Consider the following 251959-nt stretch of genomic DNA (forward strand, 5'->3'; position numbering starts at 1 on the left):
GCATCCTTCATGGGTTTACTTGCCCAGCACAAGCCATTCGGTGACTTCCTTTTGGATGGGGATGTGGCCGTGTTTTCGGGGGGCACTGCCAGGTGGGTCCAATATGAGGGCCCATGCAGAAGCACAGCCTAGCCCTGGGCACCCTCCTCCCCCCAAGTCTCTCTGGCTGGCCGGTCCTTGTCTCCATCACCAGATACAGAGGTTTGCAGGGGCCAATCCAACAATCAGGCACCATGAGGACTACAAGGGGGCCTGGGGCAACCTCCGCGAGTCTCCTTGGCCAGCCAGGATGGTGCCCACCTTTGGAGGAGGGTTTGCACGTTTTTCAGGCGATCCCATGGACTACCAAGCCGAAGATGTCATCCACGGGGTGCGCTACCTGGCCAGTGTCCTCCTTACCACCAGAGGATACTTACAAGCAAATTTGGTGGGCACATCCTAAGAATGGACCCTACACAGGGGTGCAGATGCCCCTGGGGCACAACCCCCAGACCACCCTGCCTGGCTTTGCTGCCTTTCCCTTCTGGAGGAAAACTTTAAAAAGGGGGGGGTATTTATTTGAGAGAAAATAAGAGCGAGTACAAGCAGGGGCAGGACAGAGGAAGAAGCAGACTCCCCACTGAGCCAAGAGCCTGACATGGGGCTCGATCCCAGGACCCTGGGATCATGACCTGAGCCGAAGGCAGACGCTTAGCCTGAGCCACCCCGGCGCCCCAGAGGGAAACTTTAGATGAAGTTTCTGAGAGGTGCAGCCAGTGACTGGACCCCGTGCAGAATGGAACTAGCCTGAGGCTCCCTCCCTGGGTCTCCCTGGTCCATCTCTTTAAGGGGAGACTTAGAGAAAATTTCAAGATACACATCCAGCACCCAGGCCCCATCTGGAACCTTACCTAGGCCTGTAGTGCCCTGCCCGGTGGTTCTTAGCTGCCCAGGCTCATGCCTGCCACCCCGAGAGGGACTTACAGATTTTTTCTGGAGGGGCATCTGACAGGGAAACACGCGTCCCAGGTCTGCCTGGGATGCCCTCCTGGCCTCCACGCACCTTTAAGGGACTTGCATAAGGCTGTCCTGACCAAGGGGGAAGTCACTCACTTTCAAGTCTAAATCACCAGTTTCATCTCAAAGTGTCCTTCCTCCATAACAGACCCCAGAGCACACCAGGGCGTGTCAGGCTCTCTACCTGTCTCCTGGGAGCCCAGCAGCTCTAGTCCACCTGTCCAAGGCCTCACTTTGGAACCTGGCTCCTGTTCCAGCCCTTTACCAGGACCTCCTGGATTCCTTGCCCTCAGGGCCTGGATTCCCCAAGGCCGGGTCTGTTTCTCAGACGTAGAGAATGTCTACGTTCTCATGCAGAGTGTGAGACGCACTCATACTCCGAGTATGCATACGTATACTCAATGTATCCCACGCAGACCCACCCGTGGTAGCTTCTAGAGACAGCTCTGCACAGCCTGAGTGGATGAAGGAGTGAAGGAGGAGTGGAAGACAGTGGCAGGTGAGGCGGGTGTGGATGGTGCAGTCTGGTCTGACTTCCCTGCAAGGGCTCAGATGGAGTCAGATAGTGCCTGCTGACCATCCTAGGCCATCAAAGCATCCCCCCCAGAAACAAGCAAAACCCCACTCAGTCACACCTTGACCCAAGTCTTGGTAGTGGTATTTTAATGGCTTTTGTTAGTGGCGGCGGCAGCAGGAGGAAGAAGGGGCGATGTCTAGCCACGCTCTTTCCACTGGACCAAGGCCAGGAAGGTGCGGATCTCCATGGGCTGCAGCGTGATGGCAGCGGGGTCCAGCAGAGGGGGAGAGGGCTGGGGCGTGGGGACTGGGGAGGTGCAAGAGAGAAGTGAGGGCTGCAGACCTCCTCTGCCTCACCCCTCCTCCTGCTCCTTCCCCTCGGCCTCCACAGAGCCATACACCCTCAAATCTGTACCCGGGGCCTTATTCCCAGACCCATTTTAAACTGTCTCCTAGACCCTGAATCCCATCCCCGATGTCAGGCCATCTCCCTCACACCCTCAAGCCCTACCTGAAGACCATCATGCCAACCCCAGGGGGGATGGGCATACCCCTCACCCCAGAACTAGACACCCATGGAATCCCATCCCAAAGCCTCCAGACCCACTGCTAGCTGGCACATCCCCACACCCACAACAGTCCCACACCTCCCACACAGCCCCCAGCTCCCAGGGCAGGCCCCCACCTGTGGCTGGTGTCCACTTGAGCCTGGAGGCGCCAGCCCGGAGCTGGTTGGCCGCCAGCGTGGTCTCCTGTAGGTCCGTGATGGTGAAGGCAGAGAACAGGTCCTGTAGGCAGTGGATGGGCCGGGCTCAGTGGGGACAGAGCAGGGTTTTCCCTCTCCCTGCTCTCTCTGCCTCTGTCTTGTCTCCTTCCCACTTCTGCCTTACTCACCTTCAAATCCACGGTCACCGGGGAGCTCAAGTTGCCAGAGCCCTCCCCTACAGCGAACTGGTGCTCCAAGCGCAGCAGCAGCGAGGTCCTGTCCCAGCGGGCCAGCGTGAGCAGATGTACGGAGGGAGGCAGCTCCCGGCGGAGCCCTGAGAACTGCAGAAAGGGGGTGGGGCTGAGGCGCGGTTAGGAGGCGGGGTTCTGGCACGAGGGGCGTGATTTCATGGGGGCTAAGCCAATGAGAGGATGGGCCAGACCCAGGGAAGGGCGGTGCCAGGCTAGGGGCGGGCCCGAGCCCGGAAGGGGCCAGAAGGGATCTGGCCTGAGACCCCCTGAGATAGGGCGGAGATGAAGCCCAGAGGGCGGGGCGGGGTGGGGTGGGGCTGGGGGCGGGACCTTGCAAGGGAGAGGGAAAGGAGGGAGAGGGTGGGGCCCAGTGAGCCCGCGGGAGGAGAGAGAGCTGAGGCTGTGCCAAGACCCAGAGGTGGTGGGATGGGACTCAGCAATCGGGGGACTGCAGGGTGACCCGGCTGAGGTGAGGGGGTGGGAGCAGCTTATGGCTTCCCCAGAACGAGGAAGGGGCGGGCGGAGTGGGTACCCCCTAAGGCCAGGTTCCTTGGGGTCCTATCTGGCGGCCCCACCCGCCTCACCTGCTTGAGCGGGGCGACTCCCGGGTGGTAGGGGGCGCCGCCACCGGGGGCCAGCACCACCTGCGGGGCCAGCAGCTCCTTCTCTGCCTGCAACCGGTGCCTGGTGGCAGCGACCGAAACCTTGTCGAGCAGCACGAGATGGCGCCCTCGCACCCACAGGCCCTGCCCGTCCTCCAGCAACGGCTCCCCTACGCCACGCGCATCGTCTTTCAGAAGCCTTCGGTGCACCTGGGGGGAGTGGTCAGGAGAGGGTGAGGCGTCCCTCTGGCCGATTTCTGGGCCAGAAATTTGGGTAAGGGCTTGTGGAAATTTTCAAGAGAAACTAAAGAGTGAGAAGGATGGATGCGGAGAAAGGTCTAGTGGAGGACCACCCGCACAAGTGGTGATCCAGCCCAGCAAGGGACTAGCACAGAGGGAGGTAAGGGTCTAACGGGACAGGGCAAGTGAGGGCCTGGAGGAGATGGGGAGCTAGGCAGGCACGGACAAAAGCTTGGAGTGAACTTTTCACACAGGAATGGAGGTGTCAGCTTAGTGGGGACTACACACGGAGGGGTGCACCTAGCAGACAGCAGAGAGAAACCAGCTTTCAAGGCCCCGTGGGGAGCCAGGGTGGGAACTGGCTGGGACAGGGCTCCGGCCACTCACCATGAGCTCTACAGAGCCATCCTTCAGGCTGCTGCCCCCCTGAGAGCGGTCAGTCAGCACGGTCAGCTGCGTCTTGCCATCCTGGGGGAAGGAGGGCGTGGGGAGAGTGAGGGTCCCAGTCAGCCAGCCATGGCTCCCAGGCAGGCACCATAGGGGATGGTGGAGACCACCAAGGACAGCTGAGAGATGCTAAGAATGAGAGTGACCCCCCACTATGTGGAGGGGGGCTAAGACATGGGGAGCAGGATGGGGGGTTACCCTGATGTAAATGCGGCTGTTGACTGGGTAGTAGTTTCCTGCCACTGGCTCAGTCTGGTTCAGCTTCCAGGTGGGTCGATAATCCCGCCTGGGGACGGGGAGGGCTTGGTCAAGGCTGGGGTCCAGCTCCCCTTCCCGGGGTCTATCCATGCCTCACCCCCCCTTCATCCCCTCCTTCCCACATTCAGAGGAGCAGCAGATGCCCCCACAAGCCTGGGCCCCCACACACTACAGACCACCCTGCTACCCCCCAGTCACCCCACCTCCTCTGCAGGATCTCCCGGCCGTTGCTGTCTGTGTAGAAGAGTCCATTCGTCTCCAGCACAGTGTCAAAGCGACTGATGACCTCCTTCCCCCAGCCGTCACTGGACCCGAGGGGATGGCAAGACTGTGAGCTTCCCCTATCCCACTCTGCCCTTGCCCGCACCCCCGAAGTCCCCGTGGGTGCCACTCACCCCACAGGTATTGGTCCCACTGTCCACTCCAGCTCCAGGTGCCGCTGGCCTGGGTACAGGCGAACCACCTGGGAACACCAGGCTGAGAAGTTCTGGTGCACCTCCTGCACCAAGGGTGTCTGCGGGCACGTGGGGGGGTGGGAGTCTGAGCCTTTGGACTGAGTCAGCGCTCAAGTCTGAGCCCGCACCTGCACACAGGCAAGCCCTGCGGGTACTCACCCGCTGTCAACTCACAAGGGCTGACAGCCAGGTCAGCCTCACTCATAAAATGGGAACCTGCCCCACCCGCCTCGGTGTGCTGCCCCCCATTTCCTATGTCATTTCCTAACTCTTGAGTGTGGGACGTACGCTCGCTGCCCACCATTACCCCGTCTTCCCTCCTTAGAACAGGATTCTAGCTTGGCAAGTGGCTACCTGGAATAAAGACCGTATGGTCTGGTCTTCCCTGAGGCTAGCAATAGCTGGGTGACCACGGTTTGCTCAATGGAAAATGACCAAAGAGGTGTGCGCCACGTCCCTTGCGTCTTTCCCTCTCCCACCGGCTCCAATGCCAATCCGACAGCTGGACCTTGAGCAGCCATCTTGGGCCACGAGGTCGAAGCCGAATGTTGACGAGGGCAAAACAATGAGACAGGAGAGGCCTGGATGACTCCAAAGTCACTCCCCGGGCCCTGGATGGCGCATCCAGACTTTCTGTTAGACGGAAAGAAACGTCTATCTTGTTTTAGGCACCACATCTGGGCAACTGTTACTGGAGGCAAAACTATAACCCTAATGCAGTAACCCGCGTAGGCAGAAGTTCCCCTCAACGGGACTCATGTCCAGTGTGAATCCTGCCGCTACCTGCCCTACCCCTACTCTAAGAGGAAATGTCAACGAGAAGTCCTGAGAAACCCCACAAGGGGGAGCCCCCGTTCCCAGCCAGCTGCACCCTCGGATATCCCTCCTAAGTGAGAACGGCCCAGCCCCTGTCCAAGTGTGAATGCTCGCACAGCCCCCTCAAGTATAATCCCCTCCTACCACAGACCCTTGGTGAACCTTGAAGACGCTACACCTGGTTCTCCCCATTCCTGGGGTGGGAACACCCCACTCCCAGTTTCAAAAGCTAGGATAACCCTGACGCCCACAGCAGACGTGAAAGCCTTTGTACTTGCTCCCAAGGAATGACTGTTACTCAACCAGCCGTGAACACCAGCCCTGTGGGAAGATTCTCAATATTCCCCGCAGGTCCTAACCCTCTTACCTGATAGAGATACAAACCCACACCGACGCCCTGCCCCCCCCCCCCCCCCCCCCGCACATGGCAGGCTCCACACCTCCCCCACACCCACTGGTCATTCAAGGCCCCAGACCTTCACCACGCGTGTTTGAGCCCAGTGGCTCACGATCAACGGTTGCTGGCGGTCGGGTCTGAAGATGTAGGCGCCTGAGGCCTGGCTGCTGAGGTTGTTGCCTACGCTGGCGTTGTACCTGGGGCCAGGGCAGGTTAGAGTCTGGTAAGTGACCCCAGCTCTACTCACACCCCTCTCCCTGGCCTGGTGGTCCCTCCCTCACCAGTAGAAGGCTTGGCGAACAGGCAGCAGGAGGTTCTGGTCCAGGTTCTCCAATTCCATCAAGAGTCCCGTGTCAGGGTCAAACCTAGCCCGGAGGTGCTGGGTAGAAAAGGGACAGCCAGAGGGTTAATAAGCATCATCTCATCCAAGGGCAGCTTCATCCTTCCTGGGGCTCAGGAGGAAGCCCAGAAGCTCCCCTTCCCCTCCCCCTGGCCCTATTAACAAATCCTAACAGCTCTACCTTCCACCTCCTCCTCAATCTGACCACTTCTCACCATTTCCATGACCTTCTGGGACTAGTGCAGGGGACCTCTTCCAGACTCCCTCCCCCAGTCAGTTCCTCCCGCCGTGGCCACCAGAGGGCGCCAGTGACACCCTAAATACCATCCCAGCCGGTCAGCTTGGGCCCCTGGGCTGACTCAGGCTGACCAGGGCATCTGATTAAGGAATCATAGTGCCACCACCCAGCAGACTTTTAGGGGCCAACAGAAATATGTCAATTTTCATTTCTTTCAGAATCAGAAGAAAATGTAAATGCAAGAATAATGAATATTTTACACTTGTCTTCTACAGCCACCTGCTCATGAAATACGATCGTCACCTTTTTATTTTTTCGGACGGAAAAAGAGACCCAAAAAGGCAAAAAAAAAAAAAAAAAATGCTAGGGCCCATTACAGCCTTAATGCAGTCCTGTTTCTGACGTGGCTCCTTCGAAGTAAAGCCCAAGTCTTGTCCCTCAAGTCCCGCTGAGTCTGACCTGTCACCCGACACCTGCCCCCTTTAGCCTGGGGGGGGGGGTTCCTGGGACACTCCCCACCCTTCTGCCTGAGGCCTCTTGCTTCTGCTGCTTCCGGTCCACCTGGATCCTTCTCCCCCACCCCACATGGCCACGTGACTCCCTCCCTCAGGGCCTCATTTAATTCGTAACCCCTACCACCATCAGCCCTTACTGATCAGTCATAATAACACTGGATCCTCACAGTCCCAGGAAAGGCCACTGAGACTCAAAGGGAGGTGGTCACTACCATAGGGCACTGGTGACTAGACCATGAACCCAAGACCCCCCGATCCAGAGTCCACGCAGCTCACTATGACACCTCGAATTTGTCACGGGGGGAAGGGAGGGGCATCTGAACGGAGTCTCACCTCATTTTGGATGGCCAAGTCATGCGACCAGGACTTCTGGGATCTGGGGTGGCGGTTGTGGGCGTGAAGGCTTCGGCCAGGTACCTGGGTTACTGAGTAGACGCTGAAGCCCAGGGCAGGCACTGAGGCCGAGAATAGCAGCTCCGAATTGTCTGAGCTCGGATTTATCACCACCTTGGGGAAGGGAGGAGGGAGACTGAGTCGAGAGGCTGTAAGTCCACATACTGAGCTGTACGTAAAGGGTCGTGTCAAACTCCAGGAGGGGAATGAGCCCGAGATGGGGAGAAGAAATACAGGTGTTGGCCAGGGAGGACGGAGTGTCAAATTCTGAGTTCAAGATTGCAGAGAAGATTCATAAAGTGCGGGGGGGAAACACTTTGGGGTGCAGAGACTGTGGGAGAAGGGGAAGTGAGGGAGGAAGTAGGGAAGGAAATCTGTGAAGCAGGGGAATGAGGGAAAGGCAGGATCTAAGGGAGGAAAAGATTCACAGGTAAAGGGCTTCCAGGACAAGGGAAATAAGCCAAAAATTTTTTTTAAAAATTCGGGGTGCCTGGCTGGATAAGTTGGTAGGGCGGGTCCCTCAGTCTCAGTGTTGTAAGCTGGAGCCCCACACTGGATGTGGAAATTACTGAAAAAATATTTAAAAATTAAAAATTTTTAAAGATTTTATTTATTTGACAGAGAGATCACAAGTAGGCAGAGAGGCAGGCAGAGAAGGGGGAAAGCAGGTTCCCTGCTGAGCAGAGAGCCGGATGCGGGGCTCAATCCCAGGACCCCAGGATCATGACCTGAGCGGAAGGCAGAAGCTTAACCCACTGAGCCACCCAGGTGCCCCCAAAATAAAATATTTTTTAAAAATTCATGAGGAGACATTAAAAAGGGAGAGATTGCCTGAGAGGCAGGGCAGGGGGGTGAGGGCAATGGGGGGAGAGGATGTTTCCAAGGGGGTAGGATGTTAAGGGGCAGAAAAAGAAAGTACTAGGCACAAGCTGTTGATGGAGGGAAAGGTATTCACGAAAAAGAGTGACCCGAGAGAGAGGGAGGTGTCCATGGGAGGAGGTATCCACGGAGGGAAACGTTGCCATGGGATGGGGTAAGGTGGGAGGCTGAAATCCCCAGGAGGAGCTGTACAACGCAGGAGGTACTCATGCGGGTGGTACTCATAGGAGAAAAACTTGTTGAAAGGACTTACGTCGCTGGGCACAACTGTGCCATTTGGATCCCTCACGTCGAAAAAGTGTTCGCTGACTGGCAGCCGCACCATCCAATCCACTTTCCGCCCCAAGGGGTTATAAATGATCACTTGGAACTGGTGTGGGAGGGCCAGAAGGGGCATGGGTCACAGCAGGCCTTCTTGAAACCCACCCACCACACGCGGCCATGTCCTTGGGTGCTCCAAGACCCCATGGGGTGCTTTGGTCTCTCCCACCCCAGCTACACTGCCCCCCAGCGGACCGATCCTCCCAATCAATTTCACAACCAGCAAGTACCTCGAGAGCCACTCAGTCGGAGCCCCGCCTGCACTGGCGCCGCCCCCAATGTCCTCAGTTTCTAGTGCTGTCCCACCCACCTGCCTCCCTGCCCCGCCCCTCCAGCCTGAGCCCGGCTCACGCTCTTCGCTGTCTGGCTGAGCGGACAGACACTGATGTTGAGGTTGCGGCAGTAAGTGAAGTCCTCCTTGGAGCCGCTGAGCCGCGCCAGCGCATTGCTCAGGAGAACCTGTGGGAGGGAGCATAAAGGTCCATGGGTCAGCTCTGGACTCCCACCCAGGTCTTCCGTCTGTCCCCTTCCAGACCCCGCCCATGAGTGCTTCTAGGTTCCACCCCATTTCTGTCTCCGCCTCTCTCATCCCAGGCCCCGCCCCATAAGGCAGCTTAGACCACCCACTGCTTTGACCACGCCTCTTCCTGTCTCCGCCCTTTCGTTCTATACCGGCCTCTCCCAAGCCCCACCCCTTCCCCGGCCCCACCCCGCACACCTCGCAGGGCCCCCAGCCGGCTGCAAGCTGGCGCGCGTAGTCATTGGCCACATGCTGCCGGGAGGTGCCGCTGACCGCGTCGTGATGCTGGAGCACCGCCATCGCCTCATCTGCAGGCAGACGGTGAACAGGGTGGGTCTCCACGGGACTCTCAGTCCCGACCCCAAGGAGACGGGAAAGACAGGGTCCCCAGGAGCTTTATGAAGGGACTCAATGGGGGTGGCCGAGGGTGTGTGTCCAGCTTCGGACACACCCCCGTCCCCTCATCGTCTCAACACCTACTGAGGGGTGCACTGTCTCCTGAGCCATAGGGTCCCACGTTGGCTGCCGGACCCGCCAGTGCCTCCAGTTGGTTGCACACCTGGGGACAGAGGGGCTGTATTAGGGCCCCGGCCCTGTTGGGACCCCTGGGCGCTCCTCGAGCCCAGGGCCCACTCACCTGCAGAAAGTTGTAGCTGAGGCGCTCGTAGCGTTTGAGGGCCGGCCGGCTGGAAAAGTAGCCAGTCCAGAACTTGTAGGGGCCGTCGGCGTAGGGAAAGAAGTCGTCCTGCTTTACAGACCTGCAGCGGCAGAGGCATTGAGGGCAGGGTCACGACCCAAAGGGCAGGCCAACCCCCCCAAGCTCCCATTTCCCCCAAATACCAGGTGAGGTTGGCCTTGTTCAGCTCCCAGAGGTAACAGGCGGGAGTGGAGTAGAGAACATTGACGCGGCTCCCGTTGGCCTGCTGCTGGGGGGAGGTGTCCGTGTGTGAGCCCTCGGGAGTCCGCACCTTCCCAGGGGTCCCACAGGTGTGCACACACATCCTCACGCACGGGAGCGCACCTTCATCATGCGGTGGGTTCAGATTCTCTTAGTACACATTTTGAGTGCAAACCAATGGCCCAGTGTGAGACTGGGTTTTGGCAGCAGCTCAATATTACCAGCATGGAAAGGATTTCACGGATGCAAGAATAAACCTGAAATTTTTTTTTTTAAAGATTTTATTTACCTGACAGAAAGAGAGAGGGAAGACAAGCAGGGGGAGTGGGAGATGGAGAAGCAGGCTCCCCGCGGAACAGGGAGCCCCACGCAGGGCAGATCCCAGGACCCTGAGATCATGACCTGAGCTGAAGGCAGACCCTTAACGACTGAGTCACCCAGGCGCCCCTAAACCTGAAATTTTTACTAAACCTTTTTTTCATTCCAATTTTATTTTTAAAATATCTGGTGGGGGCGCCTGGGTGGCTCAGTTGGTGAAGCGTGGGACTCCTGCTTTGGGCTCAGGTCATGATCTTAGGCTCAGGAGATGGGCCCTGCCTAAGGCTCTGCAGTCAGCATGGAGTCTGCCTGAGATTCTCTCTCCTCCTCCCTCTGTCCCTCCCCTGCTCACCCCTCTAAATAAATAAATAAATAAAATATTTAAAAATTTTTTTTTTGGTGAAGGGGCACCTGGCTGGGTCAGTGGGTTAAGCCTCTGCCTTCAGCTCAGGTCATGATCTCAGGGTCCTGGGATCGAGCCCCACATCAGGCTCTCTCTCAGCCTGCTTCCCTTCCTCTCTCTCTGCCTGCCTCTCTGCCTAATTGTGATCTGTCTGTCAAATAAATAAGATCTTTAAAAAAAGTTTTTTTGGTGGAAAAACTAAATATGACATTATAGGCTGCAGTCATCATTTCTCACCAATGTCACATTATTGCTCAACGACACCACTGTTAGAATGAACAGAGTCCTTCAGCTGCGGGAGGTGAAGGAACAAGAAGGCGACCTCCTCCCTGAAGAAAAAGATGTTTGTTCGGCTTGTGTTGGGAAGCCAGTGCCTGGTACACTGTAGGTGCTCACTAAACACTTGAGTGAATGGAGGGAAGTGAATGGGACTACATGCCTCTACGTACAGCCACAGGTCTACCCCTGCACACACAGTCACGTACACAGTTTTACACACACACACACACACACACACACACACACACACAGGATTCGCTCTGCAACCAACCACTTGCTTCTTCAACATGCTCAGGATTTCAGGCACAATCTAGAAACAGAGCCCAGCCGCACTCTCCCGGAATCCACAGGCAAGTGCAGGAGAGATACTGAACGGACAATTTGTTACTATCAGCCTGGATGTGACCTCGTAGGTCTCTGTGGGGACTGTGCACACAGAGGAAAAGGCAAGAGCTCCACCTGCGTTTGGTGAAGGCTTCCTGGAGGAAGAAACATTGCAGCTTGCATGTTAAAGGAGAAGCAGAAGGTGTTCGGCCCCAAATAACAGTCATGAGCAAACGCCGTAATACTGATTATTGATCTGGCCCTGTTCTACGGATCTGTGTAAATGAACTCATTAAACCCCAACAGCCTTGGGGCGCCTGGGTGGCTCAGTGGGTTAAAGCCTCTGCCTTCGGCTCAGGTCATGATCCCAGGGTGCTGGGATCGAGCCCCGCATCGGGCTCTCTGCTCCGCAGGGAGCCTGCTTCCCTTCCTCTCTCTCTGCCTGCCTCTCTGCCTACTTGTGATCTCTGTCTGTCAAATAAATAAATGAAATCTTTAAAAAAAAAAACACAAAACCAACAGCCTTATCAGGTGGAAGCCACCATTGTGCCCATTTTCTAGATTGGAAAACTAAGGCGGAGTGCTGAAGATTTCTCAGGGTCGCAGGACCACTAAGTGGCAAGCTATGGACTTGCAGTACAGGACTGTACTTCTAACAGAATGCAGTAGGCAGAGGAGTGGTCGGGGCAGGAGAAAACCTGTGGCAGCTCGGGACCACGATATTCACAGAAGAAAGTGCTCAAGATGTCCGGGGCTCCTCCGGGTCACGGGGAGGACTGGGAAATGTCTTTGGGAAGGCCTTGGTGATGTCCCTGACGGTGTTTTGGGTGAAAGAGCGGTGCCGGGGTAAGTGGAAGGTGAGGACGTGGAGACTGCCAGCAGACAGCTCTGAGGATAGAACTGAAGGGAAGGACATTTCAGATTTGAGAGGCCCAAGGATGTCTGAGTCCTGGTGCCCAGAACCCAGTAGGTTACAGGGCAAAGGGAAATTAAGGTTGCAAATGGAGTTCCGGTTCCTGACCACCTGACCTTAAAACAGCTTATCCTGGATGATCTCTGTAGGGCCAATGTCATCACGAGTCTTTAAAAGTGGGGGCGCCTGGGTGGCTCAGTGGGTTAAAGCCTCTGCCTTCGGCTCAGTTCATGGTCCCAGGGTCCTGGGATCGAGCCCCGCATCTGGCTCTCTGCTCAGCAGGGAGCCTGCTTCCTCCTCTCTCTCTGCCTGCCTCTCTGCCTACTTGTGATCTCTCTGTCAAATAAATAGATAAATTAAGTCTTTAAAAGTGGAAGAGAGGGGGCGCCTGGGTGGCTCAGTCAGTTAAGTGTCCAATCCTTGATTTCAGCTCAGGTCATGATCTCAGTGGCTTGAGATCCAGCCCCACCCACATCTGGCTCGTGCTTATTAGCGAGGAGTCTGCTTGAGATTCTCTCTCTCCCTCTGCCCCTCCACGTGCTGGCCTGCACACTCTCTCTCTCTCTCCAAATAAATAAATAATTTTTTTAGAAAAACAGAGAGGAAAGAGGGAGTGAAAGAGATGTGATGATAGACTCAGGCAGAGAGCTGCTGCGTGGCTGGCTGGCAAGACAGGGACAGGGAGGCATGAGTCAAGGAATGCAGGAGGCTTCTAGAAGTTGGACACGGCAAGGACATTTTCCCCAAGAGCCTTAGGAAGGAACCCAGCCCTGCTGACATCTTGATTTTTAACCCACTGAGAACTGTGTCTGACTTCTGGCCTATAAAACCATAAGATGATATATTTCTGTTGTTTCCAGCTGCTACGTTTGTTGGTCATTTGTTAGAGTAGCAAGAGAAAGCTAAGAGAGCATGCCCTGGGATGCATGTGACCCAAAGGCCAAGGGTCGAAGCACACTCATTCCCACGAGCTGGCACTCCTACCTGGGCGTTGACCAGCTGGATGAGCCGGTCAAGGTTCTTGAACCACATGTTGGCATTCTCATACTGGAAGTCTGAGCCCATGGTCATTATGGTGTGATTAGTGCGGTAGTACTTGCCCTGTAGGGGGAATGGAGAATTCCTCAGGCCAGGGTGTCCTGGACCACCCCTGTGACCACATGGTCGTGGTACAAATACAGTCAAGCCTGTGGGTGTGCAGTGCTCAGCTGGTTGAGCACCTGACTCTTGGTTTTGGCTCAGGTCGTGATCTCGCGGTCCTGGGATCGAGCCCCTCATTGGGCTCCACACTCAGCTGGGAGTCGGCTTGAGGAGTCTCTCTCCCTCTCTCTCTGCCCCTCCCCCTGCACCATCAAGCTCTCTCTCTCTAAGATAAATAAGTCTTGGGATGCCTGGGTGGCTCACTCAGTTAGGCATCTGCCTTCAGCTCAGGTCATGATCCCAGGGTCCTGGGATCGGGCCCTGCACTGGGTTCCCTGCTCAGCGGGGAATCTGCTTCTCTCTCTCCCTCTGCCCCTCCACCCCTGCTGTGTGCACTCACTCTTGCTCTCTCTCTCTCCCAAATAAAATCTTTAACAAATAATAAGTAAATAATTTTTTAAAAAAGAAGTATGGGGGCACCGGGGTAGCTCAGTGGGTTAAGCCTCTGCCTTCAGCGCAGGTCATAGTCTCAGGGTTCTGGGATCAAGCCCCGTGTCAGGTGCTCTGCTCAGCTGGGAACCTGCTTCCCTCTCTTTCTGCCTGCCTCTCTGCCTACTTGTGATCTCTCCCTCTCTCTGTATCAAATAAATAAAATCTTTTAAAAAAACCAACCAAACAAACAGAAACCAAGTGTGGGCGCACACAGAGGAATGGAGTGGGGAGGGGAAGTGGGTGATGGGGAAGCACAGGGACACCTGTGAAAATAGCCTCACGCTGTTGAGTACTCTTCTGGGGCCCAGACGAGGGCACTACAGCACTGTGCCATGCTGTCTCATGACCTTGGTGAGCATTTGGGGCAACAAAGGGGTGTCTGTAGTCTTCTAACCAGAAATGCACACAAATCTGGGATGGGATCCTGGTAACGGTGAATGGAACGGTACCTTCCTCCAAGGGCGATGAGGAGGTGTTAGGGAATGCCTGCGCCATGCAAAGGGCCCAGTGCATCATGAACACGAGTCTCACGGGCTCTGCACAGTAGGCTTACCTGGGCAGTGGCCAAATGTAGGAAGTAATCGACCAACTCCTTGGCATTGTACTCGGGGCTGCGCGGGTCCTCCACAAAGGGCTTGTCAGCGCACAGCGTGTCCCAGCACAGTTTCTCCGGTGGGTTGTACATATTGGGGAGCACACCTGCATGCCACACCAGGCTCAGCACCCTGGACCTGCCCTGGGCTCAAAGCCTGCCATGCGCCCCACACCCCAGGAGGGACCTCAGAATTTGCAGGGCCCCGTGCAAAGTGCAAATGCTGGGTCCTTGTTCATAAATTATTAAGAGTTTCGGGAAGAGGACAAGAGAGTATAAAAGCACACCCAGGGCCCTCTGAGCATGGTCCCAGGTCCCATGGCCCTGGGGCCAGCCCTGCCCCCATCCTACCCCCTTACTGGTAAAGAGGTCGGCCACTGGGGGTTTCAGGCTGGCACTAGCCCGCCAAACCTGCTCCATCTCTTGCTTCTCCTTCCGCACGCTCTTATCTTGATAATCCAGACGCCCGAAGAAGAAACCGTCAAAGCCCATCTGGAGGTGGGGATGGATGAGGACTGGGATCAGAGGGCAGGAGAAGTGGGGGTCCAGTCCTCTCCCCACCAACCACCAGTCCCCTCAGCGTGGGAGGGTAGGGTCAGAGCACAGTTAGAAAAAGCAGGTCTGAAACCAGAAAGGGTTTCAGCTCACTTTGGAGCTGGGGAAAGGTCCGGTGGCACTGAGGGAGGGCTGGGATGGGTGAGTGCGACGTAGAACAGCCCTCCACCTTCCCCACCCCGGAAAGGGCCTGACTCAAGGCTTTCCTCCTTAAGCAACCTGAGAATGGAAGGGATTAGAGAATGGAAAAGGAACGCCATCATGGCAAAGACTGGGAAGCCTGTTGAAGAGCTGGGCAGGCCTCCACCTACCACCGGAGAGGACCGGGGATCATAGCAAATGGGGTGGGGCCAGAGCTCCAATGAGGGGCAGGTGTGAGACCCCGGAAGAGCCAGCCGGAGTGGGGTCAGCCCGGGCAGAGGCAGAGCGGAAAGGTAGGGGGGAGTGGGGAAGGGGCTACTAATGGGATTCACAGCTCACCCAAGGGGCAGGGCCTCAAGGGGCCAGAGGGCCAGGGGACAAGGCCTGGTCCAAGTGAGCTTGCAGGGATGGGCGGGGCTTGAGCAGCCAAGGGAGGAGCGAGGAGCGAAGCTGGGCAATCACCTACCTGTGCAAACAGGGAGGCCTGCTCCCGAGAGTGACCGAAGGGGTCAATGTGCCAGGCCACACGGGGGCGCCCATCTTTGCCAAACGTGTTTTCCAGGAAGCGCAACCCAAGTGTCATCTGGTCTATGATGGCTCCGTAGTGGGTGGCTGCCTCATCGTTCATCACCCAGCCACCGTTGGCAAACTCCAGGCGTCCTGTGCCAGGAAGGGCAAAGTCTGGGTGGACTGTCAGGGCCAGGACTGGGGCCAGGGGTGGCAATGCAGGGGATATAAAGGCCCGCCTGCAAACCCAGGCCGGGAGGGAGAAGAGGGGTCACTCCTAGGCCAGTGTAGGCAGATATGGAACAGAGAGCCCCCTGCATGGCAGGCTTCCCTGAGGTTCTCCTGGAGGTAGGGCCCTGCGGGATGTATAGGAGTTCTACAGCTGAAGGGACATTCCAGGCAGGCAGAGCCACAGGCACATGCAGACTGCAGGGGACGTGACAAAATCTCAAAAGCTGGAGGGTCAGAAACAGAAGCGAGCTGGGCTTCCTCTTTTCACTCCCTTCAGGCAGGCTCACCCTGGCGGACGAGCTTCCGCACAACTTCCTGTGTTGCATTTGTCTGCTGGTGCCACCAACGGGAGAAGAAGGCAATCTCCACGTAGATGAATCGGCGGGTGGGCTCCATCAGCAGGGAAGAGATGACTGAGTCTAGAATGTACTGCACCCCCGCGTGCTGGACGTCGTTCTGGACTGTGGACACAGGGGTCGGGAACAAATGAGCCAAGGGGGGACATTCTTAGACACAGGAGCCCTCCCAATGTCCAGGACCCACAAAGGATCTGAAGGGCTCAAAGGGGCCAAGGGAAAGTCCCCCTGCTCTACTCACTGCCATAAAAGTACTGGTCCACAGTCTTGAGCCAGCCCACATCGTCATGCGTGTGGGCCACCAGGTGCACGTTGAGCATGTCCGGATGCACCACGGGGCACGTCTGCACAGGGACCCCAAATACACACATCCTGTCAGTTACACCGGGGTTAAGAAGCAGGATGGGGTCGGGGGGGTGGAGTGGAGGCACAACATAGGTGTTGATCTAGAGGCGAGTGACCCAGAGAAACCCTGCAAGGCCCTTCCAGGGAGGACGCTGCAGAGTTGGGCATACAGATACAACTCCCACTTGACACGACCCCTTAGGGCAGCTCTCATTCACACCCTGGGTTAATCGTAACAGTAGTAGCAAACGTTTATTAGGCATTTGCAAGTAGCAAGCAGCTTGGGGGCAGTATTATCTCATTTTCAGATGAGAGCACTGAGGATCAGAGTGGCTAAGTAACTTGCCCCAAGTCACGCGGCCAGGAAGTCAGGGAGCCTGACTGGAATTCCAGGCAGGCTGACTTCAGGGTCCCAACTCTCAAGCCATCCCCCCGCCCCCACATACACACATACACAGTTAAGTGCATGCATGCAAACTCCAGACAAGCCCACTCACAGAAGGAAGGAAGCAGGTACGGAGATCCCTATTCTCAGACTCACACAGCCAGACCTTTCAATGACGCAAAGCCTGCCTTCAGACCACACTGTCATATTAACAACCATTCACTAGGCACCCACAGAACACACCCACCCACACCTCCGGACCCTACTCGGAGGGCTTCGCTCCAGTTTGTGTACGCTTCCGCTCCCGGGCCGCGCTCACCTCGTATCCCGCGGCCCGAGCGCCGGGCGCCGCCACCAACAACAAAAAGAGGAAGGAGAGAGGCGGGAGCGGTGGCTGCCGCGCGCGGGAGCTCGTCTTGGGCCCTGCCGCGCCCCGGCCGCCACCGCCAGCGCGGACCCCCGAAGGCCCCGCGTCGGCGCCCATGGCTCCGCCGCCGCCGCAGCCGCCGCCGCCTCCAGGGGCTTCCCGGGCCCTGCAAAGGCAGGGCAAACACCCCGCCCCCAGAACCCTACCTAGCCAATGGCTGCTGGCGGGGGCGGGGCCAGGGTGCTGCCCTGCGCGTCAAGGAACTGAGCCCTCTGTTCTGGCTAGCCCCTGGGGACACTAGGAGTGTGGGGAGGCGTTTGGCGTGCCCACCCTTGGTTGCTGGTTTAGCCAGGGGAGCCTTTAATATCTCACCGCCTCCGAGTGGCCCTTTGTCCCCGTGGACGAAAAGGCTTCAGATTTTCCTCCGGGTATAGTTTGCTTAGGAGGTAAGGATGTGTGCTGGGATCCTACGACGTCCCGTTGGTCTTCAGGGCTAGGGTCTTGGAGGGACCTAGCTTGGCTAGGAGCAGGGGCTAATGGTGGTCCTGTTCTGTTCTACGAAGATTACGCATAGAGGAACTGCCCCCTGGGGTACTAAGGATGGGAGGTATCCAGCCTGATTGGAAGAAATACCCGTGGGACTCAGGTGAGGAGTGACAGGTGGTGGAAGACTCAGTCTTTCATGCTTTTCCCAATCCCTATTAGTCCATCCAGTTCACTGATATTATCTGATTTGTCTGATAAGGAAATGAAAGCCCACATTCCTCAGGTCAGCAGAGCCCATCTGCTGAGTTGCCAGAGGACAGGGATCACTGCTCTGCCTCTGGCAGCTGACTGAAGTCACAAGGCTAGTGAAAGAAGCAAGTGAACAACCACGACCAGAAGGCGCCAGGCTGGAGACCCTCCCTCACCAGGAAGAGCACCCGCAATCCACAGGAGAGGTCCCAAAACACAGCCAGAATGCAAAACTTTATTCTTAACTGGTTTCAACAAAAGAAACGAGTGGATACACGTAGAAACATGGACAGCATCTCCCCCAGCAGCAGGCAGGATGGGGAAGCACGCAGGTGGGGGAGGCCTAGGGAATTCTCCTCTGCCCAGCAGAAGTGGAATCCCAGGGAAAGGGTCAGGTTCCCTCCAACCAGCTGCGAGCCCTGAGACTACCTCATTCAGGGAAGCCCAGGACAGCAGCTGAGGGCAGGGGCTGAACAGCCAGGGGCCAGGCCTGGGGGAAGGTGTACAGAGTAGTCCTTGGCTGACATCACCAGGGGGGCGTCATGGGCTGAGGGTTCTGCAGATATGACATCACCACGGCAGAGATGGACAGCCTGAGGGGGGAAAGAAGTGTCAGTCCAGGAAGGGTCAGTCCCACTTACTCAGGGTTCCTCCTTCTCTAGGCCTAGACTCACATGAAGCTACTCATCATCTGTTTAGTGTCCTCAGAGCTCCGGGAGTTGGCAAAGCTGATGAAGGAGCAGTAGACAGCGACCCAAGCGCACCACTTCAGCTGGGGAAAGGCAGGAGGATGGGGGTATTCGGTCAGTGACAGGCACACCAATGAGCCACCATAGGGGCATTCCCAGACACGGGTGCCAACGCACTGTTTCCACCCGATGCAACCTGGATCTTATCCCTAAGAATCCCTCAGTCCCATTCCCCCTAGCCTACTCCAGGTACCCAGTTTCTAGTCCTACCCTCTTGGCCGGCGTTTCTTAACAGCACCACATGCCCTCAGGCCTAAGAAGAGTAGCCTTTGACATGCCTCGTGATGCTAAGAACCCCATCCTTTCTCCACGAGTCCCCTCCAAATTACTTTAAAATCAGGCAGACCTCCCCGGTACCCGCCCTGAACCCGGCTTCCCCTCGGGTGCGCGGAGCAACATCGCAGCCCCGCCCCCGACCAGGACCAGGCCCCGCCCCCTCAGCGCCAGCCCCGCTTCATTCAGAATCCGCTCCCCCCACGGGCTTCGCTGTCAGGCGGAGCTACGCGGAAGGAAACTCGGCGCCGCCCACCTTGAGCATCAGGCCGCACATGCTGAAGATCATGCCGAGCAGGTTCATGTAGTCCGGCGTCGGGTCGTCCAAGGCCGGGTTACACTCGCTCGGCGGGGGCTTGTACCTGCGGTAGGCTCAAGGGTCAGAGGCACTCAAAGTCCCGCCCCCGAAGTGGACAATTGCTTCCCTGGACCACGCCCCACAACCCGAGCCCTGTTCCCGTGACGTTGGGGTCCTCACCTCAGCACTTTGTTCGGCCTTCGTGGGTCCGACATATTGTTAGTGGACATGGCGGGTCCGAGGTCGGGCCTCTTCCGCTGCGGGAGTTGCAGCTTCCGGCGCGGAAACCGAGGGTGGCTTTTAGAGTGACACCCACAGGCTGCGAGCTTCCGTTCCCAGGGGCGGGGGTCAGGTCTCCTTCCAGACGGGGGATAGAGAATTAGAAGAGACCAGAAATGTTTCTTGAAAACAAGAAATGGGAAAAGAAACCTAGAAGCTGGAATCAGGTTTCAGTATTCCAAACACTATCCCGAAAAAAGCCAAAATATTTGAACCGGAAGTGAGAAATAGGAAGTGGGCTACGGAAGACAATAAGGTTACACCCGACCGTGGATCCCCAGGATTCGGAATCCTTGGTGCAGACCGATGTAAGTCGGCGAGGAAGGGAACCCGAAACAAATGGCTTTCCCTGAGCCGAAACCACGGGGCCCGGAGCTGCCGCAAAAACGGGTGAAGACGCTGGAGTGCGGGCAGGGGGCAGTGCGAGCTGTACGGTTTAACGGTGAGCTCCCTCTTCGTTCCGGGTCCTCCTGCCTTCTGAGGTCCTCAGCCCTATAATCCCCTCCTGGTGTTTCCCAGTGGATGGCAATTACTGTCTGACGTGCGGCAGCGACAAGACCCTGAAGCTGTGGAATCCGTTGCGGGGGACGCTGCTGCGAACGTACAGCGGCCACGGCTACGAGGTGCTGGATGCGGCCGGGTGAGCCGGGGGCCAGTCCGAGGTACGGATGCAGAGACCGGGATCTGAGGTCAGCACTGACCTTCCCTCCTTTGCCCTCCAGCTCCTTTGACAACAGCAGTCTCTGCTCCGGCGGCGGGGACAAGGCGGTGGTGCTGTGGGATGTGGCATCGGGGCAGGTCGTGCGCAAATTCCGGGGACACGCGGGGGTGAGTATAAACAAGAAGAGGCTTCATTAGAGCGTGGATGGCGGGGAAGAAGATTTGCATTGACGTGTAGGCGGTGACAGGGAACCCTCCCACCCCGACTCCGCGGCCCAGCATGCAGTGTCCCCCAAAATCTTTCACCTCCCCTATCTCTAGCCTTTGCTTTCTTTTTATTTTTTTAAGATTTTATTTACTTATTAGAGGGACGCCTGGGTGGCTTAGCCGGTTAAGCGGCTGCCTTGGGCTCAGGTCATGATCGAAGGATCCTGGGATCAAGTCCCCCCTCAGACTTGGGGAGTCAGTGAGGAGCCTGCTTCTCCCTCTGTCTGCTGCTCTCCCTGTTTGTGCTCACTCGCTCTTTCTCTCTCTGACAAATAAAATCTTAAAGAAAAAAAGAAGATTTTGTTTACTTGTTAGAGAGAGCACAAACAGTAGGGCTGGTAAAGGGAGAAGCAGGTTCCCTTCTCAGTGGGGCCGGATTCCAGGACCCTGGGATCATGACCTGAGCCAAAGGCAGATGCCCCTCCTTTGCCCTTGCTTTAACCAGCACCCAGAACCCTGCCTTTATCCCAGCCCTCCAAAGTCCAGCCTCCTCTGAGTGACAATTTCCATCTCTCAGAAGGTGAACACGGTCCAGTTTAATGAAGAGGCCACAGTCATCTTGTCTGGTGAGTCTGGGGCCTAGGCAGGGTGCTAACCCCTGCAACCCAAAGCTGACCTCACCTTCATGCTGGCCCTCACAGGCTCTATCGATTCCAGCATACGGTGCTGGGACTGCCGGTCACGGAGGCCCGAGCCAGTGCAGACGCTGGACGAAGCCAGGGATGGCATATCCAGTGTGAAGGTGTCAGACCATGAGGTCCTGGCAGGGTGAGTGGAGCCAGGACCTCACTCCTCCCCTGCTGGGGATCACCACTGCCTCGCTACTTAGATTAAAATCTACTCTTCTCACCTCAGCTTACAAGGCCCTGCACAGTGCTGTCTGCTGAGCTTTTAGCTTTTATTCATTCCATGTCTCATTTCTCTTAATATACCAAGCATGCTCTCACCGCCGGACCTTTGCAGTTGCTCTTTCTCGGTCTGGACTCCCTTTCTCCTTGCTCAGAGTGTTTTTGAGCCTCTCTTGCATACCACTTTTTTTGTTGGGAAACACACAGCAGTTATTGAAATAGGGGACAATTTCGACCTACATCAGGCTGACATTGTAGTTGCAAGAGGCAAACAATGAATATTCCCAAGCAAGGCTGCCCAGACTATTGGCTGGTCTGTTCCCACACATCATCTCCTGGACCACACATGTTTGTCTCCTTATCCTTCAAGTCCCAGTTGAGAGGTCACCTCCTCAGGGAGGCCTTCCTAGATTACTCTCAGTCAGTAAGGCTCTGGTGGCAGAACGTGCTCTGACTTTGTTGCAGCTGTGTCCCAAGGACTAGCCCAGAGAGGCAGCTCAGTGCATATCAGAAACTCATAAAGTAGCTCCTGACGGGCCCTGGGCGTCCTTCTCAAAGCCAGTGCCTGGGAATTCCACTTAAGAACTCATTTCAGTGTTTATTTCCCATGGCTATCCTTGAGTGTGAGCATGACAGCGAAGGGTGCACAGGAAGGGCAAGCCCAGCTCCCCACCCCCGGGTCCTGGCAGGGTCAGGGAGAGTCCAGGGACTGGAGCCATGGACTTCCTGGCCCCAGCTGATGCTTTAGCTGGATCCTTCCTCTTGCAGCTCCGTGGATGGCCGAGTGAGGCGCTATGACCTGAGGTTGGGGCAGCTCTTCTCGGACTACGTGGGCAGTAAGTGTGGCAGGACTGTGGGGCAGGCAGGGCCAGTTGGGGGCAGCAAAGTGGGCCCCAGCCTCACCCGCCTGTGCCCCTCCCCACCCCTAGGCCCCATCACCTGTACCTGCTTTAGCCGGGACGGGCAGTGCACCCTGGTCTCCAGCCTGGACTCCACATTGCGGCTTTTAGACAAGGACACAGGGGAGCTGCTGGGCGAGTGAGTCCTCGGGTCGTGGAGCTCCCCCCACCCCCCTGCTAGGACCCAGGCCCTCCTGACCCCACCCCTGACCCCAGGTACACAGGCCATAAGAACCAGGAGTACAAGCTGGACTGCTGCCTGAGCGAGCGTGACACACACGTGGTCAGCTGTTCCGAGGACGGGAAGGTGTACTTCTGGGACCTGGTGGAGGTGAGCGTCCTCACCCCAACTCCTTACCAGGCTGCCCGCTCTGTCTTCTCCTCCGTCACTGCCACACCTGCAAAGGGGATGCTGTTAGAGCTGGGGGCTTGCAGGAGTGAGTGAAAAGACAAAGCAGGAAGGGCATTCCTGGCAGAGGGAACATGTGTGCTAAGGCTTAGAGGTGTGGCCACTTGGGTCAGGAGACAGAAGTACTGTAGGATGGTGCTGTCCAGTACAGGGCTGGTTAAGCAAGGCCACACAAAGCCCAGCTGACCTTGGAACTGACCCTGGGGGACTGGGGCCAACAGCTGCATCAGACCCCTACTGAGATGGGACTACAGTTCAGAAACCCTGAGCTACCTCTGAGCATCCCCATGGTTTCTAGTCCCAAACCCCGTGAGCCCTGTCTTGATAGGTCTCGGCCTGGTGGGAAGGTCAGACTGGAAACAGACTATTATTCTGACCTCATGGGGTCAGGGCTGGGGCTCGGTCAGGGCAAGTAATGCCCTTAAGAGGATGGAGGAAGCACGGGGCGGGGGGGGGGGGAGGGGGGGCAGATACTTGAGGGCCCTGCTCTCTCTGGCAACTGAGAACACGCCAGTGTTCTCCTTACTTCTCGAGAGTCTACCACACAAAGTCACCCTGAGGCGGGGAGCTCATGGAGGAACATTTTCAAAGTGGGAAGAGCAATTTGGAGCCTGCTTAAGGCACCAGATGCGTTGAGCGGGGACTGCAGGCTGATGAAGGAAGTGAGCACAGAGGCCGCCCCTGGGCCCCTAGAGCCCAGATGGCAGCAGGGCGGAGAAGCCAGGACAGGACAGGGTTGGAGCAAGGTGGTGGCCGTGGATGTGGATCGAGAGATGGTCTAAAGGCTGCGCCAGGAGCACTTGCTGATAAATGGGTGGGAGGCGTGAAAGAGGAAGACTCCCAGGATGTTTGGCCTGAGCCACACGTGCTCCAAAAGATAGAGCAACTCGGGGGTTCATTTTGGGGCAGCTGAGGTTGGCAGCGCCTGGGAAGCAGTTAGCGGCGGGTGGCTGAAGGTCAAGGGAGAGGGATGCACTGATAACCGCTCCCCACCCCTTCCGTCCACAGGGTGCCCTGACACTGGCCCTTCCTGTGGGTCCCGGCGTGGTGCAGTCGCTGGCCTTCCACCCCACGGAGCCCTGCCTGCTGACCGCCATGGGGGGCAGCGTCCAGTGCTGGCGGGAGGAGGCTTACGAGGCTGATGGTGGCACTGGGTGAAAGTGGGGGACCCACCGCCACCAAGGACACGGACACGGACTCAGAAGCATCATGGAGACCATTTATTCTAGACACAACGGCTGACCAAGGAAGGAGGGAGGGACCGGGTTTGCAAGCTAATAAATACAGGAGAGGGGAGACTTTCCTGAGCCATAGCCATTCAGTCCTCATTCTTCTCGGGCATGAAGGCGTGTCTCTTCTGGGCAAAGGTTTCAGCCACAAGCAGGGGGAAGACGAGGGAGGCGTCGGCGTAGACCTGCAGAGGGGATGTGAGTGAACCATAGGGCCCGTGGCCGCGCTCTGGGAGACTCTGCGCCCCAGCCACCTGACTGGGCTCACCTTGACGGGCTGTGCGTCTACCCGGATCTTGCCCCAGGAGACAGCTTCGTCCGGCCTGGCACCAGAGTCCGAGCCATCAAACTCCTGGGCCGTGTTGATATAGACAGAGTAGTCAGCCCCGTTCCGCTGTGGGGAGAGCCAAGGGCAGGGGGAGCTGGTCAGCCAGTCACTGGACATGGGCGGGGGGCACTAGCTAAGAGGCCAAGGGCTGTGTCCTGCATGCAGGAAGCCCGGAGTGGCCCCCCCAGTCCATAGGAAGGGCCCCACATCCATGCATGAGCAGAGCACAAGGTTGGAGTTTGGTAGGGTTGATGGGCAGAGCTGCCACCAAACACAACGACGCCCACTCTGATCATGGCTCCATCAGTCCTCACCCGACCCGCCATGTTACCCCATCCCCCACAGATGCCAGAGAGTGCCTGTGAGCTCCCACGTGGCAGCCCTGGAGGCCTGGCTCCTGCTGCTGGTCACCTCCACTCCCCCTCACCAGCCTGCTAACTGTCCCTGGACTTTTTTCAGGCACCTCAGAGCCTCTGCACTGGCCATTTTCTGTGCTTACTGGCTGTCTTTCCCAGAACATTTTCTCTTGCCATCTTGTCATCCCTCATTTTTTCCCACAGGAGCTAACTGCCATGTGACACGCGTGTCACTTGTTGGCTGCCTGTCTCCCTGGCTGGAACATCAGTCCAGGAGGACAGGGATCCTGGCCTGTCTAGTCCACAGCTGTCTCCACGGCTCCATGCCAGGCATGGCTGCATGGCAAGCCCGCGTCCTCCCTCACTAGGCACCGGATGCCCCGTCTCCACTCACCATGAGGTTGGCGTTGGCGATGTGGTGCTTGACCAAACCCCCGCCCAGGATGATCATCCCAGTGTGCTTGGCAAAGATGGCCTGTGTGTTGATGAGCCTCAGGTCTGGGAGAAGAGCACTGTGGTCAGGCTATGGACCCAGCCAGCCCTCCTCCCCTGCTCCTGTGTGGCCCCAGCGCCTCACCCTCGACGATGTCCAGGACCAAGCCTGGGTTCTTGTAGGAATGGAAGAAGATCATGTCACCCAGGGAGCCATCGGTGAGCGCTGGGCTCAACACGGGGATGTGGTTCTGGGGAACAGCAAGACAAGAGTGACTGGAGTTCGGAGCCCAGTGGGGGCAGGCTGGTCCCCATCCCAGTGGCATCCCCTCCTCTTTGCCTGATTCTGGGCGGAGTGCTTAAGTTTTCTGGGCCTCAGTTTCCTCAACTGTAAAATGGACACAACACCTCCCTCATGGACGAAGAAGCCTAAGTGACGAAATCATAAAGCACGAAGGGTGTTGTCTGACAAAGAACGGCAGCTCTCGCCACTCTGCTGGACCTCTGCCTTGGAGGAGCATGGGACCATATGCCCCACCCCATGACGGTTGCCCCAGTTGATCCCAGGTCTAGGAAACGAGCCAGGATCCCAAGGTCACACTCAGTGGCTGTGCAGCCTCAGACAAACCACCTAAGCTCTGTGTTGGATTCCACATCTCACAGTGGAGATGAGGAACTGACTCTCCAGGGGGCTATGAAGGTGAAACAAGCGAATACACACCAAGGCCCGGTATCCCGGCCCCACCCAGCCCCTCACCTTCTGGGCCCAGTAGTACACCGATTCTGGGTTGTTGATCTCCTTGCCCAGCCGGGCAATCATCTTGGAAGGTGTCCACTTCACACCCTAGGAGGAGACACTGACTTCAGCCTACAGTGCCTGCCCCGACTCCTACCACGCCGGCCCCTAGGTCGCTCCTGCCCCACCTCCGTGTTCTGCTCCAGCACCATCTGGTCCAGAATGGGCATCAACCAATCCTCAAACTTGCAGTAATTGTCGTTGGGCACCAGTAAGTTTCCAATCCTGTGAACATGAGGCACGTGGGCATCAGGCCCCAGGACCCCCAGCCCAGCTCCCTTGCTCAGCACCACTCAGGGCCCCCAACCTGTTGATCCCGTTCTCACGTAGCTCCTTCCCCCTGAGACTGAAATCGCCCAGGTACGTGGGTGCCAGGCACTTGATAAAATCTTCCTCCACGCCGCCAGCTGTGGTCACTAAGACGTCCACCTGCAGCCATAAGTCAGGGAGGTTGGCCCAGGAAGAGCGGCCCTGCCCTCACCCCAGGTAGAGCTCCCAATACCAATCCAGTGACCCTCGGGGAAAGCTCTACAGCAAAAGTAGATCGTGTCCCTCTGCTTGAAACTGACCCTGTCTCCCTAGGTCATTGAAATCACCAGTAATTTTATTGCCCTAAGACCTAGAAAGGCCAAGGTCACAACTCCATGAGGTCCCCACCATGTTGTGCTGCACGAGGTAACGGATGGTCTCACGGATGCCTGAACTGATGAGGTTGGATGTGTAGCCCAGAAAGATGGTGCAGCCAGTAAGTGGACGGCGGCTCTGAGTCAGGTCTGCATGGTGGTCTTCATCCTGCGACAACGGCTCCAGTTTCTTCTCTATCTAGGTGTAAGGACAGGGTCAAGTTACCCTCTGGCCCCAAACCTTAGCACCTACCACTTCTACCTGGAATACCTGTAGCCAGGGAACGAACGCCCTTTGTGCAGGCTCCGCCCCATTCACAGCCCAAATCTCAAGGCACACGCTCAGGTTTTACCCCCTTTTCAAGGAATCGGAGAGCACGACCTTTGCAGGCCCGGTCCCCTTCCCCGCTGGAAAAAACAAATCCGAGCCTGACTTAGACTCCTCAACCGCACGGTTCAGAACACTTTCACTCGCCTCCTATCTAGAATCAGTCCCAACCTCATCCTGATTGTAGAATGCTATAGGGATGGGGCGGGGGGAGACAACGTCCTCTTTCCAGCACAGAAACTGCCGCCCAGGATGGGTCCCGCCTCTCTCCAACTATTGGGCTGCCCAACAAAGGACACTCCTCCTTCTCAAGGGAGCCCCGCCTCCTCCGAGTACTGCATTGCCGCCACTCTAGGCCACACCCCCTCGACGCCGGAAGTTCCGCCCCAGGCTTCACCATGGCGTTGACTTGCTGCACGGCGCGCCCGAAGTTGGTGGCCTGGAAGCCAGTGGTGCCGAAGGCCTCCAGTAGCGCACGGTAGTCCACACCGCGGTTGAAGTCGTAGCCTCGGACTTGGGAGCTCTCGGAGGGTAGCGCCGAGCTGTGCTTCAGCACAGCGGCCAGCGCCGCCGCGGGTGCCTTCCCTTCCGGAGGACCCTCCATGTTCCTGAAGCCGCACTCCCAGATCACAGTCGTCCCAGGCCAGGCCTCCAGCGGCCTCCAAACGCACTAAACCCCAGCACGCGCTCTGTACGACAGTACAGGAAGTAGGGCTCGGGAAAACCTGCAGAGGGGGACGGGAAGTAGCTTAGTCACATGACCTTTGAGTCCCATAATTCAGGGCGCGGCCATATTTGCGCGTGCGTTCCGTAATACGGAAGCTGCGAGGAGCCGTTATTCCTTGTCTCGTGTTTTACCAAGCCTGAGATGAATGACGATTCCTACTTTCACTGCCGCCTGCTGGAGACCCACCGCGTTGCGTGGCGCTTTCCCATTCGTTTCTGTCCCTTCTGGGAAGGAGGGTGGCTTCTTAGACGTCGCCTTTGGACAGGATTCGAATCATCAGGAAATGTCAAATACTTTCTGCCCCTGAGCGTCTCTCGTCGAATGGTTTAGTGATCGCTGTCCGTACCTCTCAGGTCTCCAGAGACTCCTCCACATGCTGCGTAACCCTGCGGGCCATTGCAGCTGTCGCTTCTACTGGGAAGCCTCCTCTGACCTTCCTCTGGGTAAGGGACCTCCTCTGGGATCCAAGGCAGACCTCTCTTTCCCTCCATCAAGACTGTGAGACCCTCAAAGGTGAGGTCTGTATCTCATGGATCCTCCTAGCGCGGCACAGGGTCTGGTCCAGGGGGACTCTTAAGCAGGCATTCTACAACTTATGGAGTCTATACTATACGTTGGGCTCTGTGTTTGGCATTTCAGACTTATCAGTGAACAAGATGCAGACCCTGCCCTCCTGGAGTCTACAGTTTGGGGAGCTAGAAAGCTAACAGCAATAGTGGTAAGTGCTATTGAGGATTCCAAAATGATGATGTGTCTTTTACGTAGGGGTGGGTGGAGGGGGAGGTGGCCTTATTTGAAGCGACAGGTGATTGGGGAAGACGCCAAGGAGGTGCCATTTGAGCCAAGGCCAGAAAGGCCCCATAAGTGAAGATTTGGGAGGCCTTTATCCACCATCCCCCACTGGGAAAGAGAACTGGCAGTGCAAAGGCCCTGAGGCCAGAGATTAGCCCATTTGTTTGGAGAAAGAGAACGTCCTCCTTGACATCTTTGACAGTCCCCAGTTGGATCTCACCCCTCAGTTCTCACTCCTCCTAACCCTGATCTCCCTGCAGTCTTCCACAGCTCATCAAAGAGCCCTCAGCTCAACAAATAAGTCTCCGTGCACCTAGTAGGCTCAACACTGGAGAACTGAGCTTAATGTCTCTCCTCTCACACTCACACTCATCCCTCAGCACCTCCACCAAGTTCTACCCACAAAATGGGCCCCAAATCCAGGTGCCTTTTCTTATTGTTAGAATTTGACATTCTGTTAGTTTCAGGTGTACAACATTATGATTGGGTGTTTGTATCCAGGTCCTTCTCTCCATTCTCAAAGCCTCCACACTGGGCTGCCTTCCCTTCAAACCATCTCCCTGCTGTGGTCAGAGAGCTCAATACACAGAAACCAGAAACATCGTTCCTTTTCAAAACTCTCTTATGCTGGCTTCTCCTTAGGAGTAAAATCCAGGGTCTTCACCGTGGCCTGTGAATGTGCCTGCTTACTTTCCTGCCCTCATCTCCCACCACTTGTCTTCAATTCCTTCCTCTCTGGTTACATCGGCCTCCTCGCTGTACTAGAACCCACCAAGCTCGTTTCCTGACCTTTGACATACCCGCTACTCCTTCTGCCTGGAATACTCTCTTTTCCAGCTCCTTCTCTGAATCTCTGTCTAAATATTACCTCGTCCAGAGGCCTGCTCTGACCACCTTACTCCCCATTTACCTTGCTCGTCATTCTCTTTTCATTTTGTCTGCGGTTGTCCGTCCCTTCCTGATGACAGCAGCTGCTCCATGCAGGCAGGATTGTCTGGGCTCGCCGCTGTTTCTCTTGCTCTGTGCAGTGATGGCACACTGTGGTCTCAGCAAATGTGCTGAATGAATCAGTGAACCCACACAGGGGCATCAGCGTGATCCGGGAATCCAGGAATGAAGGAGGGAAAGAGATCAATAAATGAACTCAGGGACGCCTGGCTGGCTCTATCAGTGGAACTTGTGAGTCCTGATCTCGGGGTTGTGAGTTTGAGCCCCACGCTAGGTGCAGAGATTACTTAAAGATAAAATCTGTAAAAGAAAAAAAAAAGTGAATTCAGAGCAGGTAGAAAGTGCCAGAGCAGACAGAGCCCTCTGCGCTGTAGTAAGGAAGATGGGTTTAGTCTAAAAGGCTGGGATTGGAGAGTTTTAAGATTTTTTTATTTATTTGCCAGAGAGACAGCACACAGGCAGGGGGAGCGGCAGGCCGAGGGGGAAGCAGGCTCCCCGCCGAGCAAGGAGCCGGATGCAGGACTTGGTCCCAGGCCCCTGGGATCATGACCTTAGCCAAAGGCAGACGTTTAACTTTTATTTTTAAGTAAGCTCTACACACAACATGGGGTTCAAACTCACAACCCTGAGATCAAGAGGCAGCCAAGCCCCCACCAACTTTTTTTTTATTGTAGTAAAACTTATATAACATAAAATTTATTATCACATTTATTGATTTATTCAAGTATACGGTTCTGTGGCATTAAGCACGTTCACACTGTTGTACAAACATTGCCACTGTCCATCTCTATAATGTTTTCATCATCCCAAACTGAAACTCTGTCCCCATTAAACACTAACTCCCTGTCCCCCTCCCCCAGCCACCCACCATCTACTTCCTGTCTCTGGATTTGACATCCCTAGGGATGTCATGTAGACGGGATCATACCTTATCAGTCATTTTCTGACTGGCTCGTTTCACTTAACATATGCCTTCAAGGGTTTTCCATGTTGTAATGTGATTTGTTTTTCACCAGACCCCATTGGCTGCCTCGAGGAGAAAACAGGGGCAGTGGGGAAGGGCAGGGCAGGGGAGACGAGGGCGGAGGCGCCTGCGCTGGTCCAGGCCAGCAGAGATGGGAGCAGGACCTAGGACATGCCAACGGACGTGGAAAAACATGACCAGGTTGAGAGGCTAATTTGAAGTTGATCTGATGGTTCCTAAGAAAGGCTCAGACGTGGAGACACCAGAAAGAGAGGATCAAAGGAGTTGAAGATGTGGGCCAGGGCATTTGAGCGGATGGTGGTGAACCGGGGGGCAGGTCTGGGGGGGAGACAATCCCGAGTCCAGCTTTGGCTGAGCTAGGCGAGAGACCCCTGAGAGCCCAGTGCGACAGACTGAGGAGGCAGTAGGCTCTTCGGGTGGATGTGAGATCAGGGAAAGCTCTGGGATGGGGACAGAGGAGCCCTCAGCGTAAGCAAGTAGACAGAGTTCTCTGTGGATAAGATCCTGGCTGGTGAGTGTAGACAGACAGGGGAGACAGGGCTGTACCTGAGCCAAGGTACACTCTGTATGTGTGGCGGGGGGGGGCAAGAGGCCGGAAAAGGAAGAGCGGTGGGCCCATCGGCAGAGGATCAAGCAGGTCAGTGAGAAGCCAGGGCCCCCACGCTCTCCCAGCGAAGGTGACACGTGACACCAGGGCAGCCACTGGGCCCCCTGGGGCAGGGACCCCCCTCAGCTGAGGCAGCTGCTGCCGCTGGTGACATTTCACTCCATGAGTGTCCTGGCTTCAAAGTCTCTGCAGGGGTGGGGGAGGGATCGGAGGGGGCTGGAGAGGCCAGGCTGGCCGGGGAGGGAGCCAGAGCCGGGCTGCCGGAGGACTGAGCAGTCGGGAATAAGCTGCAGTCCTCAAGCTGAAGTACGTGGTCCTGACGGGTTGGGGACCCGCCAGCCCCTTCCCACAGCCCCCAGGGGGACACAGGAGGTGGCTAGGGGACTCTTGGGTAGCCATACGGCTCAGAGTCTGGAATCGAGCCCACTGCCCGTGACCCCGCTCGCTTTCCTGCAGATGTCCAGCAAGGTGGCCATTGGCAGTGACATCGGGCAGGCCCGCCGGGCCGTGGAGCAGCTGCGGATGGAGGCAGGCATCGAGCGCGTGAAGGTGAGGGCCAGGGTGGTGGCACGGGCGTGTCTGGGCGAGGGGGCAGGCGGGCAGCCCGGGCCTGGCTGACCAGGCTGGCCTGCAGGTGTCCAAGGCGGCTTCCGACCTGCTGCAGTTCTGCATGGAGCAGGCCAAGAGCGACCCCTTCCTCGTGGGCATCCCCGCTGCCACCAACCCCTTCAAGGAGAAGAAGCCCTGCACCATCCTGTGACCGCCACGGCCCCGACCACCTGGGAGGCCACAATAAAAATGAAGTGAAGGATCCCCAGGACGTGGCTTGGCCAGGCTTCGGTGGGGGCGGAGGGGGCCCGTGCTGAGGGATGCCCGCGCATCTGGCGCAACCCCGTCCCCCACCGGCTCTAGGGTCCTGGCCCCAGCAGCACACAGGTCCTGCACCCCCGGAAGGACGGCACATGCCTCCCCCGCCCCTCTCTGCCCCCTGCACCCGTGGGGTGGCCTCAGCAGATCCCCTTGCCCAGCGCACAAACACGCCCAGGGTAAGAGTCCCAGTCTGGGTGCCAACACGCATCTCACACACACACGTGCCATTACACAAACATGTGCATGCCCTTGAGAGCCTCCCCCTCCTCACACACACCCATATCCACTGGCCCACAGACAAGTGTAGACAAGGTTATTGTTACAACACTCACAGCCAGACCTGCCTCCCCGTGACACAGACTGTCTCCCAGACGGTCACACACCCGGCGGCGGCGGCGCCTCCCAGTCCCAAGGAAGCACAGGCAGGGCCCTCCAGGGACACCAGTACATCGGGTTTATTTCTCCTTAGCTCTGGAAGGAAAGCAGGTATCCAAATCCTAACAAAAACAGGGCCTCAGGGAGGGGAGCAGTCCTCTGGGTGGGCCTGAACACCAGGCTCACCTCCCCTGGCGTGGGCCACAGCCCGTGGGGCACAGCTCACCACGGCCCAGACTCTCCTTGTGCCTCAGGGCTCCGGGACAGGGCAAGGGCAGCACCAGCACAGGGGAGACGGTCCCCCGAGAACAGAGGCCACGGCCCAGCTTGTGGGCCGGCAGATCCATGTCCGCATCCTCCTGCTCAGGCCTGTAGTCTCCAGACCTCCAGTGACAGGCCCCCAGAGGCAGCGACCACCAGGTTGCCCTCTGCGCAGATCTGGGGATGCAGGGCAGAGGGAGTCAGGGGCGCTCTGGGCACCTGGGCAAGGCACACAGGGCAGGGCCTTACCCCATTCAGCACGTTGTTGTGGCTTCGGGTGCAGATGGTCCTCGGCGGGTCCGTAGGCACGTGCACCTGGGGAGGAGGGGCAGCGGGCAAAGGTCTGGCCATGCGCTGCTGGCTGGTGGGGGCAGGGTAAGGGAGGGGGGCCTGTCTCGGGGGCTCACCCGGATGGTCTTGTCGGTGGATGTGGTGTACAAGGCCCCCAGTGAGTGTTTGATCCCTGTGATCTGAGACCTGTGGCCCACGTCAAAAGACTGCAGGAAGGAGGGACACGGAACACTCAGGGAAGGCCTTGCCCAGGGTCAGCCCGCCAGCTGCCCAGGGGGTCAGGAGGTAGGGAGGAGGCCCAGGGACTGTTGGGCAGGGGCCAGCTCCCTGGCGGACCCGGACGAGCTGGAAGCGGCCGTTGTGGTTGGAGAAGACGTGCAGCAGGCCCTGGTTGTCACCAGCCCAGAGCTGGGGCTCCTGATAGGACATGCAGAGCAGGTAGGAGTCCAGCTGTGGGAGGAATGCGGGACAGAGCAGCTCAGTCCAGGCCAAGCCACCACCCCATGCCCGGTCCCTGCGGGTCCCCCGGGGAGGGTCCACCTGCAGCCGCTGCAGGACGCTGTTGGCCCTGCGGTCGAACACCACCAGCGTGTGGTCCTCGCTGCCCGAGATGATGTGCCGGTCGTCAGCCAGCAGCGCCAGCACCGCACTGGAATGCAGCCGTCGGCTCTTCAGCAGGGCCGGGCCGACTTCGGGAGTGATGCGGCGAGGAGGGAGACATCAGAGCCCCTGCCCCCCGCCCTCCCGCCCGCCCCTATTCCGCTCGGCACAACCCTTGGTCTGCTCTGCCTACCCCCATCCCGTCTCTCTCCTCTCTTGTCCCAGCAAGGTCTGGGGCCATCCAGGGCCCCCAGATCTCAACCCTCCCAGCCCCCGGCCCAATCCCATCTGCTCTCAGTACCTAGCCAACCTCAGCGAATTCCAAGGGAAATGCTTCCGCTCCCAGGCGGGTCTGAGACAAGCCCCACTCCCATGACCAGGCCCCCGCCTCTGGCCCCGCCTGCGAAAAGAGCCCTAGCCCTACAATTAAAATAAGAATGAATAAAGAAAGAAACAACAGAAAAGGCTTTGGTGCTGGGTAGTGTTTTCCTAGGCTTTTTATGTAAACTAGTATTTAATCCACCAATGTTCCTACTGTCCTCTCCTCCTATGAACCCTATGGGGTTGGGGTTATTATCCAGATCTTACAGACGGGGACAACTGAGGTTCAAGCTTGACAGCTAGGACGTGGGGGAGTCAGGGTTCTAGGGGCTGCTCCACCTCCCACAGCATTGAGGTTCAGAGGATCTCCCGCCCTCCAGACACCCCAGGTGGAGGGGGCTGCCTCTGCCCCCAACACCCATCCCCCGCCAGCTGCCTTTGCTGGCCCAGCAACAGCATGGGCCACTCGGAGTGGTCAGCATCTGGTTGAGACTGTCATCCCAGCCAGGCTGTGAGGTCCAAGTGTCTCCTTCCCCAGCATGACCCTGGAGACCCCAGGCGGCCCTCCTCTCCCCACCTGGGTCCCCGGGCCCCCGGCCCACCTCTGGGGTCGTAGACGGTCACCTTCTTGTCATAGGTGCCAGTCACCAGGATGTCAGGCCGGTAGGACAAGCACAGCACAGCCGCCTTGCCCCTGGGAACACACGGAGCTCGAGGCTCAGGCTGTGACTAGCTGGGACCCAGCCCAGCCCCGCCTCCCCACCCAGGACCCCACACACTTGATCTCGCCGAACTGCTGCCCATCAGCTGCCATGTCCCAGAGCTTCACCGTGCTGTCCCAGGAACCAGAGCACACGCGGTGGTCCAGCGCTGCCAGCGACCACACCCAGCCCTGCAGACCAGACCCAGTGGTCACCCCCATTCCAAAGGTACAAAACCAAGGGTCAGAGGAGGGAGACAACTGACCCCAGAAGCCAGAGCAAGGCAGCTCCAAGTAGAGGTCAGGACTTAGGTCGGTGGGTCTGTCTGACTTCAGAGCCTGGGACGTGCACACCCACATAGAATGATACTCCTAAGTCCAGTCCCTGCCAGACTCAGCACCTGTGGTGGTTTGGGGCCACGTAACAAGTCAATTAAAAGTGGGGCCTCGGGTACCTGGGTGGCTCAGTGGGTTGAAGCCCCTGCCTTTGGCTCAGGTCATGATCCCAGAGTCCTGGGATCGAGCCCCCCATCGGGCTCTCTGCTCCGCGGGGAGCCTGCTTCCTCTTCTCTCTCTGCCTGCCTCTCTGCCTACTTGTGATCTCTGTCTGTCAAATAAATAAATAATCTTTAAAAAAATAAATTAAATAAATAAATAAATAAAAGTGAGGCTTCCGCTCCATGACTGGAGCAAATGAAGTGCTCTCCCTCAGTTTCTTTACTGGGAAAATGGACCAAAAAACAGCGCCTGCCTTGGGAGCTAATGGGCACAAATCACTGGCTGGTGGCTCACCCATTCCTCACCAAACTCCCTGAGGAGAGTGCTGTAACCGGGTCGCATGCTACAAACCAGGACACTGGAGCACAGAGAGGTTGTGTCCCTTGCCCAAGGTCACACAGCCGGGGAGTAGCAGAATAGGGATTTGAACCCAGTGGCCTAGCTCCAGCGCCAAGCTCTTGGCCACCTGCCTACACCACCTTGGTGACTGGTAGCGGTGGTTTTCCTCCATAGCCGCTTCTCATGAGATGACCGCCATGCTCAGAGCTTTGTGAGCCTCACAGGCAGCCTCGTAACTGCCCTGCCCCGTGCCTCTCAAGGTATACCTGATGTCCCCCCGAGTGCCTGCTGTGTATCCCAGCCCAGGCGAAGCTCTACGGCATAGTCATCTCATTCGTGCTCATCCTAAACAAGCCCTAGACACAAGTAGAAGTGGAGGCCAAGAGAAGTCCCGCATCTCACCCAATGTCACCCTAGTCATGGCAGAGCAAGATTTAAATCCACAACATCTGGTGCCGAAACTCCTGCCCTTAACCATGGCACCCTACTCAGGCCTCACCCCTCCTTCCCCTGTCTGGCCTCCTAACCTCTCACCTTGTGGGTGCTGTTCTTCTCGGTGCCCAAGGCCTTGACTAGAACCTGGCTGGGTTCCACCCCCAGCTGCCGCAGGTCCCACAGATTGACATTGCGATCTCGGGAGCCCGACAGACAGAGCGCACCACCCTGAGAAGAGAACAAGGTGGTGGTGTCAGAGTCACCCTGGTCCAGCCCTGCCTGCCCCCCACCAAGCCCCACCTCACCTGGAGCAGCAGCACCGAGTCAATGGAAGCAAAGTGCCCATCAGCCAAACAGAAGTACTCAGCCCAGCGCCCGTCCTCCGCCCAGCGTGACAGGTGCTGCTCCAGCTCGATGCAGGCTGTCGGCCAGTCAAAGTCCTCCTCTGTGGGGCATTGTGATCAGGGTCCCCAGTGGGCAGGAATCCTGACATCCACAGCAGCTGTCCAAGCCTACCCCTGGCTTCCAGGAAGCCCAACCTTCACCAGACTTGGAGAGAACCTCACCTGGATCCCTGACCCCACCCAAGAAGGCCTAGGATCTAGCTTTGGGACCACCAGCCCCCTACCTTGCAAGCAGGCCTAGGACTACTCACCCCAGTTTCCAAAAATAGGGTAACTGGAGCCTCAGGACCATCTTTGCAGGTCTCAACCCCCGACCCAAGTGTGGAGGATAGTAGCCTCAGGATGTTAAGGTCCTGCCTCAACCCTCAGGCAAGGCATCAGAACTAAGACATTTTGCCTCCACGATCTCAACCAAACCCAGGGAAGTGTTCTCAGATTAGTTTCTGTAAACGTGGGAACCTTGTCAAGATGTAGAACTCAAGGACTAGGTGCAGAGATTCAGTGGTATAATGGGGCTCAACCAACTATGTTTATCAGGCTGTTCAGGAAAGCCCCATCAGTTCAAGCTGACCAAGCTGTCTTATCCCTCAGGTATCAGTGACCTCAGGGACAGGAGGAATTACTACCAGTCCCCAGCCTTGGTTAGACCCTGGGCTTGAGGATTTATATGTGATTGCTAGTAGCAGGGATACTAACCTCTAAGATGTGGCTTGATTTAAAGTTTGCAGGCTCGGGACCTTTAGTCCCGGCCCCATCCCTACCTAGATCAAGACTGTAAGGCTGGGGAGCTTTGACATCACCAATTGCTAGCTCAGCATCTATACCGAGAGGATTCTTGGTCTTACCCTGAACCCCAAGAGATTCCAATTGCTAAGACTTCAAGTCCCTATGTCAACCCCCAGCCCGGGGTCAGGTCCGTGGTACCACCAGACCCCAAGCCTATTGGATCCTCAGTTCAGGGACCCCAGACCCCCAAGGTAGATTTCCACAGCCCCAGGAGCCCCAGCGCCTAGCTCATGGTGCACCAAGAGGTCAGGGCCTTTGGCATCATCAATAACTACCTCAGCCTCCACCCAAGCCAGGACAACCAGGAAGCGTGCTTCAGGGCGGTGCTCACAGCACCCTAGCCTAACCTGGGCAGCTGACCCCGGCCCCCAGGCGCGCGCACCTTCTACCACTGGGTAGGGCGCGCGCACGCGGCGCTGCGCGCGTAGCCTCCAGGTGACCCGGTCACGCACGAGGTCGCGCAGCGTGTGGCACACGCGTGGCAGGACGTGGAGCACCAGGCGCGCGTCTAGGTAGGCGCAGATCTCGAGCAGCAGCTCCGGAGGAAGGCTCAGCAGTCCCGGGACCCCCACGGGCGCACCCTTGGACGCCGCCCGCGGCTCCAGGGCGCCGGGGGATGCGACGGGCGCAGACAGCAAAGGGGCGCGTGGGGGCCCCTCCCCGACTTTCGGCGGACTGAGCACGCGGGCCACGTAAGCCTCGGCCTGCGCGTCGGGGTCGGGCTCCGACTCCGGGTCCGAGTCATCTTCCCAGGCGTGGGGATCGTCTCGCGGCCCTGGGGGCAGCTCCATGGCGACCGGGGTGGGCGCGGCCAGCCGGGCCCTGTCAGCCGAGGGCCCGCGTCCCGTCTCCTAGGCAGCGCAAAGGCACTTCCGGCGCGGCTTGATGACGTGTACGCGCTGACCGGAAGCGAGCGCCACGTGCGGGAACAGGCCGGGTTTTAGAATCACGCTGTTCTGAGGGCTCTGGTGGTGCAGCTGCGGGAGCCTTGGGCTAGAAAATGCCTATTCCTGTTTCTAGCGTTTGTTGAACAGGCATCTGTGGCGGTGCTGATGCGGACGGGCGGCTGAGCCTGGTTCGACGCGGTTCTGTCCAAAGCACCTCTCACAGGTGGCACTGAGCTTAGAAATGCGGCCCCTGAGTTCAGAGGCTAGACCGTAGCGGGATCCCAACTCCTTCCGGAGACAGAAACGTGCAGCTGTACCGCAGGGACTTCAAGTTCTCTGAATTATCTACAGTCCCCCTTATCTCTTATTTATCGAAAGCGTCTCTTGAGCCAGGCAGTATTAACCGGTCCATATAAATGTCTCGAGCATTGCTGTTCAGCCTCTCTCAGGCTATCCACGTAGCTCTTTTGTTCAGCTATCACCTTCGCAGTGAAGCCTTCTCAGAGCATCCTACTGTAAAGCTGACCATCTTACCAACCTTCTCTCCCCCCTCCCAACTTTTTCTCTATGGGACATACCACTGTTGTGCAGTTTACCTCCTATTCGCTCCAGAATGTACAACACGTTTGTTGAATGAATGTCGGATATATGTCAGCGTCAGGTTTTTGTTTCTCTTCCCAAGTCCATGCAGGTGACCTTCGGCCAGGTTGAAGCAGCAGCAAGATTTTATTGAGGCTGTGTGTCCCAAGCACTTAGCAATTCTCATTGGCCTCTGTAATGCCGCTCACACTTACTACACCTCCCACAGGCCAAGTGCCAAGCTTAGCTTCCTACAGAACTGCCCAACCTGCCCAGTGACCCAGAGTTGCGAGGCTAACCAAAGATGAGGGTGCCACAAGACTGCCCCTTAATTTAGTGTAAGGCGATGGGATCTTGAACCTGGGCTGTAACACTAATGGCTCCCTTTTAAACTGAGCTCAAGACATTCAGTGAGCTGTAATTCCATTCCAGGGGACACCACACACGTGTATGTTACCACAGCTAATCTTTTTCCTTCACATTCACCTTCCCATTTTACCGGGAAGAAAAGTGAGAGGCTTGGGGTCCCAAGAAATGTGCCTGGGTACCACTTACTTACGTCCCTCCTCCCGAATTATTTCCTGAGTCCTGTGCATCCCCATTTCTAAGACATTCCAAGCCCCCCTCCACATCTTTTCTCTATTGCCAAAGCCAAGCATACAGGAGGCCAGATAGAGACCAAGGGTTTCACAAGAAACTGATCTTTACTCAACAAAGTTCTACACAAGTGGAATCTCACGCCACCTTGGCGCCAATCCCCAGCACAGCACAGTAACAAATGGACAGACCCTGGAGCCCGTAGGAGGAAGAGGGTGAGGGGGAAGGAGGGATGTGGGACAAAGAGGGACTGCAGATCGAGGCCAGTCAGGGTCCGCAGCCCTGGGCAGGTGAGAGGGTTGAGAAGCTGAAACTTCGTTGTGCAAAAATCAACCAAAAATAAATTAAAAAATTAAATAGTTTTCTTTAAAAAAAAAAAAAAGAAGAAGAAGAAGAGGAAGAAGAAAGAAAACTAGAACCAGGCTCCCCTTCCCTGAAGGTGGCTGGAGCCCCCCATCCTGGGTGGAGAAGGGGTCACCAATCCCATCAGACACCCAATCCATCCATACACCCCAAGACCCAGCAGAGGATGCTCCAAAGAACTGGATTACCAGAAAATTAAATGGTACCTAATTTTTTCTTTTCTTTTTTTAAACAAATGGCTTCCAGAGACCTGCTGGAGTTTCACAGGGTAGGGAAGCCAGCGGAGTTTATGGAATGTGCACCAAGTGCCCCTCGGATTAGAGGCAGGGCCCAACCTTGTCTGGGAAAGACAAAGGGCTATGATGGGGTTGGGTCCAGGGCCCTGTAGGGATGAACAGAACAAGCCCCGGGATGTAGGAATCCAGTCAAAGCCCCATATAACCCCCAAAAGACCCCCCAGAAAAGTAAAAGTAGGGGAGGAGAAAAAGGAAAACAGTAAGGGGGCTGCAGGGCCCGGTTCAGTTTTGAGGCCAACTGGGAAGTAACTACGGCCCCCCTCTAGGGGTGCCTCCCACACGGTGACTGCATCCCCAGCCCATCCCAGAAGGTCCTCTAGAATTACCATCCATGGGGGGTCTTCTAGCCCACTGGGAGCTTCGATGAACAGGAAGCCCCAGGGACAGAGAGTGGGGTCAAGAGGTGGACCACGTTCTCCTCCTCCAAAGGGCTCGATTTCCTTCTTGCCAGAACGTACGCTTTCATCCCTGATCCCATGAATTAAATGGCCCAGCCCCAGCCCTCAAGTTAAAACTCAGGCTGGAACTTGAGAGGAGGGCTCTCAAAAGCACAGAGAAACGGGCTGCCCTTGAAACAGACTTGCTTATGGAGAGATGCAGGGGTAGGGATCAGCAGCTCTGGCTGCCCCCCAGCTCTCTTCAGGAAAAAGACCCTGGCCCAGTGTCTTCAAAAGTCACTGGGGCACAGTGGTGGTGGTGGTGGTGGTGGGTTGGGGTGGGGGTGGGGGGGAGAAAGGGCAGCCTCTGGCCAGACCCAGCCCCTCTGGCAGTCCCCCACTCTTCTGCCTGGAACAGAGCAAGGAGGGGGGACACACAGGCTGCGGCTGCCACAGAGCTGGCAGGAAGTGTGCGGAGCAGGTCCCAAGCGTGCGTGTGCTGACTTGGGCGGCCCGGAGATGGCCGTCCTCGTCCCCCGCCCCAGGGTCCCAGCGGAGGCCCCCAACCCACCCAGCCCTCCCCAATCACCAATTCCGGCAAAACAGCAGAAGCTTCTTAAACTCTAGATGCAGGTTACACGGAAGGCCTTGCGGGTTACTCAGGGGTTCACTAATTCTACTGTCTCCATGCAGTCGGGGAAATGGTGGGGCGGCTGGCCCAGCCCAGCTGGCTGTGGCGCCGCACATGCGTGTGTCCACGTGTGCACATGTGAGTGGACGTGTCTCTACAAGGACCCCCCTCCCCGCCTGCTTTCCCCTCGCCTCATCCTAAGCCGGATTTGGTCGGCCGTGTTGAATCTTCCCTCCCGCGAGGCTGGCCCACGTGGGCTGCCTGAGGTGACCCCAATGGAGAGCAAAGGGCCCTTGCTGCCAAGAAGTCCCCCCCCCTCCCGTTTGTAGGATGAGTGCGGAGACCCCACCCACCTGCCCGCTGGCCGGCAGGCCACACACACACCCATGGCAGGTAGGTGGACGGGGAAGGCGTCTGGATTTGGGTCCCGCTCACTCCTCCCTAACCCCCCTCGACCAGGGCACGGCGACTTCTGGACGCAGCGCGCTCCCCAGCAACCCCTCCAACGACGCAGACAGAAACCTGTGGGGAGAGGCGGGGGTCAGCACCTGCGCTCTGCACCCCCCCACCACCACCCGACACCAACGGCCCCCCAGCATGCGGGCCTCCTCACCTGGCGGTCGTGATGCTCGTCTAGACCCCATAGAAGGCAGCCAGCCTCTCCTTGAGCAGAGGCGGGAACTGCTCTGAGAACTGCTGCCAGTTCTCCTCCCCAACTTGGTCTTTGAAGCCATGGAGAATCTGCGGGGAAGCAGGAGGCGAGGCGCGCCCCGCAGCAGAGCCCTCTGAATGCAGCCTCTCCCCCGGGAGGCTCCCCCTCCATCCCCCCACCCCACTGCCCACTGCCTCCTAGGATGACATCAAGGCCAAGCAGGAGCTCACCTTATAAAACATGTCCCGAAGGTCGTCCTTCGGGCTCACCCAGGAGGCTACAGCGTCGCAGAAGAAAATAAAGTCCTGAAACGTGACAGGTCCTGTGTGAGGGGCCGCCCGAGCCCAGCCCCAGCGCCTTCCCTCTGAGCCCGGCAGCCCCGACCTGCACGACTCCCCCAGGGTTGACGCCTATCATCATGCAGATGCCTCGGAAGGCTGAGTCCTTCTCCTCGTTGTCCCTGATATTCCTGAGGGACGTGCACCTGTGTGGGAGGTGAGCAGCAGGCAGTCAGCTGGCGGGGTTGGGGCAGGATGGGCATCTGTGAGGGGCAGTGGGGTCGGGGTGGTGGGTGGAGCGGGGGTTCGGCAGATGGGCTGGGACGGGCATCCGGGGGTGGACACAGGCCTGGGAATGGGTCAGGCCCGCCCCACCCGCCCTGCTGCCCAACCCACCCAACGCAGGCCCCACTCGGGCTGGGGGAGGGGACACGGGGGGATGGGGTGTCACACACCAGGGCCGGATGAACTGCTGCAGCATGGGGGCCACCTCCTGTGGGCACACGTAGCCCAGGCGGCCAATGGTGATGGCTGGAATGGCAGAGGGACTCGTCAGGCGACCTGCAACCCCGAGCGGCCCCGGGACGGTACGTGGCGGGGCCTCTGGCACAAGGCACCAGCCCCGCCCCGTGGGCCCCAAGGGAATAGGCCCCACCAGGGTCTCCCCACCCCCCCCCCCCCGAGCCCAGCATCTTCCCTGGGGCTCTTCCAGAACCCCCTCTCGGGTCTTCCCAGACACCATCCCTGGTTCTTTCCCAAAGTCTCTTCACCGCTACCCTCCCGGCTGGACAGCCTGAGTCCAGGTAAGGGAACAGCAACTGCTCAGGCCTGGTGCCCACCTGTGTTTTCTAGCAGCGTCTTGGGCGTGTTGGGCCGGTTGATGATCTCCACCAGGTTGTTGAGGACCATCTGCACGTAGGGCTGCATCTCTGCCCCTGGGGGACCCGTCAGTCAGAGCCCCCCGGAGCCCACAGCACCCCTGCTTATACCCAGCTACACCCAGACATTGGTCAGCTGCAACCAGTGTGGGTACAAAGAACATTCTTCAGCTGGTGCCCCGCTCAGGACCCATGACCAACCAGGGACGGACCCACACCTCCCAAACACCTGAAGCTTCCTTGGAGTCACTGTTCAACACCAGGGTTAGGCCACCATTACCCACAGATTCCCTGTGGGAGAAGGGGGAGGGAGGAAGCAGCCACAACGTCCCCAGCAATCACAGTGGGCCTTTCAGCCGACTGCACAGGGCGGGAGGTCACAAACAGTCCAAACAGAACCGGCTGCCCGTTTGGCCTCTTTGGAAAAACCAACCACGGGTGCCCTTTCAGCCATCTGGCCAGGATCCCAGAGGAAACGGTCTCAGAGAGGTCTCCTTGCACGCCCCACCACAGTGGCCCTCCATCCCAGGACCCCGAGATCTGCTGAAGGCAGCGGCTCAATCCACTGAGCCACGCAGGCTCCCCGCCCTGGGTGGCTCAGTGGGTTTTTTTTTTTTTTTTTAATTTTATTTCATTTATTTGACAGAGAGAGAGATCACAAGTAGGCAGAGACACAGTGGCCCTCCAAAAGCCCCAGGCCTCTCTTATGTGGACCTGTCAGGCCGAGCCCGGGTCCAGCGCCCCACGGGCAACAGGCCATCGAGGAGTGAGGGGCAGGGACTGCCAGGGACTCACCCATCTGCATGCAGATCTCGCCGATGGCCCAGGTGGCATTGTTGCAGACAGAGATGAACTCAGGGTTCAGGTTGGTGCCCAGGATGGGCATGAACTCGGCTGGTGGGGAGAAGAAGTGCTGAGCAGGAGGGCCAGCTAAGGAGAGCTCCGGGACCCGGCCCAGCTGACCCCATCAGACAGTACGAATACGACCCAGTTTGGTCACTGTCCTCCCAAAGTCATTTCTTCCATCACTTGAGGCCAGAGTTAGGGTCGTGGGGTCATGAAAAGAGGGGCATCCTACCGATACAGGGCTTGACGTGGATGAAGCAGGCTTTCGTGAGATCTCCCAGGAGGGCGAAGGAGCTCTGCCGGACCTCAGGCATGGAGTCCTGGCGGGGTCAGAGCAGGGTCAGTGTGGCAAGGCTCTGTGCCCCCCAACCAGCTGGGGTCCTGACTAGTCCCTCAGGGTAGGGCAGCTGGGGGAGCAGTCCCTGGGGCACAGCCTGACCCTGTCACTTCCCATCACGGGCCCCATCTGTAAAGCTGGGACTCGGGGCCCACTGAACCACAGTACACCCCTGCCTCGCTCGGGGTACCACTACGGCAGGGAGCAGTCCTAGCCACTGCCCACCCTGACACACCGGGTGTGAGTGTGTAATACAGCTGGGGGAGCTTCTGCTTTTGTATGTTCTTCCACTTTTTTTTTTTATGTCATGTCCTTGCCCAGTGTGGGGCTAGAACTCACAACCCTGACTGAGATCGAGAGTCACGTGCTCTACCGAATGAGCCGGCCAGGCGCCTCTCGTCTTTCTTCTTAAATTTTCTCTGTCGTTAACTTACTCAATGAGACTTGAGTCACATCTTATTTGAATTACTTTTAAAAATAAAGACAAGCATGATTCTCCCCCATGGGTCCCCTCCTCCAGATGTCCGCTCGGCACCCCAGGGCCTCGCGTCACCACAGGAGGCCTGCCCCGCCGCCAGCGGGCTCACGGGGCGGGGATGGCGGGGGCCACCCACCTGCATGCACTGGAACAGCAGCGTCATGATGTTGCTGCGGGCCACCAGCTGTTCCACGTGGCCACCCAGGCCCTCGGCCAGGCCGCTGAGCAGGTCCAGCGCCACGATCATGAAGTCCTTGTCGGGGGCCTCGTACTGCTCAGGGTGCTGAGTGTACATCTGGGCAAAGACGGGGCGGCCGGGCAGGTAAGGGGAGCGGGCCGGGGCCAGGGCGGCCACAGAGAGCGCAGGGGCGGTGGGACGCTCACCATGGCCTGCGCCAGAGTCTTCTGCACCAGGGTGACGCAGCGCTGGTAGACGGGCTCGCAGTAGGGCAGGAAGCCGCTCTGCAGGGCAGTGGCCACCGACGACAGGCACTGGTCGGGAGGAGGGCAGGAGAAGTGAATTCGGGAAGGATGGGGCGGGGCTTTGGGAGCTGGCCAGGAGCCCACCCACCTCCAGCAGAGGGAAGAGGTCCTTGTCTTCATCCTTGAGCTCGTTCCACTTCTGGATCAGCGGAGGCATCAGCTTCTGGATGTATTCCTGGAAGAGGGAGCATGAAGTTGGGGCTTCCTGGGTGGGGGGTGGGAGGGCAGCCTGGCACCAGCAGGGCTCCCTGTGACTCAGAGGCACCTACTGCCTGAGCGATGAGGTCTGAGCTCCTTGCTGTGGCTCAGGGGGCCCTATGAGGCCCTGCCATCCAGCCAGACCTCCAGGCCCGGCTCAGCGGCTCCCTTCTCACCTTCTCACCGTCCCTGCCCCACCCGCCCCACTCCGCCCCCTCGAGCCAGGGTCAGCCCCTCCTGGTTCCCGCAGGCCCCTGCGCTTCCCCAACACAGCACTTACCAGGCTGTCTCATAACTGTCTGTCTCCCCCACTAGACTGAGAGCAGGGCGAGGGCGGGGGCCAGGTCTGTCTGTCTGCCTGTTGAGGTCACGGCCATGTCCCTGGCGTGCGACACGGGGTCGCCGCCAGGTCACTGGCAGCAGAGGAGCACGGGGCTCTCGAGAGGGAGATGCTGCGGGGTCTCACCGGCTGGTTGAGGTGGTGGCCCACGGAGTCAGCCAGGGTGCCGATAGCGTCGTAGAGGATGAGCAGGTTCTTGTGCTGGTACTTGCCGAAGGCGAAGACAAGGGTGTCCAGGATATAGCTGAGGTAGGGCACCAGCTCCGTGCAGGCCTCCTCCTCCAGGGTGGCAAAGGCACTGGGGTGGGGAAGGGGTTTAGTGGGGGGCCACAGGTGGGGCTGGGCCTGTGGGGGACGGGAGGGGAAAGGGATGCCCTTGGGATCAGACAGTACGAATACGTGAGGAATCAGCATGACGTCAAGATCACGAGCGTCATCACTTCCCAGAAGGCAGCTGGTGGGGCAGGGGTGGGGGCCGCGGGGGGCTGGGGGTCGAGGGTCACCTGCAGGCCGCCTCCTGCACCCTCTTGTTGCCATCCAGGATGCGCTTGAGCAGCTCTGTCATCAGCGGCTTGAGGTGCATGTCGGGGGGCTGGCTGACCACCCAGTGGGCGTAGCGGCTCAGCGTCCAGCAGGCAATGGAGCGGACCAGAGCCTTCTTGTCCGACAGGCACTGGATGAGGTGCGGGATCAGCTCAGGCAGGTAGGGCACCATGCCCTGCATGCAGCCTGCAGGGACGGGCACAAGGGCAAACCTGAGCCCCGCCGGAGCCAGCCACGGCCACCGTCCTGGGCAGAGCTCAGCAGCACCTAGCGTGGGGGACGCTGAGGCCGGGAAGGCCAGGGGTGGGAGGCGGCATCCGAATCTGCCTTTCCCCTCCGTCGGCGCCGCCCTGGCACGGTCACTCACGGATTCACAGATGGCCGGGCAGCACAGTGACCCAACATGGATGGAAAGTACTTTTCTTTCCATTTTTAATATTTTATTTATTTTGGGGGGCGTCTGGGTGGCTCAGTCATTAAGTGTCTGCCTTCAGCTCAGGTCATGATCCCAGGGTTCTGGGATGGAGCCCCACATCGGGCTCTCTGCTCAGCAGGAGCCCTGCTTCTCCCTCTCCCACTCCCCCTGCTTGTGTTCCCTCTCTTGTGGTGTTTCTCTCTGTCAAATAAATAAATAGATATCTTTTAAAAAAATATTATTTATTTATTTTTTAAAGTAAGCTGCATGCCCAGCTTGGAGCCCAGCGCAGGGCTTGAACTCACAACCCGGAGATTAAGGCCTGAGCTGAGATCAAGAGTCAGATACTTGGGGCGCCTGGGTGGCTCAGTGAGTTAAAGCCTCTGCCTTTCACTCGGGTCGTGATCCCAGGGTCCTGGGATCGAGCCCCGCATCGGGCTCTCTGCTTGGCGGGGAGCCTGCTTCCTCCTCTCCCTCTCTGCCTGCCTCTCTGCCTACTTATGATCTCTGTCTGTCAAATAAATAAATAAAAATCTTAAAAAAAAAAAAAAGAGTCAGACGCTTGATCAACTGAGCCACGCAGGTGCCCCTTTCCTTTATTTTCTTTTTAAACTTAAGCTCTACAGGGGTGCCTGGGTGACTCAGTGAGCTAAAGCCTCTGCCTTCAGTTCAGGTCATGATCCTGGGGTGCTGGGATCGAGCCCCACCTCGGGCTCTCTGCTCAGCAGGGAGCCTGCTTCCCCCTCTCTCTCTGCTTGCCTCTCTGCCTACTTGTGATCTCTGTCAAATAAATAAAAAAATTAAAATTAAAAAATAATAATAAAGTTAATAAAAAACTTAAGCTCTACACCCAATGTGGGGCTCGAACTCTCAACCCTAAGACCAAGAGTCACATGCTCCACTGACAACCAGCCAGGCATCCCAAGTAGTTTTCTTCTGAAACATTTCTTAGATGTTTGTGAGTTTTCAAATTTTCATCTTTTGAAAAAAAAAAAAACAAAACAAAAAAAAAACACATAAATAGAGACGCCTGGGTGGCTCAGTCGGTTGAGTGTCTGCCTTCAGCTTGGGTCATGGTCTCAGGGTCCTGGGATGGAGTCCTGCATCGGGCTCTCTGCGCCCCACTGGGTCTGCTTCTCCCTCTCCCACTTCCATTCCACGATCTCTTGATCTCGCTCTCCCTCAAGTTATTAAAACAAAAAAACCCAAAAAACTGTGAACGTGTCTCTTGTTCAGAGAACACAGATAACAGCACACCACCTGATAATCCAAGACCCAAGATCTATTTTTAGCAGTTGTGGGTCAATTCCTCTACATTTTCTCCCATTAAAATCTTCCCCAGAACCTTCAGGAAAGCCGTGAACATACGCACACGTGACGTTACCGTAACACACGCTGCGCTTATCATACAAGGAAACATTTCCTTAAATAAATTTCAAAAGCTCTCCAGGGTGAAGGCTGCTACTGCCAGGCCTGAACCTTGAACTGACAGGCCTGGACGCTGTGGCGCCTGCTCCCAAGTGACGCGGGTACCACACCCGCGGGCGGCCCGGGAAGCGGTGTGATGGTGTCAACCTCTCCCCTCCGCCCCGTTTCCCCATCTGTGCACCCCCTTCATCAGGAGGGCTGCCTGTTGTTACTGTTGTAGCCCTAATTATGCCGACACCCTCACAGAACTGCTGTCAGCAAGAATCAGAGGGAGGGCTTGCGTCGTGGCGCCTGGGGGTTCAGACCCAGAGGCGGAGGGGAAGATTCCTGTCCCAGAGCTGTTTGGCGGGGGCTGAGCAGGCCTCTGAGAGAGAAAACCTGCAGCTGGGCTCGGCCGGGCCCCACGGCTCCGCAGCACAGCCCGGCCCGGGCCAGCTCCGGAGTGCCGCGCCAGCACGGGGCTCGAGGTCAGGCCCTCCCACGCCAGCCAGGGGGCACTCACCCTCAGCGATGGCGCCCAGCACCAGGATGCCTGACTCTTTGACCACCCACTCGGGGTGGAAGAGGAGTCCCTTGAGCAGGGGCAGTAGGTGCGGCAGCAGCTCCTCCCGGAAGACATTGGCCAGGACGTCCAGCGCGGCTGCCGAGCACTTCCCTGGGACGGGAGGGGAAATGAGGCGGCAGGTTCAGGGAAGCCCTTTTGGACAGGCTGCCAGCCTCCTAGACCACAGGCCCCCAGGATCAGAGATCACGATGAGCATCTTCACCACCCGCTCTGAGTAGGCCTCTCATCGCCTCCCGAGAGAGGCAGCCCCTGGGCTTGCTGCCCTCCCCCACCCAGCCAGCCCCCACAGGCCGGGCCACGCACTCAGATTCCAGTCAGACAAAGCATCGTCATCATCATCGTCCTCTGCGTCCTCCGAGCCATCGGGCCGCTCAGCCTCATGGGGCAGTGTCACTGTGCGGGACTTATGGAAACGTGGCTTGATGTCCTGCTCGCTGTCAGGGACTGCCTCGTCCTCCTCCACGTCCCCCTGTGGGGCCAGGCAGACCACTCAGCACCAGCGGGGCCCCCAGCCTCAATGCCCCGGCCCTCACCTGCCCGTTCATGCCCAACAGTGGGCCCCGACTGACCTTGAGCAGAATGATGTCGATTTCTGAGTATTTCATCCCATTCACCAGGATGGGGATCAACCTGTTGGGAGAGACGCTGCTCACTGAGGGGGAAGCGTCGAGCCAAGAAGCAATGTATGGAACTTGGGGGTATTATCCTGACCCAGTTTTAGCCACTGGGACTGAGACAAAGTGGACACCACTCCTGGCTCCACAAGAGGGTTCCTGACCCAGACCTGGCCACTCAGGGAATTCTAGACCTCTGAATACACCGAAAAGCTTAGGACAGTGGCTGCTCCCTAGCATACTGTAAAGCAAGGAGGACTTATGGTTCTTCCCCGGGATAGACCAGATCAAACAAGCTAACAGGCAGGGCAGCCGGTATCCCAGCTGGACCCCATGCACCTGGGGACTGGAAACTTTGATTCATGACTTGGCGATAGGCAAATGATCCACGTTAGTCAAGGAGGGTCAGCCCTAGGACTTGTGCTGCAGATACTAGCTGAGACAGAATTTCTTTCCTCGGTGGTTCCTAAGCTTGAAGGTAGCAGAAAGCCACAGCTCTTCAAAGAAGGAAGATCGGGCCTGATGACAAAGACAACACAGAGTGTGTAGATCTGAGACCATACTGACATCTTTTACATCCTTTGAGCACCTGGATCCAGCTATACCTGAAGCCTCTGTCAACTTTTCATTATTTTCACCTATAACTTACCTAATTTCTTTTTTTTTTTTTAAGATTTTATTTATTTATTTGACAGAGAGAGATCACAAGTAGGCAGAGAGGCAGGCAGAGAGAGTGAGAAGGAAGCAGGCTCCCTGCCGAGCAGAGAGCCCAATGCAGGACTCGATCCCAGGACCCCGAGATCATGACCCGAGCCGAAGGCAGCGGCTTAAACCACTGAGCCACCCAGGCTCCCCCTTACCTAATTTCTAAGTCACTAAAAACTACTATACTTACTAAATAAACATACGCAGGGATAGAAAGCAAAGGGAGATAGAGAATATAGACTGAGGGTAACACAGGGGATAACCAGAGGGAAGGCAGAGCACAGCAAGGGACAGAGGCTGAGGCGGGACAGAGGGCAGGAGTGGCACTCACTGGACCAGGTGGGAGGCCAGGACTTCCTTGCAGATGGGCTGCTCGGCCAGCGTCAGCCAGAACTCACAGGCCTCCAAGGCCACGTTCTCATCATGGTCCTGGGTCCTCTGCAGCATGTACTAGGGCAGAGTGGGAGACAGGCTAAGGCCCAGTCCGGCCAGGGGTGCCTCCCCCAACCCGCCGCCTGCCCCACAGCACGCGTGGGCCTGCTTGGCGGGGCTCACCTGGATAATGCTGTGCATGTGGGGGATGAGCCTGTCAATCCGCACTTCCAGCAGCATCACCAGGGCACGGCACACGTTCTTCCGCACCTCAGGGTCATCGTCCACGGCCAGGGCGAACAGGTGCTGCAGGGAAGGTGGGATCAGCGGCAGCATGGCCCTCGGCCCTTGCCCTGCTCTCCCCCCGCCCGGCAGCCCACCTCGATGAACGTGTCGATGTTGTCCATCAGCGCCTGGGCCCGGTCCATGATGAACTGGTTCACGCAGGCGATGGCATGGGACCTGGCAGGGAGCGGGCACCCGGGTCAACTCTGACCCCGCCCCCTCCGCCCCCCCCCCCAGGGAGTCGCACCCACCGGATCTTTGGGCTACAGTGCTTGAAGAACTGTAAGAACTTAGGGATCATGATGTTGAGCGGCCTATTGAGGGCATCACTGTCCAGGAGCTCAGATGAGTCTTCGCAGATCTTCTGCAGGGCTCCGAAGGCCCCCTGAGCGGAGAGGAGTGAGCAGAACAGCTGTGAACCCCGGTCCCGTCCCAGCTCCCACCCAGGTGGGCCACAGCTGGTCACCTACCTCACAGGTGTTATAATCCTCCGAGTTGAGGAGGTTGCACAGCTGGGGCAGCAGCTCGGGCCACATCTGCAGCTCGCCCTTGGAAGCGATGGTGGTGATGAGAATGCCTGGGGCAGCCGGGAGAGGACGCTGCCTCAGGCTGGGTGCTGGGTGCGGGCCCGCCGCGCACTCGCTCGGTGGGCTCGCAGGCTGTCTGTGCGCAGTCCCCCGGAAGCCCTACCCACTCCTTTCGAGGTCCTCTGAGCCTTACTGTAAGCCAGCTCCGCTGCAGGCCTTGGGATGCAGCACAGAACTAAACACAAAATCCTGCTACTGGGAGCTATCTAGTGAGAGAGGTTTCAAGGTAAAAATAAATCAGTAAGGGGCGCCTGGGTGGCTCAGTCATTAAGCCTCTGCCTTCAGCTCAGGTCATGATCCCAGTGTGCTGGGATGGAGCCCCGCATCGGCTCCTTGCTCGGCAGGAAGCCTGCTTCTCCCTCTCCCACTCCCCCTGCTTCTGTTCCCTCTCGATGTGTCTCTCTCTGTCAAAAAAATAAATAAAATCTTGGGGCGCCTGGGTGGCTCAGTGGGTTAAAGTCTCTGCCTTAGGCTCAGGTCATGATCCCAGGGTCCTGGGATGGAGCCCCACATGGGGCTCTCTGCCTGCTTCTCTGCCTACTTGTGATCTCCATCTGTCAAATAAATAAATAAAATCTTTTAAGTAAGTATATATATGTATGTGCGCACGCGTGTGTGTGTGTATATATATATATATGTATATATATATATGAAATCTTTTTTTATTAAAAGTTAACAGATAAATAAATAAATCAGCAAAAGACCCGGGAGGCTAGATGCCAAAAGCTAAGAGGGGGAAGGAAAGCAGAGAAGACGGCAGGCAACGGCAAAGGTTGAGAGCAACAATTTTTTTTTTAAGTTTTTTTAAGTTTATTTATGTATTTATTTTTTCAGTAATCTCTACACCCAGCGTGGGGCTTGAACTTATGATCCCGGAGAGTCTCGGGCTCCTCTGACCAAATCAGCTAGTCGCCCCATTTTAAAAATGGGTGGCTAGAACAGGCCTCACCCAGGTGATACCTTGCCATCTGAGCAAAGACCCGAAAGAGATGAGGGAGGAGCTATCCAATTCCCCCGGGCAAGAGCTTCCTGCTGCCCAGGCAAGGGGCAAGGGGCAAGGGGCAAGGGCAGGCCAGGTGTGTTCAAAGCCAGAGGGTGGAGGTGGGGGCCGGCAGAGGGAGGTGGTAAGAGCTGAGGGGGGACAGGTGCAGGTTGGGCTGCCCATAAAGCCCTGGGGAGACTTGTAGAAGCCCACGGGCAGCCTGCAATAGACATGCGCAGTGCGAGGGCCAAGAGGCAGCCGAGCTGATGTAGGGTGAGGGCAGTGCAGAGAGGGTACTGGAAGCCAGGAGGTGGCCGTGTTTTCCCAGCAGGGATAACTCTGTCCCGCCATCCCTCCAGATGACCCTGCCTCCTGCTTCTGCTAGGGAAGATGTGACCTGCGCCAGGGAGACTGTGAGGACTTGGGAATGAAGTCCCGGTCCCAGTCCCATCCCTGCCTGTGCGACCTTGGCCACATGGCCCAACCTCTCTGTAGCTCACTGGGGGATAAAAGCACACGCTCCTAGGGCTATAGGAAGTTTCACTACCTTAATTCAAACACTCAGAGCAGAACCTAGCTACATACTGAACCTGGTTAAGTCCAGATCCTTCTGCTGGCCTCAGACGGGGTGTCATCAGGCCTACGGGTAGCAGGCCCCAAGATCAGGACTTCTAGCAAGACAGTATCTGGCTCAAACTTAATACTATTTTTCTGTCTTTACTGCACATTTTTAACATTGTGTTCCCTTTACTGCAAGCAAATGTCTTTTCGTTTAAAAGTCATTTAGAACCTTCTTCTAAAGACAACTTTTTTAAGATTTTATTTATTATTTATTTGAGAGAGAGAGAGAGAGATCACAAGTAGGCAGAGATGCAGGCAGATAGTGAGGGGGAAGCAAGCTCCCTGCCAAGCAGAGAGCCTGATGCGGGGCTCGATCCCAGGACCCTGGGACCATGACCTGAGCCGAAGGCAGAGGCTTAACCCACTGAGCCACCCAGGTGCCCTAAAGACAACTTTTAAAAGTTGGCATTAATTGAAACAGTAAAAACAGAAGTTGGCTGTATGTCAACTACACCTCAGTCAAGGTGGGAAAAGAAGCAAGTCAGTTATAAAGAGCTGGGCTGGTGTTTCTCAGCAGCAAAGAGGCGGGAGGTAAAATTGCTGGAGAATTCTCAGTTGTCCTTTTTTTTTTTTTTAAGATTTTATTTATTTATTTATTTGTTTGACACAGAGAGAGAGAGAGAGAGATCACAGTAGGCAGGCAGAGAGAGAAGGGGAAGCAGGCTCTCCGCTGAGCGGAGAACCCAATGTGGGGCTCGATCCCAGGAGCCTGAGATCATGACCTGAGCCAAAGGCAGAGGCTTAACCCGCTGAGCCACCCAGGCGCCCTCTCAGTTGTCCTTCTGTTATCTTGCTCAGGCAGCCCTCCTGGGAGTCAGGAAGGTCCAAACACAAACCAAACTCCCATTTCACCTCATCATTACTGGTGAGAACTAGCTGAAAATACGAACTCCACGGGAGGGGGCATGCACTTGTCTTCCAGTGTGCTACATCCTCAGGATCTAAAAAGAATCCTGGATATTGAGTGACCACCTCCAGAGTGGGAATGGCTGTCTTGGGAGGGAGTGGTTCAGAGCACAGACCAGGCGCTGGTTGCTTCCGAGCTCTGCTACTTACCAAATAAGGCCCTGAACACCTCTGTGCCTCAGTGTCCTCCTCTGAAAAATGGCAACACCAACAGCGCTGGGAGTAAGAACGCAGGGTGCCGCCCGCTCTCACCTATGGTAGCTCGGATGAGCGAGGAGGCATCGCCAATGTTGTTCAGGCACTCCTGCTTGATGAAGTCGGCCACGGGGGGTGGAAAGCTCTGGTAATGTGCCTTCACATTGTTCTTAAGGATGAGACCGCTGAGGGAACGAGTCGGCTCATCTGGGACAGGAAGGCAGAGGGTCAGGGGAGCACCGAGGGGAAAGAGGGGTCCCACCGGAGTCCGGGGGAGGGCCCTGAGAGCATACCTTCCGACTTGAGTCTGGTCAGGACAAAGATCAGGTAGTTGTTGAAGTCTGGAAACTGGTTCAGTTGTTTGAGTTTCTGCCAGGTTGTTAAGGGACTTGGGAGACAAGGGCCTTCCCCAGGTGGGTTCCCTTACTGTCGTGTAGCCAAAAGTCCTTCTGACCACTGGGACCAGGCAGACAGCTCCTGAGACCCCACCCGTCAAGCCCCGGGGCCAGAAGAGCACAGCGCTGCAGGCACCGGGTATCACCAGGGGGGTGGGAGACAGCAGGCCGGTGGACGAGCCCGCCTCAGCTTCCCATCCTCAGCTTCCCATCCACTCCCTGAGAGGAGGCCGGTGGACGAGCACGCCTCAGCTTCCCATCCACTCCCTCAGACCTGGCTGGAGCAGGAGAGGGTTGCCAGAGCCACTCTGTCCAACTGAGGTAGCTGCTACTCAGTCCTGCTCATAAACAGTCCCATGTTGCCTGCTTTTTTAAAAAAGAAGGGCATCTATGTTTTCAAGTAAAACTCGCTGAGAGTTTAAATACCTTAAACTTTACCTTATTAAGTTTAAGCGTCGCCTGGGAAAAAGAAATGGTAACCACAAACCTAAGCAAAAACTAAGTGCCAGCCCCCTCCCCCACAGGGCCACATTTCCTCTAGAAATGGGACCCAAGAATTCTAATCCCTAATTCTCTGCCAAAGCTAGCTCCTGCCCTAAGAGAGTCTGTGAACTTGGGAATTAGGGAGTCAAGCCCTTTCCCATGGCCTTCAGGGGCTGCGGTTGTCTGCCCTGTTCCCCCTAGACCCGGAAGGAAGGAAGGATACGTCCTGCACGATGCGCTGCGTGGCTGTGTTGGGCGACTGTGAGTCCTTGAGCAGCTGCAAGACCTGCTGCAGACCCTGCTCATCTGGCTGCCAGTCCATGGCGCAAGGTGAGCTGCGGGGGGTAGGGGTTGGGAGTCAGCACTGGGTCCCAGGAGCCCCGTGGGGGACCCGGGCTGAGCCCCCGTGGAGGTGTCTGCAGCGGCAGCACGACGGGAGCGCCCTCGGCGGACAGGCGGAGGCTGCCGATCCACACCAGCCCAAGCGCAGGGTCCCCGCTAGCTGCGCCATCCACGACCGCGCAGTCTTGGGCTTGGGAGCACAGGTGAGGGAATCTGGAAGCGGGCCGAGGGAGGCGGTGGCTGGGGCCGCCGGGGCCTCATCCGGCCCAGCACGGAGCCTTCTTCCCAGGGCGGCCCATGCCGCCTCCCCCGGCTGCGGGCGATACGGCTTCCGCCAGCCTCACGGCCGCCAGGCAAGGCCCCAGCCACCTCTCCATCCAGGGGCCCTGCTCCAGACCGCGATAGCGCCCCTGTCCCTGTGATCTCCCTGGTCCAGACACGGTCCCCAAAGAGCCCTCCTCTTCCGAAATCCAGCCCTCAAGCTCCGCCAGATTCCAGGCACCTCCTCCACCTCGGTCTGGCCCCTGAGCCTCCCAGATGCACGGTCCCAAGGTACTCCATCGTCCCGATTTCTGCCACCTCTCCTAATCCGTCCATCCAAACGAAGCCGGTTACCAGACGCTCCTCTTTTTGGCCTAGCCAGACTCCATCCAGAGATTCCCCTTAATCGAGTCGGAAGCAATGTCCGGACAGGTCCTAGTTGCCTCTCGGAATGAGAGCCAGCCAAGACCGCCACCCCGTGAAAGATGACCCCTGGACAGGTCCCTGTCGCTTTCCCCAATCGGTTCTGGCCAAGTCTCCCCACCACCCGCCACCCGCCACCACCACCTCCTGCCCTAGTCAGCATTAACTCCTGCTGGCAGATCTCTGTTGTCTCCCCAATCAAGTTTAGACAAGGCCCCCACCACCTCGAAGTGGAAGCCCACTTCCTCCGATCTCTGCAGCTTCCCTAGTTAGGCCTGGCCGAACACCTCCCGGAGCACTCACTCCCCTCAACGGATCTTAGCGACGCCTCCAAGTCAGACCGAGCAAAACCTTCTGGAATGAAGTCCGACGACCCTCCTTGTCAGGGTCCAAGAAGACCCCCAACTTTTCAATGAGACCTCACCCAACCAGATCCAACCAAAGCCCTGTCGAAATACCCCCCCCCACACACACACACACAAACCCGATCCTCGCGACGTTCCCCAATCAGGCCCTAAGCAGTCCCCAGGCGCTTCCCCCAGATCCCCTCCAGCCCGACCCCAGCCGCCCCACTGGCCCGATTCTCGAAGCACCGGGGTCTCGCCCGGCTCCGAGGCCCCGCCCCCTAGCCCCGGCTCGGTTTCCCCCTCCCCCGCTCCAGCCCGTTCTTACTGCCTCGCGAATGGGGCCCAAACCAGGTTCTCGGCCTTTCCCGGTCAGGCGCGGCTCCAATGGCGGGGCCGCGCGCGGCGCAGATCCAGAGCCCCGGGAGGGTCAACGCAAGCCTGGGATCAGCCGGTCGGACTTCGGGTAAGGCCCACTTACCCGGCCCCGGGTGGCAGCAGCGGCGCCGTGCGCTGCGGCTTCTCCTGAGACTCCCGCGGAAGGAGGGAGCCAAAGAGAGGGAATGAAAAAAAAAAACGCGGCCCTGAATGAACCACGGCGGCTTCCGTACGCCGTTCAAATTGACTCAGCCGAACCAATCGAAAGGCACCGCCGTAACACGTGGCCCGGCACGGGGGAGACCGAGGCCCCACGGAGGCCGGGTCACGTGACCGAAGTGTTGGCCGCTCGCCTGGCCTCTCTGGCTGTTCAGTCTTCCCAGCGTCTCGTTTCCTCAGCGTCTCTCACGCCTGCCAGACAGCCAATTCCTTGCTAGGAGCGGAGTTTGCTGGCGCGTGGGACTTTCGGTATTTGGTGGGCCCGTGAACCTCGGCTACAGCCAGTTGGGCCTTTCACCCCCTCCTCTACGAATGGAACTGGGCCTTTCCCCGCGCAACCAGAAGGTTCCTGAGAAGAGTACAGTAGGTGTTCTCAAGGAAAGATCGGAGGAATTCCTGAGCCTAGCGTGAATATTAGACCCCAGACACAAAGGAAGGACTAAGCCACACAAAGGGAGTGTCTAAGATAGGCTGCGTTCCTGCAGAAGCCTCTGCCACATTTTGTGTTATTTTCCAGGACTGTTTGATACCTTTTACAAGGATATGAGAAAAACCCACAAGAATATAAAATTCTAAACGAAATGAATCAACGCTGAAAGGCCTAACCTCTTTCCCTACCTGAAGCTGAATGAGCTGAAACAGACCAGGAAATTTAGGCAAGGGCAGGGTCATGATGAAAGACATCTTCGTAATCCTTGCGCCATCTAAGAACAAAGTAGGGCACCTCTTATAAGAGTGGAGCAGCAGACGAGGGAGAAGCTAGAGACCCTGGGCCCTCGGTTTCCCCATCTCCTGGCCAGGCTGATAAACAGATAGGCAACCAAAAAAAAAAAAAAAAAAAAGGAAAATAAAAGAAAAAGAACAGGCAACCTAGGGCCATTCAGGAATCTTAGTTTCCCGGCTAGTCAAATGGGCTTAAGACTAGTTTGCTGGGTTAGAGATCACCAAGTTAAGCATTACCAGGCCCGCTGCAAACTGTTCTTTGAAAACTTGGCTTTTACCCTGAGAGTCTCAAGGCCATCCTTTCATTGTATTCAGCCACGCCTTAAGCCAATATTTACTGAATTTAATCAACTAGGCCTCTAATCTCCAAGGACAACCCAGTCCTGCCTTGAGGAACTTTTTGGCTCCAGGAGTGGCAGGTCCGTTTTTGGTCCAGACTGAAGGAAGGGGACTGGTTTCTCAGCCAACTTCCCCCTAGCCAAAGTCAGTGCCCCTCCGTTCATTTATGGAAAAAAGGTACCTAAGTCCTCTCCCGCCAGTCAGTACTGGGGCCTTCCAGACTTGGGAAGGGTCGGCTGGGGCCTAACGCCAGTCAGAGACTTACTAAAGGAGTAGTCGGGTTTTACTTATTAAAACCGAAACCGGGTGGAGAGACACGTGCAGAAAGCGGCCGCTCACGCATGCGCAATGGCCTTCCCGCGCACACCCTGAGGCGCTAGAACTACAAATCCCGTCTCACCGTGCGACCGCGTCACCCCGCCTACAGATTCTGGCTGTGGCTCAAAACCTTGTGGTTCGGAGAAACGCCCCCCCACCCCCACCCCCACCTCTCCGCTGAAGGTGGGCGTTGAGCTGAAGGAAGAGTGATACTGAGGGACTGGGACTGGACGTTTCGGGAGGGGGTGCTAATGAAGTTTTCTGCTCAGGGTTGGGAGTTGCCCCAGGTAAGGGTCAGATGGGAAGAGGGCTGGAAATGCGCGAGAGAATTTAATGCTCACCCTCTCCTGTTTACGAAGTTTCCAGGGGTCCTGCGCTAGCCTCGGGGGCGAAGAGAGTCAGGCAGAATGAAGTGACCCCTGCTGTCTTTGTGGTCCACCATACTTAGCTCTCGTATAATCACAGAAGTCTTTCTTCCTACTCCCAGTTAGTGGATTTAAGTTCCGAATCCAGGCTTTCCCCCCATTTCTTTTACTTTACTTTTGTTTTTTAAGTAGGCTCCGTGCCCAGTGTGAGGCTTGAACTCACGGCCCTAAGATCAAGAGTTCCATGCTCTACCGACTGAGACAGCCTGGCACTTCATACCCCTATTCCTTAAGCACCTATTTTACTGCCTATGGTAACAGCCCCGTACACAGCAAACTTACTCCAAACTAGAAGCGCTCAGTACAAAAAAATCAAGGAGCCGGTGCCCAAGCGTGAATCTGAGTTGGGAGACAAAGTCCTCTTCGGTTACAACAGCCTCCCTGTCCGAGCATCTCTTCACACGGTACCTGCGTTTAAGGGTCACCATTTCTCAAACAGGTCCCCCAACCCAAGCCAATTGCTTCACTCGGAGAAACAGTGACAGCTGTTTTAAATAATGCCAGGGTTAATGTTGACTTCAATATTGCTCTTATTTTAGAACTTGACTGTAGAGATGCTTCCGTATTCTACCCCTATTATTTATTTATTTAAGAAGGTGAGAGAGAGTGAGCACACACAGGGAGAGGGAGAGGGAGAAGCAGACTCCCTGCTGAGCACAGAGCCCAGTGTGGGTCTATCCCAGGACCCTGGGATCGTGACCTGAGCTGAAGGCAGACGCTTAATGGAATGAGCCACCGAGGCACCCTTACCCCTGTTTTAGACATGAAGAACTTAAAACACAGAAAGGCTAAGTTACTTACCCAAGATCATGCAACTAGCAGGCACCAGAATAGTTTGAAGCCGCAGCTGTGTGACTCACCAAACCCTGAATTCGATTGTCCTCCCCTTCAGACTGTCCCCGGGTCAGGACGGGTGAATGTAGTGAAGGGGGATGCTGGGACTCCATCAGCTCCTCCTGCCTCCTGACACTCCAGAAAAGAGGCTGAGCTGCTGCAGGGGCGACCTACTTCTCCCACTTGTGTTTCTTTTTAAAGATCCAGCGGCTGCTGATGCCTTTGAGGAAGGAGGTAAGGGTGGCACATTGGCTGCCCGTGTCCCCTCCCCCAACACTACATCCCCAAGGCTAAAGTTACACCTGGGCCAGCTCACCATCCCCAAAGTAGGAGGGAGAGAACTTTGAGCCAATGTAGAAAATATTAAATCAGACAAGCCTAGGTGTATTAGCCAGAAATGAAAGGGGCAGGTCCCCCGTTCCAAAGCCTGCTTGTGCTTTTCTCTTTAACAAGCCAGGCCATCTTTCAGCTCAGGGACTTTGTACCTGTTCCTTTGGCCTTGAATACCTCCAAGGATCATCTTCACTGCCTTCAGAACTTAGGAGAAATGTTACCATCTTAAGGAGGCCATCGCTGACCAACTTAAACTTGCCAGCTCTCCCATTGATCTTGGTTCTCCTTTCATACCTCTCCCCCCCATAGAATCTGCATAACCGTTTGATGTGTTCTATTTTGTTTCTTGTTTGTTTCCTTAACTAGAATGTTAGTCCCACTGGAACAAGGAGTTTCGCCTGTTTTGGTGCTTAGTATTTGGAACGCCCCACCCAATTTCCCATAGGCCGGAGCTGGCAGCCTGAGGCCAGGTGGGTACCATACTACCTCATCTGTCCTCCCTCTGCCTCCACAGGTCTCAGGTACCAGGTGGCCACCATGATCCTCCTGATGGACGGGGATGGGAGCCTGAATCTGGGATGGGCAGGGGTGGCAAGCTGCTCAGCATTCCTGCATGGAAAGGTCTGGGAGGTGAGCCCATGGCTGGGGGACCTACATGTGGTTCCAGGTCTAGAAGGTTTGAGAAGGGAAGTTTGGGAGGCAAGGACCTCTTAAAACATTTATGGGCTCAGTGGGGGAACAGGCAGCTAGGCAGTTTCCAGGAAGGCCCAGAAGTATAAGGAGCACTAAAGGGGCACTAGGGAAGTCAGGCTTCCCTTAGGACACCCCGTCCCCTGACATGTCAATAATCATGTTCTGCAAGGTGGTGTTTGTGCTCCTTCTGATCATATATACACAAGGGTGGGGTCAACCGAGCCTCACTGGAGGGGCTGCAAGAGCAATCCCACCAAATCCAGATCCCAGCCCTGCTCACCTCAACCGCCAACACGCCACCACCTCCCCTCCCCCAATCACGGCCCAGCCTCATCTCCAAGTTCTGCCCCAGCAGCCAGAGGGGGCCTGTTAAGACAGACAACACGTAACCTATTGCTCCTTCGCTCATACTGCCCCCCTAACAACGAAGACTTCCTCTTACCAAGAATGAAGTCCCAAATCCTGACCCTAACATACAAGGCTGGGTATATAATCCACACCCCACCCTCATTCTTTAGGTCCAGTTATGTGGGCCACCTTGAAGCTCCCCACAAAGGCCACATCTTCTCCCACCTGTTTTTACACTGGCTGTTCCCTCCACCCGCTTCCTCACCTCCCTAAGGACTCAGATCAGATGTCAAGGGAAATAGACAACTTCCCCCTAGCCTCTTACCCTGTATTTCTTCCCAGTCATCTCCCAAAATGGCTTCCCCTTTTTGTTTGTTTCCTTCCAGAAGGGCAGGGAGCGTACATGGTCTGTTCTTTTCACTCTTATGGCCCCAAGGTCCAGAACAGCACAGGCACACCGTAGGCATTCATCAAGTGTCAGCTGAATGAAGAAACTGACAGTTCTGGCCGGGCCAAATGAGGCTGTGATGGGGCATTGAGCATGAGCAGCCACACTGGGGCTCTGTCAGGGGTAGGGGGAAATGGGTCCTGAGGAGAGTCCCATCTCCAACAGGAGGGGATGCACCCCTGTCTGCCCCACACCCCCAAATAAATCCCTCACCAAGCCAGACCCAGGACCAAGTGTAGAACCAGGCAATGGGAGGAGGGAGTGCTTAGGGTGGAGAACAAAGAAGGCAAACCAAGCACACAGCTCCGGCACTAAGTCAAGTTCTTTACTTCCCAGAAGTGATGGCTAAGGAGAGGTGGGGTGGGGTTGGGGTGAGGAAGACAGAAAGAGCCAGAGAGAGCGAGGAGGTGGGAGGAGAGGGGACAGTAAACCACTGTTCTATAAGTCTCAGGAGGCAAGTGCTCAAGGTAAAAAAGAGTCCTGGAGAATCATCCGCGGCTGCGGGAAGCATCTCGATTTCCTTCTGTGTAGAAGTCCTTGGGGGGAAAGGCTGCCGCCGCTGCCGCTGCATTAAATAGTTATGTACATCGCAGAGAGTCCCAGGCCGTAGGCAGGCGGGGGAAGGGGGTCATTTCACCAGGGGCCGAGTTTTATCATCATCGCCACACTGGTGGGCTTTGTACTTTTTCACCTCTGCCATGTACTTGGCCCACGCATCACCTTTACTTGTTAATACCTGTGGGTGGGGAGGGGGGCATATAGGGGTTGCAAGGGGATACCGAGGCAGCCAGGAACTGGGGTCAGGACTGTCCTGAGACAGCTGACCACCACCCCCCACCCCAACACACACACACACCCACCCTGCATCACCCTTAAGGTCCTGGGTTTGAGGTAAAGATATGCAGACTCAGTTTATCTGGGGATCCTGTTGAAAGCCTCCTCCCCCACCCAGCCCCTGCATCCAAGGCCCGGGGAGCTGGACAGAGAGGGAAAGGGCTCAGCAGCCAGGCACTAAGGCTGGAAGGGAAAGGCACCATGGGTGGTCCCCCACAGCCGGCCTGCTCACCTCATCCTCCGTCTTCTGCTTCTTGGCTACTATTCCCGTCTTGAGGGCTAGTTTGTTTCCGCCTCTGCGCTTGCCCACCTGGGTGAAGGGACAGAAGACTGCAACGGTTACAGGAGCCGGGCCCGCCCTTGGCGGCGCTGAGGCCCACTACACCTTCCTAGCCCGGCCCGGTGGCCCGTCCCGACGCCGCGCCCAGCTCCGCCAGCCGGCCAACCTGCGCAGCAATCAGAGAGGAGCACACGCGATTCTTAGCGCCTGCCCTGGGCCCAAGATGCCCTGGCAGTCGTGGGCCCCTGGGCTGCCCTCCCCAAAAGAAGAACCCCCACAGGCTGTCCTCTCTCTCCAGGCCAAACCCTCACCCTCCCCTAACAGGGACCACACAGGCAGCAACAGTTCCCTTTACTGAGTACTCACTGTATGCTAAGCTCTGTGCCAAGTACTTTGGATGGATCATCCCTCACTTTCACAGCTGCCCTAAGAGGAAGGTTACAGCCATCCCCATTTTGTAAATGAGGAACACCTTTGAGAAGGAAGAGGGCCTACCCCTGGCTGGCAGCAAACAATGGAACTGGATTCAGGGTCAGATGGGTCCAAGCCACAGAGCAGTATCCTTACCCACCAAATGACACTGCCGCCCCTGCACCAAACCTGACCTCTTGAAGGGTGTCCCTTGGTGAAGACAAGAAAAAAATCAGCGAAAACTACTGCTACTCCCACTCACAAAGGGTCACTCAGCCTCCACCTCTGGTTCTTACACCAAGCCAAGAACCTAGGTCCTAGACCACCAACGTAAGTCTCACCCCAGTCCTCATCCTAGTCCTCCTTCTCCCACCAACTGAGCACTTTGCGTACACAGGCAGCAACAGGCTTCACAGGCTTCATCCCACCTCTACCCCTCCGCCAGGCATCAAGTAACCTGTGCTGCTGGGACTATCCCCACTCACTTTTAACAATGAAGAAAATAAGGTTTGGAGAAGTTAGATCACTTGCCCACAATCACACTGTTCGCGCTAAGACCTGACCTCCAGTCTGTTACTCTCAAGTCAACACTTTTCTCCACACCGCAGGGCCTTGACCTCTGAAAAAATTAGTATCTGGGCTGTGAATTAGCTACTTTTTTCTTCCCCCCCCCCTTTTCTTCCTTCCTTTCTTTTTTTTCTTTTGGTTGTTAAAGAAACTTTTAAATATTTTTTTTTTTTTTTTTTTTTTAAACAGGCTGTACACCCAACCTGAGGCTTGAACTCTAGACCCTGAGATCAAGAGTCGCATGTTCTACTGACTGAGCCAGACAGGCGCGTTCACGGCTTGGATCTCAATACCATTAACAAAGCAAGCTCAGAGCTGACTATCAATACAGTTGCCATTTATTTTGCCTAGAGTTTCTTGACCTCACACTAGTGACATTTTGAACTGGATCATTTCTGCGGGCGGGAGGCTATCCTGTGCATTGTAGGACATTGAGCAGCATCTCTAGCCTGTATTACTCAGAGATGTCAACAGCACCCCTCCTCCAATTCTGGCAACCAAAAATTTCTCCAGACTGCCAAACTGAAGGGGTTTGGGAGGGAGGAGTGTTCATTCCCAACTAAAAACTACTGGTGGTTTAGCCCCTTCTATAAGACAAAGCCAGTACTAACCTCCGGGATGCCCTTACAAAAAAAAAACCCTCATCACATCCCAAGATGCGATGGTAACCATATTTGCAAATGGGAAAATTGAGGGTAGGCCAGCCCAGACACTCCAGGAAAGCAATGATCTTGTCATGGTCAACACGGCACATCCAGCACCCGGCACAATGCTCAGCATAAGGTATGGTGCTCAATAAATGGACACTGGAGGAATGAGACTCAGGGAAATAGAGCAAATTTCCTAAGATCACACAGGAAGCTCTGAGTCTCCAATCCACACAGCTCAGATTCCAGATTTGAATTTGCCCCTCTTCCCCATAGTGGGAGATGGTCCCAGTACCCAAGTTTAAGTACCACTCAAATCGGAATCCCGGTATCCTGATTTCCCCATCCCCGGAGCGCTGTTTCGAATGCAATTCCCAGACTCCCGGTCCCCGCGGGCGGGCGGGCTCAGGGGGTCCCCACCCCCGCCCCCAGACCTCTCGTCGAGAATCCAGGTTCCGGATCCTCAGCGGGCGACCGGACGGCCCTCTCACCGGGGCTGGAGGGTGGACCTGGATCCCGATACCCTTTCTCGGGCCCCGATTCCCTCTGCCAAGGCAGGCCCTGGCGCCCGCCCCCACCCCCGCGGCTCCTTACGAAGCTGAGCGTGGGGCCCGGGCCGCCCTTCCTCTTCAGATCCCCAGGGCCCGCGGCGGCAGCGGCGGCAGCAGGCTGGTCGGGTCGCTGCGGGCCCGGGGGCGGCTCCTCCTGCCGCTGCCGCTGCTCCTCCTCCATCTTCCGCTTGAACAGCTCCAGGAAGCTGCCGTCGTTGGCGAACAAGTTCACACCGCCCGACACTGGGCTAGAACCCGCGCCCGACGCTTCCTCGTCCCCGCTCTCGGGCGACGTCCCGGGCCCCGACTCAGCCCATCGGCTCCCGACGCCGCCGCCGCCCGCGGGGCCCGGCGCCTCCCGGCCCGGAGGCTCCGCCCGTCTCCCTCGGGCAGCCATTTTGTCGCCAGGTGCCGCGCAAAGGACTCCGGGAAGGCGGCTCCGGCCCGGCGCTTGGCGCCCGACTTGCCCTGTCCCGGGCAATGCATGCCGGGAAAAGCGGTCTGGCCCTCAAGCTTCCGCAGCAGGGGCGGAGTATAAGGGGCGGGGCGAACAAGGGGGTAAAACCTGACGCCAAGGGCCCGCCCAGCCAGCCACGCGGATTTTTATAATCCACCTAGAGTTGGGCGGGCGTTAAGCGCAGTCTCCCCGGGAAGGGAACCATTGTCTGGGCTTGGGACTGTAGCTGGCTCTCCGGAGTGAAGTTCCCACATGAAACTGGGAGCACATTACCTTTCCCGGGCTCCCTTCTTGCACCAGAGATAATCTCCTTTCTGGCCCCAGGGTTAATCTCTGTGAGGGAAAGGACCCCGTCTGAGAGTGTGTGTTCAACTGACACCTCGAAACCGAGGTCCCGAACTCGGTCTAGAGGGCATGTCTAGGCTAAGCACACACCACCCCGAATAGAAATGGGGATGTCTCTGGTTTGGTTGGGTACCTGCCTCTGGAACGGAGCTCTCATTTGGGAATGGGAGTATAGCTGGCTTTGTGGAGGTGGGGTCCCCACCTGAAAATAAGGACGTTATGGGCTGAAGTGCTCAAAAAAACTCGCGGGCATTTTTTGACTATAGTCTGTCTAAGGTTAAGAGTGTTCGCCAAAGGCCTGGGACCCAGCGGTATTACTGCCCAGGACAGAGGTTCAAACAGAATTCGCTGGAATCTCCCCTTGAACAGAGAGCAAACTGAGAGAAGGCTTCCGGGAATAGGGTCCCCTTTGCGACGAGAAGCGCAGTTGCAAGTGTGGTCTCTGCCCTGGCCTGCCCAGCATGGGGCTCAGGGCGCCCTGGACGAAGATCTATGGACCTCGCCCACAACCAGAGTTACTCTCCCTCTAGCCCACTTGCTGTCCGGGGACCTGTCTTCAGCCAACTAATCGGTTTGTCTGTGATTGGTTTGCGTCAAGAGCCAGGTGGCTCACAGCCAATTGGATAGCAGAAGAGACGGACCTGAGGCGATGTTGGGACCCAATTTAGAGAATAAGGACGAATGATCGACATGAAGTTGAACCTATGCAGTCAGGCCAGGGCGGACCTCGGATCTAACTTCATGGACAGGGCATGGACAGGGTGTTTGGCTGGTTGCTAAGGAGAGGTTGGCGGCTACCGGGTCGTAAGACTGATTGGTGAAAGTGAGAAAAAATGTAGCCAATGAAAGGAGAGCTGAGAGACTTAGGAACCAGTCAGAGAAGGGGAGTAGTCTGAAAAGTACCAATAGGTTAATTCGGCAGGGGGAGTCTCTGAAAAAACTTAGACAAGAGGGCGACAAAGTGAACCCTAGATAAGAAAGACATTGTAAATATAGCTTCTGTTACCTCCTAAAAGTCAGGCCATGAGAAAATTAATTCAGGTTCCTGGACTTGATGGGTATGTGCTAGGCAATTTCCCCTGCAGGTTCTTTTCATGGTGCGCTCCGCTTGATCACGTGAGCCGGTTCCAAGATGGCGGCAGGGGTGGCCGGGTGGGGGGTTGAAGCAGAGGAGTTCGAGGATGCGCCTGATGTGGAGCCGCTGGAGCCCACGCTTAGCAACATCATCGAGCAGCGCAGCCTTAAGTGGATTTTCGTCGGGGGCAAGGGTGGCGTTGGCAAGACCACCTGCAGGTAAGGAAGCTGCGGCGGGGGCCTGGAAGACGGGTGGGATGTACCACCGGGCGAAAGGGAGGAGGCTCCGGAATGGCTCTTCCACCCCAAACCGAGCAAGGGGGCTGGACCGGGGTCTTCCAGATTGTACTCCCAGAAGTTACCTGGGGCAAATGGAAGATATTGCCTGAATGCAGGCTTGGAACCCTCTGATTTGGACCGCCCCCGTTGCGGCTCAAGGGCAGACCCACGTTGAACCCAGCGCACGGGAGCCAGGAGAGCACTTAGGTGTCCCAGTCAGCTGGACCGTACCAGAGTGAGCTCGGAGTAGGGGGAGGGGCAAACTATCCTAGTCAGGGGAACCTTGACATTTTCTGGCCACGTGGGGGTAGAGGTGGTAGGCGGGAGGGGAGGCACGTGATTAGACCATTCCTGTCAGCTGCGCAGAGAGGGTTGAGGTCCGTGGGGCAAATTATCCTGAACCCTCCTGAATTTAGCGGGCGATGCAAGGGATCCTTTAGCTTAGCGTTTAGGGAGGGGGTACATGGTCAAGCCAGGCTGGCTGGACAGCTGGACCGTGCCACTCTGTGCCAACAAAGAAGCAGCAGGCATCAGGCCAGACCAACTCAGACAGCTGAAACTTATCACTGTAGACTCCCAGAGGGGTCAGTAGGTGAAATCTGAGAGGGTCCCTATACAGGGGTTAAGTCGTCATTCCACAATTACCCATATTCTGTCCCAAGGCCCCTGTCAATCCAGATCCCCTGCTCCTGGGCCCTCTATAACCCCTTGCAGACCTAGGGAGCAGAGCCAGACCCCTCACTCCCTGCCCTTTGACCTTTCCCTTGCCTAGCTGCAGCCTAGCAGTCCAGCTGTCCAAGGGGCGGGAGAGTGTTCTGATCATCTCCACGGACCCAGCCCACAACATCTCTGATGCATTTGACCAGAAGTTCTCCAAGGTGCCTACCAAGGTTAAAGGCTATGACAACCTCTTCGCCATGGTGAGTGGAGCCGGGCTCAGCTCCCCACTCTGGCAAAGGCCCTTCAGGCTCTCTCTGCGAACACCCCACTGTCAGCTACCATGTCCTGCACGTTCTGCATCATCCCTCAACATACCCACAGGACAACAAGCGATGAATGTTTGCAGAGCAGAAAGGAGGATGGTGTGACCAGAGTTTAGTGAACGAGGGGAGGGAAGGAGATATCATAGGTCAATCACAGCTACATGGTATGGATCTTGCAGGCCACTGGGGACAGCTATGTTTGATTCCAAGTTTAATAGGAAGCTGTTCATTTTAAGTAGGCCAATGTCATGGCCAAATTCATTTTTCAGAAGGTCCTCTATGGCTGCCATGTAGAGAAACTCAGGTGGGGGCAGAATGCTGGGAGAAGTGGTCAGGGGAGGAAGAAGTAGTGGGCTCCAGCAGGCACATCAGATTTGGAGAGACCACTCTGGGAGTGGGCGCAAAAGCCTGCCCAGAGTGAGTGAGCTGAGGAGTGGAGACAGTGATCGCCATCATGGCAACTGAGAAATGGGGCCACTGCTGGAGGCAGCTGAGGGTGGGTGTTACGGAGGCTTTTTTGGGGGGGGGGGCGCTGGAGAAAGGAGATGCTGGAGCATGTTTGCTGATGCAAATGCTCCAACAGGAAGGGACAAGTGAGGCTGCGGGAGGGAGCAAGGATGCTGGCAGAGAATGGTCCTCAGGCAGGTTGGTGGGTGTAAATTTCATTCAGCTCTCAGACCCAGGACATGGAGGCAGGGCAGGGTGGGAGGCACGGGGACCTTTCCTGTGGGGAGATAAGGGTGTTGGCAGCCAGTGGCTTCTTTTTCCAATCAGGCACAGCACTGGTCTTAGCAGAGAGCAGGGGGTGAATGGGATGGATAGGGTTTAAGGAGAAAGAAGAAACTCCTGAGGGTGTGTCTGGTTTGAGTGCCTGTTGGGGATTGTGTTCAGGAATGGGGACCAGTGTGAGAAGTGTTTCTCAGGTGCATTCCCCAGCTGTTCACCTCGGTGCAGCCATCGCAGAGAGCTAGGAATAACGAGAGTGCGGACGTTGCCAGCCACAGGGCAAAGTAGGCACGCTGTGGAGCCCAGGCTGGATAAGGGTGCCGGCCACGAGGGACACTGACAGTGAACAATGGGGACAAGATGGCCCAAATAGGTAGGAGGCAAGGAGGCCCAGGTCAGAGAGTGAGGGGTGGGAGCTTAGAGGTGGCCCAGTTACTGGCAATAACCCACCATCGGGGACGATGGGTGGCAAGCTCCCTGCAGGGAAATGACCCCAGAGGCCAGCGAGTTGGGGGCTTCACCATGGGACATGTGAAGTCCCCAAGGGCTGACATGGGAGGAGGATGAAGAGAGAGGCACTGAGTCCCGGGCAGACCAGACACTTCTGGGTGCCAGGGACACAGCAATAAACACAGAAAAACCCCTGTCTTCACAGTGCTGACAGCTGATAAAGGTGATAAACGTGATGAGTCAACCACACGTGAGGAGGGGCAGGGGCAGCTGGGGCGACATTGTTAGATGGGATGGTCAGGGAACGCTCTCGTTGGAGAAATGATATGCACAAGGTCAGGGCCCCAGTTGGCGGAACAGCCAATGCAAGAGCCCAGCCACGGGCTTTGACTTCCCTCTGGAGCACTGATCACCGTTTACAATTTTCTGTCTGTTTGTGAAACGGTTTGGCCACTTGTGTGACCACACGGGACCTAAGGGACCAGGGGGAGGGCCATACACCTCAGGGGTATCCCCAGCGATGAGCTGACGAAGGTTGGCATTTGGGGCCCTTTGTGGGCTCTCTCGCCTGCCGCCTGGGTGAGAAGGCCTGACGGTAGCAGCAGCCTGAGTCTTGACCCCTCGGCCCTCAGGAGATTGACCCCAGCCTTGGCGTGGCTGAACTGCCTGACGAGTTCTTCGAGGAGGACAACATGCTAAGCATGGGCAAGAAGATGATGCAGGAGGCCATGAGCGCCTTCCCCGGCATTGACGAGGCCATGAGCTACGCAGAGGTCATGAGGTCAGGCCCGGGCAGCAGGGGCGGGCGCTGCCTGGGGCTGGGGTGGAAGGGGGCAGACAGGCCTGACCCTCGTCTCCCCCGCAGGCTGGTGAAGGGCATGAACTTTTCGGTGGTGGTGTTTGACACGGCGCCCACAGGCCACACGCTGAGGCTGCTCAACTTCCCCACCATCGTGGAGCGGGGCCTAGGCCGCCTCATGCAGATCAAGAACCAGATCAGCCCCTTCATCTCACAGGCAGGCAGGGCCCCAGGGCTGCGGGGAACCCCCGTGTCAGAGTGTGCGGACTCTGTGTGCAGAGTGTGCAGTAGCAGAGGCCTTCCCCACACACGCCCTCTCAGTCCGCAGTTCCCGGTGGTTGGGATGGCTCTCTCCCATGGGGGTGGAGGGAGACTGTCTTCCTAGTCTATAGGATTTGTGTCTTGCCCCTACCCACGACGGAGTGCTCCAGGCAGAGCTTGGAGACACCTCCTCCAGAGCCAGGTGGCTTTGGGCCTCCCCTTCCTTGTCTATCAAATGGAGGCCATACGTGGGTTGTTATTAGCATGACAACCCCAATGCCCCCACATTTCAGCACACCACCACCCTCTCCCTTGGTGGTGTGTGGTCCCCCTACAGGGACTTGTGCCTCAGTACCACACCTGTTGGAGAAAAGGTCTACCTGTGGGGAAACTGAGGCTCCAGGAAGTCAAGCCCTCTGGCCACAAGCCCCCGGAAATGCCAGAGCTGAGTTGACCCCAGTCTGCTTGAGGGCCTTTAACCCTAGGAGGTGTCAGGGGTTGTCCCCCTGGTATTTACTGCGTCCCCAGCCTGCATGCTGTAAGGCATCCCAGGTAAGCTGTGAGCCCCCCTCTCCCCCCAGATGTGCAACATGCTGGGCCTAGGGGACATGAATGCAGACCAGCTGGCCTCCAAGCTGGAAGAGACGCTGCCTGTCATCCGCTCCGTCAGCGAACAGTTCAAGGACCCTGTGAGTCATGGTACGGGTGGGTGGTGAGAGGCTAGGGATGGGGACAGGGCCGGAACTTGCCCTTTGCTGTCCTCCCTCATACCCTGCAGGAACAGACAACGTTCATCTGCGTGTGCATTGCTGAGTTCCTGTCCCTGTACGAGACGGAGCGGCTGATTCAGGAGCTGGCCAAATGCAAGATTGATACCCACAACATCATCGTCAACCAGCTCGTCTTCCCTGATCCTGAGAAACCCTGCAAGATGTGTGAGGCCCGCCACAAGATTCAGGCCAAGTACCTGGACCAGGTGTGCATGCCCCACTGCCTGCCTAGCCCTCACGCCTTTGACCCTGGAAGTTGGGGCCTGGTCCAGCCCAGCCAAGGCCCCATGGATCAGTTACTGTATTCTCTGACCTTTTACTCCGTCCTGTCTTCTAATCCTCTGCCCCAGCCTCCTGCTTTCACCCTAATTCTGGCTCTTGAAGATAATAGCTGGCCTGGCCTGCTACCTCTGACCCCAGGGTGGGGGAGGCCCAGCCCAGTGATCTCTGACCTCTCCAGTCTCACCCCCACCTATCAGCATGTGAAGCCCCTGCCCCACATTCTCCCCTGATCCTGGGAGCCCCCCAACCCAACCCCTCCCATTGACCCACATTCTGTCCCTGCCCTACAACCCCCTGACCACCACCATCTGCCCTATGCCCTGGCCACAGATGGAGGACCTGTATGAAGACTTCCACATTGTGAAGCTGCCGCTGCTGCCCCACGAGGTGCGGGGGGCAGACAAGGTCAACACCTTCTCTGCCCTCCTCTTGGAGCCCTACAAGCCCCCCAGTGCCCAGTAGCACTGCTGCCAGCCCCAGTCGCTACCATTTCACACCCACCCTGCATCCCCCCCTGGGGGGCAGAGTTTGCACAAAGTCCCCCCCATAGTATAGGGGGAGCCACTTGGGGGGCGGGGGATGGGGAGGAGGTCTGTTCCCCCTGGTGGGGCTGAGGGGGCTATAGCTGCCCCCACCTCTCCCTGCCTCTCGCCCCTCAATAAAATGATCTTAAACCACTGTGGATGTTGATGTAGAGGGGTTAGGGATCAGCACTGTTAGGTACAGTTGCACAGGGTGTACACTGCACAAAGATGGCACATCTAGAGGGACCAAGTCACACCAGAGATCTGATAGAGGTGTATGTTTATTACGGTAACTTTGGAAGGAGGGTATCTTCTTTAAGAGAGTGTCTTTTTCTAACCAGTGGGTAGCAGTGTCCCTGCTGGGCTTATAAAATCTGTAGTAGAAGGGGAGCATCTGCCTGCTTCCTTTGAGGTTCAGAGCGTGGGAACTGGGAGGCCCCTTGGCCAGCCCTGGGCTGGTGGGGAACGGATTAGGCCGGCAGCGGGCCCAGCACTGCCTGCTGTTTGGTTTAGGAATTAGTGGGCGCCCTGGGCAGAGGTTGGGCCTGCCAGACTGAGGATTAACAGTCTCCGCCCCACGATTCCTGTTCCCATGGGATGGCATCAGCTCTTCCCAGCACAGGGCTGCAACAGGGGGGCTAATTAGGAGGCAGGATGGAAGAGGACTCAGGTCAGGCAGGCCCCTGAAGTCCTGTCTGCCTAGAGAGCAGCCTCAGTGGGTGATAGGCAGCATGCTTCCTGAAGTTTGAACTCCGGTCCTTTTAACCCTAAAATGGAAACATAAAGTGTGGCCATTCAGAATCATGGCAAAATTGGCCAGACCTTGGAAGGGTTTAGCACACCAGCTTGTAAGGCATTTAGTGGGCTCCCTTACCCCTTCACCCCTGCCCCGCCACTGCCCGGACAACCAGTGTCTTCCCCACTTGAGAGACCCAAGACCGGGGCATTTGCAAGTTCCAAGCCAGAACTGGTTCGAGGGGACAGAAAGAGGATGCCTGAGGAAATGCCTGAGTCAGGAAGTGGTGTTCAGGCTGCACACGGGTGTGCCAGGGTGTGCGTGTCAGGGGAACCCAGCCCTGAGCCTAGACGTGTCTCCCCCCCACCACCACCACTATTCCACTGGGTGTGTGCAGGCAGGCGTGGACAGGTTGGGGTGGCCCTTGTAAACAAATACCGTGGTGCAACCTGTGACAGACCCCAGGCTCCGGGCCAAAGTGCCTGAGTTCAAAACCCAGCTGTGCCTCAAACCATGTGTCATCTGAGCCTCAGTTTCCCTACCTGGATAGTCGGAATAACAAAAGCACCGGTTTCGTAGGTCCACTTGTAAGGACTCGGTGAGATGAAGTAAGCAGCGCCAGGCTCCGCCAGGCACAGAGCCGCCAAGGAGTGTTTGTTATTCTTTGCTATAACAATTATTCCACATGTGAACTAGCCCGGGCAGCCCGGGCAACCTGCCCCAGGACCAGCGGGGGTCCAGCAATCAGAAGTGTGTAGGGACATATGTGAGTTGGGGGAGGACGGCTGAGCACAGAGTGGGGGCTTGCTGTAGTGTGTGTAGGGATGCGGCCTAGGAAGTGGGGGCCCCCCGAGACCATCCTCGAAGCCCGTGCCCTCCCCCAATCCTGAAGTGAGCCGCGCCACTCCCTCGCCCCCTTTTATGGGCTGTCCGGCAGCTGGACAGCGGAGATTTGGGTCTGAGAGTGGCCAGCCCGGGCCAGTTCCTAATTACCCCGGGGCAGGGCAGACATCTGCCAGGCTGGGAACACGGTGTCCTGGCTGGCAGGGCTGCAGGGCGGGGCTGCAGCAGGCCTCCTAGTGCACATGGGGAACACGAGGGGCTTCAAAGGTGCCCCTCTTGGGGTTGGAGCTCTGAGCCTCCGCACCTTCCATACCGGGTTATGAGTTTGATGTTGGGGATAAGGGGGCTATTGTGTCAGGCAGGGGGGTCCCCCTTTGTCGGGGTGTCTGTGAAGGGGGAGCATCTGCCTGCATCCGCACCAAATTAGGGGACAAGGTTGTGTGTTCATGGCAGTACTGAGAGTATCTGAGAACTGAGGTGTGTGTAAGGGTGTGGGTGCTTGGCACACTGCGGTGAGGGAGCAGTGGGGGGAATGGCTTATTACTGATGTGCAAATACGGGTGAGTTTCATGGCGGCGGTGGGCACGAGCCCATCTGGTTAGAAGGGTCTGTGGGACTGTAGGGGAGGGGTCTCTCTTGTAGGAGTGTGTTTGAGACCCTGCTCTGACCCCAGGACCATGTGCCACTGTGTGAGGGCAAGTGTGCCTGCATCTGGTGTGTGACCACAGGTCAGAGTTTGTGCAGGAGAGATCAGGAGTAAATATATGGTCCCTCCTGTGTGACGGTGTATGGTTGTGTGCGTGAAGGCATTCTGGGGTCTGTGCTTAGCGGTTATGTGACCTTGCATGTCTTTGCTCCATGGTGCGATCATGAGGGAATGCGGGGGCTCTGGTCCTGAGTGGGAGGAGTCCCATACGGATGGATACCTGAGAGCCAAGAGCCTGATGGGTTAGGGTCCATCTGCCCATATTTAAATGTTGGGGGTGGGTAGAGCTACCCATGTCTTGTGTGACTTTGTAAGTCTTTGTGATAGTGTAGACTGCCCTCTGCGTTGCCGCAGTTGTGGGAGGTTGTGTTAAAAGAAGCTCAATTTGTGTCTGGGTCCACGGTGTGTCTTACTATGTGCATCCTTGTGGAGTGACACACCCTCACTCAGCATTGTGTGTGTGTGTGTGTGTCTGGAGCTGGGAAGGAGACAGTCACTGCGCCCTCCCCCAGCTTAGGTCCAAGATCCCTTGGACGGGCCAGTGACTAACTAGGACAGAGACAGGGAGGAGCGAGGGAGGACAGGGTGGATTGCTCCCCCTGCCCCAGGTAGCAAACTGGCAAGACTTCTCCAAACAAACTTCTGCGACTGCAGCGGGAGGGGGGGGGGGGCAGGGAGGGGCTGCCCACGCCCACTCCCCAGCCCCCTCCCCTCAGGGTCTGGCCTCAGCCCCACCTAACGCTGAAGTCACCCGCCCATTCTGTCCCTGGCCCGGTTCGTCTCTGCACCCTGCACCAGGTGAGAAGGGCCCAGGCCTGGGGGAACAGGATCCTGAGGAGAGACGGGTCCTTAGGCAGGAATCCATCAAACTCCTCGGGGTGGGGACTTAAGGGCTCTGAAGGCTGAAGGGGAATGGACAGATGAAAGGTCCAGGTGCGTCCATGAGAAGGGGGAAGGGACAGAGCCTGGGCAGTTAAGTCAGTCGTCAGTGGGTAAGCTGGGGGAATTGTGTAGGGGAGAGACCAGCCGGAGGAGAGGGTCTGGGGGACAGAGCCTGGGGAACTGGAGGCTTGGGGACTGGGTTTCCAAGGGTTTCAGAATGGCGTGCAGGGGTGGAGGATGGGCTGAGACTGGGAGCTGTAGGGGTGAGGTGGGGGACGGACAGGGATGGGACCTGAAGAAGGGGATCTAGGCTGGGGGAGAGCCAGAGTCCTGTGACTCTAGAAACTGAGGCGCTGGGGACTCAGTGGGGAAGGCTGTAGCTGGAGCCCAGGAAAGGGGGCTGGGATCGCAAGGAGGGTTGCTGGGGCTGATTCCGGGACCCAAGGGTCTTGGGGGTGGAGGGTGGAGGGGAAGGGCCTGGAGAGGTAGACGCCAGACGCTGGAACCAGGAACCTTGGGAAGAGGGAGGAGGCCTGCCAGAGGGGGCTTGGGAAGGACTGGGGGCTAGGGCCGGACTGAGCACGCTTGGGAGGAGACCGGAACCTGGACTCAGGTCGCGGCGGAGGAGACCATGGTGCGGGAGGGGACACCAAGCTGAGTCGGCCGCACCTCTCCGCCCCTGTCCGCAGCCCGGTGGGGGGGGCCGTTCCTCCGCCCACAGGCTGGGGTCCGCTTCAGCCCCCTCTCCTTCGGCGCAACGGGCCTGGCGCTGCGATGACCGTCACGTACACAGCCCGCGTGGCCAATGCGCGCTTCGGCGGCTTCTCGCAGCTGCTGCTGCTGTGGCGCGGGAGCATCTACAAACTTCTGTGGCGCGAGCTCGTCTGCTTCCTCGGGCTCTACATGGCGCTGAGTGCCGCCTATCGGTGAGGCGGCCCTGGGCTGGGGGGCGCCGGCCAGGGAGCGTAGGGAAGAGACCTTGGGTGTGTCCAGGAGGGAGGCTCTCCTGTGACCCCCTGCCCCCTCCCTCGCAGCTTCGTGCTAACAGAAGAGCAGAAGCGTTACTTCGAGAAGCTCGTCATCTACTGTGACCAGTATGCCAGTCTCATCCCTGTCTCTTTCGTGCTGGGTGCGTTCACTCCGGAGTTCCCCAGAAACCCATTTCCAGGCCTTTTGGAAACCCCATTCCTCAAAAGACTACCCCCTCAAATCCAACCCCAACAGACCCGCATTTCTACATCTTTCATGCCAGGTGTGGCCCCAATTTCCAAGGGAGACCTTGGATGTCACCTGGTTACAGTAAGCCAGGAGAGCTCCGTGTCACCCATAGGCTTATCCTTGGCCATCTCAGGGTCTCCCCCTGTGTCTGCATGAGACTGCTAATGGCTCCCTACATGTCCTGGGCCCCAGGGACCCCTCCAGTGGCCCCATATGACTCCATCCTCTCAAGTGCAGCCCGGAGGACATTTCTCTGACAACTCAGTGACTTCATGTGACCCCAGCCTCCTGTTTCAGGTCCCCACGCTCCCAACCCTGGGTGACAACCTGTCTTTGTGCCCCTAATACAGGCCCTGTGTCTCCATCTCCATACTGAGAACCCAATCCACATCCCAGGTGACAATCAGATAGCCAGGGTGACCCAGCCTGCTCTAGCCTCTCTGACCAGAGGGCTGCCCCCCGCCCCCAGATTCCCAGCCCAGTTGGCCCCGCGAGGTGGGTGGGTGACAAGCGTTCCCGGGTATCTCTGATTGCAGATCGTGTATCATCCCTCTTGCCACGACCTGGCCCTGGGATCCCCACTTAGCCCCCCCATTGCCGACTGTCCCGCAGGTTTCTACGTGACGCTGGTGGTGCACCGCTGGTGGAACCAGTACCTATGCATGCCGCTGCCCGACGCGCTCATGTGCGTGGTGGCAGGTACGGTGCACGGACGCGACGAGCGGGGCCGCCTCTACAGGCGCACGCTCATGCGCTACGCCGGACTCTCGGCTGTGCTAATCCTGCGCTCGGTCAGCACCGCGGTCTTCAAGCGCTTCCCCACCGTCGACCACGTAGTGGAGGCGGGTGAGGCTCCGCCCTGAAGCCGGGCGGGGGGCGGGGCTGAGGACGGGTGTGGGGGGGCGAGTAACCTCGCACCCACCCCGACTTCACCCCCTCCAGGATTTATGACCCGCGAGGAGCGGAAGAAGTTCGAGAACCTGAACTCGTCCTACAACAAGTATTGGGTGCCCTGCGTCTGGTTCTCCAACCTGGCTGCTCAGGCCCGGCGCGAAGGCCGCATCCGCGACAACAGCGCCCTTAAACTGCTGCTCGAGGTGGGCCCACCGGGAGGTCATTCATACAAAATTCCAGGGAAATTACACCTCCCCGGAATTGTGTCAGATGGCGGCCTGCCACGCGCCTCCCATGAGGCAGATTCCCAACACCATTACCCAGCAATCCCCAGGTGCACACTTATCTCTAGGGGGCCAACTCCCAGGCACATAGTACCCCTACCCCAGATGTACATTCCCCACTAAGTACTCTCCCTGGAAACCCAGAAGCGCACGCCCACATCTCACCAGGTAACCACTCACCTCCAACCCACGTACCTACCCACACCTGATCCCCATGTGTGCGCTCGCAATTCAGGCCCTCTCGTGACTTGTATCTGCACCCAGGAGCTGACTGTGTTTCGGGGCAAGTGTGGAATGCTCTTTCACTACGACTGGATCAGCGTACCCCTTGTCTATACCCAGGTAACCCTGCCATGCCTCCGTTTAAATTGGGCATCAGACGTTCTGACGCACTGGTCTCAAGGAAAGACTGAGGGCCAGCTAAGACCCCGTATCAGTGATGCCCCATCCTAGTCCTCGGCTCTCCAAGACCTCCTGAGACCGGGAGAATCCTGACCTGGTGACCCACCCCGCCCCCCCCAGGTGGTGACCATAGCTGTGTACAGCTACTTCCTGGCCTGCCTCATCGGTCGCCAGTTCCTGGACCCAGCTCAGGGCTACGAAGGCCACAACCTGGACCTGTGTGTGCCCATCTTCACCCTGCTGCAGTTCTTTTTCTATGCGGGCTGGCTCAAGGTGGGTGGGGCCCAGAGGTAGGGACCCCCCGGGGTGGGAAAGGCACGGGTACACAGGGCTCTACCAAACTATTCACTCCCCCTTCAGGTAGCCGAGCAGCTCATCAATCCCTTCGGAGAAGACGACGATGACTTTGAGACCAACTTTCTGATCGACCGCAACTTCCAGGTGAGACTCGGTTGTGACCAGCCTTGGCCCCACCACCCGTCTAGACTTGCCCGGGCTTGGACCCTCAACCATCCTCCTCTCTTTGGTCACTATACTTCTAACCCATCCTGAGGGGTCCACCCCGCGGTGCCCGTGCTGTGCCAGGCTCCACCCGGCCCCGCATGCCCACGCCCGCAGGTGTCAATGCTGGCCGTGGACGAGATGTATGATGACCTGGCCATGCTGGAGAAGGATTTGTACTGGGACGCAACCGAGGCTCGCGCCCCCTACACCGCAGCCACCGCGTTCCTGCTGCAGCAGCCCTCCTTCCAGGGCTCCACCTTTGATATCACGTGAGCCAGCGGGTTGTGCGGGCCCATCTGCGGGGCTTCTGGCCCTGAGGGGATTATCCAGTCGAAGGGGCTATAGGACACCAGGACAGGGCCAATTTGGAGACTTGGGGCTAAGACCTAAAGTCTGTGAAGACTAGAATAGGGGGTAGGGGATAGGGATCCGGGTCAAGATCTGGGACGGCTACTGACTAGGGGCAGACCTAAGCGCTAAGGCCCATGAGGATTGGACGGGCGGCCAGAGGCAGTGCCGGACACGCGGCCGTCACAACTGAAGCTTGAAGGGCTAAGTTTAAGCTTAGCCAAACCCAGAGGATGAAAGCAGGCTCTCCAGAGAAGGACCAAGGTCTTTTGAGATAAGTGGGACAAAGGTGTGGGTGGAACCAGGAGGACCAGCGTGTCTCGGTCTCTGTCAATCAAGGAGAGCAGCGAGGTCGCGACGCTGAACTACTGTCCGTCTGACAGGTTGGCTAAAGAGGACATGCAGTTCCAGCGGCTGGACGGCTCGGACGGACCGCTGGGAGAGGCGCACGGCGACTTTTTGCAGCGCCTCCTGCCGGTAGGCGCAGGCATGGCCGCGGGAGGCCTGCTCGGCCGGCGCCTGTCCCTAATGCGCCGCAAGAACAGCTGCGTGTCTGAGACGTCCACAGTCGCCAGCTGCGCGTGCGCAGGCGCCGCCGACGGCGCGGCCCCGGAGTGCGGTTGCGGGGACCCGCTGCTCGACCCCGGCCTGCGGGAGCCAGAGCCGGAGTTCCCCGTCGGTCCTGAGATGCCTGTCCCGGGACCTGCCCCCGAGTCCTTCACAACCGTGCCTATGCCCGCGCCGCGGGGACCGGCTCCTCCCTGGCTGCCCAGCCCCATTGGCGAGGAGGAGGAGAGTCTAGCCTGAGGCCCTCAGGCCTAGGATTCCCAAAGACAGGGACACAAACCCCGACAGGGCACGCAGGCAGCAGTTCGGGTCTGCATAAGCCTCGTGTGGACTCCACCTGTCCTATTTCGACCGGTTCCCGCCTCCTGCGCGCGGTCTGGCACTGGGGCTTGGAGCACCTCCTGTGCGCCAGGCACTGGGCTAAGGGTGAAGGATTCTTCCAGCTTCTTTGAACAGCCGGTCCTTCCCACCAGCTCTACTTCCCTCCCTCCACGGCCTGAGAGGACCCATCAGTGTGCCGTGCCTTTATTCTTTCCTTGAAATGGAGATGAGTGCCAACCTCATTGAGTTATGGGGATGGAATAACGGTTGTAGAGTATTGATCCATAATAGGTGCTCAATAAAATGTTAGTGGTTTTTACACAAACATTATTAGCCTGACTTTTCCTGCCAGGAATTAGACTAAGTGAGATTTGATAATTCTTCCAGATTCTTTGATCGCACGCAGCCTCCTTCTTCCCAAACTCTGCCCTCTGAAATGACCCCATCAGTGTCCATGGCTTTACTCATTCATTACTGTACCAGCAGGTCCCCAGATCACAGCCTACTCCTGTCGGTCTTGTTTTATGATTCTGCAAGTGACTTCTCTGCCCCAAGTCCCGGCATTCTCTGATATCCCTTCAGCGCTGCCAGTCTTAATTCAATCATAGGGTGAATTCACACGTCCAGCCGGGATCCCTCTCCAGATTCCAGACTGGGAGAGCCACCTGTCGGCTTGGTATCTCCGTGTGGCACCTTGAACAGAACATGCCCCCCACACCAGCTCCCTCTTGGCTCTCCAATCTTCCCCAACCTATCTGTTGGCTTTGTCCTTCTGGGTGATAGACCCAAATCTGGGAATCCTCTCCAACTCTTTCTCTTACCCCCTCCATGTCCACCTAACAGCAAACCCTATCAGCTCTGTCTTCAAATTGTATCCAGAATCCGACCATTTCCCGTTCTTCTAGGGCCCACATCTTTAAGCCCCCAATGTCACCCACTCACTGGGACCAGGGACCACTGCCCTTGTCTCCCAGCTCCGGCCCTAACCAACCCCAGTCTGTTTCTTCTACAGTAGCCAAAGGGCCCATGAACACCTAAGTCAGGTACTGTCCTTCCCTTCCTTAGGACCTATGTGATTCCCATGTCCCTTGGAATAAAAGTATTCCCTGCAGTTCACAATCTCCCTGCCCTCACTTCTCTCCCCTCCTCCCCTCAGTCACTCCACACTGGGCTCCTCGCTGTCCCTCTAACCACGAAGCAAAGCCTCATCGCAGGGCCTCAGGCATATCCTGCTCCCACTGCTTGGAACACTCTTTCCCAGATACCTACACGCCCCCCCCCCCCCACCTCCTTCAGGTCTCTGCTTAAATTACGTCACTTCCTTGGTGAGGCTGCTTCTGCTGGCCGTTTACTTAAAATCACCCCATCCCAAATGGATGTCCCACATCCCCATCACTTCTGACTGGTTGCTTTTTCTCTGTAGCACTTCTCACATCAAACACTTACTTAATTTTGTTTATTGTCTGTCCCCCTTCATGAGGAACGACAGCTTCGTAAGGCAGGAATTTTTGTCTGAAGCTTCTTCCAACAAACGACCACACGCCCATACAGTTACACAGACACAAACGTGGTTCTCACCTCCCAGTGGCTGCTGCCAGTCACTCATGCTTTAGTAAGAACACGAGCCAGGCCTTTCAAAAAGCGATGCTCTGAGTCCCTGACCCGTCTTCTCTCCCTCTCCTCAGCGCCCAGAGTTCAGCCAGGGCCAGATTGAAAATCTTTATTGTTTTTCTTCTCAAATATAAAAATCACTCTCTCCCTTGGCATCTCATTAACCTCAGGTTGAAAATCAAGGGTAAGAATCACATTGCTAAAAAGAACAGGCCCTCCCCTGACTCCTGCTCTATCCCGCACTCTTGTCCCATCTCAGAGAACAGAGGGCGGAAGTCATGACCTTAAGGCTCTCAGGCTGCTGACTGAGGCCTTCCTGATGCTGGGCCCCAGGTGAGCTGGGAGGAATCCAAGGCGGACTGAGCCCCAGCTGGCTGGGCAGGTGGCAGGATACCGAGGTCCGTCAGTGCTTGTCCGTGGGGCGCGTGCTCAGGGATGCTAGGCGTCCCAGGGGCCCCCGGCGAGTGTTGGTGGCCAGGCGCTGCTGCGCCAGGAATGACTGGGCGTGGGCGGGTGCCCGCTCCTCCCCAGCTCGCTGCTGCAGAGCCATGCCCTGGAGGAGGAAGAGGGGGGACGGTTGGGGTCAAGCTGAGCCCCACGGCACATCCCAGAACCCGTACTACAGAGACTCGCACTCACCATATTATACCAGGCACTGATGAGCAACTTTTCTTCCTGCTCCCGCTGACTTCGACTCTTCTCAAAGTCCATCTGCCAAACAGGGAACAGTCAGGGGCCTGGATGTGTTGGGGACAGTGAGAAGTGACAAGGACACCCACCTCCAGGTGCCGGATGCGGACGTCCCGCTCCCGGAGCTGTGTCCTCAGGGTGTGAAGTTCTGGGGGTGCCCCCCCCAGTGGCCGTTGTTTGGGTTCCAGGGTCTGTATGACCTAGGGTTTGGGAAAGACACAGGCAGAGTGACCTTGGCCTTGCAGGGTCTTGGACGCGTTGGGCTGCATTAAGCATGGTGCAGAAGTCTGTGATACGATGGGGGTCCGGCAGGTGCAGAAGTGGGAGGCAGAGAGGTGCACGCTGGTGGGAGGCCCGGGTTGGTGGGAGGCCCGTGGAGCCCCCACGGTGCTCACCGTGCGCGCCCTGTCCACGTAGCGGCGGTAGCGCTCTTCCATGGCCCGCAGGTCCGCATCCTTCTTCTGCAGGCTGTGCTGTAGCTCCTCGATACGCCGCGCTGCTGCGGGAACAGGGGGACCCCTCAGCTCCCCACCTAGCTCAGGGCCCTCCCGCCCCACCCAGCCGCTGCGTCCCACTCACTGCCGCTGTCAGCGGGCGGTTCCAACTCCTCGATGTATTCTCGCTTCCTCTGCAGCTCCAGATCCGCTTCATGCAGCTTCTGCCTGTGCGGAGGATGGGCAGCAGCAGGCTGACCGCTGGGCGCCCTTCCCTTTCTCCCACTGACGGCTACAGCCTTCCCCGCTGGCCACCGTGCACCTGCCCAGCTGCAGAGACCTGGGTGCCATCCCCCCAAGACAGAAGTGCTGCGCCTTGGTCCCATCATCTCCTAAGCCATCAGAGCCACAACCGTCCACGCCCCTCAACAGGCGGCCCCTGCGCCAGCCCCCTGTGCGTCCACTCCTCTCCATTCCCCAGCCCACATGCCGGCCCAGCCACCGTCACCCCGTGCCAACCTCTTCTACGTTCAACCTCAGTGCCTTTCTCCACCCAGCAGCCAGGGATCTTTCTAGCAGGCAAATCTCTTGGGGCAAAACCCCGAAGATCTAAGAACACTCCTTGTAGGAGATTATTATCGTGCGCTGGATATGGAGCTCGAGCTAACACCTAACCGTGAATCTCGGGCTATGGGGTCTACTAAGATTATAAGGGGATGTGCCCTCTACGTCCCCAATTCCACTTTGTCAACATATCTGCACAGAAGTAAAATGAAGCACATACGAGGTTTTACTTTGTTGCACTGTTTGAAATTGCAAATACCTAGAGAGAATGATTTTTTAAAAATATTTTATTTATTTACTTGAGAGAGTGAGCAAGAGAGACCACAAGCTGGGGGAGGGGCAGCGGGAGAGGGAGGAGCAGACTCCCTGGTGAGCAGGGAGCCGGATGTGGGACCGGATCCCAGAACCCTGGGATCAGAAGGCAGATGCTTAACCGACTAAGCCACCCAGGCACCAGAAAGAATGACTTATGTACGTTATGACATTCACAAAAAAATGTTACAGGTCAGCCCTCCTGGATTGGAATTTCACAGGAGAATTAAGCCCTGATGTTTCCATATATCCATCCTCTGTAAGGAAATAACTTTTTTCTGCACTCTGGGTTGGTACTAGCTACAATCTATCCTTCGCAGAAGTCAAACAAATCATTTTCTGTGAGGCCTAATTTCCCCATGGAACCCTAGTCAACAAGAGCTACTGTATTTATTGAGGCAAACACAAAAACAAAACAAAACAAAACAACAACTATTCATATGGCAAAATTTCCCAGCCATCTTCTTTTTTTTTTTTTTAAAGATTTTATTTATTTATTTGACAGATAGAGATCACAAGTAGGGAGAGAGGCAGGCAGAGAGAGAGAGAGGAGGAAGCAGGCTCCCTGCCAAGCAGAGAGCCCGATGCGGGGCTCGATCCCAGGACCCTGGGATCATGACCTGAGCGAAAGGCAGAGGCTTTAACCCACTGAGCCACCCAGGCGCCCCTCCCAGCCATCTTCTTAAGTAAGAAAAGCAGAGGGCAGAGTAGCAGATATCAAGTTACTTTTCATGTAGGTAACTGAGAAATCAGAATAAAAATTTATATTCATCTTCACTTACATTTGCTTAAAAAGTTTCATGAGAAAAAAAATCTCATGAGTTTTTTTTGTTTGTTTGTTTTGTTTTTAAGATTTTATTTGGGGCGCCTATGTGGCTTGGATGGTAATTGTCTGCCTTCATTTTGGGGCATGATCCCCAGGTGCTGGGATCGAGTCCCACATCAGGCTCCCTGCTCAGCAGGGAATCTGTTTCTCCCTCTCCCTCTGCCTCTCCCCTTGCTTGTGTGTGTGTGCGCGCGCTCTCTCTCTCTCTCTCTCAAATGAATAAATAAAATATTTTTTTTGGCTCAGATCATGATCCCAGGGTCCTGGGAGCAAGTCCCCAGCAGGGAGTCTGCTTCTCCCTCTGCCCCTGCCCTTCCCTCTTCCATGTTCACTTTTTTTTGCTCTCTCCGTCAAATAAATAAAATCTTTCAAAAAAAGTTTCTTTTTTTTTTTTTAAGATTTTATTTATTTATTTATTTGACGAATAGAGATCACAAGTAGACAGAGAGGCAGGGAGGGAGAGAGAGAGAGAGAGAGAGAGGAGGAGGAGGAAGCAGGCTCCCTGCTGAGCAGAGAGCTAGATGTGGGGGTCCCAGGACTCTGGGATCATGACCTGAGCTGAAGGCAGAGGCTTTAACCCACTGACCCACCCAAGCGCCCTCAAAAAAAAGTTTCTTAAAAAAATAAAATGTGGGGCGCCTGGGTGGCTCAGTGGGTTAAGCCTCTGCCTTCGGCTCAGGTCATGATCTCAGGGTCCTGGGATCAAGCCCCACTCGGGCTCTCTGCTCAGCAGGGAGCCTGCTTCCCCCTCTGTCTCTGCCTGCCTCTCTGCCTACTTGTGATCTCTCTCTCTGTCAAATAAATAAATAAAATCTTTAAAATAAAATAAAATAAATAAGCAAAATAAAACAAGAGGGATGCCTGGGTGGCCCAGGTCATGATCCCAGGGTTCTGGGATCTAGTCCTGCATTGGGCTCCTTGCTCAGTGGGAAGCCTGTTTCTCCCTCTCCCTTCTCCTCTGCCCTTCCCCCAACTTGTGCCCTCTCAAATAAATAAATAAGATCTTAAAAAATAAAATAGAATAGGGGTGCCTGCTTGGCTCAGTCCATTGAGCATCTGACTTGATTTCCACTCAGGTCAAGGGTCAGGGTCAAGGGATTGAGCCGTGGGTCAGGCCCTGTGCTCGGCTGAGTCTTGCTTGTCCCCCTCTCTCTGCTCTCCCTCCTCATGCTGTCTCTCTCTGAAATGACTAAGTAAGTAAAATTTAAAAATATAAACCAAATAAAATCATTTTTTCTTTAATTATTACTATTTTTTTTTTAGTAATCTCTACACTCAATGTGGGACTCAAACCCATGACTCTGGGATCAAGAGTCACATGCTGGGGTGCCTGGGTGGCTCAGTGGGTTAAAGCCTCTGCCTTTGGCTCAGGTCATGATCCCAGGGTCCTGGGATCGAGCCCCCGCATCAGGCTCTCTGCTCAGCAGGGAGCCTGCTTCCTCCTCTCTCTCTCTCTCTCTCTCTCTCTCTCTCTCTCTCTGCCTGCCTCTCTGCCTACTTGTGATCTCTGTCAAATAAATAAATAAAATCTTAAAAAAAAAAAAAAAGAGTCACATGCTCCACCAACAGCCAGCCAGGAACCCCCCAAATAGTTTTTTAACAGTGTAAAATGTAAAAAGTGAGAATCACCTTTGTTCCCCGCATTGTTCCACCCAAGCAGTTCATACTCCTTCCCTTGGCCCCTAAGACCCTACTTGATCTGACCCTTCTCTGTTTTGGCTGACTCGTTCTCCTCATAAATAAATCCCCATAGACAACAAATGTCCCCCACACCTGTGTCCCAGCTCCCTCCACCCCCACCAGGAATGCCCTCCCTCTGGGACTCACAGATGTTCCTCCAGCTTCCTCTTCAGCAGGGCGGACTAGGGGAGAGAACAGGCACTGGGTGAATGGGGGTCCAGAGGTCCCAACTCCTTCAAGGGGTGAGGGCAGGGGGTGCCACTCTGGGCCCACGGTACTTACAATCGACTGCAGAGGACATCGTGCAGCAGGGAGGAGAGAGAGAAGGGTTACGGGCCGGGGGGGGGGTGGTGGTGGGCAGGAGAGGGGTGCAGGAAGGGAGGAGGTGGGCACTCACATCCTCAGTCTTGCCCCCCTGCTCTTGCAAGGCCTTCTGCAAGTCCTCCACCTGCGCCCGCAGCTCCAACAGCTGCTGCTGGTTCAGCCTGCAGGAGTGTGGGACTGCTGAGTGCCTGCACCCGCCCTCTGCCCCCACTCACACGCCCCCTCCACGCGCGCGGTGGGGGGGGTGCCCTCCACCAAGTGGGTTCTCACCGCAGCTGCGTTTCCAGCCCGTGGCGCGCGCGGTTGGCGTCCTCCAGGTGGCGCTGCAGCTCCTCCTGCCGCTCCCGGTAGGCCGCCTCCTGCTGGCACAGCTGCTTGTTCTCCCGCTGAAGCCGCAGGAGCGTCTCCCTGCCGAGGAAGGGAGTGACCGGGGCTGGAGACGGGTCACCCCGCAGGCCTCCCGGGGCCCTGGCAGGGGCAGTGGGACGGATAGGTCTGGCAGAGGGACAGAGCCCTGGGAAAGAGCCCAGCCAGATCCCTGGGCCGGATCAGAGTAATGGGGACCCAGCGCCGGGGACCAAAATGGGCGGAGTTTTGAGCGGGGGCCTAAGGGTGGAGCCAGGCAAAGGCGAGCCTACGGTAGCGGGTTAGAACATTCAGGATCCCGCTGTGGCTGCGAGAAAGCAAGGCTGCGGAATGACAGACGCAGAAATGGGAAGAATTGGGCCGGGGGAGTTCATCTGGGCAAGACACGGGGTACTGAACCTAGCACGGGCTACACTGAGGACAGCACTACGCCCTGGGGGCACAGTCCGACGTGAGCGGGGCTGTGGGTAGGAATTTTGCTCGGTGAGTGGAGCCAGATGGGTTGGACCTAATTTGTGTCCTGAGGCTGGATCCTGGAGAGGCAAGCATCCCATAAGGCCTAGAGTGCCGACCAGGTAAGGACCGAATTAGGAATGAGTGGACCCAGGAGCCAGGCTAGGACCTGGGATCCCAGCACAGCAGGCCAGGCCAGTAGTAGGGGCGTGCACTGGGAGCGGGGCTGAGGGGTGGGCTCTGGGTGCGGACAGAGCTCTGAGCGACCCCAGCCTACCTCAGCTCCGCAGGTAGGATCTCTGCTGCTAAGTTTTCCACAGCTGGTGAGGTGGGATCCAGCGAAGGTTCTGGAGTATGTCAGAAACGTCTTCAGGTTGATGCACGGCTCCTGCCCCCAGCCCTAGGGTTCTCTTTCCAAGAATCATCTCTGGGGACTCAAGTTTGGCCCAGAGCCTGGCTTAACACAAGTCTCGATTCCAGCTTGACAGGGAGCAGTGACACCTAGGGTGAATTTGCCTTTGCCCCACCCTGATCCTGGGAGGTCAGCGCCTGCCTTCTGTCAGCCCTTGTCACCTCTCTCTGTTCTAGCCTGTCTCCAAAGTGGCCTAGCTCTGGCCCCAGCCTAGACAAGCCCTGGGGCGCTGGTTTTCTGTCTGCCCTAACAGCACCTTAGGGCCCCCCTTCCCCAGGCCCTAGGGCTGACAGTCCTCCGACTCACCAGCCTGGGTCAGCCCCCGGGGCTGGAGCTGGGCACAGCGCAGTTCCTCATTGGCCTCCCGCAAGGAGTCCCTCTCTGCCAGCAGCCGCTGGAGGCACAGGGTACAAGATGCAGTTGGAGGGAGGGCTGGCTTCCTGGGGACCGGGCTACGCCAGGATGGACAGGATGGGGCTTGGATGCGGGATTTCAGCCTCACCTCCTTCTCCTTCGTCACCAACTCGTACTTTTCCTCCAGATTTCGACACTCGAAGAGCCATTTCTCAGCCTTCATGGCCTCCTCCTGCCTTTGGCCCTGAAGTTCCTGAACCTGAACAGAGAGGAGGGGTGAGGAGGCAGGGCTGGAAGGTGGAGGCATGGGGCCGGAGAGGCCAGACACAGAGAACTTGAGAGCGGTGATGCTTCCAAGCCCAGGGAGGAGCCGGCATGACTGAAAGGCGCTACCCGAAATGAGGGACAGAGGGCTCTGGGGGCAGGGGCTCAGCCACCCCGAGAATGGGCCAAAGTGAGTGGGGTGAGGGGTCCAGCGGCCTGGAGCACACGGCCCCCGGGCTCTGCCCTGGTCTCTGCCACACCTGCCGTCGCTGTGCCTCGAGCTGGGCACGAAGCGAGCCGGCCCGGCGTAGCTCGTCCTCCAGCTGCCGGGTGCGCTCGGCGTGGCCGGCGTTGCGCTCCTCCAGCTGCCGCACCTGCCGCCTCAGCTCCCGCAGCTCACCCAGCCGGCGCCGACAGCTGCTCAGCGTGGCCTCCAGCTGTCCAGCACGCTCAGAGGACTGCCTGGGGGAGGAGGCAAGTTGGGAGAGGAGGCCTGGGTTTGGGCTCAGGGTTCAGCTTGGATGTTAGGCCCTCCAGGGTGGGGAAGAGGTCATGTCACCTGGGGATGTGTGGTAGATCGTCAGGGTCAGAAGTCAGCCAGGGCCTGGTGGTGTTGGGGAGTCATTAAGGGGCATAGAGGGAGCCCTAAGCACCAGTGGTTAGCCCAGGGTCACACTCAGGGATGGGGGGCAGATTGGGAGGATATGGAATGATTGAGGGGTTCCAGAAGGAATGATGGTGCCCAGAGGCTCTGACGAGCCTCCAAGGACACTTTGAGGTTATAAGGTGGCTACGGGATCAGTGAGGGCATGATAGGGTCATGGGGGGAACTTCAGGGCAGAGGCCTCTGTGGTCCTTTAAGGGGCAGTAGGGATTCACCAGACACTCTAACATTACAGGGGTGCTGGGGGTCACAGGGGAGCCTTCTGAGGTTACAGAAGGCATGGTGAGGTTTAGGAAGTGGTTGTTCTGGAGGCCCACCAAGTCCTCTGGGGCCACAGGGGTGCTATGGAGTCCTAAGAAGGGACGGTCCTATCATGAGGGGCACAGAAGGGTCATGACGGGTGGGAAGTCAGGAATAACTGCATTTTGGGTCCTGGAGGGTACAACAGGATCCTGCGGCACGATGGCATCTGGGCAGCAAGGGAACAGGGGTGGGCAGCTGGTAGCTGGGGTCGTGAGGATGCGCCAAGGTCTGGGGACTATCATGTGGGATCACAAGGGCACACTGTGGGGTCCTGGGGGGCACTAGGGATCCAGGAACCTTGGTGGTGTCCGGAAGACACGGGGGAGTCCAGGGACAGTACAGTGGGACTCAGGAGGTCCCCGTGAAGTCTAGGAGACACGGTGCAGGTTCACCGGGCATCTGGGGGTTTTCGAGGGACTGTGGCATCAGAGGGACACGGTGGCAACGAGCGTATGCGGTGAGGACCCAGGGACCTGCCACTCACCGCAGCTCGTCCATCTCATCCTTCAGCGCCTGTGCCTCCTGGGCCAGACTGGTCAGCGCCTGGTTCCGCTGCTGCAGCTCTGAGACCTCCCGCTCCAGCTCCGCACAGTGCAGGCGCTCGTCCTCCCTGCCGTTCTCCAGCCTGGGGGTGGGGGCGGGAAGAGAGGGACGCTTGAGGCCACTGGAGGCGGGCCGACCCCCTAGCCTGATGGCCATGGCCCCAGCTGACCGCACCTGAAGTTCTCCTCCTGCAGCTGCTCCAGCTGGGACTGCAGCAGCAACAGCTTCTTGGCAGTGAGGCCGGCGGCTCCCTCGCCCTCTGGCCGGCCAGCCCGCTCCCGCAGCACCGCGTTCTCCTGGGCCAGGCTCTGCTTCTCCTCGGCCAGGAGCACCAGCTGCAGGCAGGAGGCACACAGGAGCTAGAGTTCAGCGTGGGGAGGACAGAGTGGAGGGGAACGGAGGCGAGGCGAGCAGCTGGGCCCCAGGACTGCCTGCGCACCCCCACCCGCCACCTCACCTGCCGCTCCAGGTCCAGACAGCGCTGCCGAAGTTCATCCCCTTCATCGGCCTCCTCGCTCAGGAAGTAGTACCTTCGGGACTGAGGAGGGGAGTGGAGGGTGGGGAGGGGCGAGGAAGTCAGGGAAACCCCCTGCAAAGAGACTAGGGGGAGGCTGGTGCCTCTAGTGGCAGAGCGGAGGAGCCCAGAAACCCTCGCGACTTCACAGAGGGCTGGGAATCCAGGGCACTGGAGGGAAGGTGATGGGGGAACGAGGGAGGAGGCGAGGACCCTGAGGGATGGAGGGAGTCTACGCTTAAGGTCAAGTTCCTCCTCCTGAAGCAGCCCTGAGACTCAGCGGTGGGCTTGGGCCTTTAGCAAGGTCCCCCACCTCTTACCTGGTTATCAAAGTTCCCATATGTTTCTGGTGACAGGGAGTCAGAGGTGTCTTTGGTCATGAGCTGAAGCGGGGCAGGAGGACATGGAGATGAGCTGGGCCCTCTGGGGGTGGCTATGAAAGCTTCCACGCTCCAGCCTAAGGATCTCTCTATCCTCCTGTCCCCACCACCAGTTCTCCCCAAGAACCCCAGTCTAGAGGCTGCCTTCCTGCCATGGATCCAGCAGGGAGGCTGGGTCCTTTGAGGGTGCAAAATTGTGACTCCAAGCTGGGAAGAGCTGGCAGATACATGAGACAGGGAAATCTGGCCAGCTGAGTTCCAGGAAGAGCCCAGACCTTACCAGGCCTGAGCCTGTGCCCAGTGGCCTCTGCTCTGGTGTCCCCTCCCCTCGTGCTCTTCGCCACCGTGGGCGCCCCCACCTACCTCCTGGATGGCTTCCATTACCACATGCTGCACAGATTCCTCCAGTTTCATGATTCTCTGGATGTGTTCTGGGGATCAAGGTGGGGAACAGTGAAACCCAGGGACAGGGGGTGAGGAGGATTTCCTCGGGTCGTCCCCTGAGGGCCCCGAACCCGCATACCCTGCTTCTTCTCGCAACTGATGGCACAGCCAAGCACCAGCTGAAGCAACTTGCCAAGTTCTTCTGGGTCCGAAAACTCGCCAATGAGGCTCACGTCTGGAAGGTGCTGCTCCAAAACAGGATGTCCCAGGACCTGAGGACAGGGGGTGGGGGTGGGAAGAGGGGAGATGGCGGCTCACAGACACTTACCTCCTCCCAAACCAACCCCACCCCCCAAATCCTGTCACAGTTACTCACATCCTGGGAGTACTCCGCCAAGCTCTGTAAGATGGTCTTCAGGTTGCTAACCTAGGGAGGGGCCAGGAGTTGTGCCCAGGGTCCCAGAGTGCCCCAGAACAAGCCAGGCAGCCCCCATTCTGAATCTGCCTATCCCACCCTTTTCCCTCTGCCTCATTTCCCAATCCCTGCTCATCTCATCCTGTTTGGCACCATTCTCTGTCTGAATGTCCTCTCTCCTAGGGGTGACCTATCCAGTCACCTGCCCTTCTTGTCCACCTGCCTATCTTGTCTGCATGTTCCCAGAACCCAATCACTTCTCATCACCTGCCCTGCCACCCTTTGGCCCTAGCTGTCTTCATCTCTCACCCGGATTACTGCACCAACCTGGTCTCAATTTCCACTCTTGCTGCCTATTCCCCATTCCTCTCCAAGCAGCCAGAGGAAGCTTTTTCAAAGTCCAAATCCAGGTTGTGTCTTTCCTTTGCTAAAACCCTCCCTTGACTTTGCACAGCACTTAAAATAGAATCCATGTCCCTGCCCCAGCCTGCCCTCCTCCTGATGACCTCATCCACCATTCCTGCCCCCTTGTTTTCTGTTCTAACTGTCCTGCCTTTCCTCGACACCCCAAGCTTATTCCCCACTTTGCATCTGCTGTTCCCTGTGCCTGGAATCCCACTTCTCCAAATTTCGCATGGAGATCAACCCATCTGGAGTAACCACCCACCTAGCTGCCCTCTCTTGGGGCCCAGCTTTTATTATCTTCATAGAATTTACTGCCACTGGAAGTTAATGTTTCTGTGTGTGTGTGTGTGTGCACGCACTCGTGTGTGCAAGTTTTTGTCTTTGTTATTCCTTGCTGCACACCCAGACCTGTTCCATAAGAAAAGGAAAGAACAGAGTTGGCTGGTCACCAGACATGTGTCCCTCTTCCTAGCCAAGTCTGTCCATCATCCAGAACATGTGTCTGGCTGACCCATTACCCAGGACATGTCTAGCATAGCCTTCCCTGATTATCTCTTTGCCAGTCTGTCCCCCAGTCATGAGTCCACCTGTCACCTTCAGCCTCCAGTTGGGACCTGGGTCATCTGAGATGCCCTGGAGCCACGCCTCGTTGAACCAGGAAGGGTCTCTGGGGGCGAGAAGGTGGGATGAGCGCTGGGGGACCTTTTCCGGACCCTCCCCCCCTGTCCCACTCACATCTGGTTCAGCACATAGGCTATGGCGAGGCCACTGCTCAGATCCTGGGGGCTGGTACAGGGGGACGGGACGTGGAACGTCTGCAACTAGGGAGGAAGAGGAAAGGGTAAGGGCAGTCAGGGCCTGGGAGAAGAGAACCCTTTCCTTTTGCAGACTTTCCTGGTCAGCAGGAACAACGTTCACAGTTGGCAGGGACTGGCCTATGGCTTTCTCAGACCCGCTCCGCGGGGGAGTGGCCGCTGCACACCTGGGACTGGAGGGGGCGTGGCCTCACTTCACTTCTGTTCAACACACCCCGCGCGACCAGGGCAGGGCGGAACCACGAATCACCTGGTCTTTACAGGCCCCACGTGACCAGGTCAGCTCACCTGTGCCCTCTCCCTGTGTGACCCAGCCGCGAAGGGGTGGGGTCTCACCTGTTCTTTCCACGCAGACCTGCCACGTGACGGGGGCGGGTGCTCAGGCCAAAGTCCAACCGCCCTGCAAGCCCACCACCCTTTCCTCCTCCCAGCCCCAAGAACAGAGGAGTACACTTAGCGAAGGCCAAGGCTCCCGGGCAAGAAGAGTGGGCGCACACCTGTCCCTGGCCCCGCCCCCGACCTACCCAGGTGAGCAGAGACCCGCATAGCTCGGCCTTGTCCACGCTCATGGCTCCCGATCGGATTCGACCCCGGCCGCGGAGTCCCGCCACCGCAGCCACCTCCTGATCCGCCACCAGCGAGCGCCCGCAGCCCCGACCTCCCGCTCGGCCTAGAGCGCCGCCCCGCCCCGCCCCCTAGGCGTAGGCCCCGCCCCGGACATGTGATCTCCCGGCGCCGGGTCGGACTTCCAGTTCCCCCATCTTGGATCCGGGCGGTGTTCGAGTGCCCGCCTTGCCGCTAGGGGTCAGTCTGGGCCCAGCTTGCACATCCCAAGGGTGGCCCAGCTACCCCTCCTCCTTGTCTCTTTTCGGGGTACCGGAGACCTCACCATAATTCCTCATCATGTGAGGCGGAGCTGGCCCACCCTGTTATACGGGCTTATTCACGTCCTTTCCCTTAAGCTGGAAGAAATTCTGCTGCCTAACTACCTTATCGGAGCCCTGATCTGCCCTGGGAAAAGGCAGGCCATAACACGTTCTTTGGACTTCGAGGAGAGATCCTAAAGGGGTCTTCCCGGTGGAGGTGACTTGGGAGTCTTGACTCAGGGGTAAACAAGGGGAGACGAGCGTGGTCCTTAGGTCGAGGGCAGGATGAATCAGCCAGACTCAGGTCTTGGGCGATGGACAGACACGCTTGCCCAGTATGGATCTAGTTCCACCAAGCTTTGCCTGCGCCATACCCGCGCCACCCCACCCCACCCCCAGCCCTGAGCCCCTGAGGTCCTCCAGCTTCAGATCCCAGGACCAGGCCGCCCTAGTCCCCAAGGCCCACCAGGGGGCGCAGACTTAGGAGCGCCGCCAGCAGGGAAGCAATGTGCCCTTCAGAGACCCTGCCCGGGCGATGGAGGGGACTCAAAGGAAAGTGGTAACAATAGTAGTTAATAAAATAGCAGTCACCATTTATTGTCTACAGTATGCAGTCCTGCGCTAATCGATTTAAATTATTATTTTTTTAAAGATTTTATTTATTTATTTGACAGAGAGAGATCACAAGTAGGCAGAGAGGCAGGCAGAGAGAGAGGAGGAAGCAGGCTCCCTGCAGAGAGAGAGCCCGATGCGGGGCTCGATCCCAGGACCCTGAGATCATGACCTGAGCCGAAGGCAGCGGCCTAATCCACTGAGCCACCCAGGCGCCCCTAATCGATTTAAATTATATAGGCAGTTGAAATCTCCCCACGACTAGGTGGCAGGTGCTGTTTTAATTCCCGGTCGCAGGAGAGGAAAGAGAGGCTCTAGTTGGCTTTAGAGGAAAGGGCAAAGCCCCGGCCCGCACCCTTTGGCGCCAGAATACCCCAGCAGCTCCTCTCCCACGAGGCGGGCGAGGTAATGAGCGGTAATTAGAGGTTATTAGCTGTACCTGGAGGGAGGGGCGGGCTCTGCTTTGGGAGTGGGTCTAGGTCTGAGGGGAGGGGCGCTACTCTCTCCAACCCTGACTCTGGCTCCTGCGACCCTGCCCTGGAGCGAGTTGAGCAAGATGAGAGCACCCCCACGCCGCATCGCAAGAGCACAGTCACTCTGCCATCAGAACCCAGTTACAGCCCACTCAGACGCGCAGCTGCACGCACGCGGGGGCCTCCCAGGCTCGTCTACACCCCCACACCCCCTTCCCGCGTTGTTCTCGGCCTCCAACCCCTGGGAGCGGGGTGAGGAGGAGGAGGAGGGAAGGGGACAGGGGCCGGCAGTGCCGGCTTCCGGGCTGGGCTGCCTTCCGGCGGGCGTGGGAACAATTACCGCTGGCTCCCCTTCCCGCACCCACCGGAGGACGGGGTGCTGCCAATCGGGGGAAATGGGGCCACCCTACCCCCAGGTAAAAGTGGAAGATGGGCCGGGAACCACGGTTCTTACAAGCAGGGGGGTGCTGGGACCACTTGCGGGAGGGCCTGCTTGCCCAGTGATGGGGGACATGCAGTGACCGCCACATACTTGGGGTATGATCCCTGATATTTGCAAAAAACCTGCAGGGATCTTGCTGTGTAGGAAGAATCTGGGAATCCAAATATTTGGGGCATGGACTTAAATTGTTCTAATGTGGTATTATGGGCTTTCTAGATTAGATGTTCAGTGACCTGAGCCCCAGATTTAAGGAATGGTCTGGGTGCCCTCAATTTGGGAGAGAAGCCATAACCCTCCTTTTGGGGCTGCAGGGATTCTTATGTTTGTGGGGAAAGGAAGCTTCCATGTTGGCAGGGAAGAGTGAAATCTCTGTTATGGGATTCAGGGAGCCCCACTGTTGGGGCGATCTGGGTACCTTCAATTCAATGAAAGGGATCACAAGCCCTCACTTTGGGGCAGGAACCTTGTATTTTGGGGAAAGATGCAAACCTCCATTTTTGGTGGAGGGAGCCTCAAAGTTTGGGGGATGTCCCAGAGGCTTCCATTAGTAGGGACAGAGAGTGTGGGTGGGGGCCAGCAGCCCCCAGCTGGTTTGGAGACCCCACCCCCTCCTGCCTGTTTCCAGGAACAGCTGGGTCCAGCCTGGGTTGTACTGCTGGGAAGCTGGTGACTCAGCCCCTCCCTGCGGCCACAGCTGGACCCCGGCCCATCCCCTCCAGCCTTCACATCTGGGCAGAGACCCAGTCATGAGGGCTAGGATGGGGATCCTGGGTGCACACAACTGGAGGATGATGTCCTTTCCCCAGGGGAAGGGGAAAGGACATCACTCTGTGGACACCATGGTCCACCCAGCTACAGGGTCCATACCAGGAGGGACTCTGGCAGGCTTTTGCCCTAAAGACACTGACAGCCTACCACTGGGAACTCCCATCCTGTCCTCCCTGTGTGCGCGTGTGTGTATGTGTGTGTGTGTCTGAATCCATGTAAAGTGTGCTCACATGTATGTGAGATGGTCTGTGATTGTGTGTGCACAGGCATTGTGTCTGCATCCGCCTTTGTCTTGGGGCCCTGGGAATTTATGCAACAGACTGTGATTTGGTGGCGGGGGTGCTGATGGGAACTGGGCCACACGCTTCTCTATACGCAACCTTGCTGTGTGTCTACATCCCTGTCATTTTTTTGTGTGAGAAGTGAATGTGTGACAATCAGTACCTCAGTGTGGCTTTTGGTTCTGTTTTTGTGCGACCATGCCTTTTCTCTCCATGTGGCTTTCTGTGATAGCATGACCCTGACATGTGTGTCTTTGATTTGTCCACATCCCATGACAATCGGAGTATCCTGTGTGTGCCGTTGTGGGTTTGTCTGTGACTCTAACTTGTGCACCCTATTTGTGATGACTGTAGGACAGCATGGCTGTTCTTTCTGTTCCCACCATGTGTCTCTGTGCTTTTACAATCTCTGTGTGAGAGGCATGGTGGCTGTGTTGCACCTGGAGTCCTGGCGTCCAAGACTTTGTATCTGTGTCTTACTTTGTCTTGAGGATGACGGTGTGGCATTATCAGAGTACCTATACATAGCACCCACCTGTGTAGGGAGATAGCCCCGTCTGTCTCCACACACAAAGAATAACAGGTGTGCCTGTGCAGCCATCTGGGTCTGCCTGTCCGTGTGACCCTCTCCGTGACCGCTGCGGGGCTGGCTGGACTACTGAAGGTTTGAGCCAGTGTATGGCAGGTGTATCCTGTGTCCGTGTGACACTGTGGGTCATCGGAGAGTTTGTGACCTTGTATATGGGGGGTGTCAAAGTCACCGGGGACACCACGCTCAGCGGAGGCGGAGATGTGCGCAGTGGGCACCAGACGCCCCACGTCCCGTGGCTCTACGCGGGGAGCCCCTCCCCGCGCTGCGGGGGCGCGTGCGTCGTGCGTGACGTGAGACACGACGGGGGTCGCTGCATGCGTGAAGCCCGACGCGGTCGTGCGTGCGAGCGCGGGGCGGGGGATGGGCTAGCTGCGTGCGCGTGTGCGTGGGCGGGCGCGGGGTGGGGCGCGCGGGGTGGGGCGCGCGGGGTATAGCCCCGCCCCCTCCCCGGGCTTTGGGAGCCGGTGAAACCTGGAAGGGGGGCCGCCGTTAACCCCTTCCTGCCCGACCTGAAACTTGTGGCCCCTCAACGGAGCGCGCGGGGGCTTCCCCGGCGCGTGGGGGCCGTCCCTGTTGAGAGAGGAACTCCCCCCCGTGGAGCTGAGAGACCCCCGGTTACCATGGGAACCGGAGCTTCCCGCGCGGCCTGACGCGTGCTTTCTCCCCTCCCCTCCTCCGCTCTGCCTTCAGCTCCGTGGTCCAGCGGCAGTGCGCTTCCCGCTCGTCTCGTGGGGGAAGGGGGTGGGGGTCAGCGAGGCTGGAGCGTGCGTGACTCAGGCCAGCGCGGGGGTCCCTTGGCCGCAGCCGACCTTGCTCCCCTTTCTCCACCCCGTGACTCACCCTTCGCGGCTTTCCCCGAGTGTGAGTCAGGCCCCTGGGGAGGGGGCTGCGGACTCTGAGACCCCCTCCAGGCAGTGGGGGCTGAGAACCAAGTTTTAGGGACCTCCAGGTCCAGGGGAGGGGGGCGCCCCTTCCGGGGGCTGACGGTGTGTTCCCTTTGCCAGCCCTCGCCAAGGTCGCTGGAGGTGTTTCCCTCCACTCTAGAATTGCCAGGGCCTACCCCCACAGCCCAGGCCTCCGGGAACCCAGCTCCCACCCCTCCCCCCCAGCCCACAGGAAGTTTTGGCAGAGCCCATCGTGGCGATGAAACGGTTAAAGCCGTTTTCTTATTCATTTCAAACAGGGGCCCCTTTTGACTCAGAGCAAGCCCAAGCCGGGCGCCCCCTTGAGCCAGGCCTCATGGGGGCCTGGGTTTACACTCCACCCTACATGTACCATTTTTAGAGAAGGGAAGGAAGGCGGTTGGTGAGCTGGCTGGGGGTCTTGGGTAGCATTCAGAGCTGGGTTCAAATGCTGCCTCTGCCATCGTTCCCATCTCAGTCTCAGTTCCCCCATATGAAAACTGGGGATAATTATACCTGGCCCATTGCGTTGTTGTGGGAATTAGGTGAATAATAGAGGGGACGCTTTGCATCCTGAGCTGGGCACAGCAATAGGAGAGGCCTGGCAGGCAGAAGGACCCAGATTCCTCCTGTCTCTCCAGCCTGGGTGTCAAGGTGCCCAACAGAAGCCAGTCCTTGTGGGGTGGGCCGTGCCCCACCCAGGCACTCTGGGGCCATGGGGTTCATCCCATTCACCCCCTGCCCCAGGCGGGCACCCAGGAAGTGAGAGGCGGGGCAGGAATGAGGCGGAACCTGTTGGGCCCGTTGCCTTCCCACCTCCCACCCTCATTCCGGGGCCCTGACAGGCCACCCCCCCATGCTGCAGCCCCACCCCCACTGCCCCGGACGCCTGGGTCCTGACCCAGGGGTGGCCAGAGGGAGGGGATGTCGGCGGAGACAGCGTCTGGGGAACATCCTGTGGACTGCTGGCTGGACAAACTGGAGGGTCAGCCCCTCCCGGGGCAGGGCAGAAATCGGCTGGGGGCAGAGTAAACTTGGCCCAGGGTGGCCAGACTTGGGGAAGGGGGTGGCAAGGAAAATACACACACACAGTCACCCCAAAAGAGACCCAGTCCAGACACACAAACTCCTGTCACCTTGGCCACAGAGAGACTGCCAACCAGAGACACACCAACAGGGTCAGACACAGCGGCAGCTGTCACATATAGGGCAGTGCCAGGGCAGACTCAGGAGCAAGATGGAAACACTGGCCAACACATGGAGACATCGGCCGCTCAGAAGCAGACAGGTAGGATGTGTGTGAGACAGGTAAGAGTACGCACTGACAAACAAAGGCACAGAAGGACATTCAGGTGAGAAGCACACAGCCCAGCAGACACACAGCCATGCTCGCTCACCCTGTGACAAATACGATGGGCCAGACACACAGAGACAGGACAGTGACCTAGAGAACTGGATGTCAGACACAGGCCGGCGACACACACATGCTGACAGTCGCAGAAGGGACAGTTGCTCTCAGGATGGGTACATCTGCTGCATGGGAGATGTGCACACACACACGCACACACACACAGATCCTGACACGAAAGCAACACAGGCGCGCGCATACACACACACACCAACGAGATCACCAACTCAGCAAGGTACTCCGAGGCAAGAGAGAGACAGACCTAAACCTATAGGGAGGTGGATGAAGAGGACACAGAGACACCACGACAGAGAGCCCCAGCCTCCCACACACACCGCACGCACATGCTCCCAACGCTCCAAGGGACACCGAGACGTGGCCTTCCAGATACACAATACCTCAGCAGTACCACACACAACTCAGACCCACCTACAGACTAGACAGATGCAAGCAGACAAACGGACATATTTACAGACATGGTCTGGCCAGACAGTCACACCCAGCACAGAAAGGCATGAACAAGCCATAGTCGGACATTCATAAACACATTGGCCCAGAGACACGCTGACAGAACCTGTTGGCTAGCGCACGTGCACACACACACACACACACACACACACACAGAGCCACAGAGCTCACATAGACCAGCCACACACACACACACACACAGTCACAGAGCACACATAAACATACAGACGAGCCATAGACCTCACACACACACAGACCTCACACAGGCAAGCTGTGGACCCCACACACACAGACACACATACACACCAAACACAAAACAACAAATGCATATGGGTCAGCCACACGCAGCCTGTTCCCTGGACCGTGTGCACACACTCACCCGCAAAGCAGAAGGCCCTCCACACCCCTGCAGGGTTGGGCCAACACACAGACACACGCACTGAGGAGACAGGCCTCACACACACTTTCACACGCCCTGACAGGCCAGCCACATGCAAACCCACAGCCGGCCAGACACACATGCTCTCCTGGACCAGGCAGAGTGCTGTGGGGCTCCGTGCTTCCCAGTCTGTTTCTGTGCCCCCCATCCCCCCATCCCGGTGCTTCCTCTCTCCAAACATCACCCCCCCAAACTTCCCTCCCTGCTGTTTGTCACTTCCCTTAGGAGGCCCAGCTTGACAGCCTCAGTCCTTGGTGGGGTATGGGCTTACTTTCTCACCACATCCCCTGTAAAGGGGACACCCAGGATGTCAGCCACGCTCAGGCCCCCCAAGACCTCTCCAGCAGTGGGGAGGGGGGCAGAAGTAGTTTTGTAGGAAACTCCCCTCATGCCCAGCTGAGTCAGCCTGAGGAGACAGACTCTCCTTCCTGCTTCCAAGAAAACCCAGAAGCTTCCTCTCCAGGAGAGGGGGAGAGGGACCCCCAAACCGCAGAGGTGGGGGACGGAGGTGGCTGGCAGGCCAGGGGTTCCTGGGGGAGGGCCTCCGTGATTCTCAGCCTTTTCCTGCCCAGCTGTCTGTCCACACCCAGGGGCAGGGACGCGGGAGGCTGGGTGCTATGACTTGTGGGTTCTCGCCCTGGCCTGCCCACTTGGCTGACTCACGGGCAGCCCCCAGCCCAGTTTCCTGGTGAGGGCCCAGTCGGTCAGTGGGGCTGGGGCAAGGGGGTCACCAGGCTATTTATAAGAAGGAGAAGTCCCTCAAAGCCAAAAGCCCCAGAGAGACCTGTGGGTGGGGGTGGGTGAACTTCCTCCTTATTCCACTCCTCAGGCCCCGGGCCCCTGGGCGGTGGAGAAGTCTGGGCCCAGACTCCTCAGCCAGATGCTGATCTGAGGCCCAGGGCCTGGGCAGTACCCAGCTGCCGGTTTGGGCACCCGGGCTGGGTGGGGGAGGGGGCTCTCCTTACACCCTCCTCACAGCCGGCCTTGGCGCCAGCAGGGCGGCGTGAGGGGGTGGTGCCCAGGCCACAAGGGTGAGACTGGCAGGGGCCTGGAACCGGCTGTACCAGCTCGGCTAGGCCCCCGCCCTCCTTTGCCGGCCCAGTCCCCACCCCCTGCTCAAACACCCATGCGGAGTACCTGAGCAACCGGACCCCACTTCAGCAGACCAGCCGCTCCCACCCCGACCCCCACCCCTCTGCCCTGGGCCCAGCTCCACTCCTCTGCCTCCTCTGCAGATTAAAACGAGACCCTGCAGGAAGGGGCCTGCAGACTTTCACATACCCTTGGTACAGCATAAATGCCTCTCAGGTTATGAAAATCCACAAGACAGTAGCCAACACGCTGGAACCGGACAGCTCCGGCGTGTTCTGACTCTAGTACTTGTAGTCAGGGGATACAGGGCATGTTCCTTATCTCCAGGAGTCTCAGTTGTCTTGTCTGTTACATGGGGATATAAGCAAACATTTCGCTGGGTGGTTGGAGGCAGGCAATGAGTTACTCTGTGTAAACCGCTTAGAAGAGGGCCTGGCTCATGGTTAGAGCCATGTAAGTGTTAGCTATTAAAATAATAATTATTATTTCTCAGTCTGTCTGCCTATCTTAAGTGTCTCTGAGTCTCACTGTTAGTCTGCATGACGCTAACCCTGCCCCCGGTTTGTCTCTCTGGGCATCTCTCCCTGCCCTGACCCCCGCCCCCACACATCCACTCTTCCTTGCTTCATCTTTGTCCTCCATCTCGACCCTCTCTGAGCCAGCCTCACCTCTCTGCAGGACTCCCCCGACATGGCCAACCTCAGCCCTGGCCAGGGCTGATTCACCGTGGCCTCCTGGCCTGCGGGACCTGCAGGTTGGCTCCCCAAGATGCTGCCCTCAGGCCAGACCTGCCCAGCCCCCCAACGCTGTCCGCTGCGCCCCCGCAGGGCCCGGCCAGATGTCAGCTGCAGTTATTAGCATGGGCGGGAGACACAGGCCTGGCAGCATGCCCGCCAGACTCAGCGGCCAGCCGCTGGAATCTCCCTTGAGCCTGGGGTGGGGTTAGGGGAGCAGTTCAAGCAAGAGGAGGAGGGGAGGGAGCACCCAGGGGTCACAAGGACCCTCCAAAGATGGGGATACCCCCAGCTTCTCATGGGACCTTCCTCCCTAACTTCGCTACTCTGCTGGACTTCCCCCTGCCCCCACAGGTTCAGTTTCTCTTTTGCCTCTTTCATTTTCCTTCTCTCCCTCACACTTAACAAGAGTGTGCTCTCCCCCTGCCCTATAAAGTTAGCCTAGCCCCTCTCAGCTTCTCTCTACCCTAAAGAAACCTCCATCCCCCCAAAAGATAGAGAGAGAGACTGATCTTTCACCTGTGGTTCTCGTGGCTCACATTCTGCTTGGAAGTCCCACTTTAAGTCTAACTAGGAGTCTCACCATCTAAACTTCCATATAGTGCTGCGGAAGGGGCACTGAGTTCCCTCAATTCTCTCCGCTTGGATTTTCTAGCCTCCTCGAACTGAAGGAGACACCCTGAAGGGGGAGAAACCCTCCCCCCATTTTATGAATTCTGGATGGTTGACGGACCCCTAGACTAAAACAGGAGTAGGGCCCCTCGACGACTGGTGTGAGGGAAGGAGCACCCCAGCCGCTAGCGATGTTGGGGGAGAGGCCCAGACCTCCTGCTGTAAAGGAAGGGTACCCCACCCGAGGAAGGAGGCAGTCGTGCCAGCCCGCCTCGGCGCCGGGGGCGCCTCGAGGCATTGGCCCGCCCCTCCGCACCCTGTCGGGCCGGGGGCGAAGTCCGACCCAGGCCCGCGGGCAGGCGGGGACCTGCCAGGCTGGGTCGGGCCGGGCTCGGCAGCACGCAGCCCCAGAGCAGCTGGGTGGGGCTCACCGAGGCGGCCGTGGGGGCCTCGGGGGCGGCGGCGGGGCTGGTCGGGACTAGCCGTCCGGGGGCCCGGGCGCGCCCTGGGACCTGGCAGATACCCGGGCTCCCGGGTCCTGGCTCAGGGCCCCCGGACGGCGCTGGTCCCACCTCTTCCTGTGTCCTTATTTGGGCGCGGGAGAGAGCCTCCCGGGGCCGCCCCGCCCCCAGTTCAGCCCGCGGACTCCGGCCTGTTGTCATGGCGACCAGGCCCGCTCCCCGGTGCGTCCCCCTCCGTCGGACTAATGGAATCGTCCCCGGACTGCCAGCCTCCGCGATCGCCAGCGGGTGCCGCGGGCTGAACCACTGCTGGTAGAGGGGTACAGTGATTGAAGGCCTATGCGGCTGAACGCGTTCTGTGCACCCTTGGCCTCCGCCGGGGTCGCACGTCCACGTTCCTCTTCTGAGGCAAAGAACCCGACCGGACCCAGGGCGGGGCGCAAGGTCCCGGAGGATCTGAGTGACGGAGACAGGGCCGGGCTCCTTCCCCGGGGGCTGTTGCCACACTTCCTGCAGCGGCGCTCTTTCCCCAGCCTGTTTCTAAGGAAGGAGTGGGGTTGGGCGACCGCGCCCCGGCCGTCGGGGTAGGTTCAGGCACCAGGAGTCGACGCGGTGTTGGTCAAGCCCCGAGTCACTGGGGGAGGGCTTTGAGATGGGAGCAAACTATACAGGCGCCTAAAAGTCACCCATAAGAGGGGGTGCCAATCATGAAAGATCCAGTAGTCCAAATCCCCAGGATCCTCAAAAATCCCTCCTCTCAAGTCCCAACTGGAGACCCTGTGTCATTATCATCTCAGCTCTTACGGTGTGTCCCGACTCTTTTAACTCTCCTTTATGAGGGCTTTGCAAATGACCCCAGTGACTCCCAACCTCTAACCCTAACCCCATCTTCTCCCCCCATCTTTCCCCCAGTACCCCGGAACACTCATTTTCTTCATATCTATATCCCCTCCCCCCCAATTCCTTCCCATTATGGAGGCCCTCAATCTCTCTCATGGACTTCAGGACCCCTACTCATTTCTTGAGTAATCTCCTCCCTTTACCCTTTTGATTTTTTTCCCCTCCTCACTTTTCCTGGATTCAGTCCCTCTAGTAAAAGTTCAAGTCCTTTAACTCCTCTGTACTCAGGACCCCCACACAATTACTGAATCAGGTATTTCCTTACCCCTCCTTCATTTACCCAGGTTAACCCTCCTGTCTCACCTCTGCGGGGTCTCCCAGTGTAGAATCAGCCCTCCAACCCCTCCCGGATACTCGGAGTCCCTCAGGCCTTTTCGTGTGCACCCTGGAGGACCCTCCCCCCCCCCCGGACCCCCCAGACACACTTGCTTTGTATCGGTTCCTCGTATCCAGGGGAATCATCGCCTTTTCTGGAGTCCCTCCCCGTGTCTTGGACCAGCACCCCCTTCTTCGTACACCCCAGGGTCCCCCCGAGCCCCTCCCCCTGCAGCCGCGCCGAGGCACCCAGCCCGTGGCCGCTGTTTACAAGGACACGCGCTTCCTGACAGTGACGCGAGCCGCCTCCTCCCCTTCCCCACGCTGGAGGAGGGGGGCGCGGGGGCCCGGCTCGCGCGAGGACCAATCGGAGCGCACTTCCGTAGCTGACAATAGCCGTATAAAGGCGTGTGGCTCAGGCTGAGCTGCCGGGACCTTGAGCGCGGCCAGGCCAGCATCGGAGTCAACGGGGATCGGGGAGCAGGGGGAAGCGACACCAGGAAAGCGAGCGCGCCAGACAGGGCAGAAGGGCTCGAGAAGCCGCACGGAGCTTCCGCGTACAGCCGCCGGCTGGCCTCTCCCTGCCGGTGCCAGCTCCTGGGAGCGCGCGTCCAGATACCCGGTCCAGCCACCACCGTCGCGGACAGAGCGCCGCTCGCCGCAGCGAGGCCCGGGGCGGCCCCGCAGGGACCCCCCCCAGACCGCCTGGGCCGCCCGGATGTGCACTAAAATGGAACAGCCCTTCTACCACGACGACTCATACGCAGCAGCGGGATACGGCCGGGCTCCGGGCGGCCTTTCTCTACACGACTACAAACTCCTGAAACCCAGCCTGGCTCTCAACCTGGCCGACCCCTACCGAAGTCTCAAAGCACCCGGGGCGCGGGGCCCGGGACCAGAGGGCAGCGGCGGCAGCAGCTACTTTTCCGGCCAGGGTTCGGACACAGGCGCATCGCTCAAGCTTGCCTCATCGGAGCTGGAGCGCCTGATCGTCCCCAACAGCAACGGAGTGATCACGACGACACCCACGCCTCCGGGACAGTACTTTTACCCCCGCGGGGGAGGCAGCGGTGGAGGTGCGGGGGGCGCCGGGGGCGGTGTCACCGAGGAGCAGGAGGGCTTCGCCGACGGCTTTGTCAAAGCCCTGGACGACCTGCACAAGATGAACCACGTGACGCCCCCCAACGTGTCCCTGGGCGCCAGCTCGGGGCCCCCGGCTGGGCCCGGGGGCGTCTACGCCGGCCCGGAGCCTCCTCCAGTCTACACCAACCTCAACAGCTATTCCCCAGCCTCTGCGCCCTCTGGAGGCGCCGGGGCCGCCGTCGGGACTGGGAGCTCGTACCCGACGGCCACCATCAGCTACCTCCCACACGCACCACCCTTCGCTGGCGGCCACCCGGCGCAACTGGGCCTGGGCCGAGCAGCCTCCACCTTCAAGGAGGAACCGCAGACGGTGCCTGAGGCGCGCAGCCGCGACGCCACGCCACCGGTGTCCCCCATCAATATGGAAGACCAGGAGCGCATCAAAGTGGAGCGCAAGCGGCTGCGGAACCGGCTGGCGGCCACCAAGTGCCGGAAGCGGAAGCTGGAGCGCATCGCGCGCCTGGAGGACAAGGTGAAGACACTCAAGGCCGAGAACGCGGGGCTGTCGAGCACTGCTGGGCTCCTCCGGGAGCAGGTGGCCCAGCTCAAACAGAAGGTCATGACCCACGTCAGCAACGGCTGCCAGCTGCTGCTCGGAGTCAAGGGACACGCCTTCTGAGCGTCCCCTGTACGGACATTCCCCCAGTCTGGACGACTGGGCGCACGCCTCCCAAGGGGCGAGGGGGCAGGCGGTGGGCACCCGCCCCCGCGGCACCGCAAACCACACTGGACTCCTGCCCGCCCGCTCTGCGCCCAGTCCTTCCACCTCGACGTTTACAAGCCGGCTCCCTTCTACGCGTTTTTGTATGTTTTTTTTTTTTTTTTTCCTGCTGGAGACAGACTCGATTCATATTGAATATAATATATTTGTGTATTTAACAGGGAGGGGAGGAGGGGGCGATCGCGGCGGAGCTGGCCCCGCCGCCCGGTACTCAAGCCCGCGGGGACACTGGGGAAGGGACCCCCGCCCCCTGCCCTCCCCCTCTGCACCGTACTGTGGATAAGAAACACGCACTTGGTCTCTAAAGAGTTTATTTTAAGATGTGTTTGTGTGTGTGTGTGTGTGTGTTTGTTGTTCCGACTTTTTATTGACTCTATTTAAGTAAAAAAAAAAATGGTTCTTTATTAATTTCTGTTGTCTTTTTTTCCAAGCCGGGCGGGAGGAGGGAGGAGAATAGTGGGCTGCCCCCACCCTGCTCCTGTTTGTGACTCGGTCCGGTATCTGTATCCTCCTCACCAGCTCTACCTAAGCATCCTGCACTCCTAGTCCAGGCGTCCAGCCCTTCTCTTGTCCCCTGATCTCTGGGGTTGGAAGGTCCAGGGCGGGGACGCTGTCCAGCCGCCCATCACCAGGGGGCAGGATGCCTGGGGCGAGACGCGCATTGCGCGGGCGCAGCCCCGCCCAGGTACGCGCGCTGGGGCTTTCCCCGCTGACGCAGCGGAAGCGCTGCCCCTACATGGGCCGATTCTGTCCAGTGACGCGACCGCGGTCTCCGGGCAGATTCCGGGAATCCCCTCCCCCGCTCTGCCGGGCAGGGCTGCGGCGCCGGGAAGGGGGCCGGGATTTTCCCAGGCAGGCGGCTGCCGGGGCCCGGAAAGCCCCAGGCCTGGGTCCAGAGCGTCCGCGGTGGGAGGGCCATGCTCCTGGGTCCCGGAGCCAACCCAGAGACTGCCCCATCGGGTTGGCGTCCGGGCCCCGCCGCGCCCACGGGCACTCCGTCTGACCTGACCCGGGCGGGGGGTTGCTGCAGTCTTCGTTGCCGCCGCGGTACCCCCCCACCCCCGCCAGGAAGGGCGGCGCCCGCCTGCCAATTTCCCCTCCCGGGTGCCAGGTTGGGAGCAGGGCGACTGCCAGGTCTGGTCCTGCCGGGGCGGCTGCTTGGGCGGCCGGGCGCAGTCGCCGCCGCCGCCGCCCTCTCGCGGGACGCCCGCCCCCGCAGCTGGGAAAGGTGGGAGGGCTGCGGGTACGCCCGTAGGGGGTCTAGCTAGCTTCGGAGCTGGAAGCCCCCAGAACAGCGAAGAAAAACACAGGCTGAGAAACCACAGGGGTGGGGTGGGCAGAACAGACAATTCATTAATTCATTTATGAACCTTGGAGACACTGCCTGGACCGTGGCAGACAGACAATAAACAAACATGATTCGGAGATGGTGGTTAAGTGCTAGCAAGGGAAAAAAACAGGTCAAAGTAGTAGCGATGGCGCAGGGAAGGCGAGCTGCTTTGGAGAATGGATTGGAAACGTGGATGAGACTTTTCATTTTTAAAGCCAGGATTTGGGACAACAACGTTCTGGGCAAGAGGGAACAGTACATGCAAAGTTCCTGTGTCCAGAACAAGATCAGTCTGTTAAAGAACAGCAAGAAATCGGTGTGTGCCTGGATTTGAGTGAACCAAGAGTGGGTAGATGAGGTCAGGGAAATCCATGGACCGCTTTGGGGAAGGACTGTAGATAAAATTCCAAGGCCCAGATGAGTGATTTGGAGGCTTAATAATCTAGATAGCAATCCTGTGGAAGGAAATGGGGGTTCAGAATGGCAAAACCACTTGCACAGCATCAAACTGCACTCTTGGGAACACTCTGGGTCCTAATACCTGCCTCCCAGCCCGACCGTCATCCTTCCTCCCCAGGAGCAGGTGGGCAACCCTTCCAACCTAGAGTGGGCCAGAACTTACAACAGGGCCTGTACACTGCGCTCAAGCTCCCACTCCTGGTTCTGCTCTTAGGACTGGGTCCCCCCTCCCTTATTCCCGCCCCAGGGACAGTCCTGATAACTACTAACTGGGCCCCAGGCTGAACATACTGTGTTGCATTTAATGTGCGTGGTGATGTTGAGTTAGTTCTCTTTATTCTCCTCTGACTGTTGAACAGACCCAGGAAAAATCACAGCTCTTGAATGGTATTTCAACACAGGCTGGCTGATGGCAAAGAGTGGGTGCTGCCCTGCGTGGCCAGGTTTTAGGACACAGGCCATCCTGGGCCTTGCTCCCAGCAAGGGGCCAACAGCGTACCCCCGCCGCCGCACCCCCCCCCCCCACCCCCGCAAAGTACCCTCTGGCCAAGGAGAAAGAGGAAGCCGTGAGCATGAGGTAAGACTCCCACCTTGTGGTGAAAGTAAGTAACTACAGGGTCAATTTCCCAGGGAGAAGGGGTGGAGTTAGCAAGGACACCAGGACAGACCACACAGATGGAAACTCTTGTCTGTCCTAATACTTTATTGGTCACCTCTAGGCCTGTGCCCAGCTACATGGGTCCAGGGAGGGGCTCACCATTCACCAGCTCCCAGCTGGGAGAGTGAGAAGGCCCTGGCCAAGCCCTCCAGGGTCATGGACTATGGTGTTTAAAGGGGCAAGTCTGGCCTTTCCTGGGTCAGCAATGGGGTATCCAGGTAGAGGCGCAGGTGGAGGCCAACAGCCCAGGCTTTCCACCTGTCTGCAGTCTAGTTGTGTTTGGAGAAGTATTCCTTGCTGTCGTCCACATTAGGCTTGATTGTGTCACTGCCTGGCTTCCAGCCAGCGGGACAGACTGTGGGAAGACACGGGGATGCACATGTGAGGCTACAGCCGAATCTTGGAGGTTAGGGCAGCATGAACGGACGGACAGAGGCGAAGCAAGAGCCAGAGTGGCAGAAGAAAAAGCCCAGAGCCAAGTGGTACAGCCCCAAGACCATACAGCACGTTGGGAGAAGTTCTTTAATCCCGGATATGGGATGTTCTGCTGACAAGTCAATTTCTTTTTGACCTCCCCCACACTGGTTTTTAAAGATGTATTTATCAGACAGAGAGAGAATGCATGAGCGTGCAGAGGGTAGGCAGAGGGGGAGAGAGGGAGAATCCTCCAGCAGGCTCCCTGCTGAGTGTGGACCCTGGCAAGGGGCTGGATCCCAGGACCCTGAGACCATGACCTGAGCCGAAACCAAGAGTCAGATGGTTAACTGACTGAGCCACCCCGCCACCCCTCTTTTTGACCCCTTTAATACTGCTTCTCTCTCAGCCACAGACCCACTGGACATCGAGGGCCTGGGATCAGCCTGTGTCCCACACATGAGAAGGTCTCTGATTTGACTTATATTATTCCAGCTCGAACTGGTACATGCTTTCTCAGATACCTTCAATAGATCTGTTACCTCCCAGCCCCCACCATCATATTGGGGTATCTCCCCCTCCAGACTAGACAAGTCCTGCAGACAAGGCTCTGAACTGAATCTTCATTGGGGCCCTCACAACCGACAGGGCAGGCAGGCAGTGTCTGCCTGAGGGCTGAGGTATACCCACATATGAACACAGGTGAATGTGTGTACCCACATATGAACACAGGTGAACGTGTGTCTGCTTACCTTCCCCATGCTCATCCGTGTACTGGAAGGCCTGAACCAGCCGCAGAACTTCATCCACAGAGCGCCCCACGGGCAAATCATTGACAGTGATCTGGCGAAGGACACCCTTGCCATCGATGATAAAGAGGCCCCTGAAGATATCAGGGTTCATGGTGAGGAGCTGGGAGTTCCCACTGCCAGGGCCGGGGGAGGGAGTATTGACTCCCTAGTGGCCACAGGGCTTGGGGCAGGGAAAAGAGTGCCCAAGTGTTGTCCCCTCACCCTGAGGACTGAGGGCTCTCTGGGGGCCCCACGGTACCTGTAGGCAATGCCCTCATCTTTCTTCAGCACGCCATAATCTTCAGATAAATTTCTGGTTACATCAGCCAGCAGGGGAATGTTCAGGGGGCCCAAGCCTCCTTCCTTCCTCGGAGTGTTGATCCTAGGGGTGAAAGAGACCGGTCTGGAACCTTCAGATGCCTGACACAGCAGGGTCCTCCCCCTGGGGCTCTGGGTATGATAAAGGCTGGAAAGGGGGTGCTGGAGCTGAGAGATAAGGGTCTAACCTCCCCACCCACCGCACCCTGAAGAGGGTACAGGGGCTCTTTCCCACAGCTGGGAAGACTCAGCCAAGGCTTCAGGTCCAGCAAAGGGCGTTCACATATGCTGGTGGTCTCCCACATCTTGGGGCAGAAAGCCTGCCTCAACATCCCCCTCCTCCTCGCTCTAGCTCTGTTCGCTGGGGCCCAGCCCTTCACTGTCTAGAACTGGAGTTTCCACCTTCTTGAAATAGTTATTGGAAGGGAGGTTGTGTTGCCCTAAGTGAGATAAAGCATCTCCAAGTCTCTGGGCCGAGCAACTAGTTTTCATATGCTAATTACTGCCATCATCAGTAAGGACTTAGGTGTCCTTAATTCTATTATATTCAAGATGGGGGAAAGGGAGGCCCAAATGTTGAGCAACACCCACAGAACACACAGCTCGGACCCCCGCAGGATGTACCCCCGGAGGATGGACGCTTGGCTGCATCCCCCCCTCCCTGCCCGTTCCCGCTCATACCAAGCCAGGTGGGTGAACTGAGAGTCCACAGAAACCCCCAGCACCTCACAGCCCAGCTTGCGGAAGTCCTCCGCCCGCTCGCTGAAAGCGATGATCTCCGTGGGGCAGACAAAGGTGAAGTCCAGCGGGTAGAAAAAGAGAACCAGGTATTTCCCTGCGGGAGGGAGCGGGGATAGACAAGGAGTTAGGCCTCTGCTGTCTGGGCCCCACCCCCACCTGGGCCCACTCTCAGCCGCCCTCACCTTCGTAGTCGGAAAGCTTCACCTCCTGGAAGGCGCCATCCACCACGGCAGTGGCCTGGAAGGGCGGGGCGGGCTTTCCGATGTGCGCCTTGCCAGAGGCCATGACTGAAAGCTGAAAACCCCCCCGGCCCGGTCAGTGCGCCCGGGAAGACCCTTTGTCCTCCCTTCCCAAGGTCACGCTGCGTGCTGGGCTCCGTTATCGAATAGGAGAGGCAGAGGCCGCAGCACTACCCACACCCTCCGGGGTACCCGGCCTGGGCGGCCTTGAGACCGCAGGAGACCCGCCCCCCTGACCCGCAAAAGCGTCCCCGCTGCAGCTGCCAGGGGCCCCCCATTAGCGTGTCGGCTTGAGCGCCCTGGCGCTAGCCCACCGCTCCAGGTGGAGACCCCGCGAGCAGAGGGCGGGGGGAGACGGCTCGGCGCTGCGGCCTGTACTGCAAGGCCAAGGCCTCGGTTTCCCCCTGCAAGGACAAAGGCGGCCACTAAAGCGAGCGGAAAACAAAAGCTGCAGCACTGAGGTCTGGACCCGGCCGGAGCTGCTCTGCGGGGGCTCCCTAGAGCCCGGTGCCCTCCAGGTGTCCATACCTGCGTGGGCAAGGGCGGCACGCACAGACTAGCAGACGCGCGAACACGCGTTCTCAGCACCCAGTGCGCCCTGGGCCTGGGTGCCTTTTATGCGCGGCCCGAACCATGACGCATAGGGCGGGGGGGGGGGGTGGGCGGACGAGTGGAGCGGTCGGGTCCACTGCAGCTGCGGGAGGGGGGTTGCGGAAAGAAGCGGCCAGGTCCACGCGCCTGCAAGCGGCGGGAGGAGTCGCGGAGTCGCGGGCCCCGACCACTGCCACCGCTGATGGGGGTAGTGCAGGCACCACATACCCCGCGAGGAGCTCCTCGGAGCGCGCCCGGGTCGGTTGGAGTCCGGCATGGCCGGGAGCCCGGCTGACTTACTGTTGCCGCTTCTGATTCTCTTGCTGCTGGGGACCCCTGCCCAGGTCTCCCGCGACTACCATTACTTTGGCGAGAAGAGCGGAGGCGACCCCTGGGAGGAGCTGCGGCGGCAGCATCAGGAGAAAGGTAACCGCACTCCGCGGGTGTGCTGGTGCGGAAAGGTGCCCCATTGCCCCACTTCGCCAGCTGGCTGCAAAGAGACCCTCCTTCAGGGACTTCCCATCTCTCCCCATCTGCGCACTGGCGTGCCCCCCTCCCCCCCGCCCTTGGGCTGGTTACTTTTCTCTGAGGCTCAGTGTTCTTTTTTTTTTTTTTAAAGATTTTATTTTTTATTCATTTGACAGAGAGAGAGAGATCACAAGTAGGCAGAGAGGGAGGCAGAGAGAGAGGAGGAAGCAGGCTCCCTGCGGAGCAGAGAGCCCGACGCGGGGCTCGATCCCAGGACCCTGAGATCATGACCTGAGCCGAAGGCAGCGGCTTTAATCCACTGAGCCACCCAGGCGCCCCTGAGGCTCAGTGTTTTTATCTGTAAATTGAAATAGAGACTAACTTGAAGCCTCTTACAGGGGAAGAGGGGACATGGGTAGGCAATAATCCCAAGCAGACACAACCATAAACTTAGGGATGTGTGCTAGGAAGGGTGGAGATAGAGAAAGGAGGGGGCAGGTAAACGTCTGAAATCAGAGAAGGACAGACTGGAGAGGGTGGCTAACCAGTGCAGGAGGAAGCCAGCAAAAGCCAAAACTGCAAAGATTTAGGGGGAAGAGTGTGCCAGGGAATGGGAACAGCAAGTGCCAAAGCCAAAGGGCTGGACAGAGGGAAAGAAAGAGGCCAGTGTTGTCTGGCTGAGGCTTGGTAAGGCAAGAAGTGTTAGGACTTTGTGAGCTGCAGAGTTGGGATTAAGACCTTTTTCCAAGTGGCATAGGGAGGCGTCCAGAAAAGACCATTGTAAAGAGCCCCTCCCATAAACACTCAGAAGGTTGTAGCTGCTTGAAAAGTGGTCGTAATAGTTGTTTTTGTGCTACAGGCTAGCACATTGCCAGAGGCTTTCTGTACCTTCATTATGTTATGCCAATTATGTCCATTTACCGCCTGGCAGCCCCGCTGGTTAGGGGGCACTCTGCCTACTGAACAGGCCCATTATCACACCCCTGGAGACACGAGTCAGCTTCACATGGTGGGCACAAGGGTGTTGTATCATGTTCCCAAATGGACAGGCTGGCACAGGTGGGAAGTGTTAGTTTGCAATTCCCTTGGGTCACACACCAGCTGTATGAGCTCAAAGGGTGGGTTGCTTTCTCTAGGTCTCAGTTTCCCCACCTGGGAATGATGAGGAAATTAAATGAGATCATCTGTGGGGGGCGAGTGCCTGGCACAGAGGCAGAGTTCAACAAACAGGAGATGTCGTTAGTGTCTTTATCCTCCTGCCTTCCTAGAGGAGGGAAGGGGGTAGATTCCCCCCTACCTGGCCCTCCATCCCTAGAAGTGGAGGACTCCATCCTTGGCCCTTGGGGAAAGTGGCGCTGTTTCTGCGACCTGGGCAAGCAGGAGCGCAGCCGCGAGGTCCTGGGCACGGCGCCGGGCCCGGTGTTCATGGACCGCGAGAATCTGGTGCAGGTGCGGCCCTGCAGGCAACAGGATTGTTCCTCCTGCAAACCAACCGACTGCGACTGGAGGCCCTGAACCCGGGTGAGAGACTTTGCGCAGAGGAGGCGGGGCCAGGGCGGGCTGTTAGGTCTTTGGTTGAGAGTCCCCAGCGTGGGCAGGTAGAAGAAGGGAGGGACCGCGAGTGGGGGAGGGTGCGAGGAGGGTCTTGAGGGCTGCAGCTAGAAGATGGTGGGGACGGGAGAGCTGAGTCAGGAACAGTGAGCCCCCGCTGATATCCGGAGAGAAAGGAAGAAAGATGGTGAGGGGCAGGGAGGGGAAATTTGAAATGGAAGAGCTGCGACCCTGAGGAAGGGGTATGAGCCTGATGTGGGCCAGGGACCTACCCACAGGCTGAGGCTGTGAGCTGGCTGGGACTCGAGAAATGGGGGACATGAACCCTGAACTGGGGGGAATGGCCCTGCCTGTTGGGCACAGACTCTCAGCAGAAGTCTGTTTATATTTGGGATCACAGTTCGGGGCGGGGGGGGAGGCTTAGCCTCAGTCAGAGGTTAGGAAGCAGAGTGGGGGCCGGAGCGAGGCGGCCCTAGTACCGAGAGAGAGGACTAAGACTGTGCGGAGTGGCAGGGGCAGGGACTACAAAGAGCCAGCATCCAGATGGACAGAGACCCAGTGATGTAGACACTGACAGTATTCTGGCAATATAGTGGTATTTGACCTTCATGCCCTGACTGGGCCAAGTTCTCCAAAGTCTGCGTCAGTTTCCCCTTTATTTCCCTATCCTCCTACCAGCCCCAACGGGCGGGGCGTCAGGGACTCCGGGGCGGAGCTTGGAAAGCGACCCCGCGCACCCCCGCCCGCGAAAGAGCGGGGCCGTCGGCCTTGGGAACTACAATTCCCAGGAAGCCGTACGGCAGGAGCTTCGGTGGCGCCTGCGCAAACTTCAACGGCGGCAGAAACGTCGGCGGCGTGTCCTCGGCACCGATTGGTCGGGAGCGAGAGCGGTTTTGGGCCCGCGGAAAACGCGCGCCTAGACCTGAGCCTGCAGACCTCGTTCTTGCCGCTGGTGGCGGCGGCAAAGGTGGCATGGATCTCAGCGAGCTGGAAAGAGACAGTGCGGGCCGCTGTCGCCTGAACTCGCCTGTGCCCGCGGTGTGCCGCAAGGAGCCCTGCGCCCTGGGCGTCGATGAAGCGGGCCGGGGCCCGGTGCTGGGTGCGCCCCCGGGGCTGGGCTGGGGGAGAGGCGTGATAAAGGGAATGCTGATTGCACTGGAACAGAAGCCGGGATTGTACCGTACCCGGGGTGGGGGGTGGTAGTGGCCATGGCGCTGAAGAAAGCGGTGATAATGGAATAGAGATAGGGATAGCTGTTTTCACGGGCTCACTGGTGGGATCCCCGCTTCTCCAGGCCCCATGGTCTACGCCATCTGTTACTGCCCCCTGTCCCGCCTGGCAAATCTGGAAGCCCTGAAAGTGGCAGGTGAGCTCGAGGTGTGAGTCTCGGGAGGTGGTTCCGGGGCGGGTGGAGACTGGAGGGGGAGAACAGGAGCTGGGAGAACCAGTCGCGGCCCTTCTCTCTCAACCCTCCTCCCAGACTCAAAGACCCTATCGGAGAGCGAGCGGGACAGGCTCTTTGTGAAAATGGAGGAGGACGGGGACTTTGTGGGCTGGGCATTGGACGTGCTGTCTCCAAACCTCATCTCTACCAGCATGCTTGGGCGGTGAGGGACCTCCGGAAGGGGCCAGGGTGGAGGGGCAGCCAGCATGGGTTGGAAGGGATCAGTATCTGGATCGGGGTTGACTGGGTTCTGTCTCCCACTGCAGGGTCAAGTACAACCTGAATTCCCTATCCCATGATACAGCCATTGGGCTGGTGCAGTATGCCTTGGATCAGGGTGTGAAAGTTGCCCAGGTGAGCTAACATAGATCTCAATATTTAATTTTTTGATCCTAGTAAATATTAAATCTGGGAAGTTCAGTGTCAAGTGCATAAGAGACAGAGAGAGTTTAAATTACCAGAGGGAAATATAAGTTGGCATTGCATCCAGTACTCTGCGGCAAAGAACAGGCTGTTTTGAGAGAATAACAAGGATAAATATGCTTGAGATAGGGAACGTAACAAGGGAGGCTTTGCTGAGGAGATGGCCGAGGTCCAGGACTGAAACATGGCGCTGATGGTGCAGTACTGGAATAGACATAAAAGGGCTCTGCTCTCTGGGGTTCATGGCCAAGTCAGGTGACACAGATGGTCAGCTGGTAAGCAAATAATAAAGGTGATTTCTGAGGATAAAGGCAATGGAGATCACCAATATCATCTTTCTACTCTAGCTGATGTCTCCCTGTTGCTGTCTGGCTTATTTGGCATGGTCCCACCCCAGGGCCTTTGCACTGGCTGTTCTTTCTGCCTAGAATTCTCTTTCTGAGATCTCCCCATGACTCATTCCCTCATCTCTTTCAGGCCTTTATTCAGATGTTACCACCTCAGAGTGACCTTTCTGAATCTCTCCTACCACTGTTTAAAATGAAAACCCTTCCTGGGGTGCCTGGCTGCCTCAGTTGGTAGAGCATGGGACTCTCAATCTCAGTCATGAGTTCAAGCTCCGAGTTGTATGTAGACCTTACTTTAAAAAAATTAAGTAGAGGGGCGCCTGGGTGGCTCCATGGGTTAAGCCTCTGCCTTCTGCTCAGGTCATGATCTCAGGGTCCTGGGATTGAGCCCCGCTTCGGGCTCTCTGCCCGGCGGGGAGCTTGCTTCCCCCACCCCCTGCCTGCTTCTCTGCCTACTTGTGGTCTCTGTCAAATAAATAAATAAATAAATAAATAAAATCTTAAAAAAAAAAATAAGTAGAGAAGAAATAAAATGATAATCTCTCTCAACTCTCCCCCCTGCCCTTTAATAGTTATCCTTTTTTTTTTTTAAAGATTTTATTTATTTACTTGACAGAGAGATCACAAGTAGGCAGAGAGGCAGGCAGAGAGAGAGGAGGAACCTTTTTTTTTTTTAAAAGATTTTATTTTTTTATTTGACAGACAGAGATCACAAGTAGGCAGAGAGGCAGGCAGAGAGAGAGAGAGGAGGAAGTAGGCTGTCTGCAGAGCAGAGAGCCTGATGCGGAGCTCGATCCCAGAACCCTGGGATTTTTTTTTTTTTTTTTTGAAGACAGATTTTTGCCTGGTGTGTTTACTGCCGTATTCCTGGCATCTGGTGTAGCCATGGTATGCAGTAGGTGCTCAGTGAGTGTGTAAAATGGATTGAGCTCAATCAGGGACAGCCTCTTTTGGAAGGAACTATTTTTTTTTAAGATTTTATTTATTATTTACTTGACAGACAGAGATCACAAGTAGGCAGAGAGAGAGAGGGAAGCAGGCTCCCTGCTGAGCAGAGAGCCTGATGTGGGGCTCAATCCCAGGACCCTGGGATCATGACCCCAGTCAAAGGCAGAGGCTTTAACACACTGAGCCACCCAGGCACCCCCGGACTTTTTTTTTTTTTTTTTAAATAATCTCTGGGGGGTGCCTGTATGGCTTACTCGATTAAATATCTGCCTTCAGCTCAGGTCATGATCCCAGGATCCTGGGACTGGGTCCCCTATCAGGCTCCCTGTTCAGCAGGGAGCCTGCTTCTCCCTCTGCCTGTCTCTCTCTCTCTCTCTCTCTCTCCCTCCCTCTCTCACTCATATACAAATAAATAAATAAATAGAATTTTTTAAAAAAAATAATTTTCTCTTATTTATTTATTTGTTTGACAGAGAGAGATAGCACAAGCAGGCAGAGAGGCAGGCGGAGAGGGAGGGGGAAGCAGGCTTCCCGCCGAGCAGAGAGCCTGATTCCAGGCTCGATCCCAGGACCCCGAGACCATGACCCAAGCCGAAGGCAGAGGCTCAACCCACTGAGCCATCCAGGTGCACCTAAATAAATAGAATCTTTAAAAAAAAAATAATAATCTCTGCACCCCAGGTGGGGTTCAAGGTCGTGATCTCAGGATCAAGAGTCACATGTTCTGCCAACTGAGCCAGCCAGGTCCCCCTGGAGGGGACTTTTGAGCAGAGATACCTGAGAGGGCCACAGCCTGGGGATGAGCTGAGAGAAGAATGTTCCAGGCACAGGAGCAGCCAGTGTAAATGCTGTGAGGCTGGATCACTTACACAGTTGTTTTTCCAGATGTTTGTTGACCAGATGCGTTTCTGTCACCACGGCAGGTATTTGTGGACACTGTAGGGCCGCCAGAGACCTATCAGGAGCAGCTGCAGCAGCACTTTCCCAGCATTGCGGTGACAGTCAAGGCCAAGGCGGATGCTCTCTACCCTGTGGTCAGCGCTGCCAGCATCTGCGCCAAGGTTAGGCTCCCGTTGGCTGCCGCCTGTGCCTAGCGTCCCCCTGGGCAGAGGGCAGGCGTGCCTGCTTTGGGGGGAGGGAGATCCCAAGTTTTTAATCTCGCCCGCAGGTAGCCCGAGACCAGGCTGTAAAGAACTGGCACTTTGTGGAAGATCTCCAGGGCCTGGACGCGGACTATGGCTCCGGGTACCCCAATGGTGAGCAGACGAGAGCTGCCTTGAGACGGTGGTCGTGGCAGCAACACTGACGGGGCCGTTTTCGGACTTTGACAGTTTTCTGTGTTGCGCTCCTTCTGCTGCGCAGTGGAGGAGCCCGAGGCTCAGACGCGAGCCACTTGCCTATGGCCAGCCTGTAACAGAGCTGGAGCTCCATTGAGGGCCTGACCCCCTCGGTGGGCGTCTGTCTATTTGTTAAGGGGAAAGGGGCAAGGGCGAGGGGTGTCAGCCCATGTCCAGTTAAATCTGGCTTAAATCTAGTGTTTTCTTCCCAGTTATGAGGCTCACTCTCCTCACCTGTGTGGTGGGTGATCTTATGCCCATCTCCCTACCTCGAGTAGATTTCAGGAATCAGTGGCTGGGTTCAGGGAGCCCTCTGGTCCTTCTGAGGCCCAGGGAGGGACGGGCAGTTTGGGGGTGGGGGGAGACGTGGCAAGTTGGTGATTGGAACTTAGGTGAGGCCAAAGTAAGGAAACCAGATCCAGGCCAAAGACAGCCTGGGCCACAGTCTGCTTACTGAGCGCCTGGTATGTGTCTGAGCCCTTGGGATGGAGCCATGAACAAGATAAACAAGGACCTCGCTGTCCCCACTGAGGTCCCCATTTTGGGGGGATGATGGCCATTAACACCATGGTCTACAGATGCTCATTTAATGACCATTGTCCTTGATCGGGGTGAGGATGTCTCAGAGGCAGTCTCCCTAAACTACCTCTAGCACCCGCTGGCGGGTAGAGTCGGGCAGCTCCCCGCACAAAGGTTCTGAGGCAGGAATGGGTCTCGAACAGTGGGAGAGGCGTCCGGGACTCTGGCGGCCTGAGCTGAGGTAGTGGGACCTTAGATGCCAGGCCAAGGAACTCGGACATTGTGTCAGGGCTCAAGGGCCATTGCCGCTGCCCACCGCACTCTTCCTGTCCCCTCAGATCCCAAGACAAAAGCGTGGTTGAGGAAGCACGTGGAGCCTGTGTTCGGCTTCCCCCAGTTTGTCCGGTTCAGCTGGCGCACAGCCCAGAGCATCCTGGAGATGGAGGCCGAAGGCGTTCTGTGGTGGGTGTCCTGCAGGGGCTGTGGCGAGAGCGGGAGGGAGGCCAGGGCTCCGCTCCCACCGGAAGTCCCCCTCCTCCCACGCCCCGAGGTGGCTAGTGTCACCACCTCTCCCACAGGGAGGACTCGCCGACGGGGGACCAGGAGGGACCCGGGAGGATCATGTCCTACTTCAGCAAAAGCCCCCAAACCCTCCCGCGCCTCCCACACCGGTACTTCCAGGAGCGAGGCCTGGAGTCGGCCACCACTCTCTAGGAACCAGCCCGTTCTCCCTTGATATGCCCCCCCTCGCCCCAGCCCACCCCCGCCGCATTTGTGATTAAAGTTCTTTACGGAAAGCTCAGTATTTGGTTGTCCTCTGCGGTGGAAGCAGGTTGGGAGTGTGCTCGGCGGCTGGACTCAGCCACAGACTTCTGGAGCATAAACATGATGGGCCCTGGCTGATTGACTTTATTTTTAATTTTAATTTTAATTTTTATTTATTTTTTTTTAAAGATTTTATATTTATTTGACAGACAGAGATCACAAGTAGGCAGAGAGGCAGGCAGAGAGAGAGGAGGAAGCAGGCTCCCCGCTGAACAGAGAGCCTGGGATCATGACCTGAACCGAAGGCAGAAGCTTACCCCACCGAGCCACCCAGGCACCCCTTAATTTTTATTTTTAAGATTTATTTATTTGAGGGCACCTGGGTGGCTCAGTGGGTTGAGCCTCTGCCTGCTTCCCCTCTCTCTCTGCCTGCCTCTCTGTCTACTTGTGATTTCTCACTCTGTGTGTCAAATAAATAGAATCTTTAAAAAAAAAAAAAAAGAGAGAGGGGCACCTGGGTGGCTCAGTGGGTTGAGCGTCTGCCTTCAGCTTGGGTCATGATCTCAGAGTCCTGGGATCGAGCCCCACATCGGGCTCTCTGCTCGGAGGGGAGCCTGCTTCCCCCTCTCTCTGCCTGCCTCTCTGCCTACTTGTGATCTCTCTCCCTCTGTCAAATATATAAAATAAAATCTTAAGAAAAAAAAAAGATTTGAGAGCGAGGAGACAGCACACAGGTGTGTGGAGCGAGGGCAGGGAGAGGTAGAGGGAGATGGAGAAATAATGTCAAGGGGACTTTCATGCTGAGCGTGGAGCCCGACGCGGGGCTCGATCGCACAACCCCTGAGATCACAACCTGAGCCAAAACCAAAAGTTGGACCTTTAACTGACTGCACCACCCAGGGACCCTATTTTATTTTATTTTATTTTATTTAAAGATTTTATTTTATTTATTTGACAGAGAGAGATCACAAGTAGGGAGAGAGGCAGGCAGAGAGACAGAGAGGAGGAAGCAGGCTCCCTGCCAAGCAGAGAGCCCAATGCGGGGCTCGATCCCAGGACCCTGGGATCATGACCTGAGCAAAAGGCAGAGGCTTTAACCCACTGAGCCACCGAGGCGCCCCCCTATTTTATTTTTTAAATAAATAATATATATGTAGGATGCAGAATGAGGAGAGAACACAGTGCAAATCCTCCCTCCCACCCTGCTCCCCAGATCTCTGGTGGGCTTACCAAGGCATCTCAGTCTATTCGGGTACTATGATAAAATACCGCAACTGGGGAGTTTATGAACAATAGGCATTTATTACATTTCTGGAGGCTGGAAGTCCAAGATCACAGTGCTTGCAGGGTCAAGTTCTGCTGAGGACCCTTTTCCAGGCTGTAGACTGCTGGCTTCTCACTGTTGTCAGGTGCTGGAAGGGGCGGGGAACCTCCGATTATAAGAGCACTAATCCCCTTCGTGACCTAATCACCTCTTAATACCATTATCTGTGGGAATTAGGATACCAGCCTGAATTTTGAGGGAACACACATTCAGGCCACAGCAGGTACTTTTGTCCTTCTGGAGATAGCCTGGCCTGTTACAAAATAGATGTGCGGTTACTTCCCTAAGTTTGTTGTTGTTTTACCCAGGCTAGGTAGCGCACATTCATTACTCTTCAGCACGTCTTGGAGGTAATTCCAAATGTGCCTAAAAACGTTCCTCATTCCTTCTAGCTACAGACTCCTCGGCGTGACTGTCCTGTGGTTTATTTAATGCTTAAGAGACATTGAGTTGTTGCCCGGCTTCTGTTAGACGCGTACAGCAGAGAAGGACCAGGGCGCGCCATCATTTCTCAGGCAGTTTTGTCTGTGGGTAAATTCTCAGGGGTGGGCTTGCTGGGTTAGAGAATCTGTGTGGTTTGTAATTTGGAGAGATAGTAGCAATTCGTGTCTGTAAAGACTTGCAGCCGTTGGCAATGTAAGTAAGCACTTCGCATGCAGCCTTGCCAGTAGCAACACAGGTTTATCTTATTCTATGAGAAGCTTGGAAGTCAGGGGGCTCTGCAACATTAGGGACACCATTTTTTTTAAGTTGTTTATTTTTATTATTATTTTTTTTTAAAGATTTCATTTATTTATTTGACAGAGAGAGAGGAGGAAGCAGGTTCCCTGCAGAGCAGAGAGCCCGACGCGGGGCTCGATCCCAGGACCCTGAGATCATGACCTGAGCCGAAGGCAGCGGCTTAATCCACTGAGCCACCCAGGCGCCCCTAAGTTGTTTATTTTTTTATTTTAAAGAGTACGTGTGAGGACGGAGGGGGCGGAGGGAGAAGGAGAGAAAGAATCCCAAGCAGACTCTGCACTGAGCTCCGTACTTGATTTAGGGCTCGATCCCATGACCCCAAGCCCATGACCTGAGCCAAAATCAAGAGTTGGACGCTTGAGCTACGCAGGCACCCCTCAAGGACTCTATTTTTATTTTATTTTATTTTAAAGATTTTATTTATTTGACAGAGAGAGATCACATGCAGGCAGAGAGAGAGGAGGAAGCAGGCTCCCTGCTGAGCAGAGAGCCCAATGCGGGACTCGATCCCAGGACCCTGAGATTATGACCTGAGCCGAAGGCAGAGGCTTTAACCTACTGATCCACCCAGGCGCCCCAAGGACACTATCTTTTAAATTCACCTAGGGGTGCCTGTGTGACTCAGTCAGGCGTCTGCCTTGGGCTCAGGTCATGATCCCCGGGTTCTGGGATCAAGCCCTGTGTTAAGCTTCTGGCTCAGCAGGGAGTCTGCTTCTCCTCTCTCTGCTGTTTCCCCTGCTTGTGCTTTCACTCTCAAATAAATAAATAAAATCTTAAAAAAAAACAAACAAACTTGTCTTCTAATTTGCCATCTTTGGTGTTTTTTGCTTCTCACCTACTATGGCTGCCACAGTTCCAGACATCACATCTCAACCTCCAAAGGCCTCACCCCCAAACAGCTGCTCTGTCACTTCCTGGCTGAAAGTAGGACATATCTATGCCCAAAGCAATCCCTGTTAGGGGGAATGGAATATCTGGGGGTAAAAAGAACCAGTTAACTGGTACCTAGGAGGGACGCCTGGGTGGCTCCGTCGGTTAAGCATCTGCCTTTGGCTCAGGTAATGATCCCAGGGTCCTGGGATCCAGTCCTGAATTGGGCTCCTTGCTCAGTGGGGACCCTGCTTCTTCCTCTGCCTGCAGCTCCCCCTGCTTGTGTTCTCTATCTCTCTGACAAGTAAATAATCTTAAAAAACAACAACAACAACAACAAAAACCTGGTACCTGGAGGTGGGAGAGACCCAGTAGCCTCCCCCACCACCTCATTCCCTCATCCTTTTTTTTTTTTTTTTTTTAAGATTTTTTATTTATTTGACAGAGAAATCATAAGTTAGGCAGAGAGGCAGGCAGATAGAGAGGGAGAAGCAGGCTCCCTGCTGAGCAGAGAGCCTGATGTGGGGCTCGATCCCAGGACCCTGGGATCATGACCCGAGCTGAAGGCAGAGGCTTAACCCACTGAGCCACCCAGGCGCCCCTCCTTCCTTCATCCTTCACCCCTCCTTGACTTGAGCAGTAGCAATTTCATGGAAAGAAGAAAGAGGATGGCTTTTCACTTGTTAGTAAATGTTCTGATGGCAGAAGCCGAGGGCATCGTGGAAATATTCATTATGGAGTGGGTATTAGTCGGCTAGGGCTGCATAACAAAGTGCCATAGACTGGGTGGCTTAAGTTTATTTTCTCCCAGTTCTGGAGGCTGGAAGTTCAAGATGAAGGTGTTGGCAGGGTTGATTTTTTTTTTTTTTTTAAGATTGATTTATTTGAGACGTAGCAAGGAGAGCACGAACAGGAGGGAAGGGGAGAAGCAGACTCCCTGCTGAGCAAGGAGCTCAATATGGAGCTTGATCCCAGGACCCCAGGATCATGACCTGAGCTGAAGGCAGACACTCAACCAACTGAGCCCCCCAGGCGTCTCAGAGTTGATTCCTTCTGAGGCCTTTTTCCTTGGTTTGTAGATGGTCATCTCTCTGTGTTTCACAAGATCTTTCCTCTGTGCATGTCTGTGTCCAGTTCTCCTCCTCCTCCTCCTTCTTTATTTGAGAGAGAGAGCATGAGTGGTGGGGAGGGGCAGAGGGAGAGGGAGAAGCAGGTTTCCCGCTGAGCAGGGAGCCCAACATGGGGCTGGAGCTCAACATGGGTCTCGATCCCAGGACCCTGAGATCATGACCTGAGCTAAAGGCGGAGGCTTAACCGACTGAATCTCCTATGGTGCCCCTAATCTCTTCTTTTAAGGACTCCAGTAATTGGATTATGGTCAATGGGTATGAAGTTAGTTTATTTTAATTACCTCTTTAAAGACTCTATCCAAATATAAACACATTCCGAGGTACTGGGGTTAGGACTTCAACATGCATTTGGGGAGTGGGATACAGTTCAGCCCCATCACTGGATACCTCTCCACTCCATATAGGTCCCGTGCTGGTCACCAGGAAGCCAGCACTGACCCAGCTACAAAGGTCTCTGAGTATGCACTGAGGTCCAGGGGACCTCAGGAGTGCATGGTGGGGCTGGCGGCCCTGACTTCCAGAGCCCGAGGAGCTGAATGGCGGAGATCTGAAGGGTGAGGGGTGGAACAGAACAGGAGGGGGAAGAGCGCTCGCCTGAGGGCGGGGATAGTGAAGGCAGACCTTAGGGGGGAACTGTGACCTCCCCATTTCCCCACCTGAGGGGATCCTTCTATTCAAGCCACAGCCTCTGGTTGTCACTGCAGTTGCAAAATGTTTACCCATCCAGAGTCCATTAATAATTCTGCCCTGTCCTTTTCCATGCTATAAATTTGTAAATGTATGCTTTCAGTTTTGGATTTCCGTTTTTCCCCCTCCCAAATTGTTATAATTACAGTTTATCTTGAATTTACAGGCTCTTCTGACTGCTGATGGAATTTGCCAGGACAAGATAAACTCTCCCCCTTTCTTCACAGCTGGCCATAAGCAGAAGCTAGTCAGCAACCTAAAGATGTAATTTGCAAATGTGATTTTTTTTTTTTTAAGATTTTTATTTTGACAGAGAACGAGAGAGCACAAGCAGGGGGAGCATCAGAGGGAGAAGGAGAAGCAGGTTCCCCGCTGAGCGGAGAGCCCGATGCGGGGCTCGATCCCAGGACCCTGAGTTCATGACCTGAACCAAAGGCAGAGGTTTAACCCACTGAGCCACCCAGGCGCCCCTCTTTCTGAGTTCTGATGATGGCTCTGGTTCACCTAAACGCTGGCTGGGGCTAGGAATCCCCTTAAAGGCATCTTCATTCCCACATCTGATGGTTGGCACTGACTCTTGCCTTGAACCTCAGCTGGGGCTGCCGAACAGAATTGATACACGTTGCCTGTCCCTGTGGCTTGGGCTTCCACACAGTATGGCATCTGGGCTCCAAGGGCAAGAGTTCCAAGTCTGGTTGAAGCCATCTCCTCTCTGACTCCCTAGCCTTGGAAACCAGAATCATCTCCTCTCTGTGTGCTGACGTGTCGCCAGAGCCGGCTTGTGTTTAAGGGGAAGCATCTAGACTCCACCTCCTCATGGGAGGAAGGTCACGTAAAATATTTAGGAAGTGCCTGGCACATAATTAATACTCAGTACATGTAGACATCATCTGTTATCACTCTTGCTGCTATATATTGTCTTATTGTGACAAGGATAAGCATTCAAGGAAGAAAGTAGATAAGCCTCCCCCCTCTCTCTGCCTGCCTCTCTCTGCTTCCCCCTCTGTCTTTGCCTGCCTCTCTGCCTACTTGTGATGTCTGTCTGTCAAATAAATAAAATCTTTTTTTTTAAAGAGAACACTTAGGGGCGCCTGGGTGGCTCAGTGGGTTGAGCCGCTGCCTTCGGCTCGGGTCATGATCTCAGGGTCCTGGGATCGAGTCCCGCATCGGGCTCTCTGCTCGGTGGGGGCCTGTTTCCCTCTCTCTCTGCCTGCCTATCTACTTGTGATCTCTCTCTGTCAAATAAATAAATAAAAAATCTTAAAAAAAAATAAAGAGAACACTTAATTATTTTTTTAAAGATTTTATTTATTTATTTGACAGACAAGAGATCACAAGTAGGCAGAGAGGCAGGCAGAGAGAGAGAGGAGGAAGCAGGCTCCCCGCTGAGCAGAGAGCCCGATGCAGGGCTCGATCCCAGGACCCTGAGATCATGACCTGAGCCGAAGGCAGAGGCTTTAACCCACTGAGCCACCCAGGCACCCCTAAATAAATAAAATCTTTTAAAAAAAAAGAACCCAGAAAGAATAATGATTGCTGTTTTCTACCATGAGTTTGGAGTTGCTACACAGCAATGTATAACCAGAACAATTTGCATTCGCTCATTTAATTAATTTTAATTTAATTAATTTAATCACAACAACCCTAGGAGAGGAACGATTCTCCCTATTTGATAAACAGAGTGACTGGGGAACATTGACAAAGTTGTGGCATGAGTAACTGGTAGAAATGGGATGCGAACCTAGGTGGACCTACTCCAGAGTCAAGTCATAACCACGTCTCTACGGCCCATATATCTTGATTCCCGCCCCAGCACTCCTTTCTCTTCGGATCCCAGCACCTGATTTTCCTTTGGGAGCAGCTCTCCACCATCCTCAGTCCATGCAGTTCAGATGGAACTGACCCTACCTTGGGTTCAGGCAAAAGCCCATAACCCACATCAGGCCAGTGAGAGCACAGCATTCCTCTGGGGACAGTGATTGGTTTGGTGATGGGCTCATGATGAGGCAGGGTCTCTGAGTGCCAGCGCTGGAAACGTTGCTGGCTTTACAGAGAAATAAGCCTATTTTAACCACGGAATCATGTAGTTGCTGGTCCCATCTTTGCTGTTGCGAGGAGATCCTGTCCGGAAGTATAGTCAAGAGAAAGATAAAGGGGCGCCTGGGTGGCTCAGTGGCTTAAGCCTCTGCCTTTGGCTCAGGTCATGATCTCAGGGTTCTGGGATCGAGTCCCGAATCGGGCTTTCTGCTCAGTAGGGAGCCTGCTTCCCCTCCACCCCACCCTGCCTTCCTCTCTGCCTTCTTGTGATCTCTGTCAAATAAATAAATAAAATCTTTAAAAGAGAGAGAGAGAGAGAAAGATACAAGTAGATTCCTAACATCATTTAAGGACCTAGATCCAGCCATTCATGAAACTTCTCACTGTTGGCTAAAGGTGCTTTGAACTGAGTTTGTTTCTTGCAGTTGAAAGAGGCCTATCTGCTATTCTCCCAGTAAGACTCCCATCTTCCCTGAGGACAGAGAGTGGACCTGATCTATCACAGCTGTGCCTGGGTACAGGCGCCATCCATCAATCTTGTTCTGTTGAACAGAACTAAAAGGCACATTGCCCCTGTTTTCCTGGTGAGGACATGGGCTGTCCTAAGGCTTTTGGATAAGAGCAGGATCAGGAGTAGAACTTACATCCCAACTTTGAAATCTGAGTCAAGTTCTTTGTCTGAGGTCGGGAACTGGGATTTGGAAGAAAAGGGAGGAAGAAATAATGATGGGGAGATCATGCCAGCAACTGCCGGGTCGGCTTAATCAGAGGGGAGGGCCATAAAGGATGTCTTGAGGTCTATACAAGTCAAGGAGCTTCCTCACGGGCCTGATGGCACACAGTGGGGAGCATAGCTCTTGCCCTCCTCAAGCCCTCTTCTGGACCCCTCTCCATTTCTGACAGCTGGATATTCCGAGTTGTGAAAGTGCTCAGAATACAGGCTGTCATTTACATGCTGGTGTGTATCACTTGCTAACTGTGGGACCTGAGGATCTGAAGTTAGACACTGATCACTTTCTGCAAGCTATTTTGCCACCTAGTTCCCCAAGAAGCAGCCACATCACAGTGCTCTAGTTGGAGACTTTATTTAGGGAGGAGAGGGGAAGATGAGCTAGAGTTGGATTCTTTGTCCAGTCACCTGGAGAAGGGCGAGTCGCTGGGACTCCAGGAAGGAGAGACAGGACTCTGGAAACTAGAAGGCAGAGCGGGAGAGAGGTGGAGCTTTGGGTATCTTGAGGGGCTGGGTCGGGGGAAGGGACTCCCATCTTCCATCCAAGGCCCGGCGCCCCCTAGGGGCCGCTGCCGCTTCCACTGCCACTCCCGCTGCCCGCGGCATCCAGGATCCAGGTGCGTGAGCGGCGGGAACGCAGGAAGGTGATTTCTCGGGCCTTCCCTTCCTGTCTGGAACCCGGCAGTACCGAGATGGAAATGTTGAGGCAGTGACTGGCGCCAGGAGCTGCCACCGGCATCGCGTAGCCCAGAACCGAGCGGCAAAGTTCCGCCCCGTCAGCGAAGGTCTGGGGGAGGGGGTGGACTTAGGGTCCGAATGGGCGGAGTATAGGTACTCTGGGGGCGTGGCCTTCGGGCTGAGGGGAGGGAGGGCTGAGGGGCATGGCCTTGGAAAAGGAAAATCCCGGACTTTGCAAGTAGGGTACAGCGTAGAGGTGCAGTCTAGGGGTGGGCAAGGACCCGCTTTGGGTCCTACGGAGAGTGTGGGGGCGGGGCCATAACAGGAGCCGAGTCCTGGGAGGGCGAGTGATTTTTACTGGGCCCCATGTTTGGGGTGGGGGAGGGCCAGATTAAGGCTGGGGTCTTAGGGAAGGTGATCCGAGCTTCTGGGTCTTCCAGGGGGAATTGTGGATGGGCCTAGGGCAGAGACGGCCCCTTGGGGAGGCCAAATCCAGACTCAGTGGCCCCTAGGGAGCTTACAGACTTATCCCATTAGGGAGGTTGGGCTGCGGACGGGGGAAGGGTGGGAGCAGGGGCCTTGGGAGTGTCAGTCAGGACCCTGGGGCCTAGGCGGGTTAAGACAGAACATAGTAAGTGGAAGTCCCAGTCTCTCGCCCGCACCTCTGTCTCAAGCTCACCTGCTCATAGGTAGGGCAGCCAGGCTCACAGCCTCTCTTTTCTAGGATTGGGAGCCAAGTCGGGCCGCAGGTAATATCGCTTTCACATGTGGCAAACCTGTGGATGGTGTGTAGAGAGAAAGTGGCTAAAGTCTCCGCAGTCGTGTCCTAGTGGGTTTCCTGCCCTCCAAGTCTTCGCTTGGTGTATGTCCCGCCCCCAGATCACCCTGCCCTATACTCTCCACATATACCCAGGGCTCTGGCACAGCTGACTTCATCCCAGCAGACTTCGGACCATCTCATTTAGGCCAGCCCCTTGCATTCCCCACCTTCTTAGCGTCTCTTTTCTATCAGGAGGCCCCGCCCCTTAAAAAGCCCAGGTCAGTGGAAGGCCACGCCTCCGTACCGCCAACCTCAAAAGCCAGGTTCTTTACAGGCTCCGCCCCTTTCCACCTGGTCTCTAAACACTAGGCCTCCAGTTTAGACCGTGGCCTTGTTGGAGGCAGGCCACACCCCTTCAAACACTAGGCAGAGGAAACTGCCCATCCTGCCTTTGGTCCCGCCCACACCATAGGACACGCCCCTCGCGCCCCGCCTCCCATACCAGACATCGCAGAGCTCGGAACAGAGCGGCTGCGCCTGGCGTATCCCCAGTAACAGCAGGCGGAAGCGATTGTGGAGGGCAACTTGGAGGTGTCCCAGAAAGGATTCGCACCTGAACATCGGGAAAGATAGGCTCATTTGGGTCAGGATGCGCAGGGGCGGTGGTCCCTGGCAGGGTTAACTGGAGCAATGAACACAAGGAAAGGCTGAGTACCGTACTCACCTGGGGCTCGGGTCCCCACAGCGTTGTGGGGCCATCCCAGGGTCCAATGCCTCTGGTGTGTCCATCTCTGACAATAGGACAATAGGAACATGGAGAAGGGGACTCCTGTGAGTTAGAGTCTTGTATCCTCAGGATTGGGGAAGCAAGGCATGGGGGTCCCCTGAACATAACCCCGGTTATGTCAGAGCCGCCCAAACATTAAACTTAAACAAAGACACTTCTCTTGGGACACAAATGCAATTTCGAATAATAATAATAGTTTATCATAATCAGCTCATTATTTATTATGTCCCTGATAATGGTATGTTTTCATATACTTACATATACCGCTTTACAATACCCCTATGAGGTAGGTCTATTATTTTTTCCCCCTTTTTAAGGGTCTACAAGAAGCCCAGAGAGGTAAGTGACTTGTTCAGAATCAACCAGTTATGAAGTGGCAGACTTGAGTTTGGGATTTGAATCCAGGAAGTCTGACTCCGGAATCTGTGCACTTTAATGAACATTCCTTTTTTTTTTTTTTTTTAAGATTTCTATTTACTTATGACAGAGGGAGGTAGCGAGAGAGGGAACACAAGCAGGAGGAAGCTGGAGAGGAGAAACAGGTTCCCTGCTGAGCAGGGAGCCTGATGCGGGGCTAGATCCCAGGATGCTGGGATCATGACCTGAGCTGAAGGCAGACGCTTAACGACTGAGTTACACAGGTGCCCCACTACCATTCTTTTATTTTTTAAGATTTTGTTTATTTATTTGACACACAGAGAGAGAGCACAAGCAGGGGGAATGGCAGGCGGAGGGAGAGGGAGAAGCAGGACCCTGGGATCATGACCTGAGCTGAAGGCAGAAGCTTAACCGACTGCGCCATCCAGGTGCCCCTTTAACTACCATTCTTTAGCACAAGCCCTGACTCCCCATCTTCCCCCACACGTGTGTCACCCCAAGCCCCTCTCATAAGGAGATTCTGGTATTGCTATGGTGAAATGGGATTTCTTAGGTGTTGGAGGTTAGGCAGGGTCTGGAGTGCTCACCTGCAAGGTGCAGCTGGCTTGTGCCAAGATCGGCTGCCAGCTTGTGATGTCTCCAGGACATAGCTGGGAGTGGGCGGCTTCCTCCACAGGCTCCCAGCAGGATCCAAGCCAGGGTCAGTCGTAGGGCCCAGGTCAGGCCCTTGGGTCGAGTGTGGCCCCTGTAGGCCATGTCCACCTGAGACAAGAATCAGCTGGGGTATGGTGTAAGGTTTGTCTGACTCTATCCAGGAGCTCAGGGTTGTACCCTCCTGATGCCAACCCAGGGGACAGTGCCAGGGAGGGCAGAGAATGAGCAGTTGATGGGGAGGCAATGATCAAGAACCTTCAAATCCCAGGGGATCATGAAGTCCTGCCTCTGACCCAGGAGTCCCTTCTCACCCATCAGATTCATGTCCCCTCCCTTTAGGCCCAAGGGCCCCCTCCTCTAGTTGGACCGTGGTGCCCCTCCCCCTCACACCCAGCAGGGTCTCCCACCCTGTCGGCCCTTAGGTGATCCCCTCTGTCTTCAGAACTAAAGGGACTCCCCAGCTCTTTCAATCTCTCCCTTCTGTCCAGTAATTCCTCTCTCTCTTCTGTCCAGTCTCCTCCCTCCCTCTTGATCCGTGCTGGCCCCTCTCATGGTCACCTTCTCTCGGCCCACAATCGGCTTAGGGGCTGCCACCAGGGCTGGTCCTTTGGAGCCAAGCTTGGCTGTTGCAGGACTCTAGTTTTGCCGCTGGGTTACTAAAGCTGTACAGCAGGGGAAGCTGAGGGTCTGTGGAGACAAGACAATGCCCTCCCCTCCTCTGTCCTCTCTGGCCACCCCTCACCTGTTAACTGGACGGGTGTCTAGGGCGCTGCTGAGACACAGCAGGGTCAAGTGCAGGAAAGAGTGGCAGTCAAAGGGGTGTGGTTTGATGCAGAGGAGGAGTTTCCCATTGCCCCACCCCCCCCCGCTCCAACTGACCAAAGGCCAGGGGACCTGGGACTGCGTTGTATATATCTTTGCATTGACCTTTATGTTGAGATGATGGCTTAAACTCTTTGTGTATGTGTGTTGGATGAAAGTGTGCTTGTATGGCTGTGTGTGTGGAAAGAGTGTATGTTTGTTGTGTGAGGGTATAGTATGTGTGTCTCTTGGTTGACTGGTTTTGTGTGTGTGTGTGTGTGTGTGTGTGTGTGTATTCAAAATCTGGGTGAGGAAGTCTTTATGTGTTCCAAGCCAAGTGTGTCCAATTGGGTAAGATATAATAAATGGGAGGGGGGGTATGTAGGGTCAGGATGGTCATCCTGTGAGAATATTGTGGATGAGTCAGTGGATAAAGGCTCTTGACCATGAATGGTGACCATTAGTGAACAAGGGGGTGCTGACCTGTGTGGAGAGGGTGTGTCTGTATCTGAAACGTGTGTGTGTGTGTGTGTGTGTGTGTGTGTGTGTGTGTGTGTGTGTTCCTCTGCAGTTTCCGTGAATGTGAGTTTTTGGCAAACATTCTCTCAATTCATCCATTCATTCAACAAATGTTTATGGAGCACCTATTGTGTGTCAGGTTCAGGGGATGCAGTAGTGATTAAGAAATGAAAACCTCAACCTTGGGATGCCTGGGTGGTTCAGTCAGTTAAGCATCTGTTTTTGGCTCAGATCCTCAAGTCCTGCATAAGGCTCCTTGCTCAGCAGGGAGCCTGCTTCTCCCTTTGACTGCCACTCCCCGCTTGTGTGCACTCACTCTCTCTCTGACAAATAAATAAATTTTTTTTAAATTAAAGATTTTTGGGCACCTGGGTGGTTCAGTGGGTTAAAGCCTCTGCCTTCAGCTCAGGTCATGATCCCAGGGTCCTGGGATCGAGACGCGCATCGGGCTCTCTGCTCAGCGGGGAGCCTGCTTCCCTTCCTCTCTCTCTACCTGCCTCTCTGCCTACTTGTGATCTCTGTCTGTCAAATAAATAAATAGATAAATAATATTTAAAAAAATTAAAGTCCCATGCCCCTAATTAAGGCTTCATGTTCCTGGCGTCCAATCCCCATCCAGAAGCTATCTAGAAGATAGCCAAGAGTTACCTCTTTATTTTAAAGATTTTATTTATTTGACAGACAGAGATCACAAGTAGGCAGAGAGGCAGGCAGAGAGAGGGGAAGGGAAGCAGGCTCCCCGCTGAGCAGAGAGTCCGACGGACGGACGATGCTGGGCTCGATCACAGGACGCTGGGATCTTGATCTGACCCAAAGGCAGAGGCTTTAACCCACTGAGACACCCAGGCACCCCTTAATTTTTTAAAAAATTATTTATTTATTTGAGAGAGAGACAGTGAGAGAGAACATGAGAGGGGAGAAGATCAGAAGGAGAAGCAGACTCCCCGTGGAGCTGGGAGCCTGATGCGGGACTCAATCCCAAGACTTTGGGATCACGACCTGAGTGGAAGGCAGTTGTTTAACCAACTGAGCCACCCAGGTGCTCAAATAAAATCTTCTAAAAAATTCACCTTCCCAGAACTTACATTCTAGTGGGAGACCCTGGCGAGAAGAGCAGTCCTGCAGTGTGTATGTGAGTGTATATGTGTGTCCATGTGTTGTGTGGGTAGGATACTGTGTCTGTGTGTTGGGTGAGAGTTTGTGTGTAGCTGAGCTTCTCTTGGTTTTTGTATCATGTGTGTGTGCTTGTGTCTGTTGTATGTGTCTGCATTTGCTGAGTGTGTGTATGTCTGTTTTCTCAGTAGGTGCTTGCATGTATGTGTCTTTGCAGAGCATGAGTTTATGTGTATATGTGTTTGTATGTGCCTGTGTTTGCTGATTATCTGTCTGTATTCTGTGTTTTTGTGTTTGCATACAATTCAGTGTGTCTGCGTTTGCTAAGTACATTTTTGGAAACGTGTATGTGTGTTTATGTGTGAGTCTGTGTTTGCTGAGAATGTGTATGTGTGTATTTTTGAGGAGTACGTATTTGCAGTGTGTGACTATGTGTATGTGAGTCTGTTTCCTGAGCATGTGTTGGTATGTTCGTGTTTGTTTGTATGTTTGCAGTGTGTGTGTGTGTGTGTGTGTGTGTGTGTACCTGTGCTTGTAGTGTGTGCATTTTTGTGAGCGATGACCACTACCACAATTCTCTCTCCCTTCTCAGGCTAATGCAGAGTTTTTGTTTTGTCTCTTTCACTGAGGAACTCCTAGATCTCAAAACACTGCTTGTACACAGTAGGTGCTCAGTACTTGTTGAGTAAATTAACGAATCAGAAGGCCCTGTCTCCTGGCCCCTCCAGGGGTACACTCACAGTGATGTCCTATAGGCGTCAGCAACCAAGACCTAGTGGATCTAGCCTTCCCCTAGTCCATTTTGGGTAGTCCAGGATGCTCGTGTGTCAGATCTGTCCAGTCTCTGGGCTGTGCCTCCTGCCAACCCTTCCCCTCCCCTGACCTCAGCCCCCAAACCTGCCCTCGGAATTCAGCACCGCGGACAGGAGCATGTGAGATCAGCACCACGGAGAGCTCCAGAGACAGCCTGCTTTAGAAGGGGCGACAAGAGCGGAGTCTGGGACTTTGACAGAGAAGTTCGAAGAACAGACTTAGCGGGATGGCAAACAAACATGCCGAGAAACAGAGACAGAGAGAAACACTGAGATAACTAAGGCAAAGGCGCAGAGATGAGGAAACAAATGTCTGGGGAACACCTGGACCTAGACCTTGCCGTCGCACTCATTGGCCGGCAGGGGTCGCTCCCTCCCAGTGACCGCGCCCTCCAGGGCTTTCCTGGTCGCCCCCTCCCCAACCTGTCCCCTAATGCCTAGAGTGGGGAGGTCACCGATACTTTCCACACCAACTCTGGGAAGCATGGCCGGCTTGGTCTCAGCTATAGGAACACTGCGGGGGTGTGTGTGTGAAAATCGCGTCAGCTGCCCCCCCCCCCAAACTACCACTAATCGGTCCTATAAATAAAGCCCAGTCTGACCTGGCTACTTAATCCTGACGGTGAGGGAGGGAGTCCTTAGAGGGGCTGCAGCGTTCCTCGAGGAGGCTCTGATTGGGAAGGGGAGCGGTATATGCAGGCAAAATATTTGTCTGTGGGAACAACTCCCTTAAGGATGGGTGTCCTCAATGCAAATGTCACTCTGTAAGAATGTATCTCCTCAGGATTTGAGGGTCTCGTGGGTGGGAACAATTTCCCACAGAGAATATGGTTTTTAGGGGGTCTTTCTTTGGGGGTATCTTTACCAGGCTCTCCAAGGAAAATGTCACCCGTGGGGATTTTTCTCTGCGAAAGTGTCTCTTCTTGGGGGCGGCAGGGGGCTTTGAGAGGAAGCGCTACCTCTCAGAGACCATCTGCCTTAGGAATGATTTTCAGGGTGAGGGGGGATTTTCTGATTGAAGAGGACCTCCGGTGGAGACTATCAACCCGTGGGAATGTGTCTTCCTGAGGGGGTTGCTGCGGGGAGGGGTGGGTATCCGCATAAGGAATAATTTTAGTGAGACTATCTCCCTTGGGTGTTTCTTGGGTTGGAGGTCTACCCATGGGCATGTCTCTCCCCTGGGGTGGCTCTACTTAAAGGGGTATCTCCTTAGCTTGACTCCCTTGGGGACATAGGGAAGCTCCTCCCTTGCTTGCCCCCTCCCACCCCGCCGCGCGGGCAGCCTTGGCAGAGGCCAGGCTTGGGCGCCCAGACGCAGTGACGGCGCCGGGTCCGCCCCACTTTGCTCCGCCCCCGCCACCCCCCAACCCCCCCCCCCCCCGCCGCCGCCGCCGCCGCCGCCGCCGCGGTCCCCGCGGCTTCTCCCTCCCTCCCTCTTCCCTCCTCCCGCCGCCGCCGCTGCCGCCACCTCCCTCCTCCCTCCCCGGGGCCGAAGCCGCCGCCGCCATGGACGATTCGGGCCTGATCCGCCGCCGGAGGCTGCAGGTACGCGGCGGCCCGGGTCCCGGGTGGTGGGGAAGGGGTCGGCGCCCTGAGGCGGGGCCCGGCAGGGGGCGGGAGAACTTGCACCCGGGCCGGCCGAGGCGCCCCCTCCCACGGCCTCGGGATGCTACCAGAGGGGAACACGGTAGCCGCGCGTCCCGCCGCGCTGGCGACCCCGCCCCTCAGGCGCCGCCCGGGGATCCAGGGAGCTGACGGAGGGGTGCAGCCTAGCGCTCCCCCTCGAGGATAGCCCTGAGGGGCACCTGGTCCTCCGTAGGAGGAGGGGGCTGGGACCGAAGTCATCGCCCTGGCGCAACGCCAGGCTAGGGGTGAGGGGGCGCAGAGCAAAGTTATTGCCCCAGGGCTCGCGCCCCTCGGGGCCACCGGCGCTGCAGAGGCCGTAAACATGTTTATGCTGTAGCGTTTCCCCTTACTACCCTAGGAACCCCTTTCTGAGGCGTGGGGAACCCCTGCGACCTCCATGCTTCTGCCCGGCCACCAGGATTCTTCCTACTGCCCTAATTGGACAGACACCCTAGAAAGCCTCCCTCCTCACTCTTCATTCCCCCTCCTTTCACTACCCATCCGCCCCCCCCCCCCCCCCCCCCCCCGCCTCGAGATCCTCAAGTCCAGCCCAGCTTGTGGGTGGGCGGGAGCGATTTTTAGCTCCTTGCAGCCTTAGAAGATACTGGTCTCCAGGCTGCGCAGGCGCGGGAGCGAGTCCACTGCACAGAGTGGGACACTGAGGATTGTGGAGTGTAGGGAAATCCAGGCCTCAGGAACTGCCACCTTCAAGATGGGTGGGGACTCAGACTGAAAAGGTCTCCTCTATCTTCTTCGTGCGCTTCTAAGGGTTAATAGGAAGGCTCCATGTTGCTCTTAAACTGACCCCAGCAAGGAAACTGATCAAAGCTTCACCCCAAGGCCTGCCTGGGGTCTGGTCCTTGTGAGGCTTCTTGGAGCCCAGACCCACGCTAAATAATCTGGAAGAGTTTAGATAAAGCCTGAGTGGCCCCAGACTCAAGCTACATACCTAGCCTGGCTCTTTGAAAAAGGGGAGGATTCAAACCCTCCCCCAGGACCCTGTCCATTTCAGGACTCCTCTAACCCACATTATCCCTGAGGTTGGAGACCAAGGTTAACTGATCGGTCATTGCAGCAGGAAAAATCTGAGTCAGATGATAGGAAGGACTTCCCAGGTAGTCTGGATGATGCGGGAGCCAGACCTGGGTTGGAAAACTAATTTGCTTTCAGACAGAACCCAGATGGCTCCATCTAAGAGCCTTGGGCTCTCGAAATCTCTTCTGGATTCCCACCTCATCTTAATGCTGGGGTGGGAGAAGAGGTTCTGACAAAAGGGAGGGAGCAGTGGCAAAGCCAGAGCAGGTGCTGAAGCAGCCAGTCTGGGTCCGCGCGGTCGGGTCCCCTGGAAAAGGGCGGAAGGGGGCGGGGCCTGCAAGGGGGTGTGTTCCCGCCCTCCAGGCCGGCGCCGACTCCCATTGGCTCAGCGCCACGCGGGCCTTCCATCTCTTCCTCAAGGCTCCGCCCCCAGCCCGGGATCCGCCCACTCCCCCACCCTTCCTTCCTGAGGCATCCTCTGGGCCAGGCTACCCTCCGGAGTCCTGCCCCTACCTCTTCCCCTCTGGCAGGGTTAACCACTTCACTGCCTTGTATACATCCTCACACACTGATGGAACCTTTTAGGAGCTGTTCCACAACTGCGGAGCGCCCGAGGGCCCCCAACTGTGTGCAGCTGGGATTGTATATACTTACAGCATCCTGAGTTCGAAAGCCCTGTCCACAGCGCCGTCCATCAATCCCAGGGAGAAGCAGAATCCGCTTTGGCTGAGCGGCTCTGCAGCTCGTGATGGAGGTGGCGTCTCTTTACTCTGACGCTGAGGATCCAAATCCTCTACAGCTCCAGTTTGCCCTTTTCTTAGACTCTAGGATGTTTAGGGGCGCTAGCAAATGAAGCTAGGTTCCAGGACTTCTCCGGGAGGTGTTTAAAGGAACCCTAGGGGCTCACCCTCGAAGGCTGAGTGTACCCGGATCTGGAATCCTGGGCTCTGTGGCCGGAAAATCCAGGTCTAGATTTCGCTTGGGCCATTGCGGTCGTCCCGCCCAGCCGGCCAGCCGAGGCTCATTCAAACTGATCCTGCAAAAACAGAGGGAAAACCTGGAATGGATTTCTGGTCATCAGTGGCTCCGGAAGGCAGGGCTGTCCAACTGGACAGCGTTCTCTTTGACTCCAACTGTATGTGTATCCTCTGTACATGGGAGCGGGAGTTCCCTTTGGCCCATCCTCTTTCATGGAGCATGTCCATTTACAATAACTCCTGTTCCTATGACCTAATATTTATTGAGTGCTTACTGTGTACCAGGCATCATGCTAACGTGCCAGGCACCTGAATCAGTTCACAGAATCCTCTAGGAGAAATGGACTGTTGGGAGGTCATTTGCCAAGGTTATAAGAGGCAAATCAGGGATTTGAACCCAGGGCTTTCTGCTGTCAGAGATCCTAGAAAGGATCTAGAATGCCCCTCATTTTCCCCATGTTGGAGTGCCCACCAAAATGCTTTTGAAACCCTCACTAGAATCTTTCCATCTGTGGCTCCACCCAACCTCCTTTATTCACTTTGGCCTGTGGACAGAAAACAGACTGGAAGGTAACAGTCCCTTTCCCCACTGCTCTCCCGGGAAAGGGCACCAACCTCCATAACTTCTGATCCCCTGTATTGGCTTCCAGAGTGCTTGACAAACAGAACACAACCTTCCTCTGGTGTGGACACATACTGTTAATATTTAGCAGGGCGCCTGGGTGGCTCAGTGGGTTGAGCCTCTGTCTTCGGCTCAGGTTATGATCCCAAGGTCCTGGGATTGAGCCCCGCATCGGGCTCTCTGCTTGGCAGGAAGCCTGCCCCACCCCACCCGCCCTGCCTCTCTGCCTGCTTGTGATCTCTGTCAATAAATAGTTAGAATCTTTAAAAAAAAGTTAATATTTAGCAATTATTATCATCACACCAGATCAAAAAGACCTCTTGGCCATCATCTAATTCCCATTTCCAGTTTTAGTTTTGAGCCATCCTAACTACCTCACCTTCAACACTGAATCTGGCTGAGAGTGGGATAGAACCCTTGGGGTGGGATGTGGAGTCTTTCATTCATTCAACCTTTCATGCTTGAGCATGCCAAGTTCATTCCTGTCTCCCTTGGGACCTTTGCAGTTGCCTTTATCTGGAATGCTCTTTCCACAGATCCTTCCATGGCTGGCTTTTATTTTTTCAACAACTGTCTTAAAGGTCATTTCCCCAGAGCAGCCCTCTGACCATCTTGTCCTTCTCCTTGCCATTTCCCCCTCACATCATGTTAATTTTATTCATGACACTTATGAATGCTTAAACTTAGCTTGTTTGCTTCTATATTAATCTTGTGTATTGTATGCTTCCCTTCTCTAAATGCCAGTCCCAAAAGGGCAGGAATTTTTCTCTCATTCGCTGCTGTATCCGCAGTGCCTAGGACAGGGCCTGACATACAAGAGGCGTTCAAGAAATATTTTCAAATAGGCTCTTGTTTCCTTTGCACAAATGCACATTGAGATGTCAGCTCAGGAGTCCTGTTTGGGGCTTTGTACAGGCTGGTCTCTGGGGTCGGGAGAGAAATCACTCTGGCACCTTCTCCTCCAAAGAGCCCTGCTTTCCGGGGATAAGGAGGGGTGCAGGCGAGGCTGCTGCTGAGGGGCTCGTCCCACCCAACTTTTGCTCCTCCAGGGGGTGACAGGGCTTGCAGACAGCAGCTGCTGGTCCTCTCTGACCTCATCCTTTTGCCCCTTTGCTTTCCAGAAGGATTTGCCTCTGCCCCGGAAAAGCAGCAGGTGAGCCTTGGGGAAAGATGCACAGGGCTGGCGGTCCCTTCGCGAGCCCGGGTGGGGGCGCCAGGGGTGCGCGCGGGCGGGGCCTGGCCCACTGGTGCACAGGAGCGCCCCCTTCCGGCGGGCGGGAGTGGCACGGCCCTCCCTTCCCCCGCCCTCCCCTTCCCGCTGCGGCTCCAGCCTCCGCCCCGCGCGCTCGCTCCCCGCGCTGCCGCCGCCACTGCCGCACCTGCCACCATGTCGCCGCCGCCGGGTCATGTCTGACTCTCTCTGGACCGCGCTTTCCAATTTCTCGATGCCCTCCTTCCCTGGCGGCAGTATGTTCCGCCGCACCAAGAGGTAGAACCCCCATCCCTCAGACCTTGACCCGGCCCTCCCCACCAAAGCCGTCCCTCTGGCCGCTGCCGCAGGGCGGGGCCCGGGATGCTGCACCCGGTCCAGCTGCGCCAGAGGTGCCCGTGCTGCCCCTTCCTACGGGGGAGGGGGCTGAATTGGGGACTGTGTGGGCCGAGACTGGGGGGACTGTATGCCGGAGAGGACCGCCGCGGGGTGGTGGGGGAGGAGGCTGCGCCGGGTGGGGGGTTGCGGCGCCTTTGTCTACTGGCGCTGCGGACTCCGGCAACCCAGTGGGGGTAGGGGAAGAAGGGGAGGGTGGGGGACTTGGCACCCTCGGAACAATAGCCGCAGCCTAGCCTCCCCCCCCCCGCCCCCCATGCCGCGTGTTCCTGGCCTCGCTAATATGCTCCGTCACTGTGGCGGGGGGTGAGGGAAATGGAGGGGCTGGGGGCTCCGTCTTCAGAAGCCGGGACCCTGAGGGGAAGGGGGGGCTTTATCAAAGCACAAACTACCCCCCACCAAGAATACAGCCTCATAAGGAAAATAGTGACACACAGCGTCACGTAGGACATGATGTCACACACATACACACACTATAGCCCCAGTGGCCCAGATACACCCTGGAGCCATCACGCATGCAGTGGCCATAGGTCTGAGTCATGCCCAGACACACAGGGGGACCACCAATGTCACACACAGACGAGTAAGCCCACAGGCACAGTGCTGTGTACACCCAGTAAGATGTCACATGCGTGGTGACACACACACACACACACACACACGATTCGGGCATCCCAGATGCACACAGACATATGTATGGCAAAGACGTCTATGCACCTGGCGATGTCACAGCACCTCATATCACCTAAGCGTGTTGCATGCGGTGTTACACAGATGCAGGATACATGACACAGGGAATCTTGCAGAGATAGAGAGACACAGTGTCGCACGTTATCCCATGGGAGGCTCGTTTAGGGATCGCCACACATGGTGGCAGGCTCAAACACGCCCAGTATCACAAGGTGTGAAACTCGGACCCCATAGACGCCACACGTGGTTCCACGCGGTGAATGTCACATACACAAGGGCAGGATGTCCCATAGACTTAGAATGCTGAACAAAAGCGTAGACACGTGTAGCAGAAATCATGCGCGCATGGGGTACAGCCCACGATGGCACATCTAGCCACAGACAAGTGGCATTACACACTGTGTCACACAGAGGCACAAAGGTACAGGTTGTATCTTATGAGATAAATCCAACCCAGTGCCGAGCTCACACCCTGGTACCACATGTGGGTACATACAGAGAATGTCATGTGCAGCCCCAAAGACACACAGGCACTCAGTATCTCCAATGGTGTCTCATGGGCAACATGTCTACTATTCCATGACTGACACTGTGCTCACATGGTCATACATGCTGGGACCTCTAGCATGTCCTCTAAGCCATGCTCTGGGGGCACCTCCAAGCATCCACAGATAGGACACAGGAGGGGATCTGAGATGGGAAGGTGGATGGTTGGGTTCACAAACTCACTGGGCTGTGCCCTGGCCGGGTCCCCTTGACTCGCCTTCTCTGCAGCTGCCGCACCAGTAACCGGAAAAGCCTCATCCTGACCAGCACTTCGCCCACGCTGCCGCGACCCCACTCCCCACTGCCTGGACACCTGGGTGAGACAGGTGGTGGGTGTGGACCAGACCAGAGGAGGTGTGGCCACCGGTTAGGGGCGTGGCCACAGGGTAGGGGAGTGGGCATAGGGAAGGGGTGTGTCCATGCCGCAGGACTGGGCCGAGTCTGGACAGAGGAGGACCCGGATTGGGCAAAGGGCGGGAACATCCTTGTGTGGCCTTGGTCAGTCGGCTGAGGGGCAGGCATTGGTGGGCAGAGGCCCAAACGGGGCTAGATTGAAAAAGGGATGGGGCTGAAGGGAGGAACCATACCTGAGGACCGGGGCCATCTCAGATGAAGACGGAACCGGACTGGAGGGTGGCTGGGCTGACTCAGTCACCAAGACAGCTTAGAGAGGCGGGACCACAGCTAAGGGGGCGTGATCCACTCATGTAGGTGAGACTAGGGGAGGAGCTGCTGTTTGCAACCCTCTTTGAGGATTGGAAGTCCTGGTGGGATTGTCTCCCACACCAAGCCTTAAGATCCCCCTCTTTCCGCCACAGGTAGCAGTCCCCTGGACAGCCCCCGCAACTTCTCTCCCAACACCCCCGCCCACTTCTCGTTTGCCTCCTCCCGAAGGTGAGTTCCTCTCCCCAGGGCCCTAGAACCCTGGCCGGACCCTCCCGACCCACCGTCTGGGTCACCATCTGTTCCCCGCCTAATTGCACCTGAGCCAGGGCCCGAGGGACCCGCAGAGTGCCCCCACGTCCCAGCGGGAATAAGCGCCTGGCCATAGGGGCGGGGCCTATGAGAAGGCGGGGCCAACCGCCCCTGGGGAATCAGAGGAGGAGTGGGACTTCCTTTGCAGTGGAGAGAAAGCGCCTGCGCTCTGAGCCCAGGGTCTCAGTCTCCCTAGCCTCTAGTTCCAGGCCGAGCGTTACCATAGCAACAGGACAGGGAGCAGAGATGAGGTGCGCAAGCGCAGCCTGCATGATGCCCACCGAGGGACTCTCGGTCTCCAACAAGAGGAAGGGCACCTGGGGCAATTTCTCGAGGGCCGAAGAGGAGGAATCTCAGGTTTTCCTAACTGGGGTCTCTGGGGATTTCTGGAGTGTCGCTAATGAATTTCCTCGGGCTTTTGACGAAATTGGGGGAAGCAGAAAGATTCATCCAATGTGTTTTGGAGAAACTTCTGGGAGTCACCAGGATGTTTGGGCGGCTCTCTTTTTCTTTGAACTTTATTCATTCTGAAAACGTTGTCTGAACACGAGCTGTGATCTGGGAATTTGAGCATAAGAGGTGAATGACTCCCCGTCTCCATCTTCGGAGTTGAGTTTGGGTGGCACTCCAGAAAACCTGGGTCACCGCAAAGGCTGGTGAAGGCTGTCGTGTGGGATTCACACAGGACTGTGGGGGACAGAGGATAGCTCCCTGGGGTGGGTGGGGGAAGACCCCCTTGGCTGTGGAATTCAGCTGAGGGCAATAGGGAGCCAGGAAATGGCTCTAAGATTGGGGCTGATGCAGTGGCCTGGACTGGGTGGGAGGGAGGGCGCTCCCTGGAGGGAGGAATAAGGGACGAGTCTGGCGCTGGGGAGTGCGTGTCCCCGTGATGTGCAATCCGTGTGCCGCTGTGGATGTGTGAGTATGAATTTGTGAGACTGTGCAAATGTGAGGCACCTTGTGCCTACACTTGTGTCCATGGGGGCGTGTGTCAGTGGACATGGGTGTGGACATGGGTGTGGACATGGGTGTGAGGGCTTATCTGTACCTTGGTAAATGTGTGTGAATATGTGAGGGAGCGTGCCCTTCCATGAATGTCTCCCTGTGAGTGTGCAATCTGGTGGGCGTGTGAATGAATGTGTGGCTGTGTGGGAGTTCGAATGTGTGACTGAGTGCTTGAGGGTTCTTGAATGCGTCTGTGCGAACACGGAAGTGTAGAATGGGTGTGAGGGAGTGCGTGTCTGTGTGTCAAGAGTGTGAGTACTGGGTCTCTAAGTACATGTGTTTATGTGTGTGTATCTGATTTTGCATGCGTGGGGGGAGTTAATGCAGGAAAGTGTGGTATTTGGGTCCATGTATGGGACAGCACTCACTTGTGTTTGTGTTGAGGAGTCCTGTGTGAATGTGTGTGACTGTCAGTGTGTGAACTTGACTGCACTCGTCGCAATAACTGGTACCTGTGGCCATGAGAGTGACGGGGTGTGTGTGTGTGTGTGTGTGTGTGTTTGAGGGAGGGGCCTTTCTTCTCTGAGAAGACTCAAGTGGTCTCACTCTGAGTGCTTTCTCATGGGGGGCAACTGTTGAGATTCCCCAGCACCTGCCTGGAAGATTTCCTTTTTACCCCCTTGGCTCTGAGGCCCTTTTGAAATTTCAGACAGAGCACAGATATATCCCCTCCCATTCCCTATCCCGGTGGTGGCCAGTGGCTTCTATCACATCCTGAGGAGTGGGGGGACCAGTGGGGCCTCGTAACCTCTGAGCATCTCGGCTGGGTTCCAGGGCGGACGGACGCCGTTGGTCTCTGGCTTCGCTTCCTTCGTCTGGCTATGGCACCAACACACCCAGCTCCACCGTCTCGGTGAGTTGGCAGGTGGACGAGTGGGTGGGAGCTGCTGGGGAGCCCTCCAGCCTGGAGGCCCACACCCAGGCCAGTAGTCAGGCTGGCCTTAAGGAGAGTTTGGGGTTTCTCTTGTTTTCCAAGGTGTCACCTGTCCATCTATTGGCAAGTTACAGGTCCCCTCGAAAGCCCTGCTCTCCACCCTCAACATATCTTCTTGGGGGTCCTACTCATCACCGACTTATTTTACAGATAAAGATTTTAAGGCCCATGTGTTGGGCTGCTTGCCCAAGGGGCTCAGCTGACCAAGGTCAGCGCACACTTCACCCAGAACACATTTGCTCTGCACCGCGCTACCCTAAGTCTCTCTCTCTCTCCACCTGCCCTCTTTTCTACCCGTGTCTCTGGTTCACTCATCCATCTATTGGTATGATGTTCAGCAGACATTTATGTCACTGTCATATGGTGGGTGGGCCCTAGAAGCTGGGCCAGGATCCAAGGACTGTCGAGGCCCTCACGAGTGGAGACAGATCAGTGAGAAGTCATTCACAACACGGGGTGGTTAGAGCTGTTATGGGGGTAATACCAGGCGAGGTGATAGCAGTGTGGCGGGGGGGAGGGGACTTGATTTAGCTGGGGGGAGCGTCAAGGAAGACTTCCTGGAAGAGATGGAATTGAAGCCCAGACAAAAGACCAGCAGGCGTTTGGCCGGTGGACGAAGGAAAGGAAGCGTGTTTCAGGAAGGGGACGAGGGAACAAACAGCATGTGCAAACTCCCAGAGGCAACAGACAACTTGTTGCTTTTGGAAAGCTGAAAAGAGCTCTGAGTGGCTGGTGCTCTGGGTTGGAAGTGGAGGAACCGGGGTGAGGCAGGCAGTGCCCTTGGTCATACTGGGGCTTCTCAGCCAGGGCCAGGAGGTGGATCTTATTCTTAATGTGGCGGGAAGCCCTACAAAGGCTTTTTGCTGTATATTACATTATACTAAAATTTCAACCTGAACTGTTTGAGATTGTGGTTCTGTAGATCATTGGTTATGTGCATTGAAGAAACTGTTTTAGTAGATAACTGATGGGTTGGGGAGTGAGTAATGTAATATTTCAAAAGATCCTTCTGCCTGTAGAATTGAGTGGATATCCTTGTTTTCTCCACTGGTATCTGTGGCTCTGTGTGTATACCAGGCCCTGACTAGGAACCAAGCAGAACCAAGATCCTCACCTCAAGGAGCAGATAGTAATAAAAATTAGTAATAAAGATATAGTAAGTCAGGAGATAAGTGTAGCAAGAAGAAACAAGATAGGGCAGGGATAGCGAGTGATGGATATGTGTTCAGAGGGATGAATGCCACCCAGAGGGGTGATATTTAAGCAAAGGTGTGAAGGAGAAGTGATCAGTAGTAGATATGCTCCAGGCAGATGGAAGAGTTAGTGCAAAGGCCCTGAGGCAGGGGTGTTTGTGGCTTGTTCAAAGACCATCAAGGAGGACTGTGCAGCTGGAGCAGAGTAAATGATGGGGACAATGGAAGGAGGTGATGGCAGAGAGACAGGACTGAGTCTTGTAGGATGTTGTGGGTCCTGGGAAGGACTTCAGGGTCCATCCTGAGTAAGGTGGGAGCCATGGAGTGTTCTGAGCAGAGGAGGGATGTGACTTGACTCAGGTTTTAACAAGCTCCCACTGGCCATACCTGTGTGAGTGTCACAGTTCTCATCTGTGTCTGTCCCTGTCCCCCTGTCTGTCTCCAGGAGTCCCAACCTGGACCCTGGGATCCAAGGATCATAAAACAGGTCCTGATCCCGACCCTGCCCAGTGGCCCATCAGCCCCAGGAATCCCAGCCCAGGGTCGCGAGATGTGGGGGGACCGCGGTGGCTCTGACCCCGGGCCCCGCTCCTCCCCCCAGTCTTCCTGCTCCTCCCAGGAGCGCCTGCACCAGCTGCCCTACCAGCCCACCGTGGATGAGCTCCACTTCCTCTCCAAACACTTTGGCAGCACCGAGAGCATCACTGACGAAGATGGTGGCCGCCGCTCTCCTGCCGTGCGGCCTCGCTCGCGGAGCCTCAGGTGGGCAAACACCCCCCCACGCCCACCCAAGTTGATGATCTGGGGGACTGTGTACTGCGAGACCTCTGTCCGCGTGATTAAATGGGTTGCGACACGATGGGTGCGGTTTTCCCGGGATTGGGTGTGGAGGGGATCTGATGCCTGGCTGTTTTCGGAAGCAGGGGGCCGGACAGGATGGGTTTCTCTCCCCGCAGCCCCGGGCGTTCCCCCTCTTCCTACGACAACGAGATCGTGATGATGAACCATGTCTACAAGGAGAGGTTCCCGAAGGTGAGACGGGGCGGGGGGGGGGGGGGGGGGGGGGGGGCTCTGGGAGGCGGGAGCCCTCGCTCGCCTTAGCTTCGCGCGCCCCCTGGTGGCCGGCGCGCGCAGCGCAGGCTCCTGGCGGCCACAGCCTCCAGGCACACCCCCGGCGCTGGCATCCCCGCCCCGCTTCTGTCCCTCCCGCAGGCCACCGCGCAGATGGAGGAGAAGCTGCGCGACTTCGCCCGTGCCTACGAACCTGACAGCGTGCTGCCGCTGGCCGACGGCGTGCTCAGCTTCATCCACCACCAGATCATCGAGCTGGCCCGGGACTGCCTGACCAAGTCCCGCGACGGCCTCATCACCACTGTCTACTTCTACGAATTGCAGGAGAACCTGGAGAAGCTGCTGCAGGACGTGAGTGCACGGGGCAGCTGGCCTCATTCGTGCCCGACGCCTTCCTTCACCCCACTTCCGTTCGGAGGGCTCCGGTGTGGAGCTGAGATACCAGGAGTGGACAGGAAGGACGTGGTCCTCAAGAGAAGGCTGTGGTCCTCATCTAGGTCTGATGGGGGTGGCAAGAAGTTAACCTCCCTCACCTTCTTCCCGTCTTTACTCAAATGTCACCTTTTCAGGTGGCCTCTAGACCCTCTTATTTAAAATGTCAAGCTCTGCTCCAACTCACCACCTACTGTCTCTTTAGTTTTCTCCTTGGCACTTAGCACCGTCTGGCATGATCTATATTTTTATTTGTCTTATTTCTTGCCTCACTTACTCGATTTTTTTTGGAAGATTTTATTGACTTATTTGACAGAGAGACAGCGAGAGAGGGAACACAAGCAGGGGGGGTGGGAGAGGGAGAGGGAGAAGCAGGCTTCCCATCAAGCAGGGAGCCTGATGCAGGGCTCGATCCCTGGACCCTGGGATCATGACCTGAGCCCAAAGCAGATGCTTAACTAACTGAGCCAGCCAGGTGCCCCTCACTTACTCAAATTTTTAAGTAACTACTGTGTGCTGGGGCACTGGGAGCCCAGCAATGGACAAACCAGAGAAATACTCCTCCCCTCTTGGGGGCTGATACTCTTTTTCTTTCTTCCTTCCTTTTTTTTTTTTTTTTAAGATTTTATTTATTTATTTGACAGAGAGAGAGATCAGAAGTAGGCACGGAGGCCGGCAGAGAGGAACAGGGAAGCAGGCTCCCTGCTGAGCAGAGAGCCAGATGTGGGGCTCAATCCCAGGACCCTGAGATCGTGACCTGAGCTGAAGGCAGAGGCTTTAACCCACTGAGCCACCCAGGCGCCCCTCTTTTTTTTTTTAAGATTTTATGTATTTATTTGAGAAAGAGAGACTGCAAGAGAGAGGGAGTGGGGGAGGGGCAGAAAGGGAGGGAGAGAGAGAACCTCAAACAGACTCCCCACTGAGCAGCAATCCTCTTGTGGGGCTCGATCTCAGGACTCTGAGATCATGACCTGAGCCGAAATCAAGAGTCCGATGCTTAACCAAATTGAGCCTCCCAGGTGCCTCTCTTTTTTTTAAATTGTGTTTATTTATCAATTTGAGAGAGAGAGCGAGAGAGCAGGGGGAAGGATAGAGGGAAAGGAACAAGCAGACTCCCCACTGAGCAGGAAGCTGGACTCGAGGTTTGATCTCATGACGCTGAGATCATGACCTGAACCAAAATGAAATCAAGAGTTCAACGCTTAACTGACTAAGCCATTCGGGTGCCCCCCTGGGGCTGATATTCTAATGTGGGAGGAGGATAGGAATCATGGACACAGACAAATCAAGGAATTCCATGATTTCACCCGATGCTCAGGGCTATGAAGAGAATAGAACAGGGCACCCAGACGTAGTGTCAGGGGCTCCCTTATAATATCCAGGAGGCCTCCCTGGAGGAAGAGACTTTGAAATTGGGGCAAGAATAATGAGGACGTGACAGTTATGAGAAATGCCCGGCGGGGGAGGGGGAAATGTGTGCCAAGCAGGGGGAACAGCCAGAGGTGAGAAGGGAGTTTGGGAAGTTTCAGGAGCACAGAACCCAAGTGACCGTGCTGTCTCCTGAAATGAAGCTGGATAAGCGTGCAAGGACCAGGCCCCCACTCAGACCTGAAGGGCAGTATTGGTGTCATGGTGGGTTTAATCTTTTTATTTTTAAAAAATTATTATAGGGGCGCCTGGGTGGCTCAGTGGGTTAAAGCCTCTGCCTTCAGCTCAGGTCATGATCCCAGGGTCCTGGGATTGAGCCCCACGTCCGGCTCTCTGCTCCACAGGGAGCCTGCTTCCTCCTCTCTCTCTGCCTGCCTCTCTGCCTAGTTGTGATTTCTCTCTGTCAAATAAATAAAATATTTTAAAAATATATATTATTATTATTTTTTTTTGATTTTATGTATTTATGTGACAGAAAGAGAGAGAGCACAATCAGGGGAAATGGCAGGGAGAGGGAGAAGGATGCTCCCCGTGAGCATGGTGCGTGATGCAGGGCTCCATCCCAGGATCCCGGGATCACGACCTGAGCCAAAGGCAGACGCCTAACCGACTGAGCCACCCAAGTGCCCCCATTCTATTTTTTTTTTAAAGATTTTATTTATTCATTTGAGAGACAGAAAGAGACAGAAAGAGCACAGGCAAGGAGAGAGGCAGAGGGAGAGGGAGGAGGCAGACTCCCCCTGAGCTGGGAGCCCCAAGTGGGGCTCGATCTCAGGACCTGGAGATCATGACCTGAGCTGAAAGTAGACACTTAACCATCTGAGCCACCCAGGTGCCCCTCTTTATAGGTTTTGAATATTTTTTTTTGTTTTAACTTTATTTATTTATTTGAGAGAGAGCATGCAAGAGAGCACAAGCAGGGGCAGGGTCAGAAGCAGAGGGAGAAGCAGACTCCCCGCTGAGCAGGAAGCCCGATATGGGGCTCGATCCCAGGACACTGAGATCATGACCTGAGCTGAAGGCAGAGGCTTAACCCACTGAGCCACCCAGGTGCCCCTAGATTTTTTTTTTTTTTTTTAATTTGACAGAGAGAGACACAGCAAGAGAGGGAACACAAGCAGGGGGAGTGGGAGAGGGAGATGCAAGCTTCCTACTGAGCAGGGAGTCCAAATTGGGGCTAAATCCCGGGACCCTGGGATCATGAGCTGAGCTGAAGGCAGATGCTTAATGCCTGAGCCACCCAGGGGCCCCTCTTTATGGGTTTTGGCATCAGATCTGATCTGAGTCTAGATTCTGCCACTAGGCTCATAGGAGTTGAGGGCATAGATACCCAGTGGCCTAGATTCACATCTAGCTCATTACTTACTTACTGTGCAGCCTTGCAAAGTTACTTAACGTCTCTGTGCCTCAGTCCTTCTGCTATAAAAAGGGAATTTGCTCATTCATTAATTCCACAAATATTCATCAAGCACCTGTTCTGGGCCTCCCATTGACCTAGAAACTGGAAAATTACCTGGAAATAAAACAAACAAAAAGTCCCTGCCCTCGGGAAGCTGACATTCTAATAGGAAGAGTCAGAAGATAATTAACAGGCATCAGGGCTGGGACTAGGATGAGGCAAGTGATTTTTCCTCTCTCAAAACATTAAAGTAATTGTTGGAAAGTAGGTGTATATTTTTAAAAAAGATTTTATTTATTTATTTGACAGAGATCACAAGTAGGCAGAGAGTCAGGAAGAGAGAGTCTCTGCCGAGCAGAGAGCCCGATGTGGGGCTGGATCCCAGAAGCCTGGGGTCATGACCTGAGCCTAAGGCAGAGGCTTAACCCACTGAGCCACCCAGGTGCCCCAGAAAAGTAGGTGTATTCATACTTAACATTATTTTAAGTATTTTATTTATAACCAAACCAGAATTTGTTAGAATTTTACTTCCCTGGTTTTAATGAAAACAAACTCATCAATAATATCTTCATTAAAACTGTTGATCACTGAGGGGCACCTGGGTGGCTCAGTGAGTTAAGCATTGGGCTCTTGGTTTCAGCTCAGGTCATGATCTCAGGTTGTAAGATCAAGCCCCATGTTGGGCTCCATGCTCACTGGGGAGTCTGCTTGAGATTCTCTCTCTCCCTCTCCCACTAATCCTTCTCCAACACTCTCTCTCAAATAAATAAATAAATCTTAAAAAAAAAAAACCAAACCCGTTAATCATCGAAAAACCATGTATAGGTTGCCATACACTTTTCCTTTTGCTTCAGCCTCCAGTATGGCTTGACACAGCCCTACTGGGTCCTATCCTTGTTTAAATTTTGTTATTTTGCTTGTCAGAGGTTTTTGCATTATTTTTTCCAAATACTGCATTAAAATACCAATTATCTCGAAGACTGAGATTTTTGGCGTCACGGTGAGTGTCTCACTGCCTCACGCTGGTCTTGGCCCTGAGAGGCATGATAGGGAAATTCATATACGGCTTGTTAGAGGGGCTTCATGGGGGAGGAAACCAGAGAAGTGTAGTAGGGTAATGGTGGTTGAGGACCCAGTCAGGAGCTGGGGTGTGATTTTATTTTATTTTTTTATTTTTTTAAAGACTTTAGTTATTTGTGAGAGAGAGAGAGCACAAACACGGGAAGCAGCAGCGAGAGGGAGAAGCAGGCTCCCCGCTGAGCAAAAACCCAATGTGGGACTCGATCCCTGGACTCCAGGATCATGACCTGAGCTGAAGGCAGATGCTTAACAGACTGAGCCACCCAGGCGTCCCATGGGGTGCGACTTTAGAGTGGGGTGGTGGGGTCAAGGGAGGCCTCCATGGCGAGGAGACAACGGAGCAGAGACCCAGTGGAGCAAGGTAGGGAGCGGCCCAGGGACTGGAGAGGAGAGCATGCCAGGCAGAGGGATTCGAACTTGGCCTGGAATATAGGGTTGTTTTGGAAGATGAATGGAATGAGTGAAGGTTTTAGGACAGTGCTGACTATAATCAACATCATTTTTTAAAAGATTTTATTTATTTATTATTTATTTATTTATCAGAGAGGGAAAGAAAGAGAACACACACAGGCGGGGGGGAGGGGGGCAGCAGGCAGAGGGAGAAGCAGGCTCCCCACCGAGGAAGGAGCCTGATGCAGGACTTGGTCCCAGGACCTTGGGGATCATGACCTGAGCTGAAGGCAGACAGTTAACTGCCTGAGCCACACAGGCATCCCTATCATTATTTTTTTTAATTTTCATTTTAATTTTTATTTTTTAAAAAAGATTTTATTTATTTATTTGACAGAGAGATAGAGAGCACAAGTAAGCAGAGCAGCAGGGAGAGGGAGAGAGAGAAGCAGGCTCTCTGCTGAGCAGGGAGCCCGATGGGCGGCTCAATCCCAGGACCCTGGAATCATGACCTGAGCCGAAGGCTGCCGCTTAACCAAATGAGCCACCCAGGCGCCCTCATTATTTTTTTTAAGGATTGATTTATATTTGAGAGAGGTAGAGAGAGAGAGCTTGCACGTGAGTGGGGGAGGGGCAGAGGGAGAGAATCAACTGTCAATCCGACTCCCTGCTGAGCGTGGAGCCCATTGTGGGGCTCAATCTCAAGACCCCTCAGATCAGGTGGCTGAGCCCAAACCAAGAGTCTGAGGCTCAAACAACTGGGCCACTCAGGTGCCCCCATCATCATAATTTTTACAGTGTGGCCTGGTCCTCAGTTTTCTCACCCGTAAAATGGGACAACAGCAGCCTTGTGTACCCGGTGGGGTTGGGACAGGGGCCAGGCTGAAGCAGGGCGCCTGTGACCCCCACCCCCACTGTGCCCGCCACCCCAGGCCTATGAACGCTCGGAGAGCATGGAGGTGGCCTTCGTCACTCAGCTGGTCAAGAAGCTGCTCATCATCATCTCGCGCCCCGCGAGGCTGCTGGAGTGCCTGGTGAGGGCCCTGGGCACGGGATAGGGGCGGGGCGGGGGGAGGCGGTCTTGGAGCCCGCTGCCAGCCGGTCCCTGCCCTGCCTCAGGAATTCAACCCGGAGGAGTTCTATCACCTGCTGGAGGCGGCGGAGGGCCACGCCAAGGAGGGCCACCTTGTCAAGACCGACATCCCGCGCTACATCATCCGCCAGCTGGGCCTCACCCGTGACCCCTTTCCAGGTGCCGGCTGGAGGGCGCACCGGGCTGTGGGTGGACCCGCCCGGACTCCAGCCCCTGCTCACTGTCGGTCTCTTCCCAGATGTGGTGCACCTGGAGGAACAGGACAGCGGCGGCTCCAACACCCCTGAGCAGGACGACCTGTCCGAGGTAAGGCCCGGCGGTCCAGCTGTTAGGGCTCTCGTTCTGCCCGGAGAGGCCCTTGCCGCCTGGCTCTCTGCCTTCAGCCCAAGTGGATCTCTTGGTCCCTGCTCCCAGCCTCAGTTTCCCTGTCCGAGAAATGGGTTAAAAATAATAGCTGTTCCTTCATGGGCTTTTTTCTTTTCGTGGTAAAATACACATCATACACACCTGTGTACACATGGTACGTAAGATGTGCCATTTTGACCATTTAAAAACATTTTTAAAAGACTTTGTATTTATTTGAGGGGCGGCTAGGTGGCTCAGTCCTTAAGTGTCTGCCTCCCGCTTGGGTCATGATCCCAGAGTTCTGGGATGGAGCCCTGCATTGGGCTCCCTGCTCAGCCGGAAGCCTGCTTCTCCCTCTCCCACTCCCCCTGCTTGTGTACCCTCTCTCTCACTCTCTCTCTGTTAAATAAATACATATCTTTTAAAAATAATTTTTAAAAATTTATTCAAGAGAGTGAGAGCGATGTGGGGGTAGAAGCAGCGGGAGAGGGACAAGTCTGCTTGGGTGTGGCGCTGAGTGTGGAGCCCAATGCGGGGCTTGATCTCACCACCCTGAGATCAAGACCTGAGCTGCAACCAAGAGTTGGATGCTCAACAGACTGAACCACCCAGGCGCCCTCATTTTGACCATTTTAAAATGAACAGTTCACTGGGTTTTAGTACAATCACAATGTTGTGCGGCCATCACCTCTATCTAGCTCTGGAACATTTTCATTACCCCCAAAGAAAACCGTGTCCTCATTAAGCCATTAGTCCCCATTCACCCTCCCCCCACCAGCCTCTGGCAACCACTGATCTGCATTCTGTCTCTAGATTTGCCTATTCTGAACATTTCATATAAATTTTTATATTTTACCTAATTGTATATTTCCTATGCATTTCCAGGTATTTTATATAAATTCACTTTCACTCTGTGGCCTTTTGCATCTGGCATAACATTTTCAAGGTTCATCCATGTTGGAATGTGAATCAGTGCTTCGTTCCTTTTCGTGGCTGAATAATATTCCATTATTGGGATCCGCCATATTTGTTTGTCCATCACCCATGGATGGACATTTGGAATGTTTCTATCTTTTGGCAATTGTATGAATAGTGCTGCTGTGAATATTTGTGTACAAGTGTTTGGACAACTGTTTCAACTCTTTTGAGTATATAACCAAGAACAGAATTCTGGTCATACTGGTAATTGTGGGAGGCCTGCATGGGGTTTTGAGTAGGTTGGATTGTCTGTGTTAACAGCTCAGCATAGTAAAAATTGCCATAGTCCCCCCTCTCTGTCAGTCACACTCTGACAGATGGTCCCCATGTCAGGTATTGGCCACACATGTGTTTTTGCTGAACTGTGCAGTGTTTTTTAAAAATTTGAAGCAAAATATAGAAAAGAGAAGATTTTGACTCAAAATGTAGGTTGGGCCTTCTTTGGAAAAAATCAGAGGTTCTGATAACACCGTCATGGACCCAGCTGGTGCTAAGGTGGGGCTTCCCTGTGATAAGGGGTACCTGCCTCCCAGCCACCCAGTGACTCCCACCTGGTCTGCCTGGCCCCGAAGGCATTTGAATTTGGACCCTTTGTTTCAAAATCTATCTATGAATTCTCATATACACACACATCTTTCCTTTATATATATTTATATTTAACAGAATCTCACTACCCATGCCATTTGTTTAATTTTTTGAATAGGTAATGGAATGACATCACTCAAAACTCTAAAACTCTAAAAAGGTATTTATCTTTAATTATTGTTTGTAGGATTCTACTCATTCCATTCAATCAAACTTGTTAATTGAGTGATTCAAATCTTCCATCTCCCTATTCCTTTTTCTTTTTTGCCTGGTTAATCTAAGTTTCTGAGAAATACTGTTAAATCCTGGTTTTGAGCAATTTCTTCCTGTAATTCTATCAATTTTTTGGTGTTGGATGTTTTTAGGCTACATTCTAAGGAGCAGAGACATTTAATATTTTTATATCAAACATTTTTGTGTAATGTTAATGGAATGAATTGCTTCATCCTAAAGAAAAATAAACATAATTTTCAAAAAAGGTATACAGTGAAGTATCCTATACCCACCCTTGTCCCCCACTGACCTAGATCCCTCCAAATATTATTAGTATACGTACTACTGACAACCCCCAAATATGATTAGATAGCTCTATTTTTCCATAAAAACATACAGTACATACTGTTCCTTACTACCCCCCCCCCCCCACAGCTTAATAAAATACTTTGGAAGGTGAGAGATTCCTTATTTTTTTTTTTAAAGATTTTATTTATTTATTTGACAGAGAGAAATCACAACCCGGTAGAGAGGCAGGCAGAGAGAGAGAGAGAGGGAAGCAGGCTCCCTGCTGAGCAGAGAGCCGGATGCGGGACTCGATCCCAGGACCCTGAGATCATGACCTGAGCCAAAGGCAGTGGCTTAACCCACTGAGCCACCCAGGCACCCCTTATTTTTTTTTTTTTAACAGTGGCACCATATTCCTTTACACAGATGCTGCTCATTTGTTTATTTAACCAATTTCCTCTAGATGAACATATGGGTTGTTTCCAATCTTGCACTGGGCAAGGTAATACATATGTCATTTTTCACACGCAAATCTGTAGCATGAATTCAAAAATGAAATGACTGGATCAAAGGGAACATGCACTTGGAATTCTTTTAAATGCCAAACTACCTTCCAAGGGGTTTGTACCAATTTATACTCCCAATAGTAAGGTATAGAAGTACCTGTTCCTCCACAGCTTTACTCAAAGTGTGTAAGCCCTTTGGATGTTTTTGCCAGTCTCCTAGGTGAAAAATTGTGTCTTAGCGTAGTTTAATTTGCTCTTTTGCCACTGTATATGAGGTTCAGCACCTTTTCCTATGGTTAAGAGCTCTAATTGTTCATGTATCTTGCCTATATTTTCTCTTCAATTGTTAGGCTTTTTGTTATTGATTTCTGGAAGCTCTTTATATATTAAGGCGATTATTTTGTAGGCTTCTTTCCTAATGGAAAAAGTTAGGAATATGGCTTCGGAGTCAGGCAGTATGGGTTCAAGTCCTGACTTAGTTAATCCCTTACTGTGGCACTTGGGTGAAGGACCCATCCCCCCCGCCGTGCCTAAGATTCCTCACATGTAAATGGAATAATAAGAGTTCCAATCTTATGATGATGGTGGTGGTCATCTCCATTTTTCCCCTGCAGGGCCGTACCACCACCACCAAGGCTAAGAAACCGCCTGGAGAGAATGACTTTGAGACCATCAAGCTCATAAGCAATGGTGCCTACGGGTGAGCCACCCGGGGCTCTGGCGGGGGGAGGGTGGCGGAGGCCGGGTGTCTCGGAGGTGATGGCCGGTCCTCGCTCTCTCCCCCTGCAGCGCTGTCTACCTCGTGCGGCACCGTGACACAAGACAGCGCTTCGCGATGAAGAAGATCAACAAGCAGAACCTGATTCTGCGCAACCAGATCCAGCAGGCCTTCGTGGAGCGTGATATACTCACCTTTGCCGAGAACCCCTTTGTGGTCGGCATGTTCTGCTCCTTTGAGACCCGGCGCCACCTCTGCATGGTCATGGAATATGTGGAAGGTGTGGCTGCCTACAGGACCGCAGGGAGGATGGGGGGATGCATGCTGGTCATGCTGGCTCAGCAGCCTGTCTGAGCCCTAGTCACCATATTGACTATCCCCCTGTATGTTTATCTACCTATTTAACTATTCAGTCATTGATTCTCATCTCATCTGTTTATAACCTAGCCTTCTATTGGTTTATCTATCTGTTTTCATTTCATTCAATATAGGACATCCATCCAAATACCCACCCATCCATCCTCCACCCATTCATTTGCTAATCTATAAGTTTTTCCATCCATCCATGTACCATTTCTCCATCTATCCACCCACCCCATCTATCCACCCCATCTATCCATCCCATCCATCAATCCATCCCATTCTTCCATCCGTCCACCCATCCATCCATCCATCCATCCTCCGTCTATTCATTTGCTAATCCATAAATTTTTCCATCCATCCATCCATCCATCCACTCATCCATCCATCCACTCATCCATCCTATCCATCCATCCATCCATCCACATCCATCGTTTCCATCCACTCATCCATCCATCCCTCCATCCCTCCGTCCTTTCCATCCCATCCATCCATCTGTCCAATATCCCATCCGTCCATCCCATCCATCCAATCATTTGATTATCCATCCCTTTATCCATTCAGGTGATCTGTTATCCATTATCCATGCTTATGTTCACCCAAATATTAATTCATCCATTGCCCCAAACACCCATACTGTGGTCATTAAGACACACATGGTCTTATGGAGTCACACTATGCTGCCCCAAGCCTTTAATCAACCATCCATTCACTCAACAGATGTCCCCTCATGGTTTCCTTCATGCCATGTGCTGCTGTGCTAGGCGCTGATGGCACAGTTGGGACGCAGACAGACACACCTCTCCCTCGTGGAGGTTACATTCTGGTCTGTGTAGCCAGACAATAAACAAGCCAAAGGAGACCAGGTGATGTCATATATGAGGATGGCATCGTCAGGGAAAGGAATCCCAAGCACAAAATCTCTTAAGTGAGAAAGTGTCTGGATTTGGAGGAGCAGTGAGGAGGCCAGTAAAGCCGGAGCCAAGCGAGCAAGCCAGAGGGAGAGTGGGGGGAGGTGAAGATGGAGAGGTGATGGGGCTGAGCAGGCCGAGCCTTCTGGAGCCCCGAATGGCATCGGGTTTTACTCCTGGTGCAACAGACATCAGCTATAATGTTTTAAGCAGAGCCGATATGATCTGATTTATGTTTTGAGGATATCCATTCAGCTGCTGCAGCGAGGGCAGAAGCAAGGAGACAAGGAGACCAAGACGGAGGTGACAGCGCACGTTTAAGGTCATGTGCCTCCTGAGTGTGGCCCAGCCTCAAAGTCTCATCTGGAAGTCAATCAATCCAGCTTGGTTCTCATCATAAGTGTGTGTCAGGATTGCCTAGGATTGTGGCCAAATGCAGATTCCTGAGCCTCATCCTTAGGGAGTCCATCTGATTTTGTCCATTTCTGACACTGAGCTAAATCTGGCTGAAGCAGAAAGAAAAAAAGAAAGAGAGAAGGAAAGAGGGAAAGAAAGAGAGAGAGAGGGAAAGAAAGGAAGAAAGAAAGAAGGGAAAAGAAAGAAAGAAGGAAAGAAAGAAAAAAAGAAAGAAATTGACATGATAAAATCATGTCGCTTTCAGGAATGGTTGTATCTGGGCGCTCAAACCATGTCACCAGGAATCTCTTCATTTCTTGACTCTGCTTTTGCATGTGTGGACTTCCGTCTAGACAGGCCCTGACATAGCAGAGTTGCCATCCAGCCGATGGTAGTTTACATCCTATGAGTTCAGCCATCTTTGTGAAAATAGAAGGGAAATTCTGAGGGCTGATTTACTGAAGCAACCTGGCTTACATGCTGACCCAGCCGCTGCACCTGGAAGAAACTCCGGCCCTTGTAAGAGAAGTTAGGAATGGATCTTAGGAGACCAAAATACAAATATTGTCTATAGTAAACCTCGTAGGGGCCTGGCACCTACATTTTAAGGCCCCAGACCCTCAAGATTCAGACTCCAGGAGATCAAGGGCCATGCTCCCAGACTCAGTCAGTAAGTAGGTAGGCTTTTATCCTGACCAGATCTCACCTCCACCATCGACTCCCTGCATGATCCAACAACCTCTCTCTGGGTCTCAATCCCCTCCTGTGTGACATTGGCCGATTAGATTAACTTGAAGATGGCTAAGAGGAGGAAGAACCCTGGTAGAGGGCACGCCCCATGGGGCCTGGGGAGAGGAGGCCCCTCTCCGAGCATCAGTTTTCCTTAGCTATAAAATGAGAGGCATGTGAGGCGAGGACATGGTGCATGGTGAGTGCCCAGCTCTGGGCCGAGAGTGCCTCCTTCTTCACGTGGGCCAATCCTTCCCCCACAGGGGGGGACTGCGCCACCCTGCTGAAGAACATTGGGGCGCTGCCCGTGGAGATGGCGCGCATGTACTTCGCGGAGACGGTGCTGGCCCTGGAGTACTTGCACAACTACGGCATCGTGCACCGGGACCTCAAGCCTGACAAGTGAGCCCTTCCCATCGCCTCCTTCCCACCCCTCGGGCAGCCCTGGCCTGAGAGGCCCAGGAGGGAAGTGGACGTGAGCCTCACTTCTGAGACCCACCCCCCCCCCGCAACACGCACACTCATTGCAGCCTGCTCATCACCTCTATGGGCCACATCAAGCTCACGGATTTTGGCCTTTCCAAGATGGGACTTATGAGCCTCACCACCAACCTGTATGAAGGCCACATTGAGAAGGACGCCCGGGAGTTCCTGGACAAACAGGTGTGTGTTCGGGCATGGGGGTCACTGTGGGTGGAGTGACCTGACAGGACCGCGGGGCCCAGGGCCTGGTGGGGGGCTCGGCTCTCCCTCGAGGCCCCTCCTGCGGCCAGGGCGCAGGCTGACGGCCTGCCCCCAGGTGTGCGGGACCCCAGAGTACATCGCACCCGAGGTCATCTTGCGCCAGGGATACGGCAAGCCGGTGGACTGGTGGGCCATGGGCATCATTCTCTATGAGTTCCTGGTGGGCTGCGTACCCTTCTTTGGCGACACGCCTGAAGAACTGTTTGGACAGGTCATCAGTGGTGCGTGCCTCTATGGGGGGGCAGGCGAGGGCACGGGGACCTGGGCCAGCCCAAAGTTTTGTAGACTCCAAGAGTGACCCCCAGCCCTGCCTTTTCTGCAGATGACATCCTGTGGCCAGAGGGGGACGAGGCCCTGCCCACCGATGCCCAGCTCCTGATATCCAGCCTCCTGCAGACCAACCCCCTGGTCCGGCTAGGGGCAGGTAAGGGGTCTGATTTTCAGAGAAACTAAGGACTGGGGGCTATTACCAGAGAGCAGAACTCCAAGTCCAAGTGGTCTGAGGCTATCTGCGGGGCTGGCCTTCAGCGGTCTCTGGAATCCCCTCCTCTCCTCCCCTCCTCCCTCCACCACTCCCTGCCCAGGGGGTGCCTTTGAGGTGAAGCAGCACAGTTTCTTTCGAGACCTGGACTGGACAGGACTGCTGAGGCAGAAGGCTGAGTTCATCCCCCACCTGGAGTCCGAGGACGACACGAGCTACTTTGACAGTGAGCAGGGACAGGGGGCGGGATCCGGTGAGAGGGGTCCTCGGTTAGGCCTAGGATGGTACCCCAGCTGAAAAGGGGACGTCCCAGCCCCAGCCGGAGGAGAGGGCTGAGGTTGTGATCGGTGCGTGGATTGCTCAGAGGCCTGGCCTGGCATGGAGCGCCCTAGGTGGGATCTGGAGGTGTGGCTTCCCTGGAGCCCCCGAAAGTGGGGCGGGGACCCAGCCTGGGGGCGTGGCCTGAATCTGACCCGAGATAGGGCCGGGGCCTGGCAGGGGAGTGGCAGGACCTGCGGGCCCGGCCCGAACGAGGATCCGGTTCCGGTGGGGGGGTGGGGTGTGATCTGAGGCATGGACCCGTGCCTGCGGTTATGGCCCACCCCCCAATCCTCAGCCCGCTCAGACAGGTATCACCACGTGAACTCCTATGATGAGGATGACACGACCGAAGAGGAGCCTGTGGAAATACGCCAGTTCTCCTCTTGCTCCCCGCGCTTCAGCAAGGTGGGCCAAGGCTGCGCTAGGGATGGGGTGAGACCCAGGGAGGGCGGGGCCTGGGCGGAGGCGGGTCTTTGCTTCCCCCCCCACAACCGCTTGAGGAGGCGAAGCGTAGTGGGTCTGCAGTGGGGCGGAGCTGGGGAGACAGGAGAGCAGGGTCCCAGGCGTGAGGTCTCAAGCGGGGGAAATACTGAGGGGATAAGAGATCTGGGGTGATAAGGCCTGCGGGGGAGGCTGCCTGGGGGTCTTGGGACTGGCCTGTGGCACTGAGTGGAATCTGCCGGGAACCTGGGCAGATGAGGAAAGGAGGCCCACGGTGGGGCGGAGCTAGTTCTGGACGGGGCGGGGTCAGGGGGCCCGGGGCAAGGCTTGGCAAAGCTGGGCTAAGTCTCGCTCTGAGGAACAGCGCGCGAGGAGGTTCAGGGCCTAGCCGGGGCGAGAGTAGACATAACTGGGTGAAGCCTGGGGAGGTGGGGCACGAAGGAGACCATATTCTTGAGGCCATGGGCGGTTGTGGAAAGGGGCCTGAGTTGAAGAATTGTAGGTGGTCGGGTACTTTTCAGAATTGGGCGGGGCCCGGCCTTGGGGGTGGAGCGTAGTTTGGGCGGGTCCAGTAGTGGGGAGCGGATTGGTTCGCGAGCGAAGGCGGGAACCGGGGCCGAGCTTGCCTCCCACCACCACCACCTGCCGGCTGGTTCAGGTGTATAGCAGCATGGAGCAACTGTCGCAGCACGAGCCCAAGACTCCGGTGGCGGCAGCGGTGGCCAGCAAGCGGGAGCCGAGCGCCAAAGGCCCAGAGGAGAAGGCGGCCGGCAAGCGGGAGGGCCTGGGAGGCCTGACTCTGCGCGAGAAAACTTGGAGAGGGGGCTCCCCGGAGATGTGAGCGGGTTCAGGACTGGGTTTGGGGGCGGGGCCCAAAGGGGCGTGTCTCTTCTGACCACTACCCCTTCTTGCAGCAAGCGTTTCTCGGCTTCCGAGGCCAGTTTCCTGGAGGGGGAGGCCAGCCCCCCGCTGGGCGCGCGCCGCCGTTTCTCCGCGCTGCTGGAGCCCAGCCGCTTCAGCGCCCCCCAAGAGGACGAGGATGAGGGCCGGTTGCGCAGGCCTCCCCGGCCCAGCTCTGATCCCCCGGGCTCGCTGGATGCGCGGGCCCCGAAAGAGGCAGCTCAAGGGGATGGCACCCCCAGCGCTGGGGACCCCGACGCTAGTGAGTGCCCCCTACTGCTGCCTTCCCCAATTCCGCAGTGGCCATATAGTGAGCACTTCAGTGAGCGTGGTGCTGTTTATGCAAGAGTTCACGCACTCTTCACACTCCAGCCTGGGGATTCTCATCAACAATGGGAACACCCCGTATTCCATGCTCAGTCAACAAATGTATTAGAGCACTCCTCTGTATCAGGAGCTGTGCTAGATGGGTATGTTATCTGCTTTCGTGAAACTCACAAGTAAGAGAGAGAAGCGGGAAGAGCATTCCAGGCAGAGGGAACAGCATGCAGGAAGTCCGTGGCCTTGGAATGACCCCTAACCCACCTGCTCTGTTGCAGCTGACCGCCCACGCCCAGGTGACCTCTGTCCACCCTCGAAGGATGGGGACTCGTCCAGTCCAAGGGCCACCAATGACCTGGTTCTGCGCCGGGCGCGGCACCAGCAGCTGTCAGGAGACCCCGCAGTAGAGAAGAGACCTTCTCGAACCGGGGGCAAAGTCATCAAGTCAGCTTCCGCCACTGCTTTGTCTGTCATGATTCCTGCAGGTGACGCCGGGCTCCACGTAGCAGGGGAGGGGCTATGTATTTGCGCCAGGATAGGCCAATGAGAACACCGTATTTTCCCTGTTCACAATGATTGGCTCTGGGATGGACCAATGAGAACCCTGGGACTTTGACTCGGGAGGAATGAGGACCAGCTACAGGGAGAGCTGTTATCTTGTTGGTCCCATCTCTGACCATGATTCTGTGTCTGCAGTGGACCCCCATGGAAGCTCCCCCCTGGCCAGTCCCATGTCCCCACGATCTCTTTCCTCTAACCCATCCTCACGGGACTCCTCACCCAGCCGGGACTACTCACCAGCTGTCAGTGGGCTCCGCTCCCCTATCACCATCCAACGCTCTGGCAAGAAGTACGGCTTCACACTGCGTGCCATTCGGGTCTACATGGGTGATTCGGATGTCTACAGTGTCCATCACATTGTCTGGGTGAGCACACATGCTTGGAGTCTATGTCCCGAGGTGAGGGGTGGGTGGGTGAGAGGGGAAGAAGGTCCCCCAGGGATGAGGGACAGCTCAAACTGTAGAACCAGGACCTAGATAAGAGTCCTCTGTGACCCGTGCTCTCACTTCCATGTCTGAGCCTCAGTTTCCTCATTTGTCAATTGGGGAAAATGATTACTGGTTCATAAGGTGTTATGAGGGTTGCTGTGCACACAGAGCTCGGTGTCTGGCACAGAAGCGCGGGGTGGGGGTGGGGGGGCTTTTTTCGTTACTAGTCCTTTGACCCTACCGCTGTGGGCTGTCTTGTTCCCAGCACGTGGAAGAGGGGGGCCCAGCCCAGGAGGCCGGGCTTTGTGCTGGTGACCTCATTACGCACGTGAACGGGGAGCCTGTGCATGGCATGGTGCATCCTGAAGTCGTCGAGCTGATCCTTAAGGTGCGTACAGGGGAGGGAGCACCCTGCGGGGAGGGCCAGGGAGGGTTGGAGACATCCTGGGGAACTGGAGCTGCCTGAGCAGCCTCCAGCAGAGCATTTCTCTCCTTTCTTCCCCTAGAGTGGCAATAAGGTAGCAGTGACTACAACGCCCTTCGAAAATACCTCCATTCGCATTGGCCCTGCACGGCGCAGCAGCTACAAAGCCAAAATGGCTAGGAGGAACAAGCGGCCCTCTGCCAAGGAGGGTCAGGAGAGGTGAGTGGGGCCAAATGCAGTTGGCAGGCCTATAATCAGCAGGCTGAGGGAACACTTGTGTTTTTGTGGGGGTGGTGTTGTATGAGCAGTGGGCGGGGCTAAGGTGGGAGGTGGTGAGAACCTGCGAAGGGAAGCGCCCAGGATAAGTGGCAGGCGGGGCCATCAAGCAAAAACAAGAGGACAGAGAGAGAGAAGGGCTAGGAAAGTGGGAGAAGCCAGGAAAGGAAGTTGTGCCACGTTTCTAGGCTGGGAGAAAAACCTTGTGGGCGGTGTCTTGAGAGGTGGGCAGGGCCAGCACTTGTCAGTTAAAGAGGGTGCTGTTCAGGAGCCGGTCCTGACCTGTCGGATAGATAAAGAAGGCTGGGAGGACTGGGAGAAGGGATTTCCATGTGAAATGAGCACACTAGGCAAGACTGGGCCAACTGAAATCATTTCTTCCCTTTGAGGTAGGAGGAACGAAGAGAGGTGGGTGGGGCCAGGAGACTTGTGTTTTGATCAGAGGGTTTGGCGGTTTGGCCTGGAAAGTCGTTGAGTGGGAATTTGAGTGAGAGGAGCCAGACAAAACTTGAGTCAGGTGAATTTCTTCCAGCCCTCCTTAGGTAGGTGGCAGCTGGAGGGGGAGGGGCTAGAGGGGTGGGCGGGGCCAGAAAATGATGGTCCGGGCGTGGATGGGTGTTTTCCTGGTTTGGGCTGGGAGCCGCCTGAAAGGAATGGGGGCCTGAGCTGGGAGGAGCCAAATGGGACCCGCGTCAAAGGAAGTTCTTTCAGTTTTGATAGGTGGGTGGCAGCTGGAGAGGGAGGGGCTAGGAGGGGTGGGCGGTCCCCAGGGGCCGACTTGCGGCCCTAAAGCGGAAGGAAGCCAGGAGTTCTGGAACTTGGTGAAGGGTAGGTGGCCCCCTCTTTGTCCCCCAGCAAGAAGCGCAGCTCCCTCTTCCGCAAGATCACAAAGCAGTCAAACCTGCTGCACACTAGCCGCTCGCTGTCGTCGCTGAACCGGTCGCTGTCGTCCAGCGACAGCCTCCCGGGCTCGCCCACGCACGGGCTGCCTGCACGCTCGCCTACCCACAGCTACCGCTCCACGCCCGACTCCGCCTACCTAGGTACGCTCTGCGCCTGCGCGCGGCGGGCCGAGCGGCGCAGGGTGGCGGGTCTGTGCCCTGGCTGTGCCCGCAGCGCGCGACAGCCCTTCTCGCCCACCCGCAGGCGCCTCCTCCCAGAGCAGCTCGCCGGCCTCGAGCACGCCCAACTCACCAGCGTCGTCGGCGTCGCACCACATCCGGCCCAGCACGCTGCACGGTCTATCGCCGAAATTGCACCGACAGTACCGCTCTGCGCGCTGCAAGTCGGCCGGCAACATCCCGCTGTCGCCGCTGGCACACACGCCGTCCCCGACACAGGCATCGCCGCCGCCGCTGCCAGGCCACACGGTGGGCAGCTCGCACACGACGCAGAGCTTCCCTGCGAAGCTGCACTCGTCACCGCCGGTGGTGCGCCCGCGCCCCAAGAGTGCCGAGCCCCCGCGGTCGCCACTCCTCAAACGCGTGCAGTCAGCAGAGAAGCTGGGAGCCTCGCTGGGTGCCGACAAGAAGGGCGCACTGCGCAAACACAGCCTCGAGGTGGGCCACCCGGATTTCCGCAAGGACTTCCACGGCGAGCTGGCACTGCATAGCCTCGCCGAGTCTGACGGCGAGACGCCCCCAGTCGAGGGCCCTGGCACACCTAGGCAGGTCGCTGTCCGACGCCTGGGCCGCCAAGAGTCGCCCCTGAGCTTGGGCGCGGACCCACTGCTGCCTGAGGGCGCCCCCAGGCCTGCGGTGTCCAGTAAGGAGAAGGAGTCTCCGGGTGGTGCTGAGGCCTGCACCCCACCCCGTGCGACGACCCCGGGGGGCCGGACCCTGGAGCGGGACCCCAGCGGCACACGGCACCAGAGCGTGCAGACAGAGGATGGAGTGGGTGGGGTGGCCAGGGCTGTGGCAAAGGCCGCGCTGAGCCCAGTGCAGGAACATGAGACCGGCAGGCGCAGCAGTTCGGGTGAGGCAGGCACACCCCCAGTGCCAATTGTCGTAGAGCCTGTGCGTCCGGGGGCCAAGGCCGTGGCACCCCAGCCTCCTGGTGCAGACTCCAAAGGGTTGCAGGAATCCACATCCCTGGCGCCTCCTGCCCCTGAGGTCTCCCGGGGTCGGGAGTGCTGGGTGCTGGAGGTGGTGGAGGAGCGGACCACGCTGAGCGGGCCTCGCTCCAAGCCCACCTCCCCCAAACTCTCTCCAGAACCCCCAGCCCCCTCCCCAGCCCCCACAAAGAACGCGCCCAGCAGTGCAGGGCCCCCAGTCCCACCCACTTCCCTCTTGGTCCCAGCCACCAAGCCTGAGGTGGGGCTGACCTCCCGGTGCCCTGCTGAAACTATACCCCCAGCAGGCCTGACCAAAAAAGGTGCCCCTTGTCCCACGCCTCCAGGCCCATAGCCGAGGGGGCCGCTGGCCCTGCTCTGTACAGCCACCTGTATACATATGTACACATATAAATAAAGTGTGTCTGTGCTGTGTGAGCTTTCTGGGGCTCACCCCACCCCTGGCGGGGCAAGACATTGTGTTTCTGCCCCTTGCCTGTGTGCGTCTCGAGGCCTGAAGACCATCGAGAAGGGAGGTGAGTCTTGGGTCCACACAAGGGTATACCCTTCCTGTGGTCCTACTTCGGGTCTCAGTTATGCACCAGCTGTCGCCAGACCTTCAGGGAGAGAAGAGGGGCTGTAATGTTGTCCCAGTCCCCACTTGAAGAAAAAGGTTAATAGCCCCGTCCACCAATTTCCTTTTATTTCTCAACAGTCCTAACAGTCCTGAATCACGTATTGTGATTCTCATTTGGCAGATGAGTAAATGGAGTTACAAGTTAAGGCACATAGTTAAGCTCCCACAATTAGGCATTAAACTGGGGATCAAGCTGAAGTCCCAAGAGGTTTCTGAGCCTTAGCTCTTCTGTGCTCTGCTCAGATTCCTGGAGAGAATGTTCTCTTCTCCCCACAGGGCTTGCAGGCCTTCACCAGAGGCTGGAAGGCCTTCCATAGAGCTGGCAGCCGGGCACATAATGTGCCCCCACCCCGCTGCTCCTCTCTGAGGTTGCGATTCATGTCACCCACACAGGCCCAGGGCCCTTCTGGGGCTACACACCACTTGGAGTGGTCTTCTGTGGCATTGAAGGCTGGCCCAGCTGGCCCAGGGAAAGCTATCTGGGTCACGTCCAACACATGCTGGAGCCTGGAGCAGTTGGAGGGTAGGATGCCATGAGAGTTTTGCCAGAATTGGACCTGCAAGTTACTGCCAAGGGCTTCTGCCAACCAGCCAGAATACAGGTCTGTGGAGGATGGAAAAAGGGCATGGACAGGGTCAGGGTCATTGCTAGGACCACTTCTCCTTTCTGAGCTCAGTTTCTTCAGTTGTCAATTCCTGGAGACACAAGGAATGACAACATTAAAACTAATAGCCCTTACTAAATGCTTTATAGGCATCACTTCATAACAATCTGTTAAAGTAGACACCAGTGTCCCCATTTCTCAGATGGGTTAAACTGGGGCTCTGGTTAAATCACACATCACATAGCCAGAAACCAATATGTGAACCCAGGTCTGTTAGTTGTCTGCCTCTCATCGACTGTGGTTCTCAAAGAGTCCTAGTCCTTATTCCTGATCTTATTCATGGCCCTTAGCCATGGACACACCAGGCACCCCCTCTGGCAGAAAAAGAGCTTTGCAACCCTCAACTTCAGGACTTACCATCTCCAAATTTTCCAAATTTGGCAAAGCTCTGGAATGTGTCTCCTGCCTTGGATGTGAGCATTATACTGCTGTTCCAGGGGCCATGGAGAACATGGTGGCCCTTGACCACATCTTCCAGATAGGGGACTTTCTGAGCGAAGGTGGCATCTAGCTTGTGGTCATACACCAGGGGGTAGGTGTAGGTCAGCTGTCTGCCTGGAGGGCAAAGGTAGAGAAAATGAGGGACTGTTCCACATTCTGGTCTGGGAATCAGGGATTCACTTTGCCTCCCTGTCCACACTCACCAATCTTCCCGAACTGAGTGAGGGGAAAAGACACACAGAGCAGGGTCTGCCCATAGGTTCGGGCGCTAGAAGGCCAGCTGTATGCAGCAGAGCAGGTACGTGGTGGGAAGTGCGGAACACTGTGGACCAGCCAGAAGCCCCCTTCTTGGTCCAGGAGCAGCACACCTGAACCAGAAGACAGGGGTCAGGAGGACTGCTTAAGGCAACCCCAAAAGCACGTGTGCCACCTGGAACACCCTCTGTTTGCAGGGGGCCTGGAGAAGGTGTGGGCAGTGTCAAAACCACTGCTGAGCTCAGTTTCTGCAGCTGTTAATTCTTGCAGTCAAGAAGAAAAACAATATAATAAGGAAGCAGATGTTCAGAGTCTGACAGAGCACCCCCTCCACTACCCCATCCCTGGGCAGGGCAGGGGTTAGCTGGGGAAAATGCATAGGAACACCAGAGCCCTTCCCCAGCCCCAACCTGGGACTCACCCTTTGTGTGCCCCCGGCTAGACAAGTCCTGAGCCCTACACGGTTTAGGTGGCTGGTCATTGTATAGCAGAAAGGCGAGCTGAGGGGAGATGGATGGGGCAACTTGAAATTTCCCCCCAGGCTGGGTCCTAGAGTCTTATTCCAGGTTCGCCCAGGCGCCCCTTCACCTGACTGGCGTTCCGGTACAGCGGCAGCAAGCTGCGGCCCACGGCCCCAGCCGAGCTGTTGATGGACCCCGCGCCGTCGCGCCAGCCTCCCGAGTCCTTATCCATGTACTTGTATCGCAGTCCGCTCTGCGCGGCATCCCCGGGCCCGCTCTGGGCTGGGAGCTTGTAGACAACGAACCTTAGAGTTGAGGAATGGGAGAAATGGAGGGAGGGGAAGACGGGGAACCCCAGGCTTCACCCAATTGCGGAGCAGCCCCCAGGCCCACCCCGGGCGACGGTCGGTGCCTGCGCACTCACCAGTCCACAGGCTGCCCCGAGTCCCCATAGCAGGTCAGGGTCCTTACAGGGACCCACAGCAGCGCGGCCAGGAGCAGCGGGCTCAGCATGGCCATGCCCTTGGGTAGAGGAATCTTGTGTTGGGGCCCGGGACGCCAGGTCACGAGCTGGGCCGGGCCGGCCCCTAGACGACTTTCAGTTCCTCAGACAGGCCTGGGAACCCCAGCCGGAACCTCACGAGGATGGAGACTGCCCGCGAGACAGAGAAGCTGAGATTTGAGTCAGTCCTGGGCCTCCGGGGGCGGGGCTTCCTTTCGGACAGTCACTCCCCTCAGACACCGCCTCCCGTTTCCGGCAGACTCAACTCTTGATAAGCTCCACCCACCGGTAAGGCTCAGGCCACGCCTCCCACGGCCACATGGTTTCCCCCCCCTCTCCCGCCTTCGACTCCTTTCCGGGTCAATCATAGCTCACATCCCTCTGCTAGGCCCCGCCTCTGTCTGTTTCTACTGTGGTTAGTCTCAAACCGCTCTTCGCCGCTAGTACCGCGCTGCTCCGGCTCCTGGGTCAAAAGCGGTCTTGGATTTTTTTTTTTTTTTTCCTTTTCTGTCTTACAGCCTGAGGTCTACCTCTTGTGATCTTTGCTCTTTTAAGGGGCGCTTGTGCTCCTGGTCCTCCCCCTTTTCATTCCACATGTTTTCCTGGGGCCCGCCTGAGCTAGCTATTCGAGGGGAGTTTGTGCTTGCTTCGGCAGCACCTATATTCAAGGGAAGATTTTGGATCGGGTCACGGTGGAGGGTGATGGGGCTCTGGGGCTGGGCTGAAGGCTGAGGTCCCAAAGAATGTACCCGGGGTTCAAGGCAGGAGACAAGGACTATTTAGGCTAAACTCGGGGTTTGGTGGGGAGGGAAGGCAAAGCCTCCAGTGCCAAGAGGAGTCTCTGAAGTTTACATGATGTCGTGAAGGTGTGTATGGCCCCCAATCTCACCCCTGAAAGTAAAGCTTCCTCCCATCTTCCAGCACCCAAAACCCACAAAGTCGGGCCAACGCTGAAAGCCTTTATCTGGAAGGGGTATTGGTACAGGACCCATAACCATTCACAGCAGATCCAGCCACTATCCAGGGCTTCATTAGCCACGGTGTGAAGCCCCCCTTCTAGGCCCAGAGTCTCCGGGAACCTTCACCCCACAACCACTCCCACTGCCCAGGGCCTCTTGTAAGCTGGTCTGAGGGTCCAGCTCTCTGAGGGTCTGTCTCTCTGTCCGAAATGTCTGAGTGTCCAACTGAGTCCGTTTATTTGGAGGTCTGTCTCTGTCTCGCTGTATCTATGGGACCATTGGATGTCTCCGTGTAGCTCTGCGACTGAGGACATGAGGGATCTTTGGTTGGAGGCTCCCCCAGGTCTATGGGCCAGTCCTTGATCTTTGGGTGGATCTGTGGGGCCGCGCGAATCCAGGAAAGGGTCCATCTGAGGGAAAACCACCCTGTGTGGATCTGCTCTTCTTCCATCCCCAACCCCCAGGAAGGGTCCAAATGTTGGGGCGGGTCTCAAAGATGACGCTTCATGTGCAGGGCCAGGTGATCGGAGCGTGAAAAAGCGCGCGGGCAGAGCTGGCAGCGGAAGGGGCGCTGTCCAGTGTGCTTCCGGTAGTGGCGGGTCAGTTCATCTGAGCGCGCGAACCTCCAGCCACAGCTGTCCCACGTGCAGGCGTATGGCTTCTCCCCTGGGGGGGGGATGGGGGATGTGGAAGCCTTGGGCACCCCTGTCTGCCCCACCCCTCCCCTGGCTGCCTCTGCGTCTGGTCGCACTTCTTTGCTCAGCCTTGGTCGGTTCTAGGATGAGGCAAGAGAGGCGCCCACTCTCGGGGCAAGGCCCTGATTCTGCACCCACATCCGGCCTCTGCGACCTCGACCCTTCAGTACCTGCACTTGGCGCCAAACCCATTCTCATTTCCTGGACCCAAGTCGTGTTCCCTACTCCATCGGCTTCATTTCCTGTTCCCTATTATCCCGCCTCTGAGTCCTAAAGCCATCTCTGTCCTTGGTTTGGCTCCCTGCGTTCCAGCCCCTCCCTTGTAGCACCCTCCAGCTGCTGCCCAGTTCTGCCCGCCGCCCCTCAACCTGCCCCGGCCTTGGCCCTTGAGCCTCGAAATCCAGGCCATATCCCAGGTGATTGTTCTCTCCCTATGCTACTCCTGGCCTCTCTACCTGCGTCTCTGCACAGCACTGCACACAAGGCCCTACCCTCTCTGGGCACTCCTAAATTCAGGACTCACCCTTCCTCCTCCCCTCAAGCTCTATTCCACAGCCCCGCCCCCGTCTTAGGATCCCTGGGAGCCGGCTTCTCCTCCCATGCCCACCCTCCTTTCCCAGCTATTCCCTCTATCCTTCTGGACCTGCCTTTGCATCTGGGCTCCGGAAACTGACTCTGGCCCTGCCTCTCCCGCTGCGTACCGCCACGCCCCCTACAGTCTGGCTCCGCCTCCCTGGAAAGCAGCCCTTGCTTTATACTCTGGGCCGCTAATTCGGCTTCCGCTTGCCCCGCACCTGAAACCTTTGTCTTTGACTCCGCCCTTAGCATTCTAAGCTTGTTCCCTCTCCGCAGTCCCTCCTCTAGCCCGCCCCCTTTGTCACCTGCTAGGCTTTTCTGCTTTTTAGCCCTTCGGCTGCCCAGGTCTTAGCCCGTCTGTTCCCTGAAACGCTCCTCAGGTTCTCCAGGCTGTCTCTTTGCCCCCACCCTCCCCCCGCAATGCTGCCTCTCGGGCTCCCGAGGTCCTAGACTGGCTCCCAGCTCCCTCTGCCCTGCCCGTGGCTCCGAAATTCTGCTTTAGTTCCGCCACCTGCTCGGGTTTTCCAGCTCCCCAGCCACTCGCGGCTCCTGAGACCCATCCTCTAGCCCCCGTGCCCCGCTCCCTCACCTGTGTGCGTACGCAGATGAGCCTTGAGGTGTGAGCTCTTGGTGTAGCTCTTCCCACAGCCCGGGTGCGTGCACGTGTGCGCCGCCTGCCTCTTGCGCGCCCACGATCGCCGGCTGCGTTTGGATGGCGCGGCGTCCGCGATCCCTCCGGGGTCTCCTGCCGTTCCCCGAAGTCCCGCACCCGCCGTCCCGGGTCCCAGACAACTCAAGAAAGAAGGGGGTGATGTGGGGCCGGGCGCGGGCGCCGGGAGCCCGCGGAAGAACTGGAAGTGCCCTTGGTACTGCGGAACCGGGTACAGCGCTGGGTACCCGGACAGCAGCCCGTAGGGGGCGCCTGGCGCCGTGGACATTGAAAGCCCGGTCCGCGAGAAATAGCTGCCGGCGGAGCCCGCACCTGGCCCGGGGTACACCGGCTGCAGCGGGAGTGCCTTGGGCTCGGGGGCTGGGCCCGGGGCGGGGCCCAGTGCTGAGCCCAGGAAGGCATCCGGGGCCGGGGCTCTTGGGGCCGGGCGTGCCCAGCCCGGGTGCTCCTCGGGACCCAAGAGCCCAGCCACCAGCCCTGGGCCGCCCACATACGGGCTGGGAGTCTCGGGTGGCAGCGGCGGCGGCGGGAATTGCACCCCGGAGCACTCGCCTGGCGCCAAAGCGCAGGTTTGGGGCGCGCCGCCGGGCTCTGGGCACGAGAAATTGGTGAGAAGGAGATCCAGATCCCAGGCGGTGGCCGAGTCCCTCTCGTCGTCTTCGTCCTCCCTGGGTGCGTCCTGCGACTCTGGCGTCACGTGGAGGGGCAGCCCGGTGGGATCAGGGGGTCCCGGACCCAAGTCCTGCACCTCCTCAGAGCGCCACCACTGGGGAGGGAGCCGGTAGCGTGAGGCTTCGGTGGACACCAGGGTACCCTGCCCAGAGATGGAGAGGGCTGGATGCCCTGATGGGGGCAGGCTGGCCAGAGGCTCTGGGAAGGGGTCTTGTTTGCTTGTCTGTCATGTCAGTCTGTCCCCCTCCCTTACACAGCACACTCCCTCCAGCCCCCCTCCAAGTCCAGGGACAGAAGTCTATGGGTCTGGCTGGAGACCCAAGATAAGACTGACATTATCTGGAGCCACACTCAGGCATGGGGGAAGGGGTGGCAGAGTTAGGCATGGAAGGCTGGGTGAGGGGCATCCTTGCCTCAGTTTCCCCCAGACCCTCCCTCTCCTTCCCTGGACCCCCCCCCCAAAATTAATTCCCAAGATTAACTTCCTGCAATGCTGTTTCCCCCTGGTATCTGGGATTGTCTTACTGTGGACTGCTGCACTGTTCAGCTTCAAACCTCAGAGTTCTTTCTTTCTTTCTTTCTTTCTAAGTAAGCTCTATGCCCAACATGGGACTTGAACTCACGACCCTGAGATCAAGCGTTGCACGTTCTACCTACTCAGCCAGTCAGGTGCCCCTCCAAACCTCAGTTTTATATGACAAGAATAGGTCCTTAGACCAAGTTCAGAGCCCTGGCCTGGACTGAGGACCCCCAGTCTTAGCTAAGATTCAGAGCAAGACGGAGACTAGACCCCACAAGCTCTAACCACAGCCCAGGACCCCAGCCCACCCACCTACACCCCACCTGGCCCCTCCCAAGCTCTAACCACAGCCCAGGACCGCAGCCCACCCACCTACACCCGACCTGGCCCCACCTTGAGAAAGTCCTCCTGTGTGTCCGGGAAGGGGCCCAGAGTGGTCAGCGTGCTGATGGAGGGCAAGGCGGTCTCAGCTGTGGCCATGGCCAGCTGGTGCCCACCCTGGGCCTCAGGCCTCCTCTCCCTCTGTGGCCTCGTGGGCTCTGAGACGCCAATGGCCCCTTGGAGGGCTCCTCTCTGCCCTCTACTGATTGGCTGCAGCCCCTGATAAGAGGCAGGCAAGGCGGGGGTCACTGTTTCTGGGGAAGAGACCTCATCTCAGCCTGTTTAGGGGCTGGGCCTTAAGGACTGACCCTGGATCTAAAGCCAAGTCAAGTTCGGGGGCTGGGGGGCTCAGAAGTCGAGGGTTCAGGTGTTGGGTAAAGCGAGGCACTACGTCTCCACAAAAGGAGAGACTAAGGGGGGCCTCTTAGTTACCTTCCTATAGAAGGGGTGATAGGCAGAATGGGGATCCTGGGAAGGGACTTCGAGACCCTATTTGCTGTGACCGGGGCCCTGTAGCTCTCCCCCTCCCCAATAAACAGCAGCGACCATGTTGATGGCGGGACTTGGCATGAAGTCCCTGCCAAGCCAAGCATTATCAGACGCCCCAGATGTTGGAGGCCGCTATCAGGTGGGGGCCCAGAACAGCCGAAGCTCTGTTCCCGATGAGTGGGAGGATCGGGGGCTGGAGCTTCACACTGGGTGGGTTTGAAATTGCCTGGATTGTGAGTTCCCGGGTTCTGAGTCCAGTGCCAGGAGGAGCCCCTCCCAATCCGCTGCTGCTGTTGACCGTGGACCCTCTGGGTGGGGCTGGGAGGAGTCAGGCCCTGTGGAGGGGGAGGCTGCCATGACCACAGTTGCTCCGGTGTGATGGGGCTGGGGCAGGGGAAGTGACCCCCTCTGCTGGGTGAAATAAGATGGTGGGATCAGGCCACAGGAAATACCTGATGATATGCAGGAGCCCCTTAGCAATCCCCGCTCTGGGTCTGGCTGCTGTTTGATTGCTGCCCCATACTGGGGAGGAATCCAAGCTTCTACATAGGGACCTCCACTGTTCTGCCCTGGGAGTCCAGGTGGATGCTAGGGACACACCATAGACATCTAGTTCACGGTCACATCCACACACAACTGGTGGTTACGTAGTGACCCAGATTCCTGGTCCCCCAGTCACACAGACCATATAGTCCCTGTGCATGGAATTGCGTGTCTGCATATCCTGTAGACCCGGCACAGACACCCAATTTCCAGACACAAAAACACAGCTATACACCACATTGGTTACACAGTCTGTATTATACAGTCTGTTACACGACTGTATCACAGTCGCACGGTCTCTCAGACATAAAATTCACCCTCACACAGATGGATACTGACACAATCACAACTGCCCCAGAAACACACAGCAGCACACAACCACTCACTCACACACACAACTACACATCAGACACAACCATTCACCATGTGAAACCTACCACCTCACATATTCACGCCCCCTGTCACTGTCACAGTTTGTCATTGGTCACATGATTGCATAGTTACCAATGCCCAACCGTAGGGGGCAGAGCCAGTCAAAGACAGACAACCCTGCCAACATGGAATCAAACGCTCCGATAGGGAAAAACACACAACCCTGCCCAGGCACATGTTACCACAGACGCACAATCAGAGTTGGTGCATCGCAAAAGTTGCACATTGCACAAAAAGGCAAAATATTTTCATGGGCGATAAGGGGAGGGGGAAGCAAGTAATACAGAAGCCAGCTCACGCACCCACTATGAGGGCCACAGAGAGAGAAAGTGGAACCCCGTAAACTGCTGGGGGGAATGGAAAATGTAGCTACTGCGGAAAAGTCTGATGATTCTTCCAAAAGTTAAATAACCAAAAAGTTGGACAAGAGTTACCATATGACCCAGCAATTGCACTCTTAGGTATATACATCAAAGAGTTGACAATGGTTTTCAGGGGACACCTGGGGGTTGGCTAAGCATCTACCTTTGGGTCAGGTCATGATCCAGGGGTCCTGGGATCGAGTCCCACATCGGGGTCCCTGCTCAGCGGGGATCCTGCTTCTCCCTTTCTCTCTGCCTGATGCTTGCCTTGCTTGTGTGCTCTCTCTCTGATCAATAAATAGATAAAATCTTTAAAAAAAAACCCAAGCATTCAAATGAATACTTGTACACTATGTTCATAGCAGCATTAGTTACAATAGTTAAGAGGTAGAAACACCCCAGATGTCCACAAACAGATAAATGGATAAACAAAATGTGGTCTGTCCATACAGTGAAATATCTTTCAGCCATTAAAAGGAATGACATTCTAGGGCGCCTGGGTGGCTCAGTGGGTTAAGCCGCTGCCTTCGGCTCAGGTCATGATCTCAGGGTCCTGGGATCGAGTCCCGCATCGGGCTCTCTGCTCAGCAGGGAGCCTGCTTCCCTCTCTCTCTCTCTGCCTGCCTCTCTATCTACTTGTGATCTCTCTCTGTCAAATAAATAAATAAAATCTTTAAAAAAAAAAAAAAAAAAAAAAAAAAAAAAAGGAATGACATTCTAAATATATAATCACGTGGGTGAACCTCAAAAACATGCTAAGCAAAGGAAGTCTATCACAAACAATCACACATACGAGTCCATTTAATATCCGGGCAAATCCATGCAGACTAAAAGATTAGTGGTTGCCAGAAGCAGGGGAAGGAGGAATGGGGAGTGACTGCTAATGGGTAGAGGGTCTCCTTTTGGGGTGAAGGAAATGTTCTGGAACTAGACAGAGGTGGTGGTTGCCCAGCATCATGAATGCTAAATGCTTGTGAATTGTTTACTTTAAAATGGTTCAGGGGCGCCTGGGTGGCTCAGTGGGTTAAAGCCTCTGCCTTCGGCTCAGGTCATGATCCCAGGGTCCTGGGATCGAGCCCTGCATCGGGCTCTCTGCTCAGCAGGGAGCCTGCTTCCTCCTCCCTCTCTCTCTGCCTGCCTCTCCGCCTACTTGTAATTTCTGTCTTTCAGAGAAATAAATAAAATCTTTTAAAAAAATAAAATGGTTCATTTATGTTATGTGAATTTTGCCTCAGTAAAATAAAATGGCTGGAATTAGTGGGTTGCTAGAGAAGAAAGCAGAGTCTCGCTTGGGGAGAGATCTCCTTGGTTTGGGATGAGGCACCAAACAGGCCTGTGTGGCTCTAAAACGGGAGGCAAGAAGGTAAGGGTCCAGAGAGAGGGAGGCATTTGGCTGGAAGCATTTGTCCCCTAAGAGCCTGTGGCCTGGAGGCACGACAGACATCCCGGGGTGTCAAGGCCTGAACCTCAGTTTGGGTTTCCTGGTACGGATACCGACATCACCCTCTGACACCCTACACCAGCTTCAGGGTAGGGAGGTTTGGGGAAAGGAAGGGGGTGGGGGAGACAGGCCACTGGCTGCGTGAGAAGGGAGGTGACCAGAAGAATGAGAGCCATGCAGAATCAGGGGCATTTCAGGGTGTTGATGGACTCCCTAAGGTGTGAGGAGGAGGGCTCAAACAGGTTTTTATGGATGTTAAGGGCAAGAAGGGCCCAGAAAGTGGGAGGGTCTAGAGATACCCAGGCCCCAGGCACTTGGGGGCAGTCAGGCCAGTGACCACATTCAGAAGACAATCCCACTGTTAGTCCCATCACACTCATTCAGAGATGGCATGTGAGGTAGAACATGATACACACACAGTCAGAATGTTGATATGGGGAGACAAGTTCCTGGTGGGCAGGGAGTGGCTTGGCCTGGAAACCAGGCTGGATCCCAGTACTCATCCCTGCTCTGCACTTGACCTACTGGAACCTTGAGCAAGATCATTCTGCTTTCTGGGCCTTACTTTCCCCACCTGGGAAAAGGCCATGTCATGCTAGATATGTGCCTTTTAGATACAGAGATGGTCAAGCACAGGGCACCCAGATTCAAATGCACATCACTCAAATGCTCATCAAAGTGACCTAGGTGATGGGGTGCCTGGGTGGCTCAGTGGGTTGAGCCTCTGCCTTCGGCTCAGGTCATGATCTCAGGGTCCTGGGATCGAGCCCCACATCAGGCTCTCTGCTCAGCAGGGAGCCTGCTTCCCTCTCCCCCTCTGCCTGCCTCTCAGCCTACTTGTGATCTCTCTCTCTCTCTCTCTGTTAAATAAATAAATAAAATCTTTAAAAAAAAAGTGACCTAGGTGAGTCTAGCCACTCACTCAGGCATATACTCATATCACACTCACAGTCCAGTCCAAGTGCACATAGACCAAATCACACTGACACATGGAGGCACACAACCACACAGACATACACACAAATATCCAGTCATGTTGTCACAAAAATCACAGCCACATCTAGAGAGAAAACCATCACAGTACAGAGTCATACATACAGACAGACGATCACACGGAATACCAATACACAAGCTTACAACTACACACAACTACAAGAAACCGCAAAGACATTCAGGCACACAGCCACAGCCAGTTACAGTGGCATACAACCGGCCACAGTCAACCGCCCCACAACGTCGTAGGCACACCCGCATACAAATACATAGTCGGTCCGGCACCATCACACACGGAGATGCAAGAAGCAACAGAGCACGGAAATCACCCCAAGTCACACACACGGTCGTTCATGGCCACACGTGCTTCCTAGAACGGACTGGCAGGTAGGTTGGGCTGCGATCGCCCACAGGAGCCCGCCTCTCCACCTGCTCCCCACAGCAGCCATTAGAGGAGAGACATCAAGGTCTGCCTTCCTGGCTCCCAGGACTCGTTTCTGGTGCCTCGATTTCCTCGTTTAACTCCAGAATCCTTCGGCACACGGCCCCTGCAACTAACCAATCAAGAGTGGGCCGAGCCCCCTCCTAGGGCCAATCAGAACAGGAACACAGCTGGCCAATTGGCTTGGCGCACTCACCTTCCGCCCCTTCCCTGTTCTGCTTCTTAAAGCTGCTAACGCGTCCTGGCCCGGACGTTCACGATGCCACGGCAAGGCTGCCGTGGCCCTTTTAAAAGGCAGAGCCGCGGAGGAGCGGGGGGGGGGGGGGGTCCTAGCACAGACCAATGAGAAGCCCCACTCGGCATCCGCCCCTCCCACCCCATCCAGAAGTCAGATGATTTTGCCTGTCGTACTGTGGACTGTAGGGTGAGGCGAGAGGCGCCAGGTAAGCATCTGTCGGTGGCGCCAGGGCCGCGCCTGCCTGTGGAAGCCAGTCCGCCCTGACGTCCCTGCTCCTCCAGGTTGGCCGTGGTTGCTGTGCTTGCCCGCCCGCTGCCCAAATGGCTCTGAGAAGGTTCTCCGAGCGGCTGCTGACCCGGGGACCAGGCCTGAGCTTCCTGCGCGGGTGGGGGTCGGCGGCGGCGCAGACCGGTCAGTGCCGGTCGGGGGCAGGGTGGGGAGGGTGGAACTGGTGGCTCGGGGGACTTTTCCGGAGTGACTTTTTCGTCCTGTGTTTGCAGAAAAGGGCGGGAAGACACAGAACCGAGCGACTAAGTGTAAGGACCCCTCCTTGCGCCGGGCGTCTGCGGCCCCTGTCCAACTGTCTGCCCAGGGTGGGCTCTGTCCCAGAATCCGAGGGCTGCCCGGGAGGGGAGGCAGGGCGTGGCCAGGGCTAGAGACGGTGAGTTTCCCGGAGAAATGCCGTCTTGCCAGTGGTCTTTACTGCCCACATCACCAGGAGCCAGTTGGGAGCGTTGGAGTGGGGCTGAGCCTTCCAGGAGAGGAGGGTGCGGTGGTTGGGTGGCCTGGGCCGAGTCAAGTCCTCTCCCACTCTCTGCTCCCTCTCCCAGCCTCGCGTCCTTTATTTGACTGGAGGGACCCGCTGGTGCTGGAGGAGCAGCTGACAGCGGATGAGATCCTCATCAGGGACACCTTCCGCACCTATTGCCAGGAGCGCCTCATGCCCCGAATCCTGCTGGCCAATCGCAACGAAGGTGCTGAGGTGTGCGGGTGGGCACCCTCCCCTGTGCACACCAGCTCTGCCTGCTTTAGCAGGGTCCCGGGCCCCCTCTGTCCCTGGGATGGGGGCTGCAGTGGGCTAGGGCTGGGCCTGAGTTTGGGCATCTGTGTTTTGCAGTTTTTCACCGAGAGATCATCTCAGAAATGGGGGAGCTTGGTGTGCTGGGGCCCACCATCAAAGGTAGGGACAGATTTATTTCCACACTCTGCAGCCCCCGCTGTGCCCTGGAAAGCCCCTGCTTATTCCTGAGCCTGAGTTTCCCGGGCTGCAAATCGAGGCTGTTATTCCTCCATATGAAAGTGGCTGTGAGGAAAAACGAATAAACCTTCAAACTAGGACCAGCTTGGTGCCCCCTCCTGGGGCACCCCTGTATAGTCCTGTCTCTTGGGCCCCAAGAATCACACTGGTCCCAGCTGGGCGGGACTTTTGTCTCCCATTGCCCTGTTTTCCTTCCTCCTCCCTCCCACCAGGGTATGGCTGTGCTGGAGTGTCGTCTGTGGCCTATGGGCTCCTGGCCCGAGAGCTGGAGCGGGTGGATAGTGGCTACAGGTCAACAATGAGTGTCCAGTCGTCCCTTGTCATGCACCCCATCTACGCCTATGGCAGCAAGGAGCAGCAGGAGAAGTACCTGCCCCGGCTGGGTGAGCAGTTGCCTGTTGAGCCTGGTGGAAGGAAGACCATCTCAGTGGTCTGGAACTTAGGGATGGGACTGTCTCCAGAGCCTGCCTTCTGTTCCTAGGATAGTTCCAGTGGCTACCCAGATCTCTGCCAGACTGTGGGCCTCGTCCCCCCTGAATATTTCCTCCTGGGTCTCTCTTCACTCTGCCCACTTCTTACTACCATCATCTCTCTCCTGATACGCTGTGTGTCCCCATCCCAGCCCAAAGTTCAAAGTGTTAATTTCCTGACCGGGTCCACCGGGCCCCTCAGGAATAGGCAGGCCTCTGCTGACCCTGCCACCTCACCTCTGGCCATTTGACTGCTTCTCCTCAGCCAGACTCAGCTGGCATTCTCCACATGTACCACTGGGCCTTTGCATATCTGTACCCTCAGTGGAACCGCTCCTCTCCACCCTTCCTCCTCCTGCTTAACTCCTTTTCACTGCCTTCAAGACAGGTTCGTTCTTTCCTGGCTCCTGTGGGGCCCCTCCCTCCCGATCATGGCATTGTTCCTGTGGCCTGGGAACAATGGGTGGGAGGCTATTCCCACACACTGACACCACTTGAGAGTGCCATAGGGGCAGAGTTGGGTCTCCCTTTGGCCTGACTTGATGGGGAGGCTGACAATTTTCATTTGAGGAGTTGAGTGGGGGACAGGCAGACTTGTGACCCTGTCTTGTCCCTGCAGCCAAGGGGGAGCTCCTGGGCTGCTTTGGACTCACAGAGCCCAACCATGGGAGTGACCCCGGCAGCCTGGAGACCAGAGCGCGCCACAATCCATCCAACAGGAGCTACACCCTCAGTGGGACCAAGACCTGGTGAGGGGCCTGGGTGTCTCAGGCAGGTGGGCAGGGGCAGGAGGGAGGTGGCCAGACCCTCACTGCCTCTCCCTCCTCCAGGATCACCAATTCACCTGTGGCCGACCTGTTTGTAGTATGGGCTCGGTGTGAAGACAGCTGCATTCGGGGCTTCCTGCTGGAGAAGGGGATGCGGGGCCTCTCAGCCCCCAAGATTGAGGGCAAGTTCTCCCTGCGGGCCTCGTCCACCGGCATGATCGTCATGGACAGTGTGGAGGTGCCGGAGGAGAATGTGCTGCCTGATGGGTCTGGTCTGGCGGTGAGCGGCGGCCACCTTGGGAACTGGTAGCAGGTCACCTGCTGGTGCGGCTTCCTTGGGCAGGCCCCATGCTGGGGACCCAGCTGGGGACCAGACACAGTCCCTGTGCTTGAGGAGCCCACACACGAGGGATTCTGAGAGCTTCTGCCTGGCTCACTGATGTTTGGAAATTGCCCTTTGGGCGTGACCATTTCGCTTATCCTGGCTCTGCCAAGGACACATCCGGGCCTGAACCAGTTTAATCCTTTGATACATGTGCTCTTTTCTGTCTCCTTACATCATCCCCTAGATCTGAGCATCTGGGACCCAGGTCCTGGGCTGGGTAGAATTGCGTGTGTGTGACCTATGGTGCCGGGACCGTGTGTGATTGAAATGGCTGCCCTGAAAGCCTCTGTTTACAGTGACTGCACATCTGGGGAGGGGACTTCCCCCTACGTAAGTTAGTTCTGCTCGGGACTCTGGAGCTCCTGGGTGGGGCTGAGGCCTCTCTCTCAACCCTACAGGGGCCCTTTGGTTGCCTGAACAATGCCCGGTTTGGCATCGCCTGGGGCGTGCTCGGAGCCGCCGAATTCTGTTTGCACACAGCCCGGCAGTACAGCCTGGATAGGTGTGTGGGGCTGCCGTGAGATCTCCTGGGGGGCGTGACGGGGGGGCGCGGGCTCCATCGCTCACCCTACCAGTGACTCCTCATCTCCTGCCTATCAGACTTAAGTTGCCCACTGGGTGAAATGGTCTGGGAAGTCCTTCTGAGCAGTGAGGGGCCAACTGCTCAGTGACGTTGGTGACGCTGAGCAGTGACAGGGCCAAGGTGAACTCAGTGAGGGCCGAGGCAGCCTGGGAAGGCTTCCTGAACTGGGGAGTGAGCATGCCCACCCTTAACCCTGAACTTCCCCGCTTAGGATCCAGTTTGGCGTCCCGCTGGCCAGGAACCAGCTGATTCAGAAGAAGCTGGCAGACATGCTTACTGAGATCACGCTGGGCCTTCACGCCTGCCTGCAGCTTGGCCGCTTGAAGGATCAAGACAAGTAGGGGCTGTGTGTTGGGGGAGCAGGGGGTAGGCAGCAAGGAGGGGACCCTGAGCCCCTGCTGGACGTGGTGGTGGCTGGAACTGGGGAGAAAGGTCTTTCCTCCCTGGTGGCCCCTGGGGACCTGTCCCTTCTCTCCCTCTTGGCCTTAATAGGACAGGACTGCCTCCCTGTCCCTTACTGGGAGCTCAGTGTCTGCTGCTGTGACTAGAACTTGGCGAATCTTCTCCCCTGGCTGGGTGGGCTCAGGGCTTAGGGACTTCTGGGATCAGTTCTTTGTGATCCCAGACTTGTGACATGTCTGGGCCATTCCCAGGGCCACTCCGGAAATGGTCTCCCTGCTGAAGAGGAATAACTGTGGGAAGGCTCTGGATATCGCCCGCCAGGCTCGAGACATACTAGGGGGGAATGGGATTTCTGATGAGTATCACGTCATCCGCCATGCCATGAACCTGGAGGCCGTGAACACCTATGAAGGTGGGTGCTGGGTCTTGGGGGAGGTGCAGTGAGTGTCCCAGAGGCCTCACTGTCTAGAGGAGAAGAGTGGGGACCGCAGGCCTGAGTCCTCCTCCCAGCTGTCATCACTAGCAGTGTGACCTGGGGCAAGTCCCGCTGCGTTTCATCTGGAGTGGCTCACACAGGGACTGTGGCAGTGACATGCTCTCAGCCCTTTCTCCCATGATGCTGCCCAGGGCTTTGCAACCTCCTCGGGCACCCCCAGCTTGGGGCACGGTGCCTGGTGAGCTGGTGGGTGCCCGGGAGCAAACGTGCAGCTACACACAGGAATCACCACCCCATTTTATGTTAAGAGAAAAAAGACAAATCACGGTCAGGCTGGGGTGTCTACACCTGGTGACTGGTTGTAACTTGCATGGAGCCCCAAATCCTTTTCCTCATGGGAAAACTGACACGGAAAAAGATCATTTAAAGCTAAAAAAAAAAAAAAAAAAAAAAGGAAAAAATAGTACCATCTCGTATGAGCCAGGCAGAAATAGGGAGAAATGTAAAGGGGTACAGTGCTCGTCTTGGGGAGAAAGTGGGACCACGTTAGGCCTGAAAGGAAGCGTAGCCCCCTGGGACAGTGAAACAGCTTCTGGGTGCTATTCTGGATGGGACATTCCAGAAACAGCAAGACGGAGGGTTGGGAGGATACTACCGGTGTGGGGATGACCCGGAGGACAAGCAGAGGAGGGCCTTCAGGGAGTTTTACGCAGGGGAGGGATGGGGTCAGATTGGCACTTTGGGAAGTAAACATAATTATTTTGCTCCATGAAAGGGAGGCGGTATCTCTTCACCCAGTTAAACTGAGAGCAGAGGAGAGCACTGAGGGCCCTGACATGTTACCCAGCCTGGGGAGAGGGGGACGTGGGATACGCCACGGTGGCTTTAGGATGGCGGAGATCAGCTGGGACAGGCAGTTTACCTGATTTTTGCTTTCCCATCTCTTCTGTGGATAAGAAAGGGCCTGACCTATCCCACAGGGAAAGAAGCATGAATGGGTTGAAAATCAAACATTTAACCAGCTGTGCAGGGTTGGGTGGGATGAATCTGCCAAGTGTGGGGAGCACCGAAGCTGGGCCCATGGCCGGGGCTGGACTTGAAGTTCTGGGTCTGGCACAAGGACCCTTGTTGGGTTGTTTTTTTTTTTTTTTTTAATTTTTTTTTTTTTAATTTTTGCCAAGACGCATTACAGAACTGTGAAAAAATTGTTTCAGCATGGCGCCAGTGGTGGCCTCAGCCTTCTCTTGGTGGCTGTCACTAAGAGGGGACGCTCCCAGTAACTCTCAGAATTCGCCATCTTTGTGGGCCTGTTCTTCCGAAGTAGCAGCCTGGGGGGAGAAGGGACATGAGGACGGACGTTAAAGCGAGGTTGTGAGCTGTTCAGACTCCACACCGACTCTGTATTTGTCTTGTCCAGGCACTCACGACATTCATGCTCTGATCCTTGGAAGGGCGATCACAGGGATCCAGGCGTTCACGGCCAGCAAGTGAACATACTTCACCCGGGAGCCCAGATGGTCTCAAGCTCCTTCGCAGGGAAGTGCTGTGCTCTGAGCTTACTCAGGGAGGTGGCAGATGGAGCCAATTTTTATAGTGGGAAGTGAGAGACACTGATTCTTAATTATCAAAATTTTCCCTTTGAAGTCATTCAAATGTGTTCCTTAAAAAGAAGATGGGACTCTCTGTACCAAGTTTCTCAACCCACTTTTAACTGTGGACGGGAATGGATTCCACTTATCTTGGAACAGAAGCTTCTCTTGACGGGAGCAGGAAGAGGGAAGGAGAGTGGCATGGAGGCAGCCTCTGGTGTCTGACTGAGCAAATGCCCCCCACTCCGGGAGTTCACTGTGTGCCCTCCGACCCTCCCATCTTGGGGGTGAATGCCTAATGCTGGATGTTGGAGCAGAATGAGAGTAAAAGACTAATAAAGTCGGCATGTGTGACCCCAGGGTGTTGGGCCACATTTAATTGTAACCACCCAAGAAGTCATTTCAGTCACGGGAAAAGTGTGGGGACTGTGAGGTGTTGGACATGGAGGGATTTCCCCCTCAAGTGGTGTGGCCCGTGTCCGAGTTTTGGGCCACATAACCTAACCCTGGTTAGGCACTGACCCAGGCTCAGGACTGTAGACAGAGGGGTCACTGTCCTTTCTGTCACCACAGAGCTGACCACACAGTGGTGGCAAGTAGCAACTGTCTAGCTTCTCAGCTCAGACACACCATCTCAGGGAGCCTGGGGCCATGGGTGAGGGGGCCAGAGCATCAGGGGTTTTACTGTGATAGTGGCCTGGGCTCGGTGCTAACGAGGGCTTTAGGGCTGGGCTCGGCGCTAACATCCTTGGTTTGTGGTGACATTTACTTCATCTTAGCCTTCCTCGGTGGCGCCCACAGGCATGCCATTAGTCATACCTCAGGCTGGACGCACAGGTCTTTGTACACTGTCTCCACGGTGTGGCACACTTGTTTGAGCTCTGTTTCCAAATGGCTGATCTTTGCCATTTTCTGGGTGAACTCTTGGAGCTTGTCCTGAATGATCTTGTTGTGGCGATCATAAATCTGATACATCCTCTCCTCTAGCTTCTCTGTCAGGTCTGAAACCTTTTTAACAAATAAAGCGTGTTTTTAGAAAATCAAACAAGAGGCATCACAAGATGTTTGTTTTTAAGCGTCTCGCTAAGATTTCTGCAATTTATCTTATAAAATTGGTAACAACAATTCCAGTGACTGGAAGTGAAATTGCCTGCATATTTAATTTTTTTTTAAAGGAAGACGCGGGCGCCTGGGTGGCTCAGTGGGTTAAAGCCTCTGCCTTTGGCTCAGGTCATGATCTCAGGGTCCTGGGATCGAGCCCCACATCAGGCTCCCTGCAGGGAGCCTGCTTCCTCCTCTCTCTCTGCCTGCCTCTCTGCCTACTTGTGATCTCTATCTGTCAAATAAATAAATAAAATCTTTAAAAAAAAAATAAAGGAAGATGCAAAATTATGTATATAGTACAGGCTCGGACAGGTCAGGAAGAAAATACGCAGTGGAAACTGGAAGAAAACAAGTGATAAAGTAGTGTCTGGTTAGATCATAGGAATGTTTCTATTTTTCCTGCTATGTTATACTCCTCTCCTTTCTAAGTTTTCTCTGATGTATCAGGGCGTGTACTGGTAGGAATGGGAGGGGGGAGAAGGGAAAAAGTCAGCCTGTCTTTGAGAGATGCATGACATGTGTCCCCTGTGTGACCAACAAGCTGTCCCACTCACAGAACTCATGATGCATTCGGAAGAAGCTTCCGGGACAGTCATGAATGTTGGACCTGAACGTAACATCAGGCTTTGTTAGACACTTTAAGGTCCAGCCATGTCAAGGGAACCCTACCCTCCCATCACAAACCATTCCTTTCTTTTTTTATGGGGGGAAGATTTTTTAAGTAATTACTATACCCCACATGAGGCTCAAACAACCCTGAGATCAAAAGTTGCGTGCCAGCCGGGCACCCCACAAACCATTCCACTTCCGGAGGACAAATGTGTGTGACAAAGCAGGCTATGCCTCGGCCCCTACTCCCATGGCCGTCAGCCCTGGCATGAAATGAGAGGGGTGGACTGTGGGTGCAGGTGGGCCTTTGTTCCTCATCCTGGCTCTTTCATTTGGGCCAATTATTTCCAAACCTTACTTCACCATCTATAAAACAGGTCTGAGCTCTTGGCAGGATTGTTGTAGGGGAAAATGAGGTACTATTTGCAGCTTGCTTAGCATCAGGCCTAGAACCTCAAAGACGCTCAGTGGCAGCAGCTCATCCTCTCCCCTTTCACCCTTTCTGGAGGACGCCTTCCCCCTGCCCACCGGGGCTTTGCAGTGTGTGGGAGAATCCCTCACCTTGATCTTGAGGCTGTCCCTGAAGTTGGTCATGAGTGCGTGGTCCTTCTGTCTGCTCTCGTTGAGGTTTTCAATCAGCTCCTGGGCTCTCTTCTTCAGGATGTCGATGCTTGAGTCCAGAGAAGAAAAGTAGGATCCCGACTTCCCTTCTAGCATCATCAGCTGGCGGCTGGCACTGGGGGTGGCGATAGAGGGGCTAGGAACCTGACTTCTGTAAGTACAGGAAACCGAGGTCAACACTAAACTCTCCCCAGAGCGCGGATCTTAGTTCGCTCTGTGCTGGGAAGGGAACCAATGTTGCGTGTCTCCTGTGGGCGACGCTTGCTTATTTACTCACACGCTGCCCTGCGAGGCAGGGACAGCATCTCCATTTTATAACTAAGGAAACAGACCCAGAGGTGCAAACAAAACCCACCGAAAGTTCCAGAACGGGGATCTCCTGGGCTTCAGGGCTCACTGTCATGTTATTACACCAACTTGTTGCTTTGAAATGAGTGTCATTTCTACGATAGCATATCAACAACTGTAGATTGGGGCAAAGCTTGTTAACATTTAGAAGGATTCTGCATATAGATTGCTTTGTCAAGACCCACGACTTTTCACTCTGGTTTGAAAACAAAGAACTGGAGGAGTGCTTGGTTGGCTCAGTCAGTGGAACATGCAACTCTTGATCTTGGGGTCCTGAGTTCAAGCCCCACGTTAGGTGTAGAACCTACTTTAAATAAATAAAGTATTTAAAAATGAAGTGGAAATTGTGGGTAATGCATTAAGAATGAAGTTCATGCAAAAAAAAAAAAAGTTGCCATCTGATTAGCAGACCCCTTGGTGTTCTAAATTAAGATTAAAATGTTTAAGGTACCGGCTCCTTCCTTCTCTCCCTCCCTCCCTTCTTTCCTCTTTTTTTTTTTTTGTTTTTTTTTTTTTTTTTTTGTTCTGTATCTCTGCTTTATTTGATCTGTAAGCACTTTCCATCAGGCACCCTGCTAACTGCACACCTTGTCTTGCTCCATCCTCTTGACCATGCTTTGGGGTTGGTCCACCCATAGTCTTTACCTGCCTCCTAACTGAGGACACAGAGTCAGTGTGTCACTCGCCCAGGGTCACGGGACAGTGTGTGGTAGAGATGGGTGTGGCCCCCAGCTGGCCTGACTCCCCAGCCCATGTCCTGCTGCCCCAGGGTCCTCTGTTTCTTTGCCGTCTGAGGTCCTTCCAGCTCTTAATGGCTGACTCAGAGGTGCCAAGAGAGCAGTTCCTGAATACACCAGTTCACAAGCAGCCATAGAGTTGGCCGAGACCACAAGCCAGGCATTGATTACTTAGAATTACATCTTGATTTTTGGATGCTTTCTCCATAAAACTTTTTCTTGGTGGTTTCCTGACTGCCTAAGCTCTTCCTTTTGGCACAGGACGGAAGCACAGTGAAACCCCTGAACACAAGAGCCTGGGTGGCCAGAGTTCTCGCCTGCATGAAAGCTCTCAGGCCCTAGACCTCAGCTGTGTCCTGGTCCTCCAGTACTCCTTGCCAGATGGTTTCTTACCTCTGTGGCTTTGTGCTTGCTCTCTGACGTGACCTGTGAGACCTAGCCCACACCCATGCCTCCTTTGATAAACTGTCCACGACCCAGTGCCTGTCTCTGTCACTGCAGGTGCTTGTCACACATTCCATTCCTGTCTCCCCAGAAGGCGGGTCCTATTTATCTCTGAATTCCCAGAACTCACCCTTAGTAAATCTCCCATTGTTTGTTGAATGAATGAAGGACGCCTTCCGTCTGTCTGATCGATTCTGCCCTCCTCTGGCCTCATACAAAGCATGCAAGTTCATCAGCCTCCAAGGCGAGACGTGTGTGTGGTCAGTGCATTTATCAAGATGGGAAAGTGTCTCTGAGGCAGATAAGCTATAGCAGAGACTTATGTCAGCTAGAAAATAAACGAACTAAAGCATTCCTGAGCATTCTTGTAAAAAGACATTGTACTGCAGGAAAAAAGTTCACTAAGGAGTTTATGGCCTCCTAGCTTGCGATAACTGCTTTCCTGCAGGGAAGTGAGGCAGAAGGAGATTAATTCAGACCTGGGACACACATTTTATTTTTTTCCTTTTTTATGACTGTATTTTTAAGTAATCTCTATACCTGAAGTGGGGCTCAAACTCACAACCCCAAGACCAAGAGTCCCATGCTCTTCTGACTGAGCCAGCCAGACCCCCCAACCCCAGACACTGACAGTTCAACATTCAGACTTCTATAACATTTGGATGCATGTGAAAAAAAAAGTGGATGGCTCTTAAAAAGACAGCCATGCTTTGCATGATGATGAGGGAATGAATTGTGGATATGGGTTCCAGAAAGCCTGGTATTTGACTTCCTTGAGACCTCAAGCACTGACTGCCCTCCTGTTCAGCCTAAACCAGGGGCTCTATCACTACAGACCCTCTTCCCTTCACCCCTGTGTCACACCTACACCAAACCCCCACCCTGGCTGTCCATAACCAAGCGTTGTATCTTTTTTTTAGACTTAGGAACGTGAATGACGCTGGAGGAAATAATGATCCTGTGAACAAGGTCACTGCAGAGTCTGGCTCTCTAGTTTCTGGGGGGTCCTCAAGGTCACTGGGCACCCTGTCTGTGCTCTTGTCACCTCCCTCCTCATTCTTACCAGCCATTCCAAACCTTTATAATATCGTCCCTGGCCGAGCACTTGCTTCCCCTCACCCTGAGCAGATACGCACACAGTGTGTTCACAAACAGTAACTGCCTCCACTGCCCCCCCCCCATAAATGGATCCACAACCACCCTTCCTCTTTCCAGATTCCCCACAAGGCAGGCAGGAGAAGGGTTCCGTGCCTCAGCGGGCCTCCCAATCCCCTTCCCCCCTGTACCTCACTTTCTTCTTGTACCTTTGACCTCTCCCTTGGGCTGACCCATTCCGGGACGTGTCATCCCCAGTTTCACATTTTAAAACAGCACACGTATTCGCACCCCTCCCCTCCAACCCCAGGTAGCCCTCAGCCAGCCACCTCCTCCTCTTCCCTTCACAGCCATGTAGCTCATCTAGAAAGAGCTGCCGCCACTTTCTGAGTGCGTTTTCTCACCTCTCTCTTCTCGGCCCACCGGTTCCTGCCCCAGTTCTCAAATGAAGCGTTTCCTGCCAAGGTCCCCTGTCACACCTGGCAGATACCTTAGGCCCTAATTCCGTTGACCTACTGGCTGCAGCTAGTGCTCCTGACCACCCTTCCCTGCCGTTCCCGACACATCACGTCCCCAGACTCTGTTGCTGGCCTCGCTCTCTTCACACCGTTGTGCTCACCATTGTTCACTCCCTTGCTCTGAAGCCAGGACCCCCAACCTTCCTCCCTGCTGGTCTTTCCTGCTAATCCCCACCCACCACCTCACAATGTACAGCCTGTCATTCCCCAAAGGTACCCTTGTAGCCAGTCCTTTCCCCTGCCTATATCCTGCCTCTTCTAGAAAGTCTTCCCTGGCTGAGTTGCATGCACACAGCACCCACAGTGTCAGGGCCTGCCCCCTCAGCTTCCCCCGTCATCTCTGGGAGGACTGGGCCATGTGTGGCTCATCTTCATGTCCATAATACCTACGTCTCCTGATAGGAGTAATAAAGAAGCGTGGAATAAATGAATGAAATGACTAGCGAGGGCTTTCATTACCATCCACCTTCCACAACCCCCAAGTTCATCCTCTGCTCACACCTGTCTCCTGAGCTCCCAACAATATATTTGACTACCTCCAGACCCACTCCACTCGGCTGTTCCGGAGGCATCTCAGACTCCCAAATTTGCACACCAACATCGCCATTCTCCTTCCTCTTCTATGAATGACACCAAAAGCCACCTGGTTCCCATGCCAGAAACTTAAAAGTCAGCCTAGAGTCCAGCTTCTCTCTGTCCTCCACATCCTGTCAGAAAATCCTCCCTTCCACCCCCTTAATCTCTCCCAAACCTATCGTCTCACCTCTACCTAATCATTTGGAACTCCACACCTATCATTTCTCACCTGGTCTTTAGGGACCTTTGAAACTGCAATCTGATGTCTTACTCCTGCTTGACGCCTGAGAGCCCCCTTGCACAGTACACAAGGCCTTCCAGGGCCCAGGCTGCCACCTTCCCTCTCTACCCCCCACTCCGAGCAATTTGGAACGTTCCACAACTTCACCAAACCCACCGGCCTTTGCCTGAAATGACTTTCCCTTCCTACAATTTCACCATTCAGAGTTTCTGCTAGTGCACCCCCTCAGCACCTCCGCTTACTAATCGCAACAAGGCCACGGTTTACACACGTTGGTTCCTTCCGGGACACCGTGCACACTCAGGGAGGGGACAGCATTCTACAGAACCCAAAGGTGGCACAGTCACTGAATACGTAAAGGGATGAACTTCTTCCAGAGCGCTATGTAACATTCCCGCTCACAAACCTCCTTGCCCACAGTCGCCGTGTCCCGACAGTGCAAGGATCTGAAATTAAAATCGATTACAAAAACAGGTGCTTCTTTTTTACACAATTGCTCACAACCGGCTTGCGCTGCTGCCAGTTCAAAGTCACTCCTTTATCAGGCTCCAGGGATGAGGATGGAATGGTTTTCATGGCAGCTATGCAAATGGTGAAAAATCACTTGAATTTGTCTCATTCAAATTTTGTTGTGGGACAAAGGCCTGCATCGCGTGTCTGCAGAGAGCTTTTTGATTTTTTCCAACCTCTCCTTTGGGGATTTATTTCTTTCCATTTCATTTTTCTTAATACTCAGCAGCTGCATATTCATCAGGATGCTAATGAATCATAGGCTTCCCTGGGCCTGCATTCACCAATTAACTTTAATAAACAAAATGCACGATGTCCTCTTCACTGGTTTCCCCCATTCCCAGGCCTGCTTCTGTTGCCCAATCCTGGATGGAAGCCAGCGAATGGAAGTAGGCCCAACAAAGCAGGCTGAGTGTGCATGGCCCCACGGAGGGGTCGGGCAGGGGGGACTTGGGGTGGGGGCTGTGAACACTTCACCACGCTCATCTATTATGGTCTGTCCTTCTAAGGAGTCCCTAATTCGGCTGCAAGGATTAGGACATAGTTTCCGAGCAGGGCCCGCGCTGGCAGGGGGCCCGGGAACGGTGAGGAAATGGGTCTAAGTGAAGAGCCCATCTGTTCGCTCCAGGTAAAGCTCTGACTGGCAGGCGTATGAGCCAGAGCCGCCCGCTGGTGGGGCCCTCCCTCCGTGGCCTCTAACAGATATACAAGTAAACAATCCGCCAGCCACTTATGACCACCGCAGGCAGCAGTCCCAGGAGGGGAGACAAGCTAATCAAACATTCAAGGAGGAACACAACAGAATCTCTGGTGCTTGGGCGAAATGAGGTTTTGCTGAAGTGCAGCCAGGAAGGGGGAAGGTTTGAATCAAAGCTACTGAGCCCATTCCTCGCCCTCTGCTTTTGTTCACATTTTAATCATGTCGCTGAGTGTCTGCTGCTGGATCTGATAATTGGCCCTTGCACTGGTTCTCGTCCATCTGTTTTTTCAGCCCAAAGCTCTAGTGGAGCTCCCTGAAGTCTCTGATGTGCAGTTGTCTGTGTCTCTTTGCCACTTCGATCCAGGTCGAAACACCCTATTTGCAGGAAGATGTTATCAAACAAATGACTGCAATCGTTTCCTTCTTTTTTCTGGTCTCCAGTTGATAATACACACCTAGAAACCACTCCCCCTTGTAGCCTGCGTCACAGCTGAGCAACCTGGCTTTATACCTAGAGTCCTCAGGGCCCTGTCCTGAGCCTGGCCTGGTCGCACTCCTTCCCCAGGTGAGCTCATTCACCCCACAGCTGCCGCTGAAACAGTGGCTTCCACGGTGCCATCTCCAGCCCCTTGTCAACCCTGAGTTCCAGGTCAGCAAATCCGACAGTATGCTGGACGCGTTCATGTGCATCTCCCAAGTTACCTCAAGCTCAATAAGGGCAAAATGGAACTCAGGTTCCTGCCTCTGCCACGGAAACCATTACCAGCTGGAAACCAGTCCAAAGTGGGAAGAAAGCGATGTGCTAGTAAACATTTAGCAAGTGGCTCTCGGTGGGGGAGAAAAAAGGCCTGACTTGTACTGTTTGCCAATTTCCATCGTGCAGACTCCCACTATAGCCAATTTCAAGCTACCAACATAAAAGGGCTAAATGCTATATTGGGAAGAGATGTGTAGAACTGGCTCTTGTGGGCTGGGAGGAGCCTGCTCCAGCACAACACAGCAGGGCTATCCCTGCTGCCAATCACAATGCCTGACACACCGGCCTATTCTCCATTTGATAGCACACTAGCTGGGAGAGATCCTCGGCTCATCCCCTTCCTCATGCCTCACTAAATGATCCTTCCACCCCCGTAAGAGTTCCTCTCCATCTGCCCTGCTAGATGCTACCCCCACAGGAGCCTCCCACCTGATCTCGCCACGTCCATTCCTGCCCGCTCCCACCCACTCTCCACAAAGCAGCCAGTGTCTTTTAAAAACAGGAACCAGAACATGGCACTTCTCTGACACACTGATTGCCCTCCAAGGTATCTATCTACCCAAGAGAAATGGAAATGTACGCCCACACCAAAATTTGTGCCTGGATATTCATAGCAGCATTACTCACAAGAACCAAAAACCAGAAACAACTCAAACATCCATCAGCCCATCAACCAATGAATGGATAAGTAAAACACGGTGAGTCCATAATGTAGAATAGTATTCAGCCATATGGACAAATGGAGTTCTGATACATATTACAACGTGGATAAACCCTGAAGACATTATGCTCAGTGAAAAGAGCCAGTCACAAAGGACCGCATAAGTGTATGAGTCTGCTTATATGAAATGTCCGGCAAAAGCAAATCCATTTCCAGAGTGGCAGAAAGTAGTGGTTACCATGCGCTGAGGGAGATCCAGAAACCGGGGAATGATGGTTAGGGGTGCAAAGTTTCTTCTTGGGGCAATGAAAATGTTATAAAGTTGACTGTGGTGATTCACAGCTCTGTGAATACACTATAAACAGTTGAATTGTACATTTTAGGTTGGGGAATTGTACAGTATGTGAATTATATCTCAAGCTATTACCAAAATAGTCCTCTGAATAAAGTCCATAGCTGACAAAACGCATGACTGGCTTCTGCCAAGCCAGCCAGTGCTCCTCTCGCACTCACACCCATACCCAGCCACACTGGCCTGCCCTCACTTCCCTGAACACCACAGGGCCCTCACACAAACTCTTCTCAGCCCCTCCTCCCACCCCCATGGTCACTCAACATTCATTCTCCCTTACCTTTAAATTCAGCATTGCTTCTTCAAGGGTACGGTTGCTGGTCCCCATTCAGGGCTGGCTGCCCCCAGGAGAAGCGTTTTCCCAGCACCCCACTCTCTCCCGTGTCGGTGCTTGTTCAGTATCTGCCTCTCGGTCAGATGGAAGCACCGGGAGGGTAGGAGTGCCTCTGTCCGGTGGACTCAGGGTATCCCCCTGCTGCCAATCACAATGCTGATATGCTGACCTTGCGGCTGCTTTGTGAGCACACCAAGCTTATTCATACCTCAGAGACTTCTACTCTGCCTGGCACATCTGGCCCCCCCCCCAGGCCTCCTGGCAGCTCCTTGTCATGTAACCTCCTTAGAGCTCTTCTCTAACTACTCTAAACTCCTTATCACTCTAGTTGCTCCTTACTCTTGTTTTGTTTCTTCACATCACGTGCCACCAGTTGAAATCACGTTATTTTATTGTTATTGTTATTATCTCTCTCTCTCTCTCTCTCTCTCTCTCTTTTTTTTTTTCCAGAAAATCAGCTTGGCAATAGATCCAGAATAGCCAACCTAATATTAAAGTAGAAGAACAAAGTTGGAGGACTGATGCTCCTTGACCTCAAGACTTACTATAAACCTGCGGTGATCCAGATAGTGTGGTACTGGTATAGGAATAGATAATAAATCAATGGAACAGAATAGAGAGCCTAAAAATAGACCTGCAAATATATAGTCAACTGATCTTTCACAAAAGAGCAAAGAAAATTCAATGGAGAAAGGAGTCTTTTCAACAAACAGTGCTGGAATAACTAACTGGACAGCTGCGGGCAAAAAAATGAGACACGGACTTCATATTTTCACACAAACTAACTCAAAATGTAGCACAGACCTAAATGTCAAACACTGTCAAACTCCTGGAAGATATCACAAGAAAAATCTAGAGGACCGTCTTAAGATATACTATCAAGAGAAAAAAAATTGGTAAGTTGGACTCATTAAAATTAAAAAACTTCTGCTCTGCAAAAGACATTGTTAACAGAATGAAAAGATAAGCCACAAACTGGGAGGAAATCTTTGTGAGACACATGCATGATAAAGGACAAGTATCAAAATATATAAAGGACTCTTAAAAGGGGCGCCTGGGTGGTTCAGTGGGTTAAAGCCTCTGCCTTCAGCTCAGGTCATGATCCCAGGGTCCTGGGATGGAGCCCCACATCCGGCTCTCTGCTCAGCAGGGAGCCTGCTTCCTCTCTCTCTCTCTGCCTGCCTCTCTGCCTACTTGTGATCTCTGTCTGTCAAATAAATAAATAAAATCTTTTTTTTTAAAAAAGCACGACAAGGGGAGCCTGGGCAGCTCAGTGGGTTAAAGCCTCTGCCTTCAGCTCAGGTCATGATCCCAGGGTCCTGGGATGGAGCCCCACATCTGGCTCTCTGCTCAGCAGGGAGCCTGCTTCCTCCTCTCTCTCTGCCTGCTTCTCTGCCTACTTGTGATCTCCGTCTGTCAAATAAATAAATAAAATCTTTAAAGAAAATAAAAAAAATAAAAAAGCACAACAAAAAACAATAAGGAGACAACCTGATTAAAGAAAGGACAAAAAATCCAGACACGTCCCCCAATAAGACATACGGATGAGAAATAAACATATGAAAAGGTGTGTAACTTCCTCTCTTCAGGAAACTGCAAATCAACACAACAGTGAGATACTACTAGACTTATCAAAATGGTGAAAATCCAGAACAGTGACAACATCAAGTGCTGAAGAGGATGTGGAGCAACAGGAACTCTCTTTCATTGATGACAGGAATGTAAAACGGCACAGCCACTTTTGAGGTCAGTTTGGCAGTTTCTTATAAAACTAAATATATTCTTATCATATGATCAAGCCATGGTGCCCCTTGGTATTTACCCAAAGGAATTGAACAATTTAAGTCCACATGAAGACCTGCACATGAATATTTATAGAAGCTCTATTCAGAACTGCCCAAACTCGGAAGCAACCAAGATGTTCTTCAGTAGGTGAATGGATAAACAAACTGTGGGACATCCAAACAATGGAATATTAGTCTTATAGAAGCTCTATTCAGAACTGCCCAAACTCGGAAGCAACCAAGATGTTCTTCAGTAGGTGAATGGATAAACAAACTGTGGGACATCCAAACAATGGAATATTAGTCGGCACTACAAAGAAATGAGCTATCAAGCTATCAAGATACAGAGGAACCTTAAGTGAAGGTGAAAGAAAGGTGCTAAGTGAAAGAAAGCTCCAAGAGAGCAGAAATTGTGATTTGTTCACTGCTGCATACTCAGCATCAGTGCCGCCAAAGCAGACCCTCAAGAAATATTTGGTGAATAGATAAATGTACAAGACAAAAACTTTTTTTGGTCATCCTTGATGCTGCTCTTTCAGCTCCAACAACTAATCCGTTAGCAATTTCTATCAGTTCTACCTTCTTAAATATATCCAGAATCTGACTTCTCATCACCTCAGTAGACCCACCATGGGCCAGATTGGAGTCACCTTGCCCCTAGATGATTCCAATCGCCTCCTCACTGGTCTCCCAGCGTCTACTCCTGCCCTCAACAATCTATTCTCTACATGGAAGCCAGAGAGAGGCTTTTAATACCTTAGTCCAGAGGACTTCAAACTTCTAGAAAGGGCCAGATAGTAAATCTTTTCAGCTTCGCAGGTTCTAGTCTCAGTTGCAAAAACCTGTCTCTGCAGAAGCAGCCATGACAAGTGTGGCTACATTCCAATAAAACTTTATTGACAACAGTCCTTGCCATGTCACTCTATTCCAGACCTTTTCATGGGTGATTAACACCCAAAGTCCCATTACCTGCCTGAGTCTATCTCTTACTGTCACCCTCTTTGGCTCCTCCAGCACAGTTCTCCTCCCAGAACTTGCAGGTGCTGTTCCTCTGTCTACAGCATAGTTCTGCCTACCCTCCGGGTTCATTTGTCACCTCCTCCAGGAAGTCTTCCCTAACCTTCTGATCTAAACTGGCACTCTTTCCTATTCTGCCCCGCCCCCCCATAGCATTAGCGTCTCCTGACTATCTATCTATCTATCTATCTATCTATCTATCTATATATTCCCGAGTTTAGTTTGTCTCCTCCTCCAGAGTGTCAGCTCACGGCTGTGTCCCGGCCCTTGCAACCATGCCACGCACATGGCAGATGTCTGACCAGTACGCAGAACAAATGCACCCACAGCAGACACTGGCAGGGTCTCGTGGAAGAACTGGGTGAATGAGAAGGACACACGGGTCTATGTGGACCCGTCGGGCAGGGCGCTTCCTCACCTAGCTGACCCCCGACCAGCTTCGTCTTCGCGGCTCTCCTCGCCCTGCTGCGGCTCCTTGCTCTCCCCCAGCGGGGGGAGATCCTGTGGATCCTGGTCCTTGCATTCTACGTGGGTCATGTCCACCTGTGAGCACAGCCAGCGCTTGAGAGGCCAGAGGGGTTAGGGCGAGAAGGGGTCAGGTCTCCTCCTACCGCCCTTTCGACCCCCGGCACCTCCGTGTGCCGCTGCAAAAGGCCGGGGACCCCCAGGAGGGGTGCGCGGGGCGGGGACGGGCACCACGAGGTCGGGGACGTGTGGTGGGAGGGCCCTGCGCTTGGAGCGCCGGAGGACAGTGGTGGGGAGACCTGGAGGGGTTGGGGTGAGGGCAGGGGCGCCGGGAGGGGCGCTGGGCTCCTAACTGGTGTGTGCGTCAGCTCGAGTCCTCCGAGGAAGGAGAAGAGGTAGGAGAAAAAGAAGACAAGAAAGGGGTGCGGCGCGTGGATATCTGAGCCTTTCTCTACTCTGCTCCTGCCAAGCGCCATGCGTGGGAGTCTGTCCTTCCAGCCCGGGCTGTCAGCGTGTCGCTCACACAGTCCCGTCTGTCAGTCAGGGCCTGGTCAGTCAGTCAGGAAATCGGACCCGGTCAGGAGAGGGGTGGCCCCGATGCCAGGAGACAAGCGGCCAGGTTCGGGTCCGCCAGGGAAGCCCGAGATCGTGGCCGTTCCCGCCCGTCCGCCCGCTCGCCCACACTCCGCGCGAAGGAAAACAAGCCCCGCTTACTCCCTGTCGCTCCATCCTGTCTTTTCCCGCCTTCTCCTTTGTGCTCTCTGCGCACGCGCTAGCTCCGCCCCCCGTCTCACCAGGGCCCCACGCACGTGCTGCATCACGTGCTCCTGGTTCCGCCTCTTTTTGAGAACTTGCGGGTGCAGCGGGGCAGAGGCGGCGGTTAACCGGCGGTTGGACTGCGCCAGAGGCTGCGCGCGCAGCCCGCGCCGCCTGGAGGAGGGGGTGGTCGGTGTGCCTACGTGGGAGGATCCCGGGCCCTGCCTGGGTTGAGGGAATGGAGACGTCTCAGAATGAAGTCTGAAGGCAGACTTCAGTTCATCTGCGCTGACCCCCAAGAAGTCTTTGCAATAAAAAACCCTGACCGTGGCTGTTCTTATGACCTGTTGTCTTCAGTGAAATATTTATGCAGTATCCCCTTGAATCAGTTACCTGCGCGCTCTAAAACTGTAAACTCCTTAAAAAGCATGGCAGGTCTGGCCTTTAGGTTGGGCCCATATCCCGTACTAATAATAGTAAGAACAACAATGCCTTAATAGTAACAATAATTAGCACCTGAGGAGCCACAGACTGGGAGAGAATATTGCTAAACATGGATCTGAGAACTTACAGCCAGCGTTTGCAAAGAACTCTTACAACTCAATAGGAAGACAACCCAACTTAAAAATGGGCAAAAGATTTGAATAGGCACGTGCAGAAGTCCTGAAGTGGGAGCAGACTCTGTGCTTGAGGAGCAGCTAGGCCTGGCAGGGAGGAAGAAGAGGGAATGGGGGAGGCTGTGAGTGAGGGATTAAAGTTGGGCAGGAGCTGGGCTCGGGGCCAAAGCACGGGGTTGAGGTTTTGCTCCAACTGGCTGGTAAGGTGGAGCTGCTCTCTAGGACACCTGTCACTGTCCATGTGTGAGAGGCAGCAGGAATCCTGTGCACAGCTCTCAGTCACGCAATGACTAGAACACCCACATGTTGACACCTACAATCTGGAGAGTGTGGTTTGAATCTGGTCTCTTACCAGTGAGAGGGGCTGGGGGGCGGGGCATACAACTGTCACTCATTCTCAAAATCCATTTTTGCCTGTAACTGAGGCAATAAAATCTAAAACGGACTATTTTAAGGGTTGCAGACATAAGCTCCTGGAACACAATTAGAGTTTAATAAGCAGCAGCTAATTAGTATCTTGTAGCAAAGCCACAACATAAACAAAATGTACATTCCTGCAGCACCAGATCTGAAGATTTGCGGATTATCTAGGAGAAAAATCTCAGAAGATTCACTGGTTAACACGCGCATGTGCACACACTCATTGAAAAGAAAAGCAACACACAATATACAGGACGACTTTTTTTATGGTGCAGGGTCTGTATAACTTCTGAAAATAAGCAAAATCAAACCTGTCTAAGTTCTTTTTTTTTTTTTAAGATTTTATTTATTTATTTGACAGAGAGAGATCACAAGTAGGCAGAGAGGCAGGCAGAGAGAGAATGAGAGGGAAGCAGGCTCCTCGTGGAGCAGAGAGCCCGATGCGGGACTCGATCCCAGGACCCTGAGATCATGACCTGAGCCGAAGGCAGCGGCTTAAACCACTGAGCCACCCAGGCGCCCAAACCTAAGTTCTTAAAGTAACATATATAGTAGCAAAAGTTTTAAAAACACATGAGAAGGAAAAACGCCAGATTCAGGAGGGAGCAATCTCAGTGAGGTGCTGGCAAAAGGAACTAGGACATGCCCACAGGGTCTTCGAACCTTTAGTTACAGATCTAAAATGCAGAAGACCCAAAACAAATGTAGTCCATGCTCAGATTTGATCCAACTGGGGGCGGACTCCTAAGTGCTTGTTGCATTAGGTTTTACGGTTTATGCTCTGTACACTTCACCTTGCCCGCCCACCTTCACTTTCCTGTGGCTCTACCCCTCTCTCCATTTCTGTATTTATCTGTTTATGCCTCCAGTGTACCCTCTTTCCCCCAGGTCAGGGACCTGAATCAGGTCTCCCCTTTGCTGAGTCTTCAGCTCAAGACACTGCTGGCAGCCAGGAGGTGCACATTTGTTGCATGAATGAGTATTTTTCTGTATGACTGAATTATTTAACTTGAAATAAAGAAAAAAAAAATCAACCGAGTAGCCCCTGTGAGATCGGTTGTGTACACACACCCAGGAACCAGAGAAGCCCACAGCCTCAGCTGCCAACTGTGCCGGCTGTAATGGCGGCCCCAAGGTTCCAGAAGTACCGTTCCCGTTTCCAAAAGTGCGCCGACCCTGAAGACGTGGGGGTGAGTTACCTGGAGACTTTGAGATTTGCTTTAAAATATTTCCACAGAAACAGAGAACCCACTCACGGCTCAGTGTGGATTCAGGAAGCTCTAGCCTACTCATCTTCCTCCTAGGAGCTCCTATGAAATTCTTAGGAGACCGTGTTTTTAAAAAAGAGTAGCTTTTTAGGGGGAGGACAGAGGGATGAATGGGTGGAACACAAAGGACTTTCAGGGCACTGAAAATACTCCGTGTTACCCTAACAGTGGACCCACAGCCTCACATCTGTCCAAAGGCAGAGAACGTACAACACAGAGCGTGAAGTGCACGAACCATGAAATGGGGGCGGTCAGGTCTCTGGAGTTCATTCATTGTTATGGAAGGCACAGCTCTGGTGGGGATGTTGATGGTGGGGAGGCTGTACATGTGTGGGGGCAGAGAGTAGATGAGAAATTTCTATACTTTCCACTCAATTTTGCTGTGAACCAGAAACTGCTCTTTTTTTAAAAAGGCAGGGGGAAGAGGCAACCTTAAAGAAACATTTTTTTTTTTTTTTTTTAAAGCTGCCCCCACCCCGTCACCTCACCATGCCTGGCTGCCAGAGGGAACTGTGGCACCTGCCTTGGCCTTCCCCTCTCATATGCCCCTTCCCCAGGGGTGGAAGGCCTTCTGTTCACCTAGGGGAGAGCCTGGCACCACCAGGTGATCAGTAAGTGCTTGATGGAGCTAGTCTTCCCCAAGGGGATCTGGCTCAGGTAAGCCCGGAGCTCCTGAGGATCCAGGGCCCCCAGCCCACCGCTCCTCACGCCCAGGCGTCTAGCACTCCTCCATCCCTAAGGAAAGGCATCATATGAGGACAACTGCCCACTTTATTAGCCAGCGGCTGGCCTGCAGGGCTCCCTAGGGCCCACCTTTGTAGGTTGAACCTGCTACCTGCTCCCTTGCCCCTGGGACCTTGGGGCAGGTGTGGAAAAGGAGATACCAGGGGGTGGCGGGTGGATGGCCTCACAGAGGCCTTATAAATTCAAGGTCTCTGGCAGGGATGCTAGAGGGCTGGACAGCTGGGGCTCAAGGAAAGGCAGGCTATCCAGGGTGGCCCATGTCATGCAGCGCCCTGTGTCCGTGGGGGTCCCGGTTCAGCATCCAGGCGGCACAGGGGACTGTCATACACCATCTGCAGGTTCACCTTGTGGCCCACCAGCTCCCGGATGTTGTTGATGCCGTATTTGATCATTGTCGGGCTTGGGGCAGGGAGGAAGGTAAGAAAACAGTTTTAACGCTGTATCAGGTCATGATCTCTGATCAGGCTCTCTCTGCTGGTTCCCACCTCCTTAAAAGCCCATGTTGTTCCCAAGGCTCTCAAGGCCCTGAGTCATCCGTCCTGCCTCTTCCCCACCCTCCTCTACCTCCTCCCTCCCTCTGGCTACACTGGCCTCCTCAATGTTCTTCAAATATAACACATAAGTTCCTGCCTCTGGGTCTTTGCACTGGCTGTTCCCACTACCTGGAACACCCTTCCCCAGATGTGCCCCCAGCTTACCCTTTCACCTGCCTCTGGTCTTTGCTCGGATACTGCCTCCTCTTTGGAGCCTTCTCTGACAACCCTGTCTGCTTAGCCTTCCCTACTGTGTTCTCTCGACAGCACTTGCTGGCTTCAGACACACTCTGAAGTTCAATTTACTTATTTATCTTGCTAACTGCCACCTTTCTCACTGCATTACGAGCTCAGCTTTGCAGAGGCAGGGATGTGTGCTGTCCTACTCCTAGTGCAGGACCAAGCACACAGCAGACGCTCACTAAAGTCTTGTCGAAGGAAACAAATGGAAGGGGCTGAAGTCTGCAGGCCCCCATGCCCCGCAAGGCACCTGTGTGGCAGCCAGACACCCTGAGTGGTTTAGGCACTCACCGCTCCAGGGAGAGGCCCCAAGCAATGACTGACACGTTTTCGGGGAGCCCCATGGGCAGCAGCATCTCAGGGCGGAAGAGCCCAGAATTCCCGACTTCCACCCACTTCTTCAGGCCTATAGGGGGTGGGAGAAGGACAGGGGAGGTTGTGTGGGTGACGCTCGCTCTGGCAGTGATCTTGGCAGTGGGCTTGGCAGTGACAGCCGGGCTGAGCTGTGGGCAGCCTGAGGAATCCCTCCCCACCCCAGTACCAGGTTCCACCCTGACCTTGATGGTAGCTGAACACCTCCATGCTGGGCTCCGTGTAGGGGTTGTAGGCCGGCTTGAAGCGCAGCTGGGTGATACCTGGGCGGGGGAGACGGGGGAGCAGAGGGCTGGGGGATAAGCTTGGCAGCATGGGATCCTCCCACGGCTCCACCGCCACCGCCCACCACAGCCGGCCTGCCTACCCAGCTTGGTGAAGAACTCCCGCAGGACGCCCATGAGGTGGCCGAGGGTGAGGCCATGGTCAGCCACCACGCCCTCGATCTGGTGGAACTCGGCTAGGTGTGTGGCGTCTAGGGTCTCATTTCGGAACACACGATCGATGGAGAAGTACTTGGCTGGCGCAAAGGGCTTCTGGGGGTGATAGGCAGGCCAGGCCCGGGAGGAGGTCAGAAGGTTGATAGGACAGCCCTCTGCCTCCCCCACTGCCCAGGCTGAGCTGCACCTTCTGGGCCAAGCGGTAGAGGGCGCGAGCGCTGGCCGATGTGGTGTGCGTGCGCAGCAGGTTTTTCCGGGCCTCCTCCAGTTTCCACGTGTATTTGTACCTTCAGGAGGACCAATGGAAAGTCTGCATTGTAGCATTCAGACCCCCCCAAACCTTCTTCCCCCCCGACACCCCGAAGTCTTGGTCCTGTCTCACCCCTGTGAGCCGTAGCCACCCTGAGAGTGGGTCCGCTTGACCCGATGGACGTAGTCCATCGGGAGCTGCACGGCCTCAGCTGGATCTGGGCGGGACAGAGCATCACCTGGTCAGTCAAGGAGCATTTCTCAAACAGCCACTGCACAGAGGACAGACAGCAACATGTGCAGCTCCCACCCTTGCCACTCACAGCAGCCAGAGGGTGCCAGGAACACCCAAGTCAGTCCCATCCCCCCCCCTCCCCCCCGCCCAGAACCCTCCCATCTCCTGGGGTGTGGAGGTGGGAGGTGAGACAAAGCTCTCTCTTTGGCCAATCTGTCCTGTCACTGCCACTTCCTGGTTGTTCACTCCCTCCAGTCACAGGGCCTCCCAGCCGATCTGTGAGCGTATCAGGCACATTCCAGCCTCAGGACCTTTGCACAGGCCTTTCCCTCCTGAACTTTCCTTCCCACATATGGTTCTCTCCCTCATCTCCTTTGGCCTTTACTTAAACAAAGACTTAATTTTAAGCTGACAGCCCCGACCCCTCACGCCAGTTTCCACTGTGTTTACTGCCATCTTGTACTACTGCACTTGCGTACAACTCAGGACTTAGTAAGTATCTATCCCCCCAGGACACAGGTCTCACCAGGGCAAGAACTTCATGTTTCATTCATAGCTATAACCCAGATGTTTAACAGAGACCTTGGCACACAGGAGGGGCTTAGCAAACGCTTGCTGCGTGAATGTGTGAATTCTTAAGATCCCTTTCCAGAAACATTGATTTTGGTGCACCCGAAAAGCTTGACATCAAATCCTAACTCCACCACGTTTGACCTGTATGACTGTGGGCAAGTGATGTTCCTTCCCTGAGCCCCAGCTTCCTCCTTTGTAAAAGAGAGCGAACACTGCTACTTCCTACAGTTGGCACGAGAATCAGAACAGAGACTGGTGTACGGTGAGAACTTAGTAGACTAGAAATGTGGGACTTTTAGAATTCAGGGGGACAGGGCATGTCAAGATGGCACCTCTATGATGTGACCTGTCAGCAGAGAACTGCCCGGCAGAGCAGGCAGGAGCTGTGAACTGGGCAGGGGGGGATGTGGGAGAAAGCCACAGAGATCACTGGGACCAGCTCACACCGGCCCAGCTGGCCACGCCAAAGGATGGAGTTTATTCTGTAAAACGAGTACACCACTCCAGAAAGTTCCGCCCCGGCCCGGCGCCTCTGATGGCGTGGCCAGTTCCACCCACCTCGGAGGAAGAAGGTGTCATGTTGGTCACGCGCCGGGTGCTGCTGGGGCTGGAAAAGTGCATCAAAGTTCCAGAAGGAGCTCTCAATGAAGTTGTCAGTCGGCATCTCCGTGAACCTGGAGGGAGATGCGGCCTGACTGCCCTGCCTATGCCCAGTTGCCGGGCCACTCCCGGCCCCACTCCTGGCCCCGTGCTCACCCCATCTCCAGGAAGATCTGCCGGAACTGCGTGCGGACCTTGAGCAGAGGATGCAAGTGGCCGCTGTCTGGGAGGACGCCATGGGCCAAGAAGTTGTATGGCTTGAAGGGCCGGTCCCGCCAGGAGCCACTGTTGGGGCATGTAAGGTACGTGGGCCTGGTGAGGGCTGTCCTCCCTCTCCGATCTGCTTCAGTCCCTGGGGTCACCCCCTACCTGGAGATCATCTCTGGGCTCAGCTCTGTCTCTTGCTTGGAGATGCTGGTGCTGAAGGCACTGCCTTTGCTCACCCAGTAGGTCTTCAGGGTCCTGCGGCCAGAGAGGAGGAGGGGACACCACTGTCACCTTCTTCAGGAGGCTTCCTTAGGTCTCTCAGCTGATGCTGACCCCAACACCAACCACCAAGTCACTCTGCTTTATTTTTCTCTTGACACTCACATCACCCGAGATCCTCTTACTCAGCCCACACCTACATTCCTCTGTCGCTCACTTCCTCACTCAACAAATATTTAATGAGAATCTACTATGTGCCAGGGTCTACTCGAGGTACTGAGCATACAGCTGAGCAAAAGTAACAGGTAAACTCCTGAGCGTTTATTCCGTGCTGGCAGGTTCGACGCCGCTAAAATCATCCCACTACCTTGTGAAAAAGAGGCCATTTTACAGAAGAGGAAACTGAGGACCAGAAAGATCAGGTGACTTGGCCAAGGTCACACAACAAGTAAGTGCCAGAGCCAGGACCTGGATCGGGCAGCTCTCCTCCGGCCTGTGTCCTCATAACTGCTATGCCACTCGCTATCTCAAAGGGTACATCAGCCCTGGGAGAGCAGAGCCCTAGGCCTGTCTAGGATCGGCAGTCAATAAATTCCGGACACCGGAATCAAGCTGTAAAGGAAGTAAACATGGCACTGGTATGGAAAGTAGAAGCGAGTAAGTAGCTTTTATGGAACTCAAAGGGAGACAGGGGTGTCAGGATGGCAGAGTTTTGATGCCCAAGCCTGGCTTCAGGGAAGACCATTCTCGGCAGAAGTCCCGGCATAAGCAAAGGCCCTGAGGTGGCATGAGCCTGGCACAAATTCTTGACAACCACGTGGTAAAGCAGAGCTGGGAAGACACTGACAGCACTGTGGCCCAGTCTGGGCATGGTGACTCCATCCCTCCCAACCCCCAGGACCAAGGAGGTGACACGGGATGGAAGGAGGGGGCACCCACTCACACTTCAGTCAGCAGCTTCCTCTTCTTGAGCTCACTCCTCTCCTTCTCACCCAGCTTCTCAGCCTGCCCGCTCTGGACCAGCTGCAGCCGCCGCTGCACCTCGTCTTCCACGCTGTCCACCTGCCATGATGATGGGTGTGAGAGACTGAGAGGGCCAGGGGCCCACCTGCCCGCCTGCCCCCCGGCGTATGCAGGGACTCACCACTCGGAGCACCCGGGGCCTGTCGGCTGCACTCTTGTCCACGCGGATCCACTTGTTGGACATGGCCTTGCTGAAGCCCACCTTGCCGCTGGGCAGCCGCTGGGGGAGCGAGGCTGCAGTGAGCGGGGCACGAGGGCCACCTCACCCCATCACTTCCCTAGGCCTTGCTCTTAGGACCTTACCATGAGCTCACTCTGGGCCAGGCCCTCCTGGGGGATGCTGCGAAACACCCGGGCCTCATGGCTGCCCTCCCGGGCGATCTCCTCGCCCTCGGCAGTAAGCTCCCAGCGCTTGGTGGAGCGCAGCTCAGCCTCAATGACCTGCAGGGAAATGGCAGAGGGAAGACCCACAGAGACAGGGTTCAGAGCCAGGCACGCCCTCACCACAGCACCTGGGTTGCACAGTGCCTGAAGACAGCTTCACATCTGAGCGGCACCACATCCCAGCAGAGTGAGCACCCCTTGCTGAACCTCCGTTTTCCTTCTGTGACACCAGAATAATGACAGAGATGGCTCACGCCTCTCAGGATAAAGTAAAATACTAAGAATGATATCTAGCAGAAAATGAGTTCTATTACTTTGGAATCTCAGAAAGATTTTTAAGGTCCCAGTTCACCCCTAGGTGAACTGATTCATCTCCATATTTAACATGTTGGCCATCTCAGTGTCCAGAGTGTCAGAAAAAGGCCCCCAGGTCCACATTACACACAGGAATGCAAGGCTCGGTGATGAGGATGGGTTCAGATCCAACGCAGAGGAGCAAGGCTGGGTGGAGCCCACAGGACCCAATTCCCTCTCCACTCTAATTCCCAGCTCTGCTCCTCACTCCCTGTGTGACCTTGGGAAAGTTGCTTAACTTCCCTGAGCTAGTTTTCTTACCAGCAAGAGAAAGGTGTGATGGGCTCTACCCCATCTACTGAATTAACCTATGGAAAGGACCTAGAATGCTTTGTTACCATCACTGTGTTAGATTGAGACATGATAAATAACCACGATTTAACCTTCTGTGACCAACACAAGTCAATTTCACATCAATCAAGGTACTGAGGCTCCACACACCTGCCCTCTCTGCACTGATGACCTCAGGCTCTAGAGCCTGAACGCTTAATTTCTTTCTTCTTCTTCTTCTTTTTTTTTTTTTTAAGATTTTATTTATTTATTTGACAGATAGAGATCACAAGTAGGGAGAGAGGCAGGCAGAGAGAGAGAGAGAGAGAGAGAGGAGGAAGCAGGCTCCCTGCCAAGCAGAGAGCCCGATGCGGGACTCGATCCCAGGACCCTGAGATCATGACCTGAGCTGAAGGCAGCAGCTTAAACCACTGAGCCACCCAGGCGCCCCTTCTTTTTTTTTTTAAAGATTTTATTTATTTATTTGACAGACAAAGATCACAAGTAGGCAGAGAAGCAGGCAGAGAGAGAGGGGGGAAGCAGGCTCCCTGCCAAGCAGAGAGCCCGATGCGGGGCTCGATCTCAGGACCCCGAGATCATGACCCGAGCTGAAGGCAGAGGCTTTAACCACTGAGCCACCCAGGCGCCCCTCTTCTTCTTTTTTTAAAAAGATGTTATTTATTTGTTTGACAGAGAGAGACACAGCGAGAGAGGGAACACAAGCAGAGGGAAGGGGAGAGGCAGAAGCAGGCCTCCCACAGAGCAGAGAGCCCAATATGGGGCTCGATCCACAGGACCCTGGGATCATGATCCTAGGCGAAGGCAGACGCTTAACAACTGAGCCACCTAGGCGCCCCTGAACGCTTAATTTCAAATCCAAGTTTGCCTGTTCCTTCTAGCAACACTGATCAAGTTACTGACCAGTGCTCAGGTGTCCAGTCTGCAAAATGGAGAGATCAGTACTACTATCCTTGGGTAATGACAAGAACTAGATGATAAATAAAGCCAAGGCCAAAGTGGGGCATAGAACGTGAGCCCAGTTATGTTTTCTGATTTGTAGCCCCGAGGATCCAGCCTCCTGGGTGGCCCACAGGCCTCTCCGAATCTTCCTCCTACCACTTTATCACTTTTTTTACTTGTCCAAGTCAAAAAGGCTGGGCTTCATCCATACTCTCCCTGCCTTGCCATGGATCTCCTTTCACTCCCTCTCCTGAGTCCTCTCTCCATTCCACCTGCCTCCCTAAAACCAGACACCATGCCCTCTAGCTTGGGGATGTGGCAGCCTCCGCCTTCCTCCCCTCACCACCAGTCCTGCCCCTGCCAATCCTTCCTTAAAGAGATGCAGATAGGACACCCATCTGACTGGCTCCAGCTCCTGCCATGGTTCTCCAGTACCCCCATGAGATAAAGACCTACAAGGCCTTGCAAATCTTGGCTCTACTAAGGCCTTTCTACATCTGTTTCCCATTCCTGCTATTGATCCCTGGAGCCTTCCTCCTCAGTGCAGAAGCCTGACTCAGCCGTCACCTCCACTGGGACATTCTCCTTGACTCCCAAGCCGGGGCCAGCTGTCACCCCTGGGCTCCCTGTACTTTCTCCATCGCTCTGAGAGTCACCTGAGCGTCTCCCTCATCAGACTGCAACCTCCGTGAGGGGCAGCGACCGCGGCTCCTTTTCCACCATCGTGCCCTCCCTAACGCCTACCATGTCTCAATGGTCATTTACTGAGTGCACAACGTCAGTGCTTCTGGGCTCTCACTCGTTGCCTGCGGCGCGCAGGCAGGACTCCCGAAGGATTCTTCTGCAGACAGGGCCTTCAGGCGCAAAAGCGAGGAGGCCCGGCATCACCCGCACGACTCACCTCGCCCAGCGCTTGCAAGCTCTTCACGGCGCCCACCACGGCCTGGTGGTCCACGCCCAGCTTAGCTGCCAGCTCCGCGCTGTCCAGGCCGCCATCCGCTGCCTCTAGCTGCCGGAGCAGCACCTCCGCCACTGGGCCGTCCGCCATGGTTCCTGCCGGCGTGCTCGGCGTGTCCCGGAGGGGGCCCTGAACAACCGGAACCGGAACCGGCGCCGGGAGTGTATCGCCATCTTGAGTGTGGCGGACCTGTGGCCAGGCTCAGGGCGCCGCCATCTTCAGTGCGGCAACTGAACCCTAGAGGGTGGGAGAGACTTAGTGCCCGCCTCCGCCCTAGCTAGACAGGTAGTGTCTGGCTGATCAGGGAGGCCGAATTGAAGACCTCAAGGACAGAATCGCAATGTTGTTTTAAGTTTCAACCAGCCGCACTAACAGCACGCTGCGTGACCTTGGACTTCCCTCTCTCTGACCTTAGGAGCCCTCTGCCCTTGTAGGATTTGCTCTTGGCCTACAGGAGGGCTGTAGGTGGTGGGCCTTCCGCTGATATCACTGACTTTTAAGTTTTTAAAAGGAGAGTAGGTAGACAAAGACAGAGACCATCCCTATTTCTTTCTTTCTTTCTTTTTTTTTTTTTTAAGATTTTACTCATTTACTTGACGGACAGAGATCACAAGCAGGCAGAGAGGCAGGCAGAGAGAGAGGAAGGGAAGCAGGCTCCATGTTGAGCAGAGAGCCCGATGTGGGGCTCGATCCCAGGACCCTGAGATCATGACCCAGGACCCTGAGATCATGACCTGAGCTGAAGGCAGAGGCCTTAACCCACCGAGCCACCCAGGCGCCCCAACCATCCCTATTTCTAAAGGAGAGAGGGACTCACCTAATAATATAGTCGAGATAGCAGCTAACCTGTATGGACATCTCATGTCCTCTGCCCGGTACTAAGTGCTTTGGGTGTGTTATTTCATTTTCCCCAAAACTTTGACGTAGATATTAATATAATCCCCGTTTGTGGATTGTGAAAATGGTGGCTCAGAGGGTGATACGACTTCCCCACGATTCTACAAGCAGTTGGTAGAGATGGTGTCAGAAACTATAAACACTTCAGATCACACTCCAATCACTGCATGCTCTGAGAAGATCAATGTCAGGGCAATAATGGATCCCTAACCAGTACTGGCCTCTGGAAATATAATGCAAGACACAAATATAATTTAAAATTTTCTAGTGGCAGTGTTAAAAACAAAATGGATGAAATTAATCCGAAAAATCTACCAAACCTAATATGTCCAAATTATCATTTCAATACTATAAAATTACTAATGGAATATTTTACGTTCTTTTTTCATAATAAGTCTCCAGAATCCGATGTGTATTTTATACTTAAGGCACATCTCAGTTGGGAACCACCTACATTTCAAATGGTTGATAGTCACAGGTGGCCAGTGGAGATTAGTAGTTTCTAATTCCATTTATACCACTCAGCCAAGTTGCTTAGTCTTTCTGTGCCTGTTTCCTTGCCGGGATAGAGATGAGGTTATGGGCTTATATCACAGTTTTAAGTGAAATACTGCTCACACATGTACTCATATTGCGAATATTAAATTGAGTGTGGACCATGTGACAAGCACTATCATAAGCAGAACACCTTTACTTTTTATTGTGATGGTTTTCCATCACAATTACTATGTGAGCCTGATCACCCGATCCTGACCCTACAGTGAGGTCCTGATAAAAATTCAATATGTGGATCTCCAAGTCCCTCCTTAGCTTCAAAGCACTTCCCTTGTTTTTGTATATTTAATTCTTCCAAGAGTCTTTCCTTCTTTCTGTCACACAGCAAGTAGGTTTTAAGTCTCGTTTGTGCCAGGTGTTGCAAGAGACACCGGGGGATGGTGAAGTGAATAAGATAGTCACAGGGTCTACCCTCAAGCAAGAAGCACCAAACTCATGTGTGCATGACAGACGGTGGAAGGGAGGGAAGGTGGGAGGGTCACTGGCAGGCCAGGAGTGATCACCCCAAATTGGGGCTCCTCATGAGGGGGTGCAGGTTGGGTGATACTGGACATGCCTGGGGCAGAAACCCAACTTCTCCAAGACTCCCCATTCCTCCTCTTTCTTTTTTTTTCCCCACCACTATCAGGGAAGGACCCCTTCCTTCCCCAGTCTTTTTTTTTTTTTTTTAAGATTTTATTTATTTATTTGACAGAGAGAGATCACAAGTAGGCAGGCAGAGAGAGAGGAGGAAGCAGGCTCCCTGCGGAGCAGAGAGCCCGATGCGGGGCTCGATCCCAGGACCCTGAGATCATGACCTGAGCCGAAGGCAGCGGCTTAATCCACTGAGCCACCCAGGCACCCCTACCCCTTCCCCAGTCTTTTGTCAGGATTCCCCCTTCCACGTTCCAAGGTCCAGGGCTGTTGCTTAGAGTTTGGGAAACCCCCAGACCTCCTTCCTGCTTCCTGCAGCTTGGGGGCAGGGAGACAGTGTCAGTCACTGTCAGTCACATGCCTCCGGCTTCAGAACACTCTAGACTCAGGGGTCCTGCCCATCTCCTTTGGACTTTATCTTCCCCACCATCTGTCTCATTTTTTTTTCTTCTCCAACGGAACCCCCTCCTCTCCTCTTTAGCCGTTTAGTTGCAAAAGCCAGGCCGTTTGTGGGAGACCACAGGCAGCGACCCCTTTACCGGCTGAGGGAGGGTTTAAAGGAGAGGCCGCTATTAGAGGAACAACCCTATCAAGCTCTAGGAGCCACAGCCAATAGTTACATCTTCTAACCTTCCTTCTCTGTCCCAAGAAACCCTAACAGCTTTGAAACCGATTCTGTAGGGCGGCACCTAGCCGAGGTTGCTCCTCCTATCCTCTAAGGGGCTCCTGTGACTTTAGAGGCTAAGTGACTTGTCCTAGTCACAGAGCAGCAGTCTGACAGGCTGTCAAGGCACTAGGGACGACTAAGGGACCAGAGAGGAGAGAGCTGGCACTTTACTTGCTAGCCTGCAGACTGTGGCACTAGGGTGAAGTTAGGACCCAGGTCCCCAGCCCCTAAGCTCTGGTGCCCTTTGCCCCATCTTAGCCTGGGGCGGGCAAGAGCTAGAGCGAGCGCGTCGGAGTAGGGGCTCCCCAGCTGCAGAGTAGAAAATGGTTAGGAAAACCGTGCCCACACCTCCCCGCAGAGGGATGAAAGAGAGCGAGCTCGGGCAAGGTCCAGGTCCCGCGCGGTGACACGGGCACTCGCGCGCGTTCTTTAAACGCCCAGACCCGGAGCTAACCGCGCGGGCTAGGGCGGGGTTGGGTCTCTGTCTGGTCACATGACCTGGGCAGAAGGGGCTCGAGGCCCCTACCACACCGGTGGGCGGCCCCCACAACGCGTGGTCGACCTTCATTGGCCAGTTGTGTGGCCAATAGAAATCGGCCATCTGGGAACCCTGCGTTCCGAGGCACAGCCTAACATGCTCAGACGACAAGAGTCCAATGGAAAGTCAGGGCTGTAGCCACAGACCAATGATAAGGCGCAGAGGGCGGGACAAGAGGCCGGGCCAGGTTGGTTTGAGGGGCGGTAGGGTATAAAAGCTCGCGGCCGGCGGTAGCGTCTGTCCCTGCTGCAGAGCCGCCGCCGGAGGAGAGATTTAAAGGGCCCGCGCGCCGCCGCCCCCTCGGCCCGCCATGCTGCTACCCGTACCGCTGCTGCTCGGCCTTCTCGGCCTGGCCGCTGCCGAACCCGCCATCTACTTCAAGGAGCAGTTTCTGGACGGAGGTAAGGCCTGGTCCCGTCTCGAGGCCGTCCCGGCGACGAGGGCGGCCCGTCAGCCTAGATCTGCGTTGTCCCCGTGTAATTACTGCTTAGAGGAATACGGTGGGCTCCGGGGACGAGAGCCGCCGGCGAGCCTCCCTTCCATGTCCCTGGGGAGCGTCGAGGGTGCAGCAGACTCCCGCGGCGGGAGTTAGGATTTGCTGGAGAAGCGTTTAAGCCATTGAAGGTGTCAAACTGGAGGTTGGGGTGGGGTCAGTCAAGGGGTGTCTGTTTCCCAGTCTTTGAGGCCATTGGGAGATATTCAGTGGGAAGAGATCAGTAGGGCCGCACTGACCTGCCCCTTTGATCCCCTAGACGGGTGGACCGAGCGCTGGATCGAATCCAAACACAAGTCAGATTTTGGTAAATTTGTCCTCAGTTCCGGCAAGTTCTACGGTGACCAGGAGAAGGATAAAGGTAAGATCCTGGGGCTGGTGGGGGTTCGGATTCAGGGGGACTTCCTGGAGGAAGCCCTGCGCATACATAGCCTGGTTATCCCTCATGAGCAGGGCAGGGGGAGGAAGGGGCAGCCCTCTGTGTCTCCAATGCTTAGGGTCCCGGGAGGTTGGGGCTGAGCCATGACCTCATTATGGTCTCCTGCTAGGGCTGCAGACGAGCCAGGATGCCCGCTTTTACGCTTTGTCGGCCAGATTTGAGCCCTTCAGCAACAAGGGCCAGACGCTGGTGGTGCAGTTCACGGTGAAACACGAGCAGAACATCGACTGTGGGGGCGGTTACGTGAAGCTTTTTCCAGATGGTCTGGACCAGACCGACATGCACGGAGACTCTGAATACAACATCATGTTCGGTGAGGGGCCCCACCCTGGTCCTGACCTTTGATTCGTTAGAGGGAGACTGAAATCTCAGGGGTTCTTTAAAGCCCCCAACAGGTAGTTTTGAGAACACGAGAAGTACTTATGTAGTTAAGGGCTTGTTTTTGGAAGGGAGGCTGAGAATGTTGCATTGTTGTTGTTGGTCTGAAACTGGTAGTTCATGGGATTTTCTGTAGTTTTCTGATCTTACAAGTAAGGGCATTAAATTCTAGAGTCGGTTTCTGATTTTTTTGTTGGTTTGTTTTGTTTTTTTTCTTTTCCTTATTTAAAAGGCCCCACCTTTACTCGTTAGTACCAGTCAGGGTCCAGTTCCTGTCCTGTGACCCTTCACAGACCTGAACTTGAGAAGCAAGTCTTCCTTTGTAAAGGGGAGCTTTGTAGTGGCAAGCAGCTTCTTGCTCTGACTGCACCCGCTTTTCACCTAGGCCCCGATATCTGTGGCCCCGGCACCAAGAAAGTTCATGTCATCTTCAACTACAAGGGCAAGAACGTGCTGATCAACAAGGACATCCGTTGCAAGGTGTGACTGGGGGTGGTGACAAATGGCGATAGGGGAGTCTCAGGCCAGCATGGTGGGCGGGGCCACTCATCTCCCACCCTCTTCAGGATGATGAATTCACACACCTGTACACCCTGATTGTGCGGCCGGATAATACCTATGAGGTGAAGATTGACAACAGCCAGGTGGAATCAGGCTCCTTGGAGGATGATTGGGACTTCCTCCCTCCCAAGAAGATAAAGGATCCTGATGCTTCAAAGCCTGAAGACTGGGATGAGCGGGCCAAGATTGATGATCCCACAGACTCCAAGCCTGAGGTTGGTGCTTGGGCAGAGGCTCCCCATGTGGAGGGTGCAGAGGACAGCTGGGTTGACTTTTTTATGTACCCTCAGGACTGGGACAAGCCCGAGCACATCCCTGACCCTGATGCTAAAAAGCCAGAGGACTGGGATGAAGAAATGGATGGAGAGTGGGAACCACCTGTGATTCAGAACCCTGAGTACAAGGTGACCTGGGGCCCTGAGCAGGGTGGGGGGGGGTACACAGTGGGGAGCACACCGACCACCACTCAACCACTGGTTCCGTTTTCCCCTTTCGCAGGGCGAGTGGAAGCCCCGGCAGATTGACAACCCAGATTACAAGGGCACTTGGATCCACCCAGAGATTGACAACCCTGAGTACTCCCCTGATAGCAACATCTATGCCTATGAAAACTTTGCTGTTCTGGGCTTAGATCTCTGGCAGGTGAGACACATAGGGGATTCCTGGAGTACTTAAATGTTCACGGTCATCCAGGAGGAAAGGGATGGTGGCATTCAACCTTGGGCAGATCTGCGCCCAAAGTGGTGCTTTTCCTGAAGAATTTCCTGGTCTGTTACGGAGTTCTCACAGCAACCACTTTGAGGCTCTGCTTATTATGTGCCAGATACCTTTCTAAGTTCCTTTATGCAAACAAATTTAACTGCTCTTAACAACTAGAAGTTGGTTAGATAGCCTCGTTTCAGGGGTAAGATAGCCTTAGTTTCAGGGGTACTTGTCTGACTCGGTAGAGCTTGCAACTTTTGATCTCAGGCATGAGTTCAAGCCCAACATCGGGAATAGAGCCTTCTGGGAGAAAAAAAGAATGTGACTGTGAGAAAAAAATTTTCGAAAACTCCATTTTGGAGGGACCAAACTTTTGTCAGTTTTCTTAAGTAATAAACATTTTTTTAAAAAAATATTTATTTGACAGAGAAATCACAACTAGGCAGAGAGAGAGGAGGAGGCAGGCTCCCCGCGGAGTAGAGAGCCTGATGCGGGGCTCAATCCCGGGACCCTGGGATCATGACCTGAGCCGAAGGCAGAGGCTTTAACCCACTGAGCCACCCAGGCACCCCAAGTAATAAACATTTTATGCCTAGAATGGTGCCTGGCATGTAGTAGGTACTAGAAAAATATTTGAAGAGACTGAGAGATGCCATTTTATGGATGAAAAAATCGAAGGGCATTGTGTAGTTGTCTTGGGAATACGGGGGTGGGGGGGGGTTGGGGAGGACTTGTCCAAGGCCAGGGAATCTGATGTCCCCTCTGACCACCTCTCCATCCATCCTCCTGTCCCCCAGGTCAAGTCTGGCACCATCTTCGACAATTTTCTCATCACCAACGATGAAGCATATGCAGAGGAGTTTGGAAACGAGACCTGGGGTGTCACAAAGGTGGGGCCAGGGTCTGGCCCTGGACTTGGGGGGTAGGCAGGCCTGGTGGGTGAGGGCGAGGCCCTGAGGTATGTGGTCTCTGTACAGGCGGCAGAAAAGCAGATGAAGGACAAGCAGGATGAGGAACAGAGGCTAAAGGAGGAGGAGGAGGACAAGAAACGCAAGGAAGAGGAAGAGGCAGACAAGGAAGATGAGGAAGACAAGGATGAGGATGAGGAGGATGAAGATGACAAGGAGGAAGAGGAAGAGGAAGATGCTGCCGCTGGCCAGGCCAAGGATGAGCTGTAGGGGCCATGCCGCTGCCTCCAGGGCTGGACTGAGGCCTGAGCGCTCCCGCCGCAGAGCCGGCTGCGCCAAATAATGTCTCTATGAGACTGGAGAACTTTCATTTTTTTTCCAGGCGGGTTCTGATTTGGGGTGGATTTTGGTTTTGTTCTCCCCCCCCCCCTTTTTTTTAAACTGGCGTTTTGTCTTTGATTCTCCTTTAGTCCTTATTCCTGATCCTCCTCTTTCTTGATTGACATCTTTGCCTTCCTCTGTCCCCTTCTCTCCCAGTTCCCTTAGTTCCCCTCCAACCTGAAAGGGACAGGGGAGTGTGGAAGAGAAGCCCCAGGCCCAAGATTCCATCTGCTTTCCTTCCTGATCCCAGAGGGGGGCAGGAGAAGAGGGTGGCGTCCCCAGCCCCCAGCACTGAGGAAGAACAGGGCTCCTAGGGCCTGAGCTCTGACCCCCACCCACCACCTCCCTTTTTCCCTGCTCCCAGGACTGGGCCACTTCTGGGTGGGGCAGTGGGTTCCAGCTTGGCTCACACTGAGAATGTAAGAACTACAAACAAAATTTCTATTAAATTAAGTTTTGTGTCTTCCTCCTGTGTCTCCTTCTGGGGGAGGTGACTCTTGAGTAAGGCTCATTTTCCAGCAGCTTAAGTGTTGGTTGACTGTCCCCATAAGGTTTCAAGGGGCTGTTGTTTCCCCTCACAACCTCAAAACAGTGGGAAAATAGTGATAGAAGTGCCATTATAAATACTCTGCATTCTAACTCATTGAGTCTTTGCACCAGACTGGTGAGTTTTGTTTCTAGTACCAATTCAGTTGGATGTGGAGGTTGAGCTTCAGAATTTGAGTAGGGCATGGCTATGAACCCACACTGTGGCACCATTTCATGCCATCCATTTCCCATTGAACCATGTATACCTCTTTACAAGCAAGACTACATAGAACAATTGGACCATTTTAAACATTTTCTTAATACTACTCAGTAGCTATAATAATACAGGTACAAAGATGGTAAATAATAGCACCATCAGTGGTCTCCGAGTTCTCAGAGGGGAAGAGAAGTCCCCAAGGAGGGCGCAGAGATGATGGACCAACAAGGTCTAGGACTCCTAAGGCTTAGCCCACCACTTAGGGTCCAGGACGCTGCCTGAAGTTCAGTAGGTGGTCTGGAGCTTATGTCCCTTGTTGCAGGAGAGAGGCAAGAAGCCCTCAATAGCCTGGCCCACTGTGGTGGAAATGTCTAGGTGCTGTATGCCATGAAAGGAAAAAGCAACAGGACCTGGTTACAGTTGGGCCATGGGTGAGGTGTCAGGTAACTGCTTTGTTCTGGACTTGAGTGCAAGTAAAAAGCAGGTTTGGATGCAGGTAGTGGTCAGTTTAGGGTGGGAGGACCTCTACCCAGTAACTGGGAGATCTCAGCCTTTGACCAACTAATCCTTCAATTCCTTGTTGAATGGATGGGCCTCCATGCCTTCCACCTGGGTCCAGTGGCCCAGCTCCACCCCTCTGGGTATCCTCCAGAATTGGTGCATCCAGGGAAAGTCTTCTGGAGAGAATTCTGTCTTCAATGTAAGGAATCCTGGAAAGGGGACAGTTTCCTTAAATACTTGCGGGGTCAGACTGGGGATAATGGGGTGAACACAGTGTCTGGGGGAGGAGCAGCAGAGAGGGGGGACACCCAGGAGCTAGTACTACAGGTTCATTCCAAAAATCCAGCTATCCCTCAGGAGTGAATGAGGCCCCAAATTGGGCGCCGTCCCTGCTTCAACGGACAAATGTTTTTAGAATTTTCATTTTTTTAGTTGTTGGTGACCTTTTGAGTATCTTTCCAGTCCTGAGTGAGGGTTCCTGTGAGGGTTGGCCAAACCAGAACAAAACTCATTTGGGAAACAAAAAAATGAAAACTTTATAGAAGAAATAAAAATATTTACAAGTACACGAAAAATTTTGTTCAATGTAATCAAACTCATGAGAGCATAAAAAAGGAGCTTGTCGGAGCCATTTTGTGGCCGTATGACGTCACCGCTAACGGGCATGGCGTCACTCAGGAAGCCACGTGATGCGTATGCGTACTGAATTATAAGCTACCTCCGGGAGCCGAGTTTAGTCTGCGCATGCCAAAGGCCTCTTTTTTGCGCATGCACACCAAAGCTAAGGGGGCGCGCGCAGATCACGTGTTCTGGTGGTCGGCGCGCGCACCGCCTGCCCCGGAAGCGGTCGGCTCGCGGCGCGGCTGGGCGCTAAGATGGCGGCGGCGTGAGTTGCATGTTGTGTGAGGTTCCCGGGGCCGCCGCGTCGCTCCGGCCCCGCCATGGCCGTCACCATCACGCTCAAAACGCTGCAGCAGCAGACCTTCAAAATCCGCATGGAGCCTAACGAGACGGTGGGAGCTGGACCGGAGCCCGGGAGTGGGAACGACGGGTGCCGGGGATGGGGGTGGGGGAGTGGGGGCGGGGAGGAAGGGATCCCGACAGGAGGGGCGGGGAGGACGGCGCAGGCAGGGTTCTGCCCACCCCTCCCAGCCTGCCTGACTTTCCCGAACCTCCGTTTGGTTCTCGGACCAGCCCCTGGCGAGTCGTGCTGATGGCACTTATGGGCTGGTCTCCGGACGAGGCCCCACCTCCGGGGCACCCATCAGGCCCCAGCTTCAATGTCAGTGCCCTCGCGGGTCGCGGGAGCCACAGGCTCAGATTCCCGGCCGCCACGCTCTCTGGGACGGGGGCTCCGAGTTCCCAGCTTTGCAGCATCTCCTCGGGACGTTGGTGGCTGAATTTGGGAGTAGTGATCAGGAGATCCCGAGTGGTGACGGCAGTGACGATAATAATGATAATAAACGGCCTGAGTGTCAGTGGTCTGTGTTTGTTGACGATTTGTTCTTTACCACCTGCTGAGCGATTTAGTGTTATTTTACTGAAGATGCAAAACAAACTTATTTGAGCCATTTTGACAATTTCACTCCATTTTACAGATGTGTGAGTTTAAGAATTAGGGAAATTTACTACAGTCACATAAAGCAAGTGATGGCAGAACGGGGATTCATATTTCGTTTTGCTTCGTGTGAGAGCCCATAGTGTAAATATTGCGCTGCATTTTTAGCTGAAAAGAGGCTTAGGAGCTAACAGACGTACTCAACGTCTAACTGTGTGTTTGGCACTTTTTGAACAACTACCTCACGAAGGAGACCCTGAACAATACATGTTGTAGAAAAGGAAGCACTCCTATTTTTCGATTAGTCCAACTATTTGACTTTGGGCAAGCTACTTAATCTTTCTGTACCTCTGTTTCTCAAACATAAAATGGGATTAACAGCTACTTCATAGGGGCGCCTGGGTGGCTCGGTGGGTTAAAGCCTCTGCCTTCTGCTCAGGTCATGATCTCAGGGTCCTGGGATCGAGCCCCACATCCGGCTCTCTGCTCAGCAGGGAGCCTGCTTCCTCCTCGCTCTCTCTGCCTGCCTCTCTGCCTACTTGTGATCTGTCTGTCAAATAAATAAATAAAATCTTTAAAAAAAATAGCTACTTCATGCAGTGGTGAGGCTTTACAAGTGATACTATACACTTAGTATTGTCCCCATAAGATGCTTTTGGCACTGAGCACTGTCAGCAGTGTGGAATGAAGAATCTGACCTCTCTTTTATTCTCTCTTTTTTTTTTTTTTTTTTGAGATTTTGTTAATTTGACAGATCACAAGTAGGCAGAGAGTCGGGGGAGCGGGACAGGGGCATGGGGTGGGTGGCGGGTAGCCGGCTCCCTACTGAGCAGAGAGCCCTGGATGCAGGGCTCCATCCCAGGACCCTGAGACCATGACCCAAGCCTAAGGCAGAGGCTTAACCCACCGAGCCACTCAGGCGCCCCTCTCTTTTTTATTTTTCATTATACTTCACGTTATGTGAAGTCGTATTTGTTTTCTCTTTTCTTCACATTAGTATTACTTTTGGGAAAGTGGGGACTTGTTCTGAGTTTTGTTCCGTGTTATATTATGTACTCAATACTTAGAGGAGCACCTGGCGTGTAGTGTTTGGTGAACACTCCGTCGAATGGTGGGATAGGTGAACAAATTGGAATCTGGCATGGTTGACTACAAAGCTTAGTTTCTCTGCCATTGAGGCTTGTAGTCTCTTCCCCTCCTCCCCCTGCCCCACTCAAAAACGAATCTTGAGGTTTGCAATGAGTGTTCCTCTCCTTCCAGGTGAAGGTGCTAAAGGAAAAGATAGAAGCGGAGAAGGGTCGTGACGCCTTCCCTGTGGCTGGACAGAAACTCATTTATGCTGGCAAGATCCTGAGTGATGACGTTCCCATCAGGGACTATCGCATTGATGAGAAGAACTTTGTGGTTGTTATGGTGACCAAGGTGGGTGAAGTGTGCTGGTTGGGAGGGTGGGTGAATTAGCTGGGGAGCTAACAAAGAGTCAGCGTGCCCGGGAGAGATTAGCTATGAATAGGGTGGGGCTGAGACGGGATGGGATGTTGGGGCTAGATAGGGAAATTGATGCCTGCTCCTTTTTCTGGGTGTCACAGGCCAAAAGTAGCCCAGGCACCTCAGTACCCCCAGAGGCCTCACCCACTGCTGCCCCGGAGTCCTCCACATCCTTCCCTCCGGCCCCTGCCTCAGGCATGTCCCATCCCCCACCTACTGCCAGAGAGGACAAGAGCCCATCGGAGGAATCAGTCCCCACGACATCCCCGGAGTCCGTGTCAGGGTAAGGCCAGGGAGCAGAAGCCCCATCTTGGGCCCTGTCCTCCCAGCACATTCCAGTACATACGTGTTCTTACTTAATCTGGGGGAGGGCAAGCCGCCAGAAGCCAGGGTCCGATTTCTCTCTCTTGAATTTGCAGCTCTGTTCCCTCTTCAGGTAGCAGCGGGCGAGAGGAAGACGCAGCATCCACGCTAGGTGGGTGGGTGGTCCCCAGGGCAGAAGCAGTTGGGTGCCCCAGCCAGCAGCTGGGCCTTGTGTGGGTGTGGGAGGGTCTGGGAGCTACCCTTCTTCCTCCTTGGTGACCCAGGCCTTGCTGCTCCCTCCACAGTGACTGGTTCTGAGTATGAGACGATGCTGACAGAGATCATGTCCATGGGCTATGAGCGGGAGCGGGTCGTGGCCGCCCTGAGAGCCAGCTACAACAACCCCCACCGAGCCGTGGAGTATCTACTCACGGTGAGGTGGGGCTGCTCCCTCCTGGGGAGGCCTCAAGGGAGTACATGGGCTTACGTGCCCTGCCGGGTGGTCAGACAGGCAAAAACCTGCCCTCCGAAGGCTTTGGGTTGTGGTTCCAGCCAGGAAAGGCTTCCTGCAGGAGCCTGGACATGAGTGATGGGGTGGGTCTATGGAGGGCAGGGCCAAGGTCTCACCTGTCTTCTGCCAGGGCTGAGTATGCAGAAGGGAGGCAGTTCTGATGTGCATTAGAACTAAATAGGACCCCTGACAGGGAATTCCTGGGAGCCCCGAGCCAGAACATGGTTCTGTCCAGGAGAGCCAGGTGTCGGAGCAGCCAGCCACAGAAGGAGGTAAGCGGACTGGGAGATGTGCATGTTGGGTGTCTGCTGTCAAGGTGTCAGACTCTGCCCTCCCCACACTGGCCCCCAAGCTTCTGGGAGTCCAGCGTGCTGTCTGACTATACATCTTTCTTCTGCTAGCAGGAGAGAACCCCCTGGAGTTCCTGCGGGACCAGCCCCAGTTCCAGAACATGCGGCAGGTGATTCAGCAGAACCCAGCTCTGCTGCCTGCCCTGCTCCAGCAGCTGGGCCAAGAGAATCCTCAGCTTTTGCAGGTGCGGCCCTGGGGGTGGAGAGAGCCAGGGTAGGCACCACCTCCACTCCCCTGTGGGTACCACGGCCCCAGAAAGCTAGCCTCGCCTAGTGTGGTATATTGCAGCCCCCTCTGTGTTTGGAAAGCAGGACTAGTGACAGCCCCTTGCTGCTCTTGATCTAATGATCTTCCCGGTTTCATGTAATTTTCTCAAACACCTTATGAGTTTTGGGTGCCGTTGTTATCATCTCACAGAGGAAGATGCCGGAGGTCTGGAGCAGTGTGGCAGCTAGTGTGGTGTGTATCTGCCTCTGGGTCTTTCTGCTCTGGCTTGGCCTCACGTACAGTTAGTGCATCCTAAGTGCTCACAAGGTCGTATGGCACCATCGAGGACTGGTGTGTCCCAGTTAGCTCTGGGACCACGGTGCTCAGCAAGGTTCCATCCTGCCCTTGAAGGTTCCTAAGCAGAGGGGCAGTGGATCCTGGATGTGACAGGGTTTTCTGGATCCTCTGTAAAGGCCTGGTTTAGGGCCTGTCGTCTGCTGCTGCTCCTTCACTCAGTCCCTTTTGCTGGCTCCTCTTGCTTACCTTCTCCAGGTGTTACAGGGCACGGGCTGCATGCCTTTATTCCTCATTTCTGTTTAGTGTTCTCTATATTGTCATCTTGAGCAACGATGTGCCCCCCGGATCGATGTAACCAACCAGAACCTCCAAATGCCACACTTAGCCCATGACTGACTTGACGCAGACATGAAAGGGCTTTGTAGACATTTAAGACTTCAGAGCAGATCCTCCTCCCAGCCCTCCCCATCCCCACAAGGCTTGAGCTGCAGCCCTGTGCCTGCTGGGGTCGGCCGTCACCTGTCTTAGAACATCTCACTCTGTCCGGCCCTGCACTCAGCCCTGCAGCAGCCATCTCACCTCCCACCCAGTTCCCCGGCTGCCCCCCAGGGGCACCGCCCGCACAGTGCATTGTCCACCAGGAGCCAGACTCCTGAAAAAACACTTTTTGAGGTGAAGTTAAAAGTCAGACATACATCAAAACAGAACTGAAGAGAGTTGTAGAACCTGCAGGTACGCAACACCCAGATGAGTTAGCTCTTTTTGACACGTACACAGATCACGTCTTTCTCTCTTCACTGGGGTGTCCTTTCATACTAGAAGACATTAGAAGTAAGCAGGTCGGGTCTTTGCCTTCGTGTCTTTGTTTTGTCCCCTTTCTGCTGTTTGTTTCCTTTGTTCCTGCCACATAATCTTCTGTTTCTGGGGTTTGTTAAGTGCATTTCTATCTCCAGGCCTTTGTACTTACTGTTCTATCTCCCATCTTTTTTTTGTTTTGTTTTGTTTTGTTTTTTTTTTAAAGATTTTATTTATTTATTTGACAGAGAGAAACATAGCGAGAGAGAGAATACAAGCAGGGGGAGAGGGAGAGGGAGAAGCAGGCTTCCCATGGAGCAGGGAGCCTGATGTGGGGCTCGATCCCAGGACCCTGGGATCATGACCTGAGCCGAAGGCAGACGCTTAATGACTGAGCCACCCAGGCGCCCCTCTATCTCCCATCTTGCAAATCGTGGGCCTTTCTTCCCTGGCCTGCAGAATTTTTTCTGTAGAGTCTAGTGTTGGCCCTGCTGTATGTCAGGCCCCCTATTTCCATTGTAAATAATGACCCATTTATTTGCTTACAGCCTCTCTCCCTCCCCCGGAGCATCGGCTCCACCGGGACAGGCCTGTATCCACTATCGAGTTGCTCTTTGGCCAGAATAGGCCGCCTCTGAATGTGTGCTGAGGGAATGAAAAAGCAGGGCGGTGATTGGGACCTGGTGGGTGGGCATCAGGTGCGGGGGGTCACAGTCCCTTCCCCTCTGTCTCCCACAGCAAATTAGCCGGCACCAGGAGCAGTTCATCCAGATGCTGAATGAGCCCCCTGGGGAGCTGGCAGACATCTCCGATGTGGAGGGTGAGGTGGGCGCCATAGGTGAGGAGGCCCCGCAGATGAACTACATCCAGGTGACACCGCAGGAGAAAGAAGCTATAGAGAGGGTAAGAAGCCTGGCTTGGGGGGTGATCTCCCTGGTGAGCAGGGCCCCCAGCCCCTGCTCATACCCACCCGTCTTCCTGCAGTTGAAAGCCCTGGGCTTCCCGGAGAGCCTGGTGATCCAGGCCTACTTCGCTTGCGAAAAAAACGAGAACTTGGCTGCCAACTTCCTCCTGAGTCAGAACTTTGATGACGAGTGATGCAGGGAGGCCAGGCCGCCCCCCGCCCCCCCCCCCCGCCAACCTCCCCACTCCCCAACTCCACAAAAGTTTTATAAAAGAAAAAAATATATATATATTCATGTTTATTTAAGAAGTGGAAAAAAAATCAAAACCTTAAAAAAAAAACCCCTATTTCCCATCCTCAAGTGGCCCCCGTTCCCATCTTGGCCTGAGAAGACCCAGGCCAGACAGCTGTCTCCCATCCCCCGCCCCAGCCCTGCCTGCTCTAAGAAACTGGCAGGACTGGAGGCGACAGATGGGCCCCTCTTGGCCTCTGTCCCAGCTCCCTGCAGCCAGATGGAGAGGCGGCTGCTTGCTTCCCCCTCCCCTGAAGAGCCCCTGAGATCTCCCCCCCGCTTCTTCCAGGGTGAGGGGAAGCTGGAGCCCCAAACTTTGATCCTCCATTGGAGTGCCCCAACCTTTCCATCTGGGGTAAACTCAAGAGGCCCAAGGACCCCCTCCCCAGTCTGGCCTTGGTCTCTGGCCTGTATCCCTTTGCTGGAGAGGTTGAGGCCTGGTTTGCCCTGCCTGGGGAGGCAGTAACATCAGAGCTGTTCTGGAGGTTAAGGCCACCCCCTTGACCCCAGGACAGAACCGTGTCTCTGATAAAGGTTTTGAAGTGAATAAAGTTTTAAAAGCCAGTCCTGTGGTGTGTGCCTACTGGGGCTTCCTGCTCCAGCTTGTCTGGATCTGGGGGCTAGTTGGGCACAGGTGATAATGGCTATGCTCAGAAGGGGCAGATTGGGGCTCCCAGTGTCTCCCACCCTCCTTGAGGCTATCTCATTCCCAGGCAGTGGGCCCCAGCCCCAACTTAGCCTTAGAAGGGCTGTTTGTCCCTACCCCCCCCCCCACCATCACCACCACAGTCTGTTTTGGCTACACTTCCCCCCCTAGTAATTGGCTAATTACTGGAGATTAATGTTGGTAAACAGAAGCCTTCTTCTTTTCTGCCATCTGCTCCTCCATTATTTCCCCATTGCATCCCCCTTTCTCCCCCTGAAGCCCCAGTTAGTCGGCATGGCCTAGAGTCCCTGAGTGAGCAGAGCCAGGAAGGGTGGGAGAGTCCCTGGCCCCAGGTGTTTGGGGGGCCAGGAAGGGGCATGATGAGAGAAGACACAGCTCTCCAGTGCTGGGGCTGTCGGGCAGCATTTTATTGGGAGAGGCTAGCTCAGGAACTGGGTGCCACGGAGGCTTCGGAGTCTTGGGCCGTAGCAGCAGCCAGTGCAGCAGCTCGTGCCTCCTTCTTCTGTCTTTGTTTCTCCTCCTTGAGGCGTTTGCGCTGCTGCTTCTCCAGGTCCTGCAGCAGCTCCTGGAAGCGGGCACTCCTCGGGTCCACCTGGTAGCCCAGGCGTTCCTGGGCCTCAGCCTGCAGTCGGGCCCGCCGCTCCTTGTCGGCCTGCTCCTTTTCCCTGCGCTCCTGCTGCTGCCGCCGCCAGTTCTCAATCATCTGTGGCATCTTGGCCATTCTCTCTGCAATGAGCTGCTCCCTGCAGGGGAGGGTAGAGTGATGAAGACAGCAGCACCCAGCTAGAAAAGGAGCATCCATCCACCCACAGCGGCCCCCCCCCCCCCCGCCATGAAAAACTGGGCAGACTTGTGGTCATTAAAACAGGAAAAGTCCCAGACAAGTGAAGTTAACAGGCAGGAGGGATGAATTAACTTGGTGTGACCCTGAGCACAGGAGAACCAGCCCCCTCAGGAGACCCCAAGTCAACTCGGCATTTTACTGAGCTGCCGGAGCCAGAGAGCTGAATACCATATCGCCATTCCCACAGTACACTCTGATCCTGCAGACATCACTGTGCGTCTACTGTATGCCAGGCCCCGTTGTAAAGGCAAGAAAAGGACCTTTCTCTCCAATCCTACGACTTTGTAGGTCCCAGTCCCAGTCCCATTTTTAAGGATTAGAAAGGTGAAGCTGAAAGATCTAAAGCCCCCATGGCAGAGTCATCCAGCTGGGATGGGGCGGAGACTGGGGTTCACATTCTAGCTTCACCTTTTACTGCCTGGGTGACTGGACAGGTGACTCCACAAACTCCCAGGCTTTGTTTTTCATCTCTACAACGAGGGTGATCCCCTCTTCCTCTTAAGAGTTATTGTGAGGACAAGAACAATTAAAAAGCAGGAACATGCTTGGCCTTCTCCACCAATTTGCCTGCCCTCCAAGAAGCGACACCATCTTGATGTTCCTGGTCTTGCATTCTTCTAAGTCTAATCCTTCAGACTTGTCTCCAAGTCTTGACTCCAAGCCCCATCACCTCCGACCCTTCCCCAGCCACAGTGATCTCCTGGCAGCTCCTTAAAGCATATTCCTACCTCCGGGTCTTTGCACCTTTTACCAGGAACACTCCCTAGGATCTCCCCATTGCTATGTCTGGTCATTCAGGCCTCTAAGGATCAACTCCTTGGAGAGGTTCGAGGTCTCAAACCAAAGTTCTCTGGCACACACATTTTTCAGTTTTATCTTCCTAATGGTTCCCTGTCGCCATTTGAAATTATCTTGTTCTCTGCTATGTGCTCAGCGCCTGGGACAAGGCCTTGCACACAGGAGGTCCTCAGCCCACAGCCCCCGCCTGCCCGACCGCACACACCTGGCCTGGCGCTTCTGCTCCTCCGCCAGCTGCTGCACCCGCAGCGACTCCTGCATGGCCGCCAGGCTCGGGAACCACTCGCGCTCCTCAGCCTCCAGTTCGCGCAGCTGCTCCCGCGACGGCCACAGCGAACCGGCGGCCACCCCGGAGGCGGCGCCGTGCCGCGCAAACTGCTTGGCCGCGTAGCGCGGCCCCAGCTGCCAGCGCGGGGTCAGCGGGTCGTTCGGGTCCGGCCACCAGGGCCCTGGCGAGCGGCGCGGGGGCGGCGGCGCCCGGTAGTCACGGGAGCCCCGGCCCAGAATCGCCGGCAGCTCTAGCAGGCTCCGCGTCCGCCACACGGGCGCCGCCATCTTAGCTGTGCGGGGTCCTCGTGGGCCGGCCGGGGTGGCCACAGCACTGCCTGCGCGCGAGGTCCGAAGGCAGCCTGGGAGGGGCGAGGGGCGTCCCTGCGGCCTAAGTTCTGGGCAGGGGAGAGGAGGGGTTAACAAATATCCTATACATCTTTAAGTATAATTTAAATTTTTATTTTAGCAGTTATTTATTAAAATCTCATTAAGTTTTAATTTTATACATTTAAGGTAGCATTTGATTTTTTATTTCAAAATTTAAGTGTCTGAATTTTAACTATTTATTTTAAAATTTAAAGATTACTTCAGTTTGAAGTTTATTCTACGTATTGCTTTATATTAAATTTTATTTTTAAGTTACTTTATATTTTAAATATTTAGAATCTTTTAAAGATGTTTGTTAAAATATTTAAATTTCATTTTAAATACTTGAATGTTTTCATAACATTAAGTATTCATTTTATGCTTTATTTTATGCTTTTAAATTTGATTTTTAATATCTCAAGATGTTCATTTTAAAGAATTATTTAAAACCTTACCTAGACAATTTTAAATATTTAAATTTCTACTTAAAATGTAAAAGTACGATTAAGATATTTATGTAGAAATTTTATTTTAAATTTTCTTGTAAACATGTTATTACTTTTTGCCTTTTAATTTAATTTTTCATACTTAACAATATTTAAAATGTTTGATCAAAATGCAGCAATTAAACAGTATTTTTTAACAACAGGATTTTAGCCTTAAAGTGAAAAGAAATTCTGTCTCGTGCTGCAGTATTGATGAACCTGGAAGACATTACGCTGAGTGAAATAAGCCAGTCACAAAAGAACATACATCATGTGATTCCACTTATATGAGGACTTTGGAGTAGCCAAATTCATAGACACAGAAAGTAGAATGAATGGTGGTTGGCAGGGACAGAGGAGACAAAGAATGGGAGTTAGCGTTTAACGGTGACAGAGTTCCTGTTTGAGAAGATGAAAAGGTTCTGGAAATGCATGATGTGCTTAATAGCACTGAACAGTACATTGAAAATGATGAAAATGGTATGTTTTATGTTATATATATTTTATCTCTCTCTCTCTCTCTCACACACACACACACACACACACACACACACGAATTGCGGATCGCCGGCATATATATCATTTATGTCAATCTCAAGCTGAAAAGAGCCGGCACCTGAGTCCGTTCACAGCAGAATGGAGACCTAAATTTTGATGTTTCAACCAACAGAATACTACACAGGAATGCAAGAGTAGAAATTACAGCTGGGTGTAATCTCAGCGTGGGTAATCCTCAGGGACAGCATTTGCAACAAAGGAGGCAGGGCCCAAGGGATTCCTTTTCATGAGGGAATGTTTTTCACTGTGTAAAGTTTACACAAATTGTCCTTTTTATGTAAAGTGGAAAAATCCTGGTGTAGTTATGGATGCAAACCTTTAGGGGTAAAGACAAGGCAGCGATCACTCTGGAAATGAAAATGGGGTGAGGGGCTGTGGGGGTAGTGGTCATGGGGCAGGGAGGGTGTGGGGAGAGGGTCACTTGGTAACCGGTCCTTGAGCTGGACATTCCTGTTCTGTTTGCTTTTGGACTGTACTTAATGTTTGTTTGTTTGGTTTTTAAGATTTTATCAGAGAGAGCAAGCGAGCACCAGCAGGGGAAGGGGCAGGGAGGGAGAGAAGCAGGCTCTGTCCTGAGCAAATAGCCCGATGTGGGGCTTGATTTCAGGACCCTGGGATCATGACCTGAGCCGAAGGCCGATGCTTAACCGACTGAGCCACCTAGGTGTCCCTAATGTTATTTCTTGATCTGGGCTACAGGAACGCCTGAGTTATAATTATTCTGTAAGCTGTGTATGTGTGGGCTGCATACTTTCCTGTAGATTTATTATACTTTGTATGTGAAAAAAACCAAAATACAACCAACAAAAAGGATTACAGTGAGAAATCATACTCCCACCTGTCTCCTATACCCCCCGCCCCCCGCCTGAGCTCGTCCCCTGACTTGTGTTAGTTTCTTGTGTACCCTAGAGCATTGCTTTAGACATTGTCATCTGTAGTGTTAACGAATTATTTCGCAAGGACAGATGAATACAGTCACATCTGTCATCACCCAGAGCTAGCAGATACTAACACTTGGACTAGATCGCTTCAGATCTTTTTTTTTTTAATGGAAGTGTAGTTGACGTACAATATTATGTTAGTTTCCGGTGTTCAGTGTAGTGCTTCAACAATGGCACACATTACAAAATGCTCACCACGATAAGTGTAGTCACCATCTGTCACCATACAATGTTACTACAATATTATTGACTCTGTTCCCTATGCTGTACTTGTCATCCCTGTGACTTTATTTTAAAACTGGAAATTTGTACCTCTTAACCCCCTTCACTTATTTTGCCCATCCCTCCACCCCTTCACCTCCTTTCACCCCGCTCTACCCCCATCTACCCCCCCTCAGGTACCCACCTTCAGATCCTTTTTTAAAAAACTCTTTTTAATAAAACTTGCCCCCTACTGTGGAAGTCTCCAATGACAGACAGTAAGGCCTCCACCGACAAATGCCACCCCTTTCCTTCCCCACCCTTCTCAGGATTAACAATTATTTTGAAATTAGCTTATTCTTCCAGGACCAGGCCAAACTTTATGCATTTGCTACTTATCTAGAGTCTTGAAAACAATATGCAATATATATTTTTATTTTTTTACAAGATTTTATTTATTTATTTGAGAGCAAGAGAGCAAGAGAGACAGAGAGAGAGAGAGAGAGAGAGAGTGCACGCATGCAAGTGGGGGGGGTGCAGAGGGAAAGGGAGAAGTAGACTCCCCGCTGAGCAGGGAGCCTGATTCAGGGCTCAACCCCCAGACCCTGGGATCATAACCTGAGCCAAAGGCAAATGCGTAATGACTGATTCACCCAGGCACGCCTCCCTGGAGATTTCTTGTACATGCTGCATAGCTGTTTTTCACACTGGGGGTCAGGGGGCCCATTATTGACTTAGGAAATCAATGAGCTGGGTTACAACTTAGCATTTGTTTATTTACTTCCAGGTTTACAATTAAGGGGAGAATCATTCATAGAAAACTATTTAAAAAATGATTTATTTAGGGACGCCTGGGTGGTTCAGTGGGTTAAAGCCTCTGCCTTCAGCTCCGGTCATGATCCCAGGGTCCTGGGATCGAGCCCCACATCGGGCTCTCTGCTCAGCAGGAAGCCTGCTTCTCCCTCTCTCTCCGCCTGCCTCTCTGCCTACTTGTGATCTCTGTCTGTCAAATAAATAAATAAATAAAATCTTTTAAAAAAGTGATTTATTTTAAAAATTGTGACAAAACACTCCTAAAATTTACCCCTGCCGTCATTTTAAAGTGTGCTAGTCAGTGGCGGTCAGCCCACTGTTGTGCAATCATTACCACCATCCAGCTCTAAAACTTTGCCGTCTTTCAAAACAGAAACTGTCCCTGTTAAACACTTAGTCCGCATTCCTCCCTCCCCCAGAGCCTGGCACCCACCGTTCTATTTCTGTTCCTATGAATCTGACGACTCTAGGCACTTCCTGTAAGGAGAAGCATACTGTATTTGCCTAATTGTGACTGGCTTATTTCCCTTAGCATAACGTCCTCAATAATGTCCCCACTGCAGCCTGTGTTAGAATTTCCTTCCTTTCGGGGCACCTGGGTGGCACCTGGGTTGAGCTTCTGCCTTCAGCTCAGGTCATTGTCTCAGGGTCCTGGGATGGAGCCCTGCGTCAAGCCCCGCATCGGGCTCTCTGCTTGGTGGGAAGTCTGCTCCCCCTCGCCCCGCCTGATTCTCTGCCTACTTGTGATCTCTGTGTCAAATAAATAAATAAACATCTTTAAAAAAATAATTGCCTTCCTTTCTAAGACTGAATGACATTCCATCACATGTATTTACCACATTTTGTTAATCCATTCATCCGCAGATGGACACGTGGGCTGCTTGCACCTTTTAACTGTTGTGAATAATGCTTCCATGAACTTGGGTGCACAGTGGTTATTTATATAGAAAAAAAGGATAAAATAAAAATATCAGATTGTCTCACATGTAGTAAGGGTAAGTATCCTTCGGTAAAACTTGTATTCTACCACATGTACTGTATGTATGTATGTATATATATATACGTTTATACTGATGTTCCAGTTGCAAATGGTGCTAACAACCTTGTCCCAAACAACCGTGCTGATTTTGCTCATAGAGCGGGTCGGTCAAGAATTTGGATATCAACAAAAGCCAAACTATGGAAAGAGCCCAAACGCTCATCTGATGATGGCTGGATAAAGAAGATGTGGTGTGTGTGTCTACAATGGAATATGACTCAGCCATCAAAAAGAACGAAATCTCGCCTTTTGCAGTGAGGTGGATGGAGGGTCTTATGCTAAGTGAAATAAGTCAGTCAGAGAAGGACAAATACCGTATGATTTCACTCCTATGTGGAATTGGAGAAACAAAACAGTTGAACACATGGGAGGGGAGGAAAAGAGAGAGAAGGAAACAAACCATAAGAAACTCATAACTAGGGGCGCCTGGGTGGCTCAGTGGGTTAAAACCTCTGCCTTTGGCTCAGGTCATGATCCCAGGGTTCTGGGATCGAGTCCTGCATTGGACTCTCTACTCAGCAGGGAGCCTGCCTCCTCCTCTCTCTCTGCCTGCCTCTCTGCCTGCTTGTGATCTTTGTCTGCAAATAAATAAATAAAATCTTTTAAAAAATTGAAACTCATAACTATAGAGAATGAATTGTGGGTGGATGCAAAGAGGTGGGTGGGGGGATGGGCTAGATGGGTGATGGGGATTAAGGAGGGCGCTTGTTGTAATGAGTGCTGGGTGTTGTATGTAAGCGATGAACCACTGAATTCTACTCCTGAAATCAATATTGTACTCTATGTTAACTAACAAGAATTTAAATACCACTTTGCAGGGCGCCTGGGTAGCTCAGTGGGTTAAGCCGCTGCCTTCGGCTCAGGTCATGATCTCAGGGTCCTGGGATCGAGTCCCGCATCGGGCTCTCTGCTCAGCGGGGAGCCTGCTTCCCTCTCTCTCTCTCTGCCTGCCTCTCTGTTTACTTGTGATCTCTCTGTCAAATAAATAAATAAAATCTTAAAAAAAAATAAACACAACTTTGCAAAAAAAAAAAAAAAGGGGGGGTGCTAATTTGGGCAGTGCACAGTGGGGATGGATGGCTCGTCTCTACTCTATGCTTTCCGCAGCTTCAGCTGGGAAGAATTTGAAGTTGAATGAATTGACGCCTGGCTACCAGAATCATCAGAATCATCAGAAGGCATCTCTCTTCATTCATGTCTCGTCATTGATGCTGGCTGAAGTCTCAGGTAGGCTATTGGCTGAATATCCTCGAGAAAATGAGCCAATTTGAGCTTCCTTACAACATGGCAGCAGGGTCCCCAGGGCTCTAGGCTGAAGGGCATGGCATTTTGATGACTGAATCGCAGGAGTCACATGACGTCATTTCTGCTCTATGCTATTGGCGGAGTCAGTCGTCAGGGTTGTCTAGGTTCAGGAGGAGGGGTCAAAGATTGTCATGCAATCAAAGGGTTTTCTCTTTTTTTTTAAGCTTTTTTTTTTTTTTAAAGATTTTATTTATTTATTTGACAGAATGAGAGACCACAAGCAGAGGGAGCAGCAGAAGGAGAGGGAGGGGCAGGCTACCCGCTGAACAGGGAGCCCTGATGGGGGACTCGATCCCAGGACCTGAGATCACGACCCGAGTTGAAGGCAGATGCTTAACCAACTGAGCCACCCAGGTGCCCCCAGTCAGAAGATTTTCAAGGTCACATACAAAGAATTATGTGTGGGGTGGAGCATACTGTTGAGGTCTCTTTGGAAAGTACATTCTGCCGCCTCTGGTTCATAGAATAAAATGTATTTCTCACTGCAGTTAGTTGTAAAAAATAATAGTTAAAAAAAAATTTCCGGGGCACCTGGGTGGCTCAGTGAGTTAAAGCCTCTGCCTTCAGATCAGGTCATGATCTCAGGGTCCTGGGATCGAGCCCCGCATCCGGCTCTCTGCTTAGTGGGGGGCCTGCTTCCCTTCCTCTCTCTCTGCCTGCCTCTCTGCCTACTTGTGATCTCTGTCTGTCAAATAAATAAGTAAATAAATCTTTTTTAAAAAGTTTCAAAAAAATCTCTGCTCAATGTTGTTCATGGTATGAATAAACTATTCCAGCAGGCTGTTTTGATGGACAGTTGGTTCCTATATTTCTTGGTTGCAAAAATAATGCAATAGTGAGCTTCCTTGTCCATGTCCCCTGTGCCTACCGGAAGGTTTCCCAGGGGTGCCCAACAAGTCTTTCCCCAAGCTTTGCTGAGGGATACATGGCCAGTGTGGCTGAGGTCTAAGTGAATGAAGGGACTGAGGAAGGAGGTGCATTGCACGGTGATATACTGGGGTCAGCCAAGCAGACATTATTGGCTATGGTGAAGAGTTCGGTTTTATTCCAAGGGCCATGGGGAGCCATGGAGGTGTTTGAGCAAAGAAGAGATGGATATGATTTATGGTTCTCCTCTGGCTGCTGAGAAGAAAAGACACTGGGGGGTGGGCAACATGCAGAAGCAAGAACACCCATTAGCGGGTAGAAGGGGCCACATGGTCCCTGACCTGCCCTGGCCTCAGGGCCTTTGCATTACCTTTGCTGTTACTATGTCTAGAAGTGTCTTCCAGCATTTTTATCTAGTGGGCTCTTTCTTGTCATTAATGTTTAACTCTGCAGCCACCTGTTCCACTTTTTGAAACTTTGAAGAGACAGGTAATGAAGTAGAGCTGGCCCTTGACCTCAAACAGCTGACAATCTTGTGGGTGAAACCAATAAATAATGACAACGGAAGTGAAAGAAGTAAGTTCCCCCTGATGGGCAGCCAGGTGCAGGACTTCTGGGCCGCAGTTTCCTAACCAGACCAGGAAATCTGGAATCCACTCTGAGAAACACCAGTTTAGAAGCTAAGAGTGAACACTTTGATGTCAAAGGAGCCTCAGGTGAGTTTCAGCCACTGGCCAGGGCTCTCTGCACACGCAGGGGTTAAATGGCACTGGAGAGGGACAGGGGTAGGAGTGGGGGTTGGGGGCACAGAGAGGGGAGGCTCCTGAGGGCAGGTCTTAAATTGAAATTTTATTTAAATTAATATTAAAATTAGAATTTACATAGCATAAAATTAATTGTTTTAAAGATTTGTTTTTATTTATTTATTTGAGAGAGAGAGAGACAGAGAGATAGAGCGCAGGGAGGGGCAGGGGGAGAGGGAGAGAAAAAGTTTAGCAGACTTCTTGCTGAGCTCCGGGCTGACACAGGGCTCTATCCCTCAACCCCTTAAGGTAATCATTTTATTTATTTTTTTTAAAGATTTTATTTATTTATTTGACAGATGGAGATCACAAGTAGGCAGAGAGGCAGGCAGAGAGAGAGAGAGGAAGGAAAGCAGGCTCCCTGCTGAGCAGAGCCTGATGCGGGGCTCGATCCCAGGACCCTGGGATCATGACCTGAGCTGAAGGCAGAGGCTTTAACCCACTGAGCCACCCAGGCGCCCCTAAACTTAATCATTTTAAAGTGAACAATCCAGGGGGGTCTGGGTGGCTCAATCAGTTGAGCATGGGACTCTGGGTTTTGGCTGAGGTCCTGATCTCAGGGTCATGAGATCAAGCCCCATGTCGGCTCCTTGCTCAGGGTGGAGTCTGCTTCAAAATCTCTCTCCCTCATAAATAAATAAATAAACAAACAAATAAATATATAAATAACGTTAACAGTACAGGGGCGCCTGGGTGGCACAGTCAGTTAAGCGTCTGATTCTTGGTTTCATGATCCTGGGGTCATGAGATCAAACTCTACATTCAGCAGGGAGTTTTCTTGGGATTCTCGCTCCCTCTCCCTCCCTCTCCCACATGTGCTCTTTCTCTCTCTGTCTCTTAAATAAATAAATAAATAAATAACTATTAAAAAAATAAAACGGGGGCATCTGGGTGGCTCAGTCGTTAAGTGTCTGCCTTCGGCTCAGGTCATGATCCCGGGGTCCTGGGATTGAGTCCCACATTGGGCTCCCTGCTCAGCAGGAAGCCTATTTCTCCCTCTCTCACTTTCCCTGCTTGTTTTCCCCTCTCTCGCTGTGTTTCTCTCTGTCAAATAAATAAATAAAATCTTTAAAAAAATAAATAAAATAAAATGAACTATGCAGTAGCTTTAGCAAATCCGTAGTGTTGAGAAACTCCCGCCTCTGTCTAGTTCTGGAGCATTTCCATTGCCCCAAAAGGAAATTCCATCCCTGTTAACAGTGACTCCCGCTTAACTCCTCCCCTTAACTCCTGGTAACCAGTTCTACTTTGTCTCTACCAATTTGCCTAATTCTGCATATTTCCTATAAACGGAGTCATTTGTGACCATTTGTGTCTGGATTATTTTACTTACCACATTTTCGAGGTTCATCCGTACTGTAACACAATCAGTCCTTGTCGACTGAGTTGCGTCCCTCCTCAACAATTAGTATGTTAAAGTGCTGGTTCCCAGTACCTCAGAATGTGACCACATGCAGAAATAAGATCTCTGGGGCACCTGGGTGGTTCAGTGGGTTAAAGCCTCTGCCCTCAGCTTGGGTCACGATCCCAGGGCCTGGGATAGAGCCCCGCATTGGGCTCTCTGCTCCGCGGGGAGCCTGCTTCCTCCTCTCTCTCTGCCTGCTTCTCTGCCTATTTGTGATCTCTCTCTGTCAAATAAATAAATAAAATCTTTAAAAAAAGAAAGAAAGAAAGAAAGAAAGATCCCTAAAAAAGTAACTAAAATGGGGTCAGTACAGTGGGCCCCAACCCATTATGTCGGTATCCTTTTAAGAAAAGGAAATCCAGGGGCACCTGGGTGGTTCAGTGGTTTAAGCCTCTGCCTTCGGCTCAGGTCATGATCTCAGGGTCCTGGGATCGAGCCCCGCATGGGGCTCTCTGCTCAGCAGGGGGCCTGCTTCACCCCCCCCCTTCTCCTCTGCCTGCCTCTCTGCCTACTTGTGATCTTTGTCTGTGAAATAAATAAATAAAATCTTGGGGGAAAAAAAGAATTAAAAAAAAGAAAATGAAATCCAGGGGTGCCTGGGTGGCTCAGTGGTTTAAGCCTCTGCCTTCGACTCAGGTCATGATCCCAGGGTCCTGAGATCCAGCCCCGCATGGGGCTCTCTGCTCTGCAGGGAGCCTGCTTCCTCCTCTCTCTGCCTACCTCCCTGCCTACTTGTTATCTCTGTCTGTCAAATAAATAAATAAAATCTAAAAAAAAAAAAAAGAAAGAAAGAAAAGAAAGGAAATCCTGGGGCACCTGCGTGGCCCAGTGGGTGAAGCCTCTGCCTTTGGCTCAGGTCATGGTCTCAGAGTCCTTGAATAGAGTCTCGTATCGGGCTCTCTGCTCAGCAGGGAGCCTGCTTCTCCCCCCTTCTTTGCCTGTCTCTCTGCCTCATTGTGATCTCTGTCAAATAAATAAATAAAATCTTAAAAAAAAAAAGAAAGAAAAGAAATCTGGACACAGACTCACACGGAAGGAGAACCCCATGAAGACCCAGGGAGGTGATGGTCATCCACGAGCTAAGGAGAGAGGCTTTATATGTTCAGAATAAAAACGAGCTAGGGTGACCCCTCGATCTCAGATTCCTAGGCTCCAGAACTGCGAGAACATAAATTTCTGTTGAGGAAACTCCCTAGTCTGTGGTCCTCTGGGATGGCAGCCCGAGCAAATTAATATGTACTTCATTCCTTTTTACCACTGAACGATATTCCATTGTAGGGATCTTTTCTTTTTGCAGTAACAAGATGGAAAAGAACATAAATGTCCAAGACTAGAGAGCTAATTAAGGAAACTAATAAACATCCAAAGGATGGAATACCATGCAGATGTTAAAAAAGAATAAAGATCCTCTTGGGGCGCCTGGGTGGCTCAGTTGGTTAAGCGTCTGCCTTTGGCTCAGGTTGTGATCTCAGGGTCCTGGGATGGAGCCCGGAATTGGGCTCCTTGCTCAGCGGGAAGTCTGCTTCTCCCTCTGCCTCTGCTCCTTCCCCCTCTGCTTGTGCTCTCTCTCTAAAAGAAGGAAAGGAAAGTAAGGAGAAAGAATAAAGGTGCTCTATAGATCATGATTCTCAGAGTTTGGTCCCCAGGCCAGCAGCAACCCACCCCCCAACCTGGAAACCTGTTAGAAATGCAGGTTCTTGGGGTGCCTGGGTGGCTCAGTGGGTTAAGCCTCTGCCTTCAGCTCAGGTCATGATCCCAGGGTCCTGGGATCAAGCCCCACATTGGGCTCTCGGCTCAGCAGGAAGCCTGCTTCCTCCTCTCTCTCTGCCTGCCTCTCTGCCTACTTGAGATCTCTGTCTGTCAAATAAATAAATAAAATCTTTAAAAAAAAAAAAAAGAAATGCAGGTTCTTAACCTCCATCCCAGAATCAGATACTCTCCCATGAGCCCCCAGGAGACAAGGGAGCATTGCTGAGGTACCAGACTCCCTCCTGTATATGACCCTACACACTTGGGGTTCACAGCAGCCCCAACGTGGTTTTTAAAAACATCAGTGCCTGGATCCCATCCCCAGAGATTCCACTGTAATTGATCTGGAGCAGGGTCTGGGAAGGAATCACCCAATTAAAACTGACTCTAACGGGCAGAGTCATGTTCCAGATTGTTCCTTGCAGGATTCATTGTGAAGGGCAATGGAGAAATAAATTTGGGAGATAAGTGTGCAGCAGAATAGTCTTCAGAGTAGAAATGAAACAATATGAAGTGGAAGATAGATGAAAGTTAAAAGGATGAGTGTGTGTGTGTGTGTGTATAATACCATGTATATTAAATTTAAAACAACAAAACAATTTTATATATCCAAATGGATACATATGTAGTAGAACTATGAATACAGGCATGAGAATTTAAATTGACCAATTCAGGAATTAGGAACAAGTATAGCGCCAGTTTCTCTCATGTCTGTAATTTTTAATTTTTTGATTGGGTTAATGAGTACAAGGGTTTTTGTTATATATATCTATATGTATTTTTAAAAAATATTATTTATTTATTTGACACAGAGACAGAGATCACAAGTGGGCAGAGAGGCAGGCAGAGAGAGAGGGAGAAGCAGGCTCCCTGCTGAGCACAGAGCCCGATGCGGGGCTCAATCCCAGGACCCTGAGATCATCACCTGATCTGAAGGCAGAGGCTTAACCCACTGAGCCACTCAGGCACCCCTATATTTTTATCTATACTTATTTGAATGCCCGAAATAGTTCACTTATAAAGCAAGGGGGCAGACCAATCGTATAGATTGCTTTCATTTGTACTTTTTTCTTTTCTTATGTTTCCTTTTGTATACTTAAAAAATTTTTTTTAAAGATTTTATTTATTCATTTGAGACAGATACAGAGAGAGAGAGAGAGTATGAGCGTGGGCGGGGGGGGGGGAGGCAAAGAGAGAGGGAGAAGCAGGCTCCCTGCTGAGCCAGGAGCCAGATGTGGGGCTTGATCCCAGGACCCTGGGGAGATCATGACCTGACCCAAAGGCAGAAGCTTAACCGACTGAGCCATCCAGGGGTCCCAAAACAACTTTTTTAAAAAAATATTTTATTTATTTGACAGAGAGAAATCACAACTAGGTAGAGAGGCAGGCAGAGAAAGAGGAGGAAGCAGGCTCCCTGCAGAGCAGAAAGCCCCATGTGAGGCTCGATCCCAGGACCCTGGGTTCATGACCCGAGCCGAAGGCAGAGGCTTTAACCCACTGAGCCACCCAGGCGCCCCACTTTTTTTTTTTTTTAAGTAGTCTCCACATCCAGTGTGTAGCCCATGGTGGACTTGAACTCAAGACCCTGAGATCAAGACCTGCACTGAGATCAAGAGTGGGAAGCCTAGGGGTGACTGGGTGGCTCAGTGGGTTAAAGCCTCTGCCTTTGGCTCAGGTCATGATCCCAGGGTCCTGGGATCGAACCCCGCATCGCATCGGGCTCTCTGCTCAGCAGGGAGCCTGCTTCCCCCTCTCTCTGTCTCTGCCTGCCTCTCTATCTATGTCTGTCAAATAAATAAATAAAATCTTAAAAAAAAAAAAAAAGAGTGGGAAGCCTAACCAACTGAGCACCCAGACACCCCAAAGCAATGTTTAAACTCTAAAGTGAAGCCCTTCCCTGAAACAAAAACTTGCTGCTCTTTTCAACATGGAAATTCAAATGCAAATACAAGTAACGCATAGCTGCAAGTTCTTGTCCTCATCCCTCAAAAGTCAGCACACAATAGACATCCAGTTTTTATTTTTTTAAAGATTTGTTCATTTGACAGAGAGAGAGCACAAGCAGGCAGAGCCCCATGGAGAGGCAGAAGCAGGTTCTCCGCTGAGCAGGGACCCCCCACTTGGGGCTCAATCCCAGGATCCTAGGATAATGACCTGAGCAGAAGGCAGACGTTTAAAGACTGAGCCAACCAGGCACACCTAGACATCCAGTTCTGATTTTTTTTAAACTTAATTTTTCTTGGTTATATTTCCAGGTAAAAAGGAGCTTCCTTAGCCCTGTACCACTGGGTAGTATTATGGGATCCTGCCTGGTGAGTCCGGGGAACAGCAAGGAGGCCCCGTGTGGCTGGAGGGAGTGAGAAAGGAGGACAGGATAGGAAAGCTGAGGTTGAGATAGTGGTGATTGGAGCGGACAGAAAGGCATCGGTGGACTGCCGTGAGGACTTGGGCTGTTACCCTGGGTGAAGTGGGAGCCCTGGAAGATTCTGAGCAGAGGAGAGAAGTGCCTGGACACAAGTATTCACCTGCGCCTTCTGGCTGCTGTGGAGGCAGCAAACTTCGGGGAGAGGCGTGGGGACGGGGATAGCTGGAGCACCGCGGTGGAGGGACAGTATTGGTTCAAATGGGACATAATGGCTGTGTCCGGGTGGGGGAAGGAAAGAGGACTGAGAAGTAGATGGATTCTAGGTAGACTCTGAAGCGGATGGGACTTGACGTCATATCAGATGGGGGGGCGTCAGAGAAAGAGGGGTCAGCAGGGCTCCAAAGTTTGGGTCCTTGGCACCTGGCAGGAGCTGTCATCAGCTGGGTCTGGAGGACAGCGAGAGAGCGGGTTGGGGGACGCCCAGGAGCTCGCATGTAGCGGGGTGAGTGGGAAGCCCCCTTGCACCTCTGGCCAGGTGGGGGCATCCAGAAGGTAGACTTCCCGGGCGCGGCCGCCGCGCAGTCCCGAGAGCTACCGCCAGAGGGCGAGCGCGCCCCATCGCCCTCCGCAGCTCCGCGGGGCGCGGGAAGGACCCGCTCTGCCGCTTCTCACGGCCCTGCCGCCGGCAGCTCCTCGCCTGGGTGCGAAATGCGGGCCGCGGAGGTGCCAGGGCCTGTATCGGAGTCCCCGGCCCCACCCCCAGGCATCCCTGGGGCTCCAAAGCCTGGGACGCGGCTCCCAGCCTCTTTCTGTGTTTCCAGCCCTCCGGCCTCCACCCCCCACCAGGCTGTTCCCACCACTTCCAACAGCAGCTCAAGGCTCTGCAAAAATGTCACCTCCTGGGGAGGCCTTCTCTGACCACCCTGGGGGCAGAAGGCCCCGCCCTGACACCTGTAAGGCACATCCTATTTAAATAACTTCTTTACACCGAAGCCTCTGGAATCTTTGTTTTCTGAACCTGTTTTCTGCACTGAAATGTCAAAAGCACAGTGAGGATCCATTTCTGTCTTGCCCCCCACCCCCCCACCCCCGGATCTCCAGGGCTCAGAATTATGCCTGGCCGCTAATAGGTGCTAAAGAAAAAGCAGCTCTAGAGATGTTCATCATAGTTTACTCGTAGTGCTACAGTGTATCAGTCTCTGCTCTAAGCTGTTTACCTGAAGGATCTCACCTGCCCAGGTAGGAAGTGTTAATAATACAAGGGTCTCTGTAACAGTAGAGGAAGCTGGGGCCCAGCATGGCTGAGGGGGTCGCACAACCAGAAAGTTGCAATGCTGAGGCTGCCACGGGGAGGCCTGGCTGCGATGGCTGGTTTTGCCTGCTGGAGGGAGGCTGCCCTGGACGGGAGAAGAAGCTCCCTTCCCCCCAGCCTCCAGGCATTGTGCCCCCGAGCCCCTGTTTTTCCAGTGGTGCCTTTCCCTGTCCCCACAGCCCACCCACCCACAGACCCAGCCCCCACCCAGAACCCTGACAGGCTGCGGGGGGGAGGGGTGGGAACCCAGCGGGCCTTGGTTTATTTTCCTCCCCACTGTGGTGTCTCCCGCCAGAGCTGCGCGCTGCCCAGTTTGGGGGCAGGCCATTAAAAGCGGGTCTGAAAGGCCGGGACTCCACTCACCAGACAGCAGGGTTGACTGCCCAGGACCCTGAGCCCAGTCCCAGACTGAATGACAGACGGACGGATGTTCCTCGGCCAGCTGACCACTCTCCTGAGCCTGCTCAGTGGGGCCCGGTTGCACACCGGCTCCGGGAGGCCTGGACTCCTGGGGCCCCCACCCCAGCTCTGGGATGCCGCCAATCAGACCCGGGCCCTGGGCCGAGGGACCCTAGGTTCCCAGGGACAGTCCTCTGCCCTCCGCAGCTGGAAGGCCTTCTTGGGCCTGCAGAAACCTGGGCCGCTGGGGAGAGGTAGCCAGCACCATGGGCAGGAGGTGGCCCCGACCGTGTCTCTGCCACTGGACCCGCAGGAAGTGGCCCAGGAGATGTGCAGGGCTGTGCCCTACACTCAGGTGAGGGTGGGTCAGGGGAGAGGAGGGTGGAGTTTCAGCGTGGGCAGAGGGCAGACTCGGGTCCTGCACAGATCTGGGGTCAAGCCTGGCATATCTCCTATCCTCAGTTTCCTCCTACCCAACCGTGAGGTTTACCTCCGTCCTGGTCTCCCACCCAAGTCTATTTTTCCACTTAACAGCCAGAGGGCACCTGCAAATATCTGAGTCACATTCTCTTCCTCCACTCAGAACCCTCCATGGCTCCCACTTCATTCAGAGCAAAAGCCATGTCCTTCCGGAGGTCCACCAGGCCCTGCACTCTCTGCCTGTCACCTCCTCGCCCTTGCCTCCTCTCCCTCTCCCCCCCCACCCACTTCACTCCTGCCATACCAGCCACCTGGCTTTTTATCTGGACACACCCAACGTCACATCTACCTCAGGGCCTTTGCACTGGCTGTTCCCTTTTGCCTCTACCACTCCCTCCCAACTCCCCGAGCATTCTGTGGCTCCTTCTCTCACCTCCTCCAGGTTTTTGCTCAGACATCATTTAAAAATGCAACACCTGCCACCCTGTTGCCTGTTTCCTGCTTTATTTCTTGCTGTGGAACACATCACCTAACATATAAAACTGATTTTGAAATTGCATCTATCGTGTCTCCCTCACTAGGATGTCTGCTCCGATAGGGCAGGGATTATATTATGCCTCGTTTGCTTCTGTAGCCCTATCTCCAGGCCTGGGAGCAGAGCCAGGCACACGATAAGCCCTCAGTGTTTGTTGAATGAATAAATGAATGAATGAATGATAGTATCTGCCCCCTAAGGGCTACTGGGCAGTTGAACGAGACAGATATGGGTATGGGCACCCAGTCACTGCTCCGTAAGTGTTGTGAGAACTCGAACCATGTGTTTAGAACACCAGCTTTGGTGTGCCCGGTGTACCTGGCTTCAAGTTATGCCTTAACTAATGATTTCTGTGTGACCTGGGGGAAGTGGCTTCCCTTCTCTGAGCCTCATTTCCTATCTTTGCAACAACAGACTTAACAATAGACATGAATTTACGCAAGGTGTTTGGAGCCATGCCCTGCAAGGCATCCGTTCCCAACATCCCCTGGCTTGTTATTCATTCAGCAAATTTTCGCTGAATCCAGGTGACATGAGGGCGACTGCGTGGCCTTGGACCAGATACCTTGCCCTGAATCCTCCCCCAGTTGCCCCAGGCAGCCGGGCACACTGCACCCGGCGGAGGGAACCCCTGGCTTGGGATCCAGCGGTGTACCCTCTCCCAGAGCTATAACTGCCCCAGGATGACACAAAGAATTTCTAAGGGTTCGCAATCCCTTCATTAAGGGGAGCCTCAGGTCTCCTCATATGTAAATGAGAATCCTAAGATTCCAGCCTGGAGCATTGTGGGAGGAGTGAGTTCCCAGGCAGTGCGGGCCCTGACCTGGTGTTAGGGTTCAGCATGGTCAGCTTTCGGGACGATGGGCCAGCTGAGCCGCCCGCCATAAACAAAGCAGAGAACGTCCCTGTCTCCAGGTATCTTATGTTCTAGGAGAGGAACATCCAAAGAGAACTATAAATTACTAGCAGCCCATGAAGAAAGAGACTGGCCGCAGGGATAGAGACCAGGGATAGAGGGGAAGACTCTGCCTGTGGAGGGGCTTCTGAGGAAGGAGCAGTCGGGATGAGCTCAGGGGAGGATGGAGGGAGGAGCTCAGGTGCAGGGCACCGCAGGGGCAACGGGCCAGTGGTGGGCTTGTGTTTGGAGTACCAGAGGAGCAGTGAGGAGTCTGGGGCAGCTGGGACAGAGTGAGGGGAGAGGGGTTGACGGGGGGGGGGGGGGGTGTCGCAGGAATGCAGGGTTTAAACAGAGAAGGGCTATGATCTGGGGACGAGTTGATAAAGCCAAGAAGTTGGAGGGGACCCCAGGAGGAACTTTTGTTGAAGGCCAACTGTGTGCCCAGCAAGGGGCGAAAGGCTTTCTGTTTAATCCTCCCCTCCACCCCTTCCTGCTCTCCCTCCTCCCCAGAGGCGCGGCAGACTCCTCCCAATGCCAATCCCCAAGTGACCTCCTCATGGTCTCCTTCTCTGAAAAATCAACCCTTCCCTGTAGTACCCCTCTCTGTTGAAAGGGCTAGACTGATTGCTCTCTTGTCTGGCTGAACTTCCACCGTGTCACAGGTGAGGAAACAGGACCAGAGAGGTTAAGTAGCTTGCTCCGAGTCACACAGCCAGGAGGTAGCATTGGGCCTCTAGAGGTGGGGTGGAAGTGGATGGGAGATGATTCTCCCCATTCAGGCCCCAGACTCCGCTGCCCTTGACCCATCTCCCGGCCCCAGGTGCTCTCCCAGCCCGGCTGCTCGTCAGTTCACCTCCGCAATCACCTCTGCTTTGGCCGCTGCTCCTCCCTCTACATCCCCAGCTCGCAGCCCACCCCGCTCGTCCTCTGCAACAGCTGTGTGCCCGCTCGCAAGCGCCGGACCCCCGTCCTCCTGTGGTGTTGGGCGAGCCGCCCAGACTCCCGTCGACGGATGAAGACATCGACTGTGCTGGTTGAAGGCTGTCAGTGCAGCTCGAAGGCGTGATCTGTGCTTGATGGACAGACACACAGATGCGAACTCCTTGGAGAGATGGGGGAGGGGGGGACGTGCCCAGAAGACGCTGACCTGGATCATGAGCACTGGATCAAGAGACTGGGGACACAGGGACAGCCAGACAGGGCTCTGGGGACACCAGACACATCCCCACTGGGGAGGTGGGGGTGGGGACCACTCACAGTCATAGCACACACTTTGGGAGCACTCCGTTTGCCCGGTCCCTCACTAAGTGTTTGACACCCGCTACCTCCTGTCATCCTCGGAGCAGCCCAATGTGGTACAGGTTGGTATCATCCCATTTCTCAGAGAAGGAAACTGAGGCTCTAGGAGGCAAAGTCACTTGCTCAGGTCACACAGCAGTAAATGACAGATCTGGCATTCGAATCCTAGGCCACGTGGCAACAAATTTTAACCACCAGGCTAGACCCCCTCTCCTAGAAGGAAAGACACACTCCCAGCTACAGGGAGGACCGATGGTCCTGCACAGAGCAGGCGACACAGGGATGACCCATTCTCGGGACCTCAAGAAACCAAGTCAGGGAGGCCCACGGAGCCACGGGGGGAAGCGTGCGCTCCCCAAGTCAGGGGCAGGACCATGTGATCCCAGCTGCCCCTCTAGCCCTAGCTCCTTAAGTCTCCATACAGCACCACGCACAGTGTGGAATTAAACAGGAACCGTGATGGTTGGCCAAGCCCAGTTGTGCGTGTGCGTGTCCGTGTCCGTGCGCGTGTGTGTGTGTTCCTCCAACCAGGGTTCCCTGGGAGCAGTGGCCCTGTGCTGGGGTGTGGGCATCAGCGGTGCTCCCTCCATAGCCTGGTACAGGGTCTGCGGCGCAGGAGGGCAGCCTGGCTCTGGGCGGCTGGAACCAGGGCCCTAGCAGATGGGCCCGTCTGGCACAGACGCAGGGACATGTGGCGCTGTCAAGGTTGCCTCCAAATGCCCCCCGGAGCGTGGGGTGGGTTGTGGGGGGGGTGGCCAGGCCCCTTTCAGCCCTCTTCCTGCCTCAGGAAGGAAGGCCCCAGGTGAGGGGAGCAGAAGGAGGGGACCGGAGGAAACAGATGGGCCAGCAGGGCGTGGGAGCCTGTGACCTCTGACCCTACAGGCCTGCACAGCGGGGTGGGAACAGGCCAGGCCGCCAGCTCCCAAGGCCTGGCTCCAAGGGCCCTGGGTGGGGGAGGGTCGCAAGGGGCCCACAGGGGGCGCACTATCCCTCCTCCCTCCAGGGTTCTGGGCCAAAGCCCGGGCAGGGTCCGAGTGGGCAGCTCAGCCCTGGCACCGTGGGTACCCCTCTCTCTGGCAGGCACGAGGCGCCTGCTACCCCCCCCTTCAGCTGTGCCCACCTCCTGCCAGCCGGGGAGCCAGCTGGGAACCTTAGTGCCAGGGGGCCCCCAGAGTCCCTGCCCCCTCCTGGGCAGTGCCAGCCGGCCCCCACCCCCGCCCCCCAGGCCCAGTAATGGGTGGGTAATGAGTGCTGGGGGAGCGGGGGAGGGGCAAGGGATGCAGGTGCCACAGGCGCTGGCACGGGGGCCGCTAATCAGGTTTGCCAACGCCATCTGTCACCGCGCGAGCATCTGGGGCTCAAGGTGACCCTGTCACCCTCAGTTACAATTATGAGTTTGGCATCTGTATTAAAGCCCGCCAGCCGGCCGGGCAGGGGAAGGCTGGGGTGGGCACGGGGGGTGCACGGCAAGCCCTGTCCCAGGGGTCCTGTTCCCAGGGGTTGCATAGCTGCCAAGGCGCGGGGCTTCTCCATGCTTGGGGGAGTTTGTGTGTGTGTGTGTGTGTGCGTGCGTGCGCGTGTGTGTATGCCTGCGCCAGCCTCCACAATCCTGTGAGTGTGTTTGGATGCAGGGCACAGAACCTGGGGCGTCCTGGGTTTTTGTGTCTCTGGGGATGGTGGCTGTGTGCCTGAGCTTGGTGGGATGGGTGGGGGCGCGGGGGGGGGTGCTCTGAGACTGCATGCGTGCGCAGAAGAACATGGGTCCATGTGCTGGGAGGGGAGCATATGGCAGTTCTGGGTTTCTTTAGGTGAGGCTGTGTTGCTAGGCTGTAAGTGTGTGTGTGTGTGTGTGACTGTCCATGTGTATCTGTAGTGTGTGACGTTGTACATTGGATGGTCACAGACTGTAGGTTTTGGGGTGTGGGTCTGTAAGATCCTGTTGAAGTGTGTGTGTGTAAATACACAGGGACAGCGGCTGGGACCAACCCCTGCTGCCCAGGGTCTAACGTGGGAGGCTTGGGGAATATTGGGACTGGCTCTGAGGAGAATTTTGGGCCTGGGTCCTTGGTTTTAGATTCTGAGAGACAGGATGTAAATGTCTGGATTCTAGATCCTGGGCATTTGGACCTGGATTTTAAAGATTTTTTTAAAATTATTATTTATTTATTTGACAGAGAGATCACAAGTAGGCATAGAGGCAGGCAGAGAGAGAGGGGGAAGCAGGCTTCCTGCTGAGCACAGAGCCCAATCCCAGGACCCTGAGATCATGACCTGAGCCGCATGCAGCGGCTTAACCCACTGAGCCACCCAGGCGCCCCTGGACCTGGATTTTAAATTCTGGGTCCTGAGTTCTGAGATCTAGATTCTAGATCTTGTTATCTGGGCATCTAGATTCAGATTCTGGATTCTGAATTCTGATTCTGAATTCTAGGATCTGGATTTCAAGCTCTGAATTCTGGGTCTGGGTTCTCGCTTCTGGACCCAGACTTTCAGTCTCTCCAGGTCTCTGTACTAAGCCTGGGCCTGTCCTCTCTGCCCTTCTATTCAGGCCGTGCCACTGGGCCGCCACCATCTCCCCACGTGATGGGTGCAGGGACCACACATGGCCACCAGGGGACACCCTTGGTCCAGGTTTGGGCCAAGTTGACCCAGACAGCCAGAAGTTAGGGGAACACCCTGGCCTGGCTTGACCCAGCTCTTTGAAGCAGAGTGAGATGGGGTTTCACTTCCTTCCCTTCCCTTCCCAATCTCCACCAACGACAGTGTCTGTGTGTGAAACATGGAGAAGTGGACTGACCCTGCAGCCCCACAGACCCCCAATCTGGACTAGGGGACAGGAAGCCAGTCAGTGCATCAGACCAGGGGGACAGCACATGTGTGTCGTAGAAGGTGTCACTGAATGTAGGGAGAGGTGTGCAGATGAGAGCATTCTGTGTCTGGGCGGGGGACGTATGACAGTGTTCCCTAGAGGGTGAGCCTATGTGGTGATGTGTGGCCGTGTGTGACCAGGACCACATGTCTGGCAGGGTCCTCATGTGACGGTGCATCTGTGGGTCTCTGGTGTGGGGTAGGAGTCCCTGTCGTGGGTGTGCCTGATTGTAGCCATGACTGTGAGTGTCTCTGGGTGTCTATGGATGGATCAGTAGGTGTCACTGTGTCCGTGTCGTGTCCCCAAGGACCGGATTTCTGTGTCGATGGTCTCTTATAGCGGGTGTGTGGAGATGTGTAGGACAGAGGTTTGTCTTCTGAGAGTGTCAACCAGGGGGAGGCGAGTCGTGGAAAGGGGAGTGGACAGAAAAATAAGGGGAGTGGAGAAGGGACTGAGGTGGGTGGGACCAGAGACCCACGGAGCTTTCCCTTCACTTCCTTCCTGGGTCTCCCTGACCCTCCAACTGGCTGGGCTCCTCCCACCTCCTAGCATCTCCCACTTTGTCTCCGGGTCCTGGTCTTCTGCCTCCTCCCGCTGCCAGGCGCAGCGCCGGGCACAGTGGGCCTCTGTTTCCCCCCAGCCCTCATCTTCCGTCTTGATCCCCTGCTCTGCCTCTCCTTGGCCCTCCTCCTCTGTCGGGCTTTCCTCGTTTGGGCATTTTTCTCCATCTCACAGGCCTCTCCCATCTCTCTGTCTTTCCCCAGCTCGCTCTTCCCCTTGTCTTCTAAGGGTCTTTCTTTTCGCATCTACGGCTCTTTCTGTCTCTCCCTACCTCCTGTCTCTCCCTGTCTTCCCATCTCTCCCCATCTCTGTCTTTCTCCGCCCCGTCTCCCGGTCTCTGCCGGCCCGGGTGGGTCCGGGTGGGTCCTGGACAGCCTGGCCCGGGCGCCGGGACGAACAATGCCCCATTCACGCGGCCCGTCGGCGCCATGGCAACGCGCCCGCCCCTCCCTCCCCGCGCGGGCCGCGCGTGCCAAGAGGATGCCATGGTTACGTCAGGCGCGTGCCCGACCCGCGCGCCGCCGCCCCGCGCGCTCTTGAAGGGGCCGGGCCAGCAGGGGGCGCCCGGCCGCAGCCTCTGCTTGGAGTCGGGAGGGACCATCCCTTCACTGGGCCTTCAGGGACTCCATGCCTCAGTTTCCCGTCCTGTAAAACATCAGGGGTGGGCGGAGTGAGATTGTGGTGGGTGCGTGCGTGTGTGTGAGAGAGAGAGCAAGAGAAAGTGAGAGAGACACAGAGATGGTCCATGAGGTCACTTTTTGGGGATTGTTGTGTGTCTGTGAGTTTGAGAGTCAGTGGAACTGTGTGTATGAACATGTGGGTCCATGTTTGCACACTTATGTGGGTGTTTCATGAGAGTAGCTTGTAGTTTGATCGTATACCCGTGTGTGTGTGTTTTCACACCTGTGTGTGATACTGTCTATGTAGTTTGGGTGCGATGGTGTATCTGCGTGTTTATGGTCATGTGACTGAGTGTGTACCTCTGCTTTTGCATGTCGTGTGTGTGTTTTGTGTCTGTGGTTTTGGTGTGATTTAGTGTGGTTGTGAGTTCATGTGATTGTGTGTGCTCCTTTATTTGCATGTCTGAGGTGTGTGTGTGTGTGTATGTGTGGTGGATGGCTGTGTTGTTGGGTGTGGTTTTGACTTTGTAGGACTGTTGTTTGTGTGTCTGGAGGTCCGTGTTCACAGATTCGTGTGTGTTTATGTGTGGAACTGGGGGTGGGCTCTGAGGACTGCTAGGGCTTGGCTGAGCCCCCCCTCACCTGAGGGCCTCCTGGCACAGAAGGGGGTGCCCAGCTGCCTGGGACCTCCGACTCCCCACAGGTTCAAGAGCGCCCCAGCTGATGAATATTCATGAGGTGGGGGGGCTGGCACCCACTGCCTACAGCTGCGAGTCCATTAGCCCCCTGGCTCTCCGCACACTGACTGCAGCGGCGCGGGCTGCAGCGGGGGGGGGAGTGTCAGAGTGGGTCTGTCCCTGTCTCCATGACTTGGGAGGCTGGGGGGGTATCCTAGTGACTATTGTGGGGGCCATGTCAGAATGCTTGGCTGCTTGTGGGGACAGCTAAGGGGCTGTCTCAATGTTGTGACAGGCGCTGGGGAGAGCGACTGTTGTGTGACAGGATGTTCTTGTAACAGCGGTGGCGGCTGTCATCCACTGTTTCTTTGTAGCTCTGTCCAGGGACTCTGGGTGTTGTGTGGCAGTGTGAGACGTGTGCCTTTCACCTGCGATAGCGTGTATGTCCATAAGTGTATGTCTTCAGAGTGTCTTTGCACACTTCTGCAGTGGCCTGTACCTGCTGGCTGCCTGCTCTGTGACCCGGTGACAGGGAGGGTGTGTCGTTGTGTTGCTGGAGTGACTGGTCTGGTTCAAATGTTGACTGAGGGACAGCTGTGTGCCACAGCCTGGGGATGAAGTGATCAGATCTGCTTCCCCTCCTTGTGACCGGGGCTGGGGGTGGGGGTGGGGTGAGCAGTGACTCTGTGTGGCCACGTGGCCACCACAGCTGCAGGGGCACCCGGACCGGGCGTGTCAGTGTGCCTCTGCTGGTCAGTGTGACGCTGAGGCAATGCGAGGGTCAGCGTGTCAGGCTAGCTGTGAGGACACTGGAGACCATGTGGCCGAAGGCGTGTGTGACCAGAATTGTTGAGGGTGTGATGGTATTTCTGTGTGTAACAGCGTGGCTGAGGGTGTGACAGACAGTGTCGCTGGTTGAAGGTGTGACAGCGTGGCTCTGTGTGTGGTTGAAGGTGTGACAGCGTCGCTCTGTGTGACAGCATGTGTGGCAGTGCGGTTGTGTGCGACAGTGTGACTGAGGATGAGATAGTGTGGCTATGTGCGGGGCTGTGTGAGAGAAGGCGTGACAGTGACACTATGTGTGTGACAGCGTGCGTGATGACACGAGCCAAGGGGCTATGCCTGCCCCACCCCCATCCCCAGGCTGCTCAGGGAGCCCAGCTACACTGTCACACACAACTACACCGTCCCCTCCTCAGCCACGCTGTCACATACAGCCTTGCTGTCGTGCCTTCATGCTGGAGCAAGGGGCCTCACGGCACGAGACTGCCAGCTGCCCGACCTGGGGACACACGTGGGCCTGAGGCAGGGACACCTGGAGAGCCAGCCCCTAGTTGATCTGTCTTCTGCCTGTGGGCTGGGTGTGGGGAGTGGCCTCCAGATGCAGCGGGGATGGGTGTGGGGAGGGCTCCCGTGGTCTGGGGGACTCCGGCCTGGGCCCCGGTGCGTGGCTGGGTGGCCCCTGAGGCTTGGCTGGGGACATGGCACGGCCAGCCTCACCCCCCCTGGTACCTACTCCCTGGGTCAGCGGGGTGGTGGCAGCATACAGAGGCCCCATTCAGGAGCTCGGGCTAGGTTTCCAGGGCGGGGTGGGGGTGGGGGCGGGGGGGGCGGGTCTCCTGCCGGCTGCAAATGAAACATTTCCCCAATTCCTTCCCTTTGCCTCCAGATGAGAGCTGGCTGCGGGAGGCCTTGCCGCCTGCCTACCCTCGGCCCTAGCCAGGCTGTGCCACACGCAGCACGTGGGAATGTGTGCCTGTGCCCTTGTCTGCAGCTGGGGGCTGGCCCTCACAGTCCCCTTTGTGATTTGGGGATGTTTATGTGTGTCTTTGGGTGTTGGTGTGACCAACTCTTCGTGTGTATGACCATTTGTGATCGTAGGTGACGTGTGTGTGTGTGTGTGATCTGTATATCTTCGTGTGACTTTGTGCGTGCCACATGTCTAGATGATTTGGGAAGCATCTGTGTGTGGGACCACACAGACTTGTCCCACATGAGATTTTGTGTGTGTACCTGTGTGACTTTGGGTGGCCTGGTGTGTATCTGTGTAACTGGGCTCAGGGTGATTCCAGGAACCCGTGTAACTATGTCTCGGAATGTCTGAGCGTGTCTTTGTCTGTCAGTGTATATTCGAGTCTCTTTGGGGGTCTATGTGTCGGTGAGGGTCTTTGTGTGTCCCTGGGGTGTTATTGGTGTTACTCTGTGGATGGATCTGGGAAGGTCTGTGTGGGGTTCTGTGTGTGTGGGTGTGTATGTGCTATTCTGGAGGAGTGTGAGCCTGTGACAGGTTGTGGTGATGGTTCTTCATATGACGACCCCCAGAGGAGGTGGCTCTCTATCTTCGTGTGTCCAAGTGTGCCTGTGTGTCCTCGAGATACTCTTGTGTGTGAAACGTGGTCCCAGGTGCCTGACCAGGTGTGCCCCGGGAGCAGGGCCCGTAATACCTCGGGCTCAGACCCCCTTAGGGGCTCCCAGCTTGGGGTGAGGGCAGCAAGCACCAAGCTAGGACCCCAGGTTTGGGGCACAGACCATGCCTGCCGGCGGGGCGGGGGAGACATTAGGCCCTCATGGAGAGTGAGGACGACCAGACCTGTCAGGAAGGCCTGGAGCACCCCTCTCCCTGATCCTGCCAGGATCCACAGGCTGGCTCTTGGCCTGCCCTGCCAGATGTTTACCCACAGCCCCAAGAGGCCTGCCTGGCTGCCCCAGAACCCAGTGATGCCTGGCCCCACCTTCAGTAGCCCAGGACCCGGCTGCCAGAGCCCAGATGTTTCAGTGCCCTCTCCTCTACCAACCCCCAGCATCCTGGCCAGGTAACGCCATGGGCCTGGTTCCCGATCCTCCCTCCTCCTCATTCCCCCACACACCTGCATGGTAAGAACACACCTGCTGCCAGCTGCAGCCAGGTGGGCAGTCCCGGCAGGGAGGAATGTGGGGGATTCCAGCTGTGGCATCCCAGCTGTGCCCAGCCTCCTGGCAGCGCCCTCCTCCCCCTCAGTTTCTCGAAGGCCAGGTGTGCCCTAAGACCTGGGTTCTGTGTGGGGAGGGGTGGAGGCACGGGTGTCCTCCAGGACAGCCCCCCTTTTTTTAGAGCACCCCTTGCTTGGCCTCATAAAAATCCTCCGAGCTGGCAGCTGTAGTGAGGGGAGCAGAGTGGCTGCGTGTGTGTGTGTGTGTGCGTGCGCACCCGCATGCGTGCACACAGGGTGGGGTGTTGTGGGTAGGGGGAGGTGGTGTCAGCATGCAGAGAATTCTGAGTGCAGATACGTGCACGAACATGGGGTCAGGTGTTTTGCTTGTGTGAACATGAATGGATGTAGTTTGCGACCATACAAGGAAGTGAGTGTGTATATGCACACAGTGGTGTGAGAGTGTGTGTAAATGCAAGAATGGGTATTGTGTGTTTATGAATGGAAGGAGGGGTGTTGTGTGTGTATCTGGGTGTTGTGTGACTCTGTGTGCGTGTCTGTACATGGAAGGATGGATGTCCTGTGGGGGTGTGTGTGGATGTTGTGTCGTGTGTCTGTGTACATGGAAGGATGCGTGTCCTTTTTTGTGTGAATGTGTCTGAACGGATGGATGGGTATCCTGTTTCTGTGTGTGTCTGAATGGGCGTTGCCTGTGTGTGTTGTCAATGGAAGCAGGTTCTGTGTGTGTATATAGATGTTGTATGTGTGTGTGTCTGTCTGAATGGAAGGATAGGTATTGCGTGTCTGTGTGTGTGCGTGCACGTGTGTGTGAGTATGAGCAGAGGGAGGAATGTTGTGGTGTGTGTATGTGAACAAAGGATGGATGGTGTACGTGCATGGTGGTGTGAGTGTGGGTGTGAGTGGGTATGGGAAGCTGGCTCCAGCAGAGCCTAGGTTTGGGGACAGAAGCAGGACCAGGAGGGAGATGAGCGAGTGGGGGCACCCCAGCCCCAGGGTCTGGCAAGACTGGCTGATGGGGCTGGGAGCGCAGGTCGTCTGGTGGGGGGAGGACCGGACCCAAGTTGGGGGGGTGCTTCCGAGGGGCGCCACCCTTCATGTCCATTTGCAGAGGAGGTCAGCAGAAGGGGGGGTCCTGCCTGGCTTTCGAGATCTCTCCCAGTCCTCCCAGCTACACTGAAGGTGCCAGACACCCAGCCCTCTCCATTTCTTTCCTGAGCTATCCAGGCCCCAGTCCTCCTTGATCTCTAAATCCCTTTCCTGTTCCTTCTTTCAGCCCCTCATGGTGCCCCTCCGCCCCGGTCCCCCATGCAGCATGCAGCCTGGCCCCTTCTCTCCAAACCATTGCTCACGACCCAACCCCCCCGTCCCCGCCGCCTTCCTCCTGCAGCGGCGCTGGGGAGGAGCAGCAGCAAAGGCCCTGAAACTTTAAACGGTGTTAAAAGTTTCTGTTTACGAGAAGCCCTTGAATTTTTAAGGACGTATCGATTCCCTCTGCCACGGCCTTGGATCGGGAGCGGCTGTGGCATAGTGGGGGAGGCCATGTGGGACCCGCAACATTCTAGGGACAGAGCCTATGAAGCACTGAATGACAACACAGGGACCCAGACACACCCTCAGACACACAGAGACCCCCTCCCTGGCACGCGCACGCACACACACAGAGATCCTCATCACTGCTCCCAACCCACAAAGACCACCCCACAGGAACACACTCCTAGTAACACCCATGGACACTTTCTGTCACCCAGACCCCTATCACAGACAGACTCACCGGGACTCTTGCCCACTTGCCCCCTTGGTCACTCGTCCTCTGGGACACACAGACCCATATCCCTGCCACACATACACAAGGTCGTCACACGCCCACGACACTTTCGGACAGAAAGACCCTCGGAGCCGTCGTGCATGCTGTGGTCAGCTTGAAGCACACACGTTCATTTCCATGCACCCACGTCTCCAGGACATCCTGCCAAGCCCAGGCCCCATCCACACGTGACTCCCACTAGAATGTCAGCCCTCGGAGGGCAGAACCTTTTGTCTTGTTTCTTCCTGTGAGCCCAGCGCTTGACATGGGGCCTGGCAGGTGCTTACCCTCTCTGATTCGCAGACACTCCCAAGCCCACAGAGAGACCCACCACGACACAATGCTGGTCCCCACAAAGACCCTCTTGTGTGCACACTGATCTGTGTTTCTGTGTACACCCAGACCCACACAGACACCCGAGGACACAACTCCAGTCATCCTGCCTCAGTGATGTAATATGACCACACACACAAACACACACACACACACACACACACACACACACACCGTTGTGTCTGCTTGCAGGGACCCAAGGAGTACAGCCTTGGCAGCCCTGCACAGCCAGCCCAGCACGAGCGCGCGTGCACACACACACACCTGGGCACCCGCTCCCCTCCCACAGACAATGCAGGGCTTAGCATTGCCACAGCTTCTTGGCCCCAGGAGGGTGAGAAGGTGTTGGCTGTACCTGGCAGCAGGAGAGAGCTTTGTCTCGGCAGGAGCTGCCCAGGGGCTACAGGCAACGCCTCCCCGCCCACCTCAGGGGTCACCTAAGGGCTCCCCCTGCCCCACACCAGGGTCCTCAGTACCCACTTCTGGCCCCATTCCTTTCTGAGGGCTCAGGGGCTTGCATGAGAGACTGGAATCACACAGGGGTGGAGGTGGGGCGAGAGTGTACGTGAACCTGAGGCCTCCATGCCCATTCTGTCCCTGCAGGTTGGGCTCCGTGGTGCCTGCTCGATCTGTGTATATCCACGATAGGGGCCAAGTACAAGTGCGTATGTGTGTGTGTGTGTGTGTGTGTGTGTATTTGCATGAGGGCCATAAGGCTGGGGTGTGGGAGGGGCCTGGGTGTATGTGTGTCATACCTGTGTGCATGGCTGGGTGATCCCCTGGACTACTGGTCAGTGTACCCAAGGCCTAGGGGTCCATCTGGGCACCAGGTGTGTCCTGTGTATGTCCTTGTGTTGTTGTGACTGCCAATGTCAGTTTGTATCAGTGACACTTTGTATCTCTTTGTATCAGGGTCAGTGTGCTCCTTCTCTGTGTCATTGGGCATGTGCATGCCACGCCGGTATCTGATGGCTTATGTTTCTTTGACAGTGTGTTAGCACATCTTCATTTTATTAGTGTCATTCTGTGTGCCCGGATTCTGTGTGCCCGGCTGGCTACTGCCAGGATGTTTCGGTGTGGCTTTGTGTGTGCCTGTGGGTGTCTATATATAGGAGTTGTATGTCTGGAGTGCGTCACAGTGTGGTTGTGTGATCATGCCTGTCAGTGTGTCAGCGTGAACCATACGTGTCAGCACGCAAGGGTGTATGTGCCTCTTGGTGTGTATCAGTGTGTGTCCATGGAAAGCCCGTGTTGGCCTGTCTAAGCATGGTTCATTGCTGGAATGCATGTGTACAGGTTATCATCGTGTGATGGTGGGCCTGAGTGCCTGTCAGCGTGTGGGTCGCGGACTGGTGCACCAGGGCGTGTGTCTATGCTGTGTGTGTGTAGGTGTCTGTGTGTGCTTCGTTGTTGGAACGTGGAACGTGTGGCAATGCGTTCTGTACGTGACATGTGTGGCGGGGTCTGAACCCTGCTGTGTGTCAGCGTGTGTCTGCGATGGAACGC

General features: G+C 55.2%; 25 protein-coding genes, 1 long non-coding RNA gene and 1 other non-coding gene across 66 annotated transcripts; 12 read left to right on the top strand and 15 right to left on the bottom strand.

Moving 5' to 3' along the window:
- Positions 1-1642: 1642 nt before the first annotated feature.
- On the bottom strand, positions 1643-17303 carry MAN2B1 (mannosidase alpha class 2B member 1). Of its 2 annotated transcripts, none has more exons than XM_045991043.1 (24): positions 17089-17303; positions 16281-16383; positions 15971-16144; positions 15412-15605; positions 14609-14741; positions 14211-14356; positions 13010-13126; positions 9731-9813; positions 9528-9648; positions 9371-9449; positions 9089-9198; positions 8722-8829; positions 8303-8419; positions 7111-7284; positions 5966-6063; positions 5764-5881; positions 4412-4530; positions 4220-4321; positions 3957-4044; positions 3699-3779; positions 3054-3281; positions 2407-2559; positions 2198-2300; positions 1643-1819 (listed from the first exon to the last, which is right to left on the bottom strand). In XM_045991043.1, exons 1-24 carry the CDS (start codon positions 17251-17253, stop codon positions 1710-1712), a joined length of 3024 nt encoding a protein of 1007 aa, XP_045846999.1. In that variant the 5' UTR covers positions 17254-17303; the 3' UTR covers positions 1643-1709. The 2 variants fall into 2 exon arrangements, with proteins under 2 accessions (XP_045846999.1, XP_045846997.1); XM_045991041.1 differs by having other exon boundaries at positions 9731-9816.
- A 783-nt stretch (positions 17304-18086) lies between these two features.
- On the bottom strand, positions 18087-19531 carry WDR83OS (WD repeat domain 83 opposite strand). Its single transcript, XM_045990593.1, has 4 exons — positions 19372-19531; positions 19150-19255; positions 18546-18643; positions 18087-18464 (listed from the first exon to the last, which is right to left on the bottom strand). Exons 1-4 carry the CDS (start codon positions 19419-19421, stop codon positions 18398-18400), a joined length of 321 nt encoding a protein of 106 aa, XP_045846549.1. The 5' UTR covers positions 19422-19531; the 3' UTR covers positions 18087-18397.
- A 57-nt stretch (positions 19532-19588) lies between these two features.
- Positions 19589-23866, top strand: WDR83 (WD repeat domain 83). The gene is made up of 9 exons (XM_045990592.1): positions 19589-19912; positions 19990-20110; positions 20193-20298; positions 20915-20963; positions 21039-21165; positions 22014-22081; positions 22175-22283; positions 22361-22475; positions 23562-23866. The coding sequence occupies exons 1-9, from the start codon at positions 19810-19812 to the stop codon at positions 23709-23711; spliced, it is 948 nt and encodes a 315-aa protein (XP_045846548.1). The 5' UTR covers positions 19589-19809; the 3' UTR covers positions 23712-23866.
- DHPS (deoxyhypusine synthase) lies at positions 23759-27359 on the bottom strand. The gene is made up of 9 exons (XM_045990591.1): positions 27043-27359; positions 26352-26516; positions 26002-26123; positions 25823-25919; positions 25656-25742; positions 25044-25149; positions 24861-24964; positions 24051-24176; positions 23759-23967 (listed from the first exon to the last, which is right to left on the bottom strand). The coding sequence occupies exons 1-9, from the start codon at positions 27247-27249 to the stop codon at positions 23872-23874; spliced, it is 1110 nt and encodes a 369-aa protein (XP_045846547.1). The 5' UTR covers positions 27250-27359; the 3' UTR covers positions 23759-23871.
- A 21-nt stretch (positions 27360-27380) lies between these two features.
- GNG14 (G protein subunit gamma 14) lies at positions 27381-31521 on the top strand. 4 transcript variants are annotated; one of them, XM_045990595.1, is made up of 4 exons: positions 27385-27815; positions 28012-28090; positions 31161-31253; positions 31339-31521. In XM_045990595.1, exons 3-4 carry the CDS (start codon positions 31161-31163, stop codon positions 31462-31464), a joined length of 219 nt encoding a protein of 72 aa, XP_045846551.1. In that variant the 5' UTR covers positions 27385-27815; positions 28012-28090; the 3' UTR covers positions 31465-31521. The 4 variants fall into 4 exon arrangements, with proteins under 4 accessions (XP_045846552.1, XP_045846553.1, XP_045846551.1 ...); XM_045990596.1 differs by lacking the exon at positions 28012-28090 and having other exon boundaries at positions 27381-27885; XM_045990597.1 differs by lacking the exon at positions 28012-28090 and having other exon boundaries at positions 27381-27815.
- Positions 31522-31675: 154 nt separating this feature from the next.
- Positions 31676-37427, bottom strand: FBXW9 (F-box and WD repeat domain containing 9). 5 transcript variants are annotated; one of them, XM_045990590.1, is made up of 10 exons: positions 36967-37427; positions 35700-35839; positions 35494-35622; positions 34202-34314; positions 34025-34116; positions 33042-33190; positions 32838-32951; positions 32618-32707; positions 32460-32525; positions 31676-32387 (listed from the first exon to the last, which is right to left on the bottom strand). In XM_045990590.1, the coding sequence occupies exons 1-10, from the start codon at positions 37373-37375 to the stop codon at positions 32313-32315; spliced, it is 1377 nt and encodes a 458-aa protein (XP_045846546.1). In that variant the 5' UTR covers positions 37376-37427; the 3' UTR covers positions 31676-32312. The 5 variants fall into 5 exon arrangements, with proteins under 5 accessions (XP_045846546.1, XP_045846545.1, XP_045846544.1 ...); XM_045990589.1 differs by having other exon boundaries at positions 31676-32525; XM_045990588.1 differs by having other exon boundaries at positions 32838-33190.
- Positions 37428-38735: 1308 nt separating this feature from the next.
- TNPO2 (transportin 2) lies at positions 38736-58494 on the bottom strand. 7 transcript variants are annotated; one of them, XM_045990621.1, is made up of 25 exons: positions 58474-58494; positions 54124-54235; positions 53316-53391; positions 53080-53229; positions 50202-50308; positions 49983-50116; positions 49827-49908; positions 49630-49752; positions 49406-49524; positions 48325-48385; positions 48059-48224; positions 47693-47845; positions 45308-45533; positions 44931-45102; positions 44355-44441; positions 44168-44275; positions 43920-44078; positions 43201-43288; positions 42918-43016; positions 42084-42179; positions 41700-41805; positions 41351-41450; positions 41197-41271; positions 40928-41055; positions 38736-40836 (listed from the first exon to the last, which is right to left on the bottom strand). In XM_045990621.1, exons 2-24 carry the CDS (start codon positions 54220-54222, stop codon positions 40948-40950), a joined length of 2694 nt encoding a protein of 897 aa, XP_045846577.1. In that variant the 5' UTR covers positions 54223-54235; positions 58474-58494; the 3' UTR covers positions 38736-40836; positions 40928-40947. The 7 variants fall into 7 exon arrangements, with proteins under 7 accessions (XP_045846577.1, XP_045846578.1, XP_045846580.1 ...); XM_045990622.1 differs by lacking the exon at positions 58474-58494 and adding an exon at positions 56486-56505; XM_045990624.1 differs by lacking the exon at positions 58474-58494 and adding an exon at positions 55752-55867 and having other exon boundaries at positions 40954-41055; positions 41700-41775.
- LOC123933305 lies at positions 45182-45250 on the bottom strand. The gene has a single exon (XR_006816553.1). It is a non-coding gene; the product is annotated as a small nucleolar RNA SNORD41 (small nucleolar RNA).
- On the top strand, positions 55615-63653 carry LOC123932446. Its single transcript, XR_006816437.1, has 3 exons — positions 55615-55736; positions 59354-59469; positions 62610-63653. It is a non-coding gene; the product is annotated as an uncharacterized LOC123932446 (long non-coding RNA).
- Positions 60633-64079, bottom strand: TRIR (telomerase RNA component interacting RNase). 2 transcript variants are annotated; one of them, XM_045990625.1, is made up of 3 exons: positions 63662-64066; positions 61395-61472; positions 60633-61064 (listed from the first exon to the last, which is right to left on the bottom strand). In XM_045990625.1, the coding sequence occupies exons 1-3, from the start codon at positions 64013-64015 to the stop codon at positions 60957-60959; spliced, it is 540 nt and encodes a 179-aa protein (XP_045846581.1). In that variant the 5' UTR covers positions 64016-64066; the 3' UTR covers positions 60633-60956. The 2 variants fall into 2 exon arrangements, with proteins under 2 accessions (XP_045846581.1, XP_045846582.1); XM_045990626.1 differs by lacking the exon at positions 60633-61064 and having other exon boundaries at positions 61396-61472; positions 63685-64079.
- A 1455-nt stretch (positions 64080-65534) lies between these two features.
- On the top strand, positions 65535-70722 carry GET3 (guided entry of tail-anchored proteins factor 3, ATPase). The gene is made up of 7 exons (XM_045989717.1): positions 65535-65713; positions 66546-66693; positions 68565-68713; positions 68798-68948; positions 69574-69681; positions 69771-69968; positions 70375-70722. The coding sequence occupies exons 1-7, from the start codon at positions 65553-65555 to the stop codon at positions 70504-70506; spliced, it is 1047 nt and encodes a 348-aa protein (XP_045845673.1). The 5' UTR covers positions 65535-65552; the 3' UTR covers positions 70507-70722.
- Positions 70723-73457: 2735 nt separating this feature from the next.
- BEST2 (bestrophin 2) lies at positions 73458-78564 on the top strand. Of its 4 annotated transcripts, none has more exons than XM_045991368.1 (10): positions 73458-73651; positions 74425-74661; positions 74770-74864; positions 75566-75799; positions 75896-76050; positions 76396-76473; positions 76654-76806; positions 76894-76974; positions 77152-77306; positions 77769-78564. In XM_045991368.1, exons 2-10 carry the CDS (start codon positions 74510-74512, stop codon positions 78190-78192), a joined length of 1527 nt encoding a protein of 508 aa, XP_045847324.1. In that variant the 5' UTR covers positions 73458-73651; positions 74425-74509; the 3' UTR covers positions 78193-78564. The 4 variants fall into 4 exon arrangements, with proteins under 4 accessions (XP_045847324.1, XP_045847326.1, XP_045847323.1 ...); XM_045991370.1 differs by lacking the exon at positions 74425-74661 and adding an exon at positions 75304-75349; XM_045991369.1 differs by lacking the exon at positions 73458-73651 and adding an exon at positions 75304-75349 and having other exon boundaries at positions 74524-74661.
- A 1150-nt stretch (positions 78565-79714) lies between these two features.
- HOOK2 (hook microtubule tethering protein 2) lies at positions 79715-91761 on the bottom strand. 13 transcript variants are annotated; one of them, XM_045991693.1, is made up of 23 exons: positions 91511-91753; positions 91323-91341; positions 90766-90992; positions 89728-89778; positions 89491-89623; positions 89331-89398; positions 88908-88970; positions 88531-88611; positions 88248-88432; positions 88015-88155; positions 86824-87025; positions 86448-86558; positions 86252-86339; positions 85811-85880; positions 84985-85122; positions 84788-84875; positions 84673-84678; positions 84538-84572; positions 81154-81236; positions 80970-81073; positions 80664-80774; positions 80524-80595; positions 79715-80437 (listed from the first exon to the last, which is right to left on the bottom strand). In XM_045991693.1, the coding sequence occupies exons 1-23, from the start codon at positions 91553-91555 to the stop codon at positions 80288-80290; spliced, it is 2271 nt and encodes a 756-aa protein (XP_045847649.1). In that variant the 5' UTR covers positions 91556-91753; the 3' UTR covers positions 79715-80287. The 13 variants fall into 13 exon arrangements, with proteins under 13 accessions (XP_045847649.1, XP_045847654.1, XP_045847645.1 ...); XM_045991698.1 differs by lacking the exon at positions 91323-91341 and having other exon boundaries at positions 88248-88408; positions 90766-90838; positions 90907-90992; positions 91511-91693; XM_045991689.1 differs by having other exon boundaries at positions 80524-80774; positions 80970-81070; positions 91511-91761.
- An 11009-nt stretch (positions 91762-102770) lies between these two features.
- JUNB (JunB proto-oncogene, AP-1 transcription factor subunit) lies at positions 102771-104623 on the top strand. The gene has a single exon (XM_045989666.1). It carries the CDS (start codon positions 103070-103072, stop codon positions 104111-104113), a length of 1044 nt encoding a protein of 347 aa, XP_045845622.1. The 5' UTR covers positions 102771-103069; the 3' UTR covers positions 104114-104623.
- A 2064-nt stretch (positions 104624-106687) lies between these two features.
- On the bottom strand, positions 106688-109789 carry PRDX2 (peroxiredoxin 2). Its single transcript, XM_045991881.1, has 6 exons — positions 109694-109789; positions 109109-109220; positions 108867-109020; positions 108127-108249; positions 107829-107959; positions 106688-107017 (listed from the first exon to the last, which is right to left on the bottom strand). Exons 2-6 carry the CDS (start codon positions 109209-109211, stop codon positions 106932-106934), a joined length of 597 nt encoding a protein of 198 aa, XP_045847837.1. The 5' UTR covers positions 109212-109220; positions 109694-109789; the 3' UTR covers positions 106688-106931.
- A 77-nt stretch (positions 109790-109866) lies between these two features.
- LOC123933022 (ribonuclease H2 subunit A) lies at positions 109867-117595 on the top strand. Of its 4 annotated transcripts, none has more exons than XM_045991876.1 (10): positions 109867-110182; positions 111493-111745; positions 112454-112874; positions 113070-113141; positions 113256-113382; positions 113486-113573; positions 115861-115998; positions 116106-116193; positions 117132-117255; positions 117372-117595. In XM_045991876.1, the coding sequence occupies exons 3-10, from the start codon at positions 112748-112750 to the stop codon at positions 117505-117507; spliced, it is 900 nt and encodes a 299-aa protein (XP_045847832.1). In that variant the 5' UTR covers positions 109867-110182; positions 111493-111745; positions 112454-112747; the 3' UTR covers positions 117508-117595. The 4 variants fall into 4 exon arrangements, with proteins under 4 accessions (XP_045847832.1, XP_045847834.1, XP_045847835.1 ...); XM_045991878.1 differs by having other exon boundaries at positions 111540-111745; XM_045991879.1 differs by lacking the exon at positions 112454-112874.
- A 7839-nt stretch (positions 117596-125434) lies between these two features.
- Positions 125435-135207, bottom strand: RTBDN (retbindin). Its single transcript, XM_045991940.1, has 6 exons — positions 134895-135207; positions 128268-128458; positions 127240-127306; positions 127018-127128; positions 126435-126531; positions 125435-125864 (listed from the first exon to the last, which is right to left on the bottom strand). Exons 2-6 carry the CDS (start codon positions 128434-128436, stop codon positions 125637-125639), a joined length of 672 nt encoding a protein of 223 aa, XP_045847896.1. The 5' UTR covers positions 128437-128458; positions 134895-135207; the 3' UTR covers positions 125435-125636.
- On the top strand, positions 133040-163175 carry MAST1 (microtubule associated serine/threonine kinase 1). 3 transcript variants are annotated; one of them, XM_045991937.1, is made up of 27 exons: positions 133040-133124; positions 136961-136992; positions 138910-138998; positions 139500-139575; positions 141436-141514; positions 143390-143550; positions 143745-143820; positions 144001-144210; positions 149521-149622; positions 149708-149840; positions 149920-149987; positions 153211-153296; positions 153386-153594; positions 155974-156112; positions 156241-156373; positions 156510-156675; positions 156777-156878; positions 157039-157161; positions 157552-157661; positions 158356-158534; positions 158612-158859; positions 159197-159403; positions 159615-159844; positions 160173-160295; positions 160414-160550; positions 161463-161650; positions 161754-163175. In XM_045991937.1, exons 1-27 carry the CDS (start codon positions 133086-133088, stop codon positions 163010-163012), a joined length of 4704 nt encoding a protein of 1567 aa, XP_045847893.1. In that variant the 5' UTR covers positions 133040-133085; the 3' UTR covers positions 163013-163175. The 3 variants fall into 3 exon arrangements, with proteins under 3 accessions (XP_045847893.1, XP_045847894.1, XP_045847892.1); XM_045991938.1 differs by having other exon boundaries at positions 133071-133124; positions 136964-136992; XM_045991936.1 differs by lacking the exons at positions 133040-133124; positions 136961-136992 and adding an exon at positions 137177-137328 and having other exon boundaries at positions 161754-163173.
- A 168-nt stretch (positions 163176-163343) lies between these two features.
- DNASE2 (deoxyribonuclease 2, lysosomal) lies at positions 163344-165918 on the bottom strand. The gene is made up of 6 exons (XM_045991310.1): positions 165541-165918; positions 165244-165421; positions 165077-165155; positions 164604-164768; positions 164317-164514; positions 163344-163898 (listed from the first exon to the last, which is right to left on the bottom strand). Exons 1-6 carry the CDS (start codon positions 165633-165635, stop codon positions 163534-163536), a joined length of 1080 nt encoding a protein of 359 aa, XP_045847266.1. The 5' UTR covers positions 165636-165918; the 3' UTR covers positions 163344-163533.
- A 658-nt stretch (positions 165919-166576) lies between these two features.
- On the bottom strand, positions 166577-170212 carry KLF1 (Kruppel like factor 1). Its single transcript, XM_045991603.1, has 3 exons — positions 170104-170212; positions 168438-169284; positions 166577-167243 (listed from the first exon to the last, which is right to left on the bottom strand). The coding sequence occupies exons 1-3, from the start codon at positions 170188-170190 to the stop codon at positions 167068-167070; spliced, it is 1110 nt and encodes a 369-aa protein (XP_045847559.1). The 5' UTR covers positions 170191-170212; the 3' UTR covers positions 166577-167067.
- A 4860-nt stretch (positions 170213-175072) lies between these two features.
- On the top strand, positions 175073-181275 carry GCDH (glutaryl-CoA dehydrogenase). 4 transcript variants are annotated; one of them, XM_045991931.1, is made up of 12 exons: positions 175073-175236; positions 175313-175442; positions 175532-175567; positions 175862-176005; positions 176149-176211; positions 176502-176672; positions 177379-177508; positions 177590-177806; positions 178310-178413; positions 178706-178831; positions 179148-179308; positions 180750-181275. In XM_045991931.1, exons 2-12 carry the CDS (start codon positions 175352-175354, stop codon positions 180821-180823), a joined length of 1317 nt encoding a protein of 438 aa, XP_045847887.1. In that variant the 5' UTR covers positions 175073-175236; positions 175313-175351; the 3' UTR covers positions 180824-181275. The 4 variants fall into 4 exon arrangements, with proteins under 4 accessions (XP_045847887.1, XP_045847889.1, XP_045847888.1 ...); XM_045991933.1 differs by lacking the exon at positions 175532-175567; XM_045991932.1 differs by lacking the exon at positions 175073-175236 and having other exon boundaries at positions 175243-175442.
- A 146-nt stretch (positions 181276-181421) lies between these two features.
- Positions 181422-194523, bottom strand: SYCE2 (synaptonemal complex central element protein 2). The gene is made up of 4 exons (XM_045991935.1): positions 194509-194523; positions 193748-193872; positions 183196-183370; positions 181422-181929 (listed from the first exon to the last, which is right to left on the bottom strand). Exons 1-4 carry the CDS (start codon positions 194521-194523, stop codon positions 181735-181737), a joined length of 510 nt encoding a protein of 169 aa, XP_045847891.1. The 3' UTR covers positions 181422-181734.
- Positions 194524-197608: 3085 nt separating this feature from the next.
- FARSA (phenylalanyl-tRNA synthetase subunit alpha) lies at positions 197609-205330 on the bottom strand. Its single transcript, XM_045992042.1, has 13 exons — positions 205160-205330; positions 202594-202731; positions 202412-202510; positions 202211-202329; positions 201211-201303; positions 200998-201126; positions 200800-200915; positions 199567-199651; positions 199372-199471; positions 199112-199280; positions 198930-199007; positions 198664-198778; positions 197609-197998 (listed from the first exon to the last, which is right to left on the bottom strand). Exons 1-13 carry the CDS (start codon positions 205304-205306, stop codon positions 197860-197862), a joined length of 1527 nt encoding a protein of 508 aa, XP_045847998.1. The 5' UTR covers positions 205307-205330; the 3' UTR covers positions 197609-197859.
- A 3409-nt stretch (positions 205331-208739) lies between these two features.
- CALR (calreticulin) lies at positions 208740-212834 on the top strand. The gene is made up of 9 exons (XM_045992128.1): positions 208740-208907; positions 209259-209360; positions 209548-209751; positions 210202-210296; positions 210383-210592; positions 210668-210781; positions 210876-211019; positions 211877-211969; positions 212057-212834. Exons 1-9 carry the CDS (start codon positions 208817-208819, stop codon positions 212255-212257), a joined length of 1254 nt encoding a protein of 417 aa, XP_045848084.1. The 5' UTR covers positions 208740-208816; the 3' UTR covers positions 212258-212834.
- A 1604-nt stretch (positions 212835-214438) lies between these two features.
- Positions 214439-220884, top strand: RAD23A (RAD23 homolog A, nucleotide excision repair protein). 2 transcript variants are annotated; one of them, XM_045992015.1, is made up of 9 exons: positions 214439-214627; positions 216433-216594; positions 216762-216943; positions 217080-217135; positions 217269-217396; positions 217668-217746; positions 217876-218009; positions 219863-220027; positions 220109-220884. In XM_045992015.1, exons 1-9 carry the CDS (start codon positions 214556-214558, stop codon positions 220220-220222), a joined length of 1092 nt encoding a protein of 363 aa, XP_045847971.1. In that variant the 5' UTR covers positions 214439-214555; the 3' UTR covers positions 220223-220884. The 2 variants fall into 2 exon arrangements, with proteins under 2 accessions (XP_045847971.1, XP_045847972.1); XM_045992016.1 differs by having other exon boundaries at positions 217879-218009.
- Positions 220885-221373: 489 nt separating this feature from the next.
- Positions 221374-223208, bottom strand: GADD45GIP1 (GADD45G interacting protein 1). Its single transcript, XM_045992017.1, has 2 exons — positions 222835-223208; positions 221374-221730 (listed from the first exon to the last, which is right to left on the bottom strand). The coding sequence occupies exons 1-2, from the start codon at positions 223182-223184 to the stop codon at positions 221412-221414; spliced, it is 669 nt and encodes a 222-aa protein (XP_045847973.1). The 5' UTR covers positions 223185-223208; the 3' UTR covers positions 221374-221411.
- A 14327-nt stretch (positions 223209-237535) lies between these two features.
- DAND5 (DAN domain BMP antagonist family member 5) lies at positions 237536-240426 on the top strand. The gene is made up of 2 exons (XM_045990174.1): positions 237536-237862; positions 240181-240426. Exons 1-2 carry the CDS (start codon positions 237536-237538, stop codon positions 240424-240426), a joined length of 573 nt encoding a protein of 190 aa, XP_045846130.1.
- Positions 240427-251959: the final 11533 nt, after the last annotated feature.

Source organism: Meles meles, chromosome 20 (assembly GCF_922984935.1).
Source record: "Meles meles chromosome 20, mMelMel3.1 paternal haplotype, whole genome shotgun sequence".
Taxonomy (NCBI): domain Eukaryota; kingdom Metazoa; phylum Chordata; class Mammalia; order Carnivora; family Mustelidae; genus Meles; species Meles meles.

Excerpts from the sequence above, each read along its gene's own strand:
- MAN2B1 (XM_045991041.1), bottom strand. The coding sequence starts at position 17,253 with ATGGGCGCCGACGCGGGGCCTTCGGGGGTCCGCGCTGGCGGTGGCGGC. Across the intron at positions 9,199-9,370 it reads AGGAGACAGTGCACCCCTCA|ATGAGGCGATGGCGGTGCTC; the intron begins GTAGGTGTTGAG and ends GTCTGCCTGCAG. Across the intron at positions 4,322-4,411 it reads GTGGGACCAATACCTGTGGG|TGACGGCTGGGGGAAGGAGG; the intron begins GTGAGTGGCACC and ends CCTCGGGTCCAG.
- WDR83OS (XM_045990593.1), bottom strand. The coding sequence starts at position 19,421 with ATGTCCACTAACAATATGTCGGACCCACGAAGGCCGAACAAAGTGCTG. Across the intron at positions 19,256-19,371 it reads AGGCCGAACAAAGTGCTGAG|GTACAAGCCCCCGCCGAGCG; the intron begins GTGAGGACCCCA and ends AGCCTACCGCAG. Across the intron at positions 18,465-18,545 it reads CAGATGATGAGTAGCTTCAT|GCTGTCCATCTCTGCCGTGG; the intron begins GTGAGTCTAGGC and ends TTCCCCCCTCAG.
- WDR83 (XM_045990592.1), top strand. The coding sequence starts at position 19,810 with ATGGCTTTCCCTGAGCCGAAACCACGGGGCCCGGAGCTGCCGCAAAAA. Across the intron at positions 20,964-21,038 it reads GGCCACAGTCATCTTGTCTG|GCTCTATCGATTCCAGCATA; the intron begins GTGAGTCTGGGG and ends TGGCCCTCACAG. Across the intron at positions 22,476-23,561 it reads ACTTCTGGGACCTGGTGGAG|GGTGCCCTGACACTGGCCCT; the intron begins GTGAGCGTCCTC and ends TTCCGTCCACAG.
- DHPS (XM_045990591.1), bottom strand. The coding sequence starts at position 27,249 with ATGGAGGGTCCTCCGGAAGGGAAGGCACCCGCGGCGGCGCTGGCCGCT. Across the intron at positions 25,743-25,822 it reads TGCTGGAGCAGAACACGGAG|GGTGTGAAGTGGACACCTTC; the intron begins GTGGGGCAGGAG and ends GTCTCCTCCTAG. Across the intron at positions 23,968-24,050 it reads TAGACGCACAGCCCGTCAAG|GTCTACGCCGACGCCTCCCT; the intron begins GTGAGCCCAGTC and ends TCCCCTCTGCAG.
- GNG14 (XM_045990594.1), top strand. The coding sequence starts at position 29,278 with ATGAAGGAGGGAAAGAGATCAATAAATGAACTCAGGGACGCCTGGCTG. Across the intron at positions 29,344-31,160 it reads TGGCTCTATCAGTGGAACTT|ATGTCCAGCAAGGTGGCCAT; the intron begins GTGAGTCCTGAT and ends GCTTTCCTGCAG. Across the intron at positions 31,254-31,338 it reads CAGGCATCGAGCGCGTGAAG|GTGTCCAAGGCGGCTTCCGA; the intron begins GTGAGGGCCAGG and ends GCTGGCCTGCAG.
- FBXW9 (XM_045990586.1), bottom strand. The coding sequence starts at position 37,375 with ATGGAGCTGCCCCCAGGGCCGCGAGACGATCCCCACGCCTGGGAAGAT. Across the intron at positions 34,315-35,493 it reads AGAAGAACAGCACCCACAAG|GGCTGGGTGTGGTCGCTGGC; the intron begins GTGAGAGGTTAG and ends TCTGGTCTGCAG. Across the intron at positions 32,526-32,617 it reads CCACCGACAAGACCATCCGG|GTGCACGTGCCTACGGACCC; the intron begins GTGAGCCCCCGA and ends CCTCCTCCCCAG.
- TNPO2 (XM_045990624.1), bottom strand. The coding sequence starts at position 54,222 with ATGGACTGGCAGCCAGATGAGCAGGGTCTGCAGCAGGTCTTGCAGCTG. Across the intron at positions 43,289-43,919 it reads TGCTGTTCCAGTGCATGCAG|GACTCCATGCCTGAGGTCCG; the intron begins GTGGGTGGCCCC and ends TGACCCCGCCAG. Across the intron at positions 41,451-41,699 it reads CAGCAGTTCATCCGGCCCTG|GTGCACGTCCCTCAGGAATA; the intron begins GTGTGTGACACC and ends CCTCCCACACAG.
- TRIR (XM_045990625.1), bottom strand. The coding sequence starts at position 64,015 with ATGGCTGCCCGAGGGAGACGGGCGGAGCCTCCGGGCCGGGAGGCGCCG. Across the intron at positions 61,473-63,661 it reads CGGGCCCCACGCTCAGCTTC|GTGGGCAAGCGCAGAGGCGG; the intron begins GTAAGGAGCCGC and ends CCCTTCACCCAG. Across the intron at positions 61,065-61,394 it reads AGCAGAAGACGGAGGATGAG|GTATTAACAAGTAAAGGTGA; the intron begins GTGAGCAGGCCG and ends CCCCACCCACAG.
- GET3 (XM_045989717.1), top strand. The coding sequence starts at position 65,553 with ATGGCGGCAGGGGTGGCCGGGTGGGGGGTTGAAGCAGAGGAGTTCGAG. Across the intron at positions 65,714-66,545 it reads GTTGGCAAGACCACCTGCAG|CTGCAGCCTAGCAGTCCAGC; the intron begins GTAAGGAAGCTG and ends TCCCTTGCCTAG. Across the intron at positions 69,969-70,374 it reads AGGCCAAGTACCTGGACCAG|ATGGAGGACCTGTATGAAGA; the intron begins GTGTGCATGCCC and ends CCCTGGCCACAG.
- BEST2 (XM_045991368.1), top strand. The coding sequence starts at position 74,510 with ATGACCGTCACGTACACAGCCCGCGTGGCCAATGCGCGCTTCGGCGGC. Across the intron at positions 75,800-75,895 it reads CGACCACGTAGTGGAGGCGG|GATTTATGACCCGCGAGGAG; the intron begins GTGAGGCTCCGC and ends CACCCCCTCCAG. Across the intron at positions 77,307-77,768 it reads GGCTCCACCTTTGATATCAC|GTTGGCTAAAGAGGACATGC; the intron begins GTGAGCCAGCGG and ends TCCGTCTGACAG.
- HOOK2 (XM_045991688.1), bottom strand. The coding sequence starts at position 91,555 with ATGAGCGTGGACAAGGCCGAGCTATGCGGGTCTCTGCTCACCTGG. Across the intron at positions 89,779-90,765 it reads GTCCCAACTGGAGGCTGAAG|GTTAGCAACCTGAAGACCAT; the intron begins GTGACAGGTGGA and ends GCCCCTCCCTAG. Across the intron at positions 88,612-88,907 it reads ATGGGAACTTTGATAACCAG|TCCCGAAGGTACTACTTCCT; the intron begins GTAAGAGGTGGG and ends TCCCCTCCTCAG.
- JUNB (XM_045989666.1), top strand. The coding sequence starts at position 103,070 with ATGTGCACTAAAATGGAACAGCCCTTCTACCACGACGACTCATACGCA.
- PRDX2 (XM_045991881.1), bottom strand. The coding sequence starts at position 109,211 with ATGGCCTCTGGCAAGGCGCACATCGGAAAGCCCGCCCCGCCCTTCCAG. Across the intron at positions 108,250-108,866 it reads CAGTTCACCCACCTGGCTTG|GATCAACACTCCGAGGAAGG; the intron begins GTATGAGCGGGA and ends TTTCACCCCTAG. Across the intron at positions 107,018-107,828 it reads CACGGATGAGCATGGGGAAG|TCTGTCCCGCTGGCTGGAAG; the intron begins GTAAGCAGACAC and ends GTCTTCCCACAG.
- LOC123933022 (XM_045991876.1), top strand. The coding sequence starts at position 112,748 with ATGGATCTCAGCGAGCTGGAAAGAGACAGTGCGGGCCGCTGTCGCCTG. Across the intron at positions 112,875-113,069 it reads GGGCCGGGGCCCGGTGCTGG|GCCCCATGGTCTACGCCATC; the intron begins GTGCGCCCCCGG and ends CCGCTTCTCCAG. Across the intron at positions 113,383-113,485 it reads TCTACCAGCATGCTTGGGCG|GGTCAAGTACAACCTGAATT; the intron begins GTGAGGGACCTC and ends CTCCCACTGCAG.
- RTBDN (XM_045991940.1), bottom strand. The coding sequence starts at position 128,436 with ATGGCCTACAGGGGCCACACTCGACCCAAGGGCCTGACCTGGGCCCTA. Across the intron at positions 127,307-128,267 it reads AAGCCAGCTGCACCTTGCAG|AGATGGACACACCAGAGGCA; the intron begins GTGAGCACTCCA and ends TCCTATTGTCAG. Across the intron at positions 126,532-127,017 it reads TCCGAGCTCTGCGATGTCTG|GTTTGCCACATGTGAAAGCG; the intron begins GTATGGGAGGCG and ends CACCATCCACAG.
- MAST1 (XM_045991936.1), top strand. The coding sequence starts at position 137,246 with ATGTCTGACTCTCTCTGGACCGCGCTTTCCAATTTCTCGATGCCCTCC. Across the intron at positions 156,676-156,776 it reads GTTTGGACAGGTCATCAGTG|ATGACATCCTGTGGCCAGAG; the intron begins GTGCGTGCCTCT and ends CCTTTTCTGCAG. Across the intron at positions 160,551-161,462 it reads GCCAAGGAGGGTCAGGAGAG|CAAGAAGCGCAGCTCCCTCT; the intron begins GTGAGTGGGGCC and ends TTTGTCCCCCAG.
- DNASE2 (XM_045991310.1), bottom strand. The coding sequence starts at position 165,635 with ATGGCCATGCTGAGCCCGCTGCTCCTGGCCGCGCTGCTGTGGGTCCCT. Across the intron at positions 165,156-165,243 it reads TGTACCGGAACGCCAGTCAG|CTCGCCTTTCTGCTATACAA; the intron begins GTGAAGGGGCGC and ends ATCTCCCCTCAG. Across the intron at positions 163,899-164,316 it reads ATTTGGAAAATTTGGAGATG|ACCTGTATTCTGGCTGGTTG; the intron begins GTAAGTCCTGAA and ends CATCCTCCACAG.
- KLF1 (XM_045991603.1), bottom strand. The coding sequence starts at position 170,190 with ATGGCCACAGCTGAGACCGCCTTGCCCTCCATCAGCACGCTGACCACT. Across the intron at positions 169,285-170,103 it reads CACAGGAGGACTTTCTCAAG|TGGTGGCGCTCTGAGGAGGT; the intron begins GTGGGGCCAGGT and ends CTCCCTCCCCAG. Across the intron at positions 167,244-168,437 it reads TCATCTGCGTACGCACACAG|GGGAGAAGCCATACGCCTGC; the intron begins GTGAGGGAGCGG and ends TCCCCCCCCCAG.
- GCDH (XM_045991931.1), top strand. The coding sequence starts at position 175,352 with ATGGCTCTGAGAAGGTTCTCCGAGCGGCTGCTGACCCGGGGACCAGGC. Across the intron at positions 177,509-177,589 it reads CTCAGTGGGACCAAGACCTG|GATCACCAATTCACCTGTGG; the intron begins GTGAGGGGCCTG and ends TCCCTCCTCCAG. Across the intron at positions 178,414-178,705 it reads CGGCAGTACAGCCTGGATAG|GATCCAGTTTGGCGTCCCGC; the intron begins GTGTGTGGGGCT and ends TTCCCCGCTTAG.
- SYCE2 (XM_045991935.1), bottom strand. Across the intron at positions 183,371-193,747 it reads GCTGGTCGGGGGTCAGCTAG|TGCCAGCCGCCAGCTGATGA; the intron begins GTGAGGAAGCGC and ends CGCCACCCCCAG. Across the intron at positions 181,930-183,195 it reads GGGACAGCCTCAAGATCAAG|GTTTCAGACCTGACAGAGAA; the intron begins GTGAGGGATTCT and ends TTTGTTAAAAAG.
- FARSA (XM_045992042.1), bottom strand. The coding sequence starts at position 205,306 with ATGGCGGACGGCCCAGTGGCGGAGGTGCTGCTCCGGCAGCTAGAGGCA. Across the intron at positions 202,330-202,411 it reads GGCCCCGGGTGCTCCGAGTG|GTGGACAGCGTGGAAGACGA; the intron begins GTGAGTCCCTGC and ends TCATCATGGCAG. Across the intron at positions 199,652-200,799 it reads TGACACCTTCTTCCTCCGAG|ATCCAGCTGAGGCCGTGCAG; the intron begins GTGGGTGGAACT and ends TGTCCCGCCCAG.
- CALR (XM_045992128.1), top strand. The coding sequence starts at position 208,817 with ATGCTGCTACCCGTACCGCTGCTGCTCGGCCTTCTCGGCCTGGCCGCT. Across the intron at positions 210,297-210,382 it reads ACAAGGACATCCGTTGCAAG|GATGATGAATTCACACACCT; the intron begins GTGTGACTGGGG and ends CACCCTCTTCAG. Across the intron at positions 211,020-211,876 it reads TGGGCTTAGATCTCTGGCAG|GTCAAGTCTGGCACCATCTT; the intron begins GTGAGACACATA and ends CCTGTCCCCCAG.
- RAD23A (XM_045992015.1), top strand. The coding sequence starts at position 214,556 with ATGGCCGTCACCATCACGCTCAAAACGCTGCAGCAGCAGACCTTCAAA. Across the intron at positions 216,944-217,079 it reads TCCCCGGAGTCCGTGTCAGG|CTCTGTTCCCTCTTCAGGTA; the intron begins GTAAGGCCAGGG and ends TTGAATTTGCAG. Across the intron at positions 217,397-217,667 it reads CCGTGGAGTATCTACTCACG|GGAATTCCTGGGAGCCCCGA; the intron begins GTGAGGTGGGGC and ends GACCCCTGACAG.
- GADD45GIP1 (XM_045992017.1), bottom strand. The coding sequence starts at position 223,184 with ATGGCGGCGCCCGTGTGGCGGACGCGGAGCCTGCTAGAGCTGCCGGCG. Across the intron at positions 221,731-222,834 it reads GAGCAGAAGCGCCAGGCCAG|GGAGCAGCTCATTGCAGAGA; the intron begins GTGTGTGCGGTC and ends CCTCCCCTGCAG.
- DAND5 (XM_045990174.1), top strand. The coding sequence starts at position 237,536 with ATGTTCCTCGGCCAGCTGACCACTCTCCTGAGCCTGCTCAGTGGGGCC. Across the intron at positions 237,863-240,180 it reads GGGCTGTGCCCTACACTCAG|GTGCTCTCCCAGCCCGGCTG; the intron begins GTGAGGGTGGGT and ends TCCCGGCCCCAG.